The sequence below is a fragment of the Macaca fascicularis genome, chromosome 18 (genome assembly GCF_037993035.2).
Source record: "Macaca fascicularis isolate 582-1 chromosome 18, T2T-MFA8v1.1".
NCBI lineage: Eukaryota > Metazoa > Chordata > Mammalia > Primates > Cercopithecidae > Macaca > Macaca fascicularis.
Window position 1 is genome coordinate 24,774,520 of NC_088392.1, and position 288,358 is coordinate 25,062,877.

Here is a 288,358-nt window from a genome sequence, read left to right on the forward strand (position 1 = left end):
GAAGTATCCATGGTCCCTTTGAACTGACATTTTTGTGAATTTATAACTACAAGGGAAATTGAGAACAGCATACCACCTTTACCTGGGGAGGGAGTGTTTGCATTGCTTTTCTAAAGCACAGTCTATGACTTTGGTGGCTCTGGAGAGCTCTAGATATTTTTTTCCAGTTTGAAAAAGCTGAAAGAGTTACCTCTTCAGCTTTTCGGCAACACCTGTTTATATGGGACACCTACCAATGCTATTTGTATATGGAGACACGTTTTTTCATGTCTGTACTGTGTGTGCTCCAACCAGCATCCTTTGCCTATGGCTGCTACTTGTATATTGCAGCCACCCTCTCTTCAGCTTTAGTTAGTCCTATATTCCATCATTGTCTGCACAGTGGCCTTGTCACAGCCCACCAAGCACTGAGGATCCCCTTCTGATGTCACACGTGACTGGATTATTTTGCCTTAAATATTATTCATGTAGCTGCCTCCATGGTAGGGGAGAGGGGGCACCTACTGAGAGTCAACTGTATCTTCTAAATTTCTCTGTCCAAGATTCTTGGTAGAAATTGACTTGACTCAATTGTCTCTGAAAAGAAGGAACAGAACGCGCATATATCTATGCTATTTGCTTTGGCAGTATTAGGTATCAGTACTGTTACCTAGTTTAAAAGTCCCCAAAAACATTAATGCCAAATTGTTAGGTCATAAAAGCCAGAGAGAATGAATATGTTCAACCGCCGGCCCTCATAAATGCTCAAAATAATAACATTGTGCTCTAATCTCTAATTTTTGCATGAGCTTCCATAGCAAAACTTCTTCAAGTTCTTTTCAAACTCTGCTTTCAACTCTTTGACCAACCCTCTGGGGTCCCTTGGATTAAATGAAAAATAAACAGCACAGAGTAAAATCATACACACTGGAATCCAAGTGCTTCCTGTGAACAAGGATTGATTCTATTGGATTGCTCACAGGACTACTACAGTTCTATTGCTGTTTGAAAACAAACAAACTGCAGTGAGCTATGATGGCACCACTACATTCCAGCCTGGACAACAGAGCAAGATCCTGCCTCAAAAAAAAATAAAAATAAATAAACAAACAAGTATGTTATGTGGAAGCAAGAGATCTGGAAGCATTGTTGGAACTATTAAAGTGTGGCCTAGGAAGCAGTGAGAGGTCAGCTCAAGTTTGGCTCATCTTTCTCAGGCCACATTCCTCTAGGCTGAGAGCAGACCTAAGAGGAAAACACAATTGCATGTTTGCTTTTGGAACACAGATGGACAACATAAAGCCATATGTCTTTATTAGCAGCCATTGTGAAGCAGCTGGAAGTGGAATGGGGAAAGACTGTCATTACATTTCATTACCTGTCCTAGGACAGGGTATATGATTCTGACACAAGTGCATGGCTTGGAAGGAGATGTCAGAGATAGATGGAAATCATTACATGAGATGTGGTCAGCCCTCCTGACATGGAAACTTTATCCCTTTCTCTAGATTTGGGAAGGGCATTAATCAAGATCTTGGTGGGGGAAATCGCTGCTGTTTACCAAGGCACCCTCTGCGCTGGACCTGTTTCCTGTTATTGGGTCATGTTCGGCGATTCATATTTTATTGTTTAAGCTGAGGCAGGGCCAGGGCAGTCACAGTGTGACTTTTTCACTAGGCATCTCATGGTGATTATTTTCCTGTTGTGATAAGGGAGTTGAACCGGAGGCAAATGTCTGGCTGCTCTATGGATTCCCAGCTTCCATGTGATATCCCTGGAATTAATGGTAAAGAAGCAGTGGGCATTGAGAGTTACCACTGACTCCCTTGCAGCTGTCATCATGAATTGGCTCTTCTCTTTTCACCCTGATGGTGGGACACAGGTGGGCGTGAGTTCACTGGGCACATGGTCAGAATGAGCATGGGGCTCTCCCAGTACAATATTATAAAGTTTCTCCTTTGTTTCCTCATCCTCCAATTTTAGAACTCCCAGCTTCCAGGCCCACACAGTTTTGCTGATCACGAATGAAACCTTGAAGAACATCCATCTCTTGTGTGAGTAGGAAGAGAATTTATTAAAAGTTATTCATGTCAAAGTGCTAGTAATTTTAGTCCTTTTCAGGAGCATTTAAATTTTCGAGGAGGCTATCAGGAAAGGGCAATGATGATTGCAAAGGATCATTCAGTAGTGATCAAATTTTAGGCACTGGAAAGAGAGAATTTATTCAGAAAAATCCCACCCTGATTATATGGCTAACTGCTTTGCTTGCAAAACCAACTATAAAGTGTAGGACTGAGAAGTGTTTTTTCTTAATTTTGTGCTTTTCATCTCCCTTTTCATTTACACTTCACAGCCACATTTCTGCTCTACTTAAAAAAACAAAAAACAAAAACAAAAACAAATTGGAAGCCAACAATGGAAAAGAGGGACCAGGAAGACAAGAAGTGAACATCTTAAAGAAAGATATTAAGTGTCTAAAGGCATGAAGATGACTTGTGTTTATTTGGGAATAATCTAGATGCTTTGCACCTGGAGCAGAAAGAACGCAATTAACGGTGAAGGACTTCTCCAAATGATGAGAAAAAATTCACAGTGTGGGTCTACTCTACATCTCTGAAAGGAATAAGTCAGCAAACATCCCTAAGGGCCTACCTTTCAGCTATTTGTTTCGCTTACTCCACTTAAAAATTTCCAAGGGACTTGAGAGACAAGATCTATTTTGAAAGTGCAATTTACACTCTCAAGGTGTCCTATATTAGCTAGCATGTTAGTGAAAAATAAGCCAACCAGTAGGAAAGAAGATGACAATGAAATGAGAGAGAGTGTGGGCATAGATATTAATATTAAATGGGTCAAGTTAAAGTTAAATTAATTCGCTGTCTTTTATGCTGTATGTTAAACTGGCAATCCGTGAAAGTTAGATGCACAGAAATAATGTTCAGTCTTTCGTTCAAAGTTTCCACAGCATTTCATCTGGGTAAAGACATTACACTCAAGATGTGAACATTTTTAATAAAGGAAAGAAGACCTGTGCTTAAAATAAATTTTTTTCTCATTATAAAATAATACCACACACTCCTTTTAGAAAAACAATAAGGACAGTATAAGAAAACAATTAAAATAATAATAATCTTACTATCAAGTGATAAGCACTACTAATATTTTTTATTCATTTTCTACAATATCCCTTTTGATACATTTTCTGTACTATCCCTACATTATTATAGTATTCAAACAATAGCCCACTTAGTATTCTTTTTATTACATGTTAAGACTGGTCCTCATTTTAAAAATATTACAAATAAAACTCTGATTTTTTTTACAATTGTCACATGCTTACATTACTTTATCAGGTTTAAAAAATTATTTTCCACACAACATCTATTTTATCCTTTTTCCAATTCATGGTGCATGTTTTTCTTATTAAGCTGGAATTGTTCTTCATGTGTTAAAGATATTAACATTTGTAATATGTGTCTCAAATGTACCCCCAATTTTTCATCCATTGCTTAAATTATGATGTCTTTATTGATTTGCAAAAGTTGTCCAAATGTATTTATTTTGATGTTTCTTCCATTGCTTTTGAAAGTCATTCATCACCCTGAGATCAATAAAATATTGGTCAATAAAATATTATATTTTATCCTCATTTTGAAAAGTATGCATGACATTGTTGCTTGTTGTTTCTAAAAGACAACAGAGCATAAAGTAAAAGAAGAGATTGCTTTGTGTCCCTCCTGCCACCTTCCACCAATTCCTGTCCACATACGCTCTTTCAAGATTTTATAATTCTACTGTTTACATTTCACTTTTTAATTTCAGACAAAAGTTATTTTGTTATATGGTCTGAGGTGACAATCTAACTTGAGGATTTTATTTTTTTCAAATAGCCAATTTTTCCAACACCAGTGTTGAATAATTCATTTCTTCTTTCTTGGTTTGTAACAGGCCCATATTTTTTGAGTTACAAAGACAGGAAATTCACGATGACATTATGCAACAAAAATAACCTGCTTTCAGTGCTTGAATACACGACTGGCTAAGCACGTGGTTATTCATACACCTATACTCTATGTGGAGGCAGAGCATGTCACTGTAGGGCAAGAGATTGGATTGTCCATTTTTAACAGAATGTTCTAATTTGCTGAACCACACAAGTCTTTAATTTTTCAGTTCAGTTCAGTTCAATTCAACTGACTTAATTTCAACCACTGTTTAGTAATGCGTATTATGTGCATTCACTGTAGTATGTGAATTTGGGTTGATCCAGTTTTGGATTTCAATCCAACCTATGAATAAGTAAGAAGTTGAACAACTTGTCTAATAACTCAGAAAAAAAACAAAATAAAATCGTCCAAACAATTCTGGAGAAAATGGAGGAGGCTTTGCTGAAATAATTTTACATGGTTAACTTTTGAGTTTGAATTGGTATGTTTTTAGGGCCACAGGGTGTCTTCATCTTCTCATCTCCAAAGCTGACAATAACAAATTGTCCAAGTCATTTGGATTATGCCATGAGAGCAGACTGAAAGCTCAAAAGCGCATGACAGAACAAAATAAATAAATAAATAAACATACGTAAGTCAAAGAGACACATTCCTTTCCCACTATAAAAACATAGGAAGACAAAGATGCCTGCCATTCTCGGATAACTACTCATAGTTTATCAAGGACAGAGGAGTGAGCAGCAACAACATTCTTATCACAGATGCCATATGAATATCTAAAATAATCATGCCCACAAATATTCCATTTTACTTGTATTTCTATTGCTTATCTCTTCTTTTCATCATGTTAGTATTCATTTTTTCATAGTATGATATAAAAACAACCTGATGAGATTTTATATATATATATAGAGAGAGAGCGATATATTTTTGGTTCCTATTAGAGAAAACAAAATTATTCATATGATCCCATTAGGTTATGACAGAAAATTGCTGACAGGATGGAAATGTACCAAAGATGTGTTTCTTCTGTTTGTAGTTACACTGTCATTTTTCTTTATTACTTCTGACATGTTGCCTATCACACCAGGCACAGTATAGGAGACTGGGGAATGCTATTTGAACTCCAGGGAGTTCAGAAGTACCTGCTAATTGCCTGACACCATTGTATTTGCCTTCTCCCCATTCTATTGCTCTCTCTGATTGGAATCTCCATAGGGCAAGATTTTCCACAATCCATATAAGAGTTTGAGTTTCTCCTTTTTAGCTTATTCCACAGCCTCATTGTTTTCAAATTTAGTTATGAAAGCATTTTTTAAAACATGATGTGCTTTTAATTTCAAACATTCAGCATAGTTATAATTTTACATTCATTTGTGTGAATATTTGATTGATTCTGTAAATTAGGTATGGAGAATTCAGTGTATTTTCACACCAAGGTACTCCCAGTTCCTAAAACAGTGTGCAATATGGGAACTCAATAAGTATTTATTGACTGAATGTTGAATGAACCAATTATACAAGAGCCATTTTGCTGCATAAGAAGGGAGACACAAAGATGCATGACATATTGTTTCTATTCTCAAAGTACTTACAGTAGAACTGGGAGCCATGACAGACACAAGATTAAATAGGAAGACAAGCCAATAATACAAGAGATGTCTTTCAAAAGTATAGAAAGTATCCAATTAAAGGTACCACAGTCTGTGCTTGTGTCAGCAACAGTATTCACCAAATGAAACACTCCTACACATTCCTCAGCTTCCCTTGCAGTTAAGGGGCCAAGTGACTAGTGTTAGTCAATAAAATGTGAGTAGAGTTTTGTGTGTATCATCCAGGTGGAGGCTTTAATAACCAGTGCGTCTCTATCTTGCTCTTCCTCTGCTAAGGCAAACTTGGAGATCATGTGTTCTTAACTGCATACCTAATGAGATAGAAGTATCTTGAATGTCTGAGTCAACACTTGGAGGAGTGGTGCCCTGTAAAGGCCCTCAACTTACCTGCTATGGTTTGAATATTTGTCTCCTCTGAAATGTGTGTTGAAACTGAATTCCCCATGTAACACTGTTAAGAGGTGGGGCATCTAAGAGATGGTTGGGCAGAGCCCTTATTAATGAATTAACCCATTCCTGAATTAACTGATTAATGAGTTATCATGGGAGTGGGTTAGTTATCACTAGAGTGGGTCTGTTATAAAATCCAGCTTGGCTCTCAAACACCTTTCATGTCCTGTGATGCTTTCTGCCATGTTATGATGCAGCAGAAGGCCCTCACCAGAAGCTGAACAGATGCAACCCCCAGTCTTGTACTTCCCAGCCTCCAAAGCCGTGAAAATTATTCAGTGTCAGCTATTCTGCTATAGCAATAGAAAATGGACTAAGACACTGCCTTAGACTGTGATGTGAGCCAGAGATAAACTTTTGTGTTAAATCACTGATTTGCCTATGCAACAGCTAAGGCAAAATATATTAATACAATATTGTCACAGTTTCAGAAGGTTGGAAGGTCATGAAAAGCTTCTGAAGGTGGTGAATTAAAGCTGGATTTTGAACAGTGTTTAATAATTTTAATAGTAAGTGATAAATTAAGGCAAAGCCCAATGGTATTTTTGCAGACATAGAAAAATAATTCTAAAATTCATATGGAATCTCAAGGGACACTGCATAGCCAAAACAATTTTAACAAATAAAAACAAAGTTTCATGTCTCACATTTCCTGATTTCAAAACTTATTACAAAGATGCAGTGATCGAAACAGTGTGGTACTGGCATAAAGACAGATATATAGATAAATGGAATAAAATATAAAATACAGAGCCCAGAAGTAAATGCTAACTTTTATGTCCAATAGATATTTGACCAGATGTCAAGGCCATTTATTCGGGAAGGACTGTCTTTTCAACAAATGGGGCTGTGAACACTAGCTATCTACATGTAAAATATTAAAATTAGACCCATGCCTTACATCGTATACAAAATAAATGCCAAACAGGCTGGGCACAGTGGTTCACACCTGTAATCTCAGCTACTCAGGAGGCTGAGGCAAAAGAATCACTTGAGCTCAGGAGTTTGAGGCTAGGGTGAACTATGGTCATACCACTGCATTCCAGCCTGGGTGACAGAGCAAGACCCTGTCACCAAAAAAATAAATAAATAAGGAAGGAAGGGAAGGGAAGGGAAGGAGGGAAGGAAGTGGGGAGGGAGGGAGTAAGGTAGGAAGGAAGGAAAGAAAGGAAAATGGATCAAAGACCTAAATATGAAAGCTAAAACTACAAAATTCAGAACAAAAATGTAGGAAACAGCTTCATAACATTGAATTTGATGATGATTTCTAAGAGACGGCACCAAAATCACAGGCCTCAAAGAAAAAACAGATAATAAGATCACATAAAAACATAAAAACTGCATCACTGGCTGGGCATGGTGGCTCGTGCCTGTAATCCCAGCACTTTGGGATGCTAAGGCAGGAGGATCACTTGAGCTCAGGAGTCTGAGACCAGCCTGGGCAACATGGTGAAACACCATCTTTACTAAACATACAAAAATTAGCTGGGCATGTTGGCACACACTTGTAATCCCAGCTACTTGGGTCAAAAAAAAAAAAAAAAATCCACAAAAACAACAGCAACAACAACAACAAAAACAGCTCACGTAAAAACTGCTCCACTATCAACAGAGGCAACTCATGGAATGGGAGAAAATATTTACAAACCATATATCTGATAAGGGGTTAATATCCATAATATATAAAGTACTCCTACAACTGAGCAACAACAAAAAAACAAACAAGAAAATTAAACCATAGGTGAAGGACTTGAACAGACATATTTCTCCAAAGAAAATATACAAATGGCCAAGAACCATACCAGAAGATGTTCACCATCACTACTTATTAGAGAAACAAAAATTTAAAACTGTAATGAGATAACACCTCATACCCTTTAGGATGGATACCATCAGAAAGCAAAAACAAAACAGAGAAAACAGTGTTGGTGAGGATATGAAGAAACTGGATCCCTTGTGCTCTATTGGTGGGAATGTAAAATGGTGCAGCCACTATGGAAAACAGCATGGAAATTCCTCGAAAAATCAAAAATAGAATTACCATATGTTCTAAAAACTCAACTTCTGGATACATACCTAAAGAATTAAAATCAGGGTTTCAAAGAGATATTTGAATGCCTGTGTTTGTTGCAACACTATTAATAATAGCCAAGAGGCATAAGGAACCCATTTATATCCATTGATGCATAGAGGATGTGTTAACCTGTTCCTGTGTTGCTGTGAAGAAATACCTGAGACTGGGTACTCTATAAAGAAAAGAGGTTTATGGCTAACACGGTGAAACCCCGTCTCTACTAAAAAATACAAAAAACTAGCCAGGCGAGGTGGCGGGCACCTGGAGTCCCAGCTACTTGGGAGGCTGAGGCAGGAGAATGGCGTAAACCCGGGAGGCGGAGCTTGCAGTGAGCTGAGATCCGGCCACTGCACTCCAGCCCGGGCGACAGAGCGAGACTCCGTCTCAAAAAGAAAAAAAAAAAAAAAAGAAAAGAGGTTTAATTGACTCATGGTTCTGCAGGCTGTACGAGTATGGCACCAACATCTGCTTGGCTTCTGTTGAGGGCCTCAGGAAGCTTACAATCATGGCAGGCCAGTTGGGGAGTAGTCATGTCACATGGCAAGAGCAGGAGCAATAAAGGGAGGTGCCACACTCTATTAAACAATCAGATTTCATGTGAACTAAGAGCGAGAACTCATTCATTATCACGAGAACAGCACCAAGCCATTCATGAGGGATTTGCCCTCATGACCCAAACAGCTTACGCCGGGCCCCACCTTCAACACTGGCAATTACATTTTACCATGAGATTTGAAAGGGACACACATCTAAACATTATCAATGGATAATCAAAATGTTGTGTATACATACAATGGAATACTATTTCGCTTTGAGAAAGGAAGGAAATTCTGACAAATGTTACAACATAGATGAACCTTGAGGACATTATGCTAAGTGAAATAAACCAGTCACACACACACAAAAAATATGGTATGACTCTACTTACATGAAGTACCTAAAATAGACAAATTCATAAAGAGAAATTAGAATGGTGGTTACCAGAGGCTAGCAGGAGGCAGGGAATGGTGAATTGTTTCATAGGTACAGAGTTTCAGCTTTTCAGGATAAAGAGTTCTGGAACTTGCTTGCACAAAAATGTGAACATACTTAACATTACTGAACTGTACACTTAAAATGGTTAAGATAATAAATTTTATGTGTTTTTAAAGTCATAATTAAAAATTTAAAAATTAAGGCAAGTGGTTTTTAATTCCCTCCTCGTGTTTCAGATATGGTATTAATTTTAGCAGAGAGGAAGAATGAAATATCCCTACTCCCAGGAAAATAAGCTCCCCGGATGCATAATCCAGAGATTATATATCATTGTAGTTGCACTTTGTGGCTGAATTTAGAAAACTCTAGCCTATAAAATTATAGTGTGTTACTAACCTTTGGCCATCAATGAAATGACCAGAACAAAGGCTCTAATGACTATGTTATCAGGAAACTTATCTGAATTCTCCATTGTGCTCTCCATGTGGACATATTTTTTATAATCAAAGTACCCATTGGCCAGAGCTGGAGAAGATCTGGGCTCTCCCACTGGTGCCACTGCTGATGGCATGTGTAGCTGGGCATTCCCAGCCAGTGTTCCTCGTTTATAAACAAAGATGGCCAGCTTATCCACATTGCTTGTGTTTCCTCACGGCATAATTTACTGCTACCTGCTGCACAGGGAAATGTTTCTCTGTATGTGTTTATGTGGTATTGACTTCTAATTTTTACTCTATACCTGTTTTGTAAATTGTAACTATTAAAACATGTTTAAATTGTGGAATTAATAAAACTCTATTACTAACATTCCAAAGACAGCACAAGCCAGATATTTCAACTGAAGGAATTTAATAAAGGGAATTCACTATAGAGTTGCTGGAGGGGCTGAATATAGGTGAGGTGCTGCTACTCATAGGGTCATAAAGGGAAAAGATTGGAGTCCAGACTGACTAACAGGTGGGAGCTAGAACTATGAAGAAAGTCTGGTGGGAGCTGGGACCATGACATGGGCTAGAACTACAATGGAGCTGTTGGAGGTACTACCTGAGGGATGAGGAGGTGGGCATCTCTCCCCTCCCAACCTCCAGTTTCCACCAGTGCTGCCCATTGATTTAACCTTAATGGAAGCCAGTGAGCAAGAGCATCTGGGAATTTAACTTGTAGAGATAAGTTCTCCACAGAGCAGAATGAGGGAAGAAAGTGTGAATGGATCTGACAACCAACAGGCAAATGACGAGTACAAACAGCAAATTTCAAAGCCATGTATTTATTTATTAGGATTACAATTAGGTATGCCGCCTCCCCTGTAGATAAGTAACTACTTGGGACCAGGGACAGAGATCATTTGAAAGACTCTTTGGCAAATAGTTAATCTGACTATACTTAGACCCGAACTTCTTCACACAAGCAGATCAATTGTTTTTTAGTGAAGTATTCAAATGCAGAAACACTAAGGACTTAAAAACCAAAAATTAATTAGGGTGGGAGGAAGAGACAGTGAAGCAGCCCCTTAAAAATGGTCTTTAGGGTAGAAACACTTTATTTGGGAAGCAAAGTGCTAGATTCAGTAATAGAAACCACTCAGTGTCCCTGGTGAACGACTTGATCCTGGCGATCAGAACCTTTACTTCAGCCAGCAATAAACTCTTAGAAAACAGAAGCTTCGAGGTGTGCCCTCCTGTTCTGCATGAACAAGTTTTCTGGTTGAACATGCTGAACCTCTTAAAAAATTCAGAACAACTTTTCTCAGCTTTTACAAAGGGATTTCAATCATATGAAGAGAGGAAAACACACTGAGTCATAACAGTGACATCAAAATGCTTTTAAAATTGACTGAAAATGTGGTTGCTTTTGTTTGAGAATGGCAAATCAAAGAATGGGACGTTGGGTTCTTATCTCAGAAGAAACAAAGGAGGAGACCCTGAAAAACTGAACTTGAAGAGGAAGAAGTGGAATTATGCAACTCTTCATAATGTTGGTGAAAACTGTTACATCTTTGTGAATGGTTCTACAGAAACTGCCTGATAGGAATGGTGTGCGCAACTTCTAGTCTAATGGATCTCCTATCTTGATGTCCTTGACTCCCAGCTCATCAGAGTCTTTAGTTTTCCTCTTTTTAATTTGCCTCTTAATGTCAGAGTTTAGCTGTAAAGATAAAATGTCTAAGTTCCTTGTTGTAAGGTTTCTAAGGAATAATATCAGTACTACAAGTAATGCCTCCCTTTTGGGGGTGGTGGGGGAGGGGGGCGGGTGTGCGTGTGCCTGTGTATTGGTGATAGCTATAAAATAGAAATGGAACTTAGGAATATTTTTCCAGCAGTGCCCCACTATCACTGTTCAGCCCCATACAGGCTGCTCCTGGAATACCAAGTGATGTCTTATTGAGTCTTAGATAAACAGCAACTGGCAAGATACCTGGAAAAGTATTTCAGCATGAAAACAGTTTTAGGTCAAATGAGGCCTGGAGAACTGCAGCTTAATTTGATCCATTGCAGAAAGGAAACAACAAAAGGCTTTTAGGTATTTGGTGGCACAGGTCCCACCAGAAAGTAATATCCAGCACTCTGGGTCAATTCAATATTTAATTATATCAGTTAAGAAGGGAACTAATCAAATACAGGCTTTGTGCAAACGCTCTTTCTATATTTAACTCTGCATGCCATGAATCTACTAGATAGGAAAATTTGAGTTTAATAATATTTAAAAGCTCTTTAAAAGAAGCACCATCTATCCCTTTATAGGGACTTGCATTTTAAAAAACAGAAAAGCTATCTCTTGGGGGCTTAGTGGGAGTTGAGCCGCCTGAGATCTGGACAGTTACTCAGGAGATACTATGTGGAGATGAGAATGATAGCTCTGTCATTAAAGTAGAAGGAGCTGAGCCTCACAGGTACACACGCAGTGCGCCTTGTACCCATGCACGCCATTAGCAAGGCAGCGTGGGAGCAACGCATCTATTGTAAATCATTCTGAGCATGCGCACGGTGTGAGCATGCGCAGCACTGTCAGAACGCAGGGCCTTTCTCGCTTATTTTGCACCTTTGAGACTGCGCCTCTGGGTGCTCGTTGTACCCTGACTTTCTTTGCAGGAGGAGAGGAATGCATTTCCCTAGGGACGCCCCCCGTTTCTTGATTCCCTTTAGGTATATTTATTCCTGCTTAATCCTCACGTCAAATCTGCAAAATACTTGATGGGGACTTGAACTTTTTTTTTTTTAATTCCCAGAGAGGCAAAACCTTATCAGTCTGTTGGAATATTGCTGCAAAACCATGTTTTGAACGGGTGGGTTCTGTCAGATTGATTGGAGGTTTCTGGCTGGAATGTTTAATTATCACCTAATTAAGACAGGCTTTCGTTAGTCTCTTTTTTGTATGCCTTGAGATTGCCAGCGGCAGGGTAAGCTTTGCTTGACTGACAGCTGTCAGTGGCCCATATGGAAATGACAAATAATGTGACAGGATGAAGATAAAAGGTTTCACCTCGACACTGTCCTGTGCCAGGACTCCTTTTCTCCACTCCAGGCTTTTAAGGTAGATGCCATGGTTATGTGCTGCGTTGACTTGACTGTTAGAAGGTTGCGTGCTGGACAATGATTGCAGTGACCCATCAGGCCATGCATGATAATTAAGATGTTAAGCTGTCTGGGTTGACGGATCACTTCACTGGATGATCCACTGCTCTGCCGTCAGCCACTCAGATGATCAGAAACAATTGATTCCGCTCAGAGGAGCCGAACCTGCCTTCTCAAGCCACACCTAGTGAATGGAAGATGTTAAAGATAACAACTCCATAGGCTCTTCTTTTGTAAATCTGGTGTACGAGGTCAAATGGGGTTTTCACAGGCCCCAGGAGGGACAAATCATCGATTCAAATTTTTTTCTTGTTTCATTCATCCTGCCCAGCACTCCATTGTTTTGTTTTGTTTTGTTTTGTTTTTTTAAAAAACATTAGCTTTTGCCACATTAATCACCTACTTGGAGGGTGCTGGAAGAGTGCTCATTGCGGGCTACAGAATTCAACCCAGAGTTCCAGGCTGCCCAGGCACTGTCGTCAGACTATCTGTCCAGATGCATTTCCTCCTGCTCCATGAGAGGAGCTCCACTTTACAAAACTCTTTGCCCTTTGTTGCTTGAATCCATCTTCACCATTCTTATTTCCAACCTCGACTGGGCTTTCTTCCATTTCCTTCTCTTCTACCTGGGTGTCTTCCAAGAATACTCACTACAGTCCTTGCATTAACTGAAGTTTGGCTTTCTCTGGGGCCACAGATTCTCCTGGTGCTCAAAAGAGCAGAGGTTGTTCACTCCCTGGAGTCCAAGTGACTTAGGAAAGAAAAAGAGAGGACTGCCACATGTTCTTTGACCTTCATTGCCACTCTCATTATTATTCTACCCTTGCAGAAAATCTCCATCTGTTTGGAGAAGTACTGCATCCTTCCAGATTATCTTCTACACTATGCCTTATTGTTATCTGGTGAGTCATCATCACTCTATCCCCCACACCACAGAATTTGCTTTCCGACTTGTGCTTTTAATTTCTACTAACCATCATAATAGGCATCTTTGGTGTATTTCAGATAATTCCTCTAATCACGTTCTGTACTCATTTTTCCTCTGACAACTCCAAAAGATGTTTGCCCTATTTTTGTTTCAGTAGCACACTTTTTCTGGCCACACTCAGCCCTGTTCAATCTCTGAAACCTCTGTATGTCTCTTTGTCTTCTCATCTCAGTCTTTTACCACCATTAGACGTGTTCATCAGCTTCACGGAGTCCTCCAGACTTTAGACCCTTTAATTTTCACTTGAGTATCCAGCTTTCTTATCTCAATGATGGGTCAGTTGTTCGCTGGCTGATCACTTCAGAGAGATCTCCTTTATTTCTTTGTTCTTTAGCTACACTAATGTTTTAAGACACAACTTCCTGATATTCCAGCTATGTGTGCTGTTAGAGATAAATTTCTGAGCTTGAAAAAAAGGAAAATCTTGTGGTCAAATGATGTTCCATAACTCGAAACAGTGACATTGCGGTCATGTCCTAAGAGTCCTTTTAGAATTTTTAATAGAAGATTCTAATGTGGCATAGAGGAATGAACACAGCTAAGAACCTGGAGGTTCTGTCTTTAATACCAGAGTATTTTTATGCAGTCCTACCGAGATATCTATCCCTCTCTTCCTTTCATCCTACCTTCCTCTTTTCATCTATATCTCCTTCTTTACATTTTCATCTGCTTTTTCTGTCATATACAGTGATAAATCACTATATTGTTTACATCTCTGGGGATACAAAAACAGACGTTGCCCTCAAGGAACTTAAAGGAAGGCAGCCAAAGAAATTGTTTACTTTGGTGCTATGCAATAAGTGTAGCTGTAGAGGTCTGCACCGCTACACAGAGAAGAGAGAAACCAGCTCTACCTGGGAGAGTTATACAGGCTCCAGAAAGAAGGTGGTTTTGATCTAAGTGCAGTTCATCTCCTATTACTTAGGGGGTTGATCTATACAGGTAGACAAATCAGGCCTTTTATTCCAGCCCCCAAATAAATTTTGCTATGCTGGGTTGTTTCCTCTAGAATCAACTAAGTGTAAACTCACACCTTTTCTTTGGACTGTGGCAGCCTCACTGGGGGATCCCTGCAGTGATCCTGTGTTTAGCCACCTTTCCAGAGACAGGCCCTCACAGAAGCTCATCAGTATACAGAGCTTCTTCTTGAAGAGCGCTGTCCAATATGCTAGTCACCAGACATGGGTGGCTATTTAATTTTAAATACAAATTAATAAAACTTAACTGATATTAAGAATCAGTTTCACAGTTGCACCAACCACGTGCTAAGTGATTGATAGTCACTGGTGGCTAGTGGCTACCATATTGGACAGTACCTACTACAGATCATTTTCATCACTGCAGAAAGTTCCGTTAGACTGCTTTGCTTTAGAAGATGCTTCTTCCATTTTTCTAGTCATCTTCAGTTCCATCAGATATAACTTAGTGTGCTGTCCAGGTGTCGTTAGACCCAGTCAATGGGTCAGGTTTCTTTCATGCCTTATCCTTAACATGACACAGTACGGATGAACTTGCTGGACATTAGTATTCATATCTTTGAGGACATTATGCTATGTGAAATAAGTCAGCCACAAAGAGACAAATACTACATGATTTTACTTATATAAGGTATCTAAAGTAGTCAACAGGTAGAAACAGAAAGGGGAATTGTAGCTAGGTGAGGGGAAAATGGGGAGTTGTTCAGTGGATATATAGTTTCAGTATTGCAAGATGAAAAAGTTCTAGAGATGTGGTGCACAACAATTTGAATATAGTAATACTATTAAATTGGATACTTAAAAATAGTTGAGATAGTAAATGCTATATTATGTGTTTTTTACCACAATTTTAAAAAAGAGCAGTGTTGCCCTGTACAAGGTCAACTTACATATTCAAGCAAAAAAAGTAATAAAAAGTAAAATATAATTTGCAATAGAAAAAATGGATAAGATATGCAAGAATTAATAAAAAATTATTTGTATACCAAAACTTAAGACTAATGAAATACATAGACCATAATCCTATGAAATATAACAGTATTCCATGCTCTTGGTTGAAACAAAAATGTAAAAAGATGTCAATTCTTTTCAAACTGAATTTTTGCGGAGTATTTAATAAACTTCCTCATAAACCTTTGGAAGAATAAAGATCCAGAAATACCTAAATCAACTTTGAAAAAGAACAAAGAGGGGAAACTTTCTCTACCTGATGTTAAGATAAACTACAAAGCCATGTTTATCAAAACAGCATTGCACTGTCACAAGAACAGACAAATATACCAATGGCATAGACTGGAGAGCTCAAAAACATGTTCATGAATATACAGGAAATGATTGTATAGTATGATTAGTGCTGTAAATCACTGGGGCAAAGAAGAGATTATCTAGTAGTGTTGGCAACACTGGCTTGCCATATGCAGAAGAAAAAAATATAAGCCAGAATCCCTACCTAAGACTATTTATAAAGATGAGTGCATGATAGGTTAAAAATCTAAATGTGCAAGGAGAAGCTATAAAGTATATGTGAGATAGTGTAGGAGTATGTCTTTGAGACACAGATGAGGACACACTTTCTTATTTGTTCTACCTTCTATTGGTTCTCTCCCTACCCCACAAGCGCATAATCTTCTTTGATGCCACCTCCACTTCTCCCTGGCCTCTTACTGTGGGAAGGCCCTGGAGCTCAGTACTTGGACCCTTTCTCTTTTTTATTCTACCTCACTTAGTGGGTTATTTTAGCCAGTCTCAAGATTTTAAATACCATCTCTGTGTTGAGAAATTTTCCAAATTTTAATCTCCAGCTGAACCTACTTGACACCCCCACATGGAGGTCTGATGAATATGTCAAACTTTGCAGGCCTAAGATTAAACTTGTAATCTTCCCTGTAAAATCTGCTGCGCCCACAGCGTTTGTCATTTCATCTCTAGGCTTCCCGATGCTTAAATCAAAACGTTTAAGTCTTTTTTGACTCTTCTGTCTGTCACACACAGCCCACCTTTAACCTGTCAGGGCATTGTCTTGGCTCTGTTTTCAAAGGTTTTCCAGAATTTCACCCCTGCTCCCACCTCCATTGCTTGGATCCTGGTCAAAGCCACCATCAGCCTCTTTGTGGGCTTGGGGAAAACTTATGTCTATTGACAACCGACATTGCAAATGGTATTGTCTCCAATATATGAATAGTTTCTCAAACTAGAGAACAAAAGAACCAATAACCCTAGAAAGATGAGCTAAAGAAATGAAGAAACAATTCATGGAAAAAAAGATGTAAATGGCTCTTGAACTTATGAAAAAGTTCTTGACCCTCCTCTTCATAAGAGAAATGCAAAATAAAATTACACTAGGTGATTATTACTAAAAAGTAAAAAAACTCAAAAAACAAAAAAAAAAAACCGATGTTGCCAAGGTTGGGGAAAAAAGAGAATGCTTATATACTGCTAGCGGGCATGGAAATTAGTTCTGTCACTGTAGAAAGCAATTTGGAGATTTCCTAAGGAACTTAATACAGAACTACCATTCAACCCAGCAATCCTATTACTGGATATATACCCAAAGGAATATAAGTCATTCTGCCATAAATTATCTAAAAAGTGAAAGAGGGATAGAAGTTTGACTTATCTGAATATACCTTTGTGTGTGTGTGTGGTTTTGACTTTCCAAGTCAAAATACTTTGTAAGTATTTTACATAAGCATGAAACCAAATTTAAATTTAAAAAGCCATCATTACAACATTGGAAGGAAACAGAAACAAATAAATCCAAATTTTTGTTCTAGATTGAGGCTTTTTCCTGAATATTACCCGATAATTTCTTTCTTCTGGTTTATCTTTCTGTTCTCCTTTTTTTCTTTTCCATGTTTTTTTGTTTGTTTGTTTGTTTGTTTTTGTTCTTGTTTGGCTATGGTATTTTTACCTAGTTTCAGAAATTGTATTGAGTCTGATGTACTGTTTGGAGAATTTGGATTTTATTTCCACTGAATCTGAGACCAGTTTGTTTTTCCCTCACAGATACAGTTTGATTGCTGGCTACTTACAATTTGTAGTAAACATTACTAGTTGTCTACTTCTATCTATCCTCCTTTTCCTTAATAAAGGGCCATTGATTTTTTTTTTTTTTCCCATGGAACAATGTGCTCTGATAGATACAATTATATTTCCCAGCTTGATTTTTAGCTACTAGTCGTCACTGAGATACATTTGCAAGTAATTAAATAAGGCTTCTGGAAAATTTTATTAAAAGATACAACTTAGATATGAGAAATTTTTTTTTCTTGCCCTTTATCTTCTTCCTTCCTGGAGTGTACATGTGATGGCTGGATCTTCAGCAACCATACTGCAACTTTGAAAATGAATGTCACATGCTACTGATGACAGAAAAGAAAGAAGAAACTTGAGTGCATTATAAATTTATGGTTTTACTATCCTAACTCTGGATTACCTGCCTTTGGAATTCTTCCATGTAAAATATAAAGCTTTTGATTTTTAAGCCACTGTAATCAGGCCTCTGTTGCCTATAGTTGAAGGCAATTCCTAATCAATACTCTGTTCTATTGACTTCTTAGCAGTCTGAGGGATAGTGATATGGTTTGGTGGTGTCCCCACCCAAATCTCATCTTGAATTGTAGCTTCCATAATTCCCACATGCTGTGGGATGGACCCGGCAGGAGGTAATTGAATCATGGGGGTGGGTTTTTCCCATGCTGTTCTCATGATAGTGAATAAGTGTCATAAGATCTGATGGTTTTATAAAGGGCAGTTCCCCTGCACATGTCCTCTTGCCTGCAGCCATGTAAAATGTGCCTTTGCTCTTCCTTCACCTTCCACCATGATTGTGAGGCCTCCCAAGCCATGTGGAACTGTGAGACCATTCAGCCTCTTTTTCTTTATAAATTGCCTGGTCTCAGATATTTTTTCACAGAAGTATGAAAATGGACGAATACAGATAGCAAAGTTAGAGTCTTTAGCTGATGCAAAAGATGTCCTTGTTAGAATAACTGAACTGTGCTCTGTCAGAGATATTATTCATTTTCTTAACTTGTCTATTGACAACCGACATTGCAAATGGTATTGTCTCCAATATATGAATAGTTTCTCAAACTAGAGAACAAAAGAACCAATAACCCTAGAAAGATGAGCTAAAGAAATGAAGAAACAATTCATGGAAAAAAAGATGTAAATGGCTCTTGAACTTAACTTAAAAATATTATTTTTTTAAATTGACATGTAAAAATTGTATATATTTATGATGTACAATGCAATGCTTTGAAATATATACACATATGCTGTTGAATGACTAAATCAAGTTAATTAACATATGCATTACCTCACATATTTATTTGTGGTGAGAACATTTAAAGTCTATTCTCAGCAATTTTCAAGTACTTAGTACATTGTTTTTAACTATAATCACCATGTTGTACAATAGTGCTCTTGAAATTATTCCTCCTAACTGAAATTTTGTATTCTTCAACCAAGTGGAGATATTATTCTTTATCAGGATTTTATCTACATATCTAGGGGGCATGCACCATTACTGTTAGGGGGCAGCTTGCTCTTGCAATTCCTTATGTAACCCTGAAGCCTTCACTTCATCTGAGAATCAGACCTATGACACTTTTTTCCATTTCCTCCTACAGGCTTGTTCCACAACCAGGTCAGAAGAATGAAAATTGCAGGTAACTATTCTGTGTGTTTCTCTCCAGAATGGTGGATGTTAGAGACCCTACTAAGGATCTGTGGACTCACTAACGTAGTCTCTAAAAGGTGAGGACAGAGTTTGGAGCTGAACTATGCCCAGCCTCTGTTTCACTCTCCAGAATCTCCTGCTTTCTTCCATGGTAACTAGTCATTGAAGCTTATTTTATTATGTCTCTTTACTTGTATGAATAATCATATCCTTGCATATCGAAGGTGAGAGATTATCTAATAGAGTTTTAACCTACCATTTTAAACCAGGATCCATCTATATAGCCTTTGAAGTTCCATAAGTACTATAAATATATAAAAAAAATTAAATCAATATTGCCATTGTTTTTATTTAGTGTAGAGGCAAAATTTAACATGTAATATTGGAAAAATCTAATTTTAGAGTCTTTTTGGCTAGTGTATCCCCTAATGAATTAAATTAACAGTTTCACGGCATTCTTAATGGGAATGATCAGCTCTAATATGCAGCCAGGATGCAGTCATATGGTGATGCAGGTTGCTTACAGCCAGTGTCCCTTCTAAGTGATCAATTCCCTGCTATATTTGTTGTTACATATTTAGGATATCATCTCTGATGTTTCCTAAAAAGAACACCCAGAGTGATAGTCAAAATATGTATCCAAAAGGATAATTCTTTGAGGGAATCAAGGAATAAGACGAAGCAAGCACATGTCTTTGTTATAGGACTTAACAGAGACTTTAATGTACTAATGTGATTTGGAAAGTTCCAAGTGAATAACTCAGTGACTGATAGGAGGGAGAGCTTCCTTAGTTTTATTTGAACTCAGAGTCCTTTTTACTGAAGAATCTTTTGTGACTAGTAACCTAAAATAATCTGAGAAACACTGCCTTAAACTTTTAAAAATTTCAGTGAACTCTGAAATGTTTAAGAATGAAAAAAACAATGACCACAATGTTTTAGCACTACAAATACTAGACAAAATATTTAGCTATGTTTTTCTTTTTTTGTATACCTTCAGCTTTTTCTCACAGTTAAAACCTTTATTCATGTGCAGATTTAGATTTCAAAATATTCTCTGATATTCAGGGAGACACACTGATTAGTAGATGAATCCATGATTTTCCCCTCTGACCCACAAGTTCAAAGAGAACTTCAAAAAGAACTAATATTTGAACTATGACTAAATGTATTTTTAAAATAAACACACATACATACACATACTAATCAGAGACTTTGGCAACTTCTCAGCATATTTTAATTATAAAGACATTATAAGCTTCATATTAAAAGCAAGCATATTATTGATGAAATAATGTTCCTCTAGGGGAATCTGTGAAGCTGTAATATTAAGAATGAAGGAGGAAGGATGGGTACTGTCTTTAAAATGTAGTTGAGTGTGTCCAATATCAAATATATGTAAGTGCTGAGCAGTTCAATTTGTCATCAACATCTCTATGATTAAAAATTTCCCTTCCATCTCTTTATATAAAAAAATATTTTATGACCATGGACACTTTTTCAGCTTTCTCATAGTGGGTACTTTTGAAATTTGAATTCTGATGTTATTTTCCCCTTAAGTTTTAAATCCTCTTCAATCCATCCTCAAGTTAATGTATGAACTAATCCTGTTTCCAATGTGCCTGCCTTTCATACCACCCTTCACCCCTGTTACCTCATTCTGAGCAGTTTTTCAAACTATTCCTACATGCTGGCTATTTAATTGGTTGCCCATTGTTGTCTTCTCAAGTGGCAGGACTCAATAACTGCTTTGGCTTTGAATATTCTCTTAATCCTTTTGGTTTTAGCAACAATTTATTTATTGTTTGTCTGAGTCTTTTTAGGATGCTATAACAAAATACCATAAACTGGGTGATTTATAAACAGAAACCAACAGAAATCGATTTCTCACAGTTCTGGAGACTGCGAAGTCCAAGTTGAAGATGCCAGCAGACTCAGTGTCTGTTGAGGGCTGTCTTTCTGGTTCACAGATGGCACCTTCTAGCTGTGTCCTCTTGTGGTAGAAGAGATAAGGAATCTGTCTGAACCTCTTTTATAAGGGCCCTCATCCCATTCACGGGTGCTCTGCCACTATGACCTAATCACCTCCAAAAAGCTCCATCCTAATACCGTCACATTGGTGATTGGGTTTCATCATCTAAATTTTGGGGGGACAGAAACATTCAGACAATAACACTGCTCTTGTTTGTTTTCCAGGGCTTGATTTTAGAACCAGACTTGTGGGTCCCAACACTGTAAGCTCTAAATGCACAAATGAGATAACGTTCTCTGACTGCCCCCATCATGGGCAAAGGTCAAATTCACTAACTCTGCATGGGACTTTTCCCACGAAGCAAATTGCAATTTGCAAGTTGGAGAACTAGATTTATTAGAGGGACATCAAAATATGAACAACGGTTATTTCTTGGTGGTTATACTGGTAACTCTTTTTTTAAAAAGTTGTGCTTTTCCATGTTTTCTGAAATTTCTGCAAATTGTAATCTCTGATGTGGTCATCAGAAAAAAAATCAATAAATGTCTTTAGTCTTATGAGAACCATGTGATAAATATCTTACCTTCAAAAGGCAGAAAATGCTTCCTTTTCTTCTTTCTCCTTCTGCTTCCCTCATGTCCCCTGTTGACTCCCTGCAGCCGTTCTCAAAATTAAATTTAATGATTTCTTATCAATAATTTACAAGGTATTCTTGTTTTCCTAGGAGGATAAGGTGGAGTAGAAATGTTTGAAATAAAGTGTTCTCCACATTCAAGCTATTTGTAATTCCCCAGGGGAGATATAAATAAAATAATTATATAATAATACATAGCAATAAAAATCGTGGACAGAAATGCATGGTGTATGTTACAATTGCTTAAGTATTCAGAGGAGGTGACCCATCCCTCCCTCAGTGTGTTTCTAGAACTTTCCTTCAGATTTCTGGGGGACCCCAACCCCAAATTTATTAATTCAGAATCGCAAGAGAAGGGGCCTGGGAGTCTGCATTTCCCAGGTGATTTCTGTCATCACTGGTGTTTCGGAAACCACAAGCTTGAGTAATAAGGAAAGATTTCAGGAGCTGCTGGAACATGAGAAAAACATTAAAAGACAGGCAGAAATTAGGCAGAAAGGTCAGAGGGCAAGTGCTTTGGGGAAGTCTTTTTGGAAGAAATAGGACCTAAGCTTAGATCCACATCAGCTGGAAAAGTGAGTGAATGAGTTTCTGGGATAGTTGCAAAAGGGGTGTTCCATAGAGGTATTTGACCCTGTAAATCACAGATTTTTCTGGATAGTGAAATTAAAATGACCTTATGTAAAATGTCCACTTCTCTATCTTTTCTTAGAATAGAGCGTGCCGTGGTCTAACCTCTAAGGCTTTTGAAGATTTACATTTGGACTTGTCACTCAGATTTTTAAATGAATGCCAGAGCCGAAAAGGTATCTGTTAAATTCATTGGCAGAACCAGAAGAAGCTATCACGCAATTTTATTCATTTACATTAAATTCAAACCATCCATCTCCATACAATTTTTTTCTGCCTTCCCTATAGGATTAATATAAATCATGGGAGATAATTTGCAAAAAAGACTATTTCAATTTGCAGCAGAGCAGTTCATTTGGTAATAATTGGTGTAAAATTCAATTATTACTGATGAATAAAGGTTAGTAACTTAATCATTGTAAAGAACAGACATCTGGGTAAAGAACAAGTAAATTAGGGGATTCCCAAGTCTTTTAATCTCTACCCCCAAGTGATTCTAGAGGATTTTCAAACCTTGGAAGAGCCTTAAAAAAAAAATCTCATCTTTCCTGTTCTTGGATGGAATTCTTCTCATCAGTTTATTTTTAAAGTAATAAATGTGTAAATACATGCCATAAGTTTATAAGTTAGTACAACTCTGTAGTAATTTTTAATCCAGCCTAACTATTCAGAAAATTTGGTCCTGATTTTTCCCCTTCTGGCACAAACCAGAGAGAGAACCACAGCCCATTTGCTGGAAGCCCCGACATCTGCTGATGTGTCAGTTTTGTTTAGTTAAAATGTATTCATGTTTGTGAGGAAGGGGGCCACCGAGAGGCAACAGTGCTGGAGAAGATAAGTTCTACTTTTACCGACATTAACTCCCTTGATTTTGCATTCATTGTGATATGCTTTGTGGCTGGGGAAACTACCTCTGCACAAAGATTTGGGGCACTGGAAGATTTCATAAATCCAAATAAATACCGAAAGGAAGGCAGGATGTGACAGAGGTCACAGGCTGGGATGCTGTACACCTGGGGAAGTGAGGCTCCTCTCCTGCCCCTGTCATACTCCTCAGCCGGAGCGGAGGCCTGGTTCTGATGAGCAGGCAGAAATTCTAAAGAGCTAGAATTTGCCCTTCCCCTCATTATAGTTTCCCACTTTGGGTAGTTAGTATGCATTTAATCCATTCATATTTGTATTGGAATCCACAGCTCTATCCAGACCCAAAGGAGTGCTACTAAACAGTTTTCACAGTTCAGCATTTTTTTGCACTAAGGAGGAAAGCTGGACAACAAGTTTATAAAATGTTGACAGAAATACACAATAATTTAGCGAGCTTCCATTCGCGGTCTTCGAGATTAACTGCCCTACATCTCCCATTATTGTTTCAACTCATCCTTCTGAAATGGCTCACCAGGTAGAGAGACACCGTGAAGGTGTGGTCAGCAATGAATTATTAGTAAGCAGCATAAGCATGGTGATAAACCTTTTAAAACTTGCATCCAGACGGCAGGCACTTCAGAAGGTAAATAGGTATAATAACACATCTATGGGGTTCCCCCTCTCTCCCCACCATCACATGCATTTCTTTTCAAAGAGAAGAAAGGCTGACTAGGTAGCTGGCCTTTAAGCCTTCAATTAATTGAACAAAGATTTTTAAATTGTTCAATTGGTTTCATTAGGAAGTGTACAATGAAATAATAAAGTAAAACAAATGATATAAAGCAGAGCCACTAATTAGCTCTACATGATTGATATAGCTTTGGACCAGGCATTTGATCTCAAACAAAATGCAGTTCCTTGTTAAGAGGATTTTTAATTGATGTGCAGAGAGGTATTAGTTGATGTTAGAAAATAATTACTCCAAAGCTATTCATGCATTTGGCTGAACATAACAAATGAAGTTTGGGCACTGGATCTGGCGAAGTGGACACGTGCTAATTAATAACGAGAAGAACAAGCATCTTACAGGCGTTTTTAACCCAGTATTTGCTAGAAGATTGCTGAGCAATTATGCACCATAATGAGGTTGTCATATAAACAAGATCAACGTTACTCAGATGTCAGATGAGATTTCAAATTCATACAACCCATATGTATTTTCTGGTTGTGATAGATTGCAATGGAGAGCTAACCAATCAAGGCCGCTGCTCCAAGTTCAGGTATGATTAAGGAGACATCATAATGAGATAGCAAATCTTTGCTGTTTTCTGATGGTCAAATTAAGGTTGTCCCCTTAGAATAAATAAGCAGAGATATTGAGCTCACATCAAAGCACAATACATAAAAAAAAGAACTTCTCTCAAAGATATGAATATTGACTAGGGTAAATATGCTCTTCATCTCTAAAAACTTGATGAGCATATGCGCCAAGTTACACATAATTTGTTAAATCTGACAAGAACGTTAAATTAGCATTTGGTTGGTCTCGGCCAAATTCCTTGCTCAGAAAAATGTGTGCATGTTGACATGAAATTAGAGGGACTTATGGGTGAATATCTGAAGGCGGAATTTGTCTTTCTTTGTTTTATATAAGGCTGTTCCCCCTCCCCCACAAATGGTAGAAAATAAAGCTAATTTGGAATATGTCTTCATAGTTAAAAATGCAGCAGATTCAAGTATGTAGATGACAGACAAACAGCTTAAACTGCAGTTAGGAAAACTTGAGTTTGCTATGAGTTAAAAGCATTGAAATATTGCTTACTAGCTCAACTTAACTTTTACAGCATATAAACTCAGTCTGAGTGACTAATTTAATATCTGCCTTTTAGAAAGTTCATTTTACTCAATTATTCTCCACAGATTCTTATGTTCCCAGCTATTGTACTGAAAACCTGATGTTTCCCATGAAACAGTGGGATGTGTGAATTTTAAAGACTTTCTAAGTTCTTGCCAGATCAAAAAATGTGTGTGTGTGTTTGTGTGCGTGGCGAAAACACATAGAAGTGAAAGAAAGGTCGGAGTCAGAGAAAGAGGAATTCCAGACTGCTAATGAGTTTCTCAGCTTCTTCATGAAGCTTTACTACTCATCTTAGTTGGTGCACAATTCTCTTTACCCGGACTGCTACCACTTTCACCTACACGGAGCAATTAACTGCCAAAGCAAAGAGGAGTTTATTCACAAAGCCTCTTTTCTGAAAAGTCAGGAGTGAGGGTGCTGTCCTCTGTTATTCTGTGATTATTCTTTGCTAATGTTAATCTTTATTATCTTTATTATTTGAACTAATTCCTTTGCTACTCAGTATTTCATTTTTTAAAACATAATAAATTATTTAATTTTTTAACAGAAAACCTCCTAAAATTGAGCGGTGATTGGTCGGGCTCACGCCTGTAATCCCAGCAGTTTGCGAGGCCAAGGTGGGCAGATCACTTGAGGTCAGGAGTTCAAGACCAGCCTGGCCAACATGGTGAAACCCCTTCTCTACTAAAAATACAAAAATTAGCTGGGCCTGGTGGCAGGTGCCTGTCATTCCAGCTACTTGGGAGGCTGAGGCAGGAGAATCGTTTGAACCCAGGAGACGGAGGTTGCAGTGAGCCAAGACTGTGCCACTGCACTCCAGCCTGGGTGACAAGAGCAAGACTTCGTCTCAAAAAAAAATGGAGTGGTGATTATTAAAGGACACTCAATGCCCTGGTCAGTCCCAAGCCCTGTTTTTGTATTAACTGCATAGTCTGCAAGACAATGCAGAGACTAGAAGACAAAGATCGTTGAGAGAAGTTCTCCAGATTCAATGGGGGCAACAGAACCTACAGCAAGAACAAACGGATGGGGTACAGCAAGGAGAGTAGGATTTGTGCCCTGTGAGAGACTTCAACCTTGTCTGAATGGGGTCACATGCAGACCATATCACTGTGGCTTGGAGGATGGATAGGGCTTATATGGATGAATAGGAATGTGAAGGGATTCTAGTAGGAAAAGTACATTTCCTCCCTGAAATAAATGAAGGAAACTGCATTGCTGCCCAGTTCTATGAAGACAGAAACCAAAGTGAAGGAGTGGAATGTGAAACTCAAGGAGTGAGCTGGACTCTTATCAAAGTGAGAGACAGGACTATCTGGATTTCCTAGGCCGACTAAGAATCCCTCAGCCTAGCTGGGAAGGTGACCACATCCACCTTTAAACACAGGGCTTGCAACTTAGCTCGCACCCAACCAATCAGAGGCTCACTAAAATGCTAATTAGGCAGAAACAGGAGGTAAAGACATAGCCAAACATCTATCGCCTGAGAGCACAGCAGGAAGGACAATGATCGGGATATAAACCCAGGCATTCAAGCCGGCAACGGCTACCCTCTTTGGGTCCCCTCCCTTTGTAGGGGAGCTCTGTCTTCACTCTATTAAATCTTGCAACTGCACTCTCTTCTGGTGCCTGTTTGTTAGGGCTCAAGCTGAGCTTTCACTCGCTGTCCACCACTGCTGTTTGCCGTGGTGGAAGACCTGCAGCTGACTTCCATCCCTCTGGTTCCGGCAGGGTGTCCGCTGTGTTCCTGATCCAGTGAGGTGCCCATTGCCACTCCCAATCAGGCTAAAGGCTTGCCATTGTTCCTGCACAGCTAAGTGCCCAGGTTTGTCCTAATTGAGCTGAACACTAGTCACTGGGTTCCACGGTTCTCTTCCATGACCCAATGCTTCTAATGGAGCTATAACACTCACCGCATGGCCCAAGATTCCATTCCTTGGAATCCATGAGGCCAAGAACCCCAGGTCAGAGAACACGATGGTTGCCACCATCTTGGAAGTGGCCTGCCACCATCTTGGGATCTTTGTGAGCAAGGACCCCCCCTAACAAAAGGACAGGACACTAGTTCCCATCTGTGAACTTGGAAATATCTAATTGTTGCTTAAGAAGGCCGCCTCCTCTTGGGTTAAGCACTGAACCATCTGAATAAACACTGCAAAGCAAAAAAGAACAAACAGAAAAATCCCTGGAATCTATATGAAAGTTTGAGTTCTCTCTTAAACATGGCTGTTGAGTATGTCCTGATGCTGCCTGGAGGAAATGCTGTGGATGTTTAGAGACTAAGTAATTACATAGGTTATTATGCTCTATAATCATAAGTGAAAAGAGAGTTATTGAAAATGTAATTACAAATTATGACTATGTTAAATAGATGAATAGGAATAAGACTGGAAGGAAATAAACCAGAATGCCAATGTTGGTTTTGTTAGAGTGGTGAGACTGTGAGTCATTTACCTCTTCTTTTCCAAATTGCCTGTAAAACTTTTAAAATTATTTTTTAACGAGCATTCTTTAAAGTAAGAATTTACTACACTAACTTCTCTCAGAGCAAAAAGGCAGGAAAGTTTCTGGAAGTGCAATTGGTAACTCTGATTGTTCTGTATAACTGGAGATTCCAAGTAGACTGATATTACTCAATAACTTCTATGACATCAAAGGATTTCAAAGTAAATTGTCATCCCCAATGACATGGGTCATCTTTTGACTGGATTTATTTGATTATAAGAGTGGGTCATCTTTTGATTGGATTAAGGGTAAAGAATGGGTAGGTAAATGGGTAAAGAATGCATAGGCTGCTTTCTACACCTTCACATATAGCACTTCAGCTTGACAGGTAACTGATATATTTAGGAAGCCTGGTCTTGGCAGCACTGGGCAAATTTAGCCACTCATGAAAGGAGCAATGGTCCAAAGTCACTCCCTATGGCGGAGTTGACAGCTTTTGCTCCTCATGATCTGTGAAATGCAGCCTCAGATGAGATTTTAAATCAGCTCTGAAATATGCTTGAAGATTTACAGAAAATTCCTTGCAGGTAGGTATCTTTCTTTTGTGCAAGTAAGATCACAAGGATAAGTACCCTTTGTGCAAGACAGGCCACCCAGGAGAGGAAGTTTCTTCCTGCAATTCACCTAATATCAGCATTTAAACTACTGCATAGTCACTGGTTCTCAAAGTGTGGTCTCAGCCTGGCAGCATCAGCATTACCTGGGAACTTGTTAGAAATGCAAAAATCTCACACCTAATGCATCTGACACTGAGAGCGGGGCCTACTAATCTGTCTTTATGAGACATCCAAGTGATTCTGGATTCTGGATGCTACACACTAAAATTTGAGAAACATTGACGTAAGTACAGTGGCAAAGAGCATGACTTTTGAATTAACTACTTGGGTTCAGATCTCTATCACTTACTAGCAGATGAATTTGGTGCAAGAGAGAAGTAGATGGAAGGAAGATATGAAATTTCAAGAATTTCTGAGAGCCTCTTCATTGAATAGGAAAAGCCCAAGTAAAAAATTTAAGATATTTTGAATTTTATTTCTTCTTAAGTAACTCTGTTTCTTTGATCATTGTTAGACTAAACTATTTGGTTGATAATTTTGAAAGTGTTAACATTTATAAGTTTTTTTAAGTTGCAGAGTACATATTTTATTAAGGAAAAGTATGTCATCATTTTCTATGAGTAATTATGTTGCAACTACATAGAAACATTGGAAAGAGGAAAAGTTCACATATAAAATTGTTCATATGAGATAGAAAAATGGAAGGGAAAAAGACCTGGCCCTGGGCTCTATAAGTAATGTAAGTAATTGTCTGGAAATGGAAGGAAACAGGAATCTTCATGAGAAGAGATGTGAGTCCTCACAAAAATTTAGCAAATAACTGAGAAGTGATTGTTTTAGGCAATGTCTGTTATCTAACTCTTCATCCACAGATTTCACTGGGGCGGGGCAGTGGTAGCAGCACCAGCTATACAATTTGCAGGATCTAGTGATAGATGAAAACATGAGGAACTTTGTTTAAAAAGTAAGAAAAAAGTGCCATTAAAGGTAATAAGATATAAAGCTTTTTCCTTTCTTTTTCCTTCTGTCTCTCAGCTTGTCATATAGATTTTATTGATTGTCCTTATATTGTGCAATCCCAGTTGTAAATGCAAATGTCAGAGCATTTAACTCCTATGTGAGATCACTGAACTTTTTCAATTTTTTTTTTTTCCGTGGCTTGTCTCTGAAGGGTGCCTAAAGCTGGCCAGAAAAGGCAAAAACAGGCTGGGCATGGTGGCTCACACCTGTGATTCCAGCACTTTGTGGGGCCAAGGTGGGAGGATCGCTTGAGGTCAGGAGTTTGAGACCAGCCTGGGCAATGTAGGGAGACCCTGTCTCTACAAATAATTTAAAAATTAGCTGGGCATGGTGGCGTGTGCCTGTGATCCCACCTACTCAGGAGGCTGAAGCAGGAGGATCACCTGAGCCTAACAGGTCAAGGCTGAGAGGTCAAGTCTGCACTAAGCCATGATCATGCCACTGTACTCCAGTCTGAGTGACAAAGCAAGACCCAGTCCCCCCAAAAAAGTGGGCAGAAACAAGCCAGATTTAGAAATGTTGGAAGAAGGAAGAGAAGCACCCAAAGTACCAAGTGGCCTGAGGGAGCACCCCCTCCTGCTGGGATACTCTTAAGGTGAGTATGGTTCCCAGAGGTACCTGGGAGCTCCTGCCTTGCAAGTGAGGGAAACTGAGGGCACTCAGGCTTGAGAAATGTTGGATTCCATCTCCTGCCAGTGGCTAGATTTACATGCTGGGCCCCAGCAGGGATGGAAAGTGAAACCAGGAATCTGCCTTTCCCATAGACTTGCTTCCCCAACCTATGGCAAATGGCAACCTCCAAGCCCAGGGATGCACCAGGTCCCCTGATTGGGGGTGAGCAAAATGCTCATCCCTGCTCAGTTGCCCAGAGAATATGCTGTGGCCCTGTCATGCCCCACCCTCACCCTCCTAGGCCTCCCGAGAGTGGCAGAAGTGGTTGGAAGGGAGCCACAATCTCACATGCAGGGATTGGGGAGAGTGAGGCCAAGTAGGGCTGGGTGCACCAGGAGTGGGGGGCACCTGGCAGGTGAGGGCCTGTCCTGGCCAATGCAGGGAGACTGTAGGAGGTGGGCCTTGAATGAGCCAAGGCTCCAAGTTCCCCATTTCTTTCCCCCCTCCCCAACCCCAGGCACCACCATCTTATTTTGTAGCAGGACAAGCCACAGGCGAAACCTGTCAGGCCCTGAGTTAAAGAAGGAAGGGCTTTATTTGGCCGGGAGCTTCGGCAAGACTCATGTCTCCAACAACCGAACTCCCTGAGTGAGCAATTCATGTCACTTTTAAGGGCTCACAACTCTAAGGGGGTGCGTGTGAGAGGCTCGTGATTGATTGAGCAAGCAGGGGGTATGTGACTGGGGGCTGCATGCACTGATAATTAGAATGGAACAGAACAGGACAGGGATGTTCACAGTGCTTTTCTATGCAATGTTTTGTAATCTATAGATAACATAACCGATTAGGCCAGGGGTCGATCTTTAACTACCAGGCCCAAGGTGTGGCACCAGGCTGTCTGCTTGCGGATTTCATTTCTGCCTTTTAGTTTTTACTTCTTTCTTTGAAGGCAGAAATTGGACATAAGACAATATGAGGAGTGGTCTCCTCCCTTAATTTTACTCCACTTACAAAACATGTATTCAGAGACAAAGTTATTAAAAATCTCAGGGCAGCAACTGGAGAGTAGTAAATCACAAGCATGGGGACTTCTGTGCACACGGCCCTGGGGGCTGCACTGGTGCCAGCCCATGAGGCCGGTGGCCATGTGATGAATGGGGTGCACCAGGTAACAATGTGCTGTGTGAAGGTAACCAACCCGTGTCATTTGTATTTGGGATCCCTTGTCTATTTGGGAAGAATTGAGACTTAGGAATTTTATTTAATAAAATGTGGCCACAGAGTTTGGTCAAACATCTTATTGAAGCAATTTGCTGAGCTGCTTTATCAGAATCAAGGGCTCTAAAACATAGAACTTTTCACACTCTCCATATTATATGGTTTGGCTGTGTCCCCACTCAAATCTCATCTTGAATCGTAGCCCCCATAATTCCCACATGTTGTGGAAGCGACCTGGTGGGAGATAATTGAATCACGGGGGCAGTTTCCCCCACACTGTTCTCGTGGTAGTGAATAAGTCTCAAGAAACCTAATGGGTTTTTTCATAAGGGGTTTCCCCTTTCACTTGGGTTTCATTCTCTCTTGCCTGCCACCATGCAAGACATGACTTTCACCTTCTGCCACGATTGTGAGGCCTCCCCAGTCATGTGGAATAGTGAGTCCATTAAACCTCTTTTTCTTTATAAATTTCCCAGTCTTGGGTATGTCTTTATTAGCAGCATGAAACACAGAATAATACACTGAAGCACATAAGAATGCAGTTTCTTACAGATATGGAAAAACATCTGAATATTCTGAAATTGAAACTATAGGAAAAAAGTATAAGCCTTAGTGATTTGTTTAAGAGCGTGTAGGTACTGAGAATTCCATTGAATAGCGTGGCAACTGAATTTCACATTTTACCTTCATTTCTCATTGTTGTCTTCCTTAGAATCAATGAAATTGCCAATTATGTTTGTGTGTGTAGTCACTTAAAGTAGGTGTATTTGAAAGAGATTCGCAGTCATATATATGAATCATGTACTAAGTTTTTATTGCTGCCTTTGGAGAACCAGTTGGAGGGGAAGCAGAGTTTCAGTACTTAGAGCCGTCCATGGCATACAGTAATTGCCAAACTAATATTGATGAATGAAATTTCGTGAAGCTGCTTTTCCATGCAGTTCAGTCGGATTGGCCTATCAAGGCTCACCAAGGAGACACTCTATGGACCCCAGAGCCATCTTGACATTTCTGGCCTTGTGGACAAATTCAGGCCAACATGTGGATCATCGTCTTTTAAATGAAGCCACTAAAATAAAAGCCAGGTGCTTCCTTTGGTGGTTCAAACCCAGAGTCAGAAACAAGACATAAAAAGATCAAAGCACAAACTGTCACAGTGGATGATGAGTTGGGAGTAGGACCCAGGAGCTTTCTCTTTTGATTTAAATTGTTGTAACATTCCCTCCAATCTCCCACCCTTATTTTTCTTTTTTGCAGGTGTTTCATCTGTACAAATGAATCCAATATTTCCATGTGAGTCCAAAGTTCTCAAATTCTTCACTGGCAGCATTATATGTTTTGGTGTAAAGTCTATTTTCATGGTTTAAAAAGTCAGACTATTTTCCTGGGACGTTTGATGATAGAGAATAACTCAATTTGCCAAATAGTACTGTTTTAATTGACTTGCTCCCCAAACTGACTCCTGTCTAGCAATTATACTTATAGGTATAATTATATTTTTGTATAAGTCTGACTGAACAACCTTTGAAATATTTATGTGCACTTAAAATAAGAAGCTATGCTTCACCAATGGTTATCAATGAAAAATTCATGCATACACAAAAATTCCTGATCCTGCAGTCCTCTTCTGAAAAAAAAAAAAAAAAAAAAAAAAGCCATTTGAGTATCTACTATGTGTGATAAACATTACAGATGATGTCTCATTTACCCTTCACTGAAGCCCTGTGAGAGACATTATGTTACTTCCCCCAAGTTCCCAGAGGCTCCGAGAAGTTGAACTAGTTACCCAGAGTCACACAGCTAATGTGTAACAGGGAAGATATAAATAGTAGTCACTGGACCCCAAAACTCCTGCCATTGTGGCTGTGATCTCTCCCCTCGACTTCTAACTTTTTCCAAAGGAACATAGCATTCTGTTTCCCTTTTTCCCCAAGAAAAGAGATGCCTGTCTTCGATGCACCAGGCAATATTCTCTCTTTAGGGGATTTCTGAAGCTTTTCCAGTCCCCTGGATCACCACCCCCTACCCCTTTCACATTCTTAGTGACTCCACCTTCCTGCTAGAATATCTTTTAGGGGAAAAGGTGGGGAGAGAGCCTGGGAGGGTTATATTCATGGCTAGCTAATCTTCTCCGAAGCTCCTTCCTCCTTTCTCGTCAGTGAGTCATTTACTTTGAATAAATAGCTTCTTTGCTGAGCAAGGTTTCAGCAATTTTTACAGCCTTATGCTTTTTAATTTTTTTTAAATACGACTGGGCTCTTTCCCTTCTGGATGTGTTTGGGCTTATTGTGAACATAACATAAAACAATGTTAAAACCCTGCAGCTTTGTGTAGATAGAATAGCTAGTGCTTAAAGAACAGGCCTTCCTTCCAGCTCCAAAGGTAAACCTCCCACACATGTCTTTACATGGTTGCTTAAAGCATGTTCTCACCTATTGCCTCCTTTTATCATCTAACATCTTGTGAAATAACCAGAGTGGCCTGTTAGTACTCCCATTACACAGATTAAAGGCACTGAAACTCAAGTTTTAGAAATTAGTGGCAGAGCCAGGATTCCTACTCAATTCTTCTCTGGCAGTGGGGCTGTGTGCATTTCTGCAGCGTCCCTCCACGAGGGGCCTGCATCCACCCTTTCCTTGACCTGGGGTCGCTGCTACCTCCAGCCATTCTTTGTTCTGCCATTCTCTGCACTTTCTCAGCCACACATCTCTTTGGCCTAAAAGCAAGGTGAGAAAAATAAATTTGAAGTAGAAACAAATTGTACAAGTCTGAGGGACCATTTCTGTCAATATTTTGGTCTCTTGTTTAATTATTTTTTGAATGTTTGTGCAGTTGTCTGTGTGTCTTTTTGTTGTGAGTCTGTATCAATATTTTTCTTGTTTGTTTTAGAGGGCAAGTTCCGGAGAGAGAGAATTGTCTATTTTTCTTTTCCTGCCCTCCACAAAACACCCAAACTATGTGGTTACTTTGCAGAATTTTTTTGATGTGAAATTTTCTCTGCCTGGCCATACCCCTCCCAATTTTGTTCTAGTTCTTTTAGGGAAAAAGAAAATGAATTTATTTCTTGGTTCTCAGAAATATTTGTTAAAGTAATTTTTCTCTGAAAACTCTCAGCTGTAGGGTCTAGTTGTAAACTTGTGCAACAGCGTGGCTTGTAATCCTTTGGTTCTCCTCTCATGCTAGGAGAAATGGGGAATTGTAGCCTTCAAGCTGGACCTTAAGAGTCAGCATTAGCTTGAAAACACAAGTTTATGTCTTAGTGTGGGCCTCTGTTCACTGGATATATGTGGCCTTTTAATTACGAAGGATGACAGAGCAGAAAGAATATACCCCATGGGGAGCTCCTTAAAAGAACAAATAAATTCTATGTTTATAATATAAAATTCATTATATTAAGTTTGACACTTTGACCAAGTGGCACAGAGAGATTCCCTTTACTGCAGATTTCTGCAGGGGCAGTTAATCTTCTCTTGTTTCTCCTGACTTTTGGAAGAGAAAATAGGCAATGACCTTGACTATAGAACATCAATCAAAAGGAGAAAAATCCAGTTGGTGTCCAAATATTTGAGCTCCTATGATGCCAAGTAGCTGGATGCTTGTGGTCTAACCCTGATGGAAAGAGCCTGGCTTGTTTATGCCAATAGTCTGACCCTAGTTATGGTTGCATTTGGAAGGTTTTTTTGTGTTTATGCCACTCTGTGAGTGAGACTGCAGATTTCAACTTACCTTTCTCCTAATCTCACTTGAGTGGCCCTTGGAGGCATGTGCACTCCCTACCTGCTGCTGCTGAGGCTCCACGCTCATTCAGGGCGGGTCTTGCGTGGTAAATGACACTCATCACTGAGAACCCCTCGCCCACCTAGTGCCTCTCATGAATAGCCTTGGGTACAAATAGGGTGCCCTGCAAGGCCTTTCAAGCTGGGGGCAGACACAGACTGTACTTGGAAAGGAATAAGGACTCCAGGCTAGTCTGAGGATTCAGTTGGAGCCCGTAACTTCTCAGTAAGGAATAACGATCCATGGAGGAGGTGACAGGGACTTGTCATTCCGTGAAGACATACCTGCATCATGTCCATGTCTGAGAAGCAGCCGAGTCCCCAGGAATGGAGAGGATCCTCAAGAGGAGTGAGTCCCTGATATGCCCTATCTTCTTGATTAAACAATGACATCTGCAGATGAAACCAGTCAGGTAAAGAGGGATCTCCAATTTCTTCCCACTAACATTTTTGGTGCCCACCAAAGCTGGAGTGACCAGGAAAAGCCAATTTTCTTCTACCTTCCTGCCTTCTTTCCCCCTTCCCTCTCTTCCTATAGCTTTGCATCCTTATTTCATTCAAACATGTATTGAGTAAACATCTGTACCAGGCATTGCAAGGGGCTAAGCAGACCGACTTAGGAATATAATGCAATAAACAGAGGTGCATGTAGAGTGTGATGGTGAATTAACAGAGGCAGTGATCAATTCTGGGAAAGGTAAATGGGACTTATTGGGAAAATTTCCACCTCAAAAGGGACATTAGTATTCCAAGCAGTGGGAGCAACACAGTCCAAGGCTTGGATGACTGAAAAAGCATAGACTGATCATTAGTTAAGAATCTTTTTGTGGTAAATAACAGAATAAACATCTTGATTTAAAAAAAAGCAGAGATTTATTATAAGGACATGAGGGGAAGGACATGAGTATTTATCACCTCAAAAATGTCTCTCAGATGTTCCTTAACCTTCACTGTTACCCCCTAAATTCACAGTCCTGTCTCTCACAGGACCCCTGAGAGACCTCTTCCTTCTTTTATTGTGGTCCTATTGAATCCCTGCTCCATACAGCAGCCACAGTCATTCTTTTTGGCTTGCAAGTTGGATCACATCAGTTCACTCAAATCATGGCCCTGACATCCCCTTGCCCGGAGAATTCAACCTGATTACTCGCATGGCTTACAAACCCACACTTCGTGTGGTCCCTTACTAGTTTGTTCCACTCTCGTGTTTGCTCAGCTGGACAAAGCCTTTCCAAAATTCTCTAATCTATATCCTCTTTCTGACCTCAGGACATTTGCCTAAACTCTTCCCTTGGCCAGAGATGCTCTCCTTTTCTCCTCACTCTTCACCTAGCTATGCCTATCATCCTTCAAGGCTGGGGGTCAATGTTACCTTTTTGAGGGGTCTTCCTGACACCTCCTCCTCTCTTTCTCTCTCCTCCCTCCCTTAATTCTTAATCCACACCAAATAGTATAGTTCAGTCCAAACTCAGGTAAGTGAAAACAAGGAAGTAAATTTTTTCCGATGGGAGAAATATATCTCCAATCAAAACTTAATTTCCTTGGAATTTATTTTTGTTGTTGCCAAAAAATATTTTGATGCAAGCATTTGCACAAGTATACCTTTGTAGGCACAGTTTTAAGTTTTTTATTTTTACTTTTATTTGTGGGCATTATAGAAGCAGTTTCTATTTATTGCTAAAAATTGATTGTAGAATGCATAGAGTGAAGTATTATTCAGTCTTAAAAAGTGTATTAGTCTGTTTTCACGTTGCTAATAAAGACATACCTGAGATTAGGTAATTTATAAAGGAAAGAGGTTTAATGGACTCACAGTTCCACATGGCTTGGGAGGCCTCACAATCACAGTGGAAGGTGAAGGAGGAGCAAAGGCACGTCTTACATAGCTGCAGGAAAGAGAGCAAGTGCAGGGGAACTGCCCTTTATAAAAACATCAGATCTCATGAGACTTAGTCACTGTCATGAGAACAGCATGGGAAAGACCCACCCCCATGATTCAATTACCTCCCACTGGGTCCCTCCCATGACACATGGGAATTATGGGAGCTACAATTCAGGATGAGATTTGGGTGGGGACACTGCCAAACCATCTCAAAAAGAAGGGAAATTCTGACACATACCACAATATGGATGAACTTTGAAGATAGTATGCTAAATGAAAAAGCCTGGAACGAAAGAAAATATTGTATGATTCCAGTTCTGTGAAGTACCTAGGGAAATCAAATTTGTAGAGACAAAGAATAGAATGGTGGTAGCCAGGGGCTAGAGGAGGGGAAATGGGGAGTTAGTGTTTAATGGGTATGGAGTTTCAGTTTGGGAAGATGAAACAAATTCTGGAGATAGATGATGATGATGGTTGCACAATAATGAGAATAAAGTATACCTAGTGCCACAGAACTGCATGCTTTAAAATGGTTACAGTGGAGAATTTCATGCTATGTATATTTTATCACGGTTTACAATTTTTTTTAAAAAAATTGCAAAGTAAACACACTAAAAATCAGAAGTTTCCTTAACTTCTTCCCTCCATTCCTTAAACACATTCTCTTCTTAAGAAGTAATTTCTACAATAGTTTGCTGTGCTTTGTTAGTTAATAATATATCTCAGAGTTTTAAAAATGATTTAGTATTCTGATTCTTGATAACTCTGAATTAAGACTTACTTTGCATAAATAAACCATAAACTCTAGACATTCCTTTTTTAATCAGTGTTTGTTTCCTGTTTCCAATTACTACCAAATACAGTGTACATTTTAAATTGTGAAAGATGGTACAAAAGTGTTCTTTAAAAATGCTTCTCATTGGTATCAACAATCTACAAATGAACCCATGTCTTCACATCCTAGCCAATACTGGATATTCTTAATCTTTAAGAAGATTAAACTGTTTTTCCTTTCCTGATTTGCATTTTCCATATTTATTTACAAGAGTTCTTTATATATTAAGGATAGAAAACCTTTGTCTGTTATAAAATTTGCACATATTTTGTTCCAGTCTTCTGCTTGTCTTTACTTTGCTTCTCAAGTTTTCTGTACAAAGATTTATATGGATTTACAGGGTCAAATCTGCTCGTAACTTCCTTTAAGGCTCCTTGGTATTGGAATTTTCTTAGGAATTCTTCACTACCTTGAATAGGAACTTTTTTTTATGTGTTATATAGTTTGTTTTTATGACATTTAAATATTTTGTCAATTTGTATATTTGCATATATATAGCATAAGATAGTATCTAATAACTGTGTGATTGTTTCAACTTCTCTTACTATCATCTTTCAATGGCAAACTCCGCAATTACTTTTGCACCAACCTAATACAATACTTTAGGTTTGGTCTTGCCAAGTGCTCAGAAAAGAATCTTTCAGAATAGTTCTCCTTGTGGACTTTTCTCCATTTATGAACTTATGTCAGCATTTTCCCCTTGAGCGTCTGTTTAAGCACCTATTGAAATAACTGTATGTGGCATGTTCATTTCTTCCCTTCCTACTTGATGGTGTGTTTGTGCTTTTTGTGTTTGTTTTTATTTTTAGAAATCATTCCAGGGGAAAATAAGGTGCTGCTTTATCCCAGCAGATATCAGAAGAACAAAGTGTTTCTAAAAACAACCTTTGCGCTGGTGACTGCTTTGTGAAGAAATTTCATAACCAAAGGCCTGTTAACAGGACTGATTATTTAAGACAACTGTGGTTCCTGTGTAGATTTCTTGTGCAATGTGTGAACCACACTACTAATTTACTCTTTGACCAAATGCTCCTGCTTCATAATATGCCGTACTCCCCTAAAGCTTTGGAAAACAGCTTTGAGCTTCTCACTTCTTTAGTAAAGAACTTCTCAGTTGATTTCAAGTGAAATGCCAACAGTCTCACTTTTTTTCAAACACGCTTCACAGCCATGGCTGTATATCCACTTTAAAAGTGTATGTTTTGTGGGTGGGGGTGCGGTGTGCTTTGAGCAGTTGTCAGATGTTTTATTTTTGGAAAATTCTAAATAGCATTTTGAAAGATAATTAAGGGTTGCTCAAGTTTCTTTCAGAACTGAGAAAGATATATTTTACCTCCTTTGTGAATTTTTGCGCTCAGTACTTCACTTGTCACCTCCTCCTCTATTTTATAAATCTTTTAATTAATACTGTTTATTCTCCTCTCAGTCTGGCCTGAGTCGTGTTTTTATGATCATATTATTAGGAAGCGATAACATGTGTGGGTTTTTTTTTTTTTTTTTTCTGTATCTGGGCTTGCCAATCACTATGGAAACAAGCAAATATTTACATAGTCCAGATACTGATTAATACCTACTGGTTATTTTGACATTATAAAGTTACTGTTTGAATGTAAAGAATTTCTCCTGAATAGTAAAGTGGTCTATTCTAATTTATTTACATTTGTAATTTTCCCATCAGAAATTAATACAGTTACTAAAGCTCTATCAAATTATAGCCATTTCTGAAAGATCCATTTTTGCCACCATATGACTCAAAATGTTAAAACGTGCTAGATGTGTAAATACGGTTGTTTTAAATTTTAACAGGGACAACTTTTGGAAAAGAAAAAATTTCACCTGACATTAGTGATACAGATACATCACTTAAGATAGTATTAGCACAACACTACGTACTAAATGTTGAATCTCGAAAGGACTCATTCAAGAGATATTTTATTAGGCCCTCAAAGAAATATTTAGCGAGAAATGTAAGCCCTGGAATTTAACCTCTGGGGGCACTTAGTAATTCCCTCTGAGAACAATATTACCCCACTTCTTCTTTCACCCTCCATTTGGATTTTTTTTTTTCCTAGGAAGGTTTTTTTTTTTTTAACCTTTTTTTTTTTTTTCAGCCTTGGATCCAAAAAGTTGTAGTTTGTATTGGAGAACAGTGGTTCTTAAACTTGAAAGTACATCAGTATTACCCAGGGGCTTGGGCTCCGCATCCCAGAGTCTGTGATTCAGTAGGTTTGATTGTGGCCACAAACAGAATCTGTATTTGTAACAAATTCCAAGGTGACACTACTGGCCCAGGCACTCATCTTTAAGAAACCCTGTCTGAGAGTCTTTTTCTTATTGTTACCTAAGTTGGGAAGTTTTTATAGACATTGCAGAATGTTTTAAAACAAACCTTAAAAATATGATGCAGCATATTTTATAGCAGAGATAGAGCTTCCTGAAACCAAACAATATGGATTTATTACTCCTGCAAAGCTGGAAAGTGGTACTCTATGGGTCAGGACCCCAATAACAGCCATCATCTCTTCAAGAAAAGTGCTTCTCAAACACCCTGTAAGCATCTCATCTTATTAATCAACTCTTAACATCAATTGTACTCTTATCAGATAAGTCTAAAATTAAATGGTATGTGGTTTGGTCAAATGTAGGTGAATCTATGGCAATTGACTATTTTACATTTTTCATTAATACAACCTCACAGTCTTCAAAAAGACTGGTTAGTTTACCATATTACCCATTTCTATAGAAATGAATATGAATCTTTGCATCTTGTCTTAGCCAGCAAAATCAATGGAGTAGGAAATCTTGGAGCAGCATATTCTACTAAGAAAAGACTAAAATTTGAAGTCAGAAGAGCTGGATGATTCTTGGTTCTGCCTTTCACTTGTTATAAGATCTTGGACACGCTCCTTATTTTCTCTAGATCTTAATATCCTCACCTCTAAAATGGGGCTAGTAATATTTGCTTGATTGAGTCAGCAAATATTTTTTGAATGTCATCCATGCGCTGGGCTCTGCTGTGGTTCTGTTCAAAAGATTATGCCATGTTTTCCTCTTTCAAGGCATTTATAGCATTATTTTACTGAATAAATGAGAGCAAGAGTGTGAAGAACTTAGTAAACTATAAAGGCCTAATGTAAAATCTTGTTGTTCCTTGCATAGTAGCTGGCCTTGAACATGGATTAAACGAGCCTCATCTACTCTTGGAAAGTAGACAGGGTAACTCCATGCTAAATGGAATCCTGCCCTGAGAAAAGTTACTACCATTGATTTTGGCATCAGACTAGTGGGTTGCAATTACAACAGGTATTTTTCCTCAAAATACTTTTGATCTCTGGAGAATTCAAGTTATATTTTCATTTCAAGAAAATATTGATTTAGCTGCAAACCAGGGAATCTAAAAGGGATGATCAGAATGCTTGCTCAATGAACAGCATTCAGGTTTGTGATGTAAAAAATAATTTAATGAAGTTTAAGACAGAAAAAAAACACTCCTTTTAAAGTTTGTTGACATCAAATGATTTGTTGCCTTATGACGAGTAGTTGAGTAGTTGTTTTGGTTGGTTTTGCTTTGTTTTTCAATGAATGGAACTCTTTTAACACTCCAGCTCAGAATAGATAGCAGATTTCCTCCTATCTAAGAAATTTGGGCATTGTTAGCATTGAAGGCTGTGGGCTTCAAATATTATCGAATTTTGTTCTGATAAAGCAATTTCAGTCTCAAATGGAACGTGTCATTTCTTTTTTATTAAATTTCCCAGTTATTCTTTCACCTCAGGTTTTTACATTGCCTCCTATTTATTTCTGTACTTATTCACTCAAAATATGAGAAGGCACAAGGGTTTATATCAAGTCCCATACACCCTACAGCTGTCAGAAACCAAGAGGAAAGGACAGAACTCACAATCAAAATGGCTCCTATTGGCAAACTAGGGTAAAGCTCCGAGGGAGAATTTACATCATCAGGAGGCAAATGGCACTAACGTGTCACCACGTCTTTAAGTCAGTCTTCATTTCAGTGTATGTTCAGAAGGGAATGATGCAAACATGGTGTTGCCTCTTCAACATTTCCTGCCAGGTGCCCATTGTCTTCCTGTGAAACACCAAGCAACTTACAATCAGAAAGAGAAAACTGGTTGAACTACTGGTTCATTGTGCTCCAGGTTTTGAAACAGTCCAGTTATGTTTCTGTATTACTTTGCAATATGTATTTTCCTTAAGATTCAGTTTACAAAGTTAAATATCTGTCCTATTTTAAACTATCTGGTCCTTTCACCTTTGCCCATACTACTTACTACATGTCCCCACCCCTGCCATCATAGTCAACTTTTAAAAATATTTTTTTTCCCGTAGGTTATTGGGGAGCAGGTAGTGTTTGGTTTGGTTACATACGTTGTTTTTTTTTTTTTTTTTCTTTTCTTTTGATTTTTTTTGAGATGGAGTCTCGCTCTTATCACCCAGGCTGGAGTGCAATGCTATGATCTCGGCTCACTGCAGTCTCTGCCTCCCAGGTTCAAGCAATTCTCCTGTCTCAGCCTCCTGAGTAGCTGGGATTACAGGCACCTGCTATCGCTCCTGGCTAATTTTTATATTTTTAGAAGAGACGGTGCTTCACCATGTTGGCCAGGCTGGTCTCGAACTCCTGACCTCAGGTGACCCTCCCTCCTTGGCCTCCCAAAGTGCTGGGATTACAGGCGTGAGCCACCGCGCCCGGCCATGAGTAAATTCTTTAGTGGTTTGTGAGATTTTGGTGCACCCATCACCCAAGCAGTATACACTGCACCCAATTTGTAGTCTTTTATCCCTCACCTCTTTCCCACCCTTTCCCCTGAGGCCCCAAAGTGCATTGTGTCATTCTTATGAATTTGCATCATAGTAGCTTAGCTCCCACTTATGAGTGAGAACATACAACGATCGAGTTTTTACTCAATTTTTTGATGATTTCCCTATGTACAGTTAATTCTGACTGCCTCTAAAGAAGTAATCTATGATGCCATTACTTTATTCCTTAAAAGACTTCTTGAGCTCACAATTCCCACTTATGGTCTTCAAGACAGGCTGTTTATCCTCCCACACTTTTGCCTCATTTTCCCATTGGTCCCTGCTCAGTACCTCTCATTTGGTTTAACTAGTTTACTTCCTGGATAGTTCCAGCCTTAGTCATGCTATTCATTCCAACACGTTAGATTCCTTTCAGTCTTCTAAATCTAGTATATCAACTGCTTTTTCTAGAAAAACTTCTGAAGGTATGTAGATATTTAGACAGCCTCTGTAAACAATGTGCAATGTATCAATCCAGGGAAATCTTGATGAGTGAGGTTTAATTATTTAATTACATAGAATCATCTTGTTCTCTTATTGTAGTTTCATTTTGCTTCTCTTCATCTCTCCCTCCCTCCACCCCTTGTTCCTTTTCTCTCTCCTTTCCTTCATTCCTTCTTTTTTTCCTTTCTCCCTCTGTTTTTCTCTCTCTTTTTCTCTGATACCTACCTACCTTTCACCTAGACCTCTCAAAATATGGATGGGGAAATAAAAGAAAAAGCACAATTCGAATCTGTTGTTTTGGTAACTTTATTATCATTCTGGCCTAAACAGTGTTATAATTTTTTTTTAATGACTAAAATAAGCTGCATTATTCAGAATATGTAGATTTGTTATAGACTGTGGGGATTTGATTATCTATTTTGGTGCCTCCCTGTGTAAAGATTATTATTGAGTAGTATTGCATAATTATTAAATTGCTAGCTAGATCACATCTTTAAATGCAAAAAGTATACACTAAAACATTAACAATAACAAAATATAATTTCTAGTATTGGTGGTACCACTTTCCTCAAGAGAAGATAGGTAGTGGACAAAACTAGTCAGATAAATATTGTAAGTTTACAGATCAACAGTTTCAGGTCAATTCCTGCTAAACAGCATCATCTTGCACAGGCATGTTAAGCCCTGACAATCTCCAGCGGACTCAGGACATCTTCTTCTTAGTTTTTCAATTATTAGGCATTTTTATTCATTAAACAAAATTTTATTGATGTCTGCTATTGACAACTCCCACAGAAGCGAGCACATGACTCAAAGAGGTCAGGTCAGAATATTTTGGATTGATCAATACGGATAGAAATGAGAGAGCCCTGCTCCTTCTGAGTTCTTACACCCTAAAGCACTTAGAAGGCTAGAACTGCAGGGGGGACATCTTCGCAGCCATATGGAGAGAGGCTTTTGGGGGAATGAAGCCAACATAGAGAAAGTGGAGCCAAAAGAAGGGACAGAAAAAGTTTCCAGAAATAAGTTACTGATGACATTAATCAGTCCTTAATCACTGGTAACATTAATAAGTCCCTAGATCCAGCTGTACCTGAAGGTCTATCCTTCAGATTTCTCATTATGACAGCCCATACATTCTTTTCTCATTTAAATAAGTTTGAGTTGGATTTCTGCCATTTTAAACCAGAGTCCTGATATCCTGAAACTTTCCTTATTATAAGAGTAAAAACTGATGTAAAAAAATAAAATGCGAAGGAGTACAATGAAACAAATTACATTTAACTATGTGACAATGATATTTTTGAGGGCAAAGTGGTAGAGTTTTAGCAATTTTATACAGTTCAAGCTACTAAAAGTAATATTAATAGTTTCTTCACTCAGAGATAACATCTGGCAACATTTTGGAATACAGTTTCCTAAAACTATTATGATACATATTTCTGGAAGACATGCATGTTTAGAGTTCTTATTTTATTTTACTTTATTTTATTTGTTTTTATTTTTATTTTTTACAGATAGGGTCCTGCTATGTTGCTCAGGCTGGACTTGAACTCCTGGCTGATGTAACCCTTCTGCCTCAGCCTTCTGAATAGCTGGGACTACAGCTGTGTACCACCACATTTGGCTTTAGAGTATTTTTTTTTTTTTTCAGTGAAAGGATGGCATTATAATATAAACTTGTTTTGCAACTTTTCTTACTAAATAATATATCTAATAAAATATAATTTTAAATCATTTTAATGACTGAATATTGTTTCAGAGTATGAATGAGCCATAATTTATTTATTACATCTTCATTGTTGGATTTCTACAGTGGATATTCCCATATGTTATTTTTCAATTTTTCATTATATGCACTAGTAATCACTATGTACATAACACTGAAATGACTCTGACTCATTCTTCCTTAATCATATAAGAAAGGTGCCTTAAGTTAAAATCATAATGGAATCAAGGTAAGAGTTGGCTACCAAAATGCCATCTTTTGTCCCCTTGATTTGCATATTATGTGAAATATCTTGGCATGTTTAATAGAACTTCTGTACCTTGCTGAACTAAGTTTCAAGCTTTATGGGTTTTTCTCTAACAAGGAAATAGGCATAGAAATGAAAGGTAAGGCTACTGAAGACAACTGGTCCAGGGTGAATAACAACTCTAAGAAAAGGAGCTAAACACCCCTTCCCAGTAAACAAATAGCATCATGTTACTGTAACAACTGCCCTGGTCCTTCCCATGAGAAGAACAAGACATTCACAGTTGTTTCCCTCTCTTTCTCCTCCCACGTTATTGACTTAGAGCATGACATGTTTGTACAATTGTAACTAAGTCACCAAATGGGAAATGTCTAAATCAAACCGCAATTAATGCGTTGTAAAGTGCTGGGTAATAAGCCACACATTACCTCCAGGGGTGACAAATTTTTAGAACTAAACCCCAGTGTAAGTCTGAAACAGCAGAAGATTGGAAAGAAAAAACAATCCTTGCCCGGTTATTGTGGGGTGTGAAAGCCACGCTGTTGTGGAAAGGCAGTGTGAATCCATATTATGCAGAAATCAATGGCAGCCCAATCTTTGCAGACTGCACGAGGCGCCGTGTGACAAGGGCACAGCGATTCTCCTAATCAAGCAGGTTGTGTGAAAGCAAAGAGTCCAGCTGAGCTTGATATATCCAGCTGGACTTTGTTTGCTACTTAATGGAGCAGGTCATAGTTATAACACCCCAAAGAAATCAACCAGCCTCGGCCGGAGGAGCACGCGGAAGTGTGGGAACTCCAACAGTTCTATGTTAAATCACTTCTATAGGTCATCTGCAGAGAAAGAGCTCAGAGGAATAATAAAGGGGCGTCATTCTGCTGTCTGTGTTTATGATTCTTCCCCCAGGGAAGGGAATCAGGGTGGGGAGGGAAAGCAATGTAGCTGGAGAAATGTTTCATCTTTTTTTATTCTATGCATTATAAAGCTCTTGGCAGGGCATCAGCCACTAAACTTAGCTCCCCCTTTTTGAAAGCTACACATTACAGGGGTTTTAAAGCCAGAGTTATGGTGATAAAAGGCCAATTCAGGGCTTGGGGACAATTTTTCCTAACAACATGCTTTGCCTCTTTGCTTCTTTAAACACCTGCCGCTTTGTGCAGCCTTCTGAGATACAGCCTTCAGGGTAGCCCTGGCTCTGAGCTGGGAGGGTGAGGTTCAAAGTTAATGCCACTCTCTACTGCCATGGCCGGGGGTGTGTGGCCACTGCCCTCACCTTGGCATGAATAATGTCACTGTCAGAATGTATATGGAAGTCAGGAGGGTGGGACGGGACTCTTCAACCTTCTCCAACAACGGGCTGCTAACTTTGGAAGCATTAAGACCCCTCTCCAATTCTTGACAGAGTCCTTAAAAAGTGTCCCCATCACAAAAACTCTTGGGATTTAAGCGTGCTGTACAAAAGGTGCCTGGCAAATAGATATATAGATTAGTTAGGGGAGTGATGAGTTTTCTGACTACAAGTATGTTTAGGTGAACCAGGCCAGACGAAGTAAATGCTCTATCTATTAGAATACTAACTACATTTTTCCTTCTTTCTCCACCAGATAATCTTTACTCACTGCTGAAGAGCTGGACATTGCAACCTGCAGGGATTGAGCCACTAAGGTTTGGTGAAGATTCAACAGGAAAAGCTGGAAGCCCTGATAATTAATTTGATGATTGTGTGAAACTGCATGTCTGGAGATAATCTATCACACTGATCAAAGCAGGTTTGACTGCTGAATCCTCCAAGTCAAATGGCCAGCATTTCCTTGTTCCCTTGAGCTGCAATAACTACAAGAGAAAACAAAAATGGGACAGTGAAGGTGTCCATCTTCCCACCCTCATAAGTCTGAAGTGAAGAGATACTGCCCATACCACCGACCCTTGCTTTCAGGCTGTGAACAGAACAGTTTTAGGTAAACTGCAGCATGTACTTAAAGGAAATGGCATAGGAAATTTGAATCTTTACCCTTTCATAATCAAAGATCAAAATATAAGAACCTTGATTCCCTGGGTCTTGGCTGAATGAAATGTTCATCTTTTATGTAGATGGTAACACTGTGGAATGCAAAGAACATGGTGTGGCAAGTTGGGAGAGCTGGGTTCCAGTCCTGGTTCTGCCAGTCCTGCTTAGAAACTCTGAGAAAGTCTCCTCACTTCTCCAGATCTGAGTTTCCTCATCAGCAAAGTGAGAGGCCTAGACATGACAATCTTTAAAGCCTCACCTAACATCTTGTGATTACTCTGGATGCAGTCTGTCTTAGAAAGTGCTTTGGTGGAATTGAGAGGAAATTTTACAAGAGTGAATCTCCCCATGATGACACCCCTCCCAGACAAGCCCAGCCCTGCTTTCTGGGCCCCAAGTCTTCCTTCCCACTGGAAGATAGCACTAGGCAGCTCTCTGCTGTGGGCCACTCTCTTCTGAGGTTGTCCCTGCCATTGCAGGCTTTTCCTTCCTGGTTAAGGCACAGCTTTGTACCATTTGCATCTTTAATACTCCACAGTGAAAACTCACTGTTCAAATTAATCACTCTGGGCAATGGAAATCCTTGGATGACACAAAAGACTCCGTATTTTTCAGCATAGTACTTAATTCATGAGTCGGAAAGTTGAATTATTTAATCAGAAAGCTTTAGAAACACATGGCTAAAAAAGGAAGCATTGACTTGTTTCATAGGCTGAATAAGGGCTCCCTAAAGATGTCCCACATCCTAAACCCTAGAATCATGAGTGCTATTTTACATGACAAATGGAACTTTGCAAATATGTTAAGGATTTTGAGTGGGGAGATTATTCTGGATTAGTCAGTTGGGCCTGATGTAATCACGAGAGTCCTTATAAAAGGGATAAAGGAGGTGTCAGAGTCAGAAGACAAGGTAATATAATGACAGGAAGCAGAGATAGGAGTGATGGGGCCACAAACCAAGGAATGCCAGTGGCCTTTGGAAACTGGACAAAGCAAGAAACAGATTATCTTCTAGAGTTTCTTGAAGAAACCAGTCCTGCTAGCACCTTGATTTTAGCCCTGTAAGATCCATTCTGGACTTTGATCTTCAGACTTTAAGATATTAAGTTCGTGTTCTTTTAAGGCATTCACTTTGTGGTGATTTGTTACAGCAGAATAGGAAGCTAATACAACTCATAAAGATACAGTTAACCAAAAAGCTAAATTTTCAAAATGGACATTTGCTAAAGAGTTTGGTTCATTTAGATTTTATTCAAAAGCAGGTTGTCTAATGATTTGATGTTTTTTTAAATATGTCTTTGCGCAAGTAGACCTAAAAATTCACAATTCGCAATTATTTTTTCATATTCTTGCCAATCACAGGAGGTTTATTTACCATTATTTCCCACCGTGTTATGGCTGACAGCTGCCATTGCAAAACAAGATCACCCCAAACTGAATGTGTTTTTCCCCATTCAGAGCAGTCAGTAGTTCCTGTCCTCAGTGTATCAGTAACCTCTTGGAAGCAGCCTCTCAACAAATCTCTAAGTCCTTAATCTTCAAACTGCAGGTAGGAAAAGTTGGCCTCTTCCAACTCCCAGAATCCCCCGAGAAATACAGGCATGAGGCATTGTTAGTTCTCTATTAAGAAGAGAAACTGTGGAGGATTTGCAACCAAGCCAAGGGGAGCACAACTTTCAGATAGCTTCTTAGTTCGCCTACACTTCATTACCCCAGGCCTTTCTTTGTAAGCTATTTCTGACAACGCTTCCTTGACTACTTGACTCATCTCAATGTGATTAAATTGAGAGAGTGTACTATGTGATTTAGGGTTGGATGTCCAAGGACGATATAAAGATCAATTTTAAAATAACCAAAGAGAAACAAATTTAAAAATCACCCTTCCTTAAAACTTCAAAAAGGTCAGTATCCTTAATTGGAGAGGCAGGTGTTAGATAACAGTCGTTGCTGAAAAATCTTTGCAGATGTCAGCTTATAACTCCACCAGAGCAATTTTCAGTTAATATGGGCCTTGAGATGGAATAGTTACGTCCAAAAGCCCTGCCGTTGATTCTAAATTTGATGTTCTTTCACAAAGTTGCACACAGATTTCACAGTTGATCATCTGCATGGGTGAATTTTCCACTGGGAGGCTGATTCTGGAATCTGCTATCTGTAAAGACATACTGGACAGTGATAATATAATTAATTTTAAAAGTTAAATATAAACCAAGGAAATTGTTAAGATCTGAAAATCTCTCAGCAAGCCATGTTTACTTGTTTGTTTGGTGTAATCCTTTAGATGTATGGAACTAAATTTTGTTTGTTCCTTCTCCTATTTCCATTTCCTCCCCCTTCTCTTCCTCTTTTTTCTTCTCCTCTTCCTTCTTCTTCCTCTTCATCTTCACATTTATTCGAGGTCCCTTGATGTTTCAGGTATTTGTTACTATGTGACAACTACCCCAAATCTTGGTGATTAAAAAAAAAAATTTTGATGACTCAAAATAATAGCCTTTTCTCATGACCCTGTGAGCTGGCTAAAGCTCAGCAAGGTGATTCTTCTGCTGGTCTTAAGGCAGTGTCCCTTATATGGTTGTAGTCAGAAGGTTTCTGGAGTTGGAATATCCCAGATAACTCTGCTCATACATCCGGCCTTGGAGAAGATGACTAGAATGTTGGAACCTCTCTCTCATACTCATTCTCTTTTCTCTCTCTCTCTCTCCCCCCCTCCCTCTGTCCACAGGAGCATGACTAGCTTGGGCCTCCTTATTTGGCAGCTGGATTCCAAAAATCAGCATTCCAAGAGGGCAAGTGGTGATGAGCAAACACTTACCCATTTTCTGTAGACATGGTATTTACTAATACCCTATTGGCCAAACTCAGAGTCCATGTGGGAGGGGACCACACAGGGCTTGACTACTGGGAGGTGTGAGTCATTGGGAGCCACAGCCTAATACACTTTGGATTCATGGTGCCTTTTCAAAAACAAAACCTTCTTTGAGCTTCATTTCAAGGACATATTCATAGTGTCTTCTTGAAGTGTGGACAGATCTAAGGTTTAGTCATTGTTTAGCCATGAAAACAGGTAAGTTGAGGTAAGGAATTCATGATTTATTGGTACTATCTCATATTTGGTTGTGACAGTTCATAGACTGTGTTTTTTTGATGCTAGAGAAAGCACAAGACAGGAGTTAGGCATCCTAGGTTCATCCCTAAGGACCACATGATTCTCACTCAGTTTACACAGTTAACTTTAAGATCCAACTGTGTTCTGATAATTAGAAGTTGTTAAAACGGGAGCTCTGGTCAAGTGCATCAGAGTTCCATTGCCTTTACCCACTTCTCATCAGAAAGAGTTTGCTTTCTGGTGTCCTAATTATTCCTACCCATTCTTTATGTCTACAGATATAAATATTCTTTTGCATTGTCTATTAAGCACTTCAGTAAATACTTTCTGACTTGGCTTTGCCCTCCGCTATTTCCTAGGGACAGGCCACCTTCCTGACAACTTCTCCTAACTGTAGAAACTAGGGCAGAGCTATGTCGTTGTATAGTTATACTGGTGCATAATGAGTGCTCAATAAATAATTCTTGACTGAATACATGAAACACTAGGCATAATATCTCAGGGTATATTGACTTTTTCATTGGTTCAAACTAGTGAGTTTTTTTAAAAAACTCTTAAAACCTATGATGACAAGATTGTCTCTGGGATTAAAATTAGGATAGGCCTTATTTTAAGAAAGAATGGGACAGAACTTTGGAACATTTCCAACCACACAACAATTTTTCCTAAAGGAAAACTTTCCCTTTGTCATCAGTTAAGGTTATTAAAAATAATCTAGTAAAAAACTTGCTAAATTATAAAAGAAGTCACCCAAAGTCAGAACTTGAAGAAAATGTGGTGACTTATATTCTCCTATTAACACCCGCCTATTCAAGGTCTTTTTAAGTAGTCACAGGACAAAGAAATTGCTAACCACCATGGTTTTTACCTGTGATTCTGAAACATGCTGATAAAATACTCTCTCATTTTCCTCTCTGTCTTGGACTATTAGCATTATTCTGCTCTATTTGGAGCTGAGTGCTAGCCAAATCAATAAAGTCATTTATTATAAAGAAAACAGATTTAAGAAACAACAGACTTGACTACTCTGATAAAACATAGCAAGCTCGAAGTATGAATGCAGTGTTGAATGAAGGATTTGATTTACATGCTGTACGGAAAAATCCAGTAAGCAGGAATGAAAGTTTTTATTGTCTTGTCTATGAATGACTGTTCATAAATATAAAATTAGTATTTATTAAAATAAATTTAGCATTTTATTGTAAATATGGTCATTGTAAATAACAACCCTTTATTATCTTCCTCTTGCAATGCTGCCTTCTAAATTTTAATCACCTCTATAAAGTAGCTGCCTCAGTTTGCCAAGATTTATGTAAAAATAAATATCCATTTATGATCCAATTTATGTTTTACAAATTACTCACCATTTAAAAAGCTTTCTGTTTGTAAGAGAGAATAGTACTAAAGGAGCAAGGTGGGGGAATCCCATGTCTCAAATACCATCTGGTGTCAGGAATGATGAATCCTTAGCTGGTGTGAGATATCAGTGTCTATACCACACTGTGTTTTCTAAATGCTGAAGTTATTAACATTTCAGTTTGGGAAGGGTTAGGTTCTTTTACCGAAGGGGCTGAGCTCTTTCCTGTGAATGGTGACTCAGGAATGATAGAGACTTCTTGCTGCAAAATGTCTCCCTACCCAGATGCCAAGGCATTTGGGATTTTCCTTTCAGATCTCCTTTCCTTTGGAGTTCTTTTGCTTGCTTGTTTGCTTTGTTGTTGTTTGTCTGGAAACAGAAAAAGCATGTCAATAGTTCTGGGAAAGGAGGCATTAAGTCATGTTAACAATATGGACGAGATCTTTCCCTATAGGTGGAAGATCAAGGCCAAGGCAGCAGACAGAAGCCTAGAAAAGGAGGAAAGAAAGGAAGGCTCTGGAAAAACCCCAGGGAGATAGCAGGAGACAGGCCAGGACACTGATGAGGAGCTGGACCTTCCACATGGTTTTGTCAGGGTAAATGCTGCAAACCATAAGTATGCGGAATAGCAGTTTACTGAGGAGTGACAACTAGACCAAGATGTGACACACAAGAGTCAATGAGAGGAAATTTTTTCAACTGCAGTATATTTTGATGATACATGAAAAGAAGAATTTGGTACTTAAAAGCCCTGAGTTTTTACCTCGGAGTAACTCTGACTAACTCCACCTTTAGCACCCAGCCCCATGGTCACTTGTCACAAAAAGGATGCTCTTGGTGCTACATTGACCTGCACAGTCCCAATCAGCTACCATCCTTTATGGTGGATGATTGATTAGCAATCAAGTGTTTTCTTCATAAATCATAATTGTTAACCTTTATGAAATCAATATGACAAGTTACTGAGTTCTCAAAAGTGAAATCAGCACTTATTTCTCATTGGTAGTTAGCCTGCTTCCTCCTTTTTTTCTTCAAAGGCATACATACATGCATGTATACATAGATACATGGAGGCATGCATGCATCTATGCATACATATATACATACATGTATGTATATATTTGTTAGTATATATCTGTCAACATAAACTAATACACTGACTTAAACTGTTTATTAATGTAACCCATAAAATGATTTATATTGATTAAAATTTCATTCTCTCTTTTAACATTTGTAGTTCTATTAGTTACGCTTCAGCCAGGGAAACAGGATCCAATGTCAGTGCAACTGAGGGATTTTACCCAGCACTTTGGGATGCCAAAGCAGGCGGATCACAAGGTCAGGAGATTGAGACCATCCTGGCTAACACGGTGAAACCTTGTCTGTACTAAAAATACAAAAAAATTAGCTGGGCGTGGTGGTGGGCACCTGTAGTCCCAGCTAATCGGGAGGCTGAGGCAGGAGAATGGCAAGAACATGGGAGGCGGAGCTTGCAGTGAGCAGAGATCACGCCACTGCCCTCCAGCCTGGGTTACAGAGTGAGACTCCATCTCAAAAATAAATAAATAAATAAATAAATAAATAAATAAATAAATAAATAAATAAAATTTGAGGGATTTTAATGCTGAGAATTGGTTACTGGAGTGACAGAAGAGCCCAGGAGTGCTGGTGGGGAATGAGTGATTAACAACAGCAGGAAACCCCTACCACCCCATGGCTAGAGGAGAAAAGAACCCAGGGGCTGGACCTATCAGTGGAGCTTGGCCAGATAGGCCTGTCTGTGGACCTGGGGTCAAGAAGGAGATCCATCTGTGATCAGAGTCACTACAGGAAGTTGGGGAGTGGTAGGGACATACTCTGACTTCTGACTTCTCCCTTTCTCCCTCCCACCTTATAATTCCCCACCAGCGCTTCCCACTGGAAGCTGGGAGCTCTCTGACATGGAGCCTGGATATAGAGTCCGTTTTCATACTGCTATAAAGAACTGCTCAAGACTGAGTAAAGAGGTTTAATTGACTACAGTTCAGCATGGCTGGAGAGGCCTCAGGAAACTTACAATCATGGAAGAAGGTGAGGGGGAAGCAAGACACCTTCTTCCCAAGGTGGCAGGAAGGAGAAGTGCTGGGCAAAGGGAGAAGAACCCCTTATGAAACCATCAGATCTTGGGAGAACTCACTCACTATCACAAGTACAGCATGGGAGAAACCGTCCCTATTGTTCAGTTACCTCCCTTGTCACGTGGGGATTATGGGGATTACAATTCAAGATGAGATTTGGGTGGGAACACAAAGCCTAAACACATCACCAAGTCTTTAAAGATCAGCCTTCCCACCCCTCCCTAGAAGACAGGAGAAGAATGGACCCAAGACCAGACAGGCCTAAGCAAAGACGATGGTCTTTTGTGCAGCTTGTTCAGATGTACAAAAGGTCTTGTTAATCATGTCTGTAAATTCTGGAGGTGGCAAGTTGATCTGGTTCAACAGAAAAGATGTGATAAGTGTGGACAGATCCAGATTTCAGATAGGACTTGTAACATACACACCCATGCAACTGAATGGTAGCCCAGGGTGCCAGTCACCCATAGGCTATCAAGTCCTCCAGGCTTCAATGTCAATACCCCTGCCAGTGACTGGGAAGTTCAGCACCATGCCCAAGACTTGTAAGGTGTGCTTAATGCTCTAGGGTCGCTTCTGGGCCTCAATCCTCAGTTTTGATCTCTGGGAGTGTTCCCTTCTGTGTGTGCAGCTTTGACTTTCCCTAGCCTGCCACCGAGGTCACTTCTCCCATCTCACTTCCCAGCTAGAATAGATTGAATAATGCACCCCCCCCCCCCCCGCAAAAAAAATTGTATACACCCCAAACCTCAGAATTTGACACTATTTGGAAATAGCATCTCTACAGGTGTAATTAAGGTAAGGATTGAGATGAGATCATACTGGATTAGGGTGAGCCTAAATTCACTCTGGGTTTCCTTAAATAAGACAGCAAAGGACACACGGAAACACAGAGAAGGAGGCCATATGAAGGCAAAGGCAGAGATTGCAGTGAGGCAGCTACAAACCCAGGAATGCCAGTGATTGCCAGGACCCACCAGAAGCTGGAAGAGTCAAGCCAGGATTCTTCCCTAGAGTCATCAAAAGGAGCAGTACCCTGAGGATATCTTGGTTTTGGACTTCTAGCTTGCAAAACAATAAGAACTGATTTCTGTCATTTTAAGCCCCCCAGTTTATGGTAACTTATTACAGCAGCCCTGGGGAACTAACACAACGAGAAAGTGCTAACTAAAGCTGTGTGTTGAATGCCCCTTCGTTTGAGAGTGTGGAGTTAACCAGAAGTGATTTACCAGGAAGCCAATGACGCTTGTGCTCTGGGGACCCCTCACCTGCTTAGCTCTGTCAAGGCAAGATACACCCATAGTCATATTTTTGTTGTTGTTGTTAGAGATGGAGTCTTGCTCTGTCACCCAGGCTGGAGTGCAGTGGCGCGATCTCAGCTCACTGCAAGCTCTGCCTCCCAGGTTCATGCCATTCTCCTGCCTCAGCCTCCCAAGTAACTGGGACTACAGGCGCCCGCCACCGCGCCTGGCTAATTTTTTGTATTTTCAGTAGAGACAGGGTTTCACCTGTGTTAGCCAGGATGGTCTCGATCTCCTGACCTCGTGATCCGCCTGCCTCGGCCTCCCGAAGTGTTGGGATTACAGGTATGAGCCACTGTGCCCCACCCATAGTCATATTTTAAATGAAATAACACTAATACATTTTAATAATTGAATTATTAATAACATTACAACATGATATCTTCTTAGCAATTGATGAAGTTTATTGACCCTTTCCACTTGGCCCACTTCCAACACACTTGAGGAGGTGTTGGAGTACCTGTGAGCACCCTTTCAGCTAAAGGGAGTTGGGGTGGGAAGCTTGGTTTGTATTTGGAGGAATTTAGTGTATGTAGTTCACAGGGACCTCTGGATTTAGTTTCAAGATTGCTGGAAGTCCTAGTGTTAGACTGGCTCCCAGGAGTTCTCCTATTGCTCATGGAGGGAGGGAGAGTTCGAGGTTGTACTGTGAAATGCAGGTATCCCATAGCACCCGATGCTGCAAGGATATGGTCAACAAAAGAAAAACAATAAAGAGTACGAAGCCAGAAGCTAGTTTGTGTGATATCTTCGAATGACCAGATGTGTGTAATTGGAAGTGGAGGATTCAGTTCTCACTGATGACTGATTAAAACAGAAGTGATCTGTCAGAACTGTACTCAATTTTTCAGCACCTACAATTATAAATGCACTGTAATTTTTTTTTCTTTTCTCAATGGGTTTTGTGCAGAATAGACGATAATACAATCCTTGTGCTTGTAGGGAATAAGCATGTAGTAGTTCTACAGACAGGAATTATGTCGAAAACAGCTCATACAAGAAACTTGGTGAAAATTTTTCTAAATTTGAAAATGATCCTAAAACTATACATGATGTTTTCAATAACTAGTTGTGAATCTGACAAAAACGTTTTAAAATTACCAACAATAAAAATGCATTTTAATCAATTATCCTAGAGGAATGATTAAATTATCCTTTAATTCTCTCTATAAAAATTGTATTATAAAACCCTAGAAATGGAAATTGAAGTGGATGAGCCAAATGATGTAGAAAAAAACGTAATATAGAAGTGATTCAGTCCATTACTTAATACAAATATTGTGTCATTTGTCTGGATTCCATGATGTGGAATTTGTCTGTGGAATCTGTCACTTTTAAAATGTGTAATTTGTTGTGATTCTTTTTCTCATTCTAAATAAATATTCACTTTTGTGACTAAATTTAATATTTGCAATTTTGTACTCTTTTCTTACAGAGGGCCTCCCAAATTGTACAAAGGCCAGGTCACCCAGGGCCCAGATTTACCCTTGGGGAGGAGAGAGAAAGACTACTGTGTGAGAAGAGCACAGCCACTACAAGTCAGCAGCGTGAAGTCCCTAGACTGTCCCTTCCATTCACAAGCTCCGAAGGCCATTATTTTCAGTAGGCCACCAGAGCTGCCCTGCTTCAGTCTCACCAGCTCTCTCTCCATCTCTCCCCACTCCCAGGCCCCCAACTCCCTTTTGCCTCAGTTGGCCAGTGCAAGAAGCTAGTTCCTTATTACTTTGTTTTGCAAATTAACTTTGATTTAAGTCCCAATCCATATCAGGTTGAAGCCCTAATTTTCATATCCAAGAACCCCAAAAAGGAATTTTCTCTACTTGATCTTAGCCAAAAGACCGAGAAGGGGTGCCAATAAAGAATTTTCTTACCAAAAAACCTACCTTCCTCTGATCTACATGATTAGGTACACCCAGAATATGTGGGATCTTAACACTTGCACTTCTGTTTCCACGGCATAGACATGTGGCTGGGAAGTGGCTGCTGACTCAGGGTTTATATTTTCTAGCATCCCACCTCCTGTTGGCAGGGTTTTGCTCTCTCATTTGCAGCTCTAGTCTGTACCTATTCTCTGGATCCTAGACTCTTATATTCAACAGCTTATTTGATATCTATCCCCCTTGGTTGAGATACGCATTCCAAGAGAATTCTACTCAATGGAACGAAAGAGGAAATAATGTTTCATTTCTATGCTTGATGTATATTAGCTTTCTCCCTCACATATGCCTACTCTACTCATGCTCCTCCATGAATTTCTCCCTTCTGCAATAGAAATGACATCCAGAGTTGCCTTGAAAGCTTCACACTGAAAATGGCACCAGGCTGGGTCCCTGAACCACTATGTGGAAGAGGGCTGTCAATCTGGTCACCTGCCCAGTGCTACTACGTGATCAAGAAATCATCTTCTAGTGTGTTAAGCCACTGAAATTTTGGGCTTTACTTCTTAAAGTAGCTAGAGTTACCATAACTAAAGCAACAGTTTTCTATTTGGTGTTACCAAATTTCTAGATAAAATTCTTTTCTTCCCTAGCTTGAATAAGCCAGGAACGTTTTCATTCTTTTACTGATATTCTCTTATCCTCTTTAAATAATAATAACAATATTTATAAAGAATAATAAAAGTATTTTAACAAATATCTTTAACGAGGATCTCACTCTGTCACCCAGGCTGGAGTGTGGTGGCGTGATCTCTGCTCACTGCAACCTCCACCTCCCGGGTTCAAGCGATTCTCCTGCCTCAGCCTCCCAAGTAGCCGGGACTACAGGCATGCACCACCACACCTGGCAAATTTTTGTATTTTCAGTAGATACAGGATTTCACCATGTTGGCTAGGCTGGTCTCAAGCAATCCACCCACCTCAGCCTCCCAAAGTGCTGGGACTATACGCGTAAGCCACCATGCCCATCCCTGCACCAAGCTCTACTCTGAGTCTCCTATGTGTACTATGTCACCGTATCCTCAGGTGGTTCTTTCTATTTTGATCTCCGTTGTCCAGTGAAAGAAGCTGAAGCAGAGAGAAATTAAATTGCCCCAGGTGGAGTCAGAATGGGAGGCCAAGGGGCTAAGTCCTCACAAAACCCAGTACTGACCCATTATGAAAAGCTCAATCCGGTCTCCCATTTCCATATTTGGACTTAGATTGCTTGGTTAAACATTCTTATCTTGTCTCCCCCATTCAAACATACACTAATGGGATTCCTATGCCCTCGTGAGCTTCTCAGCCACAGAGAGTGCTCTGAAAATGCTGAAAAATCCATGGTCCTGAGGTTGCCAGGATTCTTGGTTCATCACATTATTTTATTCATACGTAAAATAGAACTCAAGGAACCTGACTCACTACCTTGGAGTGAGACGAAGGAATGAGCTCATGTCTCTAAGATCTTTGAAGCTCTGTGGAATGTGGGTTTAGATAAATAGGAACTTTATTAGTTATGCTACTTACTAGCCCCTTCAGTCTTCACTTTCCACCAAACTGTGTGAACAGGACACAGTCTCCCCTCTGTCCCATCTCTTCCATGGACAGGCTGCCCATTTTAGCTTGGGCTGTGTTTCTGAAATGTCAGTCGACGGGTTGCGGGTGCTGGAGAAGGAGCTGGGAACAGGACGTACCCAAGGCATTGATTTCAAAAAGATGAGTTCCACTTGTTCAGCACGTCAGCGGAGTCCAGTGGCTCGGACAGAGCCCATTTCCTGTTGCTGCAGAAGCTGAGGGACTTGTACTCTCTGAACACAATTGTTCAGAGCAGGCCCTTTTCAGGGAGGAAGAGAAGATGGTTTCTTCATGTTGTTCTGTCCTCCCAAGGAACCCATCTTACTGAACTAAAGAGTAAAGCTCAAAGTTATCTCTATCAAAATTCACTTACTCTCAAAACTTTTTCCCCCTCTTCTTTCTCCTGTGAGCCACCATGGTAAGGCCCAGGGGACTCTGACCTCTCCAGGCACCAGTGGCTCCCACATTCCAGGGCCAACAGCCAGTTCTTTTTCCTCCTCCCACTCCACTGACAGGCTGTACTCAACAGTCTCTCCTCCTTGGACACTTCTTTATTTCAACATTCTTCTCTTTTCCTTCTGCCACAGTAACCGCTCTGTCTCCTTTGCTAGCTTCTTCTCAGACTCATGACCTCCAAACATCAGAGTACTCCAGAGATCAAGGTCCACCCTCTTTTCTCTTCTGTCTAAAATCCCACCCTGGGAGATCCCACCTAGTACACGGCCTTAAATGTCATCTGTATGCTAGTGACTGTCATAGTTGCTGATCTGGTCTGGACCTACTCCTTGAACTCTAGAATGCAGCTGCCTGTTTGACCTCCCCTCAGTTGAGATCTGCATCCTGAACCTGCCCAAAACTGAGCTCTGATCTCCACCCCCAAATTGCTCCTCCCAGTGTTGACTTCATATCAATATAATTCTGGATGCTCAGGTCCCAGACTATCAAGTAACTGTAACTCTTTTTCTTACACTCCATATATAAATCTCACATTCCCACTGGAATGTGACTATTTTTCTCTCCTTCCCAGCTAATTCCTCAGTCTGAGCCTGTCCCATCTGGAATATTGTAGTCACCTCCTAGCTGGTCTCTCAGTTTCCACACTTGTGCCACCTAAATTTGTTCCCAACATAGTAGCCAGATGGCTTCCTTGAAAATCTAAATGAAATCCTATAATCTTTCTGCTAGAAATTCTTCAGCGGCTTCCCAAATCATGCAGATCCAAATTTGTGATCTAAGCTTATGATCTGACCTATCACCATTCCTCTGATCTTACCTCCCACTCCCTTCCCTCTCATCCCCTGCACTCCCACTGTAGTGGCTTTCATGACCAACCTTGAACATGCCCAGTATGCTCTTGCCTCAGGACCTTTAACTTGCTCTTCCCCTCCTTCAAACGATCTTCCACCACATGTCCATGTGGCTGTTTCCTTAACTTTGTTCAGTTCCCTGCTTAAATGTTATCTTATGATAAAGGCCTTCCCTGGTTACCACATCCAATAAAGCATTTTTCCATTAATCTATCATTCTCTATGGCCTTACCTGGCCTTATTTCTTTTTAGCATTTTATAATAACTTGATATATTAAGTATTATTTATTTTGTTTATTACTTATTTCTTTCCTTGAAGTGTAGAATATAGCTTTATTTTTTAAAATAGCTTCCTGTTTGTGCACCACTGTGTTTGCATGTGAGTCACTGTGCTTACAGGGGAGTCACAACAAATGTATGCTGAGTTAATAAATAAATTTCTTCCCATTAGTAGAAGTTAGCATGTATGTGTGTATCTTTCTCTGTGTATCTGTGTGTGTGTGTATGTCTGTGTGTAATGTGTGTTGTTTCTGACTCATCAAAGGCTGTGTGCATAGGAGGTTAGATTTTATTCTTTTCTCAGAAAGTCAGTGTGTTTTTTCCCTGTATCCTTTCTGCCACCATAGCCCTAGTGAAAGAAGCAGAGTCAATGTATTTCTGGAAAGAGAATATGATGTAAGAGAGGATATTGCTGCACAGAAAAGAGGAAGGAAAAGCCCATCCCTCTTAGCACAAGATGATTGTATGGAAGGGAAGGGAGTCAGAGAGAGATGAGACAAGATACAAACATGTTGGACTCACCTTCTGCACCTGCCCTTCTACCCCAAGGGAAATTATGAAAATTCTGAGAGTACAGAAAGTTTTTCCGTTTCTTACTTAACATTCTGAGAAGGGATCGCTTCATGGAATAATCTCTTACCCTCTCTATGCAAATCTGTGCATCAGAATAAAATTGCTGCTATGGTGCCATGGTTAGGAGAAGGACAGCTTGAAATTAGTGCCCTAGAACACCATCTAGTTCAATATGCCTTCAAAAATATCTAGAAGTCCTAACTTGTTTTGTGGAGGGACACAGAAGGAAGGTGATGGTGCTTCTGGTGGTGAATTACTGAGGAATCACTCCAGGGATGGTGAAGTGGCCTTGTTGCCATGGCCTGTTGAGGAGGTTGCCTGGGCTAAAAAATAAATGAAAACAATTTTCAGACCTCATAGATGAACAGAATGAGCAAAAGTTGAAGCACAGTGTGTCACCAGACAAGAACAGAAAATCCTTGCTGTGCCAAGAAGGAAAAGACCATAGATCTACCAGCTGCAGATTTCAGCAGTGATGCCTAGGGGGCAAGAAGTGACCAGCAGAACAATTAGGCCATGCCAACAGAAGCCAACTACAACCCATGTTCCAATCCATGACCTCCCTCTCCTGCTGGTACAAGGATATGGTGAGCTATCTCAAACATTCATTCACCCAGAGATGATATTTGAGAGATCTAACAATGGCATGGTACAGGTAGTGATACTGCCCATATGATGGTTTAATTCTTTCTTTCCCACTGCCCTGAGGTCAGGAAGATTATTTTCCTGTATTTGTTTTACATAATAAGCTATAACGCTTTTCCTTCCATCATCAGTTATCTTAATATATTTGGAATTTATTTTTGTATATAGTGTGAGGTAGGGATTTAATGTAATACTTTATCCATTATTTGCCCATGAAACTTCCAAAAGGGTCTAGATTTTTCACCATGACTCTTAGGAATGTGGCAAGGGGTGAGATTTCTTATAGTGGAATGGGTTTGGTGGGATGTTGGCAGACATTTGTATACATGGATTATTGGTAAATCAAAGGTTTATTAGTTGGATGGTTTATGCCTCTCCCTCATATTGCCCATTAGTGCTCCATGCTTTAACCTTTTCATTTCCAGGCCTTAGTTTGTATAAATTGACAGACTGAGTCAAGTACATTGGCTGGTGTTGTCACACCAGACATATCATTTGTCCAAGTTCCTCTGTGGAATCAAAACAGAAAATAATTCTGTTTAAGTATATGACACATTTGCCTTCCCACATTACTTTGATAGAAGGGAGCCCCAAGGCAGAAAGGGTTGTACCTTTCTATACAGAAAGGGTTGTACAACAAGAGGTTGGTACCTCTTGTACCAAGAGGGATGGGCTTTTCCCCAAGGCAGAAAACTGCATATCAGAGAGAGTGAAATGAAATCTCCAAGAGCCTGATACTCTTAGGAAGTTCTTTGCACAGACTCCATACATTTTGTGACTAAACAATAAGCATTTATTCAGCATCTATGAAATGAATTTCAAGTTTACAAAGCTTTAAAAAACAGCAAAATCCCTAGGTCTCTGCAATAGGCAAACCAGAATTTCACTTAATTTGTTGCTCATCATTTTGGCCTATAAACTCAAATACTTATTAACGCTGTAAATATGCCTTTTTACTGTCTGTCTGACAGTGCCCATGCTTCCTGTGCTGTCTCCTTAAACATTTATGAGTGTTCATGAATATGCAAATACACAATCTAATGTCTGCAAATGGTTGCAAGTACAAATGCTATGTTAATATTTCATACAGTGATGGGAGCAAATCAACAACCATAAATTTTGAACAAATATGTTGCCTCATTAATAACTAATGAGGCAGTGCATAGAGCTGAGGATTTGGCATTTAATGCTAAAAGTGGTGTTTAAACAGAGTCTATCAGACAAGGCCACTGCTTCCAAAAATTCACTAAGATCTGCTCCTTCCAGAGTGGTTTCTGTTTGGAGGTGAGGGAAGGTTTTTGAGAAGAGAGTGATTCATAATAGTTGTTTTAAAAGATGAAACTCCATTACATGGGTAGAAACCAAAATGATTCTATGACCAGTGAATTTCCTAAAAGTAGACCTTTATGAACAAGAAGTGTATTTGATTCAGTGTTCCACTTTCCTGGGAGTTGATGATGTGTAAGATCAACTAAGGAGAGTTTAAATACTTAGTATCAGGTTGGTACAAAAGTAATTGTGGTTTTACCATTAAAAGTAGTAGCAACATAGAAATGTATACAGCCAAGGAATTGCAAGGGCTAATCCTATTTGCCCCTCATGAGACTAGTGCTAAGTGAGTTGGCTTTATAAAAGAGCTAGGCCAGTTCTGAGACTCATAATTTTGGTTCATGATTCCAGTACTTCCACACTTTACCATGTTCTTAATTTTGTGGGGCACCAATTTTTTTGTATCTTGGTCAATTAAATATTAAAGCTAAAACTCACAATTACCATATATTTGGGACATTATGTCAGAGATTTTAAATAAAGAAAAATACCAATACTAGGCTCAAAAGTCACTTTATAGCTCTGGGTGTCAGCACATTCATTCATAAATTGGACCAATCTCCAAGTTTTAAAAACTTTCAGGGGACTCTTCCTTGGATGAGATACAAGATGTTTAGGAATTTTGCAGCTTTGCTGAATTATCATGAACAGCATCCATGGCCATTTTGTAGGCCTGAGGAGTAGAACGTATAGTAGATGGGATAAACTAATATTGACCATACAGTATATCCTGGAAGGTTTTCTTCAAAAATCATTCTTGATGTCGGCTTAATTTTTTATCCCTTGCTTTCCTCTTCATGGAAATCATTATAACCCTTTTAGTAGTAGTAGTATTTTACCATTTTTAAAGTGCCTTTTAAACATATTACTTTATTTCATCTTCAAAAGTTGCCCCATAAGTAGGTATGATTATCCACATTTTACAGATGAAAAACCCCATCTCAGAGAAGTTAAATTACCTGCTCAAGGAAAAAGTAAAATAAAATCTGATTATTTGAAGGTGTGAAAGTTGGAGTTTATTATTAAATGCATCTTTATAAAATACCATCCTAAAAATATTCTTGACTTTTTAAAATAGGTTCCTTTGCCATTCATACACCTAGACCAATTTACTTTCATCTTCTTTTATTCAGATTCTGGTTTTGGTTAGCCTGATTCTCTTCATTACTCAAATCCATATCCAGGTAGGAAATAAAGTATTTGGAGGTCAGCAATAATTTCTCTGATGATGTAGTTCATGTTCAATGAAATAATGTGTTAAGGCACCACTTAGTGAGGACTCTTGTGGTGAACTATTCTGTATCTTGACTATGGAGGTAATTGTAGGAATATACATGCATGATAAAATGGCATAGAACTAAAGACATACACACAATCATACATATTAGTACATGTAAAACTAGTGAAATCCATATAAGATCAGTGGACTATATCAAAGCTAATTTCCTGGTTGTGATATTCTACTATAGTTATGCAAGGTGTTACCATTATGGGAAATGGAGTAAAAGGTACACAGGTTCTCTCTGCAATGTTTCTTAGAACCATATGTGCATCTATGGTTATCTCAAAATTAAACTACAATTCACAAAACTGTAGTTAAAATACAATTAAACTGTTCTTTAAAAGACCCTTGTGATTAGTTAATATTAAATTGTTTACATAATTCTTGAGGACACCTTGGACCCAGAGAAGCATAAGTGTTTCAATATGCTTTATGCTCTCACTGTAAGCCATTACAACTGTGAGTGTGTCAGTGGGTGTTGTGGAAGATCTGTTAGGCTTAAAGGCCCAGACACTAACTAAACACTTCTATTTTCTAGCCATGTGATTTTGAGCAAGCCGCTTTCTACTTTGAGTCTTGACTTGACTTGTAAGCTCTATGATTAGGTTAAAATAGAGGTAGCTCTTAGCAAGCAGTAAGACACCACCTCTCCATCTTCACTGCCCTTCCAAATTTACCTCTTTGCCCAAAACCATAGTAGATATATATAGTTTTTAATTTTCCTTTAAACGTATTTTTGATTTCCCCCTTTTTTATTATACTTTAAGTTCTGGGATACATGTGCAGAATATGCAGGTTTGTTACATAGGTACACATGTACCGTGGCGGTTTGCTGCACCCATCAACCTGTCATCCACATTAGGTATTTCTCCTAATGCTATCCCACCCCTTGCCCCCCACCCCCTGACAGTTCCTGGTGTGTGGGTGAGTGATGTTGCCATCCCTGTGCCCATACGTTCTCATTGTTCAACTCCCACTTATGAGTGAGAACACGCAGTGTTTGGTTTTCTGTTCCTGTGTTAGTTTTCTGAGAATGATGGTTTCCAGCTTTGTCCATGTCCCCACAAAGAACATGAGCTCATTCTTTTTATGGCTGCATAGTATTCCATGGTGTATATATGCCATATTTTCTTTATCCAGTCTATCATTGATGGGCATTTGGGTTGATTCCAAGTCTTTGCTGTTGTGAATAGTGCTGCAATAAATATTTGTGTGTATGTGTCTTTATAGTAGAATGATTTATAATCTTTTGGGTATATACCCAATAATGGGATTGCTGTGTCAAATGGTATTTCTGGTTCTATATCCTTGAGGAGTCACCACACTGTCTTCCACAATGGTTGAAGTAATTTACACTTCCACCAACAGTGTAAAAGTGTTCCTATTTCTCCACATCGTCTCCAGCATCTGTTGTTTCTTGACTTTTTAATAATCACCATTCCAACTGGCATGAGATAGTATCTCATTGTGGTTTTGATTTGCATTTCTCTAATGATCAGTGATGATGAGCTTTTTTTCATATGTTTGTTGGCCACATACATGTCTTCTTTTGAAAAATGTCTGTTCACATCCTTTGCCCACTTTTTGATGGGGCTGTTTGTTTTTTTCTTGTAAATTTGTGGAAGTTCTTTGTAGATTCTGGGTATTAGCCCTTGGTCAGATGGATAGATTGCAAAAATTTTCTCCCATTCTGTAGGTTGGCTGTTCACTCTGATGATAGTTTCTTTTGCTGTGCAGAAGCTCTTTAGTTTGTTTAGATTCCATTTGTCAAGTTTGGCTTTTGTTGCAATTGCTTTTGGTGTTTTAGTCGTGAAGTCTTTGCCCTTGCCTGTGTCCTGAATGGTATTGCCTACGTTTTCTTCTAGGGTTTTTGTGGTTTTAGATCTTACATTTAAGTCTTTAATCCATCTTGTGTTAATTTTTGTGTAAGGTGTAAGGAAGGAGTCCAGTTTCAGTTTTCTGCATATGGCTAGCTAATTTTCCCAACACCATTTATTAAATAGGGAATCCTTTCCCCATTTCTTGTTTTTGTTAGGTTTGTCAAAGATCAGATGGTGGCGAATGTGTGGTGTTATTTCTGAGGCCTCTGTTCTGTTCCATTGGTCTATATATCTGTTTTGGCACCAGTACCATGCTATTTACTGTAGCCTTGTAGTATAGTGTGAAGTCCGGTAGCACAATGCCTCCAGCTTTGTTCTTTTTGCTTAGGATTGTCTTGACTATACAAGCTCTTTTTTGATTCCATAAGAAATTTAAAGTAGTTTTTTTCTAATTCTGTGAAGAAAGTCAATGGTAGCTTGATGGGAATAGCATTGAATCTGTACATTACTTTGGGCAATATGGCCATTTTCATGATATTGATTCTTCCTATCCATGAGCATGGAATGTTTTTTTATTTGTTTGTGTCCTCTCTTATTTCCTTAAGCAGTGGTTTGTAGCTCTCCTTGAAGGGGTCCTTCACATCCCTTGTAAGTTGTATTGCTAGGTATTTTATTCTCTTTGTAGCAATTGCGAGTGGGAGTTCACTCATGATTTGGCTTTGTGTTTGTCTATTATTGGTCTATTATTGGTGTATAGGAATCCTTGTGATTTTTGCACATTGATTTTATATCCTGAGACTTTGCTGAAGTTACTTATCAGCTGAAGGAATTTTTGGGCTGAGACGATGGGGTTTTCTAAATATACAATCATATAATATGCAAACAGAGACAACTTGACTTTCTCTCTTCCTATTTGAATACCTTTTTTTTTTCTTTCTCTTGCCTGATTGCCCTGGCCAGAACTTCCAATACTATGCTGAATAGGAGTGGTGAGAGAGGGCATTCTTGCCTTGTGCCAGTTCTCAAAGGGAATACTTCCAGATTTTGCCGATTCAGTATGATATTGTCTGTGTGCCTGTCATAAATAGCTCTTATTATTTTGAGATACATTCCATAAATACCTAGTTTATTGAGTGTTTTTAGCATGAATGGGTGTTGAATTTTATTGAAGGTTTTTTTCCGCATCTATTGAGATAATCATGTGGTTTTTGTCGTTGGTTTTGTTTATGTGATGGATTACATTTGTGGATTTGTGTATGTTGAACCAGACTTGCATCCCAGAGATGAAGCAGACTTTATCATGGTGGATAAGCTTTTTAATGAGCTGCTGGATTCAGTTTGCCAGTATTTTATTGAGGATTTTCGCATTGATGTTCATCAGGGATATTGGCCTGAAATTTTCTCTTTTTTGTTGTGTCTCTGCCCAGGTTTTGGTATCAGGATAATGGTGGCCTCATAAAATGAGTTAGGGAGTAGTCCCTCTTTTTCTATTGTTTGGAACAGTTTCAGAAGGAATGGTACCAGCTCCTCTTCGGACCTCTGGTACAATTCGGGTGTGAATCCATCTGGTCTTGGGCTTTTTTTGGTTGGTAGGCTATTGATTACTGCCTCAATTTCAGAACTTGGTATTGGTCTATTTAGGGATTCGACCTCTTCTTGGTTTAGTCTTGGGAGGGTGTATGTGTCCAGGAATTTATCCATTTCTTCTAGATTTTCTAGTTTATTTGAGTACAGATGTTTATAGTATTCTCTGATGATAGTTTGCATTTCTGTGGGATCAGTGGTGATCTCCCCTTTATCATATTTTATTGTATCTATGTGATTCTTCTCTGTTTTCTTCTTTATTAGTCTGGCTAGTGGTCTATTTTGTTAATCTTTTCAGAACACCAACTCCTGGATTCATTGATTTTTTGAAGGGTTTTTCGTGTCTCTTTCTCCTTCAGTTTTGCTCTGATCTTAGTTATTTCTTGTATTCTGCTGGCTTTTGAATTTGTTTGCTCTTGCTTCTCTAGTTCTTTTAGTTGTGATGTTAGGGTGCTGATTTTTGATCTTTCACAAAATGTAATTACAATATCACAATCACATTTAAAAATTAACAATTCTTTAATATCATCTAATATTCAGTGTTCAAATCACTGATGTCTCATGATTTTATAAAATCGATTGTTCAAACCATCACCCAAATAAGGTCATAGCAGATATTTCTAATGCATGCTTTTTTTCCTATTGATCTAGCAATTACTTCAGAATCTTTCTCATCACAGCACTCCAGATGACCCCTACCCTATGGTCAGGATTGCCCCATAGGGGAATTGAAACCAATTTGCTTTTCCTGGACTAGAGTTCTTGATAAATCCATTTAGGTCAATTGTTCCTAATGGATTTTTAAGTCATTACTGAGTATCTGATAAAAAGTTGATGATTCTTTCTCTGATAATTAATCTTTAGCTGGTTTTTTTCTTTTTTCTTTTTTCTTTTTTTTTTAAACTAACCATGGTTTTGATCCAGCCATCTATTCTATGCAAGTAGTTAGGACCACAGCCACTGAGGTCCAGCTGACCTGAATTTGAGTGAAATCTCCGTCACTTACCAACTGCATTACTTAATGATCTCGACCCTTGTAAGCTCTAGCTACCTCATCTGTTAAAAGGAGATGAAAGGATGCGTATCTCAAAGGACTGTGGTGAAGACCAAATGAACTAATTTAAGTATTGGATAATCATTAGAAGCAATTAATCAAATGAAAAATAACTGGCACAATAACGAACAAGCAGCTAATATTCACAAATTATATTTATATTTTGTTATAGCTCTATTACTTTAGAAAGTGGCTGTAGCATCATTTTTGGAAGCCAGAATGATAATAATGAAAATCACTGCTTGTCTCAAGATCCAACTTCTGGAAATCTCAACCATTCTGAATACAGCCATCATTCTTAAAATTGAAGAGAACTGTTTTACAAGATCTTGACTTGTAAAGAAAGCAAGTTTATTAAGGTTAAAAAAAAATGGTGCTACCCTTACCTTGAGAACTGTGTTTAAGAAGCAGAATAATGTATTAAAGGAATCTGGCAATGAGAGAAGCCACAAGAGCATTGAAAAAGACCAGCATCCTTGGATAATTTAGGGTGGGGGCCAAAGGGTCTGTTTTATCCTCTCAGGGCATCCCTCTATTACAGAAGAACTCAGAAAATGATGTTTCTAGGGCTGCCCAATGAGATATTAGAAACATATTCAAAAACACTGATCTAAAAAAGAGGTATAGGCTGGGTGTAGTGGCTCACATCTGTAATCCCAGCACTTTGGGAGGTTGAGGCAGGCAGATCATGAGGTCAGGAGTTCGAGACAAGACTGGCCAGCATGGTGAAACCCCATTTCTACTAAAAATATAAAAATTAGCCGGGTATGGTGGTGCACACCTGTAGTCCCAACTACTTGGGAGGCTGAGGCAGAAGAATTGCTTGAACCTGGGAGGCGGAGGTTGAAGTGAGCCGAGACTGTGCCACTGCACTCCAGCCTGAGCAACTGAGCGAGACTGTCAAAACAAAAAGGTATACACAGTAATCATTCCTTCTCTGTGGGGCATACATCTTCAGTGGATGCCTGAAACTGTGAATAGTACTGAACTCTAAATATACTATGTTTTTCCTATATATACATTCCTATTGTAAAGTCTAATTTATGAATTAGGCACAATAAGATATTGAAAACAACTACTACTAATAAAATAGCATTACACTGCAATATAAAGTTATATGAATGTGGTCTCTCACAAATATCTTATTGATTTACTTACTTATACTGATAATATTCTTGGACTACAGTTGACTATGGGTAATGGAAACCACAGAACAAGAAACTTTTTTTATTTTTATTTTTTTGAGACAGAGTTTCACTCTTGTTGCTGAGGCTGGAGTGCAATGGCATGATCTTGGCTAACTGCAACCTCCCCATCTCGGGTCCAAGAGATTCTCCTGCCTCAGAGGAAACTAATGTATTACTTTTAAACACGATTTCTACCCAACTAGACAGAAAGCTGTAAGGTTCTTCTTCATATAGGATGGTGCCACACAATAAAAAGGGAGCGATGCTTCTCATTTAGGTAAATACTTTTCAGAGTGCTTCAAAAACTATATTGCATCTACGTTTTTTTAAAGCACTTTCTGGCACTTTGCCAATTGCAGGATCCACACTAGAAAGAACTTAGTGTTATCGTGTGGCCTAAAAAGGAATAGTTTCTGCCTGCATTCTGGAACTTCTGACTCTATATCCTATTAAGAGTGGCTGTCTTCTTTAAATGTGGCCTCTCAGCATCTTTTGCATTTTTCCATTTCCAAAAGCCTCCGGGGGTAGATCAGAATGGAGCCATGCTTGACCCATTGGTGGAGCAAAGTTATGAAAGAAAGGAAACAACACAGAGCCTGGAGAGGACAGAAGCTTCTAGAGCCAAGAACACAGCTTAGTCCTACAAGCCGAAAACTGAGTCTGGGCAAGTGGGTCTCCCCTATGCCTTAGTGAAGTGGAAAGAGAGGAAGGAGACTGAGTTTGGGGAACTTAACACCAAACCTTCTCTTGGACCTGAAATTCCCCAGGAATCTTGAAAAACAGATTGTGTTTGGAAGGCAGGGTGTCTAAGCCAAGAGCTGCCTAAACCAGCCCAGGCCAGGGAGCCAGCCAATCTGTACTGGATTTTTTTTTCCCTCCCCTTTAATGATGCTGTTTGTGCCTCTGGACTGACATAAGGGCTGGTGGGTGGCAACAAGAGACGGAGGATGGTAGGGCGTCAGGGGTTTTCACATCTGAGTGAGAAAGAGAACAAACTGTGGCCACCAGAGGCAGTGAATGATAACATTTTCATAAGGCCATAGACTGACCTTTTACCTGGGTGCTGGGGTAGGGAAAGTATGTTCAGAATTACCAGAGACCCTTATGAAACCACAGGATTGAATAACACTGGTGAGTATCTTTGTCATTTCAACTCTTCAATCTGGAGTCTTATAGAGTTCATAACCCACCATTCCTACCCTTCCCTGATGCTTTCTCAGCTTTAACGTTATGCCTACAGATTACAGCCTGCTCATCACTTCTTTTAGGAGAGGCGAGAATTAAAAACAAGCATAGGTAACAAAAGCATCTATTTTCTCTTTGATTCTTCCTTCTGTTTCAAACCTCTTTGCTTCCAATATGAGTCTCCCATTAATCAGCTTTCAATTGTAATCTGAGTTGCTCAATTCTTCCCTTAGCTGTAAAATACTCACTTTCTCTTGCCCTCAGAATGTTTTTCTGTTGCCAGACTAAACCTGTGTATATTTGACAAGACGTTATTTTCCCTTTCTTAATATAAACAAAATAAACTGGAAACCCACAGCACAAAATTATTAGAATAGAAAGTATGAAAATTATCCTTAAGTTAGCAGCCAGGAAGCAGATAAGGAGGAATTTCCTAAGGGAAAATGATCCAGAGGGCATACACTGTTGTTTCATAAACCAGATGGTGCCTATTGGGGCCAAGAAGCCCCAATTTATTCTGCTGTAGCTGAACTTACTATGAAGTATATTAGTGACCTAAAAAAAGTGGATGCAACTTCCTGAATTCTTATTTATGATAGACTAAGGGCAACTGAAAAAGGAAGAACTCAGAAACACATGTTAAGAGAGCGTAAGCCAGATTCAACTACCTACTTAACATGCCTTAGGTCCTCTGTCCTTCTAGTCACAATGCTGAGCCAAACCCTTGAAGCCATCTCCTCCCTCTTTTCCATGCTGCTTCTCTGCTGTCCCAGGCAGGATAACAAAGCCATCTCCCAAACATGGAGTCTGTCCTACTGAGCAGAGTTGGGAACTTGGATTCTCTGCTTACTAGGTGCCCTCTCTGGATGGAGTGATTTCTACTCCATGAGCTTGTTGCTTCAGTTGTAAAATGAGATTAGTAAAGATTATCGTAATGGCTAATTATAAATGTTAAATTGGAACACAGTAAGTGATTAGCTAATAGTAGCCCTTATTATTTATTGCAATGGCAACAAGAAGACAGATCACTTAGCACCTAACATTTACTCAAGAGTGATGTTCAAAATGTTTAATAAAAGTCTGGGCATAGTAGACATCATCTCATCAGAGCAAATGGTGGTCCTGGTCCTGGGAGCAGAGGTTCCTGCTGTGCCCTGCATTAACCCCTCAGTTGCTGGATTGTAGGGAATGGAGATGGGTGTTTCAGGGAGAGCTTGAAGGGATCTGAGTGGCAAGCCGGGTACTCAGCCAGCTTCAGGCACAGGTTATATACCACCCAAAGGAAACGAACTAAAATATTTTAATTACAAGTAAACTTGTGGCAGTAGAAATAAATTAAATATTAACCCTGCATATAATGCCTTGTACTACTACTTATCACGTTATCTGCACATGGCGTATTCTCAGGTAGGTTACAAGCTGGTAATTGAATGTTGAAACTAAATCTTGTGCTTCTGACTTCAAGTAATAGAGTCAGTTATCAGAGGTGTTCAAGAACCATTTGCTGTTTGGTTGTCAACTAGAAGATATTATTATGTATTATTTCTATGTATCACTCATATTTTGACAACTTTTTAAAAGGGATTTGTGGTGATTTAACACACAGGAAAATGGATGCCTTGGAATCACATTAGGTCAAGGGCAATAATACAAGATCCATTGAAAGTAATGGCAAAAACCGCAATGACTTTTGCACCAACCTAATGATAATGAAACATGGCAAGTCACGTTGTGGTCTGTCTACCAGAGAGCCCAGAGCATTATAACAACCAAAGCAAAAAGGGAAACTGGTTTGTTGCACATATTCAATTATTTAGTAAAAGGAAGGACATAGGAAACAAATATCTCACTCTAAGAGAAAATAATAATCCTGATAATCATTTGAGAGATTTGAACACCATGATGGGCATTGTCTTGAGGAGCTGACATTCTCTCCCTCTTCATCTTCACTCCCGAGCTCCTGACCCACCCAACCATGTGCCCTGTGTCCCAGCTTGTGGACTCATCAAGCCATAGCCTTCCATCCCATGGAGTTTTTGCAGAGCTGAACCCTCTGCCTGAAATTCTCTCTCCTCATTTTCTTCCTCCATTGCACAGTCCAATTTAGCCCTCTTTGACACCTGACCCCACTGAGCTGGCTGTCTGATACCTCCCGTCCCACCCACAGACTAGGGCACCTACACCCCTTATAGTCATCATAGCTCAGCAATCAGTTCGGAGAATTTACCCCTTCTGCCTTCTATCCTCAGTTTTAAATCTGTATGGTCCTATCTGGCTTCAGTTTCAGGGCCTGGTATCTGGATTCTTTCTCTGGAACTTCTAGATGGAAAATTCATGTGAGCAGTCTGTTGGCTTTCGATTTGGCTTCTCCCAAAAGCAAGAGTAGGCTTTCAGATCATCCCTCTTTGTAACAGATACTACAACTCCAGGAGGGCATCGGTGTACCTTTGTGTGAATTAGAAAAAGTTGCCCAGCTTCGTCCATGTCCCTACAAAGGACATGATCTCATTACTTTTTATGACTGCATAGTATCCCATGGTATATATGTACATTTTCTTTAACTAGAAGCCATTATCCTCAGCAAACTAATGCAGGAACAGAAAACTAAACACCACATGTTCTCACTTACAAGTGAGAGCCGAATAATGAGAACGCATGGACGCAAGGAAGGGAACAACACTTACTGGGGCCTATTGGGGGAGAGCAGGGGTGGGAGAGCATTAGGGAAAAGAGCTGATGCATGTTGGGCTTAATACCTAAGTGACAGGTTGATAGGTGCAGCAGAACACCATGGCACACGTTTACTTATGTAAAAAGCCTGCACATGTTCCCCAAAACTTAATTTTTAAAAAGTTGCCCAGAAGGGAGAGCCAACTTAGAAACCCTAGGGCTGCATGGTTCCACGGCCTTTTCCTCAGGTGGACAGCCCTTCCTGCCAGGCACATGGTTAAGGGTGTGGAGCATGGAATGAGCCTCAGAAAACTCCCATGTTCCCCTCTTCTGCTCTACCAGTCCCAGGTACCTGTGTGTACCATGCAGACTTCACATCCCTAGGTAAGGGCTCAAAGTCCCAGGTTCGTGGGGCAACTCCTAGGCTCACAATGAAAAACAGCAAATAAAAAGTCTTCCCTCATTCTTCCAAGTGAAATCGGAGTCTTTCCTTTGAACTTAACTAATGAATGTTGTTCCGTTAGACATGCTATTTCACATTATGAATTTGTGCATGCATGTCTGACTCCCAGGGTTGTGAGACCTGAGTCATCTGCATATTTCTAGAGCCTTTCATCTACCTATTACTGCTCCAAAAAATTCTCTTAAATGAATCAGCCTATGAATATACAGCAGAAAGTTTTAATGAGTCTCCTGATTTTCTTGATTAGCTCCTTTACCGACAATGGTCAACAGAACTGCAATTGTGCTAAAGTCTTTCTGTTCCTCAGGCACATGTTAGGTCAGGAGGATCTGGACAGACCTTTTTTGAGGGTATAAGCTGGAGTCAAGTCTAGACAGGATATCCAGCTGATCGTTTGGTCAATGTTTTGCCAAAAAGAGAGAATGTCTCTTAACTGGCAAGTTAATTAGAAGTAAATCTTTATGCAAGATTAGGGTATAGTTCTTAGAGGAGGACTTAGAGAACACTGGATTAAATTTTCTTCCTCTTCCTGTGACTCATTATTCTAATTTTCTTTAAAACCATGGGCCTATAACATCAGAGAAGTTGCTCACTCAGAGCCAAGCATTGAACAAGAGAGGTGTCCAAATCTGCAGTTGTTGTGTGCCTCAGTAGCAAGGTTCAGGATTTGCTGCGAGGTATGTCTATTTAAAAGTATTACTTCCTTTGAGAGGAAGTTCTATCAATAACTTCTCTAGGCCTTACCAATCAAGAAAAAAGGGAAAATCAGTCTTACCATTTGTCTACATAAGGTACATTCCAGGCACATTTCAATCTAATCTGTCTAAACATTTCTCTTGGGAGACAGATAGACTTGTGTGTTTGAATCATGGAGGTCATTATGTGTTCAGAGAGCTCTTGCCTCTGGTTGAATCCTCCTGAACTCTTTCCATCACAGTTTTTAAAACAGTTAAACTTGAAGAAAATGCAAATTTCATGAAAAATTGTTACTTGTTACCCTCACATCTTTATTCCTGAAAATGGTAAATAAAGAAGGGATAATAACCAAAAAAGAATAAACAGTAACTTCTATAGAAAAGTGTTCATTTAACATGAAAGTATACTGCTTCTTAATGTTTCTCAATGGCTAAAACAGTGTCTGGCACATAGTAAGAAATACAACATATGTATATGAAAGAATGACTCTGATAGGTAGCAACTGAACAGTATTGAACTATGATTATCTAATAATGCGAGCCAATAGCTACCCCTAGAAAAATAGCCTATGAAAATTAAACTATCCCTTTCAGGTCTTATGATGATTATGAATCAGCAAACCCCTACATCACCTTGACAGTGTGAGTCTTTTGGATCCTGGGTTCAAGAGATTTCAAGTACACATTAGTCTGCTGATGAAGTCCTAGGCTTCTTATTGGTGGAACTATACAGAAGGAGAAATCACAATGATGATAATGAAAGTTATCCTTGATCTCCTATCATGCACCTGTGATGTTTAACTCTGAGACACAGGTGTGAATATTCACTTTTATAGGTGAAACTATTTCAGGGAGTTAGGGGCACAATCTTGATTTGAATCTACATATATCACAGACACAAAACCTGTGTTCTTTGCTTTATTTTATTTTATTTTTTGAGATGGAGTCTCGTTCTGTCGCCCAGGCTGGAGTGCAGTGGTTCATGCCATTCTCCTGGCTCAACTTCCCAAGCAACTGGAACTACAGGCGCCTGCCACCAGGCTCTGCTAATTTTTTGTATTTTTAGTAGAGACGGGGTTTCACTGTGTTGGCCAGGATGGTCTCGATCTCATGACCTTGTGATCCACCCGCCGAGGCCTCCCAAAGTGCTGGGATTACAGGTGTGAGCCACCACGCCCGGCCCTCTTTCCTCTGTATTTGTACCAACAATCCAAGTGTCTCCTTTAAAGGAGTCAGGTTAGGATTAAGAGTAATAAACCCTTAATTTATAATGCCCTACTGACATTAACTAAAATCACTTTCACCAGCCTGCTCTTACACTTACCAAGGGTAAATTGTCCAGTTGCTGAATAATACCACCACCATCACAAAAAATGAGAAAATTAGTCTCTTAAAACAAATCTTTTGTGACTAAATATTGTTAAAGGCCATAAGGATGATTATCAAATTAGAATATTTGCCTTTAGTTCTTCATCCTGTCTAAAAGATAGCTTTTGATTGCTATGGTGTCTATTATGTTCCAGTGAATCCTCAGAATGAAAGCAAAATGCAGTTATCTATTTTTGAAATTTAGAATTGAATGATTCTATGGTCGCCAATTATCCAACACCACTTGAATAGGACTGGTCTAGATGATCATGGCTCGCCAATTTCCTTGCAAGGGCAAGAGCAGATAATCAACTGACTAATGAGGATTGACTTCTACAGTTAATGAGCATGGAACTGGATGTGCCTAAATCAACAGAAGAGGGATTTTGATGGCATCACCCTGTAGCCCCAGAAGACAGAACTCTCAAATCATGAAGGTGTCAGTGGGCAGAATTTGTAGATGACACACAGCATCCAATGGATTAGTCCTATTCAGATATTGCTTAATGAAGAATAAACAAGAAGTTTAACTGGTGGGAGAAAAAGGTTATAAGATTTAATGAATTAATTTTAAGCAAGAATGAGTCCAGGATTCCTATCTTAGACAATTAAATAGTGTCATTAATCCAGATGATAGAGTATTCATTAATGTTGAAATGACTAAAACAAAAGAAACTGAAGGTTTAGTCTTTAGAACAAAGGAAAACGAAATTAAGAACATACCAGTAAAAACATGGAAATATATCATTAAGGTCTTTATCTAAATCAGAAATAACTAAAAAAAATTGTACCATGAGTAAATGACTAGTCTGAATTTTAATGCCAGAGGTTACTCTTGAGGATAATGGAAGAAAAAGGTTCTTACCCTTCAGCGGATAGCATGCTGAGCCCTGAACAAATTTTATGACTTCTGGTGCAAATCTGACCCAGTCAGCTTGCCTCTAGCAACTGGTTAATATTACTCCAAGGAAACCACCCTTAAAATTCTTGGAAGTTCCTTTACCATCACATCAAGTTGCATTTTGAAGCTAAAGCCCTTTGAATCCATTCGTACCTTGTGATATTCCCTTACTAGATTGTTTTTTTGTTGTGGTTTGTTTGATAGACATGATTTTAGGATTTTGTCAAGGAAGCCATCTATAACCCCAATCAATCGAAACTATAAGGATCAACGAAACTATAAGGATCAGGGTTGAAAGAACCATAAATTTTCTTTGACAGTTTGTGTATCTAGTATTGAAAGACATTAATGTTCCTAACCCTCAAAATATTTATTTTCAGTGCTATATATTTTAACAGATCACACGCTCTTTCTAAAATGTTCTTCGTTTTTCTCCCCAGTGGAACCCTAAGCTCTATCACCATTCTGTCTCTAGTATTCCTTAAAGCAAGGAATGGGATGACAAGCAAGTTGTGAAACCTCAACTATCTACAGTTTAACACCAAGGAAACAACACTGTTTAAAGAGATGGGAAAGATTATCATCGATGTCTTTCAGAAGTCATCAGAGGAAGTAAAGGAGAAAAAAGAGGAGAAAGCAGAAAGGTACAGGAAATTACCAATTGAAGTATGAAAATTGAAGAGCAAGGAAAAAAAGTATTCAAATGTTCATATTGAGGTTCATATACTATTAAGAAGGAGAAGTGTAACTTAGAAATTTTGTAAAAAGGAACTTTTAAAAAGGATTATAAAGTGCTTATGCAAAATTATTTGGAAGAAAGTCTTAGGCACCAGTCATTTATTCTAAAGCAGGAGAAGGAAACTTGTGTATCTTTATTGCAAAAATCTTTATGGTAAAAAGCGCCTCCAGGCACTTCATAAATCGAAAATGGGTAAAATATGACTCGTATGCTTTTATGCTTTATAAAATATGTAGATTTGAAGCAATGTTGGTTTTAAGCAAGACAGTTCCTCAAAGCAATTCTTGAGACCATGGCTCTATGGCAAATATCAAGTTGTGGATAAAAGCAATTATCTGAGAAATCATGCAACTTACATTAATAGAGCATCAACCCGTAGGGCAAGACTTTGTAGATTCAGAGTATGTAATCACTGACTTGTCCCACTGTAGTTGAGGAGGCACTGAAAGACTTCATCTACCCCCAAATATCTCCCTTTCTGAATTAGAATTAACACCTTTGAGGACCACTGTTTTTAATTAAAATATAGTTAGAAAGCTCCTGCTAGAATGCATATCAGCTACCCATGCGGGCAACACAGCAATACAAAAATGATCTATTATTGCCTTAAGTTGATCTAGTAAAAATCTTAGGTAAACCTGGAAATTTTAGTGCCGAATCCAGAGGGTATAGAAAAGGATGGAGCCATTTTGCAGAGGAAGAATATTTTAAGAGTTACAGACTTGAGTGAATTCCTCAGAGAGGAAAAGCCAGAATCCTGGACCTCAGATCCGGCTTCCTTAGGGCACAGAGCATTTGAAGGGGAGGGCCCAGTAGAAGAGTATGGAGTGATAAATACAATTTGCCTTTTTAATAATATTCTCCAGGGATATCCCTGCTAGACTTTCTGGAATCTTATTCTAATTTTAGTCACTATAAAACAAGGATAATTTGGTCTGTCTTGGTCCTCATGCAAACATACCCTACTACTGAAGTATCATAAAGGACTTGAAGTAGACTGAATACTTGGACATTGCCTTGTAGCTAGGAAATTTGAACCATCATTGGAGTCTGACATTCAGATGGACCTAGGAGGTCAAGACTTGAGTTATTCACTCCACCATCACCTTCCTCTCCCACACACATATTTGTATAAGAAGTAATAGTAAAGGACTAATAGCTAAAAAGAGATGTGCATCCAGTGACCAATGAGCTAAATGGCTCCACTGGATCCGTAGGAGAAGAGCTTTATAATGTAATGCCTAGATGTGCTCTCAGCGGGAGCCAACATTCTAAAATAGAAATAACGATAGGAAGTAAAGCAGGGGCTTTCCCCCTTTTTGGTGACTTCAGTGAATGTTGCCTGGACGTGGACACACTTCCTCAACAAGTCATGGCATTGTTTTTTCTCCTTTTTTTTTTTTTCTTGAATAACCTTTCCACTTTCCTCCAATCACTGAAAAAGAACCAATATCTTCTCAGTATGTGTCCCTGAACATTGTATTTGTGAAAGGGTGGTGTCACCTCCCAAAGACAGATTTGGCAGGTAGCAAGCTTGGGGAAAAGGGAAAGTGTATTCACTGTTGGTAACACAGAATGGAAGATCTCAGCATAAAAATAATCTGGTTAGGAATTTTATGTATTCTTCAGTGTTCTCCAATTCTGACTTTCAGCAATGGTGGATGAGAAAGACTAGAGCAATTCAATGCTTGTGACAAACTATTAATTTCAACAATTAAGCAAGAATGCTGTTGATGTAGCTTGAACTTTGATTAATATTTGTTATTTTAGGGGGATTTAGTAGAGAACTTTTCTAGTACAATAACTACAATGCAGATATCCTTGGTTTGATTTAACACTTTGCCTTTGGGGACTGTTAACTCTGATATTGTTCCTTAGTAACCAGCATAGGTCACCAGTAGAATAGTTACCTGGACTAGAATTCCTAGAGGAAGAGGACAAGATAATCAAGGATGTGTCTGAGTCTTTGACTGTGTCTTCATTGGGAAGCAATTTACTTTATATTCTCTTATCAATATTGAAGTATCCATAAGTGTAAATCTATCCCCAGCTCCCTACAAACGTGGAATGCTTTTTATTCTTCCCAGTGGATTATTTAGAAAAATACAGCCAGAGTTTCATTTCAGATAACTTCCCCAAAATAATAATTTAAAAAATGTGTGTCTTTTGAGGGTCTGCCATGGAATGAAACTTGTTAGAACTGAATCTATTTATTTTATTTAATTTTGTTGGAAGCTCCGTAATCCCATTGTGAAAACCTCTACGTCTTAGGAGGGCTGCTAAAAAAGAAGGAAGACTGTGGGTTTTTAATCTTATTTTTTTCCCCTCCCTTCCCTTCTGTTGGTGAATTCTATTTGTATTGCAGAGATTGAATTCTCAGTTCAAGTACGTTCTTGTTAATAAAATAGATGTGGGTGAGTCCTCTAAATCCCTGCACATATTCTTCTCAGATAAAAAAAAAAAAAAAAAAAAAAAGCAGCCTGCTTACTAAATATCCATTTTTCTTTCTTGTTGGCACTCGTTCAGGAAGAACCAGCTCAGGGCAGGGTGAGCTGGGGCAGCAAATGTCACAGGATGCAGAAAGAGGTCAAGTGTATCACTCCTTCGAACCTATTGGTTAGTTTTAAGTTGACCAAAGCTACAGCAAATAATTTCATCATTAATCCTAAAAGGAAAAGGGATGGTGACAAACAATAAGAGTTGGTTAAAAAAAAAATACCAACACCTGTAAAATGTCTTCCTTTTTATGGTTGAAAGTGATGGTTTGGAGAGAGCGTATGAAACTCCTTCACTTAGCAGAGCTATTCCATTTTTATTCATATTTTCTAAAAAAGAAATTTTCATTCTTAGACAATCCTAATCCTGTTATGAGGCTGGTAATGTGTATCATTTTTAGCCCTTGACATCATTTTTCATTTGGCAAACTGGGCCTTCCTTATCAGTTGTTTTAAAATTTCTTCCTCTGTGCTGCTACTGATTTTTGGCATTTTCATTTAAGCATAGTTTTAAAAAAAGTCAAAGAAAAGATCATTCTTTTCCCTACCTTGATATAAAGATGAACCAGTCAATCATTCATGGAGTACCCTGCTCACATCTGATAGTACAATTCCAAATGTTGATAATTTACTTTTGATGCTAATTAATTACAAGTAATCATAAAAACAAATTAAAAGCACTATACTTATTGCAGGTTTTCTTATGCTCCTGAAATAATGCATTTTTATGCATCTGTTTACTTGATTTGCAAAAAAATGTAATAATCTATATTCATAGAAAAACAACTTTAGTGCTCTGCATCAAAGCTGTAAACTGTTATTGGTTATTTGGGTTTCTCTTCCCCCAAGATATTAAAATGGAAGAATGAAAGTGAGCTACATCAAGTGAAAGAGATTAATGCATTTCAGGGCTAACCTAAAAGCAGGAATTTAGGATTTCTTTTTCATTCCTGTTTGCTTGTTTTTTGTCTTTTTAAGAGTCAAATAAACAAACAAGCAAACAGGAAAGAAATATTTTGCTCTTGAAAATTGGTTGGAGGGTAGAGGACCAGCTGTGGCTTGCAGGCCTAGAAGAGGTATAAACCCCAAGAGACACTTCTACGTTTTCTCTGCCAGGGGAAGTGGGGGGGGATTGCTTTTGGGGTTCTGTTCTCTCCAACAAAGAGGTCTTTTCACCACATTTTAGAAATGTGGTGAATGGAACCACAGCGTTATCTTCCCGCAGAATCACTATTCATACTCTAATTTGTCATCGACTCCTCCTCCCACCTCCTTAAAAGCTCAGCTGGGAGGCAGCAGAGAGTAGTGGGGAAAATGATGGGCAGGAGTCAGGACACCTGTGATTCTGGGGTGGGCTCCTGACTATACCACGTTCTACCCAAGGAGAATCACTGACCTCCATGGATCTCAGTTTCCTCATCTGCAATGTGCAATCTATGTCTTCAGTCTTTCCTGTATCAAAGGAGCTGCTCCACCTGAAGATGGGATGATGCAACTGTGGAAGTGGCAACAAAAAGAGAAAAGCAACAGAAAGAGAAAAGCAGCAAAGGCTCTTTATTGAGAGCGTGCTACAGCAAGGGGGTCAGCCACAAGCACCTGAATTTTGGCAGAGATTTAAAGGCAGGCAGGAATGGGAAAGCTTTAGAGTGGAAAACAGGGAAAGCGTCAGGTATTCCCTGATTAGAGCCTGTTGAAATGGAAAAGTTGGAAGCAGGCTAACTAGAAGTGGGGTGTGCTATGTGATTAATTAGAGATGCATATTTGGCTTCCTCCTATTGGTCCTAAGTTGGAAACAGGGACAAAAATTAGGAAAGCTGCCAGTTATTAAACAAATTCTGGCCACTTGGAGCTGACTGCTACAGAGGTTATTGTATAGCTTCCTAGATTGTCACTGGAGACAGCCATCTGGCTTCCTGCAAGTCTGACTTCTAGCAGGCTGGCTTTCTAGGTTGTTTACAGTAGATAGAAAGTTGGTTTCCTGGAGAGCTTGCTCCGGGTTGTGGATAACAGTTCTAATTTTATATATGGTCTAGCCATTGGCAGCTTGTATATTTAGTTTCCCTCAACTGAGGGCATGTTAAGAAATTGCAAACTTCTCAGTGGTCATAAGGTATTGTGAGTTGTTTCTGTTGTCACTGATGTGTGAGTAATGTATGTGTGGGTTTGTGGTGTGTGTAATGTGTGTATGTAGTGTGTGTGTTTGTGTGTCATGGTGGTAGTGGTGGTGAGACACTGGGAAAGACCAGACTAAGAATTTGAAGACAATAATGCAACTTTAGCCTCTGATTAGTTGTATGGCCTTGGACAAAAGAATCATTTTCTATTTTAGTTCTTATCCGTCTAAAGAGAACTCCTGCAATAAACCCTTATCACCTATCATCTACCTCACAGGGAGCAACCCAAAACAATGAAATCACATACTTGGGAGTGCTTTGCAAAATGCCATACTCCTATTATCACCATCATCATCACCATCATCACTCTGATGGCTCGTGTGTGTTGAATGTTAAAGACAAATACCTGCACCTATAACATCTCACTTAATCACTCCTATACCTCCGTGAAGGCAGATTATATTTTCTGCAGCTTTGGAAAAGTCTGTCCTATCTAGCAAGGATGAAAAACCTCAAGGAAGAGACTGCTGGGCCTGGTTTATAGGTTTCAGGCCCTATCGCTTTCTAGGGATACCTGTACACAGCACGCTCATAGTTTACAAGGCATTGCACATCTACCAGGGAGGAACGGGTGGGAAGTGTTCCCATCTCCAGAGCATGTGGAGTAAAAAGATTTTCATTTTTCTCAATTTAGTAGCCATTCCCTCATTCATTTCCCAAACATCCTTTGAGTGCCATCTTCTTATCTGGGTATCTGCCACCTTTGGGCTAGGTTACACTTGAAGACGGTATTAGGCAAAGCTGGGACTTGTGCAGGAGTAGAGTTAAATTTCTTCCAACTATATTAAGGTAGTCTAACTCCAAAAATTGCCTCTAGGGTAAACCCAGAATGAAATATAATTTTTGTGAACACACATTTCCCATCTCCCACCCCAAATGAGATTCTATCTCCAGGCATAAGTTATATGTTAACTCTGAGTGTAAGTCTTGTTTGAACCTGAAGAGGTCTCTGAAATCTGGTCACTCGATTTGTAAATTCTGGGGCCACCTTGAAGCTGTTAGAAGTCAGCTAAATTTGAGGGCTAGGCTTTAATTTATATGATCAGTTTTTTTAGGTAACTGAAGCTGCAGTTGTTAGTTACACATTACTGTTCAGAAAATTATTGCCTTGTAGAATTTTAATTGATTTTCACAAAAATGCATTTGGTTTATCTACATAAATAATTTGCATTTATGAATGTTTGGTTTGCCCTTTTTTAGTCCCTGAAAATCCTAAGGAACAACATGTCAAAGCATATGTTGCTAGACCTATTTCTAGACCTTTGGAAATACCAGGGAAGTCATAGGCACGGAGGGGCAATGTGGTAGAGTGCCTTGCAGGCAGGCACATCTGGTAGGACCTGGCTGCAGCACATGTGACTTTAGGTAACTGAAACTCCACGGACTTTGGTTTCTTCATTTGGAAACAGGGGGATTAAAAAACCTACTACGATTCCTAGGAAGTTTAAGTGAGGTAAAGTTAAAAGTGCAAGCAGAATGTCTGGCACCGAGTTGGCACATAATAAATGTTCCTTCCCTTTTCTTCCGCCCCCTGACTTTTAGAACATGTAGCTAAAAGAAGGAAGTAATCTCTGTTCCTAAGATCATCTTTGACTCACTTCCTAATATTTTTAAAAAATCCATCCACAAATGGATTTTCTGATATATATATATATATATTTTATATATATAAATATATATATATTTAACCTTTCTCTTCCCTGTTCCTCTTTGTTGTACTTTCCAAAGGGAAGAAGCAAGTCAGGCTCATCAGGCCCCCCCAAGTCATAGGGTCTCCTCTAGTGCTTATCCGGGAGCACCTACCAGACGCTACTCTCTTTTCCTTGTGCCATCTTTATCCTCTCATACTCACCCTATTCGGCTGTGCACTGATCCCATGGGAGGAGCAGAAGTTGGGAGGATGGGGTTTCACCTCTGCTTAAGATCTGTGTTGCTGGCCTGGAGGCACTCTCGTGAGCAAGAAAGCATCACTTTGATAACAGAATGGCTTCAAGCTGGATTTGGTTTCCTGGTTTGACATTCTGGGGGTTCCTGCTGCCTCCATCTTCAGGGTAGAAGATGTGCTGAAAGACAACGTGCAGCCACCATGACAATCAAGCCATGTCTCATTTCAAGTCAGGGCTGGAGGAGCACAGAGCAGGGAGAATACACTGGGTTCTCTTTCAGACAACGGTTCACACGTTTTAGATTTAACAATACCCTAAAGGCAATCTACCCAGTGCCTTACTCTCATAACCATCAAACATGTTTGTAAGGGAGGTTTAATCAACATAGCTCTCCTTCATTGGCTGTTAACCCATTAAAGTGTTATTTTAAGAATTAGCTGCCATCAATTTTGAAAAATCACAGAGTGACTAAATATCCCAGTGTCTAGAAAATAGATCTATGCCTAATGACTGGCAAGGAAACCCCTTAGCCCCAGAGTAGAGAAAATACTAGACTACCTCATTTAATACCACTGTCCGTAACCCCCAAGCCCCCACCTCTGATAACCCCACCAGCCTACACATTAAACCACATTTAGCTATGCAGAATAATTTCCTGGCTTGGAATCATCCTCACATAGGCCTGACCAGTGAAAGGAAAATTCTCAGTAATTTTTCATGTTACTGTAAGCAGCCAGCAAGAGGCAGGATAATCACAATTAATATTTGAAGATATATGCAATGTTTTTCCATTTATTGGCCTTTTTTAAAATAACACCTCAACTGACACTTAAAAACAGGTTTGTGGTGACTTGTAAATTATTATTCTAATTTTACTGATGAGAAAGTTGGGGCTTAGAGAGGACGCTCAATCTTTTCAGGAAGGAGTTGTCAGAACTTGAATACGATCCCCTCTGACTCTCAATCTTGCACTTGATTATGACACTGTGTGTCTTCAGTCCTCACAGGCTGCCCTAGCTCAGGTGTGTGGGACCAATATTGAGGGTGTTGCTTAAATGGAGTGGAGGGAACAACCCCAATATGCTCTCTGGCTAACCAGACTCTGGAATGAGCACCACACAAAATTGTGGCATTTATATTTGGAGTATATCTTCCTTCTCTTTTATGTGCTAATTTACCTCCTACTTGCTTTTTTATCTCCTTCTTTATCCCCATTGTAGATGCCCAGATAAGTCATTAAAGAGTATAAATGGAAAAAGAAAAGCAGAGAGGTTTATCCTCAGTCCTCAAATCCCATCACTTCTCTGACCCTCCAGGGCATTGATGATTTCTGCATTTGACTGCCTGGTATTTCTGCCCAGAGCACAAAGAGCACAAACCTTGTAAAGTGCTGAATATATATACAACCCAAGCAACTTCTTGAAGACTATCAGAGCAGAACAAAAGCACAGTGTTTTAGGAGGCATGGCCTTGGAGAATCACCATATTTGGAAGCATTTACTAGACAGGTGAATGCTAGTACTTGTTGATGGCTGTTTATTTGCTCCAAAACAGCAACAGAGCCTTCATACCAGACCCTCAAAAGAAACATACTCTAGAGAATTTTCACTCCAAGTGAAGAGCAAGTTGTAGAGATGACGATAGCAAACAAGTCAACTGAGCAGGCTTGAGCCGAGAAGATAAAATGCACAGTCCAACTATTCTATTACTAGAGCACCACCTAACCCAAGTATTCTCCTGGAATTGGGCAGGCTCATTTGGAGTGCTTTTGACATAATCTGCAACTCACAGAATAAAACGGAGAAAAGGAAAAGAAAGAATGTACCCAGGACAAGCTCCTTTCTTCACAGTTATGTTAAAGGCCAGTCTCGACATAAGGAAAACCATAAACCTAAGAAGCAAACAAAAAGCAGAGCAGAAATTGGAAAACTTCAACAGGAGAGGCTATCATTCAAAATTGGGATAATGGTGACATTTGCTCTTTCTAAACTTGGAACTCAGATAAATAAAAAAGGCTGATGAAAGAGACTAATAAAAATGAAGCTGGAGTGCTGGATGCAGGAGTCTGGTTTCTCTATGTTTTGGGCAGGGTGTGAACAAACTTTCCACTACAAAGAAATTTAGGAGAGCATTGGACAGAGGGCTGGGAGCTAAGCAGGAATAAATACAGAAAAGATTAGAGTTGAGGGCTCCTCTTTGGCAGAAGCGGGGAAGCCATGTAATAGAAAGGTCTAGAAATGAGGCAATCAGATCCCAACAGTGGAAATGGTCTCTTCAGAATTTATATTTCTGGATTGGTGGTGTGATGATGGTGGCTTAACTATAGCAGGCTTTGAAAGGCAATGACCCAGGACTTCTGGAAAGCTCCATCTGATGTATGATTTCCTGATCTTACAGTACATCCTAATACAACCCATATCCTAGGTCTGAGTTATAAAACAACAAAATGAAAAGTCATTTGGCCCATCCATTCATTCATTTTTTCACTTCTCGAGAAGTATTTATTAAGTATTTCATGCCGGGTACTATGCTAGATGCTGGGAATGCAGACACAAGGAACAAGTGCTCTCTGCCCATTGAGAAACAGACAGCCATGTATTCAGACAATTATAAAATACTGTGATTAATGATAGAAGAAATAGCTAGGCACAATGAGAATAGATAGTAGAGGCATGAGAAAGCCTAGGGAATCAAGAATAGGGTATGATTCTTTTTCCCAAAATAAAAGAAATAAGGGGACACTTTTCAGGGACATTTAGTACATATCTGATGCAATAAGCTCTTCTTAAAATTAATTTTTTATTGATGTATGATACAGTTACAGCAAATTTTACAAATCTTGTGTTCTGCTAAGCTTTTACATGCATACATGTGAGTCATCACCAGTCATATCAATACACAGAGTATTCCCACACCCCAGAAGGCACCCTCATGCTCTTAGTCAATACCCTCTCCCCAGAGGTAACCACTGTTCTGACTTCTGACACCTTGGGTTAGTTTTGACTGACATCAACTTCCCAGAAATGAAACTGTACCGTATGTATTCTTCGTCGCTGTCTTTCTCCACTCATCATTAACTCGATGAGATCCATCCAGATTACGTAAATGTCTTTATACTAAAACGAGGTGGCAGTGGAAGTCGTTCCTGGATTTTAGGATTTTTCTTGAGGGGAGTTAATTGGCTGGGAAAGGGGAAACAGATGGTAGAGTGGAACAACATAAAAGTTTAGATTCAATGAGGGAGGGTTTCAGTTTTGCAGAGGCCACTTGCTAAGTGTGTATCTTGAGAATATCAGTCTCTGAACTTCAGTTTTCTTCTCTGCAAAATGAAGATAACACCACCACCTACCTCACAGAGCTGTTAATATAATGTATGTAAAAAAGATCAGTTCTAAACTGTAAAGTGCGATGCAAATAGATTTTTAACTGTTTCATTAGTTTATTGTTTCTGCACAAATAGATATATGTGTGTATTTATGAATGGCTAAAGATATGTAAAAGGCAATTTTTCTATCATGCCTTAGCATACTCTTAGCAATCAATTGGATTTTATTACTCAAATGCAATTTAATTAACATTCAACAACTGCCTTGTTAAATTTAAAAATTTATTCTAGTTGCATGTAATCTGAAGCTAAAACATGAGTTAGTATTCCAAGTCTTGGGATCTGGTTGCCAAATCAAACAATACTTTGAATTTACCAGACATGCTAACACCTGTAATAATGCACATTAAAAAGTGCCCTACCTTGAGCCTCCATTTCCTTCTGTTACAAGTCGTGCATTGTAAAACAGCAAAGGCAAACATTCCACAGAAGGAAGGAAAGGTTTTAGATTTCTTCTTAGTTTTTTTCCTTTTGATTTGCAGTTTGTGACCACAAAGGAAAAATGCAGAGATGAATGTCTCTTGAAATAAGAAGTGATAGGAGATGGCTAGGGCTGAAAAGCTTCCATTTAAGTTAGAGGAAAGTGAAACTTTGAAAGTGACTTTTTAATTTCTTGAATTAATTGGTAAATATCTTGCTCTTCCACAAGATTATACATTCAAAATTAGAACATAGATTCATTCAAATTCTCTACCAACTGCTGTACATTCTCTTGCTGATGGGAAAGGGAGAATTCATTTTCTCAATGGCTACATTGCCAGCCATCATCTGGAGGGCTCTGTCTATAAACATGAAACCAGAAACGTTGGCGGGAGGAGACATTAGCCAATCCCCTACCAGGCTGTAAGTAATACTACATCCTCCACCTGGCACCATTAATAATCCTATTCAATGAACCCTTTATTATTAATATTACTGGCATAAAAAATGACCCCGCACTTACAGGTGTAACTTAATGAGGCACATGTTGTAGCCAGATGTCTTACAAGGCCAACTCCGCCACCACAGTACACATCTTTGTGCACGTTTCATAAAAGGAAACCATCTGAAAGCATTCATTTCAAGAGCATATTCATCACGTAGCATGGTCAGTTGAGGAGTGACGCTCTTTTACTTAAGTTTAAACAGATGGATCAAACCTGGGAATTATATTCAGCATACCTTTAAAAAATAATTATCTGATTTAAACTGCCAAATGCATTTTCTTCTTTTCACCCTCTTCATGATAATATTGAGGAGTTGGCAGCATGGGCACAGCCCAGAGTTAGGGGGTGTCTACCATTCAACCGGCTCCCACCTGCTGCCTTTAGAGACTGGGCTCTGTGACAGAATTTCTTTTCATTCTCTGCATTTGCTAAAATCTAGAACAGATTTTTGTCAAAACTCAAGTGGCCATTTCGAAGTTGATTTAAATAATAGGAATAGTACCTAATTGTGACAATGTAGATGTCTTGTGCGAACTTTCTGGTCTGGGTCTTCCAGAGGAAGTAAAGTGTCCTGTGGCCATAGATGTTGTCTGTGCATATGACACCTTACTCCACAGAAGATATACCTGCTTTCCATGGCCAGCTAATAGCATGGATGCCCTTGTGTCAACTAGCATTTGCAGGAATCACATCTAGAGTACCAATTTGTTGCCTCTCTAGTTCTCATTAGCTCTTCTGCAGAGGGTTCAAGGTTGGTGTCGCTGGTGGCTTAGATGGAACCACTGGGTTAAAATATAGAAAATGTAAACTAGTCCTTGAAAAAAGTATCATGTGGAGATAAGAGAAGAGCCTAAGAAGAAATACAGAAGAAGGAACAATCACTCAAGGCCAGACATGTGGGTGCCCTCCAGACGATAAAAGAGGGGGGCTCTAGACAAGCTTTTAATTCTGCACTCCTTCAAACTGATGGTCTCTAGATCTGCTCAGAGAAGAACAAGAGTAGGACATTACATGAAGGCAAGGGCAGAGAATAAGGCAGTGGCTGGCAGCAATCAAAGATCTTCCTTCCCAAATAAATTCAGCTTTGGCCCCAAGCTCCATGAGAACCCTGATTTTAAAATGACCCAGTCTCGTTTGAAGGTTATTTAAAGACCGTCTGTTGACCTCAAGCATGTCTCATAGGGGAACGCATCTGCTTTCCAAGCAGCTCGCCAAAGAATCCCTTCCCTCGGCATGTCGGAGTCTCCCTGAGAAGAGTATTAGAAATGCAATTTGCTCCATCTTGCGACATTTCTGGTGTCATTGGATTCCCTGTGGATGTTCCAGTGTCAGTAAAATGTTCCTAGGAGCACTTGAATGCATTTATGCATTAGTGTACTATGTAGCTATTTAAGTGGTCCACTCCTCAGTCCAACTCTGATCTTGGTGTGCAGGGCAGCAGTAAAGAGGTGAGGAGATCTAATTTTCTCATTCAACTACTTCCCAGGACTTGAATTTCCCCTCCCATATCCCTGCTGCTGCTCTCTCCTAGTATTCATTCAGGGAAGGGCCACTTCGATTCCTTTTTCTTTCTTTTCATCTTTGTTAGAATGTTTATCAGAATGTCTCTGTCTCTGTATTTCCCCCTACACACACACACTCTTCTCTACCTTTGCTCACTCTTCTCCCTCTGCAGGCAAACTTTCTCCTCTTCCAGTGTTCACCTGGCAGAAAACATGGCTGCTTAAGTTGCCAAGGTTTACATATGACCGCCTCACTGTTCCCTCTCTTGAGAGAGAACAATTTTTCTTCCACGGTCTTCTCTTCCAAAACTCTCCTGGAAGGACTCTTGTGGACTCCCTTCTCCCAACCAATCCCTCTCCCTCTGAGAAAAAGTGGTTTAGATTCTAGTGTAAAAATCAGCTGGTAGTTGTAGCCAAACTTAAGTAGCAGAACCTTGGGAAATCACCAGGTGATCATGAAGAAACAGGAGGTTAAAACTATATTGTGGAGGCTCTGGGCACAGCCAGAATATCTGACCATCCTGTTTTCAATAAAATGTTGTTTCCACAAGAATTATCTTCATAATTAATAAGTCAGGGGCATGGAATAGAATGACTGGAGCTGAGAGGGAGTGGAGCCAGAGGCACAAGTTTAAAGGACATTACTTATCTACAAGGATGTCCACTACAGAATTATTTACAATAAGGGAAAGATTAGCAAATATAAAAGTGTCTAACAATCAGGGACGAGCCAAATAAATAATAATAATAAGACAGAAAACCATATGATGAAACACTGTGTACTCAACAAAAATTCTGTTATGGAATATTATTTAGGAAACATACTTCAAAGCTCATGATTTTATAATATCTAGTCTCTTGGGAGACATAGATATCACATAGCACAAGTTGAAATCATTGAGTCTAGAAACAGTTGAATTTCAAACCTGACTTTGCCAAACCCAAACCAACTTTTCTCATAAATACTATCTAAGCCTGATTAGATAAGACTGTTAAACCTCTTACTTGTTCTTTTTCTGGTAGAAATGTATGCAATCACTACATGATTTTCCAAGAATTTGGTCAAAATAATTGTTATTAACCTCTTGCACAAAATGCATTTTTAATCATCCCAGCTGATCCCTCAAATCATTTGGCACTGACTACTTTCAATTTAAAACACAACCTTTGCTTCCTTTGGAACAAAGTTTGGGAAAACATACTGTTGATGAGATAGATAAAAATCACACTATCTCTGGCTAGGTTGTACCTTATCAGTGGAAAAATATAGCACTTCAGATTCCACCGCTATCAATTTGAGCACTCTTTTGTAAGTACTAAGCTGTTTCATGGACTATTAGCTGTTTGAAGGAAGTCATGCTTTAAATCATTTTTTAAAGCCAGTCTTAAGAAAAGTGGGGAAGCACATTAAATGAGTAAATAAAGTTCAAAGAAGTTTGCGGTGGTCAATGAAACAGTGAGCTCTTTGCTGATAGAGCCTTCAGAATTCCCTAGCCTGGAACCTCTGCACATCCTTATATCCTTGGTGCAATTATGCACTTAGCAAAAGCAGTGTCTTTTGTGAAATATCTTCCATCAGGGTTCATGGAACTGGCTTACAAAGAGCCATCGCTTTAATTGTGCTACAGGAAAGAATAGAGCTATGATCTCGAAAGGACAGAATACTTGTAAAATTTATGTAGCTCTTTAATACAAGGCGCTTTGATTTAAAGAGTGGGGGATTTACATGTGTTAAGTGCTCCTACAAATCTAGTTTACCCTTTCTTGGAAAAGGGCAACACAATAATAATAGTTAAATTTATGTGTAAGATGTCTATATGGTAGAGCTGCCCAAATCAGTAAATATTACACAGTTGACTAACTGCCTCTGCTTTTAATCTTTAAATATCTACAACTAGATGCTGTCTGCTGAGTGAGGGGCACTTAGCCCACGCTCTTTAAACCTTTGTGGTCTGGTTCTATATTATGAAGAGAAGATTATAAAATTCAAACTCCAAATGGGCTGCCTGCCCACTGTTGTTTCCAGAGCCTGCCTACCCTGCATGTAGATGTCAGAATATTCTTTCTTAAATAACATTTTCAGAAAAGTGCTTTTCTATTGAATTTTATATCCTATTTTCATCTCTCTGTCCTTACAAGCCTCCAACAACGTAATTTCACTTTTATTTTTCCATTAGAAAAAAAACCTCATTTCTCATTTTTCTTTAGCATAAAACTTACAAGCAAAATTTTCAAGTATTAACTAGCTCACTTGTTCATTTTACACACACACACACACACACACTCTCTCTCTCTCTCTCTCTCTCTCTGTATATGATCAATACTGTTTTTAAGAGATTTTAAAAGATATATTCCTGTCTTCACAACTGCACCCCTACCAACTCCTTGCCACTGCTGAAGGTCTGGGCCTCTCCTGCCTTGTCTTGTCATGAGATTTTACTCCTCTTTGGCTACAGTTGATGGGGGACCAGGGCTGCACACCTGACCCATGACCTGGGCCATTCAGATTCTTTCTCTTAAGAATAGGAACTATGAGACAAGAGATTAGAGGTCATGGTTCTCCCTGGCCCATGAAAACATGGTGACATGGTGCAGAGAGAGACCGTCTGCTGAGAAAAGCAAGAGAATGGAGCAGATGGTAGATCATGTGGCCCCAGAGAGAAAAAAGAGACTGAGAAAGTAGTTGCTTAGCTCCTGATGATTTTCCCGGTCCCAGTTCAGTCTTCAGAGGACTGGCTGTACTTCCTGCACTGAGGTTCTATGTGATATCCCTGTATCATTATAACAAATCCCTCTGGTCTTAAATTAAGTACAGTAGATTTCTGTTTCTTGAACCCAAACAAATGCTAAGAAAATGTACACATATTTATGTGGAGCATGCAACTGTATTTTTCCTATATTTATGCACATGTAGATATCACTCCTATTCATAGATGATTGATGCTATATGCAAGAAAGTAAGTTTAAAACAGTGGCAAATACAAAGAGTTGATTTCTTCATTCATATGACTCTCAATTAACAAAACAGGCAGTAAAGGACGAGTGTTCAGTGAAAGGAAACCGCTACATAGACTCCAAGGACTTTGGAAGAGGAAGCTTACATATCCCATAGACTAGGTTGGTCAACTGAGGGCGAGACTTGTGAGAAGGAGAGGATTCAGATTGCAAGCTGCTAAGTACATGTTTTTAACATTCTTTCTTTGCAGGGAGGCCCAATATCCCTGAGTTGGAAGCTCTTTGTGGACTAACATCTTAATTTTCTAATGTAGAATTTCAAACTGATTGGATTGGTAAGGGTTATTTACTAAGCTGACTGACTTTTTAAATAGATACTAATATTTTGATAATTTGTAGAAATAATAAAATCTGCACAATAACAGCTTTTATTTTTTAATTTTGATAACCATGTTTATGTATAAATGATCAGCCATTATCTCCAAGTATGGTAGAATATTATCTTTGTTTCTTTTCCCTAGAGGCAGATGCAAATTCCTTATTATCTTCACTGGAACTTAAATTTCGCACACACTCACAGGCACACACACACAAGCATATTATAGAATGTTAACGTAATAGTGGCCTCATTTGAGATAGGAGAAAACAGAAGACCAGTGACCAATGAGACTGGAGGCCAAAGTGGTTGAAATTTCCAAAGGAGTTTGCAGTTAAAGGACCTGGGCTCTGCAGTCAGAGGACCTCTCCTTCTTCTAACCACTTGGCTATGGGCAGGTGACTTCAATGGCTTCAGCTATAAATGGAGTTACTAAGAGAATCTACCTCATGGTGCTCTTGTAAGGATTAAGTGAGAGCATGCATATGAGGCATCTGGCATGGTGCCTGATTCACGGCATGCATTCAGAGCAGATTGTCATTCGTCTTAGTCTACTTTGTGCATCTGTAGCAGAATACCATGGCCTGGGTAATTTACAATTAATGGATGTTTATTTGGCTCACAGCTCTAGAGGCTGGGAAGTTCAAGAGCACGGCACCAGCATCTGGCAAGGGCTTTCATGCCACATCATTCCATGGAGGAAAATAAAAGGGCAAGAGAGTGTGAAAGAGCAAGAGAGCAAGAAAAGGAAAGGTAGTCAAACTCACCCTTTTATCAGGAACACACTCTATTGATAACAGCATTAATCCATTCATGAGCGAAGACCCGTCATGACCTAGTCACCTCTTAAAGGTCCCACCTCTCAACACTGGTTGCACTGAGGATTAAGTTTTCAACACATGCTTTTTGGGTGACATAATTAAACCATAACATACTTGTTATTAGGTCAGGAGATTTCCCAAGGTCAGAACAGTGACAGAGCTAAGCCCTGAACTTTTGTGACCTTCAAACCAGGATGGTTTCCACAATTTGTAATATAAGGATATTTAGAACCTACTTTAAAAGTGGAGGAAAGAATAAAATTATTTGATGATGGAGTGCCCAAAAGCTGTACCAGACAAGTCCTTTGAAACTGTCCTTCACCTAAATTTGAATTAAAAAAATTGTTTTTGCATTGTGTGATTTGGTAACACGGGGAGTATAGGTGTGTTTTTAATTGTTTTTCCTTTGTCAATTCTTATATAGTCTCAGTTGAAATTAAAGACATGAGACTTTAATCATAAAGAGAAGGCTTGAATCCACATATCTCCAAAGTCCAGGTCTGGTGGAAAAACAAACAAACGAACGACACCAAAGCTCAAGCACAGGGAGTGGAGAAGAGAAAAGGCTGTATCAAAGCTGACAAAGTGGAAATCCTGAAGGGCAGAAGCCAGTTCATCTACAGATACCATCACTTACTATTGAATCATTTTCTTATACCATGGTCAAACTTGCAGAATAAACCCTGATGCTTCATTCTGGTTCATTCTAGAGTTGAGAGAGAGGCATCTAGGACATGTCATCTATGTGCATTTGAATCTGATGATTTGTCTTTATCATTTACACAAGAGAATTCACAGCCATTAATTCTTCAAATATTGCTATTCCTCCAATAACCCTATTATCCCTTTCTAGAACCCATCATAGATGTATGCTTTCCTCTAAGTCTCATAACCTCTCTATCATATTTTCCACTTCTTTATCTCTCTGTTATGGTAGTCCAGAAAATAGATTCTGTTCTATCTTCTAGTTCACTAATTTTCTCTTTAGCAGCATCTAATCCTATTGTTTAATTTATTTGGTTTTTAATGTCAAGGATTAACATTTTTAGTTCTGAAACTTCCATTTGGTTCTTTATCAACATTTACTTTTTTATTCCATAGCATCTTTTTTGTATATTTTCTTTTCCTTTCTTTTTTGGTCTTTAATCATTTAAATGTACTTATTTTATACTGTCTATCAAATATTTTTTATCTGCTGTTCTTGGGGTTCTAATCCTACAGTTTCCTGTGTCTTTTTACTCACCCTCACCTAGGATTGTTTGCTCATTTTTACAGTTTTGAGTTGTAAGCTCTTTGTCAGCAGGGATTTGTCTGTACCTGGTTAGATGGTGTGTCCTTTTGGAGAGTTTTTGAATTTACTTTTGCTTGGTGCCCCGGAAGTATTACCAGGCTGTGTCAGAATTTTACGTTAATTTATTGAGGGTGTCAAACTTTAAGTTTACTAAATTCAATACCTCCACCAGTTACTTCCCTCAAATACTCTAGTTTTTAATTCCTTCTTCATTTTCAGTATCTACAATTTCCATTTCTTCTTTTCTCTCCCCCTCCCCTCCTTCCCTCCTCCTTCCTTCTTGGCTTCCTTCTTCATATTTTTCCTTCCTTCCTTCCTTCCCTCCTATCAGTTAGTTATGGCTTAAAATAAATATCTGTTATAGAGGGATGCTATTCAGGCAATATATCCTCCTCTGTTGCTTGAAGCAAATGTTATATATGGGTACTCAGTTTTAGGTAGGCATTTCTCTGACACCCCGGTAAATAACCATGCTACAGACCCTTCTCAAACTAGTCTCCTAGTCTTCTTGTACAATACCATGTGCCACAGCCATCTTGCTCCCTGGGTTTTATCTAGAATATGCCCCATGCTATCCTGCTTCAGAGGCTTCCTGCTTGCTGCCACTGTTGGCCTTACCAGCTAGTCCCCACATGTTAAAATTCTACCCTCCATCAAAGTCCACCTCCAATGCCTCTTTCGTCATGAAGCCAACATTGACTCTCTGAAGCAGGTATAAACCCTCCTTCCTCTGACATCTCTTCTTCTCCTCCCCTTGACTATAGCACCTAGAGTAGCTTATTTACGCATTTGCTCTATTCACCAACTAACTTTTAAAAACTGCTTAATGAGGCCAGGCACAGAGGCTCACGCCTGTAATCCCAGCACTTTGGGAGGCCAAGGCAGGCAGATCACCTGAGGTCAGGAGTTCGAGACCAACCTGGCCAACATGGTGAAACCCCATCTCTACTAAAAATATAAAAATTAGCAGGGTGTTGTGGCACGTGCATGTAATCCCAGCTATTTGGGAGTCTGAGGCAGGAGATTCACTGGAATCTGGGAGGCAGAGGTTGCAGTGAGCTGAGATTGCACCACTGCATTCCAGCCTGGGTGACAGAGTGAGACTCCATCTCAAAAACAAACAAACAAACAAACAAACAAACAAAAAACTGCTTAATGGCAGAACCTAGAATATCATATCTCTATATTCCCTTTGGTAACCTGAATACTGTTTGGTGTTAGGTATATAAAGAAAATAAATGTGTGTGTTTTTAACTGAATCTACCTGAATAAAAAGGGTAATATAGGAACAACATTACCTATAGGAGGTTGGATGTTCCTGTGAAGTACATTTTTTATCTACTTGCTATCTTTGTAATTCCTTCATGCTACAATGAGAGGTAGAGTTTAAACCTGAAAACATTCTTGGAAGAGGAAACTTCATTAATTCAAATATACCACAAGGTAAAAAAGAATGATACTAGTTTCTTTGAGACAGATGTAAGAGGGGATGGAATTGCTATACCCTCTTTCTTATTGCTGCAATGTGATGGGAAGGGTTTGGTGCTGGGTGGAGGAAGTATTGTCAGTAGCAAAACAGGCAGTGTGAAAACTGAGCTCCATGGAGACACATTTTTCTGCACTCCCCAGTTCTACCCTGGACTGACTTTGAGCATGGTCTCAAGGAAATGATCTCTACCCTTAGATTATGGGATCTCAGTCAACTTTCCTCTGGGACTCAGGAAAGAAGTTTCTTACTTTTTATGTTCTTTACTTTCTTTTAATTCACCTCCTAAAGTTGCAATTCTACCATTGCTGTTGACAGATTGGCATGGATTCTTTTTGACTTATTTTTATACATATAATAGCATAATTTTACTCTAATAAAAATAAGATTATATTATACGCACTGGTGTACAATGGTTTTGGTTTTTAATGAACAATGTGATGTGGACACATTCCACATATAACTGCTTAAAAATAACTCCACTATAGAGTAGTATGTTATTTATTTTAACAATCTGAAATTTGCTCTATCAACTATATATTTCAAGCTCTATGATTTCGAATATAATAGTTCCGTTCTTCCTATCAAGAATTCAGCTCAGGTATAAAGAAAGAAGAGCCTTCCCTCCAGTCGACAATTTCCCTTGAGATGACAAGGGGGATTCCTGGAGCCAGAAGACAGGAGGGTGTACACATCTACTCTCAGGATTTTCCGGGTGCATGTGATGCTCATCTGCGTACTTCTGAGTATGAGTTTCTGTGGGTGCACACTTTATTATGAAAGGAATCTGAAAGAAATTGGATCACTGCTGCTAGTCAAGGTAAAAAGTCATCTGACAGAGAAGTGGTATAGCATAGTTGTTGAGGTTAAACTACCCGCATTTAAACAACTCTGCATCTACCAGTTGTGTGACACAAGAAAAAGCTGCTTAGTCTCCTGGGCCACAGTTGTCTCATCTTTAAAATGGGGATAACAATAGAATCTGCTTTAAAAACTGTTAGAAGTACTAAATGATTTAAAACCTGTAAAGTGGTTATACAGGCCTGGCGCATAATAAATGCTTAATTAAATATTAATCAAGCCTTGATATGTACCTGGCAGTACACAACAGGAAGAGGAGGCTCAGTCGAAGGCTGAGTGCTGTCAGTCAGGCAGCAACTGGGATTTCTGGTGGTCAAACAAGGGGGCTTTCTGGCCCCACAAGCATGGACAGTTTTGGTCTTCTCAGCTTCAAGCCCCAACTCTTTGGGGACTTTACCAACCCACTACAGCCCACACATGTTTTGAGCTGAGTTTCTCTGGTACAAACAAATGCTGGAGTAGTGTAGGGTACGTGCATGCGGCCCCAACCCAACTGCCATTTGATGCCAGTTAAGTGGATGTGGATAATTCTGTCGTGTGCATTGTAGGATGTTTAGCAGCAAGCCTGGTCTCTACCCACTAGATGCCGGCAGCATACCCTCAGCTGAAACACCAGAAAATGTCTCCAGATTTTGCCAAATGTCCCCTGGAAGTCTTGATGGCCCCTAACTGAGAATCACTAATGTAACCTGATACTGGATAAAAAAAGTTGCTTATTCCAGCTCTTTCTTGTTGGTAAACCTTATCTATTTTACTAGACTAAGAATTTGCAGGCAGGGACCAGCCTTATACACCACCCACTCAGCCACCAGCACAGTGCTCGATCTTCAGACTTCACTTAAATACTTACTGCTTAACTCAAAACAGACAATCAAACTAGTTGGTTAACATTTTAATTTCTGATTTGTACTAAAATTGATTTAAATAAAGGTGACATCAAGACTAATTATTCCTGCTAAGCTTTGAAATGTCAATTACTTCAAAACACATCCTTTTCTTAAAATACATAACATAATTCAAGCTGGGGTTATTTTTGTCTTTTCTCTGGTCACAATTCAGTACATACTTCACACAATAGCTGGGATATATAAAGTTTGGTTTTAATTGCCATCTATTCATTTTCTTCTTTACAATGAATTGGAAATATCTCAAATGCACTGAGGACTTCTTTCTAGCGATCCCTTTGTCACTGGTGTCACGATGTCTGAATTTTAAATCACTAGAGATGCTCAGCCTAAGAAGAGGCAGGGGGATTTTGCTTTGTGCTTCACACACAGCCTGGCAGTGTCTGTTCATAATAGCCCTCGCAGCAATGCTCAAGGAAACTGTTTGTTCCCTTGTGAGGCTTATTAGCCTGACATTTATCACATTCTGATAAATACAAATTCCACACTCTGAATTTTGCTGCAATTTCATATTTTATACTTCTTTTTGTCTTTCAAATAGGGGCACACATGAATCTAAACACCAAGACGCACCCATGGGAATAAATGTGCATGACTATGCTCATCCCTACTGAAAACTGCAGCTCATTGTACTGAAGGTGTAAAGCTGTGACTGAGAAACACACTTGTGGTAACTTTCTACTGGAGTCCTAGAAAACTTCATAACATTGATGAGGGGGTTTGAAGGCATATGTGTGAATTTCCAGCAGACAGAGGTGTAGCATCAAGAGAAACCAAAGAAACTTTTGAGAGGGGGCATTTGCATAATGAACCTACTATGGGGTCAGATGTGGCCCTCAGTGTTGGGGCTCAGGATTTGAGCTTTGCAATCACACTGATGGGGAGTGGTGTGAGAGACAGACTCACATGTCTGTAGCTCCCGAGGCTATGCCAATAACTTGTTTGCAAGAAGCAGTGCAGTCAGCAGGGCAGCATCTTATCCCCCATCGGCATTGCTATGACAGGCTAGGTAGTCATCAGAAGGGAATTTAATAGGCTTGAAGAAACTATGGAGGGAAATAGATATATGGTCTAAAGATAGACTGCTCTCTAGCCAAAAAGCCGAAGACACCCATTCCCTTGACAGGGATACACATGCCACCCATAACAACCAAGTGGAATTCTGCCCCTTAGGATCCTCCCCTTTGGCTTGGATGCTGGTGACATTTGACTCAAGGACACACCTTCACTGTTTCTGAAAGCCAACAAAACCTCTTCTGACTAATGCATTTTTTTTTTCTTAAGGTAAGTTAGCCTTCAGATAGTTAATTCTCTCCTGGCATTCCACCCAGGAAGCAGAGAGAATGTGGGTGAACCCTAAGGCAAAGGACACTCAAGTCTTGACCAATGTCCTGCTGAAAAGTAGGAGAGTGATTAAAAATATCAGGTCCATGCTGGACTGAAAAGAGCAAATTTGGACATCTCCTATTTTTTTTTTTTTCAAATTACTCTGAATATCTTTGCTTTGTTTCTTGAAATGTAGAGTTGGAATTTAACTTTCAGAAGACATTTTATTTTTCTCTCTTTTAAATCTTTGTTTGAGGATGAAGGTGGGAAGGAACCACATTTTTTACTTCTGTGACAATGAATGAATGTGTGAAGGGAGATGAAATTTATAAAGTGCCTGTCCCCAACAGAGGCAGTGCTGCAGAACCGTGAAGAGTGCGGACTCTTGAATTGGACTGCTGGATTGTGAATCCTGGCTCTCTCACTTCTTATATTGGGTTAGTCACCATTTTTATGTCTCTGTTCCTTCATCTTTATGTGAGACTAATGAGAATACAAACAAGGGTTATAGAGAGGATAAGATGTGTTCACAGAAATAAAAGGCCCAGATCCATGTCTGGTATATAGCACAAGCCTTTCAAAACATTATTACTGTTTTCTAATCCGATCAACTAAAAAATCTGACAATTTTTGATAATTTTTTTAGCAAAAAAAAAAAGAAAGCCCATCATTAAACTTTGTTTTGAATGTTTTATGTGCAAGCCCGTATTGTCTCTCTCTCAAACACGGGTGAAGGTATATAAAATTACAGGTTCCAAGAGTCTTAGAGATCCTCTTTACTCTCCTCACTGTGTTTCTCAGGAAGGTAGGAGCTCATGTTGAAGGTTACATAGCTGAAGTCAAGGTGGGTGGGAGGACAGAAATAAAATTCATGCCTCTAGATTTCTGACTTTCCACCAAAGAACTCTATCTTGCACTATTGATGGCCACATCTGATGAAATTCACAGAGGAATTTGATCAGAAAATATCATGATATTAACAATTTTTCTTCTTCCTCTTTATTAGACTTCCAGCACCAGAGAGAGAGAGAGAGAGAGAGAGAGAGAGGCGCTCACTTAAGACTTTCTCATTGCAACTATGCCACAGAATGTGTGAGTTGTCCATGAAAGCCACCAGTAATAGGAGCAACAGGAGAATGTGTAATCAGTAAGAAGAGGAGAAGTGAATGCTAAGGGGCACTGCTGTGACCTGTCTATAAGTAGGACATTATCACCTCAGGTTTAAGCATGTCTGCTCATGTCAGTACTTGATGAGAGAAAATAACAATATAAATAGATTCTTACCTGCACACATTGCATTTAGAATGTATTTGGTGCCAGGATCTTAGGAACATTTAGAAGAATTATTTTATTTAAAGTCTCAAAAACTTTCTTTGAGGAAAAAAACAAATCTGAAAAGCCTCTTCTACCAGCAAGAACTGCAGCATCTGCTTAAGAACACATAGCAACCCTACATTCAGATTAGGACAGGAAATAAAAAAAAATAACATATCCAATTGAAACTGCGGGAGGACACAGTAGACAGAATGTAATTAGTTGGGTTGACTGTCAGCCAAAACCTCAGGCAACCACCCCCTTGCTCTTATGAAAACTGCCTGGAGATTTTTAATGATGATGAGCAGTTAGGATCTCGGTTTTAAATCTTCTCTGAAATGCAGGGCGCCATCATTCCCTCCAGCGATGCTGGGATATTGGTTCTGGGTTGGCACTGAAGAGCTCTGGAAAAGGTGAACCCTAACTCCTTAAGCAGCAGTGACTTCTGTTGCAAAATGTTTGGTGTTGTCAATTCTTTAACTCTAACGAATCCAGTTGAATTTATGATGAGTTGGGTGATTTAAAAATGAAGACACTTTGGTCTATGGAATTTAAATTTGGGATTTTGGAACAAATATCTCCATTTTAGTGCTTTTCTCAGCAGCGAGTGATGGGAGGAATTCTGGATTAGGAATTACGGGGTCCATGGCCAGACTTGAAGATGCTCAGTGCGTGATGTGCATGGGCAGGTGCCACCCAATTCTGCTGCTGTTCTTCCCTCAGGTTCCCAAAAGAGCCACTGGAGGGGACACAGAAGCCAGAACTGGCTTTGAATCCTTGCTCTGTCTCTTACAAATATGTGATCGTGGGCAACCCCCTTCAGCAATCTAAGCCTCAAAACAAAGAAGGCAGAAAAAGAGTTGGGCCTCTTAGATTTCTCAAATCCCTTTAAATGATAAAATATGTTACCTTTATATATATATATACAAAGGGTGCTGTTGATGGTGCTTTCCTGTGCCTGAGATTAGAGATCTGAAAGACCAAGCTGATCCAGGCCTCCTTCCATGAAGATTGTGTGTTTAGTCTGTCCTATGGCTAATGACTGCAGCTGCTTCCTGCAGAGACTGTTATAAGATCTATAAAAGGCCGAGATATTATGGTTTCAGAAGCAGGTAATGAGCATACACAGAAATCACGTGGTTTTTTCTTTCCATTTGGATTTTTAGTTTGTAGGCTTTCTACACAGGAGTTCATGGGTACGATGCCAACTCTCACAGACAACAAGGATTTATTGTATTAATAATCTGCAAATTATGGATTGCAAAACCAAAGACATTTGGGGATTTCATTGAATTTCTACCCAAAAAGATGCCTCCATGCTGAGGTTTTCAAGTTTTTCACTGTGCCCAGTTGAAATTAATTATAAACTATACATCTATTTGCATATTAATTATGAAAACACACCATGGAATATATTTAGGATAAAGTACAGCAGGAAAAGATGGCAATTTATGAATACTGTGTACCAAATCAAATGAAACACCCAACTAAGAGTATTTTCCAAAAATAGACTTTAAAATGTATCTTTCTTCAATGCTATAGGAATTCAGTCCTTTGAAATCCGCAAACAAAAAGTCCATTTGCTAATTTCTTGATTTCAGATTGTTTGGGACAGTATCTACTTGAACTATGATGGTAAACCAATTCCAAAATTAACCTGAATTTTTAAAAATTTTTTACTGATAACCATAACCATGGTCAAATCTGTTCTATGGATGTGGCTCCACAAATGTGGGTCAAAAATATGAATCTAAAAATTGAATGCATAGTCAAATAAGTTGTGAATATGCTTGGTTTTTAAAAATGAATTCTCTTATTGCATATTACCTTTGATGTGCCATACATTATTTTAAGTATTATGTAAAGTGTTTCACAAATTTCTCTGACCAGGGAACACTTTTTCACAGAGCATCTTCCTGGACCAGTGTTCTTTGGGAAATCCTGGGTCTGATGACTTGCCATTGTTGTCATGTGTCTCCATTCTCTGGTTTCTTCTTGGCTTCCTAGGTTCTGCCACTGTGTCCGTCACCTGGGATTGGAGAAAGGCAAATGGAACGGACCCACTCAGAATTACAGTCCTTGTTTATTTCATCAGAGGCTGGCCTAATACTTACATTAGCATTAGCTCTTTCTGGCTCTTCTTCATGTTTCACTCATTGTCTGTTCACTTCTGACCTGAAACGATGGGACTGCAGAAGACAGAAGGAAAATATCTGGTGGTCAGGCCAACTCTGTATACCCCATGATGAAGATGTTTTCCATAGGAGTTCATTGTCACAGGTGAAATTTAGTAGCCATAGCCAAAGATTTCTTAAGCCTTTCTTCTAATCAGTGTGCCACAGCTATTTGATATGTCAGTCTCAGCAGATGAGTTCTGGGAAGATTCATCCCTTTCATGAGCAAAGGGAGAATGGAAAGGGAAATGGTCCAACTCAAAGAGGGGAAAATAAAGGACGGAGGGATATAACATTTTTTAAGCTTCTAGTATGTAACCAGCACAGTGCCACGTGATGTGTATGCCAATTTCAGTTCCAATCCCCATATTAGGACTGAATTTTAAAAAGCTACAGAAGTTAAGAAAAATAAGAAGAAAGAATGATGCGGAAGCTAAATGAATATTTCTGTCTCAAGGAAAGAGCTGCGACACTTCTTCCAGAATTCCACCTGGGCCTTTTTCTGTCCCTTCCCACTGGGACAGCAACTTCTCCCTTCATTCATATTCCAACCTCTTTTCTCCACTTCTTTCCCTCTTGCGCACTAAAAATCCAACTCCTCGTCATCAACCCACCACCACCTATGTCTCTTTATTCACATTAAAACACCCTCATGCCCCTAGTTTTCCACTGCCTTTTATGCTCAGCTCTCTGCAATCTGACTTTGGCTCCACCATGCCATACCCAGTTTAACCAGTGGGATCCTCAATAACCTTTCAATAGCCAAATCCTAAGGGAAATATTAAGTTCTCCTCTTACTTGAAGGCTGTGTCACAACTTGCATTCTTGACACTTTCTTCTCTCCTGATTTATTACAACTGCTCCTTTGTATTTCTCTTAACACTTTGATTCTTTCTGAATCTTCTTGCCTGGTTTATCTTCCTTCTCCTCCTCCCTTTAGGTGTTGATGCCTCCAGAGTTCCTGTTCTTATCCCTCTTCTTATTTTACATACTGTCTTTGGCTTATCTCATCCACTATTCTCTCTCTAATCTTCTAATCATTACAAGTTCCTAGTCTACAAATGTTGATGCCTTTTGGGTTCTGTCTTAATTTTTCACATGTTTGCTGGATATTGCCATGAGGAAGTTCCCAAAGCAAACCCATTTTATTTCCCCTCAATTTTTTTTTCCTCCTTCAAGAATCCTGTCCTGAATTCAATGGAACTTTATTTGCCCAGTTACCTAAATCAGAAACCCACAAGTCCTCTCCAACTCCAATTCAGCTTTCAACTGCCTCTCCTCTCCCAAGCAAATCTGATCTTGTCTTTAACACACAATCTTTAAACACATCCAGGGCTTCTCCATTGCTTGCAGTTTAAAAAGCAGATGTCTTGTATGGCACTCAAAACTCCTTAAAAACTGGCTCTGACCTATGTTTTCAGTCTTGTCTCACATCATTTTCATTCCCAAATTCTCATCATGATTTGCATAACTTAAATCATCCTTCCCTGCTGGTAGCTCCCTAAATATTCTAGATTTTCATTCATCTTGATGCATTTCCTGAAGATTGCTTTCTTGAACATGACCTTTTATGTGTATTCTTCAAGATCTACCTCCTCTCAGAGAAACTCTTCCAGTTTTCTCCTTCCTCTTGTCCCGCAAGTCATGGGTCGCTCTGAGTTCTTTCTGAACCATTTTAGGGAGCTCTAGTGTAGGGCTTCTTACATTGCATTGGAATTATTTGTCTGAGTGTCAGCCTTCTCAACCGGACAGTAGACATTCTTTCCTCTGCTCCTTTCTGGCCTCCAGCACAAGCTGACACAGTGCCTAGTTGCATGCGTCATCAATTGAAACCTCTCCCTTAACCCTGGTTGCCTCAAGTGTCACTGATGTCCAAATAATATAGGTGTATCTCTCCCCTTGTACCTCTTCTGCCTCACCTCATGACTCCTTCTCCTTTGCAGTTAGTAGACACAAAATGTGGGTAACTTGCATAATTTCTCTACGCTTCACTTCCTTTATCGTTAAATGAGAAGAATAACAGAACAGAACTCAACGCAAGGACTTGTTACAACAAGGATTCAATGAGAAAAAGCAGGCACCATTTTAGCACAGTGCCTGAGTTATAATATACGCTCCATAAATAATAGCTGTTGGTGTTGCTATGACAAAAGGAAGACTTTTTTTATGATTCAATGTTTTATTGTAGCCTATAGCAAATTAAAAGTTATCCTTACTCATGTTTTGCTTTACCCTTTTTTCTGTTGCCTTTATTGGATTTGTATTGACAATACCATTTAGCATAGAAATTTCATTTTAGATTTCATTCATGTGCATTGGTCATTTTGTCTACCCAGTATTTCTACATCTTTTCTTTGGTATGAGCGTTCTAGCTGTCTTTTGAGAAATTACTATCCCTACGTTTTATGTGATCCTCCTAATGGACTTGTCAATCACAGTGTCCTCCTAGCTACATCTTCCATTCACAAAGTAGGGACATGACATGGCCTAAGCCAGGATAATCTCTATTCTAGAATTTTGTCACAGGACCAAATATACTGATACTAACTCACTCATAGTCAATATTATATGCATCTCAGAAGCTCTCTATGTTCTGTTGCTTGACTGTTACTTTAATTGTGGGAGTTTTAAGTTCACTATCTTTCTAACAAATTAATTCTTTCCCTTAAATTGGGCCAGACTGTTATTCCGTGGCTTTCAACAAAGTAACCATAGCAGGTAAAACATTGCTCAGCTATGTCAACACTGAATGAACTATCTTTTGAGCAAGTGAGAATTGGAAAGTAGAAGGTAATTCAAAAAAGCATGAGACATAGTTCTGGTTTAAAAGGGATTGCAATTCAAATAGGAAGAAAAAACAAACATGGATAGAAATTAACTCAGGAACAACTAAATGATAAATAGGGGACAATTAAGTATTAGGTTAAATCATATGCAATTTCTCTTTTTGTAAGTAAAAAAACTATTGCAATTTCCTGTGGGTTAATGTAATGGAATTCTAATGGAACATAAGAAAAGAAGGGAAAAACAGAAACAAAAACAAGATGAGCACTCTGCAGTGGGAAAAGCTCCATGTAGGAGGTGAAACTTAAGCTGGACCTAAACATGTGGACAGGCTTTGAAGAAAAGGAAGAGGACTTAGTTGGAAGGAAGAAGTGAATTAGGAAAGGCATAGAGATAGAAAAAAGCATTCACCTTGAAGATCAAAAAGGAGCTCAGCTTGATGTCAGAAAAGGACATGTTCGAGAGATCGGTAGAAAGCATGCAGGGAGAATTGCATGAATAGCTGTAGTAGACAGAATAATGGCACATAAAGGAGTCTGTGTCCTAATCTCCAGGATCTATGAATATGTTAGGACACAGGACAAAGAGGAATTAAGGTTGCAGATGGAATTAAGATTGCTAACCAGATGACCTTAAAATAGAGGGATTATCCTCGTTTATGCTGTTGAGCCCAATGTGTCACAAGGGTTCTATAAGTAGAAGAGGAGGCAAAAGAGAAGTTTGCAGTGACATGCTGTGAGAAGGACTCCATCCACTGTCGCTGGCTTTGAGGATGGAGGAATGCCACCACAAAATGAGAAATGTGAGCAGCGTCTAGAATAGGAACAGGGCAGGAAATGGATTCTTCCTTCCCTACAGCCTCTGTAGGGAACACCTCTCTGCCCAAAACACGATTTTAGCCCAGGGAGATCTGTGTTCGACTTCATAACTATAGAACTGCAAGATACTTACGGTATGTTGTTTGGAGCCACTAAGCTTTCGACAACGTCTTACTGCAGCAACAGAAAACAAATATAATGATATTTAAAACAATTAATTTTAAAAAAATAAGATAAGGCTACTGACCAGTCAGAATGAATGCCCAACCAATCAAAAGTACCTGCTGAACATCAGCTCAGAGTAGATGGGCTATAGCCACTTTACAGAGGGCTTTGAACTCGATTCCATGGGGAACATGTAGTCTATTGAGGTGTTAGGTATGAATGTATTCTGGCAAAAGCAATAAGATCAATGGATGTTATCAGTGGCCTCTCTAACACATCTCTGTCCACACTGGAGTAAATTTTCATTTAAAAGTTGCCTGGTTTAAACATACCAGCATTTTTTAAACTCTGTATGATTCACCTGTGGGACCTGCCAGATTATTTTGTTTGATTATTTTTGCTTAAATTATTAATGCAGCAGATAGTGTTGATGTTTATTGCTCGTACTAGGCACAGTTCTTTGGCAGTCACTTTTCTCAGCAAGAGAATCAACTAAATGAAAAAAAATTAAAAATTCATAACACTTAAAGCCTTCTTTTTTGTATAAGTCATAAATTAGATGGAAGAATGGAGCTTTTTCCTCTTTCACCAAAACATGAGATGAAATGGCAGAGATTAGAACATCAACAAGGGACCACTTCTGAGTCTAAAAGTAAAAAAGGATGAGATTACTTCCAGGAAATTCTGTGGCTTACTTTGGAGGGTCATCCTAGAAGAAAGGCCGAGTTTGTTACTTTTCTTCTTCTTTTCTTATACACAGTCAATAACTCAATCTTTTTTTGTCCCAAACTATTTAATCCTATTTACACCATTAGTGATTAGAAAAATGCCTTCCAAATTAAAAAAAAAAAAAAAGAAAAAGCTACTTATGTGAATGAAACTCTCATACATTGGAAGTTATTTAGTCTGTGGCTTCTATGATGCGGTGCATGCATTTCTGTATGTTTGACTATTAAAAAGAAAGCCACGTGGTGTAAGGGATAGGGCATGGGCTTTAGAATCCAATGGAGGGGTTTCAAATTTTAGCTCTTTCATTTACCAGCCATGCTGTTGGAGCATGTTAGTTGATACCTTTAGGTGTCCTGTATATAAAATCAGGATTAAAAAAGGACTCAGCCGGCTATTAAGAATAAAGTTCACATGTATATAGCTTACTATGTGCCAAGTACTATTCTACTTTTTACACTGATTACCTCATTTAATTCTCGCAACAAAACCATGTGCTTGATACTATTTTACAAATGAAGAAACCCAGCCTTAGAGAGGTTTCTTATAATTTGCTTAAAGTCTCACAGCTAGTAAGTGGCAGAGCTGGGATCTGAACCCAGGCAGTCTGACCCCAAAGTCTATGATCTTAACTATTTAGTCTAATTACTGGTTTCCTTCCTTGTTTCTTATCTGAAGGATTATACAGGCAATATTCAGCTTAAAAATAGGTTCTATTTTAAAATTGCCTTTGAAATTGGTGATTTGCCACTTTGAATTTATTTTATCCCAAAATTGTGCTACCAAAATCTTAAATCTATTCCAGGTTATTAATAAAAAACAAACATAAATAAAAATCTAACCCTTAATGGAAATAAAATATTATATATTTGTAATGCTAAAGAAGAAAAGTACCATAGAACATAGTATAAATGACACATGAAGATAGTATAAATCACGAAGATGATTGAACATTTCTAGCCCTCAATTATCTTATTTGTGAAAGATCCTAGCTGTCCCTAAGATCTAAATTAGATGAGAATAAGGAAGTAAATGGAACTTGTGGTGGGAAATCCGAAGGGGGAGTTTAGGGAGCATTAATACACTCGGAATTTGATGATGTGGGCTTTTATTGTTTAATTTCCCTTTAAAATGTATAAATTTCTTTTCCCTTCTTATAGATTCACCACCAGCACTACTCTAACTATTTTTCTTCTTGAGAAAGAGGAGAGGGAAAGCAAGGAAGAGGAAGAGAAAGAGAAATAGATAAAAACACGGTCAAGTAGAAGAGTCTGTGGTGAGTTGAGGAACAAGACAAGATGGAGGTGATAGTTGGAGAAATTGAGGATGTGCGTGGAGTAAGAGGGAAGTGGGAGTAAGAGGGAAGTGAAGTAAGACAACACAAAAGGCACCAGAAAGACGATTGAACATTTGCAAATCCAGACTCTCTGTTAAGTGCATCCATATCAATAAATTCAATTCAATCCAATGTTACATTCCATCATCTAACACCCTTAGAAGTCATTCCCACACATATGCTAGGTTTCTATCCTTATAAATTAACAAAATTTTATTTGTTTTTGTGTAGTAGAAGCTAGCTCTTTCCAGATCAGACTTTGTCCCCCTGGCACTTGCTGAGAAACGATCTTGGTTCTAGGTCTAGAGATAGTAAGTGGTAGTTGGGGTAAGTTTTAAGGAGAACAGATATTCTCTTGCAAGGCAGCTGCCCCAGTGAGGTTATTACAGTGTCTTCAAGCAAAGGGAAACTAGTCTTCTCAAACTGAGGGGAATAAGCTGCTTCCACTGGGAAGGGAGGCTCATAGCCATTTGGTGATTCAAGATTCTCAGCTTTGATTCAATTGATCCAGATGCCACATCCAAAGAGTCAGGGTCCCACCTCTCCCCAGTCAATACCCTAAATTTCACATAAGAAGGCTGGTGAGTCTGTGTAATTTTGCAATCCACATAATAAGAATCTGAGTTTGATTTTCAATTAGGTCAGCTCTGTGGTTATAGGAAGAGAGTCTTTAGGAGCAGCCATAGCAAAAGTTTTCTAGTTCTCTTACTATAATTTGAGCGTTTAAAGCCCTGAACTTGTCATTGTCCTCCTATAAGTCCCCCAGTTCATTTGAAGCAGCCCTCATACCTCATAGTTCTTGAAATCATCATCACTGCCATCACTGCTACCATGAAGGCCAAGTTCAGCAGCTATTTGTTCCCCTAAGACGCCGGTTCAATTGGCACTTTTATCACAACTAGTCACAATTAGTCGAGATAGCACTGCATGCCATAAAATACTGATATTTCATTTCCACGAGCAGGGTGCAGCATTGCACTCAAGCCCAGGGATTTAAACCAATCCCATAACTCCATTTGGAGGACCTCTCTTCTGGGACTACTCCTAATATCAGTACTGTACATTCAGGGTCCATGAGAGAAATAAAAACCACATTGGGAATTTCAACTGAGAAATTTAGTAAAGGAATTTAGAAAATTCAAGAACAAAAAGGCAATCCAGCCAGAGATCTGGCAGTTCAAGGGAGGGGCCAAATGGAGAATGTGATGCAGACCCAGCAGAGGAAGTACCTGGATACTGCACTTCCTTAATGGGGTATGAGGAAGCTGGTTCTTTGTGCTAGAAGGAGTGGGACATGCCGTTCCCAGAATAATGCTATTGGAACAGCTTAGACCCTGAAGGAAGAAGACTCTTTTCTTCTCCTGGCTTGCTTTCTCTAGTATCATCTATCGGAAGAACCTAACTGGAAATAAAGGAAAAATAGTTGTCAGAGTCCTGGTTGCAGTATCATAGGACAGATCACAGAAGGCCAGGTTTGGAATGAAAGACAGTAACTAAATCACTGCACCATGAGTGCAGGGTGAAGGAGTTAGCAGTTACATGTAAGGAGCGTCTGTGGCCAAATCATTCACATAGTGTCTGTATTTACATAACTATAGCCATGGACTAAGATAATCAAACCGTTAATCAAACCAATGTAGCCAAATTGATTTAAAAGTTTATTTGTACTAAACTGATAAACTTTTTTTCTTCATTTGAAATTGTTTTGGAGATGTTGCACATCAAGCTTGTAGCTAGCCATGCGTACAAAATCTTCCAGCCTAGTCTAAGATGAAAAAATATCTGCTGCCATGATTCCCCATGGGCAACTGATAGACACCGTGAGTAACAGGACTTGGATTTCTGAACATTTGCTCTGTGGCAAAGCCATACAGCTATCCCCACGTGATCTGGATATATCTTAGGCTAATCCACTTTATCAGTGTAAACCTGAGCCTGAGTCTAGTGTGAAGTACAGTGACAACTTAAACTGTGTTGTTAGATAAAATATCTGACATAAATGTATAGATGAATGAATAATTTAGAAAGTGAATATCTGATCCACTTTTGTTACAGATTTCACGTGAATCGAAATTTGGAGCTTGAATGACCCAAATGCTTTGCCTACGTTGATCCTACATTCAGGCTGCTTACATCTCTCTTGACTTCTCTAAGAACCAGATGGTCACCACTTAAAGGTCTGCTGGAATTTTAACAACACCTTCTCAACCAATTTCTTCTTCACGGGAAAGTAAAAGCAATAAAAATGCCTTCAAGTTAACCAGGTCTTATTAGGAACAAATTGTTGCAAAGAAAGTGAGGTGGGATGGAAGTAGAAGGTTGTTTTGAAATCATCTCACAAATGTCAGCATTCAAGACCTGAATGATCCAAGATAGCAAGAGCAGATCAATGATCTCTATAGAGAACACTCTACAAAGGATTTGGAAGGAAAAGTAAACCCACAGGGCTTTCAACCCTCTTCCTTTGAACAATGGGGCTCATAGAGTTCTCAAGACAGAGGAAGAAGTTCCTGGAGATGCCAGACAAAGAAGGAAAGGTGATCCATCAACCTCCACCTGCTTTGCAAACTGGCCAAAGAAAAGCCCTGCTTAGCAGCCCCTTGTAGATGGGGCTAAGCTGAGTGAATGGAGTTGAGTGGAGATGTTCCCGCCTCATGGGGCTTCCTACAGCGGCTGCTGCTTCCTTCGACGTCACAAATTGGGCAAATCCTCCAACGCTAAGGGACCCCAGACTGTGCTCCAGCTTTCAGACGGAGCCTTTCATAGCAGCTTCCAGCTGTGGGCCGTAATGGTGCCACATGCGTCACTGGGGCTAGGATCTGTCCCCTGAGCACTGCTGTCAGAGGTCTAGTGAGTGATGTGGTCTAGGGCCGTGGGTGCTCACTCAGATTCTGCCTTGGTCTTGACCACAGCATCAGAGATGATTTGACGCATTGGGTTTGAACATGTTTTGAGTTACTCTGTATTGCATACACATGTTAAACAAATCTGGGAACCCACAAGTGTGTGACCCATTATTTTGCTCCTCTGCAAAGTGTTTATTAAATTTTCAAAAACGAGATGATACAAAGAGGCAAACAACAGAAGCAATCACAAACCCGAAACAGTTTTCAGATCTATAAACAAGTTTTGAAAGAGATTCAAGTAACTTTCCAACTGTGTTGCCAATGCAGTGAGGAAAACAGATCTTTCTTAAGGTTCGGGAAATTTTCAAGTGTGTCAGAGTGACCCGCACACGTCTGTTGGGATGTTCTGAGTGGCAATGAATTCACAGAGAAGCCCTTGCTCCAGACTTTCAGGATACAAAAGCAGCAAAAGCAAGGCCTTGCATCTTGGTGCCCTTTAGTGACTCTAGGTCTCTCAAGATTGGAAGCCCAGAGACCTAGGTCCAAAACCAACTTCTGCCCCTAGTCATATAAGGGATATTGGACAAACCACATTGAGCCCTACTTCTTTATCTATAAAAAGAAATGCTTTGTCAAACCATTAGCAGTGACTCATTAAGAGGTTTTAAAGACGATTTGGTGGGTCTCACCAATATTTTAGAAGAAAACAAAACAGAATCAAACCAAAGAGAAAATATCAGAGTGTATTACAGGTAGTGAAAGTAGGCTTTGTTGTAGGAAATTTCTGTTTTAATATGTGTGTGTATTGAAATTGTTTTGTTCTTCTATAACATGCTTATTAACTTTTAAAAATGAAAAAATATAAAGAGGTAAATGTCAGAAGCAATCACAAACAAGCCCCAGTTTTTAACAATTTCTGAAAAACGTTAACTTTCCATATTACTGGCAAGTATATTTTTCTGTACTAGGTTATACAATAAGATGTTTTTCTTAATAAACATTTGGGTCAAGAGTTTTGTAAAACACCCCTCTAAGTTTCTGTCCAGCTCTAATCTTCTATGATTCCCAGAAATAGAAGGGACCTGCTCACTGAGCCGTAAAGATAATACTCTCATGTAACATTTTTTAGCACTTACTACGTTTCCAGGCACCGTGTCAATTGCTTTCCATGCATCATCTCATTGAACACTCCCAACAACCCTATGTGTTAGGTAATCATGATGCTGTTTTACAAGGACTGAGGAAATTAAGCAATCTTGGAGAGGTTCAGAACATATAGTTAGCAAGAGAGCCAAGATTTGAAACTTACAGGCTGACTCCCAAGTCTTTAATTTTTCTTATGATTTGCTGCCAAACATGTGAGATTCTGAGCATCAGTTAGTAACTGGGCCCCTGGTACAGATGGGCACAGGTCTTTTGCCTGAATTTCCATGTGAAGGAGGATGACCAATCGTTTCCCTTCCTCTTGACTAGGAGAAGGTGCATTGTGCATTTCAAAAATCTGCCTAGCCCTGGGAGATAAGGGGGTCACTTTACCTGTTTGCATTTCATTAAATTTCACTCAGTGTCTTCCAGAGTCCTCATGAGTATCAGAGAAGGCATAATCTGTACACGTGGTTTCATTTAAAATGAAAATATCAAGCAGTGTCATTTTCTTTTTTTTTTTTGAGACGGAGTCTCGCTCTGTCACCCAGGCTGGAGTGCAGTGGCCGGATCTCAGCTCACTGCAAGCTCCGCCTCCCGGGTTCACGCCATTCTCCTGCCTCAGCCTCCCGAGTAGCTGGGACTACAGGTGCCTGCCACCTCGCCCGGCTAAGTTTTTGTATTTTTAGTAGAGACGGGGTTTCACTGTGTTACCCAGGATGGTCTCGATCTCCTGACCTCGTGATCCGCCCGTCTCGGCCTCCCAAAGTGCTGGGATTACAGGCTTGAGCCACCGCGCCCGGCCGTGTCATTTTCACAAGTATCCCCACCCTGTCTGAGGCTGAGAAGAGTGTAGCTACGCATACTGCAGTGAGAAGAAAACTTCAGCTCAACTGGAGGATGTAAAGGTACAAGTAAGGTTTCAGCAGAAGCACTCATAAACCTCACATGAAGTCTTTCTTCTTTCCTAGCTCATACCCCCATTAATGCATGGACTCTGGCTTGACTTTATCAGGTGTCAGAATAGGCTTCTGTGTGTATTCTTGACTAGAAGTAAAACAAATATTTTCTTTCTAAAGTTATTGAGTCCCATTGATCTGTATGAAATTTCACCATTAGATAGTCATTCCTTTTGCTTGAAGGCTCTGGGTCTGCTTAAAAATCAAACCTTTGTATGGTTCACAAGCAAAGTAATTAATTGCCTAAATGACCATTAGGTCATTCTATAATCGAATAAAATTCCAATGGTACACAAACAGTAAATTCAACTGGGAGCCATGGGTAAGATTCACAGTGTACAGCATGATCTGGAGAGGCAGGCTTAGCTGGGGATCTAAGTGAAGCATGAAACTCAGTGGGGAGGGTCATAGCAAAGCATCAAAGACAACTCTTGGCCACTTGTAAAATGTTGCAAGAGGTTGCAATACTCCAAAATAATCACAATTTTTTCATACAGTGCTTCCCAGTTTATAACATGTTACTCTATTTAACACTCCTAGCATCCCTTGGGGTAGATATTTCTGGAGGAGGAAACTAAGGAGAAAAGGGATGTTACGTGCCCGAGGTCACCCACTGTGAAATGGCAGGTCATATAACTCCTGAGCCCTTCTGAATCAACCACACTTTCTTCCCAAGCAGAGGGGCTCATTCTCAGTGCCCAGATCTGAGCTCAACCATTCTCTTTCTGGAAAAAGACATCTCATGCCACTTTCGACACATGTCAGGGAACACAGAGATACATCAAAGAATACAGGATTCTGGCTTTAATGCCTACCTAAATAAAAGACTGGAGATGTGGATGTGTGTGGTACAGACACACACAACACAACACACATACAGCACACATACAGGATCACTGGGAAGAGTGTCTGTTCTAGGTTCATAATTCAACCAAAATTTATCGGTGATTAAAGCAATTGAGCTTTGCTCCCATCTCTGATTTCGCCTTGACTTTCAGTCCTCAGCTTCTTTCTCCTTTTCTCCCCGCCCACTTTTTAGTGGCCTTTGTTCTTCGTTCCTGAGCCATCTGGTTGCAAAGTATGGTAGGAGCACAGTGCAGCAGACACATGAAAAAGCAGTACAAAAAAAAAAAAAAAATTAGTAGGAGTGAAAACAAAAGACATGAAGATCCTGAATTTTTAATTTCTCTTTTCAGATTGAAATATCACTGCTCCTAGTTCTGATGCAAAATTGAAAAGAGTGCACTGGGTCTTCGAATGGCAGATTGACATGGAGAAAGAGGGAAGCATGCCCAAGACAGCCTGGGGGTCAAGGCTGGGCTCAGTCATGCCTGGACAAGCCATGTGAGTTGTCTCTGGACTTGGACGACATATCAGAGGAGCTATTTGAGGAGCCATATCAGCACCCCTGCTTCTATGGGCCACCAGGCTGTGGTGTTCAGTCCTTGCACCATGAAACTTTTTTTTTCCAGAAGCCAAAGCTTTGAGCATCTCCTCCCGTATACAGAGTGTATATGTTTATGTCCATGTCTTCCACCATGTGAACGCATGAAACCACCACCTCAAATATCATAAATCCTCTCTCTCCCCCTTTCTGTCTGCCTGTTTATCTACAATCTGTCTATTTAAATTCTTTTTAAACAAGAAGGGAATATCTTTATGCCTGTTTGTAGGGATATTCTACATCCATCTGTTATTTACATCATTCGTTTTCCTGAGGTGTCTCCAACAAATCCTGGCTGGATGCACTGTATGTGTTATTAATAAAACAGCTGTAAAAATATTAACTGTACGGCCTAATTGTCAGCCCTGATTGGGAGCCAAGTTTATCCCCGGACGGATGCGGAGACTCAGAATTTGGGCTTCCATCCAGATCTGACCCTTGCAGCTCACTTTACATTTGATTCTTTGACCATTTAAGCTGTTCTGGCTTCTTTTTCCTCCCAGGGATCTGTGCACATCCGGCCTCCTGGCCTCCTGGCTCCTTCAGGTGGCGCTGGTCCAGCTTCCTGAATGTTCATGGCCAGGCCCTCTCTCCTCCTCTCCCCACTTTTGTTAAACTTAACAGCCATATGCTAGAGAATCACCTTCCAGTAACTTAAAAGATGAGTAGAAATATTGTCAGCATTGCCTCTCCCTGCACACTAGTAGGAAATAGCATTTGGAGAGTCTGCATTGGAAAACACATCTCTATTAAAAGCATTGGGTTAGGATACCAGAAAACCCAGAGTGATTGGCTGCAAAGTGATACTTCCTTAGTATCTGGAATCAGATCAATCTCTCAGCCAAACCTTCTGGATAGGGAAGATAAATGAAGAGGTGATAATACATTTTATTTTTAATGAAGTGCTCAAAATAAACCAAATGAGGGCAGAAGTTGGCAAGTGAGGCATTTTTTTTACTGTGCCCTCCTTGGGATAGTTGGATTAACCCTGATTGGCTTATACCTAAGTGAAGCTAAAGTGTTTACTGTGGGGCAAGACTGGGAGGACAGACACTGCATAGAAAACAACTTGGATTCTGCCAGTATCCAGAAAGCCTTGGCGTCGTCTGCATCTAATTCTTAGGTGATGGCACAGAAGAACATTCTTAGGTAGGGTGGTATGGTGGTTTGCTTCATTAAATGTGAAATACATAAATTATCTGCCAACATTTCACAGGTGAAAGGATGAATGGCACCATTCAAGCTCACAGTCCCAGTAACATTTAACATGGCTGTGATTAGCTGTCAAAAAGTTGGATAAGATTTGATGCTTTATGTTTTGTTTTGTTTTTTTTTCTCTATTGGGACTTTTTTTTATGATTGCAATACTCCACTCAGTGAAGGGTTTTGGAAATTTTATAGGACTGGCCTTTGATTTTGCTTATTTTTCTAGAAAGATTTCAAGCAGGCTCTCCTGCCATATAAGATTACCTCTCATATTCTCTTAACCTCACATTTTCCAGGGCATCCCTGCCAATGTTTCCAAAAAGACTGCTTGTGCTGGGGTCATCATCCCAATTCTCATAACTATTAGTATTGACAATCTGGTCGGACACTAATTGTTTGTTTGACTTACACATTTTTAAATAATCACTTGTAAGGGGAACCCATATTTTGGTCTCTAACAGAGGTAATGAAAATTTAAAAAAAGAAAACAAAAATTCGAATTACCATTCCTTAAAAGAAAGTGCAGCAGGATGTCAATGAAGTCATCAAATGCACTGCTGGAGAGCTGACCTCAACAGAAAATTTAACACTCCGCTATCTTGCTTGAAAAATACAGATCTTTTTTTATACATGGTCAATTGTCTTCCAAAAATGTCTGCATTGTAAAATGTTTTTGTCTAACAATTGGACTAGATTAAAATGACTTCATAGAGACAAACTGTTTTTAGCCCTGAAATAACTCGAAATTGTTAGATATTTCAACAGCAGCTATCCTTCTTTTTCTGCCTTTGCTTACCATATAGTTACCTGAGTTTAAATGTGTTGATGTTTCCTGACCCATATCTTATAAATGTATGACAAATTAAATGTCTTTTCAGTGAAGCAAAATGAAAATATTTAATAGAAATCTTAACTTTCATGAGAGCAAGAACTTGCTTTATCTACTATATGTGTCTCCCATAGTGCTTAACAGACAGCAGTTTGCCCATAGAGCTCAATATTCGTTGACTAATGACCAAGTTAATAAAATTCTCTACTTGGCATAAGAGGGAGGTCTAAGTTTCTTCCTGCTTTAAGCTTCTATATTACACTGTTAAATGGTAAAAAGACTTTTAGCAATTCTTTATTTTATTTAGATGTTAAACAGTGTTTGCTGAGTATTTTCTATGGCACTTAGCACAGTGGTAGGCACTGGGATGGATTCATAAATAAACATGAGACCTGCCTCCCACCAATAAAAATTATATAATTTGTTTGTGGAGCCAGGATATCACATAGCAGAAGCATTGTAAAATCTGGAGTAGAATGGTAGTAACTGCATATAGGCAGATAGGGCATTCAATTTCAGAGAAAAGGGCTGTGGGATTAGTTACAAGACAAAATTTCATATGAAAGACAATGGAAGAGCTGGACCATATAGAAAGCAGAAAATGAGGAAGAAATAAGCAGTTTAAGATTGAAGACTTGGTAGACCCAATATATTCATTGCTGAACTTTTTGTCCTAAAGCCTAAATAACAATAACAGATGGAGACTAACTGGTGAGCTCAAAGTTTGGTGATAATTCAAGCTTTTCTTATAATCAATGTTTATAATGTGAAAAAAAGTCTGCACTCAAGTGTGTGGTATGCATTAATAAGTTACTGAATATGTTTAAGACGGAACAAACTTTATGTCATTGTTAATGTCTATTAAAATGTGGCATTCTGAGAAGGTGAGAAGTTAATTTTTGGTGATGGCTTCCGGAGGTAGATGGAATGAATAGTCCTAAAGGTATTCAATTACCAGAGAGAAGGCTACTGAGGAGATAAGTTTAACTCCCATGATTCTGGAAATCTCAAGTGAAAACAACTTTAAAAATAACAAATTCAGCAAATATTTATTATTTCAAACAAAACACCGAGTTTCCATTACTTTTGCATGGCAAAGAAGTGGAATTATTAATCTCAGAGGAGATAGCTTTTTGTTCAGGAAAATATTCTAATGCACTTTTTTTTTTTTTTTTTTGTAAATGATGCCCCTCTTGTCTTAAAAGATAGGATTAAAAAAAGAGAGAGAGCTAAACTGCACTACATAAAAAATTAACTGGAATTTGGGAACTGGTCACTGATGCCTCATTGGTGGTTGGAGAGGGCTGAGCAACTTGGCAAGAGGCTGGCAAGAAGCCTAGAAAGAAAAGACAGCCATGCAGATGTCCAGGCCGAGTGGATAGCTGAGGGGCTTTTAAGAGTAGTGGTGATTAATATTCAGTTGTCAATGTTTCCTATTCTGAGTTGTGCTGAAACCATTCATTTCTATCTTTAAAGCTTTAGTTAAGATCTGCCTAGAGATGTGTTGGGTGTTGGCAGAGAGTGGAGCAGTACTGAGCCTGGGTCAAAGCGGCGTAGAAAGAGGATGTTGGTTATGGGAGCTGAGACAGCTAATTTAGGGCAGGCTGCCCAATGACCAACCCTGGAGAACATCAGCCTTCCCTTGGGAATCCTCAAAGGTTTCAGGAAGAGTGTGGAGGACATGGATAGAGGCTTGAGCCATTTCCTTTGGGTAGTAAAGAAAAGGGAAATATCAGGCTCCTGACGTGTAGGTAACTTTTAGCCATGCTGAGACAGCTGGATGAACAGAACAAGGACAACATATCTATCCATCCGTCAATTGATCCAATTATTCGTCATTCAGTAAGTACCAAGAACCTATTATACGTGAATCACTACATTACAAGAGACATAGTTTCTTTTTTTGTGTGCAGATTTTGATTTTAATAATTAACGTATACACAAAGCACATTAAAGAAATAAAACCCAAAGCTTACAGGATGAGCTTGACTTTCTATGGGCCTCGGAGAATGACTTGCATTTGAATATGAATCAAAGGAGACATTCCAACGTGGATACCCTGGGAAGTCACTCTCCCTAGGCTCTGTCTAAATGGCATAGGGGAGCATATGGTCTCATCCCAGGATGTACAGTCCTTTGCCACAAGTTAGAGATGAAGCTGGGCCTAGTATATGCACCTGAATATTCCTACAGCTTCTGAGTCCTGTGGACAATGACAGAGGAGACAAACCACGCAAGAAATGTGTCTAGTATAAAACAAAACTTTAAAAGAAAGAATTAAAGGAGGGAAGAATAACATTCATAGCAACTCTTGATATTTAGATACTAATTTGTAATTTATCATGAAATTGCATGTATAATATCTGATCTGTCATCACAACTGCTCTTTGAAGCAGGTATTATTATTCCCATCTCTCAGAAGACAAAACTGAAGATTATAGTTTGAGTAATATGTTCCAAAAACATAAAATTAGACCATGTGAGCGACTCAATTGTCAGAGTAATTGTTATTAGTTTTCTCTCAGATCCAAAAATATTCCCTGACTTGTTCATCATTTTAATAGTTTCTATTAAAAGTGCAGGACATATAATGAAATTTAAACTAATGAAAGGTAGAAATAAGGAAAGATTACTGATTAAATCATTCATTCTTCATCTAAATAGCCAATTCCCCATTTTATATGATGCAATTCTCAAAAATGTTACTGTCATGTCATTTTTCTGGGATGCATCACATAAGTGAGAAGGTACTTAACAGAGTATTTGGGTGTTGCTAAATGCATCTATTGCATACCACCTCTGCTTATTCCTATCCTAACATTATGAACAGTACTAAAGAAATACAAACTACAGTCTCTGCCCCAAAGAAACTTCTCATCCTCTACATAGACGTTTTCCCCTTTCATGAAAGAACTATGGTGACTTTAACTTCCACCTAAGAGCTCAAACATGGAAACATTTTACCAAGTTAAAAATAAGCAATTTCTAACATTGTGTTAATTACACCAGGATAAGTTATCAAGAAAAAAAAGCAGTTGGTGTAAGCATTTTCTTTCCTTACTCCCATTTTGAGCAGAAGTTAGCATTGTATCTCCAAATGTCCAAGTTATCCTTATTCCCATGTCTGTAGGGGAAATGGAAATTTCCTTTCATGACTTTATCCTCCTCATCCCACTCTCCTTTGGACCTTGAGTGTCATTAAGTTGGGTAAGGAGAGGCAGAACGTTGGCGACTTGGGGATGAAACTGGATAGGAACAACTGGATCCACCAGAAAGACAGAGATTCCTTAGAATTCCTCCAGCACAGAGAAGCCATAGACTTTCCAGCAATGGGCCACATTGTGGGCCACTCGCCAGTGAGGAACTGCTATGGGGTGCTGAGAGGTAGACACTGGACACATGCACAGCACTGACCTTGAAGGCAGCAATGAGCTTCCCAATGAGCATGACCATAGCCAGTTTTGTTGGCTGCTGAGAAGGACCCCTCTGCAGCCTCCTGGAGCAGCTGCCTGAGTGTTGCTAGAATACCAGCACTTGACTAAAGGGACAACAGAAATAATGGTGACTCTAAGGAAGGAAATGTCCCTCAATTTTTCTCCCAGCACACACACAAAATCAATATCTTTTTAAAGGTTTGTGAAACTAGTTTCACTAGTCAGATATGTGGTTGCTCAGGGCAAATTTAATTTCATAAGGACTAGAAACTCCACGTGTGCCATTCCTTGCCCTCAAGTGTTGTGTGGTAGAGTCACCTACATTTACAGGCAGTTGATCCTCACAAATCACGGATTTCCTATTTGGGGATCTGCCTACTTGCTAAAATTTATTTCTAATCCCAAAATCAATATGGGGGATACTTTCGCAACTACTCATGAACATGGCCAGAGCAGTGAAAAATTTGAGTTCTCACACTCACGTTTCTAGCTGGATCCAATAAGATGATACTCCCCCTTCTTGTTTCAGCTTTCTCACTGTAAACATGTGTCCTTTACATGGTCTATTTAGTGACACATTTTTTACAGTTTTCTGCTTCCTGTTGATGATTTTGCTGTTTAAAATGGTCCCTAAACATACTGAAGTGCTATGTAGTGTTCCCATGTGAAGGAAGGCTGGGATGTATCTAATGGAGAAAATATGTGTTAGATAAGCATCCTTTAGGAATGAGTTATAATGCTATAATGCTATTGAGTTATGAGTTCAATATTAACGAGTCAACAATATATATTAAATATGGTGTCTTTAAACAGAAACACACATGAAGCGAGGTTACGTATTGACTGGTGGACAAAAATGTTGTAAACAGAAGCTTTCAGGAATTTAACCTGTATTTCTCCTAAGAGCAATGACTTGGCATTTGCTGATTCAGTGTTTGTGGACTTTGTAACTATCATGAATAATAAGAATCTACTATATTTACATATTCATTGATTCAACCTATTATGTGCAAAACATTCCATTAAGCAGCAAAACAAAAATAGGCAATAAATTCTGCAATTTCCACCAGATCCTAATATACTGTAACCATACCATGCACCACAGAACAGAATTCAGTGAAGGTTTTCTCACTCAGGAAGTGTTTTGGGCCTCATGATTATTTCTGGAAGTAAAGGAGATAGTTATAAGGCAATCTCATTTATACAAAAGCTCTGACAAGAACCCTGAGGACAGCTCCGAGGATGTTTGTAGTGTGGCTTCAGTGTGTTTGCGGTCAATGCTTCCTGTTATAAACACAGGACTCAGGCTTTCCAGGGGGCTCTGTGAGCATCTGATCCTGGATGAGACTTGGCATGTTGCATTCCAGCAAAGGAGTGTATGTAAACAGGTTGTAAAATAATCATCTTGAACCCTTCCAAATGTAGGCAAGGTTAACAAACAAAGAAAATGAATACACCTATGCCTATGAGAATGTTGCTTTTGCACCTGTCTAAATTGAAAACTGATGAGTTTACAAAGTGAATGTGGCTAATGATGACTGATACTTGACTTACAAGGGTGGAGCCAAAAATGTCAGCCATTTGCTGTGGGGTCAACTTTAAGTTCTGGAGAACTTAAAAAAGCAATTGTGGAAAGAAGCAATCGCAGTCTTCAGGTGAGCCTCATGGGTAATTGGGTTGAGTTCTAGCATATTTCCAAGACTTGGTAGCAAAATTATAACTGAACAGTAAAGAAGTAGTCTAGAAGGTAAGCACCAGAAGGATGAGAATTTTTGGCTGTATTGCTCATCACTACATCCCTGGAGCCTAGAACGGAGCTTGGCATAAGGGAAGCACTCCATAAATACTTGTTAAACTAGGTCCATTTAACACTTGAATATGTTGTGATACAAGTGCTAGTGTTTCTGGATATAGAGCATCATGTATCCCTGTCCTGCTTCTCATACCTATGTTATTTCTCTCCCCAGACCAATCTGTCCCAGTCTCCACTTTGCCCTCTAAGCAGCCAGTGATTTAACCCCAGAAGAAACCAAGAGAAGAAGCAGAACCTCCATTGCTGGGCAGAAAGTCACCAAGTACCCATCTAGTCCCATGACCTGGGCCTCTATTCCCAGTGGTCCTGCTCCTGACCACTTCCAGAGGAGAGTCTATTATTTCAGAGCAATCACACCTCTGCCATGTAGAGGACTATTTACTTACAGGTAATTGGTGGTATTTTGCATAACGATCTTAGCTTGTTTTAGCAAGGATGTCTTTGAGGTGATGGAGTTGTTGATTTTGTGGCTGCTAATGATATTTTTAAATTTAGAAAATTTTCCCTTTTATGTTTCATTACCAACTCAGAACCCAAATTTCTCTCCAGAAGTTTCAGGAGGCAGTAGGCAGGCTATTTGGGATAAGAACGCATGTTGTTCTATGCAGTTTTTCTCCATCCCCTATTTCAAGGATTCCTCCTTATAACTGAGTTTCTCTAAGCCTCTGTTTCTTGTCATACTTTTTTTTTTTTGGAGACACAGTCTTGCTCTGTCACCCAGTCACCTAGGCTTGTGTACGGCAGCACAAGAGTGGCTCACTGCAGCCTTGACCTCTTGGGCTCAAGTGGTCCTCACACCTCAGCTTCCCAAGTAACTGGGACCACAGGCATGTGCCATCATACCCACCCATTTTTTTTTTTAGAGATAGGGTCTCACTATACTGTCCAGGCTGGTCTTGAACTCCTGGGTTCAAACAATCCTCCTACTTTGGCCTCCCAAAGTGATGGGATGATAGGCATGAGCCACTGCACTGCACCCTTGTCATATTTCTCTGGGGCAAACCCCCTTGTCATGCAGGTGATATGACTTTGCTATGAATAAGTAAAAATTTACCATTTGCACTTATTATTCACTTGCTGTATGCTGAGCTCTTGAAGAGTACTTGGACTGAATTGTGTCTCTCCCAAATTCCCATGTTAAAGCCCTAACCCCTAATGTGACTGTGTTTGGAGATAATCTTTTAGGAGGTAATTGAAGTTAAATGAGGTCATAATGGTAGAACCCCAATCTCACAGGGCTGGTTCCTTGTAAGAAGAAGAATGAACATCAGAGCTCTCTCTGTCTGCAACGTGAAGACACAGCAAGAACGCAGCTGTCTACAAGCTAGGAAGACAGCCCACACCAGAAACTAAGTTGGCTGACACTTGGACTTCTCCACCTCCAGAGCTGTGAGAAATAAATTTCTGTTAAGTTACTCAGTCTGTGGAATTTTGTTATGGCAGACCTAGCTGATTTAAAACGAAGGGATTTTCTACTTTCTATGTAATTCAATAAGTTTACAGATTAATTACAGCATTAAGAGTTACAACCTATATGTCGTAAGAGCATTAAAGCACACACAAGTCCTCTCATCTGCCATGAGATCTTATCTGTAGACCTCTCATCACACTCATCTTCAATTACAAAACCTCTAATTGTTGCAAAGTTCTCACCCAGACAAGATTTTGCATACGCTCATAGACAAGTTTTCTTGGCTACTACGTGGAGCCTTCCTCTTGATTTCTTCTTGCACCTCTCTGGCAATTTTCACAGTGCATCCTCCAGAGTTCACAGCCTGCAGCTGTCTCCCTCAAGTTTCCTTACAGATTCCAAAGCTGTAGAAGCACTGGAGTCTTTGAGGGTCCAAAATGGTAGGTGCCATGTTCTCTGGAATTCTCAGGCCACCTACCTACACCTCATCTTACTTCCACTCTCCTTAATCACCTTCCATCCTACAGGACTCAGACATGGATCCATACTGAGTTGGGTCAGAGACAAATACAAATCTGAGTCACAACATTCATGCTGTCTCCACATGGAAACCTTCTCTCTCCAAGAGCCAGGCTTTTTTTCTGATTCTATCTTCCACTAGGTTAAGTTCTCTCTCAAGAGTTCCCTCACTTCTCCCTGCTACATTTAGTTGCATGTCTGGAGGTTACCAAAAGTTCAAATTATATACTGTTATGACCTTAGTTCATGCCTTTGAGATATATATGTGTGTGTGTGTATATATATACACACATATATATATACACACACATATACACATATATATACACACACACATATGTTTTAATATGTATAACCATTTTGATGATTTTAAAAGACTACTCAATCAGTGTGGGAAATTTGTAAAACACAAAAAATGTAAAGAACAACATAAAAAAATTAGAACCCTATCCCTGTTCTCCAGCATTATATAATTTCATCATTACATATTTCAGTGAGTGTCTCTAAAATGTAATAACACTTTTAAAATACCACCATCACAATTTTTAAAAACTAACAAAATTAAGGCTGGGCATGGTGGCTCACAACTGTAATTCCAGCACTTTGGAAGGCCAAGGCGGGCAGATCACCTGAGGTCAGGAGTTCCAGACCAGCCTGGTCAACATAGTGAAACTCCGTCTCTACTGAAAATACAAACATTAGCCAGATGTGGTGGTACACCTGTAGTCCCAGCTATTCAGGAGGCTGAGGCAGGAGGATTACTTGAACCCAGGAGGCAGAAGTTGCAGTGAGCCACTGCACTCCAGCCTGGGCAAGAGAGCAGGACTCTGTCTCAAAATAATAATAATAATAATAATAATAATAATAATAATAACAATAATAACAAAATTGTAGTTGTATTATTCATATCTAGTTAGTGTTTAAATATTATCAATTGTTTTGTAATCTTTTACAGTGTGTTTGCTTGTATCAAGATCCTGTTCTTAGATTACAATTGATTGTATTTCCCTAAGTCTGTTTAAATCTCTAAGATTTTGTATCCATTAGTTTTCCCTTACAATGTATTTGTTGAAGAAGCCAGATTATTTGTCTGTCACAGTTTCCCACAGCTTGGATTTTGATAAATTAAATCATCAGGGTATCATTTAACATGTTCTGCTGTCCCCTGTGTTTCCTGTAAGTTTGCTGTTAGAACTAATAATCTGTGGTCTGCAGCCCGCAAACAATTAGTGAATATAATTCAGGGACACACTTGGGGAAAAAATGACATATGTATTTTTACTAACTTGCAACTAAAATTTAGTATGCTCTTCAATTAAAATATTAGACAACAAACAACAGTAATTTTAATAGCATATGTGACTTTGCCATCAATAGAAATCCTATTTTCCTATCATATTCCAGCTGTTTCATGATATACCTAAATATTGTTTCATCTTACCATGACTTCAAAATTATTACAGCTATTGGACCTGCCTGTAGATCTTATTATTGAATATGTTGATGAAGAAGCCCCAACATATTGTGTGTGTTTGTCTGAATGTGTGTATCATATATATGGGTGCATACACATGCACACACATTTTTTTTTCTATTATTTAAGTAACTGTATTTAACATAATCGAGTTTAGTTACTGACAGGGTTTGGCTCTGTGTTCTCACCCAAATCTCATCTCGAATTTTAATCCCCATAATCCCCAGGTGTTGAGGGAGTGACCTGGTGGGAGGCAATTGGATCATGGGGGCAGTTTCCCCCATCCTGTTTTCATGATACTGAGTGAGTTCTCACGAGATCTGATGGTTTTATAGTGTATGGTAGTCCCTCCTTCTCTCTGTCTCTCTCTTTCCTGCTACCTTGTGAAGAAGGTACTTGCTTCTTCCTCACCTTCTGTCATGATCGTAAGTTTCCTGAGACCTCCCCAGTCAGACGGAACTGTGAGTCAATTAAACCTCTTCCTTTTACAAATTACTCAGTTTTGAGTATTACTTTTAGCAGTGTGAAATGGACTAATACCCTTAACAACTTTTGTGTTTTATTTTATGTCTTTGAAATATTATTATCAAAAGGGGTTTAACTGAACTCACTAGCCTGCCCAAGCCATTTGGAGCACAAACGAGTGAAGAATCCCTGAGTCTTGATCCTATGTGAGTTCTGATTTTTGTCCGGAACACTTTATAGGAAGTATTGTGTAGCATTCTTATAGACAGGCATATAATGTCTTGTTTCTCTTTTTTTGTAATATTAATAACCATTGATGATCATTGCCCAATCCATTAATGGTTACCAAATGGTGATATTCTAATTTTATAATTTCTTTTTTATATATAGTTTAAATGCTTCTTTAAAAGAAAACATTGTAATCAACTATCTAATGACTTTGAGATGAATTTCATATGGGAAAGCAAGATAAATGCTGATTCTCTCCTTTTATTTTTCAGTTTTCAAAATATTGGACTGACTCCATAGAATCCTCCAAAGGGGGATTCCAATGAATTTTCGTTTTCTTCTCTTTTGTTTTCAATATCGTTGTGAACTTATAGATGTAAATATGTTTTTGTGTGTTTTCAATGGTTGCACCTATTATTCTTAGTGATACTCAACTGCCCCGTGTTTGGCCAGAGGAATCTCTCAAAGTTGTCTCCTGAGTCCTTTTAACATGACCATTATCCTTGATAGCATCATTGCTCTCCAGAATGGCAAAATGTTCCAGATTCATATTGTTTATTTTCTACCCTAGACATGAAATCGTGTTCTGTTTATTTCAGTATGATATTTAGAAACCACAATCTGTGTGTTAAGAGTACCAATTGCTATTGTGTTGACATTCTCCCACTTCTAGTACTTTTTATCATACAGACCTGGAAAATATTTTTAAGATAAAATACAGCAACAATAATTTGGTCAATAGGATACTTTATCCTGTAAGCACACAAAATACAATCACAGAAAAACAGTATCAATATTATCATCACTAACGTAATTACATAAAACAGTTTGGCATTCTTTTGCTGTTCTTTTTGTTCTTGAACAGTATCACCCTAGGGATGAACAAATACATTCTCGAGTTTTAACATCATTTGAAATAATTCGTTTTTGTATATTTAGGCTATCAACTCAAAAACTAGTTTTTTTTTTTTTTTTGCTTTAGATTTTTAATGATCACTTTTTAAAAACACTTTTCTATAATTGTGTAAACATATTTTAAGTTTCCAAAAGTCCCTTTAACAAAACAAGATATAATCAGATAAGCCAAGCTCATACCCAGCCACCTCTACCTTGTTTGCTTACCATCCTTATAGATAAATACCTTTTAAAGTTTATTCTCTCATTAATTTTCTTAAATACAATTATTCAAATATGTGTATATATTAGCATTTCCCCTTTCTTTGATAAATGGTTTTATAACATAAACACTTTCTCCTCCTTGCTTTTTTCCTTGGGATTATTCCAATGCAGTTTTGTAGAGATTTTTAAATCCTCTTTACAGCTGCATAGTATTTTGTCATGTGGATTTAGCAATTGTTTATTTAAACAGGTCCCTCTGGGTGAATATTTGGTTTATTTCTGATCTTTTACTATTACAATTGGGCTGCAGTGAATATAGAATGTATTTGGGCGGCATTTCTCTTTTCACGTCTGCCAGTGTGTCCTTACGATAGAGTCTTAGAAAGTGAGTAAATGTAAGTTGGCTAGATGTTGCCAAATTCCCTTCCACAGATGTGGTATCATTTTGCTTCCCACTAGCAGTGTAAGAGAGTGCCTGCTCTCCCACAACTTTGCCAACTGAGTATATTTTCCAAACTTCTGGATTTTTGCCAATCTGGTATGTGAGAAATGGTCAGGATATTATATTTTGCTTTTCTCTTATTAGGAACAAGGCTGCGCATATTATAATTAGGAACCATTTGCTTTTCTTTTTTAAGAAACAGTCTGTTCATTTCCCTAGCCCATTTATCTACCAAGTTGCAGTCTTTTTCTTTCTCTATTTTTAGAAGCTCTTTATATATTAGGCATGTTCAACCTTTGTGATAAAAGTTGCAATTTTTCCCATTCGTCATTTTTTTACATTGCTTAGAGTATTTTCTCCTTGCAAACGTATTTTTTTAATGCCATCAAGTTTAACTTTTTCCTTAATGCTTCTGGATTTTGATAAGTAGGATGAGGTTTTCCTCATCCTAGCTACTGGAGGAAAATATCCATGTCTTCTCTTCAAACATGTATAGTTTCATTTATTTCACATTTAGATCTCCGAGTCTTTTGGAATTTATCCTGGCTTACAATGTGAGAAATGGATCCAATTTTATCTTTTTCCATATGGCTATTCACTTATCCCAACACCACTTATTTAAAAGTCCATCTTTTCACCACCAATTTGAAATGTCACCTTTATTGTGTATTAAATTTCCGTAGGCAATTGGGTTTATTTCTGGAGTTTCTATTCATTGATCTATCTATTGGTGTGTGTATATCCTTCTGTATTAATTATAAAGGTTTTATAATGTATTTAATATCTGATATAGCCAACCCCTCCCAAACTCATTGCTCCTCTTTTACAAGAATTCCTGACTACTGTAGCTTATTTTTTCTTCTAAATGGTATTTTTGAATGACATTACATTTATAAATTAACTAAAGGAGAACTGACTGTTGTCTATCCACAAAAGTGGCATGACTTTCCATTTCTTCAAGTCAACATTTACATTCTTCAAGAGTGTTTTTAGCTTTCTTCACATAGATTTTGTACAATTTTTGTTTCTTTTTATGTTTAGGTTTATCATTACTACTATCTTAAATAAATCTTCCATATATTCTCTAACTACTTTTAGTTTGTATCTGAAGGTTGTTTATGATGATTTTTTTTCTATCTACTACTTTACTAAATTCTTCTACCACTTGTGGTACTTTTTCCATGAGTTTTTTGGGATTTCCAGATATATACACGTTTTCTGCCACTAGATATGTTTTCACTTTTCCTTTCTATTTTTTATGTATGACAGATTTTGTTCTATTTGATTTTTACTAAACACTCTATGAGCATTGCACAAAAATATTAAATGGTCTTTGAAGCACAATTTTAATGGTTGTATGTATTTTACTATTTCGATACACCACAACTTATGTAGTCATTTCCAACTTGAAATTCAGGTTTCCTCTTTTTACTCTTATAAATAAGGATGCAATGAATGCCTTTTGTTTAAATATATTTGTGCTTCTTTCTGATTAGATCTTTAGCGAATATTCATATAAGAGGAGTCACTACATCAAATAGCATGCCAACTTTTAAGAGGTTTTAAACACATAATTGACAAAATTCCCTCCAGAACAGATGAACCAAGGTACACTTGAACCAGCAGGTGTGTCTTCCTTCACTATATCCTCACAAATCTAGGTATTTAAAGAGTTAATGACCGCTCAGTAGGCAAACAATACCTCATCATTATATGACGGGTTAGTTGAGCAGTCTCAACTCAATGTGGCTATATCCATGAAGCAATCGTATCGGAGAAAGGGAGTGTGAGGGAATATGGCCAGTACATTCTACTTATAGGGACACAATAGCAATATTTTTCCTGTGGGGTGTTAGTACTTTTCTCATTTTGACTAACCAGACATTGATATCTCTGCATGGCAGGCATTCAGGTTCTAGTTCTTCAAAGGAGTGATGTAGTCTTTTTGGCCTTTTAGAGCTCCCATTGACACACTTCCTTGCTCCGGGAAATCAGGCTTAATCTCAATCTCTATATCTCCTCTCAGTCTCCATCACTGGAATCATCTCACCCATTGGGCAGGCTTTTTGAGCATGTGAATACTAGCTACAGTTTCTGGTGTCCTCTTGACTCACCAGAAATGTGTGCAACCTTGGGGATACCCATTGGTGGAAGTGCAGGCTGCTCCTTGGCCACCCCATCTTGTAACTTTCTTGCATTTCTCATCCTTAATTGGATAGGCACAGCAGCAGATCAGAAAGCCTGTTCCTCCAGAAGCGGAGTTCTAGCCAGGAAAGTGAATACCAGTCTGCAACTTCAACCTCAATGGGTGACTATCTGTGAAGCTCCTCTGCTGGGGGACAGTAGGCAGCCACTCCCTTGCCCATTGGGAGAAAAGGGAACGACCTTGGGTGAGTAACAGTTCCACACTGCCTGACCACTCCCAGGGTTGATCGTGTCCCTCATGCCTCCTTCCCAGTCCTCTGCTTATATAATGATGATGTGGGGTTGGGGTCTGGCTGTTCTTTTACATGTCGAGCACTTAGCACCTGTTGTTTTTGGCTGTGGGCCTAGTGCTGACTCCAGAGCAGCCATAGAAGCTCCCTCCACATCCTACTACGCTTGTTTTTATTTCTATTTCTTTGCTTAGTAGTAACATTAGATGTTTTTCACATGTTTACTAATGATCATATTTCTTCTTTTATGAATTGCCTGTTGTTTATGGCTGGTGATTTGTTTTTTTATTTTCTTTCTCTCTATCTAGCAAAGTTTTCTTCTTGGGAAATAAACTCACTCAGTTTTCCAGGCTGCATAACTTTATAGCCCCACTGGTTCTGAATTTAACACAGTTGCTTTCCAATTGTAGTTTCTGCCTTTAGGGTGAGAGTATTAATATTCAAGATACAATGAGCTAAGAAACAGGATACACAGATCTACTATTTGATATTCAGCATCTGGTTTATAAATTTGTGCTAAATAGGCACAAACAGTGATATACATATTAACATGTATGCATGACCACCTATTATATAAAGATACGACATGATGTTCAATATCAGCTTTTGCCTCCCATTAAATTTTTCCGTAGCCTCTCATTCATTCTACCTAATAACAGCAATCTTAATCAGAGTATTGATTTATAACTCTACCAGGTGGCAAAAGGCTTTTCCAAGTGACCTCTTGGGGATCCCTTCTGGCTATCTTCTGGAAAATAGGAGATTAAAAACATGTGTGTTCCCACAGTGCTGCATTCTGAAGATGATTCCTCTCCTAGTCCTGCTCCATGTAAGTTATGTAAGACTATGGAAATCAACAAAGAGCAATTCATGCCTTGACTGGGATTATTGTTGTTATTGTTTTTAAGGACAGACCTAAAATTGGAAGAGCAACTCAAATGCAAGCAGTTTGTACATACTGCCAAGCTCATAGAAAATTCACTTCTGACTTTTCTGCAAAGGATAGAAGTGGATAAAAATTCTTGGTATTTTGTGAGTCTATTAACTCTTGGAGATGGAAATAAAATGGATTTAATATAATATCCTTACATCTTAAGCCATCAGAGCTTAACCTAGGAAGCTGAACTTGAAATGTGGGAGGACTAGGAGAAAGCCCAGGGCTTGCAGCACGAGTGTGTGTGGCATTTTGATGTTACTATGGGGATTGCTATAGTAACAATTCCACTCACCCTTAATTTATTAAGTTATTTTATTGTGGAACCAAAAGGTAAACCAAACATTCAATGAAACAATAGCTTTTAAAGAGATTTTGCTGTTTCTGCAGCCCATGCCAAATGTTTCAATGAAAGTACTTTGAGTGGAAAAGACAATATTGGCAGATAATTTAATACAATTGCAGGAATGAGATTCCTCAAGGTTTCCTCTGAGACTGAAAAAATAACAGCAGATCTATGTCATAATGCAGTGTCGAATCTGAGAATTTACCAGCCCTGAGACTCAACCCTCTGAGACAACAGTGAAATTATCCTTACTCTCCCATACCCACCCTTGTTCTTTTATTCCTTCACTCCTTTAGAAAACAGCCTCTTTCCCCCACCTCCACCCCATAGACAGAATGAGAAAAATTCAGCTGACCAGCAAAAAAAAAAAAAAAAAAAAAAAAAAAGACCTTAATCTTGATGGGTTTAAAGGCTTTAAGTGCAGTATCCCACCCCTGGAGCCTCAGCAGGCCTACAGTTAGAATAGAGGGCAAGAGAAATAGGGAACTTTGGGAGAGGGATTGAGGTGAAATTTTCCTGCCCTATCCTTGGATCCTGTGTTCCTGGTCCCTTGAGGGTCTCTACCAGGGTGGGTGGATTCTCCTGGAAAATGTTCATAGACTTTATGAAAGCAAAAATAAAAGTGGGGGGGGGGGTTGTTGAACAAAAGCATGTGTTTTGAGGTCTGCCCTACTGTCATGGAGCTTCATGGTAAGAAGCTCCTTGGGGGGTGGGGTTGCATAAAGGGAAAAAAAAAAGGAAACCAAGTAGTATCTAGGAAAGGCAACTCTGAAAAACCAACCCACATCCACGTAAGATCACAATAATATGAAAAATGCAAGCAAGTGACCACTTCGCTTGGCCCCTGCACCTCCCCAATTCTAAGGGAGAAGGCTTCACTGCTTTTTTGCTTGTCATTGTTATGATTCAATCAATCGTTTTAGCACATAGAAGACAAGGCTTACGAAGAGAGGCTGTCACCAAGATCAAAAACATGGATAAGTGGAGATAGAATCCATCTAGACATGGTGAGCAAAGGACAGTCTAAAAAAGACTTCCGGGAATCAGAGCAAGTGGTGTTCTGAGCCTTTCCCATGCTGATTCAATCAACTCACACAAGTAATGGCCCTTAGAAGTCACTGCTTTCAGGACCGTCAACATTCAAATGGGAAAGCTAAGACACAGAGAGGATAAGGGGCTTTTCTACAATAGAGGATAAGGGGCTTTTTCTACAATAATAAGACACAGAGAGGATAAGGGGCTTTTCTGAAACCAGCCTGGCCAACATGGCAAAACCCTGTCTCTACTGAAAATACAAAAATTAGCCAGGCATGGTGGTGCGCACCTGTAATCCCAGCTGCTTGGGAGACTGAGGCAAGTGAATTGCTTGAACCCGGGAGGCAGAGGTTGCGTGAGCCAAGATCACACCACTGCACTCCAGACTGGCAGACAGAGTGAAGTTAGACTCCGTCTCAAAAAAAAAAAAAAAAAAAAAAAAAAAAAAAAAGGAGCAGGATCGGGAACCCCAGCAGCTGACTCCAGAGTCCATATGCTTACCCAAGACCCTGTCCTGCTCCTCTAAGTCAGCACATGAAAAACAGAAGCAAATTGCAAAGCTGCTTTCTACTAAGTTGGAGGAAGAGAAGCACAAAGGGGAACAAAGATTTGGCTAATGAAGGTACGTGTGCTCTAACTGTGGGCCAACAGCAGCACATGGCCTCCCAGGGGCTGGAAAGCCAGCCAGGCAGAACACCCTGAATCTCAAATGAGGAAAAGCAGGCACAAGACTGCACCCTTAGGATGCTCTAAAATGCACTGAAGCCTAAGCTGACTTTCTCCTAAGCCAAACCAAATCTTTTGGGCTCCCCTTGCATATCTTGTTTATGGGAATAGAATAAGATATTATTTCCGTTTTTTCCTCCTTCACAGGTTGGAAAAGTCAAGTCCTATAGAAAGAAAGAATCAAACATTTGGATTCTATATTGCAATCATCAGAGGTAGCATGGGAAGCCTAGAAATCTCTTCCTGCAAGTCGGTAGTAGAAGCACATTTAAAACCTCACATGCAAATTCTTGGCACCTTCGAAGAGAAACAGAAAACGTCTAAAAATCCCAGGCTCTATTCTACTTTAGTAAAAAGTTTAAAAGGCTCCTGGCCTCATTTTAGCAAGCTCCCAGTTATTTTATTTGGATCATTTGGTTATATTTGGTCTTGAAAAGTTTCAAGGTTTTCTCCACCAGTGGCTTAAAAAATTAAAGCAAGGTCAGATTAGGCTTGTCTGGGGAGCTGAAGATAGAAAGGATAGGGTTTAAATGTGCCAGTGTTAGGACCCAATAAGGGGAGGAAGTGAGAGGAAGCAAATGAGCTTCCAAAAAGAATTCACATATGGACGATGCATGAGAGTTTGCTCGTGCTTGCGTGTGCACACGCATGTGCAAGCACGTGGGCAGAGGCGACTGCCACTAAGGAAGGACTGGTTTCCCTCAACTATAATTAAGCTTCCTCTGGGCTGGGGTGTTTGCTCGTCAGGCATATTTCCTTGATTCTCAGAGCTCTACTAATCATGCAAAGTCTTTTGTGCCTCAGAGACCCCAGCTCTCCTTTCCCCATGGCCAGAGTCTGGGAAGCCCCACATCATACTAAGTAGGAAATTACTGATCTCCAAGGATGAGTTAGTATGGGAAAAAAATTACAGTACTTGGGAAGTATCTAGAAGTCTCATAGTCCCATGCCTGGGGATATAGCATTGGGGAAAGAGAAAGGCCAGGAGAAGGAAGACAACAGAGAATTAGGCACGCTAAATGTCCTTACGTTTTATAAGGTGCAAACATGAAGCTAGCTGTACTTTGCCACCACACAGTAAATATAAGATTACTAGGCAGTTATATTTAAACATTACAGAACCTCCGAAAATAATTGCCATGTTCAGGGCAGTTTCTCAATCCCTTGATAACAGTATAGTTTAATGGATAGAAACAACTATATCATTTATTCCTCTTACATAAAACGCCACCAACCATGTAAGTACATGATCAATAATAGAGGTTTACAGTGGGTGTGCAGTCGTCCTGAGAGCTGCAGCTTCGTGTAAAGTAATCAGAGGTAAAATGAGAAGCAAAAAATATGGAAAGGAAGTGCTTCAGCAGAGCAAGGACCCAAAAGCTTCTCAGTGCCTTTATTTTTGTGGTGTACAAGGAACAATGTGAAAGCTAAACTTGGAACTTTTAAGAGATTTGTAAATTAGCTGTAAAATGTGACTGCTAATTGGATTCTTCCATTTAAGGTTTTGGATATAATCGAAATGAGGATTGGGGCTATAGGAGGGATTTGGGGGTGGGTGGAAAGAGGGGACACTTTGGAGATGAGATTTCTCTTTTGACTTCTGACCATTTTCCTTTCTCACAGACCTGGGTGTTAGGAAGAAAATTAAAGTGGTTTGGTGGCAAGCCTGGAGCCTTTTGTAGGTGTTAATTTAACTGAAAGAGATATTCCCAGGTCAGCCATTATGTAGTCTGAGCAGCATTTCTAATATTGAGTCAATAATTGACCGCTCTTCTGAAAAACAGATTGCAGAGTTTCTAACGGGAAGAATGCGGGAGGGGTGCTTTGAAAGAGGTGAAGGAAGCAGAGTTGAAGAACTTAACCTGCTCCCAGATGTCCACAATGAGACTTCCTTCATAGAGAGGCACAAACCCCCTTCTGAGATCACCTGATTGCACTGTATCTTGTAAGCAGACAGCCTTTCCTTTTTAAATAATTGCTAGAACCTATTGAGGGCTTACTATGTTCCAGACCCTGTGGTAGCCGCTTCACTTGATTGATATCATTATTCCAGATTATGACAGAGGGAATTGGAGTTCTGGGAGGTCACGTTGTGTGGCCAAGGTTACCCAATGTGTTAGAGGTAGGGCTGAGGTCCAGCACACGTCCTCCAAATTCACAATGTTCACTCTTAACCAGAACTGCTTCCCTTCTTATCCAATGCAATAATTGATTCCATTTAGTCAAAGGAGGGCAAGAGGGACCATAACATACATTGATTTGCCTAGAGATATCCTACCATATAGTTTTTTCTTTTACATTTGTGAGTTTATATAAAAGTTAGAAATGACCTAGGGAAAAATGTATTAACCCTACTGTACAGAAGAGGAAACTGAAACTCAGAGAGGTTAAGCCTCACGTCCAGTAGGTAGTGAAGCCAAAGTTATACACCTGACTCCCAAACGTCTACTGCCATTGTAGTACACTGCCTCCTACAAGGCTAAAGTAGCCAGCCCAGCTAACCATCAGGAGCCTATTTGCTCTAACTCACACTTACAGTAAGTGAAATAAAAATCTACCTTTTTGACCTGTATTCGGAGATGTCAATGAGCTATGAGATATCTCAGAGTTCTCCATGGGGGAGGCTGATCCATCTCTCAGCTCTGTCTCCTCCTCTGTGGTCAGGCTAATGTCTTCACTGGTAGTCATAAAGAGCTTCTTTGCTTTTAATATTCCCTCTCTCCTTCCTTAAGTCCAAACTCTACCCATGCTTGAAGGCTCAGCTCAAGTTTGCCTTGCTCCTTGAAGCTGTCCAGGATTGCTTTTCCCATATTTCCCATATAGTTTCCATTCTTCCCTGGAGCTCCTGCAGTGCCTACCAGCACATTGCCTGTGACGGTGCCCTGGTTTCCATTTCCTAACTCCTCAAGGGCTCCAGGAACTCTGTCTTGTACTTTCACTTTTTTGAGCTTTCTTTTAAACATATTTTTAATTGACATATAATAATTGTACATATTTATGGGCTACAGAGTAGTATTTTGATACACACCATGTGTAACAATCAAATCAGGATAATTAGCCTTTCTATCACCTGAAATATTTATCATTGTTTTGCACTGGGAACATTTAAAATCCTCTCTTCTAGCTCTCTGAAAATATACAATAAATTATTGTTAACCATAGTCACCCTATAGTGCTATAGAACACTAAAGCTTTTTCGCCGTATCTAGCTGTAATTGTGTGTCTTTTAACCAGCCTCATTCTATCTTTTCCTCTCCCCTACCCTTCTCAGCCTTCAGTAATCACAATCCCATAACATGCCTATGACAAGATTGGGTGAGTTGGGATTGAATTGAGCTGGCATCCTGCAAGCCCTTAATATATATATGGTATGGAAATAAACAGGAGGGAGAAAAATAGGAAATAAATTATGTTCTAAAGAGATCATTAAAATAGTAAGGAATAAGATTAGGATTATGATGGAGAAAATGGTATCAGAGAGGGTACTTGGGAGTTTTCTTCAGTATCTCAATACAGAACCAATTTCCCTAGCTCAATAATCCTCAAACTTGAGTGTTCATCAGAATCACCTGCAAGGTCTCTGACAACATATAGCACTGTTTTTTATTTCCCCCTGCTGCACAGAGCTTCTGATTCAGTAGGTCTCGGGTGGGGCCTGAGAATCTCCATTTCTAACAAGTTATCAGGAGACGCTGTTGCTGCTGGTCTGAAGACCACTCTTGAGAACCACAATGATTCTCTACCGTGGCTGCAGATTATAATTACCTGCGATGGGGAACAAGTGTAAGCAGCCTACTCCACATCAGGCCAATTAAATCAGAATCTCTGGGGAGAGATCAGTACAAGGAAGCTCTTCACAGACATGATCCCTCCACTGGCTCACCTCTTAAAACTCTGAAACCCCTGAAGTTTCCATTGTGTTGTTTATTTTCTAGGAATGAACTTGGTAAATATTCGTTCAATAACTGTTTGTTGAAGAAAGAGAAGAACTATGGTGGGTCAGATGAGAGGAAAAAATCACTCTGCAGAGATATGGCACGCAGGGGACCACCTCTGGGACTGAGGCAAGAGTGTACCTGAAATGCCAGGGATTCGATCTAGGTCCTGCTGTTCCCTGGTGCAGAAAGCCAATGACTGACGCAATGAGTATTGCCAAAGAAGGCTTTCATGGAGTGCTGCAGCCAAGGAAATGGGAGATCAGTTTCAAACCCATCTCTCTGAACAACTGAAAGTAAAGGTTTCTACAGCAGGGAAGAAATGTAACTATGCATGGGAAAACAGGAACTAGGGAGGGGTCTCGAGGCAATCTTGATGAATGAGGGGTCTGGCATCCCATTGGCTGGATACGGTTATATGATGAGTTTCTGTTCTTTGACACTTTTTGAAAGGCCTGAGGGGCCTTTCCTTATGAAGAAACTCAGATAAAACAAATGTAAGTTTCAAGCTTTAAGACCAGAAGGGTCCATTTCTATGTTACTATAGGAAAAGAAAAAAGCTGCCTATGGGACTATTGGGTTGGTTTCAAGAGGTTATCTGAAAGGCAAGGCAGCCTCCATAAGTGCTTATTTTATTTTCTTTTGAAAATGTCATTGTGTTCCCAAGATCTAGGCTTATGATCATATGGGTAAGCTTAGATCATACAGTCTGTCCACTCTACCCAGACCTAGAATCATACAATCAAAGATATACAGAGTCAATGGGGTAATATAAGTGAGTGGAGTTGGACTGGAGTAAGGTCCATGGAGGACTGCAACTAAATGGGTACATCTTGTCTGGAGCTGGACTAAATCATTGTGAAGCATTAAGTCAGATTTTCTTAGTGTGTTATTTATACACCCTCCTGGCATATGAGTGACAGGAAAGTCAAAGTCATTGACTCTCTAATATTTATTGAGCACCTTCAAATACGTTTTGAGTGTCTACTATTATTGGGCACCTACAAACACTTATTGACCATTTGCCAAGCACAGTGCCTAGCAAGTTCTTTTTTTCTAATCAAATCAACAGGTTCGACATCCCAAGGATCAAATGATAACAAGTCCATGCCTTACTTGTGTCAGTTCTCTTATTGAAAGAGCATCTCCTAACCATCCTACCAATAAGGTAAAGGTGTTATTTTGAATCTGAATGAAAAAGAACCTTCTCCATAAATCTCTTCCTCACTAACTGGCCCATACCTTATTACCTTTTCTCGGTCCTTCCCTTAATAATTAGCACTGAACTCACAATTATTGCTTTTTCTCTTAACACGTTGCTTTGTAATTGTCCCCAAGATCCCCTACTATTTTTATATATCCAGTTTACTAAATCATTCCTATTTCTTCAGCAGCCCTGAATGCAGTGCACTGTGATTCAATAAATATTTGTTAATGAAGGGAACTACAAGCTGGTTGGGAATCCAATCTTTTCCCATAGGAGTTACCAGGGATAAAGTCAGTCAGACCCTTCTAGGGCCTGGGAAGTGCTGAGAGTAGCTTCCTTTAGAAGCTCAATAAAAACAAGTCTCTGAATTCTAAAATTGTCTCCACTCCATTGTGAGATGTCTCTTCAACCATGACTATTCCTTTTTTCCGGGATTACTTCCCAAATAGATTCCACGCGTGGGTGTATTAACTTTTCTCAAATCATTAGGTTATGTCTCATAAAAATCTGCATCTCCAAAAGTGAAAATTTTCTTTGACACAGTAAATAATTTACATCTAATTGATAGCCCCCATTGGATATTTAACATGAAAAGACTTCTATAAAATCTGCAACGTAGTTCTTTTATTGAGTTCTATACTGACTGCTTTTGGCTAGAATCACACCCTAAAATTCCAATGGGTGTGAGCCAAAGCTGCATCGTTTTGTAGCTAATAATAACAATATTAATGAGCACATTTCAAAAGTGCTAATTACAAATTCAATTGGATTATGTTCTCGTTATAAATGCTACAGGTTTTCTGCCAGGTTGGTACTTCACAACAGTATGTTTTCAAACACCTGTTTACCTTTATCATCACTAGATATATTCAAAAAGAGAAACTTTTAAAAGTTGAGATGCATATTAAATCTTATATGTCTTTATACAATTTGGAATTCTTTACCCAGAGGCCTTTACTGAACAAACTGAAGCAAAATGAATATTTATATAAATCATATGCAGATAAAAAGCACAGAAATGTATAAATTATTTACTTATCCAGTAGGCTTCAACAGGCTGAAGGGATGAGGGGGAAGGGTAGAAAATAAAACAGAATTATCCCGGTAATTTCTTACATCAAAGAAAACTTTACTAAATGTTAACTGTATTTAAATCTCTATTCCATTTTATTATGAGAATGTAAGACTACAGGGGTCTTACCTCCCATACCATCTATTGAGGGAGATTTTCCTGTAGACAAATGTTTTAAAGTAGTAAACAAAGTCTGGAGACGGAAGCAAGACCAGGAATGAAAGGCTGGATGTGGACTACAGATAGCAAACAAAGGCATTAGGGTTAAGGCAGGATGGTAGCTTTGCTTTTTTGTTGTTGTTGAGACAGTGTCTCTAGTGATCTTGGCTCACTGCAACCTCTGCCTCCCGGGTTCAAGTGATTCTCCTGTTCTCCTGCCACAGCTTCCCAAGTAGCTGGGATTACAGACTTGCACTACCATGCCCCCATGCCTGGCTAATTTTTGTACTTTTAGTATAGATAGGGTTTCATCACATTGGCCAGGCTGCTCTCAGACTTCTGACCTCAAGTGATCCACCCACCTTAGCCTCCCAAAGTGCTGGGGTTACAGGCGTGAGCCACCACACTTGGCCAGTTTTGCTTTTTAATTCAGTTCTGGGAATGTGGTTAATGGCAGAATCCTTGTTGAATCTGGAGGCAAGAAAATATATGATGAGGCACCCTTTTAATCTTGCTCCATGTGCAATCAATGTTAGGCTTCTACCTGCAGATGGCAAAAGACCAGGGCTTGTTTTTTTAAAAAAGTAAACATCTCAGAGGTATAATAGATGCATTAGGCAGTGGTTCTCAGTCCTGGCTACACACTAGAAGCACCTGGGCAGTTTTTGAAGCATCTCAATGCCCTAACCTAAAGGAGTGAATCTCAACCTCACGGGGTGGGGTCCCAACGGAAGTATTTTTTAGAAGTTCCCCAGAGGATTCTATTGTGAAGTTACAGTTGAGTTACTGTATTAAAAAATGGGAAGATGTTAGGCTAAGTATCTTCATAGTTCATTTTTTTTAGAGTGTGTATGAGACGCACACAAAGGAGACCAGGAAGGAGATCAGCATTCCATCATTGATTGTTACCCTTCAAATCCACAGTGCCCCATCTTTACTCAGTTGCCAGGGTTATTCGACTTTTCTAAAGCAGATCAAGCCTAGAAGGTCTCCCCTGAGATTACAGATGGGACAGTTTAAGCATCAAAAATGATGATGACGATAATGAATTGAAACTTATCAAATATATGAAAACTGATGAGTTCATAATGATACTTCAAAAATAAACAAACAAAAAAATCTCATTGATCACCTCGGAGGTTGCTAGGGAACCAACTCATTATTCTGAAAGTGTAACAATTAAGGGAAAAATCTCAAGCATTCCTCTTGTCTTTCCCTACTTGGAGTAGAACTCAGGCTAATCAGCTAGTTGATGAGGAATACAGTTGTTCTTTATATAGAAGAATCATGCGTAATACATGCAGAAAAAAATTATAGAATTAGAAAATCACTATTTTCCACTCACTAATGAAATAATGAACCTAGACAACAGTAATCAATGGCAGCTAAAATTATTACAGTAGTCCCCGCTTACCTGCAGTTTTGCTTTCTGAATTTCAGTTACTCATACACACAGTACAATAAGATATTTTGAGAGACAGACCACATTCACATAACCTTTTTTTTTTTTTTTTTTGAAACAGGGTCTTACTCTGTTGCCCTGGCTGGAGTGCAGTGGCCCAATCATAGTTCACTGCAGCTTTGACTTCCCAGCCTCAGTTGATCCTCCTACCTTAATCTCCCAAGTAGCTGGGACTGCAGGTGCATGCCACCACACCCGGCTAATTTTTGTATTTTTTTGTAGAGACAGGATTTCGCCATGTTGCCCAGGCTGGTCTCAAACTCCTGGGCTCAAGCAATCTGACAGTCTTGGCATCCCAAAGTGCTGAGATTACAGGCGTGAGCCACCTTTCCCCACTCACATTCACATAACTTTAATTACAAGTGTATTATTATAATTGTCCTATTGTTGCTAATCTCTTACTATATCTAATTTATTAATTAAACTTTATCAAAGGTATGTATTCACAGGAAAAGACATAGTATATATAGGGTTTGGTACTATCCATGGCTTCAGGCACCCACTGTGGGTCTTGGAACATATCCCCAGAGAATAAGTTGCAGAGCAGGGTTGGGGAGTATTATTGTATTGAAAAACTTGATGGGGACATTTTAATGGATGAATCAGGCAGTTAGCTCATACTTGTATTAAGGTGACTCTTGAATATCACAGATGTGAACTGTGCAGGTTGACTTATACTAGGATTTGCTTCTGCCTCTGCAGACTGCAAGACCAATCCCTCCTCTTCCGTCTGCTCCTCCTCACCTACTCCACATGAAGACTGCGAGCATGAAGACCTTCATGATGATCCACTTCCACTTAATGAACAGTAAATACATTTTTGCTTTCTTATCATTTCTGTAATAATGTTTTCTTTACTGTAAGAAAGACTATATAATACATATAACATACAAAATGTGTGTTAATGAGCTGTTTACATATTTGGGTTCTTAATATGGGTTCTTAATAATTTCAACAGTGGGTTCTTAGTAATTAATATTTAGAGAGTTAAAAGTTATAGACTGGGATTTTCAAGTGAGGGGGTGTTAGCGCCCCTAATTCCTGCATTGTTCAAGGGTCAACTGTAGTTTCCTACAGCGTCTATAACAAATTACCACAGACATGGTGGCTTTGAACAACAGGCGTTTATTTTCTCACAGTTCTGGAGGCCAGACATCCAGGACCAGTTTCACTCAGCTTCATCAAGGTGCTGACGGGGCTGCACTCCCTCTGGGGGTTCCCTCCACTCTTTCATTTGCCGCTGGCTCCGTTTGTGGCTGCATTACTGTAATCTCTGCCTCAATGGTCACACTCTCTTCTTTTCTGTATGCGTCTTTGTAATCTTCCTCTGCCTCCCACTTATGAGTTGTGAAACCAGAAAATCTGAGACAGGTCTCAGTTAATTTAGAAAGTTTATTTTGCCGAGGTTGAGGACACGCCCATGACGCAGCCTCAGGAAGTCCTGACGACATGAGCCCAAGGTGGTCGGGGCACAGCTTGCTTTTATAGCTTTTAGGGAGACATGAGATATCAATCAATATATGTAAGAAGTACAGTAGTTCCGTCCAGACAGGCGGAGACAACTCAAAGCAAGCCCCACCCCCACTGGGGACTTTCAGGTCACAGGTAGCTGAGAGACAGACGGTTGCATTCTTTTAAGTTTCTTATAAGTCTTTCCAAAAGAGGGAATCAGAATATGCATCTATCTCTGGGAGCAGAGGGATGACTTTGAGTAGAATGGGAGGTAGATTTGCCCTGAGCAGTTCCCAGTTTGAAGGGGCCCAAGATATTTTCCTTTCACAAAGGACACAGGTGATGGTGTCTGAGTCCCAGATCTGGTATCCAGATAATGCGGGATAATCTCTGCATCTCAAAACCCTTAATTTAGTCACAACTACAAAGATTCAGCCTCCTTTTCTCCCTATAAGTTAATATTTATAGGTTTTAGGGATTAGGATGTGGATATCTTTTGGTTCGGGGACCATTTTTCAACCTACCACAGCACTAAATCACGGAGCAATCTTACTATTAAGGAAAATGGGGTAAATGCGTGATCCCTGATATGGCTTTATAGGAGACTACTAGAATAAGAGGCAATACCACCTACGAAATCCCTCTACCCCACACCCCCAAGTCAACTTTAATCAGGCCTCTAGTTCTAACTACTGATTTTTGTAGAGATAGAGAAACATATTAAATGACACTGAAAAGATATAATTAGGCAAATCCAATCATTCTACAAGACAATAGGCCCATTTCTCAATTTCTTTAATAAATGCACCAAAGAGAGCAAACAGTTGCACATTAAAAGAAATATAAGAGCATGTTAACCACAGGCAATATTCCTAGAATCTTGTTTGGATTCTGAACCGCACAAACCAACAATTAAAAAAGGATATGTTTGGGACAATCATGAAAAATTGAACACAAATTGATGATATTGGGGAATTGTTGAGGTTTGAGGGCTTTGATAATGATTTTGTGATTATGTTCAAAAAATAAAACTAGATATTTAGACTGAAATACGTACGATATTTAGACTGAAATACATATGAAGGAAATGATATTATGTCTAGAATTAGCTTTAAAATACCCCAGCAACAACTAAATAAATACATAAGCACAGGTAAACAACAAATAAAAATTTTTAACATGTGATGGTAGGGCATCGATAAAATAAGAACAGCAGATGTGGATTATTGAAACGAGGTGACAGATGTGTGAGAGTCTATTGAATTAGCCTTTCTATTTTTATGCATGTTTGAACATTTCCAGAATATAAGTGTGTATATATATATGTATATATGTGACAGTGCAGCCTGTCCCCGTGAGGCCACTTTTAACTAACTGTCCTTAGGCCTGACCTCACTCTAGGGAGTTGTTACCTATGCAATAGTAACACCCACTTCATCTTTTAGGACTATTTTAGGGGTACCATACAAACAGATGAAAGTGAAGTATACGTGGAAGTCATTAATGAACTCGTTTCTTAGGTTGGCTTTTCCAGAAAGGTATCAGCGTGAATAAGCACTAAAATTGGTAAGCACTACATTTTTGATAATTAAAAAGCACTAAACTTTCAGGAAGCATTTGAAGTCTGTTCGCAGACAGCATTCATAGCTCCCAGACTTCTGCAGTGTTTGCCCCTTGAGGTGACTCCAGTACAAATGGAAAAGAGTAGAGTGGATGAAGACAGAAAGTGCAAAATAAACAAAAGGTGGATGCAACTCCAATGTTCATCAAGATGAGTGGATAAACAATATGCGGTATATTCATACAATGAAATATCATTCAGCCATAGCAATGAATGAAGTATTGGCACCTGCTACGATGTGGGCAAACCTTGAAGACATTATGCTAAGTAAAGGAAGTCAGACCCAAAAGGTCACATACTATGTGACTCCGTTTACCTGAAATGTCCAGAATAGGGAAATCCATAGAGACAGAAGGCAGACTAGTGGTTGACAAGAACTGAGAGGATTGACTGTGTAATTGGTAAGGCATTTCCTTTTGGGATAATGGAAATGTTTTGGAAGAGAAAGGAGGTGATGATCACACAACATGGTGAATGTGCTGAAAGTCACTGCATTGCTCTCTTTAAAATTGTTAATTTTATGTCATGTAAATTTTGCCTCAAAAAAAAAAAAAAAAAAAAAAACACAGAGGGCGGTGTTCCACTGTGCTTCCCAGCCAAACCACAATGTTCTGGTTGTGAAAAGGAGAAGTAATCAACCAATGCCCATTCATGAAGCATCTTCTATGACAAGATACTGGGATGGTACTGTAGGGGATTCAGAGGACAGAAGAAAAGCTAGCTGTGACTTTTCACTTCAAGATGCTCATAATCAAGTTGTGTTCAAGGAGGCCATTAGACAAAATTTAAACAAAATAAGACTAAACACATAAGCTGTGGTAAAGTGTGAAGTGATGGAGTAATAGATGAGTGACACAGGCCAGCAGTTCTGAAAATTCTTCAAGTGGAGGGACAGAAAGAAGTCACCATGTCTTCATGGAACACTATGAGATATTGTGTTTAATACTGATTCATTTATTATACCTAGGATAAACAAATATCAACTTCATATTAAATAACATATCATCTGGCAATAAATTCCAGAATAGATAGGTATTAACAGGGAGCAGTGGTTGATGAAAAAGTAGATAAAATTCAGAATGGAAATCAGTTTACTTATTAATATTGGCATGTTTGTGAAAACTTGGAAAGCTCGATTCTATCTGCCCCTTGCACCTTGGTCCAGCTGTGGACACCAGTGTTCTTAAGCATAGCTCATTAACTTACACAATCAACACGTTTTGATTGAGTGCTCACAATGTGCTGAGCACAGTGCAGCCTCTGGGTAAGTATAACAACTAAGGAGTAATGGTCTCTGTCCTATGTAGCCTGCAGTTGATGGAGGAAATGGAAAATAAATAAGCAAGCAATTATACATTGTAGAAACATGGTGTAAAAAATGTCCAGGATAATATGGTGAGACAGAATAGTGGGGGAAAATGGTGTGCAGAAGACATGTCACGTGCAGTGACCCCGAGGAATGGAAGTTCTAGATATGTTCAGAGTTCTGAAGGCATGTTGGAGGTTGGAGGGGAAGAAGAATGTCTGGGCTAAAGCTAAAGGAGCCAGTTCAGCTGAACATTGAAGATCAGAGTAAGGAGTTCAAAAATAAGTCATTAAGTGTGAAAATGGCATGATTATGTTTGTTTCTAAAAAGGATAACTCTAGTCACTATATAAATAAAGATGGACAAGATGAAAGCTCATAGAATATAGAAGAAACCAGGTCTTGGCAAGCTTAGATTCAACCCCTTCTTTCCCTTAAAATCAAGCCCAGAGCAGCCAGCTCTCAATGGCTCAACCCTGAACCTCATCCTGGCCCTTCTGAGTGTCCCAAGTCGCTCAAGAATCTCACAGGTTCTCAAGCTTCTGGAAGAGTTCCACGGCTAGAAGTGATGCTATCCAACTTAACATTCCAAAACGTGAAGATATTCCAGTGAACATGAAAGATGTGGTCTGACTCCCGAGTCCTTTGACAGCCTCATCCAAGAAGGAGAGAATCTGTCTACAAAGTCTGAAGACAGTGTTGGGGCTTTTGGATGCCTTCGGCTTGTGTTTGAATCTGAGCACTGCGTGATATTCTCCTGTAAAAGATGTCATGTAAGAATTACATGAAATAGCAGGTGCTCAGCATACAATAGGCACTTATTAATATTTTTCATTGGTGTTTCAAAGTCTTTGCTTGAGCCAAAGCTGAGATACAGATATGACTATGTATATGTGGCAAAATGTTGAGTAAAGTCACCCTTATGGGAAATATAAAGGATCCAGGGAAATTGTTCATTCTAGGGTAAGAATGAGATCAGAAAAATGCATTGAACACCATTAAAAGAAAGTAGAAGGTTTCATGACTTCAGGAGGAAATGATTTTAAATCCCTCAAATCTACTTTATAATCAATCCCATGGACTGAGTCCTTAGTCTTGGGGTGAGGGGAAGCTATAAATAAATAAAGCTGTAAATAAAACTGGAATAACTCCTTTGATAAAAGTCAAAAACAAACAAAACAATAGTATTGCATCAATATTTCTCAGACTAGGATGATTTTCAAAACTTTTATAAACCGAGACAAGGGTATCGTCCAATCAGAACAGAACAACAAATGTCAGCCATAAACAGACATGACCTGTGAGGAGCTCAATGTCATTATTACTGAAAGATACCATAAAAGGTAGAGAAAAACTGCCCCACTCCTACCACTTACTTTATTAACAGTCACAGGTATCCTCAGCAAAGCAGATGCACGCTTCAGTGTGATACCATTTATAGCCACAGTGGAGACAGCTTTGCGTTTCTGTTGGTTGGCTCTATAGCATACCCTAATTGCCTGCTGGAGGCCCTCTTTAAGCAGGTTGGAAGAGGCTAGACTGAGAGACCTACCCTGCAAAGTAGTTTGTATACGTTACTCCAATTGAAGACCAAGATTTGGGGTTTAGGATTAAGGATTTTAAAATTTTCATGTTTTGAAACCAAGGAAGAATTTTTGGCTTTTAATGAAAAACAAAAAGATTAAATTGATGCATGAAATAGCTGCATTCTCAGATGATGTAATTAATTAGGATGTTTAACTCTTCAATGGTTGAGCTGTATTTAAAGGTAAATCCAAAGTGAATACTGAATGAAAGATTCAACTGGTTTTTTTGTTTTTATTATTCTTTTTTTTTACTTACAGTTTTGAATCACGATGTTGGACAGGGTCACTCATCTATCAATCAAAGACAATTCTGAGGGAAGACAGGCAAAGACCTCATAATCCTGATATAATCTCTTTTCTAACCCAGCATCTTGAGACACTCATATGGGCTGGCACTGAATTTAAGCTCCAATTCACTTAAATCAAAAAGAGCCACTCTCAGTCTGTCATCGGGAAGCTAGCTCTCCAAGGTGTATTTTTATCCCAGCTTCATCTAAGTTATGACAACTCACCTGGTTGGTTTCTGCCATTTGAGTAGAGAGAGGCATCAGAGTGACAGGCCATCACTCGTTGTGTTCCTCTTGAGGTATGACAGAGAGGAAAAACAAACCTGGGGAAACAGATTTCAAAGTGTTTCCAAAATGTCTCCGGATTGGAAAAAGAGATATAGGGCACTGTTGATGCTTTTTTCTACCCAGAGCTCTTCTGAAGGTGAAACTCCTCTCTCTTCTATAGGCACTTCAAAATTTATTTGTCTGTTTATTTGTTTTACTGCTTTGACCTCGACTCATCTCCCTATGCTTCTGGTTCTTCAAATGTGCAGTTCTAGTAAGTTGTACTCCTAGTCAACATCTCAAACTCTTTTTACATTGATTTCTACATTGAAGCACCCTCTTCCGGTGGCTGACTCAACTTACGGCTTGGCTAATCTTTCTGCAGACAGATCCATATCCTTAGGACACATTGATTTCCCACACTGAGAAATGCCTGCTTAATTTGCATAAAATATATAAACAAATATTAGATATTAATATAAATAATATAGACACATAAAATATATAATTATAAATTTTACACTTGTCAGGGACCTTCCAATCTATAGCGTTAGTTGACTATCTAATCTAGCTATCCCCTAATTTTCCAGATGAAGTATATTTTTGCTGCCACTGCTCAGTTTAGGTTTACTATAACTGCACATGTATTTCATCTTTTTCGACTTTAGTTTTTGCTTTCTTATCATATTATACTATTCCTTTTTACTTTTCTAACTTATTTTGAATCAACTGAGTTTTCTTTATTACCACGTTTCCCTCTATTGGTTTTGAAGAGATACATTCTATTTCTATTATTTTAGTTTTTATTTCTACATTTTTAACATGTCTCCTGACCTAACAAGGTCTAAGTTTAACTGATCTTTTTATTCTGCTGTAATATGGCAAGTACCTTACAGCACTTTAACTCTGACCACCCCCTCCCACTTACATGCTATTTGGTCCAACATTTTAGTGTCATCTTAGTTTTATATCTTACCAAATTATTCATTTGAATTATTATTATTGTTGCTTTATATAATTATTGATTTTTATATAAACCCACATATTTACTGGTTTCTTTGCTCATGAGCTTGCATCCCATTCTTTCCTTTGAAGTTTAAATTCCTAAGTCTTGCTTCCCGTTCTTTCATTTGGAGTTTAAATTCCTGCTTCTTGACATTGCTGTTATCCTGGAGTGGGGATAAGCTTAAAATGAGTGCTCAACCCAGGATTATAAAACACAGGACGACATCATCCATGAGTGACAGGTATCAGATGCAAAAAATAAACAAAAGGATTAGAACCCAAAGAGCTTCAAATTATTGATTATTAGAGGGATACTATAAAATAATATGTTAAAAATGACTAAAGAAAAAAATTAACATGTCAGAAAAGCATAAGACCTACTATAATTGCACATGGATATACCTTATTTTGTGCTCCCAACATGGCTCTGATAGTGGTAAGCACTCAGCCTTTATCTGCTATATCTCTTTATTTCACTCTTATTTATAAACCATCATGTGGTTGGGTATAAAAATATGGATTGACAGTTATTTCTCCTACCCCTTTGAAGATATTATTCTGTTGTCTTCTGATTTTTCCTCTCATTACTGAGAAGGTTACAGTTAGTGTGGTTGTTCTGTTATAGGTGTCTTTTCCTTCTCTCTTGTTACTCTTAAGATTTTGTGTTGGTCTCTGGTATTTCCATAAGATGTATCTATGTGTTGCCTTATCTCACTTGGAACTCCAAAACCCGAGGTTTCATGTCTTTCATCAAATCTCGAGGATTTGGCCAGGCACAGTGGCTCACACCTATAATCCCAGCACTTCAGGAGGCTAAGGTGGGTGGATCTCTTGAGGTCAGGAATTTGAGACCAGCTTGACCAACATGGTGAAACCCTGTTTCTACTAAAAATACAAAAATTAGCCAGGCATGATGGTGGGTGCTGGTAATCTCAGCTACTCCAGAGACTGAGGCAGGAGAATCGCTTGAGCCTGAGAGGCAGAGGTTACAGCGAGCCAAGATTGCACCGCTGCCCTCCAGCCTGAGCAACAGAGTGAGGCAGTGTCCACCCCAATCCCCTCACCCCCACCCCACCAAACAAAAAAATCTGGAGAATTCTAGGTCTTATCTCTTCACATATTTCCTCCCAGTCTATTCTTTCCTTCAGGCACTCTCATTAAAACACTCTTTCTCCCCTCAATGTGTATTAACCATTTTTAAATATTTAATTGCTCTCTGCTATCCTTTAGGAAAACCTTTATTCAACTGTTTGAATGTTGAATATCTGGCTAAACTATCCATTGTGCTTTTCCCTTCCAAGTTGATATATTTTTTAATTTTAGAAATTTAATTGTTATTTTGAAAGCTTCCTATTTCTTACTCGTATTTCTTATGCTTTTCCGATTTGTTGATTTTTTTCTTTAATCATTTTTAACAAATTATTTATAATATCCCTATAATAATCTATTACTTGAAGCTCTTCGGTTTCTAATCCTTTTGTTTATTTTTTGTATCTGATAACTGTCACTCATCATGGATTACGTCTTCCTGTGTTGCATAATCCTGGGTTGGGCACTCATTTTCAGCTCCTCCCCACTCCAGGATAACAGCAATGTCAAGTTCACTTGGTTAGTACTTTTAATTTGGGTTGAGAATTCTCTTACTCTCCTTATTTCCTTAAGGACACAGCTGTGTATTTAACGTGTTTATAAATACTTTTCCTACCTTGCCTAGGTGAACTTGTTCAAATTATCCAATCCAAATTATTCCCAGAAGCACACATCACATCCTCAAGAATTAAAATGACAAGAATAAGAAGATATGACTACAACTAAATAAAATAAATACAGAGAAAGAAAGAGGAAAAAGAAAAAGGAACGAAGGGAGAAAAAGAAGAATGGAGGAGGAATGGAGGGAGGAAGGGAGGGAAGGAGGTGGGAAAGGGAGGGAGATGAAGGTGGTGTTGCTCCTTCCTGGAATTCTTTTCCCAGGCTTACTTCACCCTTCAGGCCTCAACTGAAGCAGTACCTCCTCCAAAAAACCAATTAGTTCTTCTTACTATTCCCATGACTCTTTGCTTCTCCTATGATAACTCTTACCATGCTTCATCGGAATTATTTGTTGCCTATCTTTCTTTCCAGGTAAAATTAAAAGGATGAGAGCAGCATGATTCCTTCATTTATTAACAAATATTTATTGAGCCCAATGGATACAGCAATACATAAAATAGACAAAGTCACTGCTCTTCCAAAGCTTACATTCTAGGCAGGGAAGACAGAAAACGAAAAAATACACAGTGTGAATAATACACATAAGTGATGATAAATGCTATGGAAAAAAATAAAGTGGTGAGAGGATGGAGAACTATGTAAGGGAGAGGGCCTAAATGAGATAAGGCAGGCCAGGAAGGCCTCTCAGTTTTGATGACTTGATTGGAAACCTGAATGGGATAAGTGAGCAAGCCTTGGTTGTATCTTAGGAGAAGGACACAGACACCTTCAGTGAAGCATGCACTGGGTTTGGGAAGGAGGGAATGAGATCAGAGTGGGCAGTGGGCTCAGAGATGGGGCCAGGCAACATAACACAAGGACTTTCCAGCCTCTGGAAAGACTCTGGGATATTATCATGAGTGAGATTTGATGCCACTGAAAGGTTTTGAAGGATCTTGCTTACATTTCAAAAGACTACCTCTGCGACCGCACTCCAGCCTGGATGACAGAGCAAGACACTGTCTCAAAAGAAAAGGAAAAAAAGTCTATCTCTGGTTGCTCTGTTGTAACAAGAGTGGAAGCAGAGTGGCAAACTAACAAGCTAATGCAATTGTTAGGCAGATAAAAGATTGTAGACTGGAATAGCAAGTGCAGAGGTGGTGAGAAGAAGGGGGTTGGATCCCGGATTTACTTTGAAGATAGAGCTGAATGGATCTGCTGATGGTATCACCCTATTTCATGACTTTTATAACCAAATCCTGCATAGAGGGTCTCGCTTTCTATTTGTGGAATATATGAATGAGTAAATGAATGAATGCATTATTTACAGACCCTCCTTCTTGATGATGTCATCTCCATTTGTGAAACGAAAATTATCAAACACTATGAAAACTATGTAGGTTTTGCTGCTACTGCTAAAGTGGGTCTAATGTAAATAATATTAACCACATTTTGTAAGCAACAGATCCAGCATGTGTACTACTTCTTCCTACCCCAAAGCTTTTGTTTTAGACACAAATGTTGCACATATTTTTCAGCTTCTGCTAGGATTTAGAACTGCTCTATATCAGTTTTGTGACTGACCCTCAAACAGGCCATCAGTAAATTTACCTCACCCATACATTTGATCTGAAATCCAAATCTATTTTCAAGAAAAATATAATTGACCAAATAGACAAGACTTTGATTTCAAAATGAACACTGGACAGGTCATATTTTTCTGTCAATTTATTTCAAGACAATGTTCAAAGGAGTTGACTGATAAAATCCACTACTCAGTGAAAGACACCAAGACACATCTTAGGTATTGTTTACCTCTTGAAACAATATGGTGACTATTGAAATGTTACTGTGGGCGTACCTACCACCACTTTTAACAGATTTCAATGAAATTTAAAAGTGACAGAGATAAATGTCTTAAATGAATCTGTAAATTCATTGATAATTTTCTAATCAATCCTACTTTTATTAGATTGTCTTTTGAAAATTTAATTAAAATTATAATTAATTCCATTTATGAACTGCAATAATGTCTGCTAATTATGTGATTATACCAAGTGAAGTCTGCTGTTCATGGAAGTCATGGTTAAAATGTCTAAAATTACAAAGTATATATTTTCCAGGTTATATGTGCTATGGAGAAAAGATAATTACCAAGTATATATGATCTTTTCTCTATAGTACATACAACCTGGAAAATTGCCCTTGTGATTAGTACTCTTTATGCTTCCTATCATGCATTAACAGAATCTAGAGCACTGATACTATAACAAGTGTACAAGTATATAAATTGTGCCAAGGGAAATGGGTGCCAAACAGGTCCAGCTTTCATGGTGGCAACTTCACAGGAGACACAAGGTGGTTAAACAACATCTATTGCAAGGAAAGCTTCAAAAATCACAACATCTTGGGTTGGAAAGAACTTGAAAGATGGTCTCTTTCCAGCCCTACATCCCTCTTAGACTTAATTTGATTTGGAATTGCAGTCCCTTTGCAGCACTACTCTTGATAACACATTTCAATTCCAGCAGTCTGGCAGGCTCTGCATTGGGGTGATTCTAGAGAAGGATGGGCAGGCAGCCTGCCCTTGAGGATCCCAGAATCTACCAGAGCCTCTGCAAGTTTCCCACAGGTTGCCTGAATTTGGCAGTTTGCTTCCCCACAGAAATCAAACAGGAGCTATGAAACATTCTCACTTAAACGCACGCGCGCACACACACACACACGCACGCACGCACACACACATTAAGGATAGGGTCCAGGTTTTCTGCTGCACTCACTCTAGGTTGGAGAGATAGAGAAGAGGCTGATGAGACCATCTCCAGCATACATTTAAGGAACTGTCCTTCTGTAATAAGCCACATGAAAGCAAATTAGTCTTCTGTTCAGTCCTTGAGACAAATGGAGTGGCCTCTGCCAGTGTACACTTTCTTCCCTGTGTAAAACATTTTACTTTGGCACTACAATCACAGCCTGGTTCTGAAGCTTGTATTCTTTTTTCCCTCCCTCCATTCACTCATCACTTCAGTGATGTTGCCCATGATTTCACAGTGGTTAATTTTCTACCAAGAGAGAGGATGCCCTAAACCAATCTTTCATTAGTGACAGTAATCACTACATCAGTCTCTTATTAATGACAATAATAGCTAACATTTATTCCCTGTTAATCATAGCATAATACTATGTCATTGAATTTCACGGTACCCCATGAGGTAGGTGGCATTGATATGCCCTCTCTATAAATGACGGAATAGAGATTCAGAGAAGTTAAGAGACTTGGTTATGGTCCTATTGCCAGTCAGCCCTGAGCCAGAATTCAAGTCAGGTGTCTGATTCCTAAACCAGGCATTTGACCCCTAACGACATTGCTTTGGTTGTAGCAGGAGGATGGGAATGGCTGGAATGGGACCACAACCACCTGGCCTCACACCTGGCCCAAGTTCTTGGAATTCCAAGACACCCCTCAAAGCACAGGCTTATGTCAACAAGAGTTTTCTAGAGGAGCTGAGGTTATCTGGGAATCTGGCTGCCAGTGTTCGTTCTCTGATCTGCTGCGCCATCCAACAACATAGACCCGACTTTCTTGCCAGCAGCCAGCCGCACAGGGCAGCCAAGACTAACAAGTGTAGGCACTGTGCAGGGTACAGGGCGCATGAATAGCACTATTCTTTTCTGGCCAACACTGGCCCCATTGTTTTAGGCAATGAATAGAGCTGTGTGGAAAAAAAAATTCACACACGAAGCAAAAGCAGCAAAATTTGTCTCTTTGTGATGGTTTCAAGACTGGGTGAAAAAGTCGTTCTTCACCTGGTGCTATTTTACATACTCTTTCACAAACAGAAAGCACTTTCTGGCAAGGGAAGAGCCTTTCTCTCAAAATTAAAAAGTTATAGGTCACAGTGCAGGTGGGAGAATTGGGAGTAGACCTCAAAGTTTTAATGGCATTCATTCATTACAACATTGGGGAGATGGAAATGATGAGGCATCATTTTGATTTAGTGGAATTAAGCTCTGTTCCCAACAATCATCTTGATCTATTTGGGACACACAGTTTTTGCCTGCATTTTTCCCAGATAACAGAGGGAAAGTTAAGAGCACAGTATTAACTACAGTATATATTAGGACTCCTATTCAAGGCAAATAATTGCCAAACTTTATATTTCTTTTTGATAGGGCTAGACTCGTTTAGTCCCAGACCCATTTCTGGGGTTGCGTTGCTGGCTGCTGTAACTCACCACCAGGGAATCTATCCCTATCTTTGTCCTGGCTGCACCATTAGATGAAGTCAGAATCTCACAAAACCATTACATTCATTTAACTTCTGCATATGGAAAATGAATTCCTCTCTTAAGAGCAGACATTAACACATAGTTCTGATACAAGTCCATGTCCCATATACATTATCTCCTTTTCATTCTTACACCACCCATAATGGTGGTAGATGTTCTGTGGTACAAATCATCTTGGATGTTGACTGAATTATTATTTTGTGTATCTTGGTATCATAAAGTTCTAGGAATTCAGTTTCTTCAAAATAGGTCTCTATTTTTGTATTTAAATACAGAAACTTCCAGAGACAGATTAATACAGTGGGAAGAGCATCATGGGCTTTAGATGCAATCTGATTTAAATTCTGGTCTATACGGTAGCTCTGTAGGGTGACTCTATGTGCTATGTTGTCCTGGAAAGACCTTGCTATATCTGTTATCCTGCTGTAACTGTTAATATTGCCCTCTTTCACTTTAAAAGGTGTACGGTTTAAATGGTAGATAATAAGGTCATCCTATGATTAAGTCACCTTGGGCAAGCAACTTAACTTCTGTCAGCCTTGCTTTCTTCATTTATTAAATCAGGACAACACTGTCTGTCTGTTAGGATTAGTATTAATTAGTATTAATGTTAAAGAGAATATGTAGAACTTTCTGCATATTGTCTGAAGCATAGCAGGGACTCAATAAAGATGGCTATTACTAATATTTCCTCCGGAGACACTGCCTTAGAACACTGTTTCCAAGTGTCTTCATCCATTTTGTGCTGTTATAACAGAATACCACAGACTGAGTAATTCATAATGAACAGGAATTTATTGGCTCACCATTCTGGAGGATGAGAAGTTCAATATCAAGGTGCTGGCATCTGGCAAGGGCCTTCTTGCTGCATCATCCCATAAAAGAAGGGCAAAGAGAGAATGACAGAGAGAAAGAGGCAAAAGGGGGCTGAACTCATCCTTTTGTAAGGAACTTACTCCTGCAATAACAAACCCACTTCCACAATAATAGCATTGGTCTATTCATGAAGGAAGAACCCCCATGGCCTAATCACTTCTTAAAGGTCCCTCCTCTTAATACTGTGACAATGGCAATTAAATTTTAACATGTGTTAGGGAGAGAACAAACATTTAAACCATTGCACCAACTGTTTGAGAAATTATAGACTATTGAAATAAAAAATAAAATAATATAATATAAATCAAAGGAAGATATTAAAGTCACCAGGGTTTTACCTTGCCTAGTAAAGACATTAGAGAAAAAGAATAACAATGATTACAAACATGTTTCCATGAAAGAAAGGGGTTTTAAAAGCTGAAAATGTAGAAAACAAACTTGAGACTAAAAGACAGTTCACTTAACTGAAAGTATTTATCATCATTTTTTAAAACAAAGTATTACCTTTTGAAGGAAATCAGAATATCTCACCCTCAAATATGCCACTTTGGCATAAGGATTATTGTGAGTTGAAGCCAATTAAGAATCAAGAAATGCAGGAAGAGTTTACTGTCCTCTCCTTTTCTGCCTAAAAACCTATACATAAATTTCCCTTTGAAGAAGGTTCTCTCTTGCCCAGCAGAGAGAATAGCAGCTCTTAACATCAAAGACCAGAGTCAACATTAAGGTGAGTTCACATAAACAGATCTTACTAAAGTCTTATTTTCCATTAGTTCCTCCCCATGTTTCCTAGTCACTTCTCCACAACTTAATGTCACTTGAGGCTCACACTCCTTTCCTTTGTTAAAATGGTATATAAGTCCCCGAGTCGAATCACTTCTTTGCATTTTTTTTTTGTATGTGAACTCTCATGCATGTAAATATTAATACAAATTGTGTTCTTCTTCTCCTATTAATTTGTCTTTTGTAAGTTTAATTCATAGGCCTCCAGGTACTGAACTTAAGAAAGTAGAGAAAAAGTTTTTCCTTCTCTAAACTTTTATTTCTTTTAGCAGCAGACCAGTGAATGCTCATAGACTAGTAGTGGTCCACACTCAGACAGCTGGGGAATTGCTGCTCTAGAGGCTTATAATCCAATCTGTTTTTTTCTGTCTGCTTCCTTCCTGACCCTGTCCTCCCCTTCTTCCTGCCATTTTATTCCCATCCTTCTCAAACATTTTTTTTATTTGTATCATTTGGCAACTTCGTGATATTAAGCATTCTTCAAGTGCAGTGCTCAGTAGGCTATGGGTACTTTAAAAATACGCAGTGGATTTTTAACTTCATATCTTCGCAGAAAAACATTTTAGTTAAACCTGATGGTTACTCTAATTCACCTGTGTATTTTTCTGTAGGTTTTACACACTATTGGAGATCCAGTCAATATAGAAAAAAAGTAGATGATTCAACAAAAGAATAGAAAGAAGTTTTGCATTATACCTGTTAAGAGAGTAGCCATATACTTCATGTATTCATTTGCAGCAGTTTTGGTAAAGAATGGGTTTAATTTGACTCCTGAGCTGCACGTAAGTCACAGGCAAAAGCTCTCCTTTAACTCTTTTTTTTCCTCCAGGTTTGGAAAATACTCATCTTTGATTGAAAAGTTGGGAAGAACTGATCCACACAGGTGATTTTATGGAAGGACGAGGAAGCTCTCCGGAAGCCCCCCTCACCTCCATTCAATTTTTCCTCTGAATACCATTGAATAGCTACAACGAATTTCCTAGCATTTAGCCTAACAATGCTTTTAAAGATTTAATATTACCCTCTTTTCCCTCAAATGATATTTGCATAAGCCATAATTAAGTTTTTGGAGTCTCATTAAAAAAAAAAAGCTATTGAAAGAAATAAAGCAGCGAAGCAAACATTATAAGTTGCAGTAGCTAATCACACAAAAATGATAATAGCTTCCAAACTATAAAGTCAAAATTTACTTATATTTCCTGAATATTATGACTATTAATATTTTAAGATCTATTTATACCAAGATATAGCATTGCTTTCTAATTTGCTCTTTTATTCAAGATGATCTTTAACAATGAAAATCTTGTAACCCAATATCATAATCAAGCCATTGAACTTTTAAATTGAAGCCAGGTTCCTTCTAAGCACCTCATTTTTAAACATCAGGAGATGAAAAAGCATTTATTCTAAGATGCAAATTTTTAATTATTTAAGAAAGCAGAAGCTTCTTTGGACCTAAAATACCAAAATGAAATGTCCCTTAACAAATATGAATTTTTTTAAAAGATGCAAATTCATCATTCTTCATTTAACTCCGCCATGAATTTTCTCTTTCATGCAAAATAGTACATTGCATTGTGTTACCATTTTGTATTTTGCTCTATTAAAGTCCTCAGCAACTTTATAAATTCTTTAAGGAGTGAAAGTGTGTAATTTGTGCTGTGCCAGAAACAGAACTCACAGTTTGTGATCACATAATTAATATACATGAGGTTAATAAGCAAATGGCAAGGAACACTGTATGTTTCGGCAACATTTACCTCAATCAATCCTCTGTGATGGGAATGTTTTTTGCAGGGCTTACTAAAGTTCACTGGATGATTGAAATAATAAGGAGTTGGGGGAATAACTAGGATATATGCAAAATATGTAAAACACAAAGGAAAACCAGGGAGGTTGAGACAGGATTGTTGTCCTTCCTTGGACCTGGTCTCATTAAAGTCCTCCTCAGACAATATTTTCTCAGAACTTTGGGTAAGAATTGCATTACTGGCTTCTTTTTGAAGGTAATGGTTATTTTCAACATTTTATGCAACTGAATGATAAAATGACAAGAACTTTAAATGAAATCTTCGCATGCTACAAAACTGAGCGCTGTGTGAGGGGCTAGGTTGGGAACAGCCCGGCAGACGCTTCTTTTCTTGCTTCCCTTTTTTTCCTTTTTTCTTTTTATCAATTTAACAAATGTTTGTTTTCAATTTGTTTTTGACAATGGACTTATTAAACTCTTTTACCTAGTTAAGATTTATGAAAAGTGTTTCTCTCCCCACTTATCTCATTTGTAGAATTTGTAATTTGCATAATGGTAAGACGGGCATTTTCATTCCTGCCTTTCAAGCACCTCCATTCTAATTTTCATGGTAATAGTAAGTGCACTTAACAACAATGGTTCATTGATCCAGCATGTCTCCTACCTGCCCTGGAGCAACTGGGCAATTGTTAACTATAGAAGCCACAAAACAGATAACCCAATCGACCATTTGTGCAAAAGCGCTGCCTATAATGGTTTCAATAATAATTAATATGCAGGATAGCTAGTCCTGTCACACACCATTTCAGACTAGAATTGCATCTGTCAGTCCAAATCCTGACTCCATTCGAGGCATCCAGCACCGAATCTAGTTAGACAGCTAACTGAATTAAAACAAAAATCTACAGATGCATGATAAATGCACAGGATGCTATGTCACACATGAATGACTCCTGCGCAGGCCAAATGACAGATGTATTTCCGCGACTCCAGGCCAGGCTCCAGCACAAACCACTCTTCATTTATCAATAATTGGGCCTTAATTTCATTTGGCAGTGGTGGAGCAGCATGCTCAGCTTCCTCTCCAATAGACGAACACTAATTAGACTTTTTTGGGGGGATGGGCACCAATCTTTTGGTTTTATTTCAAATACTCAACCATCAGCAAAGTTAGAACTGTCCTTTGGAAGCAAGGGGTCTGTTTCAACCACAGCTCATTATGAGTCATAATATCTTGCAATGGGAACTCTTCAAGTATTAATGTTCCATTTCAATAAAGATGAGAAACATAGGAGATGCCATGTGGAAAAAGAAACATGGGGAAGGATTGTGGTTACACACTAAGTCTCTTAAAGTACTTGCTAACTCTTCTTACTTATTGAAGAGTTTTGCTTTGCCTTTTATGTTAATGTGTATGTTTGAGGGAGAAAGAGAAAGAGAGAGCGAAAGACAGAGAGATTCAGACATAGACAGTTGGAGTGACGATGCAAACAGGAAAACTGCAGAACAATTTTTAAACTTTTAATTGTAAAAGGAGAAAACTATTAGGATTGTTTTCTCAGGTTATCATATTAATTTCCAGACCAGCTTTTTGTGGTTGCTTTAACATTAGATAAATCATTGTAATAATTAGTAAAATGTCTAATCAATTACTAAAACGAAAAGGCCTCCCAAAGGAATTCCAATCATGTGTACAATAAAACAAACAAAGTCTACCTTGAATCATATAAACCAGCCCCAGATTTACCAAAAATACATGAAAATATCCACATATTGCCCACTTTCCTCCTTAAATCTACATTATGGGGATTCATGTTCCCTCCCTCAGTGCCTACAGAGACCAAGTGTTCATTTGTTCCTTTATTTAAGCAGGAGGAAAATTGGCATGGCAGATTGTGTACTGCGGTTTTGCCCATGGGTGGATCTTTCTCCATTTAAGGAGCTGTGGCTAGTTGCTCATTTGGGCTTAGAACTAGCTATGCTTTTCAGGTTCTCTTGAGCTTCTTGCCTCTCCTTCCAAATCCTGTCCCAGAATGAGTGACAAAGGGGTGCTCTGCTTGTCCTTCAACTCCCACACACAAACTTACTTTCAGCAGGGCACCCTATTGATCCACTCTTGGGATCTTGCTGTTCTCTGCCACTCAGACACTCTTCAGTGTCACATTTTTTATTCTTTATTGGCGTAGGTGAAGGCAGTGATGTTGTCCTGAGGACTGATTGCTATGCCCAGATGATCTGTTGAAGTTGGCTGCCTGATCCAACATACAGCATAATTGAAGAGGACTAGGAACAGAATCCGTTCCCGTTTCACCCCAGTAACTATGCCAAATTCAACAGAGAGCTCTCCATATGGTCTAACACAAGTGAGGTAATGTGTATATTATGCCATAATAAATGAAGTCTCATAGGTTTCAATGGCTCATAGTAGCTATCAGGAATTTTTCCTAGCAACTCATGGGAAACTGAGCAGCATGCCATAAATGGGAAAGCCATAAATAATTTTGCAACTCAGCCACCAGGGCTGTGGTGAAATGCTGTGCTTGCATTATCAACTCTAAACACTGACAGACATGTGAGCATGTCTGCCATTTTGTAAGCAGGCTCCCCTGACGAACAGAGGAGTACTGAACGATTGGCAGTATACTTGGAAGAGATCCGGAGACTTAAGGAGTTATAAAGACTGTGGTCTGGATATCGTGCTACTTATAATTTCAGAGTAAAAAGATTTGTACAGACTGTTGGCACTTGTACTTCTTAGGAGATATTTAATGAGAAAGATAAAACAGAGTACTCATGGGGTCTATTGTATTATTCAAAACATGCTTTGACCCTACCTCATTGACATTAGGCTTGGCCATGTGATGTGGCTGGTCAATGAAATGTGAGTGGAAGTGTCACATGCCAATTCCCAGCATGAGCTTTAAAATCCACTGTGTGATTCTGCCATGTTCTTTCTGCCATGAGACCAATAATATACCAGATAGGGGCTGCTGTATCAATCTGGGTCCTGGAATGAAGACATGTAAAGCAGAGCTGTAGCCAACCTGTAATGATGATGTAACAAGAGAAGAATTAAACTGTTATTGCTGTTAGCCACAAAGATTAGGGGATAATTTATTACTGCAGAATAATTTAAGATGGCTAATATAAATCATAGCTCATGTTTAAGATAATATGGATTCTGACTACTTTAACATAGGCACTGGCAATCCAGTATTCTGAACAAGTAATGATAAGAGGGTTGGTCTTTAGCTTCTGCTAGTTTCTGCTACTCTTGACTCTTCCACTTGCACATGCTTCCTTGAACTGACCTACAGAAGTTTGCAACAAGCGTTCATCTGCCATTACTCTTGCATTTAAAGCTACTGGTATATAGCTTTTCTCCTACCTGTTTGACCACCTATGCATGCTTCCAGTACTTGCTTAGCAGTCTTTTTCCCTCCTGACTCCCATAAGGAAAGGATGCAGAGACCTAATATGAAGGATTTGCTGACTTACACAATAATACATGAATAGAGCATGGTGATAGTATGGTCGTTGCTATGTCTGAATGTGTGTGTTCCCCTAAATTCATATGTTGAAATCTTAATCGCCAAGGTGAAGTTATCAAGAGGTAAGGCTTTGGGAAGTGACTAGGTTATGAGGGGAAAGTACTAATCCCTTGTAAAAGAGATTCCAGAAGCTGCCTTGCCCTTCCCCCATGTGAGGCAACAGCAAGCCACCATCTACAAAGTTCTTACCAGATACTGAATCTGCCAGTGCTTTGGACTTCCCTGGCTCCAGAACTGTTAGCAATAAATTTTTGTTGCTTATAAATTACTTGGTCTATGGTATTTTGTTACAGCAACCAAATGGACTAAGACAATCAAATTGAGCTCACAATCTGTCATGGCCAGAAGGGATCAAGTTGATTGTCCAAAATCCCTTCTGAAAATGTAGGCCTGGGTATAACAGAAATGGGCAGAGGTTCCTGGAACTTAGGATAGGGTTAAGGGTATTGCTGAGTTGGCTAAAGATCTACAGCAGATAGAACCATGGCTTGGGACTCTATCTAGGGATTAAACTAAGCACCTATTTAAACACACTGAGCAGAGGGGTGAAGTTCAGGTATGAAACAGTAACTAGAGACCAGAGGCCAGAAGGAGCTGGAAAAGGGTTCCAAGAGAGTTTCCCAGGGACTCTCCAGTCTTGACCCCAGGGCATTGTGTAATCATGGCTTTGCCCTTGGGTGCGGAAGTTTCTGTTAAGAACACGGAGCCAGTTCAGGCCCTAATCAGTCCAGCATGTTTACATGTTTACATAAACAAATCTTTCTCAGCCCTTGGATCAGTGATGGTAGTTGTGGTCAGTCTCCAGAAAAGGTGAGTCCAAAAAGAAGAAAGCTAAACCTTTGTGTGTCATCTGATTAATCTCAAGGTGAGGGACCTCTGCCTCCAGGGTGCTGCTTAGAGGCATGCAACTATTGGCTATTTCTTGAGCCAGGGCTTGTTTTTATACAGTGGACTTAGAGAAGTAAGGACAATATAACTTCGGATTTTCCTAGAGCTCATTGAATTGGTTTTGTGTGGTGTATGTGTGCATGTGTGTGTATGTGTGTGTGTGTGTATGTGTGTGTAAATGTAAGTTCTGCTTGCTTTTTATTTTTAAATTTATCTTTAAGTATCAGTGGTGATGGTATTTGGTGATTTCTTCAAGTTTAATATTCTTAAATGGTATAACAAAAAAAAATAGCAATTACAAATGAGTCTGATTTTTTTAAGCTTTACTGGCATGTGAAGTCTAATGTCTGGGAAACACTGAGCCACACTGATATGGTTTGGTTGTAACCCCACCCAAATCTCATCTTGAATTGTAGTTCCCATAATCCTTATGTGTCATGGGAGGAACCTGGAGGGAGGTAATTGAAGCATGGGGGCAGCCCATGCTGCTTTTCTCCTGATAGTGAATTCATTCTCAAAAGATCTGATGGTTTTATAAGGGGCCTTCCCCACTTTTGCTCAGCACTCTTCTCTCCTACCACCATGTGAAAAAGGACATGTTTCCTTCCCCTTCTGCCATGATTGTAAGTTTCCTGATGCCTTCCCAGCCCTGTGGAACTGTGAGTCTATTAAAATAATCTCTTTCATTTGTAAATTGCCCAGTCTCAGATATGTCTTTATTAGCAGTGTGAGAACAGGTTAATACAGTAAATTGGTGCCACAGAGAATGGGGCCCTGCTGTTAAGATATATAAGATATATTCTACAAAAATGTGGAAGAGACTTTGGAACTGGGTAACAGGCAGAGGTTGGAACAGTTTAGAGGGCTCAAAAGAAGACAGAAAAATGTGGGAAAGTTTGGAATTCCTAGAGATTTGGAGGGCTCAGAAGACAGGAAGATGCAGGAAAGTTTAGAACTTCCTAGAGACTTGTTGAATGGCTTGGACCAAAATGCTGATGATAATATGGACAACAAAATCAAGGCTGAGGTGGTCTCAAATAAAGATGAGAAACTTGTTGGGAACTGGAGTAAAGGTCACTCTTGCTGTGCAAAGGGACTGGCAGCATTTTGCCCCTGCCCTAGAGATCTGTGGAACTTTGAACTTGAGGGAGATGATTTAGGGCATCTGGCAGAAGAAATTTCTAAGTGGCAAAGTGTTAAGGAGGAAGCAGAGAATAAAAGTTCAGAAAATTTGCAGCTTGACATGTGATAGAAAAGAAAAGCCCATTTTCTTGAGAGAAATTCAAGCCAGCTGCAGAAGTTTGTGTCAGTAATGAGGAGCTAAATGTTAATCACCAAGATAATGGGGAAAATGTCTCCAGGGCATGTCAGACACCTTCATAGCAGCCCCTTCCATCACAGGCCTGGAGACCTAGGAGGAAAAAATGCTTTTGTGTACTGGACCTAGGGCCTCTCTGCTCTGTGCAGCCTCAGGACATGGAGACCCGTGTCCCTGCTGCTTCAGATTCAGCTATGGCTAAAAGGGGCCAACATAGAGCTGAGGCCATTGCTTCAGAGAGTGCAAGCCCCAAGTCTTGGCAACTTCCATGTGGTGTTGGTCCTGCAGGAATTGAGGTTTGCGAACTTCTGCCTAGATTTCAGAGGATGTATGGAAATGCCTGGATGTCCAGGCAGAAGTTTGCCACAGGGACAGAGCCCTGGTGAAGAACCTCTGCAAGGGCAGTGCAGAAGAGAAATGTGGGGTTGGAGGCCCTACAGAGAGTTCCCACTGGGGTACTGCTGAGTGGAGCTGTGAGAATAGAGCCAACATCCTCCAGGCTCCAGAATGGTAGATCCACTGACAGCTTGTACCATAAGCCTAGAAAAGTTGCAGGCACTCAACACCAGCCCATGAAAGAAGCTGGGAGAGGGGCTGTAATCTGCAAAGGCAAAGGGCCAGAGCTTCCCAAGGCCATGGGAGCCCACCTCTTGCATCAGGGTGCCCTGGATGTGAGACGTGGAGTCAAAGTTACATTCTGTAACTTTAAGGTTTAATGACTGCTCCACTGGATTTTAGACTTGGATAGGTCCTGTGGCCCCTTTGTTTTGGCCAATGTCTCCCATTTGGAATGGGTGTATTTACCTAATGCCTGTATCTCCATTGTATCTAGGAAGTAACTAACTTGCTTTCAATTTTACAGGCTTAGAGGCAGAAGGAATTTGCCTTGTCTCAGATGAGACTTTGGACTTGGACTTTTGGGTTAATGCTGGAATGAGTTAAGACTTTGAGGACTGTTAGGAAGGTATGACTGTGTCTTCAAATATGAGGACAGGAGATTTGGGAGGGGCCAGGGTGGAATATTATTGGGCTGTGTCCCCAACCAAATCTCACTTTGAATTTTAGTTCCCATAATCCCCATGTGTCATGGGAGGGACCTGGTGGGAGGTAATTGAATCATGGGGACAGTTGCCTCATGCGACTGTTCTCATGATAGTGAGTTCTGATGAGATCAGATGGTTTTATGAGGAACTTTTCCTCCTTTTGCTCAGCACTTTTCTCTCCTCCTGCCCCATGAGGAAGGATGTGTTTGTTTCCCCTTCTGCCATGATTGTAAGTTTCCTGAGGCCTGCCCAGCCCTGTGGAACTGTGAATCTATTAAACGTCTTTCCTTTATAAATTACTCAGTCTTGGGTATTTTTTCATAGCAGTGTGAAAAGGACTAATACACACACTATCCCAAGGTTTTAGCTGGATGACTTTCCTGGTGACAGGACATCTAAGAGAGCTCCTGAGATTTACTGTAGATACAAGTTCACCTAGGAATTGGGAAGATGAAGGTTATGGGGAAGATGAAGTCTTTTCCCTTTTTCCTGCCTCAAGACCCTCATAGTTGGGAAGATTCAGAACACTCAAACTCATTTTATTTGGGCTTTCAAGGTCTCCGAGAAATGAAAGATTTCCACCGAAGACTTTGAAAATGGTCTATGGCTTTTCTAAAAAAAAATGAGAAAAAATAAGTTTATAGAAGTCACTGAACATTGTGAAAGCAGAAGTCTATGTTATTGGAGTGGCTTTACCTTCATCAAAGGTAGACCAGCCTGTGCAAGGCTGAAGGATGTATATTGCTGTCTTCAGCCACCTTACTGTGCACCTCTTGCCATTGTCTGGGTAGAGCTTCTTCCCAGGCTCTCAATGACCCATATTGTGTACATCTTCTTAGGAATATCTTTTAGGTTACAATTCTTTGTTGTTAGCAACAGAAAATATCTGTGACTACTTCTAAATGAAAGAAATTTAATTGATGGATAAGGTATGGGGTAGTTCCTAAGATAAAAAAAAAATATGGGGAAAATAGACCTTGGAATGAGGCGTAGCTCTAGAGATCTAAGTGGCAGGAACTAAGGGACAGTCTTTTCAATATGCCACCTCTGGGATGAATCAATAGCAATAATTTTTAAAAAGTATTGTCACGCGGCTTAATGTTCAAATTCCAGAAAGAGGTTTATATGCTGGCTAATGTTATTTGCCCATTCCTGACCTGATGAGGGCAGAACATCTCAGTTTACAGTTTCACTAGGAGTATTTGCAATGGGGGAGGGGAAGTCCCCAAAAGGGGGACAGTGGGGTTGTTACCAGAGGGCCAAGGATTGATTCTGGATGAGCAGAACAGATCTCTACTTTAGTCTCCAAAGAAACCTTTCTTCTCTGCATTCCAAACTTAAGCCTCAATGTGCCCCCAAAACAACTGATGCTCATCAAGATGATATCTTAGCTATAAACCCATAAGCTCACAGGCCTGAGGAGCACTTGCCGTGATAGCAAAATTAACATCTTAACTTAAAAATTATTTCATAGCAAAAATTGATTCTGCCTAAGGGTAAGGCCAATTCTGCATGGCAGGTGGAATTGCCTTGGGTTTTCTCACGAAGAAATTTAATAAATCAGATTGATGACCTTAAAGGCAAACCTTTGAATGTTAATGTGAAACAAAATTCTGGTTTCTTATCTTGTTACCACTCCCAAATCATTCACCAAGCTGAATAATTTAACTAGCCAAATAAATGTTGCTAAGGCTCATTAGGGCTCTTAACATTTGGGTCAGATAAATCAAGGGAAAAAAAGTCCTTTTGGAAGACTCTGTAGTGATATTTAACTGTTTAAGACAATATTCTGAATGTTACTAGTGTTATCTGAAAGCTAACATAGCTTTGTATTTCGTATGACTGAATAAACGCTCCACAAATTATACTATATAACCCAGATCAACATATGTAGCAAACCTGGTCCTAAATTTAACCATAACAGAGGATTTCTGAAGGAAATACAATTCTGGTACTGAAAGAGTCTATTCCATCTCATTCAGTTTTAGATTATTTAAGAATACTTGGATTTCACATTATTTTATAATATTTTGTGCACTGTCACCAAAAAAATCTTAATGAGATTTTAGTGCCATAGGCCTTTATTGTCTGTTTTTTTGTACACATGGCCAATTTAATTTTCAGCGTAGTAGAAAGAAAATTTTTTCACATTGCAAAGGGGAAAACAGCTTGTTAGAATTGGATGCATGACTTTTACAAACGGAAGTAGGTGCCTTGTTTAAATGTATTATAATGGAATATGGTAATAGATTAATTAGTTCTGGATTTTCCAGCAAATTATTTTGTACTCACCATTCCTCCTACAGGTCCCATAAGATTTTAACAGAAGTTAAAACATGTAGTGATAACCTTTGCCTTCTGTGCCCGTGATACTCATCTGCTCTCTCTCCTATTGATTACCTCACCAACCTGTCAACTTGGATGACTTGTGCAAAAGACAAACATGCTAACAGCCAGCAAGCAGGCAGGAAGGTAGGGGAGAGGGGCTGTTAGCAGGAAGACTACCCTTGTCCCCAACAATCAATTGAATTCTTCTTAGTTCTGTTCTCAGGGTGTGTGGTTTGAGCTTGGAATGAGTTGCTTACAGTCTGCTCAGAAATACAGAGTCATATGGAAAAGCGGATGCACATTGGATGAACAAAGATTTCCAAAGTATTCTATCTTGGAATTACAAAAGAATGGGGGAGGAAGGGGATTGTGTCTTTGCAAAGCTAAAGGCCTACAGACATTCACTACCATCCTTCCTCTTCCCATCGTCTTAGCCATTTCAGTGTTTCCAAAAGTAGTACAAATACCCAAGATTTGAGAGTCAGACCCATCTTAGTTTAGTCCCTGCCATTTTATGACCTGGCCTCGTGGGATGCTCTGGGCCAATGGCCCAAATTCTCTCAGTCTGAGTTTCCTTGCAGTGGAACTGTGAGGTGAAGTGAGACAATATATCAGAAGCATTTGGTCTACATAAAGTGTTCCTTTAGCAGCTTTAAAATTAGCTACCGTTTAATGACAGCCCATGTGTCCCAGACACTTTACATGCACTAATTCCAGATAGTATCCACAGAAAGAATTCTCATCACCATTTATCGTACAGCACACTAAAGTTTAGAGAGGCTGAATAATTTGGAATTTGAACTCAAATCTTTGGACTCCAAAGCCTATGCTCTCTACTAGGTTATACATTACTTTTTCTTATAAAGAATTAGAGCCAGTCTGTTCAAGTCCTATGCCCCCACACCAAAATTGGGAGTGTCTAAAAACATTCAAATTCAACATTCTCTAATGGGAAAAAAAATCAAGAAAAGGCACACATAATACCATAGTATATTCTGGCTGAATTACATTTGAAGACTTTGGCTTCAAAGGGGCCCTTCCATGACACTATTAGAAAGATCATGCTGTCTTTTTATACCTAGCACTTTTACTGTCTTCAATCATGAAATTAGATATTATTTAATAGTTAAAGATATGATAATTTAATAATAAAATTTGAGACTCCAAAATTTAACCATGAAAGCAAATTGGAATTCCAGAAAACTATACCAATTATCAACATTTCAGAAATATTCTCTTTGTCATCTTAGTAATAATAACCTTTATAAAATCATTGTTCTAATGTAGAAACAGGCAATTCACGACTTCTACCAGAAATACTCATATTGTTTTAGTACCAGGTATATTCTACTCCTGTTTCTTAGAACTTTGGGAAATTATTCAAGAAGAGAGGCATGGTGGTATGCTGGAAAGTCTGCTGGGCTTAAAAGTAGGCAACCCAGGCTCTAGTTCCTGTTCTCATTGATGAGTTCCCTGACTTCAGGTGAGTCACAGCTTCTCTGGACTTTCATGGCCTTTTGCAAAGTGAGTCTGATCATTTCTAGGATCTTTTCCAGCCCTGAGATTGTACGACCTGCAATAGCTAATAGATATGGGAAAGTGGCTCATGCAGTTGTTTTATTAACTCCACAGGCAACAACGTGCCTCATATTTAGCCATCAAGGGCAAATATGAAGGGATGGGAAGCACTCTCTTCACTGCCCATTTGCAAGCAGAATGACTCCTCCCTTGATTGTCTGGTGTTTGTATAGTCTCTCACAGAGCCCAGCACATGTGGGCACTCTGTAAATGGCCATTGAGAACTGCCAGGTCTGTGGCTGCTACAGACTACAATGATATGATAATGGTGTTGATGATCATGATGATGATGGGCTGGTGTATTGAGGCACAGACCCAAGGAAGGCTAATGAGAATGTTTCTAGGGAAGCTTCCTGCATGTCACTCTTCTTCCCTCTACTTCCTCTAGGTTCATCTTCCTTGACAAATAGGGAGCCAGGGCTATAATAACGGGAAGGAAGTCATCATGTGATTCTACCTAGAAATGCAGGCATCAATTTGAAATGTTTTTCTCTTGTAGCTCTGGAATTTGGCTCCTTGGATTAGAGGTGGCAAATACCATGGGTTAAACAATGCCATTTTGAGCTCTTTTAGTACTGAATGATGCAACATATACCATATTCTACCCTCTTAAAGAAGGAGTATATCAGCTATGTGCCTGATATAGTTTGGCTCTGTGTCCCCACCCAAATCTCATCTTGTTCCTCCCATAATTCCCAGGTGTTGTGGGAGGGACCTGGTGGGAGATGATTGAATCACAGGGGCTGGTCTTTCCCGTGCTGTTCTTCTGATAGTAAATGGGTCTCACAAGATCTGATGGTTTTTGAAAACAGGAGTTTCTCTGCATGAGCTCTCTCTTTGCCTGCTGCCATCCACTTAAGATGTGACTTGCTCCTCCATCGCCTTCTGCCATGATTGTGAGGCCTCCCCAGCCATGTGGAATTGTGAGTCCCGTTAAACTTCTTTCTTTTGTAAATTGCTCAGTCTTGGGTATGTCTTTATAAGCAGCGTGAAAATGGACTGATACAGCGCCAAACACCATGTTAGGCATTTTCACATGTATTCTTCTCATTTAATTTTTATAAAACCCTGTAAAATAAGATTTATTATTATTAAAGTACAGTTGGGGAAATTGGGGGTCAGTGGAGTGATATTCACAGACCCATCAAGATTGTTAATGGCTTGGGAAGGGATTAACCCTGCTCGTCTGATACAGTCCTTTCCATCTTCCTCTAGAGCGTCTATCCCTTTGTTTTCTTGGGGAATGGCATATTCTGGATGAGTCTGAACCTAATATTTTTTAAACCTTGATTACTGCAAGATCAAAAAGGAAGATTCACAGTTTAAGGCTCGTTTCAGTTTCTCCAGAGGGAGAGATCTGAATTAACCTTTAGGGTAACTGCTCTTTGGTTTGCGGAGAAATCATTTGATAGGCATTTTTGTCCATCAAAAGTAAAATTGAAAGGTCTTACTCTTCACACATATTGTGTAAAAGATAGGTTTTATGTTTTTGTTTTGTTTTGTTTGGTGGGTAGAATTGCATCTCTATGGATCATAATTCTTTCTGGAAAGGTGTTTTCTAAATATTAGTTTTTTCTTGGGAGATGTATATTCTTTTCTAAACACTCCCCATCTGATAGTTACTAGAAGGCTGTAGTTGTGAGATGGAAGCATATATTTACCAATTTATATTACAGTGGAGGCACTGTCCTTGCTGAGATGCCTGGAAGCAACCCTTGCTGTTCTGCTAAAGTCCTTCTGCGGTGTTTTGGAATCCAAAATAACCTAGATTTAGGGTTATGTATTGATGTCATATATTATTCTGTTCCAGTGGATTGTGCTAAAGGGAAATGCACCCGACCAAAATAAACAAATGAATTAATTTAAAAACAGCAAAATTCAGCAAAAAACAGAATCCCAAAAACACTCCCTGGGGATCCTTAGAAACATGTGGAGGAGGGGTCCTGTGCATCCTTTGGTGAGGTATAGTGGAAGTTCAGTCTAGTATGACTTGGGCATCAAAGGAAGTGTGACCTCACATGACACCTGGGACGGGTAGGTAATACTTGGAATCAGTTGTTTCCTGACAACTTCATGTTAGGAAATAATGTATTCATTTTTATCCTTAGGAGACTTGCACTTAAACTGTTTCTGCATATTTTTGCCTCCAAAGTAAAATGGAGGCTTATTCCCATTAAAGATTGTGTAGTCTTTTTCCTGTGTCCCTCACACAATGAGTGTTAATAACTGCCTTTGAACTGTAATTGAAAGAAGAAATTTCAGCAGATTAAGATTTAGATGCAAAGGTTTTGAATGTTTTTTCACTTTCACATCCCGAATAAATTAATGGTAGGACCAGAAAACCATTTCTTAACTCACTTAGATCCCTCCGTTTGTTTTTTGCTCTCACTTAACAAGTCCAAAAAATATTTTTCATGACTCTTGTCATCTATTTGCTGCTAAATTGCTTTGCCTAGTTACATAGAGCAATGATTGTGAGCAATCTCTGTGGTTTTGAAGTAAACTATATTTATAGTAAAACCACTATGCATTTTTATAAGTTATTCTATAACTCATTATCAGGCCAATTTTCAATGTTCTCATAGATACTAAGACAAAAGACATGGTATAATTTTCATTACTGCAGCGTATTTTATTAGAAAGTCTCTACTCTCTCAAGCCTTTTAAAAATAATAATAATAATAAAGAAAACCTATCAACCAAATAATAGTGAATAGGCTGAGTCCAAAAACCAAGTCTCCCAAATTTCCAGTTCTGGAGCAGACTACCACTTGTGCAATACACTTAGAAGCTTTTTCATAATAAATACATTAAAGGCATAAATTATAAAAATGCTTATTACAATTGGTGGTGACAACAATATTGCTTTGGATACAAATAGTCTAATTTATTGCCCTATAAACCTTAGCCATCGATTCTGGTTAGGAAAAGAGTCCTCACCTGTGTTCTTATTGGTTCATATTTGCTTATTGATGCTGAGAGAATATTTACTCCTTATATAACCATTCAGTAACATGCTCAGTAAAATGGCATTTGCAAGTTCTCCTTTGTTCACAAATTTCCATCTTCATAGCTAATTTTCTAAAATGATTACAGATAAAAACCATTTTAAGAACTTCTTTCAGTACCTCAGAAATATGTAAAGAAAAGAAGAATCAACATATATTGAGGACCTACAATGCACTAGGCACTGAGATCTACAATATCATCTCAACTGATTGTCCTCCATTAATTTAATAGAAAAATAATGGCAGCAAATAGCAAATGTGATGTACAATAATTTAAATGCTCTTACTCTCAGTGGTTTCTCCTTTGCAGTAGCTCAGGATAGCAACCAGACCTGAGATTCTTTTCAACTTATACGCTATTGATGGTGAGTGCAAATGAAAATCTCAGCTTACAAACCAAAGGTTTTAGCCCTAAGCCCAAATATGTTATAACAAATATACCGTCAAGAAAGAGTCTCTGAAAAGGGATTTTCTCCTCAAAATGGGAAAATAGGTTTTCGTACCCAGACTCCAGACTCATTCAAAACTGATGGTACTTATACTAAAGTGGGAGGATTTCAACTTGGAATCTGGAGTTGCTAACATGATTTTGTTGTACTTTTAAGAGGGCTTTTGGAGAAGCTCATAGAGTTTCTTAGATATCAACAATGTGGTTTAGATACAGTTTTGGAAGAAGTCCGTGTAAATTAATCAAACCCATGTGGAATAAATCTTTAAAAAATACATATATAAGATTTAATAACTGATTTGAAGCAACTTAAAATATTAGGGAAAAGGTCTGTGACCATTCTTTCCAGGCTATCTGTCCAATTTTGAGAATTTAAAATCAGATTTGAAATTTAATAAAAACTCTTAAAATTGGCTCACAATCTTGCCAAAAATTTTTTCTTTCTTTCTCTTTCTTTCCCTTTCTCTCTCTTTCCTTCTTTCTTTCTTTCTTTCTTTCTTTCTTTCTTTCTTTCTTTCTTTCTTTCTTTCTTTCTTTCTTTCTTTCTTTCTTTCTTTCTTTCTTTCTCTCTCTCTCTCTCTTTCTTTCCTTCTTTCTCTCTTTCTCTCTTTTTTTCTTTCTTTTGATGGAATTTCGCTCTGTCACCCAAGCTGGCGAGAAGTGGCACAATCTCAGCTCACTGCAACATCTGCCCCCAAGGTTCAAGCAATTCTCCTGCCTCAGTCTCCTGAGTAGCTGGGATTACAGGTGCACGCCACCACACCTGGCTAATTTTTGTATTTTTAGTAGAGACAGGGTTTTGCCATGTTGGCCAGGCTGGTCTCTAACTCCTGACCTCAGGTGATCCACCCATCTAGGCCTCCCAAAGTGCTAGGATTACTGGCGTGAGCCACTGAGCTAGACTTTGCTGCTCTTAGGACAATTTTAGCCCTCCATCATCTTGAACAGAACTCCACTCAATAAATCATCATGACTAGGCATGGTCATTCCTCTAATCCCAACCTCTAATCCCAGCACTTTGGTTGGCCAAGGCAGGCAGATGACTTGAGGCCAGGAGTTAGAGACCAGTCTGGTTAACATGGCAAAAACGTGCCTCTACTAAAAGTACAAAAATTAGCCAGGCATGCTGGCGCACACCTGTAATCCCAGCTACTTGGGAAGCTGAGGCACTAGAATTGCTTGAACTCAAAAGTCGAAGGTTGCAGTGATCCAAGATGGCACCACTGCACTCCAGTCGGGGGACAGAGCAAGACTGTGTCTCTAATTAGTTAATTAATCAAGTCAAATTTGTCACAGAAGTTGCTTTATATAATGCATGCTTTCAGGAAACCTACAGAATAATAGCTTCACATTTGAAGCTGAAGTATATCAGGAAAAAGTGATTAACAAGATCCTCTCCATCCTATGCCATACTATATACAAAAATTAACTCAAAATGGATATTCAACTTAAATATAAGTGTAAAAACTACAAAACTTTTAAAAGGGAACATAGGAGTAATCCTTCCTGACCTTGGATTAAGTAATGGTTTCTCAGATATGATACAAATAAGTGGCAAAAGAAAAAAGTAGATAAAGTGAACTTTGTGAAAACTAAAAACTTTTGTGTTTCAATGGATACATTAAAAAGGTTAAAAGACAACCCACAGAATGGGAGAAAATGTTTGCAATTTGTATAACTAATAAGACTTGTGTCCAGCATACATAGAGAACTTATACCATGCAACAATAAAAAGACAATCCAATTTAAAAAAATGGGCAAAGGATTTGAATAAACATTTCTCCAAAGAAGATATACAAATGGCCAATAAACACATGAAAAAATGTTCAAAATCATTAGTCATTAAGGAAATGCAAATCAATACCACAATGAGATACCACTCCACACCTTCTAGAATGCCTAAAATCAAAAAGACAGATAATAACAAGTAATGATGAGGATGTAGAGAAATTGGAAACCTCATACTCCTGGTGGGAATGTGAAACGATGCAGCCATGTTGGAAAGTGAGCTTGCAGTACCTGGAAATATTAAAACACAGAGTTATGTGGCCTAGCAATTCCAGTTCTAGGTATATAAACAATAGAACCGATGACACATGTTCACACAAAAACCTGCACATGAATGTTCACAGCAGCATTATTCATAATAGTCCCAGAGTGAAAACCCAAATGTTCATGAATTGATGAATGTACAGACAAAATATATTGTATCCTTACAATATAATATTATTTAGCAATAAAATGTAGTGAAGTACCAATAAATGCTACATCATGAATGGAACTTGGAAATATACTAAGTGAAAGAAGCCTGTCACAAATTCCACATGTTAGATGATTCCATTTATATGAAGTGCCCAGATGGGCAACTCCATAGAAAGTACAGTGGTGGCTTTTATGAAATAAGGATGGGGAGAATTGGGAGTGGTTGCTTATGGGTATGGGTTTATATTGGTAATTCAAGCTGCTGTAACAAAATACCAAAAACTGAGTGACTTAACAAACAAAAATTTTTTTCTTACAGTGCTGAAGGCTAGGAAGTCCAAAATCAAGGGGCCAACTGATTTGATTACTGGTGAGGGCTCTCTTCCTAGCTTGCAGATGGATGCCTTCTCACTGCATGCTCACATAGCCTTTCCTCAGTGGTGCCTGTGCATGGAAAGAGAGAGAAAGATCTCACTCTCTTCCTCTTTTTATAAGGCTTCCAGTCCTATGGGATTAGGACTCCACTCTTATGATCTCATTTAATCTTATTACCTCTTAAAAATGCTAGCTTCAAATAATATCACACTGTGGATTAGGGCTTCAAAATGTGAAATTTGGGGAGATGTAAGTATTCAGCATTTTCATATTTGCAAATAACTCTATTATTTGTATTATTATTTGCATAACAGGATTTGTTTTGGGTGCTGCTAAAGATTTTTAAAAATTAGATAGTGGTAATACTTGCACAACATAGTAAATATCTAAAAATCACTTAATTATATACTTTGAATGGCAAATTTTAGGGTATAGGAATTTTACCCCAATAAAGCTATTATTAAACAAATAAAAAACAAACAAGACCATCTTGAAACAAATAGTTCTTTCTATATTGTATATTATTGAGGGTGGTGGGTCCACAGGTTTATACAAATAGCAGCTTTTTGCAAAACTGTCCCTCCCTTCCAATAGTAAAAGGCAATCATTCTGGACTTTTTTGTTGTTTCTTTTTATGATGGGGGAGTTATCCATAAAGCTTAAGATGCTTTATGAGTAGACTTGTTGTTTGTTCATTTTATTATAATCCCTTTGACATTTCTGCTAAAGAATACTTGCTCCAGGGCAAGTGTGTAGGTTCAGTATTTTTAGCTTCTAATGACCTCAGAGTTGTTCCTTATGCTTCTAGGTTCCACGCTTGTGTATGTGTTAGCCATGGAGACTGGCCATGTATACACACTTTCAAGGAATTACCTCAGAAGGAAACACTTGAGCAGCAATCGTCAGATGGGAGTGGGAGCATTTAACATGTTGCTATTGGGATAAATGTTGGATTCCTCATTACTGGACATCCTCTTTGAACATTTGCATGCTTCCCATATGCCTGATATACTTGAGCCTTGAAAATATCTTTGGTTTGTTTTGGGCTTGTTCTATAGGTCATCGTTAGATCAGCAGGTGCATGTATTAATAAATCCCAACCAATTTATTATGCATCTGCATTTCTGACTCATATAGATGACCTAAGTATGCACAGGCTTTCCTGAACACTCATACCCTTGCTCTGATGAGTCTTCTAACTCCATGCTTGGGGACTTATTCAAAAAAGATATCTTCATAGATAAAGAATAACTTGATTTATTTCATTACCTACTAGTAGCTAATGTCTGTAAATAAATTTAGACTAAACTGATCATTTCAGCATCTAGTTAGGGTTTCCTAAGATTTCACATACTGTGGTTTTATCTCATATTACACTGGATTTGGGAGGTCTTCCTAGAAGGAATAATGCTTAAATGCAGTTTTGAGGGAGAATATGCCTGGAGATTTCCAGGCCGAACAGTAAGTGGAGGCCACTCTAGGAAGAGGAAATTGCATGTGCATGTAAAGTTTGGAGACAGTAAAGGGCATAAATGGAAATCAAAGAAGGCATTAGAGGAATCATGCAGATTCCATTGGAAGGGCCAACAAGAGTCATGGCAAAAAAGTACTTGACTTTGCCCAAATAATAGACACTCTGCTTTGAAATCAATGGAGTACCATTTGAGGATTTTTAACTGGAAAATGACATAATTAAGGGATTTTTCCCTCTGTTAAGTGTCATTTTGCTTTCAGAGTCCACCTTAATGACATATGGACTGGGTGAGGATTACACTGAAGGTGGACGAATACGAAGGCTACAGACATTATGAGGAGAGTTCTCTTAATTCAAGTGAAAGGCAATGAGAACAATAGTGAGGACATGGGAAGTGGAATGGAAATTATTCAGTGTGTTCAAGAAATAGGAGTAGAATCAACTGGGCCACAGAAGCAAATGAAAGAGAAGAAAGAATTAAGTGTAATTTCCAGAGGTCTCCCAATCAGGAAGCTGAATAAAAAAAGAGTGTTTGGGGAGAAAGTAAGTTCAGTTGTTGATATGTTGTATCCAAAGTGTTCAGTAGGCAGCTGGAGACATAATTCTGAGCTTTAGTAACATGTCTCATTAGAAATATGTATTTGACTTGGGTGCGGTTGCTCTCAGCACTTTAGGAGGCTGAGGTGGGAGGACTGCTTGAGCTTAGGAGTTCGAGATCAGCCTGGGAAATACAGTGAGACCTTGTCTCTGCCAAAAATTCAAAAACATCAGCCAGGTATGGTGGTGCCTACCTGTAGTCCCAGCTACTTGGGAGCCTGAGGCAGGAAGATGGCTTGAGCCTGGAAGACCAAGGCTGCAGTGAGCCATGATCATGCCACAGCATTTCAGCCTGGGCGACAGAGCAAGACTCTGTCTCAAAAAATAAAATATAAATATATATTCAAGACCTGTTCACATATTTAAGATATTGGAGTAAATGAAGAATCCCAGGGAATGTTAATAGGTGAGACCTAGGAAAGGGGAAGAGAGATGAGAGAAAAGCCAAAGGAGGCTGAAAAAGTATTGTCAGAAATGTCGAAAACAAAAGGAGACAGCATAGAATAGAAGCAAGAGAGAGTGGTGCCCTCAAAGCCAAGAGAACAGAGAGTGCCAAGCGGAGACAATGAGTGTAACCTGCTCTATCAGGAAATGGAGGGCTCAGTCAGATAAGGAAGTAAATACAGTAGACAGGAAGTGAAGGGAATGGTTTTGCTTGGTTGGTCAGTTTGTTCTTTGAAGAGACTTTTGTATATGCATAGGCTGAAAGGAAGAGATAAGAGAGGTTAAAGACAGAATCTAGTTGAGAAGAAAAGATGAAAAAATAGCATATCCTTAAAGAGCAATACAAAATAAGTCAATATATAACAAATGCTTTATGGACTGTGTTGATGTGGAAGATTATGATGGCCTCCAATGATTAAAAGTTTCAGGAAGGCACAAAGCATAGGCAACCCTACTGAGGATGGACTGTACACCTCTTCATTTCTATCTCCAAATGAAGTGGCTTTGGAGGTAGTCATGCTGTGTCTTTCTTGGGTTGATTCTCCATTCTTATTTACAGTCATGTTGATGTGATAATAGTATCACCTAAGAGGAAGGCTTACTGTAAGGAAAAAATAGTTTAGAGCAACTAGAAGAGTGCCAGTTAGCACTTGAAGTACATTGGGCTGCTTTTTTTATTGCCAGGTTTCCAACCAATAAGACATTGGTTGTAAGCCAGTCAAGTTCACAGCATGACCACCATCTCCCCTCCATTTTCCACCAGTATTTCTATGATGAATTGTATGTCTGGGCAATGTGGAGGTGCTCTCCTCAAGGCTATTTTAAGAATTGTTCTTATAACATGGTTCATCAGGTATTAAACTACGTAGAATAAATATAAGGAATTTTTCTTGCATGAAGTTTTTTCTCTAGCGGCTGTCAGCTTGGTGAAGAACATCATAAATCACCCTGACAGCTGTAGTGGCTGGTCCAGAGTAGTTCTGCCAAAATGGAGAGTTAGAAATTCACAGAATATTGTCTCATTTCTACTCCTTGCACTAATTGTACCCAGACTGGTTAATGACATATATCCAAGGAATAGCAAAGTAAGGAAATCGAGGTTATGCTGACAAAGATATAGAATCCATTTCTGAATGCTGATGGGGCTAGGAAAGCTAATGTAATGGGAGGTGCTAATATGATAAAAACAGTCAAATGATCAAAAATAGTTCCTACTAAATAGCATTGATATAACACATTATAGAACATGTTCATACACCATAATTCTTATGTTTTGCGTATCAAATCTGCATCAGGTATTTTTCCCTGTGATACAAAATGAGAAACTGAAGACTACTCAGGTTTCCTCAGGCAAGGAGTGGGCCCAGACTAGACACCAGTCTTCTGCCCCAATCCCATCTCCCTGCTTTGGACCACATTATAACTATTGCTTTCTTGATTTGTCTCCAAAAAGAACACTCTTTTCTGATGGTTTCTGCCAGAGTATAAATGTGGTCCTTCCTTCATTGAAATACTAATAATAGCTCACATTTACTTGGAACTTAAATTATACCATGCTTTGCTCTAAGGTCTTTATATTAAATCTCTGAGGTAAGTACTATGATAATTCCTATACTAGGAATGATAAATCTGAGGCATTGAAAGGTTAAGAAACTGTCTTGAGGTCACATACCTAGTAAGTGGTGGAGGTGATGAATGCCAAGTCCTGTGCCAAATGCTTTTACGTGGATTATTTCATTTAATTTTGACCAAAATCCACATTACTACGCTGCTAGGTATTCACATTCTCCCTGTTTTTCGTAGGTGCAAAAGATGTAGTTTAGAGATATGTATTATAATAAAACCTGAATCAGGTCACTTATGTGTTAGTATAAAACAAGTTTCTGTCCACCTGGAGCTAATAATGAAACCTAAACAGGCAACTTAAATAGTATAATAAAGACATTAGGGACTCTACATAATGAATGACTGAGATCATTGTATCTGACACATTTAACTTCTGAAATATTTCATTCAGATTTTATTTTGGAAGCAATTTCTCAATGAAACAATTCCTTCATTGCTAACATACTATATGGATTATTCTTTGTGTTTTTGTTTTGTTTTTTTTGAGGCAGGGTCTGGCTCTGTTGCCCAGGTTGGAGTGCAGTGGCACAATCTCAGCTCGATGCAGCCTCCACCTCCCAGGCTTAGGTCATCCTCTACCCCTAGCCTCCCAAGTAACTGGTACTACAGGCATGCACCACCACACTGGCTAATTTTTGTATTTTTAGTGGAGATGGGGTTTTGCCATGTTGACTGGGCTGGTCTTAAACTCCTGGGCTCAAATGATTCACCTGCTTCAGCCTCCCAAAGTACTGGGATTACAGGTGTGAGCCACTGTGGCCGATGTGCATGGCTTATTCTTGATAAGCTAGTTTTATAAACTCCAGTTGTATTGCTAAAAGATAAGACCATATAGATGACCAATCCTGGCTTTTACTGCTATATTCAGCAGATTCTTACCTTCTGCCTCTGATATGAAGACTGCTAGTTATTCTTCATAGTCTGTTGTGGGCTTGAAAATCAGTCAAACATTTCAAAATTGTGGTTAAAGACAAAAGAGGCACTTATAAACCTCAGGAACATACACATAAATAGAATATATTTTTTAAACCTACAATTAACTACTAGTAAAATTATAAACAAGATGTCTCCAGAAGACAAGAGCAAATTTAAAATGTATTTATACTAATAGAAGAGAAAGAAAGTAGGGAAATCAAAATATCAGAAATTGTTCATTCATTTAATATTTATTTGTTGAGTATCTCCAATGAGACAATCACTCTTATGGTGGCAAACACACAAATAATTCAACACTTGAAAGTGGATTGAATTTCCTAATGAAAGGCATAATATTCATGTTGTAATAAAAATAAAATCCAATTATATTCTTTCCACCAAAGACACACACAAAGCAAAATAGCTTGGGTACATTGGAAATTAAAGGAAAGCTGAGAAATTCCCAAGCAAAGGCTAAGAAAAAGAGAGTCAGAGTGGAAATGTCAGACTTAAAGGAGAAAAGTCACAGAATAAGAATAATAGGGTAACTTTATACTGATAAAAATTATACTTTTTATATCAGGTATATGAGTCATAAACCATTATATATCAAATAATACTTTATCAAGAAGCATACATGAAACACAGTTGTATTCTTCCTCCTTACCCTTAGAGGTTTCCATCAAGAATTGACCGTATTACACATTCCCATAAGATTATAATAATAAAGCTGAAAAACATTGTAGTCATTATAGTGTCATGGTGCAACACCTTACCCACGTGACCATGGTGATGCTGGTAAAAATAAACCTACTGCACTGCCAGTTGTGTAAAAGCACAGCATATACAATTATATACAATACATAATACTTGATAATGATACTAATTACATCACTGGTTTACATATTTGCTATATTATATTTTAATCTTTATTTTAGAGATGGCAGCTCCATGCATGCTTTTGCTGCTGAAGACCCAGTAGGACAAGATGTGGAGGTGGAGGTAGAAAACAGTGATACTGGTGATCCTGGCTCTGAGTAGACTTTGGCTAATGTGTGTGTTTGTGTCCCAGTCTTTAACAAAAAAAAAAATTTTTAAGTAAATAAATTTTTAAATAGAAAAATATGTAGAACAAGGATAAAAAGAAGTATTTTGCACAACTATACCATGTGTTTTTGTTTTAAGCTAAGTGTTATTACAAAAGAGTCAAAAATTAAAAAAATAAATAAATAAGTAGCCCCAATGCCCATGAGTCAATGAGTGGATAAAGAAATTGTGGTTATATATATACACCATGGAATACTATTCAGTCATAAAAAGGAATGAAATAATGGCATTCACAGCAACCTAGATGGAATTGGAGACCATTATTCTAAGTGAAGTTAGCTCAGGAATGGAAAACCAAACATCATATGTTCTCACTCGTAAGTGGGAGCTAAGCTATGAGGATGCAAATGCATAAGAATGATATAATGGGCTTTACGGATTTGGGGGAAGGGTGGGGGAGGGTGATGGATAAAATACTATAAACTGAGTTTGGTGTATACTGCTCGTGTGATGGGTGTGCCAAAATCTCACAAATCACCAGTAAAGAACTTACTCATGCAACCAAACACCACCCATTCCCCCAAAACCAGCAGAAATTAGGAAGAGAGCAGCGGATCTCCCAGCACAGTGCTTGAGCTCTGCTAAGGGCATACTGACTCCTGTAGTGGGTCCCTGATCCCCATGCCTCCTGACAGGGAGACTCCTCCCAGCAGAAGTCAACAGCCACCTCATACAGGAGAGCTCTGGCTGGCATCTGATGGGTGCCTCTCTGGGACAAAGCTTCCAAAGGAAGGAGCAGGCAGCAATCTTTGCTGTTCTGCAGCCGCCACTGGTAACACCCAGGCAAACAGAGTCTGGAGTGGAGCCCCAGCAAACTCCAGCAGACCTGCAGAAGAGGGACCTGACTATTAGAAGGAAAACTAACAAACAGAAAGCAATAGCATCAACATCAACAAAAAGGATGACCACACAAAACTGCCATCCAAAGGTCACCAGCAGCAAAGACCAAAGGTAGATAAGTCCACAAAGATGAAAAACCAGTGCAAAAAGGCTGAAAATTCCAAAAACCAGAATGCCTCTTCTCCTCCAAAGAATCACAACTCCTCAACAGCAAGGGAACAAAATTGGATGGAAAAGGAGTTTGATGAATTGACAGAAGTAGGCTTCAGAAGGTGGATAATAATAAATCCCTCTGAGCTAAAAGAGCATGTTCTAACCCAATACGAGGAAGCTGAGAACCTTCATAAAAGGTTAGAGGAATTGCTAACTAGGATAGCTGGTTTAGAGAAGAACATAAATGACCTGATGGAGCTGAAAAACACAGCACAAGAGCTTCATGAAGCATACACAAGTATCAATAGCTGAATTGATCAAGTGGAAGAAAGGATATCAGAGATTGAAGATCAAATTAATGAATTAAAGTGTGAAGACAAGATTAGAGAGTAAACAATGAAAAGGAATGAGCAAAGACTCCAAGAAATATGGGACTATGTAAAAAGACCAAACCTACATTTGATTGATGTACCTGAAAGTGACAGAGAGAAGGGAACCCAGTTGGAAAATACTCTTCAGGGTATTATCAAGGAGAACTTTCCCAACATAGCAAGAGGCCAACATTCAAATTCAGGAAACACACAGAACACCACAAAGATACTCCTTGAGAAGAGCAACCCCAAGACACATAATCATCAGATTCATTAAGGTTGAAATGAAAGAAAAAATGTTAAGGTGAGCCAGAGAGAAAGGTCGGGTTACCCACAAAGGGAAGCCCATCAGACTAACAACGGATCTCTCCGAAGAAATCCTACAAGCCAGAAGAGAGTGAGAGCCAATATTCAACATTCTTAAAGAAAAGAATTTTCAACCCAGAATTTCATATCCAGCCAAACTAAGCTTCATAAATGAAGGAGAAATAAAATCTTTTCCACGCAAACAAATGCTGAGGATTTCGTCACCATCAGGCCTGCCTCACAAGAGCTCCTAAAGGAAGCACTAAATGTGGAAAAGCAAAACTGTTACCAGCCACTGCAAAAACAAACCAAAATGTAAAGACCATTGACACTATGAAGAAACTGCATTAACTAACGGGCAAAATAACCAGCTAGCATGATAATGACAGGATCAAATTCACACATAACAATATTAACCTTAAATGTAAATGGACTAAATGCCCCAATTAAAAGACACAGACTGGCATATTGGATAGAGTCAAGACCCACTGGCGTGCTGTATTCAGGAGACCCATCTCACATGCAAAGACACACATAGGCTCAAAATAAAGGGATGGAGGAAGATTTGCCAAGCAAACGGAAAGCAAAAAAAAAGCAGCGGTTGCAGTTCCAGTCTCTGATAAAACAGATTTTAAACCAACAAAGATCAAAAAAGACAAGGAAGGGCATTACATAATGGTAAAGGGATCAATACAACAAGAACAGCTAATTATGTTAAATACATATGCACCCAATACAGGAGCACGCAGATTCATAAAGCAAGTTCTTAGAGACCTACAAAGAGACTTAGACTCCCACACAATAATAGTGGGAGACTTTAACACCCCACTGTCAATATTAGACAGATCAATGAGACAGAAAATTAACATGGATATTCAGGATTTCAACTCAGCTCTGGACCAAGTGGACCTAATAGACATCACAGAACTCTCCACTCCAAATAAACAGAATACACATTCTTCTCGGCACCACATAGCACTCATTCTAAATCAACCACATAACTGGAAGTAAAACACTCCTTAGCCAATGAATAAGAACAAAAATAATAATAAACAGTCTCTCAAACCAGAGTGCCATCAAATTAGAACTCAGGATTAAGAAACTCACTCAAAACCATACAACTACATGGAAACCGAACAACCTGTTCCTAAATGACTACTGGGTAAATTATGAAAATAAGACAGAAATCAGTAAGTTCTTTGAAACCAATGAGAAGCAAGACACAATGTACCAGAATTTCTGGGACAGAGCTAAAGCAGTGTTTAGAGGGGAATTTATAGCACTAAATGCCCACAGAAGAAAGTGGGAAAGATCTAAAATCGACACCCTAACATCACAATTAAAAGAACTAGGCATGGTGTAGTGGCTCACGCCTGTAATCCCAGCACTTTGGGAGGCCAAGGCAGGTGGATCATGAGATCAAGAGATGAAGACCATCCTGGCTAACATGGTGAAACCCCGTCTCTACTAAAAATACAAAAAAATTAGCCAGGCAAGGTGGTGGGCACCTGTAGTCCCAGCTACTCGGGATGCTGAGGCAGGAGAATGGCATGAACCCACGAGGCAGAGCTTGTGGTGAGCCGAGATGGTGCCACTGCACTCCAGTCTGGGCAACAGAGCAAGACTACTTCTCAAAATAAATAAATAAATAAATAAATAAATAAATAAATAAATAAATAAATAAATAACTGGAGAAGCAAGAGAAAACAAATTCAAAATCTAGAAGAATACAAGAAATAACTAAAATTAGAGCAGAACTGAAGGAGACAGAGACACGAAAAATCCTTCAAAAAAATCGATGAATCCAGGAGCTGGTTTTTTGAAAAGATTAACAAAATAGATAACCACTAACCAGACTAATAAAGAAGAAAAGAGAGAAGAATCAAATAGACACAATAAAAAAATGATAAAGAGGAGATCACCACTGATCCCACAGAAATACAAACTACCGTCAGAGAATATTATAAACACCTATACGCAAATAAACTAGAAATTCTAGAAGCAGTGGGTAAATTCCTGGACACGTATGTCCTCTCAAGACTAAACCAGGAAGAAGTCAAATCCCTGAAGATACCAATAACAAGTTCTGAAATTGAGGCAGTAATTAATAGCTTCCAACCAAAAAAAGCCTAGGACCAGATGGATTCACAGCCGAATTCTACCAGAGGTACAAAGAGGAGCTGGTACCATTCCTTCTGAAACTATTACAAACAATTGAAAATGAGGGACTCCTCCCTAACTCATTTTATGAGGCCAGCATCATCCTGATACCAAAACCTGGCAGAGACACAACAAAACAAGAAAATTTCAGGCCAATATCCCTGATGAACATTGATGCGAAAATCCTCAATAAAATACTGGCAAACCAAATCCAGCAGCATATTAAAAAGCTTATCCACCACAATCAAGTAGGCTTCATTCCTGGGATGCAAGTCTGGTTCACTATACACAAATCAATAAAAGTAATCCATCACATTAACAGAACTAATGACAAAAACCACATGATTATCTCAATAGATGCAGAAAAAACCTCCAATAAAATTCAATATCCCTTCATGCTAAAAACACTCAATAAACTAGGTATTGATGGAACGTATCTCAAAGTAATAAGAGCTATTTGTGACAAACCCACAGCCAATATCATGCTGAATGGGCAAAACTGGAAGCATTCCCTTTGAAAACTGGCACAAAACAAGGATGCCCTCTCTCACCACTCCTATTCAACATAGTATTGGAAGTTCTGGCCAGGGCAATCCGGCAAGAGGGAGAAATAAAGGGTATTCAAATAGGGAGAGAGGAAGTCAAATTGTCTCTGTTTGCAGATGTCATGATTGTATATTTAGAAAACCCCATTGTCTCAGCCCAAAAACTCCTTAAGCTGATGAGCAACTTCAGCAAAGTCTCAGGATACAAAATCAATGTGCAAAAATCACAAGCATTCCTGTACACCAATAATAGGAAAACAGAGAGCCAAATCATGAGCAAACTCCCATTCACAAGTGTTACAAAGAGAATAAAACACTCAGGAATACAACTTACAAGGGATGTGAAGGACTTCTTCAAGGAGAACTACATACCACTGCTCAAGGAAATAAGAGAGGACACAAACAAATGGAAAAATACTACATGCTCATGGATAGGAAGAATCAGTATTGTGAAAATGACCATACTGCCCAAAGTAATTTATAGATTCAATGCCATATTTTTACTGTATCTTTTCTATATTTACTCAAATATGTGTTGAAATTGCCTACAGTATTTGATATGGTTTGGCTGTGTCCTCACCCAAATCTCGTTTTGAATTCCCACATGCTGTGGGAGGGATGGGGTGGGAGTTAATTCAATAATGGGGGCAGGTCTTTCCCATGCTGTTCTCAAGATAGTGAGTAAGTCTCAAGAGATCTGATGGTTTTATAAGGGAGAGTTTCCCTACACGAACTCTCCCTTTGCCTTCCACCATCCATGTAAGACATTACGTTGCTCCTCCTTGCCTCCTGCCATGATTGTGAGGCCTCCCCAACCACATGGAACTGTGAGTCAATTAAACCTGTTTCCTTTCTAAATTACCCAGTCTCAGGCATGTCTTTATCAGCAACATGAAAATGGACTAATACAGTATTCAATACAGTAACATGCTATATAGATTTCTAGCCTAGAAATAGTAGGCTATACCATACATCCCAAGTGTGTGGTAGGCTACACCATCTAGGTTTGGAATACAATCTATGATCACACAACAGTAAAACTGCTAAAGAATGCATTTCTCAGAAGCAAGGCATTACTAAAGTCGTAAGAGGGAAATCTGCCTCAAGGCAGTATTAGTGAGTGAGGGAGAGTCAGGGCAGGTTTCTATATGACAGACAACACCCAGGAAAAACTGAATGAACTTTAGGATACATCTAAAGAGATTTATATCTAGGCAACCAACCCACAGTCAGACTGTCCAAAGACAAAGAGAGTATCTTGAAAGAAGCAAGAGAAAAGCATCTCTTCAGGGACAAGGGATCCCTAATGAGATCCCCAGCTGAGTCCTGAGTCCTGAGCAAAGTTTTGTATACAATTGAAATTAAGTATTAATTCAAACTAATTGTCTTAAGTTAAAATGTTAACTGTAGTCCTCAGGACAACCACTAAGAAAGTAAATTTAAAATATAGAGCAAAAGAAATAAGATAATTAATAGGGTATATCAGAAAATACCTATTTAACACAAAAGAATGCAGTAATGAAAGAATAGATGAACAAAAAAGACATAGAAAATAAATTTTAAAGTAGTAGATGTAAAACCTATCTTATCAATAATTGTATCAAATATAATTCATTTAAATTTTCATTAAATGCCTGTGAAAATATATAAGTTAAGTTTGAGTAGTTAACTCTTTGGAGAAGCGCTCTCATCAGTCTAATACAGCCTATTAAATTTGCCTGAGAAACAAATCAGTGGCAAAAACATACTTGTCTTGAGGCAGAAGAATCTCTTCAGGAAGAGTTTCCAGCCTTTCCATGAGGTCCCCTCCCAAGTAGGGACACCCAGTGTTTGTTCAAAACAGGGCTTAGACTGCCATTTCCTTTCCAACAGAGTACTCTTTGAAGCCACCAGAGTTTCTTCATCAATATCTTTTATGCTGTCTCCATATGAAGGTTGCAGCTCTGAGTAAACTGTATAGCAGGAAGCAAAGGAGAGCTGGCACTTTGGTATGTGGCCTCTTGGGAAGTGTAGCCCTAACATGTGGAGGATGGCAGTTGTAGGTGGAGGTGGGGTCAGTGTAGAAAATGCATCATGGGACTGCAACATGGTAGACAATCATTGTTTTTGACAACTGTGCCCCTGTTTCCTTTTGGAAAATTACCTTCCCCCATCATGTGGAGTCTGGGACAGTCAATCAAAGAATCCTGCCCTCTCCTTAGCCAATGATGCCAATCACTCTCATTCTCAAAGCTGATTCATCCCATGGGCAGCAAGTATAAGTACACTCGTCACTGACAGCTGCTACTGACATCTCCACATCTGCTGGCTCCTGGCTTTTCTGAGCCCAGTTCTCCTTGCTAAACTTACCTATATTTAAATTTTTGGTATTTGCTTCATCATGGATTTTTTTCACATTCATTTAAAACACGAACTATTGCATTAAAACATTATTTATCTTGATTCGTGAGCTTTTTGATGTCACTTAAATTTGGCATCTGAGGAAACTGCTTCACTTGCCTCATCATGTTCCTGGCCTATCTCTAGCCTTTGATCCTGTAAATGAACTCTATTTTGCTTTAAATAATCAAAATTGTAACCTAAAGAACCTGGCTTATTCAAGGAAAAGAAGAATGAAAATCTAATATAATACATCAAAAGAAAAATGCTGCTGCTCACTTGGCAATCTCAAGAAGAAAACTAGAAAAACTAATAAGGTCTCTTAGTAAGGTGGCTGGTCCCAAAATATACAAATATTATGACTTTAATATAAGAAATATGAAATATCCCAATTAAATGCAATGAAAAAGTATACCATTTACTTTAGACATACATATATGTAACCTAGAAATTAAATTAACAAAAAATTGCAGGCCCTGTATGAGAAAAATTATAATACTTTATTGAGGTACGTAGCACAGGCCTAAATAGATGGTGAGATTCAATCCAGGAACCCATATTCCTGGGTTGGAGCATTCAATATTATAAAAATGTCTGTTTTTCTAAAGATTTAATGTTTGATTTTTATGCAGTTCTAATCAAAACCTCTTACAATATTTTAATTGGCCAACTTATCCTAAAGTTAATCTAGAAAAATAAACTTCTGAGAGCCAGGAAGCTTTAAAAGGATGATTCGCTCTGTCAGATTATAAAGTAAATTATAAAACTATAAGATTTTAGAGTATTTAACAGGTAACTTTCATCCTAGAACAGATCAATGAAACAGATCAAATAATCTTTTTGAAATAAACTACTGTAGAGATATGAGAAATTAGTATAAATTAAATTAGGAATTGCAATTCAGTTGCAAATGATGGATTAATTAATGTATGCTATTGTGACAGTTAGGTAGCCATTTAGAAGAAAATTAAAATTTCTAGGTTACTCATGCACCAAAATAAATCCCAGAAGAATTGAAGTGTTAAAAGTGAATGCTCATACACATATGCATTGTTGACTACTTAAACAAGGATTGCTCTTTCAAAATAAGATAATAAAGTCAGAAAATTGTGGAAAACATTGGCCTATTTAATTATAAGAAAATAGAAAATATCAATTATCTAATTAATTAAAATGATGTGAAAACACTAAATAATCCATTAAACAGAGAGGGGAAATAATGAAAGAATTTGACAAAGTTCTCTCCTTGAAAAGAATATCAGCCTAAGCAGTTTTAGGACTTTGTTCTATCAAACTTTAAATAACTGATAATAAATAGATAATAATTTACCTTTAAGTAGATGCCTGGATAGAAAAATAACTTGAATTTTAAAAAGAAAGAAAATAAAGAAAAGAATGAATGTCAAATTTGACATGTCTTTAAGATAATGATATATAAAAGTCATCTTTTAATAGTATTTCATCCCAAGCGAAATGTTTAAATTATGATGCTTCCACCTATAAGTCAATATTGACAGAGTTTGAGAGAGAAAATTATGATAATCTTAGTAAATACTAAAAAGTGTATTTGATAAATTTCCAGTAAAAGCTTTCATTGTGTGAGGAAGAAAGAAAGATTCCCTAAAATGAATAAATACAATGTGATAACAACTGTTAATTTCCCCAGTATCTATTCTCCCTCCCTTCCATGGTGGGAAGATTTTTAGCCAAACATAAGATTAAAAATCACATTTATTGCTCAACAGAAAACCACGTTTGTTAGCCTCCCTTGCACAGAAGTGTTCCCATGAAATTAGATTCTGTTCAATAGGACGTGAGTGTAAGTGATGATTGCAAATTCTGGGCTGTGCCCTTAAAAAGAAGGATTGTACCCTCCCTTTTGTATTTCTTTCTTCCTAATGACTGAAACACAGAAATGATGGTAGTAGCTGGAATGGCCCTATCAGGTCATGAAATAGAAGCTCTGTATTTTCTAAGACAGAGCAGCAAGACAGAAAGATACTGAGACCCTGATAATGGCATAGGTAAGCTACTAGACCACCCAGCACTGCTTACTCCCAGACTGTTCATGTGAAACACTATTATTTGGGATTTTTCTATTATAGCAATTACATCTATATCTTAATATATATAATTACCAGAAATCTAAAGCAAGCATTATCATAGTATTTGTTTATAATCTTCCTTGAAGCATCAATAAAAGCAAAGTTGCCTGCTATTGCTATTACAAATTGACATTATACTAGCAAACTAGCCAATGAAACAAGAAAATGAAAAGAATGAGAAGGCAAGTAAAGGAACTAATTTAACATTACATTCAAATATATGATGATCTATCAAAATTTTGAAAGAATCTACTGAAAAATTATTAGTTGTCTCTCTCCAAATCCAAAGCTAGGTCCGTGTCGAAGTGTCAATGCACAAAAAATATGCCAATTTTAAAAGACATGAAAAAATAAGACGTAATTCATTATCACTATAGAACTTTAAAATACCTAGAAATAAAACTAATGAGAAGTATGCAAGACCTATACGAAGAGAAATATGAAACTTTATTGTGGGAACTTGAAGATGACCCGACTAGTGCAAAGACATACTATGTGCCTTGATGGAAAGACAATATTATAAAGAGGTCAATTTCCCCCAAAATAACATAAAATACAGAACACTCCTAATCAAAATCCCAAAAGAAATATTTTTACAGGAGCTCTATGAGCCAATTATACAGTTCATTTGAAAGAGAAAAAACAAAAGGTTGGCTGTGAAATTTTTGAAAAATTATAGTTAAAATAGATTTTCCCTACCAGTTATCAGAGCCATATATAAACAGTAATAAATACAATGTTACATTAGATCTTGGACAAAATAAAGTTCAAGAATATGTACATACGTGCCCACATACACACACACATACACAGTTTTAGGATATGGCCATGAAGATATTTCTAGACAGTAATAGACCATTCATTTATTAGAACTGGGACAACAGTATACTCCATAGGAAAAAAAAAACAACTTAGATGGTTCCCTCCACCATACAGAAAGGTTACATTTTACATAGATTAAAAGTTTAAATGTTGTTAATCTATATTGTTACGGAATAGAAAATTAGAGGAAAATCAGAAGATTTTATCTTTTTAATCATTTTTAATGAAAACTATGCTAGTACCACATAAAAATGAATAACCTCCTAACAAGGAAAGATGGCAAAACATGTTAAAAGAGAAGGAAGAGCTTGAGAGAAAACATTTGCACAGCATATAGCAGACAAAGGCTGAATATATAAAGATATAAAGTAAAGTAGGCTCAACTTAAAATTAAGAAATGAATATGAAGAGGCAATTCAAAGAAGAAGTACACATGGTCACAAACGTTGGAAAATATGTTTCACTTCATTGTAATTAGGGAAATACAAATTAAAACAGCATTGAGATTGTATTTTTCACCAGATTGGCAAATATTTTTAATTTTCATAGCATCCAGTGTGAGAAAACAGAAACTTCTCATTCACTGTTAATAGAAGTGTAAATTAGTGCAGCCTTACTTACGGACAACTTGGCAGGAACTATCAAAATTGAAATTATGAATACCCTTTCATCCACATTCCAGGAGCTTATCTTAGAGAAATACTTGCAAATAAGTGTAAAGATATCTTCACAAATTTTTGATACCATTTTTTATCATAGTAAAAATTTTAAATTGACCTAAATGTCTGCCAGAGGGGAATTTACTGGCGTAGTTTTTTTTTTTTCTTTTTTAACCCATTTTTAAAAAATGAGAATACCTGTAATCCCAGCACTTTGGGAGGCCGAGGCGGGAGGATCACAAGGTCAGGAGATCGAGACCATCCTGGCTAACACGGTGAAACCCCGACTCTACTAAAAATACAAAAAATTAGCCGGGCGTGGTGGCGGGCGCCTGTAGTCCCAGCTACTCAGGAGACTGAGGCAGGAGAATGGCATGAACCTGAGGGCAGAGCTTGCAGTGAGCCGAGATCGTGCCACTGCACTCCAGCCTGGGTGAGAGTGTGAGAATCCCTCTCAAAGAAAAAAAAAAAAATGAGAATAAAGTCATGTATCTATGCACTTAAAAACAATAAGCAAGACAAGGTGATAATGTTAATAGAAAAAAAATGAATCTGTGATGTGACAGTCTGTGTGTTTTTTAATGGTGAAATTAACTAGTTCACGTTAAGTTCCTAAATTGAATGAAATCCCTAAATTAAAATGTTATAAGGAATTCTAGAAACTTAATTATAAAGTTCACTTTGAATGTAAGTAGCAACAATGGTTAAATAAGTTACAGTACTTCTACTAAGTACAATATGCTGATATATCAGTAATTGTTATTACTGGTAACAATTTTGTACTGAAATAAATGCCTGCACAAGATATTAAATGAAAAAATAGAGAAAGGCCCTTCTCTATATGATATAGTCTCGACTACGTTGCATTAAAATACACATAATGACTCTAAACAAATACACCAAAATCATTAAGTGATTTTATATGAATGAATTTTGGGTGGTCTACCCTGTTTTCAAACGTTTTCCTCCATTTTCCAAACTTTTTAAAAGAAAGGTTTGTGAAAACAAAACTTTATTTTATAAAGCTGTTTGGAAAAGCTTGATGGCACATTCTGCAACATAAGCTGCCCAGGCACAGGACTCTGGGGATGCTAATTAGAAAATGATGAGTTAATTAAAGTTGTGTGCTTAGTCTCTATGGCAAGGATTTCCTTTAATCCAACAGTGGTTTTCTCTCCATTTGCAGAATGTGGTTTCTGGATGAAAAACTGAGAACAGACTGACCCTCTGGCCACAGCTACTCACGTCAGGGACGCACAGTTGCAGGTGCATGCTGTTTGGTTTAGTTTGCCAAGTCAAAATAGTTGTGTTTCCTGCTGTGGTGAGAGTTTCCAACTTCAGACGGGGCAAGAGAAATTCTAAACAGTTTGCCCTTTGCAGATGTATTGAAATAGTACTGAAATTTACTGGTTTTCCCTCATGTTTTTTCCATGCTTTTATCACTACCCTGAAAATAAACAAGGAGAAAAGGCGAGCATACCAAATGTGTTCTCAGTTGTTGAGCAAAAGGAGGTTTTCCTGAGTAGTATGACTGCTCCAGTGCTCCTGGCTTGACATGAGAGCAAACAGAGAGAAATATAAAAGCCACGCTTTTCCCCTCCAGAACGCAACTTTATTACAGGGACTTGAATAAGACAGTAGGACTTGTACCAAAGCCACCATACAGGAATTAGGGACACTGTCTCACAGGGAGCCGCAGGAAGCCCGGAAACCTTGGGACATAATCCCCTCCCAACTCCTTAGGGGCTTTAGACAACCACTTTGTTCTCTGGTTCAGTTTCCTCTCTCCCAGTCCCCACCAAGGTGTTTGAGCATTAATTAGCTACTGCTAATTAGGGCCACACAGCTGAAAAGTACCATTGTATATGGCAGTAGAGAGAAGAATCCCTTCATTATCTCTTACTGAGGCTTCCATTCAGGATCACAAAACACACCCTGAGACTATCCCCTCATTGGCGTAGCATTCTCAAATCAGACTCCACAATCATGCACATCTCGGCCACACATCCTGCACTGTGGCTTTTGTCACCCACAGTCAGAAGAGTCTAGGACACAGAGGTAAGCAAGAGGATCTCCAAATCAGCCCAGAATAATTTGGGGGAGACAATTCTAAACAAGTGCATCTTTCAATGTTGGACTTTAGCTCTCAATAAAACTTTCTCAACAGCCTCCTGCTCTTGGAGTGGGACCGACGTAGGGCCATTTTTGGAGTAGAAAGGGTATCCATTTTGGGAATCGAAAGCAGGGCCGGCTGGTGCAGTGGTTCATGGTCATAATTCCAACTCTTTGGGAGGCCTAGGCAGGCAGATCACCTGAGGTCATGAGTTCGAGACCAGTCTGACCAACATGGTGAAACGCCGTCTCTACTAAAAATACAAAAAATTAGCTGGGCATGGTGGCAGGCGCCTGTAATTCCAGCTACTCTGGAGGGTGAGGCAGGAGAATCGCTTGAACCTGGGAGGCAGAGGTTGCAGTGAGCTGATAGCTCCAGCTTCGGTGACAAGAGTGAGACTCTGTTTAAAAAAAAAAAAAAAAGAAAAGAAAAGAAAAAGGAGGGCCATTTTTGAAAATAAAGCTTGGAAGACTACAGATTGTTTGGAAGACTCCACTAACAATCAGCCTTACAGTCTTCCCAAGGTGCTGGAGAGCTGTCGCTAGATTCCTGGTCATGTTATTTTCCAAGTGCCCAAACCTGATTTATTACAACAAACAGGAAACAGTGGCTGAAATGACTTCAATAATAGTGATAATAAAAGAACACAGTAAGGAAGAAAACAGAGATTCCCTCTCTTGGAATACGATCTAAACCCTTGGGTTTGTCATTTAGGAAACAATCACCATTCCAGACCCTCAGGTTTTAAAGCGTATGTTGACCAAGAGAGGGAGGTAGGGGCAGATTAAGTGCCACAGATCCGCCAATTAGGGAACGCCCTGCATGCGGACATGTGTGTTTCTTGTTCTTGCATCAGAGCTGCTCATAGAAAGACTTTTGCCTAATAGAGTGGCTGTGATTTTCCATGTCACATTGCTGTTTCCAGCCCTGGAATTTGGTGACAATGAAAGGCTCTCAAGATCAAAATAATAACTAATTTAGCCATCCTCACAAACCACAGTCCCTAGGCACCACCAGCAAACAGCTCTTTGGACCCAGAACAATATACAAACTCCAACTTTAGCACCATGTGGTCGGAACTTAAAGTGTACTCGCTAGCCATGGTTCTAAGAGCAGTATAAATTCCTGTAATCTGTTGCACAGTCAGATTGGCCGTCTTTTGGTGGTCAGTGGTGGGAGTACACATCATACCATAATAGTAGTCTTGGGATCAACTAACCAGTAACCCAGACCCTGGGGAAAAGTGAGCCAGTGCATCTGAGGAGCTGAGTATGGGCCACTGCAGGGCCCAATGCTGGGGAATGGAGAACAAGTGGAAAGAATGGATGTGGGCTCCTGCTTTCAAATAACTTACAGCCATGCTAGAAAGATGTGGTTCATACATAAAATTAAATATAAATCATAAAGTGATATGTGACTAAACATAAATGCTAATTGTATAATTTAGGTTGAATGCAATATAGAAAATAGGTCACCACATTGTTTCCACTGTGATGCTCAAGATGATAATATATGATGATGATGATGATGATGATGATGATAGAAAAAAACTGCACTATTCTACTGTTCACATATTAGCTCACTTAATCGTCAAAGGCACCTCTATGAGGCAGCTGTTAGAATCTCCATTTTGCAGATAAGGAAGCAGACCTCCAGAGAAGTTAAATAACTTGCTCACACAGCTAGCAGGTGTAAGTTCAGAATTTGAACCCAGGCAACCTGGCTTCAGGGATTATATTCTTAACCTCAACGTCTCAATGCTCTACTGTCTCATTGAACGATGAAGGTCAATTATACAAGACACTTGGTCGTGGGCTACACTTCACTGAGGCTCATAGATTGTAAGGTACATGGAAATTTCTATAATATTTTATTTAATATTTTATTATTAAGTACATTTTATTGTATTTTTATAATTCTAGAATATTTTTTCTTTCCCTTCCCCCTCACTTAAAAAAAAGTAAGATATTACTCACATACCATAAAATTTACCCTTTTAAAGTGTACAGTTCAGGCCAGGGGTGTTGGCTCATGCCTGTAATCTCAGCACTTTGGGAGGCTGAGGGAGGCAGATCACTTAAGGTCAGGAGTTCAAGATCAGTCTGGGTTACATGGCGAAACCTCATCTCTACTAAAAATACAAAAATTAGCCAGATGTAGTGGTGCACACCTGTAGTCCCAGCTACTCGGGAGGCTGAAGCACGAGGATTATTTGAACCCGGGAGGCGGATGTTGCAGTGAGCCGAGATTGCACCACTGCATCCCAGCCTGGGCGACAGAATGAGACTCTGTCTCAAAAAAAAGAAAATTAAATGAAGCATCCCGTTCAGCAGTTTTTAATATACTCACAAGCTTGTGCAACTATTATCACTATCAAATGTCAGGCTATTTGTATTACCCTAAAAAGAAGTCCTGTACCTATTAACAATCACTCCCCATAGCCCCATCCCATCCAGTCCTAGGCAACCAGTAATCTACTTTTTATCTGTATAGATTTATCTATTACGGATATTTTATATAAATGGAATCATACAAAATATCGTCTTTTGTGTCTCACTTCTTTCACTTGGCATAATGTTTTCAAGGTTCATCCATGTTGTAGCTTGAATCAGTGCTTCGTTTTTTAAATTACAGAATAATAGTCCATTGCCTGGTTATATTACAATTTGTTTATCCATTCACCCATTGTTGGACATTTGGTTTGTTTCTACTTTGAGGCTATTATGAATAATGCTATGAGTATTTGTATACAAGTTGTTAAGTGAACATATGTTTTCAATTCTCTCCGATATGTACCTACAAATAGAATTCTGGGTCATAGGATAACTCCGTTTAATTTTATGGGGGAGAGCAATTTTTTAAAAGGTAACTTTTGAGATGTTCAAATTCACTTTTTGCAAGTAAATGATGCACAAACTTTGATATTTCCGAATTATTTTAAATGACTTGCTAAACACTATGCAAGTGCTTGCAATGCACTGGTTCAAAGAAGAAAAGGCCCACAGGAGAGCAGAATAGGCAAGGAGAAGTGTTCCTATGAACGCTGTTCATTTCTCAGCAGAAGCGCTGGCATGCAGATCCCACAGAACTGAGCAAAAACAGCTGCTTGTGCTCTTTCTTTGGTAAGGAATACCAAGGAGGCTGGAATGTCTGAACTGACTTGTTGTTAGACAGCTTTGTTAAAAGCCTCTGTGGATTTCATACCACCCTAAGGAGTTGTGCTTTCCATCTTTTTATCTTGATTTAAACTGAACAAAACACAGAGGCAAAAGGAGTGTAGAGGCCTGGAGTTTTCTATTATCAGGAATAGTTTTGCCCATTGTTTGTGTTCAAAGATGAATTCCTTTCCATAGGCTAGCTTGAATATTTTCTTGTTGGAAGTTTTATAATAAAAACGTAACAGTGATCCCTCTATCCTTATATAAATGGCATGAATGATCATCTGCCTTTGTAAAACAATCTGAAATCATTTCATCAATGGAACAAGCTGAGCATGGTGGAAGGGAAGTGGCATCCCATGAACTCACAGTTGCTGAGGACAACAATCACTCTCTCCTTGCTGCCCTCCTCAATTCTTTCTTTAAATACGGTGCATCCTCAGAGGGATAAATTTGGGGATCCCTTGGCATATTTATTCCACTGGGATGAAGGGGGCTGAATTTACCCATTGTCAGATTATTATTTGTTTTCCGCAAACTCTGCTGCTACCAGAAATCTGCATCATGTGAGCGGAGAGAAGAGTAGATTCCTTCTGCAATATGTTTTCCTTATTAGCTGTCTGCCAGGGCTATTACAGAGAGAGAAGACGGAAAACCTCAATCTGCAACCATATGTCCAATGCGTGTCCTTCTCTTTGACTCCCAGGGAAGATTCTCTTTTTAATTTCCAAACTGGATGACTTTGATTCATCTTATTCTCTTGACCATCAGTACTATAGCTTATTAACTTCACAGAGTCTTATAAAGTACCTGCTTTGGAAATAAGAGGCTAATGGTAATAATGGGGGAGATTTTAGTTTTGGAGTCAGGGAGAACTAGATTTGGAACCTGACTAATTCAATAGCTATGCTCATGTGCACACACACACACACACACGCACACATATATATGTGTACACATCTTTGGGAAAGTTGGTTAACCTCTCTGAATTTGGATTAAATGAAACATTGTATGTTAAACTCCTTTAACAGTGCTTGGCATATAGTAAAAGCTCAATAAATGGGAGATCCTCCTTACCATCTTACAACCATGTGATAAGTGCAGTAACAATGATATGGACAAGTTGCTGAGGTGACACAGAGGAGGGGTCAATCAACCAGCTTCTTTCATTTTCTTACAGCCTTTTTGCCTTCCTTTCATTCCTTCTCCTGAGATAGGGCTTTTGTGCCTGTGCCACTGCAGATACTGGGCTTAAGTATCATCTTACCCCTCTCCTTTAACAAATCTGATCTGATGTTAACAGCTCTCCAGCTTCACAATTAGCACCCCCAACTCGCCCAGCGGTGATGAGAATGAAACCACAGCTGTCGAAGGCTGTATTCACTCTGGGGCTATTCTCGGTGTTAAAGAAGAGGTCCCTTAGTCTCTCCCTCCTGGCATTAGGCATTAGCTATGTCGGCTCACCCTCTCCCACTGCCGGCTCCGGTGCCCGTGGCACTGGCTCACTGGGTACAGCCTACATTAGCTCATGGTCTGTGGCAGAGCCGCAGTTGCAGCTCATCTGATTGATTTGCTTCTGAGCGCTAGAAAGCTCAACTAGCTCAGCAGCTCTTTATGACATCTGGCACATACAGCAAATTCCTTCCAGCTCAGCTCGTGGAGCTGGGCTCTGTCCTGCCTTAAAACCAGCCCCGGCTCCTCAATTACCTTCTGCCCTTATTCATGCCCTGCCAATTCCTCTTTGCTGGAATCTGAATGAAGCCACTGCATATGCCAAGGCTGAGAATCGCTTGAGAGGACTTATGGGCCTTTTCCTTGAAGGAAAAGATGGCACTTGGAACTTGGCCGGTGGAAGCATCATTCAGCTATGATTCATTACAGGTGAGAGAAAGAGGATAGGAATCTTCAGAAGAAATCTTCCCATAAGTCTGATATTTCTGGAAAAGGAGACAGAGCTGTCTGCTCTTTGTGACTTAGATTGGTCCAGTGCCGAAATCACGAGTCCACAGAGCATGTCTGAAGGGAGATGGTTCTCAATGCACCTGCTGGGAAAATGCACTCACCCTCAAATGACTGAGGCCATTGCTTCCTTGCCTTTTAAGATCTCATCCCAGAAGAGATTCTTCTCACTTTCTTTCTGTCCTGAACTCAGAGGATTGTGCTGCTTAGGGAAGCCACCTCATTGAGACAACTCATTTTCCCTTCTCTCTACTAGAGGTTACTGCCACAAGCTGAACACAGTGAAAAATAAACCGTGAACTTGAAGAGGGAGGAGGGAAGGTGGAGGTGTTTATCTCAAACTTAAGAGAAGTTCTGCAAAAGGTGTTTTTTAGTTTGCCCTGTTTCATTTCTTTAATCCCTGGTCTTTCTGTGGTTTTGCTGTATGCTTGCCTAGACACGTCACATCCACCAGCCTTATAAATAGAAAAGTCTCTGACCTCACAAGAAGAGGGAGATCTCCCTGAAAATAATCTCCAAAGGGTTGGTCTGGAGCAGGAAATGGGAGTGAAAGGCACATCTGTAGGAGGGGTTCCACTTACTCAACTCGGAATATGCTCGCCCTCTCCTCCTCTTTGATGATAGGAAGGGCACACACTCCAAGCTCCATTTCCTCACTGTCCCAGGTGAAATTATCCCTGGAGAGAGGGATAACCTTAACTATTAAAAAGACGTATGCTTGATTCAATGTTCCAAATAATATTCAGCACAAACGAATCTCTGGACACCTGAGCCATCATAGACCATGAGATCTGAAAGAGGATGAGGAAGAGTACCATCCAAGGAACCGGCTCTCATCACAAATTCTGCAGACTCAGACACCTCTCAATAGCATGTCTCTAACAACCCCGCCCCCCGCTTCAGAGCCACACTTCTGGAAATCAACTCATAGTTCACCCCCTGTTCAAGTTCTGGTCTAGAAATGGAAACCTCTTGTAAGATGTCATAGATCTTTTGGCTGAATCATAAGCAGAAGTTCTTGTCTATCCCTTAGACTTAGGATGACCTGGTTAGTATGGTTTGATGGGACAAAGCTTGAATACCATGACCAGAAGCATTTCTGTGTTCTCCTGTCTAAGGTGGGTAGGATCCCTAGTATGTTATCCCATCAGTTTTACTCAAGTGATTTGAAATCCAAATGGATGATGTGGGTGGCTCTGTGGATGAAAAGCAATGTCAAATGAGAGACTCTCGAGAAAGGTGGGTGGTAGTTGTGGAAATTCAGTCCAACAGGTGATCTAGGGATAAGGGACTCAAAACTATGACATTGTCCCTGTCCTTGAGATATTAACAATCCAGTAGGTGGGGCAGACAACAGACAAATAAACAATTACAGTAGAGTGTGACACACACATTGGTCCGAGCAAGGTGGATAAGCACTAAAATGAAGAGGAGGTTAATTCTTTCCTGAGATGACAGCGTCAGGGTCAGGGAAGATAGACCAGAGGAGGTGACTCTATGAGGCAGGAATAATTTTTATTCTCATTTGAAAGAAGTAAGGGCCAGAGGGGGTTGCTCACACCTGTAATCCCAGAAATTTGGGAGGCTGAGGCAGGAAGATCACTTGAGGTCAGGATTTCCAGACAAAACTGGGCAACGTAGTGAGACCATATCACTACAAAAAATTTTAAAAGTTCATCCAGGCATGGAAAAATGTACCTGTAGTCTTAGCTACTCAGGTGTTGAGGCAGGAAGATCTCTTGAGTCTGGGAAATCGAGCCTGCAGTGAGCTATAATGATGCAATTGCATTCCAGCCTAGGTGACAGAATGAGATCCTGTCTCAAACAAAACAAAACAAACAACAACAACAGAAAAAAAAAGAAAAAAAACTGAGGTAGAAACTGTGGCTCAGCAAGATTGAATAATTATCCTAGGGTAATGCAATTATTAATTGCATTGTAGCTTCCCCGGGTGTGGGACTGAGTGGTGGTAAGAGAGAAAGTTAAGTCAGGTTTCCGAGGGGTATAAGCTGGGGCTAGTCAAAGAAGGAGCAAGTCAGCCTTTACATCCCGATAACAGCAGGAAGAAGCTTAAAATCCCAAACAGGGCAGCTTGCATGCAAGCAGTGGGGATTCATGCCTGTATGGCATGAATACATACAACAAATTTTGTTTAAAATTTCCTTACTAAGGGCTATAGAGGTTTTATTCTACTGTCAGTGGTAAATTTTTTAAGTATGATACAGTCAACATCCTGGAAATGTTAACTCTCATTGTCAGCATTATCATGATTGTAAGGTTATTGGATTATGTTCTAAGAAAGAAAACATTGATCACGCGAAGGGTCAGAGAGTAAAGGAAGGTACACACTACACTACGGACCCATGGGGAGGGAGCCGTAAGTGGGAAGGGGCCCCAACACCAGTTTAAACATTTTCCCTCTTTTAAGAGGTACAAATGGGCTAGAAGGATAAGGAGTATCTTCCCAAACTTCTCACTCCCATCCTAATGTCCACAAACCAGATATGTATCAAGCACCCAGGGCAGCCCTCAAGCAGCATGAACAAGAAACTGACCTCTGGAGTCAGATGTTCAAATCCTGGCTCTCACTTAGCAACTGTGTAACTTGGGGAAACTTCCTAAGCAGTCTGCATCTTCATTTTACAAAATGAAAATAAAAATAACAGTACCTTACCTGATAAGGTAAGTATGAGAGTTAAAATGAATAACTTAATATGTTAAATTAAATATATGAGGCAACTATGCAGCCATTATTTTCATGGCTGAGTGAAAAAGCATGCAAGTGCTAAGAAATCATTATGATATGATTAGGGTTGTTCATATGTGTGAGACAACAAAACAAAACATAATCCCTACTCATAATCTAATAGGAGAAAAAGACAGTTATGGAGATAAGTGCAATGGAGGCATGGATGAAGGTGAGATGGGAAATGCATTTGGGAAGAACTAACAGTCAAAGCGTTTTTAAGAAACTAGAAAAACTAGTATGGGAGTGGGGCATCCTAGTAAAAGCAAACTGCTCAAAAGCAAGGAGGCATGATACCACCTGGTGCATTTGGTGGTTGTTAGTAATTTAAGATGGCAGGGGAACAGAACGGGAGGGAGGTGAACTGGAAACATAGATGGGAGCTAGATCACATGGTGCCTTAAATGCCAAGTCAGAGTCCAGATCACATGCCGAACACACGAAGGACTCAAAACTGGACTTCAGGAAGGAAGTGACGTGATAAAACCTATTTTCTTACAAGATTGCTGAAAGAATTGTGGAATATGAGTTGGAAGGGGCTGAGATTATCAAGCAGCGAGACCTGTTTAGGAGCCTGTATTAGGAATTCAGAGAAGAAAGAATGAGTGAATAAGATGAGGTGTTGAGGATGTAGCAAAAAAATATATATATATATATACATATGAAGTGAAATAGAAGGATGGGGATTGGTAAGTGATTAGATGGGAAGTATAAAGCGAAAGAAGTAGACAGGAAAGATGCCCAAGTTTCAGGTTTGGTCACATGTAGTGGTGTATTCCCAGAAACGAAATAAGAGGATCTGGAAAGGGGGCGGGGAGAGAACGGGTTCAAAACTGAAGTTCTGTTTTCAGCTCAATTTGCTTTGGGATAAGTGAATATGTGGGTTGACTGTATATAATGTATGTAATGATTATGCAAATCTTTGCAAATAGCTCAGATCATCCATTCATAACATAAGGCACATCAAAATCAATTCTACTCCCTACTACTCCCCAAAGGTAGTAAGAGCATTGCACTGGCAACTTGACCTAGTGAAGTTTGGAATGTCTAAAACAGTGGACTGACCCATTATATTTCTGGAATATAAAGGAAAGCAGCTGAAACTCTGGATGAAAGCTGTAATTGGACTCACAGGGCTTCACAGCAGAAAGTGCACCTAAACATCAAGTGCAGTGGTCTGGGAAACATGAGGCAGGGAGCAACTTGACTCAAAGGGGCAAGAAAGAAGCGGACATCCCAGCAGAATTGCCCTCCTTGGAGTACCAAGCCCACCTACCTATAAAAATGGGAAAAGTGGCATATTATCTCAGCCTAGACTAGCAATGCCAGGCCCACTCAGGAGAAGCAGGACTGGAGAACCACTCTATGTGGCAGCAAGGGAAGCCAATCATAATCCTGAAAGACACAATTCCAAATGCTATAATCACGAATGCTGAAACCCTAAAAGAACAAAATCTTGAAAATATATATTTCTGGAAAAAATCATGAAAAATTCTTTAAAACAGCCAGGCACGCCGGCTCATGCCTATAATCCCAGCACTTTGGGAAGCTGATGCAGGCAGATCGCCTCAAGTCAGGAGATTGAGACCAGACTGTTCAACATGGTGAAACCCCATCTCTACTCAAAATATAAATATTAGCCAGGCTTGGTGGTGGGCACCTGTAATCCCAGCTGCTCGGGAGGCTGAGGCATGAGAATCACTTGAACCAGGGAGGCAGAGGTTGCAGTGAACCAAGACCATGTCACTTCACTCCAGCCTGGGGGATAGAGCAAGATTCTGTTTCAAAAAAAAGTTTCTTTAAACGTATTTATTTACATTTTAAAGGAGGACTTATTTGAGAAACATATAAAAACAGGACAGAACACTTCATAGGCCACTTTACACAATAAAAGAGGCAATGGCAACATACATATTTTGCAAGCATGAGCAGTCAGGTACACTAAGGACAATCACATGGGTGTAACAGTTGTGAGCAGATGAACCATATTCATAAAGACATTGGTCAAAAAGGGAAATGTGTTATCACCTATCACTATACTTGGTAATTGTGTGCACCCAGCTTAATAACTGCCATCATCTGCAATATGGTGACAAACCACTTAAGTCTTTTAATGAAATTGATCAGAAACTGGATGGGTCACCACTACATATGCAGTCACCCAGAGAGTCCAGATCACGAGAAATTTTATCTTTCACAAATGCAGATGTACAAAAAGGACATCTCTTCATTTATTGAGGAAGTCTCAGTATTTTTGTATACATGCACAATACTTGAACACAAAGTCAACATGGTCATAAAGCACTTTGGTGGAGCCAAATTTGTTAAAAATGTATAAAATGAATCTGAACTCTCTAAAAATTCTTTGCACAATGTATACCTCCAGTATTGTAAGTAATATGAAGATGAAATACAAAGCATAGAATATTGTAGAAAAATAATGCTGACAATTTAAAGTAGTAAAAAAAAATCCTAAAAAGAAAAAAACTGAAAAGAAAATTCAACATATGAAGCAGTGGATTACAAGGTTAGATTATGGACAATGACCTGGAGATGGCCCATGAGAGTCGGTCTAATAAGATATAACTATTTTGTGATTGTGATTTTCCAGATTTTTGAAGTGAGTGATATTAGAGTTTATGGATTTTGATCTTTGGAGATTTCTTTTTTTTTTTTTAATACTTTAAGTTCTAGGGTACATGTGCATAATGTGCAGGTTTGTTACATATGTATACTTGTGCTATGTTGGTGTGCTGCACCCATCAACTCGTCAGCACCCATCAACTCGTCCTTTACATCAGGTATAACTCCCAGTGCAATCCCTCCCCCCCTCCCCCTCCCCATGATAGGCCCCGGTGTGTGATGTTCCCCTTCCCGAGTCCAAGTGATCTCATTGTTCAGTTCCCACCTATGAGTGAGAACATGCGGTGTTTGGTTTTCTGTTCTTGTGATAGTTTGCTGAGAATGATGGTTTCCAGCTACATCCATGTCCCTACAAAGGACACAAACTCATCCTTTTTTATGGCTGCATAGTATTCCATGGTGTATATGTGCCACATTTTCTTAATCCAGTCTGTCACTGATGGACATTTGGGTTGATTCCAAGTCTTTGCTATTGTGAATAGTGCCACAGTAAACATACGTGTGCATGTGTCTTTATAGCAGCATGATTTATAATCCTTTGGGTATATATCCAGTAATGGGATGGCTGGGTCATATGGTACATCTAGTTCTAGATCCTTGAGGAATCGCCATACTGTTTTCCATAATGGTTGAACTAGTTTACAATCCCACCAACAGTGTAAAAGTGTTCCTATTTCTCCACATCCTCTCCAGCACCTGTTGTTTCCTGACTTTTTAATGATTGCCATTCTAACTGGTGTGACATGGAATCTCATTGTGGTTTTGATTTGCATTTCTATGATGGCCAGTGATAATGAGCATTTTTTCATGTGTCTGTTGGCTGTATGAATGTCTTCTTTTGAGAAATGTCTGTTCATATCCCTTGCCCACTTTCTGATGGGGTTGTTTTTTTCTTGTAAATTTGTTTGAGTTCTTTGTAGGTTCTGGATATTAGCCCTTTGTCAGATGAATAGATTGCAAAAATTTTCTCCCATTCTGTAGGTTGCCTGTTCACTCTGATGGTAGTTTCTTTTGCTGTGCAGAAGCTCTTTAGTTTCATTAGATCCCATTTGTCAATTTTGGCTTTTGTTGCTGTTGCTTTTGGTGTTTTAGACATGAAGTCCTTGCCCATGCCTATGACCTGAATGGTATTGCCTAGGTTTTCTTCTAGGGTTTTTATGGTATTAGGTCTAACATTTAAGTCTCTAATCCATCTTGAATTAATTTTTGTATAAGGAGTAAGGAAAGGATCCAGTTTCAGCTTTCTACTTATGGCTAGCCAATTTTCCCAGCACCATTTATTAAATAGGGAATCCTTTCCCCATTTCTTGTTTTTCTCAGGTTTGTCAAAGATCAGATGGCTTTACATGTGTGGTATTATTTCTGAGGACTCTGTTCTGTTCCATTGGTCTATATCTCTGTTTTGGTACCAGTACCATGCTATTTTGGTTACTGTAGCCTTGTAGTATAGTTTGAAGTCAGGTAGCGTGATGCCTCCAGCTTTGTTCTTTTGACTTAGGATTGTCTTGGCAATGTGGGCTCTTTTTTAGTTCCATATGAACTTTAAAGCAGTTTTTTCCAATTCTGTGAAGAAACTCATTGGTAGCTTGATGGGGATGGCATTGAATCTATAAATTACCTTGGGCAGTATGGCCATTTTCACAATATTGATTCTTCCTATCCATGAGCATGGTATGTTCTTCCATTTGTTTGTGTCCTCTTTTATTTCACTGAGCAGTGGTTTATAGTTCTCCTTGAAGAGGTCCTTTACATCCCTTGTAAGTTGGATTCCTAGGTATTTTATTCTCTTTGAAGCAATTGTGAATGGAAGTTCATTCCTGATTTGGCTCTCTGTTTGTCTGTTACTGGTGTATAAGAATGCTTGTGATTTTTGCACATTAATTTTGTATCCTGAGACTTTGCTGAAGTTTCTTATCAGCTTAAGGAGATTTTGGGCGCGACAATGGGGTTTTCTAAATATACAATCATGTCATCTGCAAACAGGGACAATTTGACTTCTTCTTTTCCTAACTGAATACCCTTGATTTCTTTCTCTTGCCTGATTGCCCTAGCCAGAACTTCCAACACTATGTTGAATAGGAGTGGTGAGAGAGGGCATCCCTGTCTTGTGCCAGTTTTCAAAGGGAATTTTTCCAGTTTTTGCCCATTCAGTATGATATTGGCTGTGGGTTTTTCATAAATAGCTCTATTATTTTGAGATACGTTCCATCAATACCAAATTTATTGAGCGTTTTTAGCATGAAGGGCTGTTGAATTTTGTCAAAGGCCTTTTCTGCATCTATTGAGATAATCATGTGGTTTTTGTCTTTGGTTCTGTTTATATGCTGGATTACGTTTATTGATTTGCATATGTTGAACCACCCTTGCATCCCAGGGATGAAGCCCACTTGATCATGGTGGATAAGCTTTTTGATGTGCTGCTGGATCTGGTTTGCCAGTATTTTATTGAGGATTTTTGCATCGATGTTCATCAAGGATATTGGTCTAAAATTCTCTTTTTTTGTTGTGTCTCTGCCAGGCTTTGGTATCAGGATGATGTTGGCCTCGTAAAATGAGTTAGGGAGGATTCCTTCTTTTTCTATTGATTGGAATAGTTTCAGAAGGAATGATACCAGCTCCTTCTTGTACCTCTGGTAGAATTCAGCTGTGAATCCATCTGGTCCTGGACTTTTTTTGGTTGGTAGGCTATTAATTATTGCCTCAATTTCAGATCCTGCTATTGGTCTATTCAGGAATTCAGCTTCTTCCTGGTTTAGTCTTGGGAGAGTGTAAGTGTCCAGGAAATTATCCATTTCTTCTAGATTCTCTAGTTTATTTGCGTAGAGGTGTTTATAGTATTCTCTGATGGTAGTTTGTATTTCTGTGGGGTTGGTGGTGATATCCCCTTTATCATTTTTTATTGCGTCTATTTGCTTCTTCTCTCTTTTCTTCTTTATTAGTCTTGCTAGTGGTCTATCAATTTTGTTGATGTTTTCAAAAAACCAACTCCTGGATTCATTGATTTTTTGGAGGGTTTTTGTGTCCCTATCTCCTTCAGTTCTGCTCTGATCTTAGTTATTTCTTGTCTTCTGCGAGCTTTTGAATGTGTTTGCTCTTGCTTCTCTAGTTCTTTTAATTGTGATGTTAGAGTGTCAATTTTAGATCTTTCCTGCTTTCTCTTGTGGGCATTTAGTGCTATAAATTTCCCTCTACACACTGCTTTAAATGTGTCCCAGAGATTCTGTTATGTTGTATCTTTGTTCTCATTGGTTCAAAGAACATCTTTATTTATGCCTTCATTTCATTATGTACTCAGTAGTCATTCAGGAGCAGGTTGTTCAGTTTCCATGTAGTTGAGCAGTTTTGATTGAGTTTCTTAGTCCTGAGTTCTAGTTTGATTGCACTGTGGTCTGAGAGACAGTTTGTTATAATTTCTGTTCTTGTACATTTGCTGAGGAGTGCTTTACTTCCAATTATGTGGTCAATTTTGGAATAAGTGTGATGTGGTGCTGAGAAGAATGTATATTCTGTTGATTTGGGGTGGAGAGTTCTGTAGATGTCTATTAGGTCTGCTTGCTGCAGAGATGAGTTCAATTCCTGGATATCCTTGTTAACTTTCTGTCTCGTTGATCTGTCTAATGTTGACAGTGGGGTGTTGAAGTCTCCCATTATTATTGTATGGGAGTCTAAGTCTCTTTGTAAGTCTCTAAGGACTTGCTTTATGAATCTGGGTGCTCCTGTATTGGGTGCATATATATTTAGGATAGTTAGCTCTTCCTGTTGAATTGATCCCTTTCTCATTATGTAATGGCCTTCTTTATCTTTTGATCTTTGATGGTTTAAAGTCTGTTTTATCAGAGACTAGTATTGCAACCCCTGCTTTTTTTTTGTTCTCCATTTGCTTGGTAGATCTTCCTCCATCCCTTTATTTTGAGCCTATGTATGTCTCTGCATGTGAGATGGGTCTCCTGAATACAGCAAACTGATGGGTCTTTACTCTTTATCCAGTTTTCCAGTCCGTGTCTTTTAATTGGAGCATTTAGCCCATTTACATTTAAGGTTAATATTGTTATGTGTGAACTTGGTCCTGCCATTATGATATTAACTGGTTATTTTGCTCGTTAGTTGATGCAGTTTCTTCCTAGCCTTGATGGTCTCTACATTTTGGCATGTTTTTGCAATGGCTGGTACCAGTTGTTCCTTTCCATGTTTAGTGCTTCCTTCAGGGTCTCTTGTAAGGCAGGCCTGGTGGTGACAACATCTCTCAGCATTTGCTTATCTGTAAAGGATTTTATTTCTCCTTCACTTATGAAACCTAATTTGGCTAGATATGAAATTCTGGGTTTAGAATTCTTTTCTTTAAGAATGTTGAATATTGGCCCCGACTCTCTTCTGGCTTGTAGAGTTTCTGCCGAGAGATCTGCTGTTAGTCTGATGGGCTTCCCTTTGTGGGTAACCCGACCTTTCTCTCTGGCTGCCCTTAAGATTTTTTCCTTCATTTCAACTTTGGTGAATCTGGCAATTATGTGTCTTGGAGTTGCTCTTCTAGAGGAGTGTCTTTGTGGTGTTCTCTGTATTTCCTGAATTTGAATGTTGGCCTGCCCTACTAGGTTGGGGAAGTTCTCCTGGATGATATCCTCAAGAGTGTTTTCCAACTTGGTTCCGTTTTCCCCCTCACTTTCAGGCACCCCAATCAGATGTAGATTTGGTCTTTTTACATAATCCCATACTTCTTGCAGGCTTTGTTCATTTCTTTTTCTTTAGATTTCTCTTCTCACTTCATTTCATTCATCTGATCCTCAATCGCTGATACTCTTTCTTCCAGTTGATCGAGTTGGTTACTGAAGCTTGTGCATTTGTCACTTATTTCTCGTGTCATGGTTTTCATCTCTGTCAGTTCGTTTATGGCCTTCTCTGCATTAATTATTCTAGTTATCAATTCTTCCACTCTTTTTTCAAGATTTTTAGTTTCTTTGCTCTGGTTACATAATTCCTTCTTTAGTTATGAGAGGTTTGATGGACTGAAGCCTTCTTCTCTCATCTCGTCAGAGTCATTCTCCATCCAGCTTTGATCCGTTGCTGGCGATGAGCTGTGTTCCTTTGCAGGGGGAGATGTGCTCTTATTTTTTGAATTTCCAGCTTTTCTGCCCTGCTTTTTCCCCATCTTTGTGGTTTTATCTGCCTCTGGTCTTTGATGATGGTGACATACTGATGGGGTTTTGGTGTGGGTGTCCTTCCTGTTTGTTAGTTTTCCTTCTAACAGTCAGGACCCTCAGCTGTAGGTCTGTTGGAGATTGCTTGAGGTCCACTCCAGACCCTGTTTGCCTGGGTATCAGCAGCAGAGGCTGCAGAAGATAGAATACTGCTGAACAGCGAGTGTACCTGTCTGATTCTTGCTTTGCAAGCTTCCTCTCGGGGTGTACTCCACCATGTGAGGTGTGGGGTGTCGGTCTGCCCCTAATGGAGGATGTCTCCCAGTTAGGCTACTCAGGGGTCAGGGACCCACTTGAGCAGGCAGTCTGTCCGTTCTCAGATCTCAACCTCCGTGTTGGGAGATCCACTGCTCTCTTCAAAGCTGTCAGACAGAGTCGTTTGCGTCTGCAGAGGTGTCTGCTGCGTTTGTTTAGTTTACTGTGCCCTGTCCCCAGAGGTGGAGTCTACAGAGACAGGCAGGCCTTCTTGAGCTGCTGTGAGCTCCACCCAGTTTGAGCTTCCCAGGGGCTTTGTTTACCTACTTAAGCCTCAGCAATGGCGGGCACCCCTCCCCCAGCCTCGCTGCTGCCTTGCTATTAGATCGCAGACTGCTGTGCTAGCAATGAGGGAGGCTCTGTGGGCATGGGACCCTCCTGGCCAGGTGTGGGATATAATCTCCTGGTGTGCCCATTTGCTAAGACCCTTGGTAAAGCGCAGTATTGGGGTGGGAGTTACCCGATTTTCCAGGTGTTGTGTGTCTCAGTTCCCCTGGCTAGGAAAAGGGATTCCCTTCCCCCTTGCACTTCCCAGGTGAGGCGATACCTCGCCCTGCTTCAGCTCTCGCTGGTCAGGCTGCAGCAGCTGACCAGCACCGATTGTCTGGCACTCCCTAGTGAGATGAACCCAGTACTTCAGTTGAAAATGCAGAAATCACCTGTCTTCTGTGTCGCTCGCGCTCGGAGCTGGAGACTGGAGCTGTTCCTATTCAGCCATCTTGCTCCGCTGCCTTGTCTGGAGATTTCAAATTCAGGATTATGGTGTTTGGGATTGTGTTTTTCAGGATTATGATACAAGGCCAGCAGCAAGAAGGATGGCAGCCACTGCCTGGAACCAGGGATCTTTCCTGTTCAAAAGTGGAAGGCCAATGGGCTTCACTGAGTACCATTTAAGACCCCTGTGTTCTTGGCTGGTACATAATCCTGTCCATCTGGACTGCAGCCTCAAGCCAGGTTAAGTAGATTTGTGGAAAGATGAGAAGTATGAAATATTGTATCCTGAGTGTTGAAGAAAAGTTCACACCTGTTAGCATGATCACACAAAATCATTTTCTCTTCAATGGAGGGTGTCCCCAAAGGCCGGGAGTTGCTGTATCCTAGCATGATTGTGTCACATCCCATCCTACCTCTGTATTATTCTTTGTGGTTGGAACATATGGATTGTAATATTTATCTTTTACTCAAAATGATATAGGTATCCTTTAAGTAGTCATTAAAGTATTTAATGTATTTATAAGTATTTAATTATCCATTAAAATAACTAGTAAAGACTATAAAATAACAAAAAATATTTTATCCATTTTTTTAAAATTTTTTCCTAGAAGAATAGTAGTATTTTAAGATCTGTCACATTTATTAATCATGTTGAACAGTATTTATTTAATAGCTATCTCCAGTTATTAACATCTTAAATTCTATTCTTTATAGAATAGATGCAGTTGCAATACAAAACATTAGAAATGTTCTGTTTGGAAAATTCCTTGAATTATGATTCAAAATAATCTCAAAAATATAGTTACTACCAAACAAAAGAAATCTAATCTATATTCTTATACAATTGCTGCTCACCTAGAGATGAGAACTACCAGCTCCTCTTTTTAATGTGAATCTACAAACAGATATGGAAATTAGAGCTATTAGAAATAAAAAATAAAATGATTGAAGGCTGAACAGTGGTTATAGTACCAAGAATATTTTGATAAAATGGGATTTTAGGCCAGGAATGGTGGCTCACGCATGTAATCCCAGCACTTTGGGAGGCCGAGGCTGGTGGATCACAAGGCCTTGAGATCAAGACTATCCTGGCTAACACGGTGAAACCCTGTCTCTACTAATAATACAAAAAATTAGCCGGTGTGGTGGCATGTGCCTGTAATCCCAGCTACTCGGGAGGCTGAGGCAGTAGAATCACTTGAACGCAGGAGGCAGAGGTTACAGTAAGCCAATCTTGTGCCACTGCACTCCAGCCTGGGCGACAAAGTGAGACTCCATCTCAAAAAACAAAAAAAAAAAAGGATTTTATTTCAACTTTTTGCATACCTCTGATAAAATTATTCAAATTTTTGCAAATGGCTCTGGTCATCCATTCATAACATAAAGAAGCACAACAGGCTGGGCACGGTGGCTCAGGCCTGGAATTCCAGCACTTTGGGAGACTGAAATCAGTGGATCTAACCTTGTAATCTACTGCTTCATATGCTGAATTTTCTTTTCAGTTTTTTTCTTTTTAGGATTTTTTTTTTTTTTACTACTTTAAATTGTCAGCATTATTTTTCTACAATTTTCTATGCTTTGTATTTCATCTTCATATTACTTACAATACTGGAGGTATAAATTACGCAAAGAATTTTAGAGAGTTCAGATTCATTTTATGCATTTTTAACAAATTTGACTCCACCAAAATGCATTATGACCATGTTGACTTTGTGTTCAAGTATTGTGCATGTATATAAAAATACTGAGACTTCCTCATTAAATGAAGAGATGTCCTTTTTGTACATTTGCATTTGTGAAAGATAAAATTTCTCGTGATCTGGACTCTTTGGGTGACTACATATGTAGTGGTGACCCATCCAGTTTCTGATCGATTTCATTAAAAGACTTAAGTGATTTGTCACCATATTGCAGATGATGGCAGGCTAGGAGTTTAAGAGCAGCCTGGCCAACATGGCAAAAACTCATCTCTAGTAAAAATATAAAAATTAGCTGGACATGGTGGTGCACACCTGTAATCCCTGCTACTTGGGAGGCTGAGGCATGATAATCTTTTGAACCCAGGAGGCAGGGGTTGCCATGAGCTGATACTGCACCACTGCACTCCATACTGGGCAACAGAGCAAGACACTGTAGAAGAAGAAGAAGAAGAGGAAGAGGAAGAAGGAGGAGGAGGAGGAGGAGGAGGAGGAGGAGCAGCACATCACAAACAACTCTATTCCCTAGTAGTAGTAAAAAGCATTGCATCTGTAAACCTAACAGTTGGAATACAACTTTGTAATTGAACACAAAAATGCAGAAGAAATAATGAAGAGATAACATTTTAAATTTAACCAACTTAATTTAGCAAATCTTAAATATACATATCTCATCAGTTTATACATGTTTAGGTACATATGTGGATACTTATATATATATATGTGTGTGTGTGTGTGTGTGTATATTGCAATGAAACTAATATATCAACACATTGCTGATAGGAGAATTGCTGCTACCCTTTGGGAACTAATTGCACAATATGATTAATAATTTTGGAAGTTTTCATTACACATAGTAGAAAGTTCAATTCAATTCACTTCAACAACAACAACAACAACAAGCCTGTAATTTCACATGATAAGAATTTCAGAAGGAGAGAAATTTAAGGGCGTTAATTTAATGGTTCAACAGATTACAAGGACTGAGTTTCTTTCTGTCTTTCTTCTGTGTCATGTGCTTGTGAGCTAGTTCTCCTCAACATCACATGGTGATTGCTACAGTTCTAGGCATCACATCCTTATCCACCAATAACAGAAAGTTTAAAAAGAGTGATCTTATCCTTAAATCTGTTTTTAACATCTAAGAAACCATCACCTGAAATCTGAAATCATCTTGGCAAATTTTCATTCACCAATTATTAAATAAAATTAAATCATATTCTCTTTTCTAAGCCAATCACTGACAGAGGGAATATAATTACTATGGTGGGCTTTTTCTAACCATTGAGCTTGAACATGGGTCCACATTTCCTTGAAGAATGTGGCTGAATAGAAGATGATAGACACCTGGGATAGAAACAGGGTACTCTTAGTAAGAAGACGAAAATTGATGTTGGATATCTACCACCAAAATTGCTCGCCATGTGTATCAAGAGTTATATCCATGCCTTTTGACCCAACAACTCTACTTGTGGGAATTTCTTGTTAAAAAATAATTTAAAGGTATTTATTTAAAATACTCATTAGTGCACCATTTATTTTAAAACTATAACATAATGTCCAGTAATATAAAAAATATTCACTTAGATGATTTCTATTAAGTGAAATATTATAGAATTATTGGAATGATAATTATAAAACATTATGGCATTAAGGAAATGTTTAGTACATAATGCTAAGTTTAAAAAGACACAATTATAATTACAGTATGATGGCAACTATATAAAATACGGTTTTATTTTTAAACGGATATCGTGATTTTTTCTTTGCATTTTTAAACATTTTGCTAGCTTATTTTTAAACTAACAAAGAGCATAATGTATTATCTACAGATAACGCATTATCTGTAGAAATGATAGCATCATTACATAACAGTCTAACAGTAAGCAGTTGGTTAAGACATAATCAGATATCTCAAAATTGGGAATGTTTATGAGGTTATTACATAAAATTATGTAAAAGTTCCAAAATTATTTAAATGGAAGTAACTCAAAAACTGAGTTGAACTCAAGGCATTTAAAAATATATATTTCAAATTTATATGATATACAGTATCGAAAAAGCTATACAATTTTCCATATTAGTTGGGTTAAAAAGTGCCCTTATTCTAGTGATTCTTTTTTAGGTTGGTTTTCTACATGACCCTATCAGAGAAAGTTTGTCTTTTTTTCTGCTTCTAGTAAGCCTTGTAGATATCATTGGCACATTTATTTTTCTTTTATTTCTTTGGAAGAAGGAGGCAACTGGTCCAGCTTTTTATGCCTGAGGTCCAGAAAACATACACCTGGGAAAGGCTACTGAATGTTAATTAGTCTTTCCTGTTTCTGAGTCTCCTTGCATAACAGTCTTCCTCCTGCACATGACCCTGTCGTCAACTGTCTTCCTGAAATGTTTATAAATAAAACATGGAAAAAAGTACGCGATCACAGCCCAGGATTAGGCTTAAGCCATGTCTTTAGGGTTGTTGCCATAGCAGAAATGTATCCAGGATCAAAAAACACTCTTAGATCACAGGACTCTTTCACTTTTTATATGCTGTGTAGCACCTGGTCTATGGAATGCCTACATTTCAGCACAGGGTGGCTGTGCTCTGTCACAAGCTCCTTAAAAAGGAGAAGTTATCTTATGAGTGATGGCCCTATATACTATGTCATGTACTTTGTCCTTGTGGAAGAAACAGGGCCAGAGAGGGCAAATAGATTTGGTAAAGAGCGAATGAGACAGCAGAAATATAGAGATATATTGCTAATAATATTCATTTTTTGAAAGTAAGAAGTTAATGCCTCCATGTAGGACAGAATGGGGTTGTTGATATTTTTGTTCTTTTTATCCTTGCTCCCCAAGCACTTATCTAAGGATATCTAGAAGAGCAGGACTGGACTGAGTGGGGGTAGGGGTGCTGTCCCAGGGAATGGGGGAATAGCTCTTGGGATTTTGTGGCTTTTTATGTCCTCACTTGTCCTTTTTCATTTGGGTTTCAGTGTCCTGTCTGAGGAGTTTAATTGGCTCCAGAGCAGTGACCTCTATTCCCTTCACCAGACAGAGTGTCTTCTATGACCACAGTAGAATTCAGCTAGAAGGAAAAAGTAAGACAATAACTAGAAAATTTCCAAAATGTTTAGAAATTAAGCAATAATATTTTGAATAATGCGTGAGTCAAAGAAGAAATAATAAAAATTAAACTGAAATATCATTAATGTGGCACATCTCAAAAACTTGTGACATGCAGGTAATGCCATGTTTAGAGGGAAATTTATAGCCTTAAAATGTATGCATTAGAAAATGAGAAACTTGAAATCCAATGACATACTTCACACTCAATAATTTAGGAAAAGAATTTAAAATTAAATTCAAATAAAGTAAAATAAAGTAATAAAAATTTACTGAAAATTACAGCTCACCAAAATTGAAAATGAGGAAATAGAAAAGTCAAACAAAAAACAATTCTGTAATTTAAAATCTCCTTGAAAAGAAAATTTCAGGTCCGCATGGCTTCACTGGTCAACACCTCCAAGCATTCACAAAGATGTAATACCATAGTTCTAGAAACTCTTCTACAGTATAGAAAAACAAATAGCATTTTTTCAGCTCACTTTGAATATAATTTTGATACTAAAACCTGACAAGGATATTATAATACAGTAAAATTACAGACAAGTCTTTTTAATGCAAAGTATAAGATGAATAATGTATCATGACTATATTGAATGTATCCAAGAAATGTAAAGGGTTTTTTTAACATTCAAAAATCAATTAATATAATTCATGTCAACAACTGAATAAAAGAGAAAATTATATGGCCATCTCAACACATGCAGGAAAAATATTTGAGAAAATTCAATGTGATACATAATCTATGTTCTGAGTACTCACAAGTTTGACTTTTTACATGACAACATTTTTGAATCCAGGAAACCTTTTTTTCTCCTTAAATATCTGGCTCTTGAAATTAAAAAGCAGAATTTTATTGATCTTTGTGTCTACATACTGACTTTTTTAAGGTTTCTTTTGAAAGCAAAAGGTTGATTGTCTTCATGGTATTCAGCTGGCCAGGATACTTCCTCCCACCTAAGCGATGTGTGCCTCAGTCTCAAATGTAAAAGGCCATTGGGCAGTAGAAATTAACAGGGATGAAAATAAACTAGGTAATATTTTAAGATATTACCTGGTTGTTTTAATAATAGAGAATTCTATGATGAGAGTCCATTGTTCTTTCTTAGAATTGCCTATAGCTACCATTCCATGGAGATTTCATTTTCTCCTCACTGACCTCTGGAAGAGTCTATTTAATCCTTAGTCACGTGTTGTATTTGCGAATATAATTTGTTAGTAGTCTACAAACCATTTGTTATAGATACCCCAATGTGTACTGTCCTTTCTCCATTAATCATAAGTCCAACCATCAACTGGGCGACTCTCCACTCTCAGTGCTGGGGCCATTGTCAGGGTCCAGTATCCTTCAAGTCATCCAAGTCTTTTGACTCAGACATGCTGGGCATTACAGAAGAAGGTTTAGAATCTCTTTCTCATCTGGCTGCTTTCTGCTATGTTCACTTCACATCTCTACCTTCATATTAAACTGTCCCAAAAAGGCATTCTCAAAATCAGCCACAGATTGCAGGGTGCTCATTTCCATCACCAACATCCAGAAACTAGAGCCCTTTTTTAACTTTAGCCATCTCAGTGGGTGTGAGATGGGATCTCATTGTGGTTTTGATTTGCATTTCCCTAATGACTAATGATGTTGAGCACGTACTCTTATGCTTACAGATCATTTATGTGTCTTCTTTGGATACATTTTCATTCAAATCCTTTGCCTATTTTTAAATTGTATTTTGATCTTTTTATTAATAAGTGGTAAGAGTCCTTTATATATTCTGGATACAAGTACTTTATCACATGTGTTCTGTAAATATTTTCCCCCATTCTGTGCACCATTCTTTTACTTTCTTGATGATATCATTTGCAGCACAAATGTTTTTAACTTTTGTGATGTTCATGCTATTTCATCTTTTCTTCCTTGTATTTTTGAAGTTGTGTCTAAATTAAAATCACAGAGAATTATGCCTTATGTTTTCTTGTAAAATTTTTATAGTTTTAACTCTTACATTTAAGTTGATAATGCACTTTAAATGAATTTTTTTATATTGTGAGTCAGGGGCCAACTTCATTCCTTTGCTTGTGGCTATTCAGTACTTTCCGAATCATTTGATGAAAAACAAAAATGTTCTCTCCACACTGAATTTTCTTTACACTTTTGTCAAAAATCAATTCATCAGAAATATAAGGGCTTGTTTCTGAACTCACGATTCCTATTGCAATGATCTATATGTCTATTCCTATGCAATACCGTGCTGTCTTGATTACTACAGCATTGTAGTAAGTTTTGAAATCAGGAAAGCTAGTTCTCTTGGGTGCACCTACTTGGAATCAAGCCTCTACAAATGAGGCTGGAGGGAGAGAAATGCCAAAAGCCTGTCCTTTCCTGAATCAAACCATAGTCCAGACTTGGAGATGGAGGGAGAAGGAACCCCTATCTACTTGACTGTTTATGCCTAGGGCAAAGCTTCTGTAACATTGAGCTAGGGGTGGAGGTAATAGACTGGATCGTAGCTCAGATGCCATAGACTCTCACGGCTTTTATTGAGATTTAGTAGATTTTTTAAAATGAATCTTTCTGCCCTTAGGACAATTTTCAGACAGACATTTTAAATGATTGCTCTGTATTTTTTTACCAGTTAAATTGTTTTGTTTTTGTTTTTGTTTTAGGAAAAAGGTGCACTGAGCCTCATACTTTATTAAACAATTATTATTTAAGTAAATCTTGAAGGGATAATTGAAACAGCTCTTGGAAAGATTGTAGTGAGAACTCTGCCTCCAGATGCATCTGCAGAGGTGCTACAAAGCGGTATCATTTTAGTTTATATAACCTACTTAAGGATCATAACAGTCATGAATTTACTCACTCATTGATTCATTTAATAAACATTTTACCATCTTTCAGGTACTACACTGGATAGTAGGGATGGGAAGGCACAAAAAGAATACATCATTAAGATGTGATCTGTGTTCTAGAGGAACTCACAGTCTAGTACATAAACAATGTCTCAGCCCCCAAAATAAGTAGGTTGGTGTATTTTATCTAAGCAGAATAATACTGCTTGTTATGGTAAGAATCTTATGTCTAAAGCAATATCATCCTGATTCTTGATATTCAATTCTTAATAATCCTTTTTTAACTTTTATTTTAAGTTCAGGAGTACATGTGCAGAATTTTGGGTTTGTTACATAGGTAAATGTATGTCATGGGGGTTTGTTGTACAGATTATTTCATCACCCAGATATTAAGCCTAGTATTCATTAGTTATTTTTCCTTATCTTCTCCTTCTTCCCACCCTCCACCCTCTGGTAGGCCCCAGTGTGTGCTGTTCCCCACTTTATGGCCATGTGTTCTCATCATTTAGCTCTCACTTATAAGTGTGAACATATGGCATTTGGTTTTCTGGGTTTCCTGGGTTAGTTTGCTAAGGATAATGGCCTCCAGCTCCATCCATGTCCCTGTGAAGGACATAATCTCATTCTTTTTTATGGCTGCATGGTATTCCATGGTGTCTGTATACCACATTTTCTTTACCCAGTCTACAAGGAGAACGACAAACCACTGCTCAAAGAAATAGAGATGACACAAACAAATGGAAAAGCATTCCATGCTCATAGATAGGAAGAATCAATAATATGAAAATGGCCACACTGCCCAAAGCAATTTATAGATTCAATGCTATTCTCATTAAACTACCATTGGCATTCTTCACAGAACTAGAAAAAAACTATTTAAAAATTCATATGGAACCAAAAATGAACCCAAATAGCCAAGGCAATCTTAAGCAAAAAGAACACAGCTGGAGGTATCATGCTACCCAACTTCAAACTATACTACAGAACTACAGTAACCAAAGCAGCATGGTACTGGTACAACAACTTTCATGGTGTAAATACTCCCACCATGGTCAATTTCAAGTTACCAATCAAAGTCATTCAATGTGGAATTGAAGAGCCACGAACGCAACTGGCTCTTGCTAACTAGTGTATGCTATTTCCAGCACACCACAGAATAATCATGTTTTTAAGAACATTCATACAAGATATAGTGAAGTGCTTATAATACAATATTGAGTAGGAAAAAAGATACAAGACTATATACAGTAAGATTAAGTCTCAAATATATCTGCCTAATATTTTTCCCAGGAAAAGTTACTTCAAAATCTACCAGCACCTCCCAAAATTGCCGCTCCCAAATAAAACACTCTTGCCTGGCCTTCAAAGCTTCCTGCCATATGAATTCTCCCTACCCATTCAACTCATTTCCACCTTACTCCAATTCTATGTTCAGACAATTTTTTTCCCTAGCAACACAATATGCTAGTATTATTGTATTACTCCTATAGTCTATTACAATTGTTATTTATATAATACTAAGAAAAATGCTGTTTCTGTGCTCAAGGGAAGTAGCAAAATTCCCCTTAAGGGTGGATTCCACTGTTGGGAAAAATACTTCAATGGACTATTTTAATTAGACAAAGCTGGGACACAGGGACTTGTCTGGAATGGAAGCAGCTGAGACCGGTTTTACGATGCAGACAATTATTCTGCATAATGAAATAACGGGCTGTTCAGTCTCCCCAGATCACCACCTTATGTACTAGGAGACAGGACTTTAGAGAATACTGAAAAAAAGGATGAAAAAGAAGAGGTGGAGGAAAGAACTCCCATCAATAAAGAAGAAAAAACAAACTACAAAATAGTGGCAGCAGGTCAGGATCTGACTGGGGCCGAGTTTTTGGTGACCTTCCCTAGGATGAATACCCAGATAACAGTGGAATAAGCTCTTGCTTAGCTAGATAAGGGCATTAGCACAGGGAAAGGAAGGAAGAGGGGGAGAAGCAGAGAGTGAGAGAGACCTGCAGATAGCTATCATTTGATACCCTGGGAATGACTCCTGGGGTTAGGAGGGGCAGGGGCAGTTAGTGTAGAAAAGATAGCATCACAGGAAGGAATAAACACCAGGCACAGGGAATTCAGGAATGTGGAGTGCCTGAAAGACGTTTCTTTCCCTCCACCTCTTGGAGGAATTCTAAATGGTATTGAGATATAAAAGGGAAGTGTGACCCAGAATGCTGAGAGACACAGAGCTGCAATTTACAGTTATACCTTCTTTGGAATTCTTTACTTTTGCTCTATGCATTAATCTCATTTCCCCAATAGATTTTTCCAGCTCCTAAAAGAAGACCATACTTGCCATGTGTGTATATACACATATGTATATGTAGATATGTATATGTAGATATACATACATTTGTAAACACATATTTGTGCTATACATATATATATTTTAGAGTTCCTAGTCATAATTAATTCACCTTGCATATGAAAGGTCCTCTCAGATATCCTGCTGAACAGCTACGAAAGAAAAGATTAAGTAATCACTCCTTTTGTGCTTGTTTTGGGTGTTTGGTTTCTCATTACTTTGTAGTTGGAAGGCAAATCTTTCTAAGTTTTGTAGTCAATCTTTGCTATGTTATGTTTTTAAATGGAGAGCTACAACCACTATGATTGTACTCCACAGAATATATTTTATGTGTAATGTCTTTTCTAGCACATATATAGATCTCTTTTGAAATGTGGTATCTATATACCTTTTAAACACGTCTGATACACATTGATTTTTTTAATGCTTTTTTTTTTTTTTTGGCAAACAGATTGAGAGGCATTGTCAGCATTTCCACAGCAATGTAGTCCTCATGTTCACAACTGAGATAATGTGTATGTCAAAGAAGAGTTTTATGCTTCATCAAAACCAGCATTCATGTAAATATCTAGGTTACCCCGATAATTCACATCGCCTCTAACCTCTATTCAATGTCATCATAATTGTCAATTTCCAAAGCAGACTGAAAAAATGTTATTATATCAGAATATGGTAAGAATACTGCTTGCCAAATATAATCAACTGTTATTTACTTCCAAAAACATTATGTAAAGACAAAAGAATAAGTGCTACATATTCTTGGACTTCAGTAAGAAGGGAAAACGAAAGAACTCATAGTCTTAGCAACTGAGAACTAAAAGTGAAAGCGGTTCTTATGCTGCCCTGATGAAAGGGCTTGAAAAAGGTGCTTTATTTTTCTGTGCCTCAGTTTTAAGTTTTTGTCATAACAATGATACCACTTTTCTGGTGTTTCATTGAAGAGATAATACCTCTTTGAATGCCTCTTTTCCAGGAACCCACCCCCATCTCCCCCGTCACAGATGAATCTCCAGGCAGTTACTCCCCATCTTGTGTTTATTATACTTGAGTAATGTTTAGCGAACTATCAAAGAAAAGATTGAGAACCTCAGCGAACTAACAAAGAAAAGATTGAGAACCTCAGTCTCATCCTAAATGAGATGTACAAATATATATTTTCCACAAAATAGTTATAACTAATCCTTATTGAACACCCTTTTTGTGTCAGGGACTGTACCAAGTACTCTACAAGTATTAGCACATTTATCTTCGTGTGTTTAGTATTAATACAATTATATCACTGAAACCACAAAACCAATAAAATTCAATTTGACAGTATGAATTTTAAATGGGATAGACTACACTGTTTTGCAGAAACTAAACCTGGAATATGGGGCTTAATTATGGAAGAAATATAGCCTTACTTATAACTTAAATCTGCTTTTGTGGTATAACTTTAGTATTATTTGTACAGAGAATGCTTACTAACTACATGCAATGAAACTGGCATTGGTAACATCAAAGCTTTATTTGATAATTAAGATAATCAAGTCCATTACTTAACGACTCAACTTTAATGCAATGTCCCTTGATCTCTCTGGAATGCTGACTTGTTCACCTGGAAATAAGGATCACATGACAGTGTTATAGAAACCTGCATTAAATGGGTAACTAATCCAATGACACCTGGAGTCAGAATGGGACTTCCTTGAATGCTTGTGGTTGTGGTGAAGATATAATCCTGCCATGCAAAGCCTTTTGAGTCTCCATGACAATATTATCATGTATATTTTATGACTCAATTCTACTTTTAGGTTTCTCCATTTGGACTTCTGTGAAATCTGCATTTATACAGTAAGTTGTGCTGTCAGTTGACCTTCACTTGTAAGATGCATTTATAATCATACATGCATTTGTAAACTTAAATTAAAAGTCAGGTACTGAAATAGTTAAACAAAATTCTACATTTCTTAAAGAAGTTGTGGATGCTCAGGTTTTCTGTGCTCCCATTTGAGAGAAATGGTCTATATCAGTCACTTGGCATTTCATTATATACTTCCTGGTGCTGTTATTTAACCTTTTATGTATATTTCCACCTCCTATTTTATGTAGAATTAATTTACACATTTTTGAATAATGCAAAAAGGCATATGAAACCTTTTAAAAGTATATCTATATTTCTGAGTAACTTGCCTTACAATAGTCTGCCAACTTTTGAAGGCCTTGTGTTGACGTATATTTTAGAATGTTGTGGTTGGAGAAGGTGGCAGCAGTATGTGAGAGTTTCCAACACAGCATCCACCTGCCCAGTTACCTCTTGGTGCCATTTAGTCCTGATTTCCCATTAAGTCATATTTTTTATCTTGAGATGTATGTTTGCAATGGTTAGGATCTTTAGAATATATCTGATGAGACTGCAATTATAAAATATTCATTTTTATGATGGCCATCAAATGAAGAAATAGGAATAGTCTATGTATATGTATTTTTTTTTTACATTATTATGTCATTCTCATGGTCTTTCTAGTTTTCCTTTCTCATCTTCTCTCTATTCAGAACACTAGATATTTTCCCCCCATTATCTCAAGGTAGGATATGACAGAGTAAAAAGCAAAAAAAAAAAAAAAAAAAAAAAGCAAAAAAAAAAAGAAAGGATACACATTTTATCTTTGTGTTTCAAAAGTAGCAGGGAATGAAGAGGCATAGAGAAAACATTTGAGAATAGCTATGCCACCTCTCAACACATGGACACATACAATCTCTCTCTCTCTGTCTCTCTCTCTCTCTCTCTGTCTCTGCCTCTCTCTGTCTCTGTCTCTCTCTCTCTCTCTGTGTCTCTTTTTCTTTCTTTCTTAAAAAAATTCCCTAGGTAGGAAAATGTAGAAGATCAAAAGAAGAGAAAACAATGATGAGAGTAAAACTTGGGTGAGCACTGTTTAGGGTAGCTTTCCATGAAGGGCCCTGGAGAGGTGAAGACTAAAGTGTGTGATCTCTGAGAGTCTGGGAACCTGATCTCTGTGCCCATGGTAGACTTCTGAAGAGGGGACAAATCATAAAGAAGAAATGGTTAGTGTATTTTGGCTAACAGGCCTATAGACAACCACATTTTTTTGTCCTACTTTGTGCTTAAGAGTAGCATAATTTCCATGCCCCTGAGTATGGCACAAGAAGAGAGGGACTCTTTCTTCTTACAAGCAACCTACATAAACAGAGAAACAAGGACCATATAAAGTGATAAGTTCCTAGATGCACAGTCAACATTGAAGATCCAAGGACCTGACACAATATGCATTAGTACTGTATAAGCATCAACAGCTTAGATATGGCAGCAGGAAACAGAGGACCACAGACTGACAGAAATTATTCTATCACATAAGGCGTTAGGGTTTTCCAGAGAAATAGAGCCCATATCTGCTGTCTGCAAGCTGGAGGGTCAGGATAGGTGGTATAGTTTGAAAGTCTAAGAGCCACTGAGCATAGATCTGGTATAGATTCATGCCCTAGTCTGAAGGCCTGAAAACCAGAAGTACCAGCTCAAGCAGTCAGGCAGAGCATAAATTCATCTTTTCTCCATCTTTTTAGTCTACCCCGCCTCTAAACAGATTGAATGAGGCCCACGTCCACTGGAGAAGGCCATCTGCTTTACTAAGTTCACCAACACAAACACTAATCTATTCTAAAAACACTCTCACAGGTACACTCAGGAATAATGTTTAACCAGGTATCTAGGCATTCTATGACCCAGTCAAGTTGGCACATAAAATTAACCATCACACAGAAGATATGTGTTGCTATGCCTTCTTGAGGAATTGACCCTTCTATTACAATAAAATAATACCATTATCCCTAATAAAATCCTTTGCTCTGAAATCTATGTTGTCTTTTGGTAAGTAGATAAGTAGATTCCAGCTTTCTTTTGATAAGTCTTAGCATGGTATATCATTTTCCTCCCTTTTACTATTGTCTCATTTGTGTCTTTCTATTTAAAGTCCCTTTCTTATAGGCAGCATATAGTTGGGACATTTTTTTCAATCCAGTTTTACAACCTCTGCACTTTTTTTTTTTGAGATGGAGTCTCGCTCTGTTGCCCAGGTTAGAGCGCAGTGGCACGATCTCGGCTTACCGCAAGCTCCACCTTCCGGGTTCACGCCATTCTCCCACCTCAGCCTCCCGAGTAGCTGGCACTACAGGCACCCGCCACCACGCCCAGCTAATTTTGTTTTTGTATTTTTAGTAGAGACGGGGTTTTACCGTGTTAGCCAGGATGGTCTCAATCTCCTGATCCCATGATCCACCTGCCTGGCCTCCCAAAGTGCTGGGATTACAGGCGAGAGCCACTGCGCCCGGCCAACCTCTGCATTTTAACTGAGGTATTTAGACTAATTACATTTAACATGATTATTTATGTGATTGAGTTTAAATCTATCCCACTGTTTTTGGGGTTTTTTTTTTTTTTTTTTGGACTTCTTTCTTCATAAAAATTTTTTCAAAACAATTTGTTGTTCAAAAATAATTTATTGTTATAGTCTTTGTTGACCTATTATCTATAACTTTTTGTTATCTTAGTGGTTGCTTTAGGGTTTCAATATCTGCTATATATCTTTAACTTATCAAGTTATATTATACAAGTTCAAATATTCAAATTATACCACTTCACATATAATAATAGAATCTTATCAACATATTCTTTCCCTAACTTTATGCTTCTGCTGTTATACTTTCACTTTTAGATATGTTATAACTGCACACTAAATTATTTTTCTTTAATCATTTATTGTTTAACGTGATTTAAGTATTAACTAAAACATATATATTAATATAATTTTAATTTCAGTAGCTTTTGTGGTACAAATGGTTTTTGGTTACATGGATGAATTGTATAATAGTGAAGCCTGAAATTTTAGTGCAGCCATCACCCAAGTAGTGTAAATTGTACCCAATATATAGTTTTTTTATCCTTCTTCTCCCTCCCACCCTCCTCCCTTCTGAATCTCCAATGTCCATTATACCACTTTGAATGCCTTTGTGTACACATAGCTTAGTTCCTACTTATAAGTGAGAACATTAGGTATAAATACTTGGTTTTCCATTCCTGAGTTACTCCTCTTAGAATAATGGCCTCCAACTTCATACTCCATCCAAGTTGCTGCAAAAGACATTATTTCATTATTTTTAATGGCTGAGTAGTATTCCACGGTGTATATAGACTACATTTTTTAATGCACTCATCAGTTGGTGGGCACTTAAGTTGGTTCCATATCTTCGCAATTGTGAATTTTGTTGTGAAAAACATATGCATGCAGGTGTCTTTTTGAAATAATGACTTCTTTTCCTTGGAATAAAAACCCAGGAGTGGGATTGCTGGATTGAATGGTAGATCTACTTTTAGTCTTTAAGAAATATCCGGGCTGAGCACGGTGGCTCACGCCTGTAATTCCAGCACTTTGGAAGGCCAAGGTGGGCGGATCACGAGGTCAGGACCAGCCTGGCCAATATGGTGAAACCCCATGTCTACTAAAAATACAAAAATTAGACGGGCATGGTGGCATGTGCCTGTAGTCCCAGCTACTAGGGAGGCTGAGGCAGAAGAATTACTTGAACCCAGGAGGTGGAGTTTGCAGTGAGCCGAGATCACGCCACTGCACTCCAGCCTGGGTGACAGACTGAGATTCTGTCAAGAAAGAAAGAAAAGAAAGAAAAGAAAGAAAGAAAGAGAGAAAGAGAGAAAGAGGAAGGAAGGAAGGAAGGAAGGAAGGAAGGAAGGAAGGAAGGAAGGAAGGAAGGAAGGAAGGAAGGAAGGAAGGAAGGAAGGAAGGAAGATGTTGTACTAGTTTACATTCCCACCAGCAGTGTATAAGTGTTTCCTTTACACCACATCCACACCAACATCTGTTGTTTTTTGACTTTTTAATAATGACTATTCTGGCTGGGGTAAGGTAATATCTCACTGTGGTTTTAGTTTGCATTCTCTGATGATTAGTGATGTTGATATTTTATCATATATTTTCATATGTTTGGCCATTTGTGTTTCTTCTTTTGAAAAATGTTTATTTATGCCATTTGCCCACTTTGTGATGGGATTATTTGTGTTTTTTTTTTCTTTCTGATTTGAGTTCCTTGTAGACTCTAGATATTAGTCCTTTGTTAGATACACAGGTTGTAAATATTTTCTTCCATTCTACATTGTCTGTTTATTCTGCTGCTTATTTATTTTGCTATATAGAAGGTTTTTAGTTTAATTAGCTCCCATTTTATGAATTTTTGGTTTTGTTGCATTTGCTTTTATGGTCTTAGTCATAAATTCTTTATTTCAGTCAATGTCCAGAAGAGTTTTGCTAAGTTTTCTTCTACAACTTGTATGGTTTCAGATCTTAGATTTAAGTCTTTGATCCATGTTGAGTTGATTTTTGTACGTAGTGAAAGATAGGGATCCAGTTTCATTCTTCTACATGTGGTTATGCAGTTTTCCCAACACCATTTATTGAATAGGATGTCCTTTCCCCCATTTATGTGTTAGTATGCTTTGTCAAAGTTCAGCTGGTTTTAAGTATTTGGTTTTGTTTCTCGGTTCTCTATTCTGTTCTATTAGTCTGTGTATCTACTTTCATAGCAGTTCCATGCTGTTTTGGTAACTATAGGCTTGTAGTATAATTTGAAGTCAGATAATGTGATGCCTCCAGATTTATTGTTTTTGCTTCGAGTTGCTTTGGCTATTCAGGTTCTTTTTTGTTTTATATAAATCTAAGGATTCTTTTCTTACTCTGTGAAAAATGATACTGGTATTTTGATAACTGCATCTAATGTTTAGATTGCTTTGGGGAGTATGGTCATTTTCATACTGATTCCTCTAATCCATGAGCATGGGATGTATTTCCATTTATATAACATTTATATATTTACCAATGTAGATGCCATTTCCAGTGCTCCTCATTCCTTTGTTTAGATCCATATTTCCATCTGGTATCATTTTCTTTCTGTTTGAAGGACTTTCTTTTAGCAGAGGTCTGATGTGGATGAATTCTTTCAGCTTTTGTATGTTTAAAATGTATTTAGTTTGCCTCCTATTCACAATAGCAAAGACTTTGAACCAACCCAAGTGTCCATCAATGATAGACTGCATTAAGAAAATGTGGCACATATACACCATGGAATACTATGCAGCCATAAAAAAGGATGAGTTCATGTCCTTTGTAGGGACATGGATGAAGCTGGAAACCATCATTCTGAGCAAACTATCACAAGGACAGAAAACCAAACACCACATGTTCTCACTCATAGGTGGGAAGTGAACAATGAGAACATTTGGGCACAGGGTGGGGAACATCACACACTGGGGCCTGTCATAGGGTGGGGGGAGTGGGGAGGGATAGCATTAGGAGATATACCTAATGTAAGTGATGAGTTAACAGGTGCAGCACACCAACATGGCACATGTATACATATGTAACAAACATGCATGTTGTGCACATGTACCCTAGAACTTAAAATATAATAATAAAAATAAAATAAAATAAAATGTATTTAGTGTGCCTTTAAATTTGAAAAATATTTTTACTGGATATTGAAGTCAAGGTTGACAATTTGTTTTCTTTTAATACTTGAGATAATTTTTCCCCATTATCTTTTCCCTTGTATTGTTTTAGATGAGAAGTCTACTGTCATTCTTATCTTTGTTCTTCAGCATGTGATGTGTTTTCCTCCCCTTCTGCCTGCCTTTTAGATTTTTCTCATTATCACTGTTTTTGAGCAATCTGATTATGATATGCTTGGTATTTTTTTTCTATATTTCTTATACTTGAAGTTCTTTGAGCTTTTGGATCTTTAGGATAATAGTTTTTACCAAATTTGGAAAAATTTCAGCCATTATTTTTTCTAATAATTTTGTCCTATCCCTTTGGGACCTCCACTTATATCTATATTAGGCCACTTAAAATTTTCCCACAGTTCACTGATGCTCTGTTCATTTTTAAACATTCTATCTTCTCTCTGTTTTTCATTTTGATAGTTTATATCACTATGTCTTCAAGTTCACTAATCTTTTTTTTCTGCAAGGTCTGATTCAGTGTATTTTTCATCTCAGACATTGTTAAATAGTGACACAGACACAGAACATGAACAAGTTCAAATACCTATGTTGCTAATTAACTTTTTATCTACTTAGTAAACATATGGAATGTAGTTATAATAACTTTTACTGTCCTTGTTAGCTAATTTTAATGTTTGCATCAGTTTTGGTTCTGTTTCAATTAATTTATTTTTTTCTCCTCATCAGTGGTTACATTTATGTGTGTGTGTGTGTTTGTGTGTGTGTGTGTGTGTGTGTAGTGATTTTTGATTGAATGCCATATTAAATTTACTTCTTAGGCACTGAATTTATTTTATTTCTGTAAATATTTGTGAGTTTTGTTCTGCAACATCGTTATTTGGAAACAACTTCATCTTTTCCGGTCTTCTAATATTTGTTGGGCAGGACTTTAGCAGTATTAATTCTGAGGTTAATTATTCTCAACTACTGAGGCAAGATCCCTTTGTTTATTCCCCCAGCACCATGTGAATCATGAGACTCTCTAGTCTGGTTGGTGAGAACAAGTAGTACTGTCAACTCTCTGTGAGTGTGGGGCATCATTATCACTATCATTTCAGGAGAAATTTTTCACAGCCTTGAGTAGCCTCCTCACACATATGGTCTGATCAGTAATTACCTGACTATTTAAGGAGGGGAGCCCTCCGCAGACCTCTGGAGTTACTTCTCTGTGCAGCTATCTCCTTTCCCATACTCTACTCTATGTAATCTAAACCTCTTGCTCTCCTTGGTTGCTCAACTCTGCCTCCTTCACCTTAGGGATACTGCTAGGCTGTGTTTGGGTTCTCTTCCTGCACTGAAACCTAGAAACTCTCTCAGGGAGGTATTCTGAAGCAATTGTAAAGCAGACATATTTAATTCATTTTAAACTGTCTTTAATTGTCTGTTATCCAGTGTTTTGAAAACCATTGTTTTATCTATTTTTGTCAAGGTTTTCATTTTGCTTTGCTTTCTTTTTTACTGTTTGAGGCAGTAGAGTAAACCTGATCCCTGCTATTCCTTTTTAGGCAGAAAAAGAAATTCTCTTATTATTTTTTAATTTGCCTCTTCACCAAGCAGCACCTATAGTCAATTTCCTGTGAGGTAATGGAGCATGCCAGCCTCAGACCATCTCCACAATGACGCCTTGGATATTCTACTTCACCACTGGGTCTCCAAGGTTACCTGAGTGAATGACTGTGCTGTAAAAATTTTTCTCTATCTAAGTGACAGAGGAAAACATAAAGTTTCAGATGAGTTTCCATGTAATATCATGTTTCCAGGTGTACTTTCATAAAACATTATTGATTCAAAACTCTTTAATTGGTAAGAGAAATCATTCAAATGATACTAGACTAAATTTATCCTTACAGTTGATTCTTTCTTCGTAAAAAAGACAAGCATACAGTGTACAAAGGATGTCAACAAGAAAGGATATAAGCTAATTTTTTAAAAGCTACTTTTAACATAAGTAGATAATTATGAAAAAAAGCTTTGATCGTTTAAAACCATCATTGCCTATTTATTTAAACATGTTACTTAAGGTCTCTATGACATAGTTGAATAAATGAGATCTTTAAATGCCTAGTTGAGTTATTCTGTCTCATTATGAATTTTCTACAGATTTTTTAGTCACCACATTAAACACTGATAAGCACGTCTACGTGGCAGATGGTCTCTTTTTCTTTTATACCTGAAAGTAACATTTTTTTTTCTGTTAAATGTATTCTTCAATTCAGCCTGCATTTCTCTCTTTGAAATATGAATTATATATTGATAATTGTGCAGGTTTTTAAATAAGCAAAGTCTTTTTGTGTACAGAAACCCATACTTCTCAGTTTAAGAAATAAAAGCTTTCAGAAATCAGGATCTTCCTGGCCCCAGTGTGGCAGGCCTCATCTGCCAAGCCAGAATCCTCTTGCATTTCAATTTTTCTGCAGAAAGAAGGAAAAGATCATAAACTGAGAAAGTATACCTTCAAATAGAGGTCTACCTATATTTAAAAAAAGAGAGAGTGAGAAAGGTGGTTTTCCCAAACATATTTTACTTTAACAAGAAAGTATTAAGAATTGATTAAGCTCTTACAAGCAAATTTTATACATTCTTATTCCTGATCTACACTGACCTACACGCTGCACTTCAGGAATCCATGAGAATTTACCCTGTTTTCTGTTGGGAATCTGGAGGATAGACAAGTACAGGGTGGAATAGGAAGGGCTTCATTGGGCATAAAGTATTGAAGATGAACCTTGAATCATAAATTGCATTTCAGGAGTGATGCCAAATGGGACAGCCAGAACAGAAGTTGAGGGATGGCACAGAAGGTGATGCATGAAGGAGCGAGGAAGTAATTTTTCTAGAGCATTGGGTTTATGTGGAAGGATGAAGGCAGCTAATACTGGAAGCAGAAGTCTGATCTCACTGTGAAAGGGCTTACATATTAAGCGAAGACACTTTTTCTCTAATTTGGTAGCCACTGGTGATCCCTGGACATTTCTGAGCCAAGGAATGAAACAAAAAGAGATGTGCTTTATGAAGATCAATATGGAAACAATGGTCAGATTAGATAGTGGGCAAGATGAAAAGGAGAATGGAGCCCAGGAGATGAGAAGAAGAGGTGACAGCTCCCTAAATCTGCATGACCTTAGACAGTTCACAATGTGCTTTCACACACAGAACCTTACTTGATCCTTATAACAACCCCAGGATATAAGTAGGAAAGATATCTTATTCTACAGAAAGAAAAAATCAAGGCTCAATTCAGGTACTCTGATTTGCACCGTGTTCTTTTCACCATCCTGTGCTGTTTTCTGAAAATGTAGAAGTCAACCCTACGAGAGAGGCCCTACTCTATTGGGCCCCCCAGTCGTGCTCAGCCTCAGGGATTCTGAGGGCTCTTTCAAGGGCTGCAGTTGTGGGTTCAAGGATCTCAATTCAGTTGCTTATTTTCAGAATGACTTTTCTTATCTATTAAGTTTCCATATAAGATTTCCTTTGACAAAGTCTTTTCAAATACAAATAAATAAATCAAACAAAAATTATTAAAAATTGCCAATCCATAGAACTTGCTAATTAATCAGGTATGGTGATTGACAGAGAAAGAGGGAATCAAACCTTAGAATTTTGACCCTGGTATCCAGAACAATAGTAGCAGCAGCAACAAAGGAAGGAAGGCAGGCTGGGTGCGGTGGCTCATGTCTATAATCCCAGCACTTTGGGAGGCCGAGGCAGGTGGATCGCCTGAGGTCAGGAATTCAAGACCAGTCTGGCCAACATGGTGAAACCCTGTCTCTACTAAAAATACAAAAAATTAGCCAGGCATGGTGGTAGGTGCCTATAATCCCAGCTACTCGGGAGTTTGAGGCAGGAGAATCACTTGAACCTGGGAGGCAGAGGTTGCAGTGAGCCGAGATCACACCATTGCACTCCAGCCTAGGCAACAAGAGTGAACCTCCATCTCAAAAAAAAAAAATAATAATAACAAATAAGGGAGGCAGTGGAACTGGTTTGGGAAGGTGAATACGGGTTGGTTTGGAATGAGGATAAAGAATATTTAAGCATCCTTAGGATTTCAGGGATGATAAAGACCTAAAATTTTCACAAAGACTTGAAAATTTTACAAAAGATCCTAGCAATTAGTGTTAAACAGTAAGCCTGAAATGAATAACTCAATCATCAAGTACTTCAAAGGGAGCTATTGTGAACTCAGGTGGTCAGAGAACCCTTCATAGAAAGCTTGAGATTGAACTGGGCCATAAATACCATCTGGATGGTTGGAATGTGAAGGATTTGGACCAGTTGGTAGAAAGACTTGGGTGCTTAACAAAACTTGTCAATTCTGGGTAGCATCCATTTGATAAAAGATAGTGGTTTTAGTTTTGCAACTGTGTTAGCATGGATTCATTTTCTGCCAGAGCATAGAAAAATGTAGAAGGAAATTGCTTGAAACTCCCAAGAACCATCACAGACCCAGAGAAATCTGATGTCAAAGTTGGATTTGAGATGAAAGTCATGACAGCAATGAAACCAAAGTCCAGGAGCCAATCATTTATTTTTCCACCATGTCAAGGGATGAGGCCAACTCTATGCCAAACCAGACAGTGGGATGTGAAATTTTAAAATTTTAGCTTCACGAATGTTTTTACAGTGTCACTAAAAGGATCGGATAGGAAGTAACCTCATCTACAAAGAGGCAGCAAGGACAGCGGCAGCAGGTGCCACAAAGGAGTCATAGCCAAGCAAAAGCCAAAGCACATGCAAAGATTTTCTGTCTGTTCTCACCCCCATGTAGTAAATGAAAAATGGCTTCATGTACAGACTCTGCAGTTACTGGACATGGGTGGGAATTTTGCCGAAGCCACTTCTTTGTATGGGATTTCAGTTGTCCTCTTGCTCATAGAGTACCATTAAAAAGGTCTCAGGGGGCCGGGCGCGGTGGCTCAAGCCTGTAATCCCAGCACTTTGGGAGGCCGAGACGGGTGGATCACAAGGTCAGGAGATCGAGACCATCCTGGCTAACACGGTGAAACCCCGTCTCTACTAAAAAATACAAAAAAAAATCTAGCTGGGCGAGGTGGCCGGCGCCAGTAGTGCCAGCTACTCCGGAGGCTGAGGCAGGAGAAAGGCGTAAACCCGGGAGGCGGAGCTTGCAGTGAGCTGACATCCGGCCATTGCACTCCAGCCCGGGCGACAGAGCGAGACTCTGTCTCAAAAAAAAAAAAAAAAAAAAAAAAAAAAAAAAAAAAAAAAGTCTCAGTGAAAACAGCAAAAATACGAATATGCCCACCAAACACAAAACTTTGCCTTCTAAAAGTGTGTCAGCTAGGAATTCAGCCTAAACAAAGGAACCCTAAAACATGTTCTTTTCCATTGTTCAGAAAGATTGTAAAAGTTTCCTAAATGTAATTTTTATCACCTTTCTTTTTCTTACCATTTATGAACATATGTGTTTTTTATGATATTCACAACATGCTTGTGTCACAAGATTCAAATTTAATTTCCTGCAATTACTGCACAATATGCATGGCAAAAAAAATGATATAAAAATGACAGAAAATAATGAACAGTTACTCCATTTCTGCTAAGTTACCTTTTGGAAATAAAAGTCAAGCATAACCCAGCTGAGCCTTTTGATTGGCTGCCACGGTCCATGTTGTTTGGAGGCATTGGTAATAATCGTTAGAAATGTTCAAATCATCCGATAGTAGCAGGATTTAGTTTATTGGAAAATTATCATCCTGCACATCAGAGATTTAAGATAGGTTGTAACTTCCTTTGTACTCCTCAGGAAATGTAGAGTGACGGTGGTTAGCTGGTGGTTTATCAACAATGGTTTGCACCTCCAATTTGGAGTCACATGTACTTGAACTAATTTATTCATGTTATTATGTACCTCATTTCGTACAGGTAGAATAATGAACTTGTAGATAAAGGCTTATTTAACACGGAGGTGGAGGAGAAATTATTTCTACTACTGTTTCTGCAGAGGCCCTAAAACAGGGAGCTGAGGCCAGAAGACCTGGGTTTAAAATTCCTCTTCACCACTTCACCACTGTGACATTTAAATGAGATTCTTAACTATACTAACCCTTAGTGTCCCCATCACCTAAGTGGACATTAGAAAAGTTTCTGCTTTTAGGGTTGTTGGAGATTAAGTAACGTAATGCATATAATATGCCTGGTATCATGTCAGCCCTCAGCACCTTAGCTACCATTACAATTATGATCATGGTGACAGGAAGATAAATGCCTGGAGCCCTTTCCATTCTTGAAAATAATAGCTATGGTATATTGAGGTACATGTTGGAGTATAGTTGGTTCTGTTGCATGAGTGACACCTCCCACCTGTGTTTATTTGCTTAGTTTCAATTCAGGCATCCAAAAAAGAGATGGAACATGTTTTGTCTTACTAGGTGTAATTTTCATGAAATGTCATCCCTGAATTGGCTTAACTTCTCCCAAATGTTCATGAGTGGGAGAAAATTCTCAAGTAAATAGGAAAAGGAAGGAAAGGAGGGAGGGAGGGAGGGATGGAGGGACGGCAGGAAGGTGTGAAGGAAAGAAAAAAGAAGAAAGAAGGAATTGCATAGGGTGACTGAACTTTAAAGATAATGTTCTTCATCAAAATTAAAAAGAAAAACAAAAAAGATTAACTTTTTAAACTAAGACATTGTCTTCTGAGTAAGGTTCGCTGTTATTGATCATGTCGTTGTTATTGATCATGTCGTCGTTATTGATCATGTCGGCACCTGATGGGCTACAGCTCTGCACAGATGACCCATGCTTTAGTGGTTTTCACTCTATCAAATTGCAAAAAAGTCATATCCTGAATGGGAATAGGGCTTCCTATTCCAGCTATTTGTTTTCTTGAACAAACTCACTGACAAAAACCCATGCTATTGAGATATGAAATTATACAACAGAAGATATTGAGGATTGTTTAAGACTCCTTCGTGTTGTCTTTATTCTCTGGTGGCCCATTATTTCTTTATATTTCATCTATTACCCTAGTTTTACCAAGTCTTCAGGCCCTTGGATAGAAGTTCACCAGAATGCACTGGTCTAGAATAAATGAAGACATCTTGAAGTGTCTGCGTGAAAGAAAGTAAAGGTGGGGAAGGGAGAGCACTAAAATGAGATGGGTTCTCTGAATGGGACTGAATGAGAATGGCAAATTCTTAGTTTTATTCCATATGTTGGCTGCCTAGCACCCCGTGTTAAGAGTGGGCATGATCTTGTATCCAGGCTCAATGGAAACAAGTACCAGTCAAGACTGACTCCCAAGGTCTGCCATGGGCCCATGTAAGAGCCATGTTTATGTTATCTTTGGCCCGAAACTTAGGAGCCCACCTTGAATAGTAAAGGCAGGCGAGGGTACAGGGGCAGTGGCAATAAAGGAAACAAGGAAAACGAGCCATGGAATCCCATTTTTCACAGGGAGCTCACTCCTGCAGGTGACTCATGGGGCTCGGTTAGTGTTATGTCTCTGCTTTGCAGTAGATACAGTTCTACAACTGACCGTAACTATTGACTCCCTACGATTTAAACGAATGACGATAGACCAACTGAATGATTCACACGACCCCCACCAATCCCATACATACACTGTCTCTTTTTATTGAATGGAACTAAAAATGTCTGATGAGAATTTTGTTTTAAAGTCATTTGCCAAGGAATCCCAGGTCACCCTGCTTGCTAATAATTTTGGATACAGCTTTAGCACCTGGATATGTTTCATGTTTTTAATTTCCTGTACTTCACATTGATTATTGAGACACTGTAATTTTTAAAAAGCCATAATTTTCAAGTTCTTGTTTATGATTGAATATACCTATGTCTTGCCTAGCACAGGGTACATTTTAAAGTGTGAGTAGCCGGTGCTTGAAACAGCAAGTTTTCACCAAAAAGCCATCTTGAAATAAAATTTTACACAGACCAACTTCACCATAAACAGAAGCCTCTCCTCACCATAATTTCCACGTCAGTTAACAACATGGAAACAATCCAGTGGTGTCTGCTTTAGCCCAAGGTCTTTCCCTCGGCAAATGCCCCCAAGCTTATTCCCCTCAATGAATTAAGGACTCATATATGGGAAACACGTATGTCTCTTTTGCAACATACACGTAAACATTCACAGAGCTGATTTGTGACCTCTGTTTTCTTTTGAATTAAGACCAAATGTAAAAGAAAATTCCTTAAAATGAAATGTTTTATAACAGCCACTCATTGAAAACGGTACTGGTAGACGTGGACTGAGTATCAAGATGCTGCTTCGCCACTATCAAAAGTCAAAGTCAGCCGGGCACGGTGGCTCACGCCTGTAGTACCAGCACTTTGGGAGGCCAAGGCAGGTGGATCACCTGAGGTCAGGAGTTGGAGACTAGCCTGGCCAACATGGCGAAATCCCGTCTCTACTAGAAATACAAAAAAAATTAGCAGAGCGTGGTGATCTGCACCTGTAGTCCCAGCTACTCAGGAAATTGAGGCACAATAATCATTTGAACCTGGGCAGTGGAAGTTGCAGTGAGCTGAGATCATACCATGGCACTCCAGCTTGGGTGACAGAGTGAGACTCTGTCTCAACAAGAAAGAAGAAAAAAAAAGAAGTCAAGGTCAGTGACTTCTTTGCAGGAGTGCAGGCTTACAGCTGAAAGAACCCTTTCCTTGGGCTGCATTATTAATCCAACTGTAGTGTCTACTTCGTGCTCTGCGCTCTTCGGAACACACTTATTATATTTGTTTTCAGTTCTGGTTCCCTAGATGTAAGAGGATACAGTCATCAATTAGAATAGAACTGCCCAGAAAAGGACAAACGTAACAGAGAGGGGAGTTTGGAAACCACATTCTATGAGAAACAGTCAAAATGGATATGATTTTTTAAAAGTCTAAGTTGTCTTCATGTGCGTATTTGAATAATTTGGGGAAGAGGGCCACATGGTCTTTTTTGCTCCCTAGTGCAGAACAAGAGATAGGGTGGAGATAGCAGAGAGGAAAATTTTGCCGATACATAAAGTAGATCTTTTAAAGATGAGAAATTTGGGTATTTCATTATGAGACTTGTTCCAGCAAAGGTTGGTCTCTGTGCTTTGGCTGCTGTAAAGGGACTTCCCTGCCCTGAGAAGAGAGAGAAACTACCTTCAAAAGAGTAGTTTCAAATTCTCTAATTTCTTCCTATCATTCTTTAGTCAGTTTGTTTGGTCTTCAGAAATATATAGATTCTGAAAGCAATCAATAAATGGATCCATTTGAAAATTATGTCAATCAGATCCTTTTGTAGATTAATCATATTATAAATGCATTTAAGTAACTCGCTGTTTAAAGGAAGTAAAATGTAAATCCTTTAAGAATCCTTCTGCAATGCAAATAATTACTTCCAAAATGAAATATTTTTATTTCCTCAAATTGGTTTTTTCTTACATAGGTAACATCTGTGTTCCCAACAGTGCAGGATGCCCCCCAAGTAATTAAGTAGAAGAAATTCTGACTCTTTTGTTGTTAGGGATGCAACACTGAGGCTCCATCCTACTCCTCCTCTCCTTGAGTAAACACTTCATTAGAATGTTTCACACTGGAAATATTAACACCAAATTAATGAAATTCAGTGCCATCAGGGAGCTACAACATTAACTTCTTGTGCCCTGTGTGGAGTTAAAGTCCTCTTTACTAGAGTTCCTTCCCAAGCTTAGCATTAACCAGCTAAGGGATCTGCTCCACCTGCTCGAACTTGTATGTTCTTATCTTTGAAATGGTGGTGATAACACTATATGCCCTTGCCTGTGAGAATTACATCCAAATGTACTGCCAGATGTAAAATGTGTAATTCAAGGTGCCTTGGAGGAGCAGCTTCTCCTCTGCCTGGGCTGACCAACACAGAAATATTTGCAGACAGAACGAATCTTTACAGGACTCTTTAATCCAGTGTCAGGCAACAACATAGTTGCCTAAGTAGTAACTAGCCATGCACTTTGGTGCAGTTTTTTGCCCCTAGTTTCTCTAAAAGGATTGGGAATTAAAGAACTATCCCATCTAAAGCAAAGAATGACAATGACACTCTCTAAAGCTGTGATCAAGAATAAAGGTTTAACAATACACACTTAGGTAGGAGTAATATTTAGAAGACTTAACATAAAAATAGAGAAAATTACATAAAACTTCATTTCATAATTTATGAAACCTTATTTTTAGTCTATGCAAAGTCTATGGTTTGCTTAGGAGTAAAATCACATTTTGTATGTTCTTGGCACCATTTTAAAAAAGTTTTCTCTTTCTGCTAAAGATTTGCAAGGTCTTAAATGAAGTGATATAAACTCTGTGATATGGGAAAGGCAGGGATGGAATGCAGACCTCCAGCCCCCACAGAATTCTATTTTTCCTATCTCTTTTGGAACATCTTTCTCTCTGAACCTCTGCCCCTTCCTTGGACCTTCCTTGTGTGAGCTTACCAAGGACACCTCTTGTATGCCTCCTGTTGTGTGCTGATGATAACTGACCCTTAGATTTATGTAAACATGTCAAAAAAAATGAAATATTACTTTTTTGCAAATATTACAAACAAAAATTGCAACAGGATGATGTTAGAGTGAAAACCCTAATCTCAGGGATCCTGTTCTGAAGCTGTTATTCACATCTGTCTTGTCAGTGGCCCCTTCCCTCATTTCAGATTATCATTGTTAACATCTATTGACCATTCACTATTAAATGGGGATATAATCTTAAACCTGGAGAGAAGGAATTTTGGATGTTATCACAGCCACAGCCAGACAACCTCTTCCATCACCTTCAATCTCATTGCTGTTAGGTTTGCAAATGCACTCATTTATGTGCATTTTCTTTTAACAAAATAACAGTTGTTCAGTTGTAGGACATAGATTCAAATATAAACTCTTACCTGGAATCTTTTCTTTTCTGTTATACATAAAATATACTTAAAGTGTTAGCATTCATAGGCTTTGCTCTCTGAAAATAAGATTTCAAAAATTCTCAAAAGGTTTTAGGTTAATTCTCCTAAATATCAACTCCTACCAAGGGTGTGTTAAACGTCTATTCTTGACTAAAGCTTTAAAGAGCATCGTTTTAAGTATGGGGTATAAAATCTTTCCTACAGTAACTTTCTTAAGTGAGCAACCACATTTCTTTGCTGATGTATCAGTGGTCACAAGTTTAAGTCTTACTAAAACTCCAATTTAGATCTTAGTTAATGAAAATAATGTGATCTCCTAAAGGTCGTAAAAATAAACTTCTAAAAATAATTTTGTAAGTCATTGATTAATTTGGCAAATGTTTATTTGTGCCTTCTGGGCTCAGTGTACTATGCCAGATACTGCAGAATGTAGAAAATAGTATACAATGTGTTTCCTACCCTCTAGAAGAGAAGGGGAACTAAGACAAAGAAAAATATCACAACATGAACTGTAAGAGGCTCAGTGAATGAATGCCTGTGGAGTTGAGACATCCATTTTCCAGGTTGATCATGGAAAACTTCTTGGAGAAAGTAGCATGTGACCTGAGTCTGGAGGGTTGGGAGAATTTCGCTGGAAAATATAAGAGGGACATTTTTGCCCTGGATAAAGACGAAAGACATAAACAGAGGCTCACTAAAATCTGTTCCTGAAAATTCCTCTAACAGAAAACTCTTCTGAGTTTATTACCAAAAAAGAAAAAAAGAGAAAGGACCAAAGTCTGGTTTTGAAGTCAGGATTTTTCTACATTGCTCTTTCTCACTTCGTATCTTTAAAGTTCAAGCACCCTTTGAAGACAGTGCTCTGAAGCTTTTACAAACTAATCTGAGGCTATTTGTACCTAATTTATCCAGAGACAATCGGTCACTGTACGCACACATGGTCTGCATATTCTGGATTGCTAAAGCCATTCTGATGGTTATTTTTATTGATTTTATGATGGTGATAAAAAGAAAGTGTGTGGTATTTGCGAAGATTTTTTCAACATGATTTGGACCTGGGATATCTGGTTGCGTGCTCCTAAATAACAAAAACAAATGGATTTGTCTAAATTTGTGGCATAATATGGGAGTAACAGAAGAGCTTTTATCTGTCATTATAAGGAGTGCTAGGGCAAGAGGATTAGGGGAAAAGTCTTTGAAAATCAGAGTTCTTGTTAGTTCCTCTTAATGGACTAACAATTTAGATCTAATTGATCACGGCATTAATTGTCCATAATCTCTGTATGCTAGAGTAGCCTTCTGGGATATTACTAATCAAATTAAAACGAATTCAAAGCAATCTCCAATTACAGAATGTTTTGTCTCTCAGGCTTGGGGAGTCAGGGGCAATGTTGTGTTGATGACAGGCTGATTTGTGTGCCTGCAGAGCATAAATGGCCTTTTCTCAGACTCGTTTTCATGGAGTCGTGCTGCCTAGTGGCCTTATGCAATGCATCTAACAACAACAACAACAAAAACGTGCTTTGAACATTTTCAAAGAAAGAAAAAATGCTGCCACAATTATGCTTTTAGCTCAAAAGTATGAATCTGCCTAACCCTTCATGCCAGGTATCTGTGGCGGCCTCATTCATTAACAACACACAAGGAGTGATGAAAGTCTTCACTAACCCTAAGAGAGTAGGTATTTTTCTTCCTGGTCAGTGTTGAATTATGCGACTTTATTGTTTTGGGTTCTAGGCCAAGGAGGAGACAAGCAGGCTTTCAGGTCTCTTCTTTAATGGGGCCAATTTTAGTTCTGTCACCACTGTGAGAAAATACAAGGAAAACAAACCAGTCCTTCCAAACCTTATCCCATGGCCTAATCTAGCCACATACCCTCTTGGGACAGGGAAAATTCCTCTCTAGTAAATGCAGTCTTTAACCAACAGTGGTGGGGAGGGGGGCATCATTGTACAAACCCACTCTGTGCTTGCTAAGAGCTGCTAAAAAATGTTAGAAAAAAGTGCAATTTTGTTCACATGTCAGCTATATCCTGTTCTTGGGCTGGTGGCAACTCTCCTATATATTCCTGGCTGTTTTTCTAATTCTTCAATTTTAAAACTTCAGTCACTCCAGGCCTCCAAACCCATCACGAATCTCTTAGTCTCTAGAGAGCTTTCCCATGTAGGGATGCGAAATCTCTCTCACCTTTCTGCCACTGAAGGTCACATTTCTTCCATCTACACATGTTCTTATGGGAAGAGCATTTTCTTCTCCTTTTCTCAAGCACCGTATGTTTACTTACCTCTTAACCCTTCTCATGCTGTATCAGATTTGCCTATTTATGTGCCCATGTCCCTCACAAGACTGTGAATTCTTGGGGACAGGAGAATGTTTTTATTCACATAGTATCCCTAGTATCTAGCACAGACCATGGTACAGAAAGGTACTTGATAAATGTGTTGAATGAATTAATAATTTCTATATATATGGCACAATTTGACCAACCTCTGTTCTTATCCTACACCTGGCTTAAAGCAGAATTTAAGGCATGAAGGCACTCTAAAGCTCCAACTCCATAAGACACTGGACAATGTTTTATTTAACATCTTATGGTATCGTGGGAAGCAGATTCACATCAAACATTCCCCAGGAAATAAAATTCTTGTTCCTGATTAGATGTTTCTGTCCATCCCACCGAAGTTGGTGTTCTTGCCCTATTTCTCATCTTTTACCACCTTACTTTCCCGATACTATCTAAAATTTTGTATTCTATTATCCCTGCAATTCTGCTCCTCCCCTTGGCTGGCATAGTCCATTCAAAACAAGTTAGCACATTGGCTGAGCAAGGAGGATCTCTTTTCCTCAGCAACTACAAGGTAGGGTTTGGGGGAAAGCAGAGAGAATTGGAAGGCGTCTGAGTTCACCACAGAAAATGGATTGATTAATTAATGATCAAGGTGTGCTTAAAGCTAATTTGAGAACCACCATTTATTGAAGCTATTTCACCATTTTTTCTCAGAAGAAAAGTTCTATTTCTAGTCTGTTTCCCTGCTGCAGATTTTTCTAATCTTCAGCAAATACCTTGAGAAATCCATCAATAATTCCTCTAGTTGAAACATTCTAACAATTTTAATGCCTTGGATGAATAACTTCTAAGCTTGAAGCTTATTCTTTTACCAAAAGCCTTTTGTTCTTCATGAAGATAGTAAGCTATCTGTCTGCAGAAGATCCACACCAGGCATTCCCAGTGGAATTTCTGGCCACAGAAGTGCATGGTCATGGTAATACCATCTATCTCATAGAGTAATTGTGAGACCATAATAAGATACTAGTTTCTGGAACATTGGCAAATAGCTAATAAATATTAGTTTTTATTAATGATAATATTAATTAATGCTAACATTGATCAATTAATGCTAATTATTATAATCCTAAGGAATTGTCTAAATAATTTTGGCAAAGGACCTTACAAAAATGCTATAGCAAGACTCTTAATTATTAGCATATTACACCAGCAATTTAACTTAAATTTATAAATTTGCACATATTATTAATACTGCTACATCCTGAGGCATCTTGCCCTAGACCTTTTGAACATGCTTAATCATGGAAGGCATTAAACTCTCAATTTTCTAACAAGAAATTCTGTTGTCATTTTTCTCTTGAGCAGCAAAACCACTGGTTTTCTTTTTCTTTCTTCCTTTTATGCTATTTTGTTCTAGGGTCAAAAGCAAGAATGAGAATTTTAGAAGCAAGTGATACATCAATAGCCAGTCATGTTGGCTGCTGGCATGACTAGCTTTCTTCAGAAAACTTTGGAAAGAAAATTAGGAAGAATGTTGAAGAAATTGAGAGTTGATTTCAAGGATAAGATGCTTTTCAGTTAATCCTACAAAGGCGAGGAAGCCTAGCTTTACCTGTGATTGTCTGCATCCACAGCAAAAATGACTAATCTAAGTGGAAGGATAGAGTTCCACCTCCATGACATTGCATTAGTATGGAAGCCAAGTAAAGAGTGACTTTAAAGAATCATCGAAAGATGTTTCCTAGGAAATCCAGGATTAAGAATCCTGAGTTTGGGTAATCTGCGGCTTACGTACAGTGGAGAACCTTACATAATGAGACTCCTAAGGAAAGAAGGGCTTTTAAATCCTATAAACAAAAGTGTCCTAAGGCTTCTGGGAAACCAAATAGCTTTTACCAAACAACATTTGATAAATCAAGTGCAAATGACTTAGAAACATGTGGAATAAATTTCCTTTAAAGTGCACATGGTTTTAAAAGTTAAAAGGGAAAAATTTGCTTTGTGAAAGTCATTTCTGAATTTTGGTAAGCCCAATAAAAAGAGGCAGAGTTGTGTTTCCTCCCATGAATGTATCAATGTACTAAGCACTTCAATAATCATAATTTATTGTTCAGATTCTACAATACTCTTTGAGGTATAGCTGAGAATGAAAATCTGTATTATGTGATTCCTAAGACCAGATCTAAAGGAGTATCTACACTGACCACAGGATAATTTGGGTCTCTCTTAGACATGTATTAAGGGATTGCAATAAAGAGCAGCAATGGAAATTTTCAAGGCAGGTTCTGAATCAGCCTAAGGGCTCTGAGTTCTCTTGTTTAACCTTACAAAGAGTGATTGGAATGAAAAGAATACAAAATACGCAGTCAAAAATCCTAGGATTAGGTTCTGGCCTCTCCACTTATAAACTATGCAACCTTGAGAAAAGAACTAGCTATTTCTGGACCATGGTTTAATAACATCTACCTGATAACACTTGTTGTCAGGATACTAAATGGGAGAGCGTGTGGAAAGGCACTCAACAAGCTGTTAAACATTTCAAAAATGTATTTTTTATCTTAGATTTCAGTGATATATAACAGAATCTAAGTAGATAGCTAAAATTTATAATTCATTGGGGACATTTAGAATCATCCTCTTGTAGAGAGTCATAAAGCTCTGTATAGCATATCAAAGTCACTGAAAAAGAATCCCAAATGAGTGAATCATGGAATCCTTTTTTTATTCGAGAACTATTAATACTATAAAACACACTTTGACAAATCCTTAAGAAAGATGAGTTTTTTACACATGATTTATATAAATAAGAGTTTCTTTTCATTTTCCCTAAAACAGTGTTTTGAAGTTTCAAGAAAAAAACACAATAGGAAAAAATTAGTTTCCTATTCCAAGATTCAATGTGAAAACTGATACTCTACTCTCTATATTTTTAGGATTTTATTTTAACACAGGTCCTTGAATAGAGTGTTGGGGTTCAGGGAATGATACCCCAAAGTATAGTTATTTGGAATGCTTTTGAATTAAAGGAAATTGGAAGGCCTTAGAAGTGGCCTCAAAAACTAGAGACTTTCTAACCTTCCCCTTTCTCTTCCAATACCCCCAACCCCTGCACCCCAACAAGCACAGGAACGGCTCTCTCTGGAATTTCTCGTATCTAGCTGAGGAAAACTTCTTCCAAAAGAAATGCGATTGTCTTAAAATCCCCTCTCTAGAAATTTCGTTCAACAACCAGAAAGGTTAACCACTGGAGAAGAAAAGATACCATATGTTGTCATCACACCCAGACACCTATTCTTTTCACCTATTCTTCTGAGGATAACTTCAAGAGGTTGCCTGGGAGACTTACCTGTATAAGACAATCTTCCTTCACAGTGAAGTTTCATTCCTCACCTTCCCACTATCTCTTGACATCTCCCCAGAATTCAGAGGAACTTCGTTCCAGCTCATTGACTGTCCTCTGTGCTCATTCAATTCCCCTGAAAATCATGTGCTCCTCCTCAAAATCGCCTATATTCCCCTATTTCCCTCTTGCCTCTGAAGAGGGTGCTATCTAAGCATCAACCATCTGGCCCTTCTTTGAGGGCCATATTTTGCATGGCTCATATACAAGTTATGTTAATAAATTCGTATGCCTTTTCTCCTGTTAAATCTGCCTCTTGTGAGTTCATTTCCGCAGAGTTGAACCTTTAAAGGGGAAGGGAAAATTCTTGTCACCCTTACAATAGCAAGTGTTTTATAAACATGAATATGTAAACTTTCTTTCTCCTCTAAATATTTTTTATTTATGTCTCATATAAAGTTGCTATATGCTCTTGACAATTCTAGTTACCTTCTCTCAATCTCTCTAGCTTCTTATTGCTTCCTTGAGGGAGACAGATTGGAATAGCCTGTGATATCGCAATTATAGATGCACTATGTGATAGATAAGATTTGTAAATTTGTTTCTGATGATGACCAGCACTTTGTAAACTTTCTTGGTTGTAAACTCCAGAGGTAAGTGGATTTGCATATGAGACTCTGTTCTGTGACTTTAAGCTACTTTCTATTTTATAAAATATTTTATTGAAAATGAGTCATATTGAGATTTCGATATGCTACGATCCAAGAATACTTTGTAAGATTTCATTTGGGGAATTTTTATTGCCTATTGCATGTGACAATGATTTGAAACAATTTTTTTTTTAACTTTTGACTTTACTAATCTGCCTTCTCAGAGTTCAGCTCATTTCCCCACTTCTGTTTAAACTCCCACTGCCTCTATCACACTTTCTCAAATTATTTCTTTCTTCTTTTTCATTTATAGTTTTTATTTTTATTCCAGAATTTCCTAATATGTTTAATTAGATAGTATTCACACAAAGATTCTCACAAAAGAAGTTCCACGTCACATACATTTTGAAATCCCTACATATTATCTTTCTTTTTAAGATTCCTAGTGCACATTAACATATAAAGACTCCGTAAAGTCTTGAAATAAAAGAATGCTGGTGAGCAAGGATCAGTCAGGGTTTTCAAAAGACATGATCACTGTATACTTGCTTCTCCATTAATATCCAGTTCAGGAGAAGAACAGTTGGAAAGACTCTTGTTACTGAGTTGATGATCCTTATAGTGCATAGCACAATGCCTGGAACTCAATGGGCGTATGTGGAATTGTTGTAAGCACTTGTGGAATTCAGTGAAGTCAGGGAACAATTTAAGCTGGAAGTGGAGAACCAGATCCATGCTTTCAGGGTGCTCAGCAGTAAAAAACAGAAGCCAACCTTGTCAAATTTAAGTAGAAAAGAAATTTTTTATGGATAGTGCTATGAAGTGAATATTTCTGTCCCCCAAAATTCGTATGTGGAAATCCTAGCCCCTCATGTGATGGTATTAGAAACTGGGGCCTTTGGGAGGTAATTAGGTCAAGAATGTACAGCCCTCATGAATGGGACTTGTGCCCTTGTAATAGGGACCCCAGAGAGTTCTGTAGCTTTTGCACTGTGAGGGAACAGCAATAAGTGAGCCATCTGCGACCCAAAAGAGGATCCTCCAAGGAAGCCAACCATGTTGACACCCTGGTATCTGACTTCCAGCCTCCAAAACTGTGAGAAATACATTTCTATCGCTGATAAGTCACTTTGTTTATGGTACTTGCGTAGCAGGACGAGCCTCAGGCAAGAACCCCTCAGACACTGAGTTGTAGAAGGAAAGGGCTTTATTCAGCTATGAGAATCAGCGGACTCACGTCTCCAAAAACAGAGCTTCCCAAGTGAGCAATTCCTGTCCATTTTAAGGGCTTACAACTCTAAGGAGGTCCACGTGAGAGGGTTGTGATCGATTGAGCAAGCAGGGGGTATGTGACTAGGGGCTGCACGCACCGGTAATCAGAAAGGAACAGAACGGGACAGGGATTTTCACAATGCTTTTCCATACAATGTCTGAAATCTGTAGATAACACAAGCAGTTAGGTCAGGGGTTGATTTTTAACTACTAGGCTTGGGGAGCGGTGCTGGGTTATCTGCCTGTGGATTCCATTTCTGCCTTTTAGTTTTCACTTCTTTCTTTGGAAACAGAAATTGGGCATAAGACAATATGAAGGGTGGTCTCCTCCCTTATTCCCCACCTTTGAGAACCTCACTCATTAGTGGGAGTTCTCACTTTCATCCTCATTTCACCCATGTCTTCTTGCCAGACAGATCGATAGTGATTCTTATAGAACACTTGTGCCAAAGCATTTTGGTGAACTAAGGTAGCGATGAAGCTTTTTATCATTTGAAGAAGTACAGGTAGCAAACAAGGAAGCATTAAGCAGGTTTCTATTACTATTATAACTCCTATTATAAGAGTTTTAAATCCTCCTAGTGCTGGTAACCATTTTCTAAACATGGCCCCGGGATCAAATCCATGCCACACTTGCATGGGCACATGTGCCAGTTTTGTCACATCTCTGTCTTCAAGTACTTGCCCTGATCATCTATGTGTAGAGAGCAATTAGTAAGGTTAAATTTCCCACAGACCCCTCCTTCAGCTGCTAGCAAGTGGTCAAGAGCCAATCTATTTTCATAGCATTTCTCATCCGAGTTTCTTGCTGGGCCAGAATAGTTAAGGCTCTGCCAGTTTTATTAGTGATTATTTCTAAGACAGCTTGTAACCGTATGATTCGGTTGAGCATGTAAATGGGGGCCTGGTATCCCCACAAGCCATCTTGTGCCCAAGTAGCAGGCCCATAGTATTGTATGATTATCTCAGGGGGCCATTCGTCATCTTTCCAATTTCCTATAGCTATGCTTCTCTTTCCACAGGAAGCATAGACAGGGAAGCCCAGGAGTTCGCCTGTTTTTATGGGAAGTAGGAAGAAAGATGGTTTATTAGTGCCAATAATACAACTACCTGTCCACTGGTAGGGTAATTTGGTGTAAGCTCTATGCCCACATATCCAGTATAATTCCCCCACTGGACAGTGTAATCCCCCCACTGGACAGTCCCCACTGGACAGCCCACAGTGGGATTCTGGGTGGGTCCACACGGTTTGCAACCTTGGGAATGTACTAAATGTATCCCTTTCTGTGTGATTTGAACTCCAACAAGTGCCTATTTTTTTGGTACCATTATACAGTTTCTGTCCCAGACAACTAAGTCGTTCTACAGGGTGAGCGAATTTTTTTCCTTCTCTAGCTATGCAATATTGTCAAATAATTGAGACTTTTAGGACCCAGAAATTGCCAGGATGATTCTTTTGAGCTGGGAATTCACCAGGAAATGAGTCTGTAGGTACTAATCCTCGGGCTTCCCATGGCCGTTGATCTCCCATTTCAGTTCCTCCACATACATAACATGAAGTGACATTGAGAGACTGGGTTACATGCTCGGCTAATTGCAAAAACAAATTTCTTGTTTTTCCTAGAATTTCTGGTACTGGCACATTTAGTTCCTCATAGAAAGTTTGAAACACTGGCTCAGGAGAGCGTTTGTAAGCTTCTTCTCAAACTAAGATAGTTACTCGAGGATCCAGTCTGGCCCCATCAATTCCTAAGGTCACACGCTCCCCTTTTTTCCAGCGAGGATCAAAGGGATTGGCTGTTACTAGCTCTAAGGTGTTACATTGTCCCTTAGTAAAGGAAGGGCCATTTTTTCCTTTCTGAAGGTGGACTGGATCCTTTTCATGTTTTATCTAAGTGGCCCAAATGACACTAGACCAGTATCCACATTTATTTCCACACAGTCCTAATTCATGAAAATTTACCTATTTTCAGTCATACAGTCTTTTTTCCAATCAAAAGAGCCACATCCCCTTCCTAACTTATTGCTGTTAATGATAGCACAGGCATCAAATTTCAAGATTATGCGTTTGGGCACCCGTTTTTTTTTTTTTCTGTTCTGGCTAATACTTTACTTGTATCATTTACGAGTCCCTACCAGTCTCCAGTCCTTAATTTTATTTTAAAAACTGTGGACAAGGGAGGCTCAGAGGGGTCATAACACACATCTGGCCAGTCATTTCCTGGGCTACATACCTTGTGGTGAGTGTCATTATATAAACATGTTCCTTTTAAAGTTCCTAGGCATTCATAGTAACTACAGAAGAGAAAGATTGTTTTCACTTGTTGCCCTACCTCAGTAACCTGATGTATACACTGAGAGCAGTCCTCCATGCAGGGAAAATCAGTGGAAGTTTTTACTATACAAGTCCAAATTATAAGGAAAATGAGTTCCACAAGGATTCTCCTCATGATTCGGCTGTGCGTAGACCAGTCAGCTTCCGGGTGTGACTGGTGCAGGGCTTGTCGTCCTCCTCAGAGTCACTTTGCAGGGATTGTCCAGGCTCTGTTTTGCCTCCCAGGTTTCAGCAGTTGCAGGTTTCACACGGCTATTGTGGATCCAGGCTGGGATTCCTTCTACCTTTACAGCCATGGGGGTGGTCAGGATGGCGGTCTGAGTTCCTTTCCACCGTGGCCACAAAGGGGCTACGTTCCAGTACTTGATCCACACGTGATCACCTCCACATTTTGGCGTTTCTGTGAAATCCACCCAAAGATCCTCAAAAGGAGCCTCTCCATAAGCTCGAATGCCCAGCGAAACAGTGGGGCCTTGCCTTGCATTGTGCTTCACTGAGTTCTAGAGCCCGAGTTAAAGCAATGAGCTCAGCCTTCTGGGCTGAAGTGCCCTGTGGCAATGGTTTGGCTTCAATGACAGCATCCAAAGTTACCACCACATATCCTGCACATCTTTCTCCTTGTGGGTTGATGAAACTGCTCCCATCCATGTATAACTCCCAGTCTACTGATGCCCATGGCTGGTCCCAAAGGTCAGGTCTGCTAGAATAAACTGAGTCCAACACTTCTACACAATTATGCTCGACCGGGCTCTCTGATACTGGGAGCAGGGTGGTGGAATTTAGGGTGTTACAGACTTCAGTGGTTATGCAGGGAGTTTCACATAGCAAGCTTTGGTACTTAGTTAATCTAGCATTTGTTAGCCAATGATGTCCTTTGGTATGCATCAAAGTTACCACAGCATGGAGGGCCTTTATATTCAGGTTTTGCCCAAGGGTTCATTTATCTGCTTCTTGTGCTAACAGGGCCGTTGCTGCCAGGACCCTTAGACATGGGGACCAGTCTTTCGAAACCCCATCTTAGTTGCTTTGAAGACAGGCCACTGGCCTTGGCCAGGGCCACACAATCTGGGTTAAAACTCCAACTGCCGGCTGTATGAATGTCTTCTTTTGAGAAATGTCTGTTCATATCCTTTGCCCACTTTTTGATGGGGTTGTTTGTTTTTTTCTTGTAAATTTGTCTGAGTTCTTTGTAGGTTCTGGATATTAGCCCTTTGTCAGATGAGTAGATTGCAAAAATTTTCTCCCATTCTGTAGGTTGCCTGTTCACTCTGATGGTAGTTTCTTTTGCTGTGCAGAAGCTCTTTAGTTTAATTAGATCCCATTTGTCAATTTTGGCTTTTGCTGCCGTTGCTTTTGGTGTTTTAGACATGATGTAAATGACGAGTTGATGGGTGCAGCACAGCAACATGGCACAAGTATACATATGTAACAAACCTGCACGTTATGCACATGTACCCTACAACTTAAAGTATAATAATAATAAATAAATTTTAAAAAAAAACTCCAACTGCCATTTTTTTCTCTTTATGACACATAAAGTGTAAAGGGCTTTGTCAAATCTGGTAGTCCTAGGACTGGGGCCAAATAAGTTTTCCCTTTAACTCACAAAAGGCTTGCTGTTGTAGAGGCCCCCATTCAAAAGGCTCCCAGTTGCCTCCCTTTGTAACCCTGTACAAAGGTTTGGCTAGTACTGCAAAGTTTGAACTCCATAATCTGCAAAACCCCACAGCTCCTAGGAATTCCCTTACTTGCTTTCTGGATTTAGGTTCCAGTAGGCTACAGATGACCTGCTTTCTTTCTGACCCCAGGCTGTGCTCCCCTTTCCGAACAGTGAATCCCAGGTAGCGTACCTGTTATCTGCAGATATGAGCTTTCTTCTTGGACACATTGTACTCACAGTCCTCCAGGTGCTGAAGCAGGGCATCCATCCCTTTTGTGCACCCAACTGCCATGGAGTGTCCCAGCAGAAGGTCGTCCACGTACAGGAGCAAGACACAGCCTAGCTCTTTAGCAGGAAACTTTTGCAGGTCTCAAGCCAGGGCCTCCCCAAAGATAAATAGGGGAGTTCTTGAACCCTTGGGGAAGCCAGGTCCAAGTGTACTGAGTAGTGACACCTGACTCTGGATCTTCGCACTGAAAGGCAAACAGCTTCTGGGTCTCAGAAGCTAGTCTGATGCTAAAGAAGGCATCTTTAAAGTCCAGGCAGGTAAACCAGCTGTCCTCAGCCAGCAGCAGCCCTAACAATATGTAAGGGTTAGGAACTCTTGGGTGCAGAATCACTGTAGCTTGGTCAACCAAGCTACAGTCCCTGGCTTAGGGACAGGTAGGAGGGGGGCATTCCATGGAGACTGGCAAGGAACTATAATTTCAAAGGTTTTCAAACACCTGAGATGAACCTGGATTCCTTCAGGAGCTTCTCTGGGAACCGGATGCTACTTTTGTTTAATTGGTTGGGCCCCAGGCTTAACTTCTATGAGTACAGGGGCTTGGTTCTCCCTGAGGATTGTCCTCTGCCCATACTCGGGGCCATTGCTTAGCTAGAGCTGGTTTTATCTCTTGGCCTGGCTCAGTTAGAAAAAGTCTCCATTCTTCTTCTGGGGGACCGTAAGGGCCATGATAACTCCTGTTCCCGGTAACATTAGCTGTAAAGAGCCCTATTTTGTAAAGGAGATGGTGGTTCTCAGCTTGCTAAGCAAGTCTCTTCCCAGCAAGGGCAAGGGACAGTCAGGCATGTACAAGAACTGGTGAACTATTTCATGTCTCCCCACTGAGCAGGTCCACAGTAGACAGAAAGCCTGCTTTGTGGAAACTCCTGTTGCTCCAATTATATAAGGGGGCAACTGGGGTTGTCACTACTGAATGTTCAGCACCAGTATCGACCAAAAACTTGATGTCCTTGCCCCCAGTTGTAATCCTGATCATGGGTCTCCTTGGTGGCGCTTGAACCCTGTCCCCTTCAGTCTACTAACCCTTCAGCCAGATTGAACAAAGCTCCTCCCTCATCTTTATCTGAGGTCTTTTGTTCTGAATCACCTTGCTTGTCCTTCAGCTGGGGACACTTGTCTTTCCAATGTCCTATTTCCTTACAACAAGCACATTGGTTACGTTGCAAGCGTGGGTGATTACACTGGGTATTCTTCCCGGAACCCCCCTTTCCCCATCCTTTCAGGTGAATTCCCCTAATGGCCACGGCCACTAAGTCAGTGTTTCACCTGGCCTGGCCTTCGCCTTCCTTACAGTTTTCTCTGTGGCTTGTTGCATCTATCTTCACAAACACTTGATTGGCTATTTCCAGTAACTGCGAGGTATTCATACCCACAAACCCAGCCTGTTTCTGCAATTTTCTCCTGATATCTTCTGCACTTTGACTAACTAAGGCCATGTTAATCATGTGCTGATTTTCAGGGCTATCTGGATCAAAAGGAGTGTACATACGGTAAGCCTCACACAGTCTTCCGTAGAATTGCGCTGGACTCTCCTCTTTTCCTTGGATGACCTCAGAAACCTTATTTACATTTGTAGCCTTATGAGCCCCTTTCTTTAGACCTTCTATCAATGTCTCATGGTATCATCTTAGCCTCTCCACGTCTGGTCCCTCATTCGGGTCCCTTTGGGGATCTGTTCCTGGCAGCTGAATTCTTATATATTCTTGGGGGTTTTGGTAATCGGCTAGGACGTGCTCCTCTAGCCATTTAGTTGCACCTGGAGCATCCTTCACCTTTCATCTGTATTAAAGAGGTACATGAGCAGCTGGTGGCAATCAGCCGAAGAAGGATTATGAGTCTGTATAATAGTTTGGAGCAAGTCAATTAAAGCTTGAGGCTTTTCGATGTAAGATGGAGTATTATTTTTCCAATTGAGGAGGTCAGCAGAGATGAAAGGCTGATACACAAAGGCACACCTTTCCGCCATGTGTCCATCCTCATCTACCCCAGTATATCACTGTTCTCTCAGGGGCATTTGGATTCCACTCTTGGGCCATAAGCAAGCTGCCTAGGGAGAAGTTTCTGCCCTGGCTTCACTTCCTCTTTTGTCTACTCTGGGTGGTTTAGGAGTGTGGATATCTAGTGGAGATGGAGGTGCTGTGGGCTCAGGAGTAGGGAGCCCTTCCTCTCGATAAGGAGGGGGCACTACTGGTACCAGTTCCTGCCATGATTCTTCTGGTGTTGGGTTGGACAGGACTTTTGGCACCAACTTCCCTTGGCAGGTAGAACGAGAACCTTCCTTAACTAACTGTCCCTTTGCTACTACTAATGCTGCTGCCTGTCCTCTTAACCACTGTGGGGGATCTAAAGCTAGCTGTAACCAAGAATCTATATATGGGAACAGATCTGGGTGCCCTGGCTTACAGGTTACCCTATGCCATACCTTCGAGACAAGGGATCTGTCCAGGCTTCCTTCTGATGGCCAACCCACCTCTGATGCTGGCCAGTCTATCTCACACAAAGTTTCTAAGTTTTGCTGCTGTCATAGTAAACCCATAGTCTCCCTTAAGTCCCTTTTTGAAATTTCTCAACATAGTTCCTAGTGGGGTGGGCTTACTTTGCGCCTGACCAATGTTTCCTTGAGACAAAACACCATGCTCACACCACATGCACACCACAAAACAAAGAATGGGTAAAGAGAGCCCACACACACTTTTACAGTTTACACCAAACCAGAATCAAAACCAAAATCAGAGTATCAGGAAATCCAAGCCAGATCAAAACCAAAACCAAAGTGTCAAGCAATCCAAGTCAAGCCAAAACAAAAACCAAAGTGCCGGTACTGGCATGTTGTGGGTGATCAGGCCATGCTTCCACTCAAATAGAGTGGGCAAGTTCCAAAGACCAGTACCAAGTTTCAGATGTCTGGACTCCAAGTGCCAGTTCCTTCCCGGTGTTCAGCCATTGCATTGGTCCTCCATGGGGGCCTGCCATGCACTGCTCTGGAGAGGTGGTCCACCGGTGCAATTGCCTACCCGGGAGCACTCTTTGGATTCTTGTTGTTCAGGCTGGTTGGACCCCTCACCAGGGATGCTCCACAGGGCAGGCCTAAACTGCCTAAGGGGTTGCGCCCGGCTTCCGCTAATCACCTCGCTTCCCCCTCAGGGAACCAAGAAATGTAGGAGGACAAGCTGCAGACAAGAACCCCTCAGACACCGAGTTGTAGAAGGAAAGGGCTTTATTCAACTGGGAGAATTGGCGGACTCACATCTCCAAAAACCGAGCTCCCCGAGTGAGCAATTCTTGTCCCTTTTAAGGGCTTACAACTCTAAGGGGGGTTCCCATGAGAGGGTCGTGATCGATTGAGCAAGCAGGGGGTACATGACTGGGGGCTGCATGCACCGGTAATCAGAATGGAATAGAAGAGGACAGGGATTTTCACAATGCTTTTCCATACAATGTCTGAAATCTATAGATAACGCAAGCAGTTAGGTAAGGAGTTGATTTCTAACTACGAGGCCCAGGGTGCAGTGCTGGGCTATCTGCCTGTGGATTCCATTTCTGCCTTTTAGTTTCTACCTCTTCTTTCTTAGGAGGCAGACATTGGGCATAAGACAATATGAGGGGTGGTCTCCTCCCTTACTTGAGCCAGAACTAAGGCAGATAGTGACTACCTTCCAGCATCTCTGGGATAAGTTAGGAGACTATACAGCCAGAAACATTGTAACATGACTGTAGTGTTCTCTAAAGTTATGATTCAGAGCAGATTGTTAAAAATTGTTTAAGTTTGTAATTATTGTTCTCTTTTCATTGTATTGTAATGGTGGCAGTATGATGTTGTGGCAGAGAGTTCCAGGTTGGAATCCCAGCTCTCTCTAAGGCTCTTGACCTCTGAAACTCAGCCATCCTGTCTGGGTTGTATCAAATAATGATCATAAAACTTACTTCGGAGGGCTCTTATGAGGCTGAAATAGGACATATATATCAAGCTCTTAGCACACAGCAGTTCATTCATAAGAGGTAGCTCTATTATATCCTAAAAAGAAATGTGCTTCTAATACCAAAACAAATCTTCAATCATTTGGGGACATTGAAAAGCCAGGAAAGAGAGAGTAGGTTTAAAAGGCACCGGCCACGGCTGGGAGTCTGGAGTTCTCTTCCTAGTTTACCACCTGTTTGTTCTTGGCTTTACAGACGATGCCTTGGAGACAGAGGTCTCCCCTTACACTTAAACCTGAAGGAAACTTCGACAGTTCCTTCCTTTTAGGGAACTGGCTGAATGTTTGGACTAGAACATTTTAAAGACTTCAATTTTTTAAGAAAATGGTTTATTGATTCTAATTAATTTTTTTAATGTATAGCAGAAACTAGTTAACTTTAATTTAGGACTGACATTTACATGCTGCCTAAGAAGTAGGAATCCAAGGCGGACAATTCATTTTCGTTTTGGTGAAAAGCATCATTTAAATGTCAGAAAACTGCATATTTAACATTTGCAGTAATTAAGGGACTTTAATTTAATAATAAATCTCTCTGTCTTCATCTATTTACACTCTTTCCTCTGTCCTGGTCTGGCACTTTCCTTAGTGAATCAACTACCACTAATTGCTTCTTTTTGAAGTGTAAATAAATTTATTCTTCTTACAGGCCAAGTAGCACGTTTACTATTTAATTGGTAATTACCTTTTCATGAATTATTTCCTTTTGGGGGCTTCTCTCAGGAGAGCAAAAAAATTTTATTTACACTTTGCCACTGTGGAAATCAACCTCCCTCGAATTCTGCAGGAGGTGGTTCCCTGACATCCACTGAGAACTGGGCTCTTCTTGGTTTTGTGTTCCAGCTCAGGAGAGACCTTACTCTAAAAGCCGCACTGGTCTCAACTCCAGATGGGGACAGTCTAGTATCCCACAGGCACACACTGTAAATCAGTATGGAATGACTATAAAAATACTCTGAGATTTTAATTTGCCTTACATTACAATGTACAGGTTTAATATTTAAAAATCTTTTGTCAAATGATGGTTGATTTACATATAAGGATCCAGGTGAGATCTATCTGTCCTAAGGAAAACTAGGCAAAGTGCTGGTTTCCATAACTCACTGTTAAGCAGCTTCAGTAAGGTTGGTGGAGTCATGGGAAGGAACAAGAGCTCAAATTCTCCTTGGAGAACGAAGGTTAACTCACGTGTCCAGAATACAGCCTGATAAGGTCATTTATACTAAAAATAAATCGAGAAAATATCAAGGCAGTTTATACACATTGCTTTCTAATATTCTAGGATACACAATACATGAGGAACAATATAAATTAGCCTACTGTGTGCATTATTCTTTAGTCTGTTAATCAAATAATGATTTTTTTTTAACTTAGGTAATGCACATGTTACAGGAAAGAGGCCCCAATCTAGAACCCAAGAGAGGGCTCTTGGATGTCCCGCAACAAAGAATTCAGGGTGAGTCCATAGAGTAAAGTGAAAACAAGTTTATTAAGAAAGTAAAGGAATAAAGAATGGCTACTCCATAGACAAAGCAGTCCCAAGGGCTGCGGGTTGCCCATTGTTATGGTTATTTCTTGATAATATGCTAAACAAAGAGTTGATTATTCATGCCTCCCCTTTTCAGACAATATAGGGTAACTTCCTGACATTGTCATGGCATTTGTAAACTGTCATGGTGCTGGTGGGAGTGTAGCTGTGAGGACAAGAGAGGTCACTCTTGTCGCTCTCTTGGTTTTGGTGGGTTTTAGCTAGCTTCTTTACTGTAACCTGTTTTAGCAGCAAGGTCTTTATGGCCTGTATTTTGTGCTGACTTCCTATCTCATCCTGTTACTTAGAATGCCTTAACCATCTGGGAATACAGCCCAGTAGGTCTCGGTCTCATTTTACCTAGCTCCTATTCAAGATGGAGTTGCTCTGGTTCAAACACCTCTGGCACACGTATATGATACAAAATTCAAGAGAAGCAGACAATCTGTGATAAATTAATCTCCAGCTGAAGTCCTTGGAGCACCCAGTCCCTTGCACCAGAGGTAACAATTATTCCTTGTTTTCCTCTGTACTGGGGATAATCTTCACATATCAATATACAACAATGCAAATTACATTGTTTTTCACAAATGGTAGCATGCTATACATAATGTTTTATGTTTATTTTTTTTTCACTTAACAATGTGTATTAGCTATAGGATTACATATGAAATAGCATCATTGCTTTTAATGGGCACTTAGGATTCCATTGCATGAATTTACCATAAACTACTTAAACAGTCCACCATCACTGAAATTCTCATTACTTCTAGTCCATTGCTATTTTTAAAAATGCTATGAAATATAGTCTTGATTATCAATTATTTAAACCTGTGGAAATATATTTGTAGAATAAGTATCTAGTAGTAGATTTGCTGGGTCAAAAGCTATATGCTTTGACAATTTTGATTGATTTTGCTATATTTCCCCTCATGGAAGATACAGGCTTCTATACTCCCATTAGTAGTTTATATGGTTTTATTTTTCTCTACAAGGGAGGCTTACTGGTATCAAGTATCACTACTATTCTATTTTAATCACTTTAATTTTATAATATGATTTGATGATTGGTAAATGTAGTCTTCCTTAATTATTTTTTTCCCTCAAAATTTTGCTGATTATTCTTGCCAATGCATTTATCTTGTATAAACTTTAGTTTGTGATATTCAGTTCTCAAACTAAATACGCTTTCAAATTCTTGCTTATAAACTTATTAAGAATGAAGTAAATACACAGATTAATTTATGAAAATCGGCATATTTTAATACTATCTTCTTACAAGAAAACATGCTTTTCCTTTTGTCATTCTTTTGTTTCTTCATAGCTCTCTGAAGCTCTTTGTTATCTCTTGCTCATTTCTTTTTAAGTTGATTTTTAAAGATTTTTTTTATTTCTGTTGCTACTGGAAATGCAACTTACAATTCTTAACAATAAACTTATTTTATAATTAATTTTTATCAACCAACTTTTAGAAATCAACTCTTCTTTCATAATATTTCCTGTTCATTACTTATAGGTATACAAAGTCTATTGTTTTCTTATTTTATCAACTTACTGATTTCTTTTCCTTGTAATATTTTTCCATGTGATTGTTTTCCAGGGATGTAACAATATATCTTAAATATAATGACTTTATCTTCTTCTTTCCAATTATTATACTTCAAATTTATTGTTCTATAATTGATTATAGTGGGAATTTTTATCTTGTCCCTGACTTTCACTGCAATGATTTATCATTAAAAAATGATGTTGGTTTGGAGGTTAAGATATGTGAGGGTGTGATTATCATGTTACTGCAATATCTATTCTTACATTATTGAATTTGTTCATTTGTTTATTTTAGTCAGGAATAAATGTTGAATTTTATCAAATACATTTCAGCATCTTTTTGGAGGATCATAGAGTTCTTCTAATCTATTATAATCATATTAATAGATTTGGTAATATTGAACCAGCCTTGCCTGCTTGAGATAAGCCCCATTTGCCCAGAGCATATTATTCTTTTAGTATCCTGCTAGGTACTATTGCCGGTCTTTTGTTGTGGATTTTGCATTAATATTTGTTTGCGAGGTCATTGGTAGTTTCAGTGTATGTGCATATATGGGTTTATTTTGGGCCTTTGATATCAATATATGTGTATTTCATAACAGCAATTTGAAGTTTTCATTCATTTTATAGGCTCTGGAACAGTTTAATGCTTTAAAAACCAATGTCTTTTCCCTAAAAATTCTGTGACTTCTCCATACAACTGCTTAGGTTCAGTGTTTTATTCATGGACTATAGGATATACAGGGCCACAACATAAACTTGTGTGGTTTCTGTACTGCAAAATAGGGTCTGGCCTTATATAGATTTGTAGACGAAGGAGTGAGGGAGGATAAGATCCAACTTGTGCTGTGTTTTGCTTACATGCAACTCTCTGATGGAGATGTGCATCAGCTGCAGACAATATTTTCTTCTTCATACAAATAGATCAACTACCTTCCACACAGCAGAAGAAAAATGGAGTGACCTTGATGTGGAACTTAAAGACACAGCCATGGCAATTAAATAAAATAAAGAACAAAAGACTGAAACAAATGAACAGCATCAGAGACCTGTGTGACAAACTTAAGTATTAGATTACACATGTAGTTGGAGTCTCCAAAAGGGCAGTGAGTGAGAAGGGAACAGAAAAAATATTTTAACAAGTGTGGCTAATAGTTTCCCAAATTTGATGAAAACTATAGGCCCACTGATCCAAGAAATTCCCCTAACCCAAGTGCAAGAACCTGAAGAGAAGTTATACCTGAGTATCACATAATCTAATTGTTTAAAATCAGGGACTAAAATATCTTAAAAGCATCCAGAAAAAAGACACACATTATGTGTAGAAAAACAAAGATAAGAACAGCTTCAGGTTTCGTATTAGAAAATAATTGCAAAGCCAGAAGATAGTGGAGCAACATCTTTGAGGTACTGAGAGAAAAAAGCTCTCAATGTGGAATTTTATGCCCTGCAAAGAAACATTTAAAAATGTAGTTAAAAAATAATTTTAATGTGTGAAAGCTAAAATAATTAATCACTATAAGACCAGAACTGCAAAATAGTTAAAAGAATTACTTCAGGCAGAAGAATAATGATACTAGATCTATAGAAGACATAAGAGCCCTCGAAACTCTAACATAGTCACTAAATACACACATCCACACACATGCACACCCCTATCGAGTTATAGCTAATAAGCTAATAAAAGACACGAAATAATCACAAAATACTCAATTCACAAACAAGCAGAAAAATAGAGAAAAAGAGAACAAATATCTGTTGAAACAAATAGAAAACAAGTAGAAAGGTGATAATTTTAAACTCAACAATAGTAAAAATCCTTTATATGTAAATAGTAAAACCCCACCAACCAAAAAGCAGAGATTTTTCACATTGGATATAAAAAGCAAGACCCAACCATATGTTGCCTAAAGGAGATAAGCTTTAAATATAAAGACTTAACTAGGTTAAAAGTAGAAGGATTAAAATATATGCTAACACTAATCAAAAGTAAAGAAAGATGGAGTACCTATATTAATATCTGGCTAAATAGATTTTGGAGGAAATATTACTAACAGAGATAAAGCTGGTCATTTCATAATGAAATAGCAGTTAAGTCATCAAGAAGACATACAGTTCTAAATGTTTATGTCCTGCTAATAGAGATTCAAAATACATGAAGCAAAAACAGACAGAACTTCAGTGAGATTTTGAGAAATCCACAATTACATTTGGAGTTTCGAACATCCCTTTCCCAAGTAATTGAAAGAAAATGTAGACATAATATCACCAAGAATACAGGAGACTTGAACAACACTATTAACTAATTTGATTTAATAGGCATATATAGAATATACCATTCAACAACAGCAAAGACACTTTTCAAATGCAGATAGAACATTTACCAAAACACACACACACACACACACACACACACACACACACACACACACACTTGGAACCATTAATAAAGGATTAGTAAATTTTAAAACTGTAAGTAATACATTGTATGTTTTCTGACCAAAATGGACTTAATTCAGAAATTAACAACAGAAAGGTGTCTGTAAAATCCCCCAAAATATAAAAACTAAGTAAAACATTTTTAAAAACTCATCAAGGAAGAGAAAAACAAAAGAAAAATTTGAAAGTATTTTCAACTGAATAAAAATGGAAACAAAACATATCATTATTTGTAGGATGCCACTAAAGCAGTAATTAGAGGAAAATGTATAACAATATAACACCTATATTAAAGAAGAAGAAGCATGTCCAATCAAAGACCTTACTTTTGATTAAGACCGTTAATAGACTAGGGGGAAAAAGACCAAGTCAGACTCAAAACAAGACAAGAAAAAGAAGAGAAAACAATAAAGATTAGAACAGAAATCAGTGAAATAGGAAATAGAGAATATCAATAAAATCAGCATCTGTTCTTTGACGTCAATATAATTGATAAATCTGTACCCAGATTGATGATGAAAAAAGTGTAAGTGTAAAAGATACAAATTGCCAATATCTGGAATGAGGTGACACCACTACAGATTTGACAGACATTAAAAGAATAATAAAGGAATATTACGATTAAGTTTATGCTAAAAAATTCAACAATTTTAATGAAATAGATAAAATTCCTTTAAAGGCATTGTTATGGACTCACCAGAGACCAAGAAGATGCCAGCATCATGCTTCCTGTACAGCCTGCAGAACCATGAGCCAATTAAGCCTCCTTTGTTTATAAATTACCCATTCTCAGGTATGTTTTTATAGTGACACAAGAATGGCCTAATACAATAGTGAACCTTCTCAATCTAACAAAGAGTATCTCTGAAAAACCTATGGCTAACAACATGTTGAACAACTGAATACTTCCCCAAGGATCAGGAGCATGACAAAGACGTCCTCTCTCATCATTTCTATTTAATATTATACTAGAGGCCTACTCAGTGCATTGAGGCAATAAAAAGAAATAAAAGGAATCCAGATTGCCAGGAGACAACTGTCTTTATTCATAGATGATGTGATCATTTCTATGGAAAACACTGTAGATTCTATAAGAAAGCTACAAGAACTAATATATGAATTTAGAAAGGTTACAGACTACAAGACACATATGCAAAATTAAATTGGGTTTCTATATACTACAAATCAGAAAATAAAATTTTTAAAATAGCATTTATGATAGCATCAAAAACCTGAAATACTTAGTGGTAAATCTGATAAGTGATGTGTAAGAATTGTACACCAAAACTGCAAAAACATTTTGGGAGAAAAAAAAGATAACCTAAGTAAATAGAGTGATGTACCATTGTCCTGTAAATGCAGACTAAATATTAAGATTTCAATTCTCCCCAGTTTGATCAATAGATTCAATGTAATTCAAACCATAATTACAGCAGGCTTTTTACAGAAATTGAAAAGCTGATTCTATAATCCATATGGAAATGCAAAAGCCTTAGAATAGCCAAAACAACTTTTTAAAAAGAAGAATAAAGTTGGAGGACTTACACTACTTCATTTCAAGACTTATTATAAAGCTACTGTTCTCAAGACAGAGTGGAATTGCCATAAATATACATAAGTGGATCAATGGAACAGAACAGAGAGCACAGAAATAGATCCACAAATCTGCTGTCAATTAATTTTTCACAAAGGTGCAAAGACATTTCAGTGGAGAAAGAATGGTATTTCAACAAATGGTGCTGTAAAAATTGAATATGTATATGTATCATATGTAAAAATGAACTCTTAAATGGATCACAGAAATATAAAACTTAAAAATATAAAACTGCTAGAAGAAAATATAGATGAAATCTTTGCAACCTTAGGTTAAGCATAGATTACTTGGACACCCATTAAAAACACAATATGTAAAAGCAAAAGATAATCAATTGGACTTCATCAAAATTAAAAATGCCTACTCCTCAAATGATACTGTTAAGAGAATGAAAATATAAGACATGTACTAGGAGAAAATATTTGCAAATCTCACATCTGATAATGGACATTTATCCAGTCTATAAAGAGGTCCCAAAACATAATAATAATAAAACAAGCAAACCAATTTTTAAAAACTTAAAACCAGCATGTAGGAAGCTAAATCTAGAGGCTGGAGGAAGGTAAGACTGGATAAGATAGAGAATGGAGACTGAGAAACCAATTATGGTGAATCCATAGTTGTTTATTTTTAATTTCACCGGTAAATGTTCCAATGTATGTCTCTCAATGAAAAGACTCTTTTAATAAAATACAACCACTATACAATTGTCATGTTTTAGGGTCAATTCCAATAGATAGTACAAGCATAATAGTTGGAATACATTGTCTACCCACTATGTGGTAGAAATTGCTGAACTCACCAGAACCCTATGAAACAGGTATTAATATACTGTCTTCAAAGGTAAGGAAACTGAGGTTTAAGGACACTAAATAGTGTGTTCAAGATCATACAGCTCCAAAAGTTGCAAGACTTAGAGTCAAACCAGGTCTGTTTAACATTAATATGTCATGATCTTTCTATCCTAGTATCCAGTCTTCTAGTAATTTAAAAACTAGTGGAAAGTAAACAAAGAATTTTTTTTACATTCCATACTGTATTGATTAAGCTACAGACCAAGCTCCTTGGTAGAAAATGTTACAAGTGTAAATAACATAGACATTCATTTCTCTCCCTCAGGTCAGTGAAGAGACATGTGGTCTAGGACGTGTATGACAACTCTGCTCCATGAAGCCATCTAGGCACCTAGACTCCTTCTGTCTTGTCACTTTACCATCCAGATGATCTCCACATTCGATGATTAAAGCCAGCTCATTAGTACCGCTTCTAGCTCGTGGCAAGAGGAAGGAGAGAGTAAGCAGATTCCTTTTATGGATTTTGTCTAGAAGTTATACAAATCTCTTGCACTCACATCTAATTATTTTAGTCACATGAATACACCTAGCTGCAAGGAGGCTGAAAAATAACTCCTCCAGCTAGGCACTGAAGAAATTCTACTTCTAAAAGGAAGAAGAGATGGGTTTGGGGGAGCAGTTAATTATCTGTTGACGGTGCTTTTTCTAGTCAGGTATTCTTGACACAGTAGATCCGGCTTCTATTACGGCATGACATTGAGAGGCTTTGTAATGTTAGTTCTATGCACCTTGTGAAAATTGGCCAACCCAAGTGATAATTCCATAGTACACACACTCTTGGAAATCTTGAGTAGTAGTTATAATTATTTGCAGATAGCCTATGTTGCTCTCCTATTTGGAGAAGAGGATGGGTGTAGCCTGGTGGTCCTAGCCACTCATCAAGAGGAAGATACCCAGATTGTGGTTCAAACGTCAAAGCTTTTAACCAAGAATTTATTAATGAGTGAAAAAAAAAATCAGACCAAGAGGAGGTATGTCACAAAAACTGAAGAAATGTTTTACCCAAAGCTGATGCTAACTGCTACTGCTAAAATAATTCACAACAAATCATCTCTTTTCACTATTTGAATTTTGGATAGAATAAAAGACTGAGGGCTAGAGAAAAATCAAGATGTATTCAGACTTGCCCTCAAGAGCAATCCACCATTAGAACTATTCAGAGGTTGTAATCGCTTTCTTGTCTTGAGGCCAATAAATCTCATCATAATGATGACACGATGCTCTCTTTTCAAAACTCATTTACTCCCTAAGCATAAGGATAGTGTCTGAAACACAGAGCAAACCTTCCATTCTGAGAGATAGAAAACCCTAAATTTCCTCCAGGGTAGACATAGGAGTAGTTCAACTACAAGATGGGAAAGGCCGACGTACCATGCCATAATAATTTAATCATGGTCTCAGTGATGTTTTAGTAACATAATTTATAGCAAATAAGTAAAAGATAGCTACACATTACTTTCTGGATACTAATTTTATAATGTAGAAAATGACATATTTATTGGGCAATAGTTCAAAAGAGCTCTTAAAAAGGACTTTTTTCTAGACATGCATTCATAATTCCTATGAAGCAAGTGTGGGGCTCAAAACTCAACTGCTGAAAAGTCAAGGGGAGATGGAGGAAAAGAATAGGGTGTCACTGAATATATAAGGGATGTTTTGGATCTATTCTCCGAGTTTATTAATTCCATCTTTTCTTTCTGCTCAAGTAAAACTTTTCTAAGCTATAAGCACCACTTTTTTTTAGAAATTTTAGTTAGGCAGAAAGTTATTATTTCATTTATCTTTCAGTATAGTTTTGTTATAAGACTATATAAAGCACATATGAGACAAGCCATGATGTTATATATGATATTGCTGGCAGATCTGAGTGGATTAAAAATGACTCTAGCTACTGAGATAATGAGCTTAGAGCTGTGGAAGTCTACTCTCTGCCATTGTTCTGAAGGACATGCTAGCTGTCTCAATCAGTTTTTCAAGTATTAATAGTATTACATTACTTTTACATATAGAATGAAAAATCCTACACTAGACAAGAGACCACAAACAAATGATTGACAGGCAAATTCACACAAAGTTATGTCTTGATGGCAAGCGTGGTGTTTATCTTTTTCAATTTGAATTGGTGGTTTTCAAGGAAATGTGTCATACCTTTTAGCCACCCATTTCCTTTGAATATGCTTCTTGTTTGTTTGTTTTTCCTCCTTATAAGTATTTATCTCCCTGACATAGAAGTCAGATATGCTTCCTCCCAGGCTGCTGTGAAGCAAGAATATGGACTATTCCAATCAGATACACTAGCGTGAGGCTTCAGTTCAGAAATAGGCACTGCAGGGAAACTGGTCTGATTCAGGTAACAATGCCAGTGGCGGAGTTCCAGCATGGTAGTCAGCATCAATGGTGTTGAGACTCAGTGTCTATGCCCATAGGTAACAGTGGCAGCATCTTCGCTAGATTAGCCCTGCAGTATGTTGTGGGTGCAATTGTTGGCAGCATAATCCTAGGATGGATTCTGGTCTCCTGGAGCCTGTGTCCATCTATATTGTTTCATAAATTCCTTTGTTTCTTATACCTGCTGGAAAGGCTTCTGTTATTTGCAATTAACCAGTCCACCTGATATGTTTTTCAACCTTTAAAAACTGAGGAAATTTACCAAAATCCCTGAATTTCTAGTTTATTTTGGAATATCAGATCTGGCAACCCTGAACTTAACTATTCCTGTAGGGCAACATTGAGCAGGATCTCACATCCTAGGCACATGCCATGCACCTTATATATATTTACTCCCTGTAAGTATTTCATTGTTTAACCCCTGTCCATTTTTCATTCCTGCAGGACCCATAATTTTCTATAGTCATAACACTTCAGGTCATGTATTTATATACTTAATACTTTGACCAAGTCAAAATATAATATTTATATTGATTTGTTTCTAGTTAATGTATGTATTGAGAGTCTGAGTCAGAAAATAACCTTTAAGAATTGTAACTTTAAAAAAAAAAAATATGGGCAGGGATGAATAAACCACTATGTGGATTGTTCACATTTTCCCAGCAGCTAACAAACACATTGTATGTATCATGGCAGGCACCAATAAATATACAATGACCTATCCATTTATTTATTCACTCAGCAAACGTGTATTCACTATCTGGGTACAGTGCTTATGGTAAAGTTCTTATGATGACCCCAAAAACTTCTGAGTTATTTGACGCTACTGGCCTACCGTGAACACAATTTTTGAGGAATAGTTCCCAAGAAAGGGAAGAAATAAAGGAAAAAAGGAAAGAAGAAAGAAAAAAGAAAAAAAAAGTGGAAAAGACATAGAAGGGATCAATTAAGACTATATGCAAATTATGAGTACCTGAAAGCTGTTAGTTGTCTCCATGAGGCAGTATGGGCTGGAAGTGACTCCCTGAGTGAGTTTGACCTATGCTTCTCTATTACACTGCTACATTACTGCATCAGATGTACCTAATTGTTAATTATGTAGATTGATTATGGAACCATGCCACAGTAAACTAGTTAGATCATATTTAACTGTCTCTTCACCATAAATTACCCTCTGTAATGTATGGTTGTGTCTATAATCAAAAAGGCAAAACCTATTGTTATAAAAATCTTAGTGCAAAGAATGGGAATCCAAATAATAGACGGTGGAAAGTTGAGTGTAAGTAACTATAAACAATGACACTTCCACAAGTCAGACCTTTGGTGGGTGAAACTATTTGTTATTAATAGACACACTTGTTGTCATTTTAAGTAATTAATCATTACCCATAAATATAATTTGTATTGTGCATTTGATTTGGAGCCAGATATGGACTCTGCAACTTGATATGGTTTTGTTGTCTTCAGTTAGTGATTTATTATCCCTGAGTCTCAGTTTCTTCTTCTGTGAAGGATTTGATAAGAAATTAAAATAAAAGAATAAATATGCCAAACTGGATCAATATAGAAAAACACATTCCAACACCTCTGCTCCACACACATACACATGCAAACCAACCTCCCCAACTCACAGAAATTCTGGCCAAGATTTTAGCAGTAATAAAAGTAAATTCTTAGAACATATCCAATGGACTTCTGATTAAATATTTAAATATAGCATAATGAACATGTGGATTTAGCATCAATCTTTCCTAAGATTCCATCAAAATAAAGAAAGAAAATTATATAAACCATTAAAGACAAATTGAGTAGGAGAAGGCACAACAGGGAGCAAGAAGTTATCAATAAATATTAGAAGAGAGGTATGATAATAATAATTGACTCAATGTAGAGGAGAATATTACCACACAAATTTAGGATAATGATATAATGCAAAGCATGCTTATTGGTGAGGCAGAAACCTAAAAGGCATCAAGAAATAAAAATACATGATTTAGTGGAACACGGTAGAAGGAGAATAAAGCAAGGGCTAAAATTAGGGGAATTGGTTGAAGGGGAATTGGTTGAAAATGTGAATAGTCAACAAAACTCCTTCCCACCCTAGCCAGCCAATTATTCCATTTGCAAGTTTGCAGTACTAATAGCTTCTAAAAAGATAAAAAGATAGTTGACTACAAAGAAGTAGGAGTCAGATGGCATTAGATTTTCAGGAACAACACTGGGAACTAGAAGACAAGGCAGCAATTAAAAATTCAAAGCGAAAATAATTTCTATACCCAACCAAACTATCAATCAAACATGAATGAAGCCAAAAAAGAAAATTTCCAAATATATAAAATATCACGTACTTACTACCTACATGGTTTCTTTTAAGAAGCTACCGGAAGATGTAGATTTGCAAAATAAAACAATAAATTTAGGAGTAAATATGGCATCCAAAGAAAAATCCCAGGACAATATTTGTGCACCAGACCTAAGGAATCCTCAACACAGACTAGAAGGGGAAAATGGGTGCATAAAGTAGAAGATTACCAGAAACAAAAATGGAGCTGACAAAATGCTGTGCTTAGGAGCTTGAAATAAAATAGAAAAACAACCAAAAATGCCTGTGTTGTTTTAAAAGAAATACTTTTGAAAGAAAATAATACAAAATTTTACGATGAAGGATTATTAAAAGATATTTCACACAACTCAAAGGAAAGCTGCTCTCTACATGTTAATATCAGACAAAAAAAAAATGGCAAAAATCATCAAGACAGAGACATTCCTAAACGTAAAAGGTGCATTTCACTGATAAGCTATATCAATGTTTGTCTTCACTTAAAAACTTAGCTGAAGGAATTAAAGAAAAAACTGACAGAATTCTAAGCAATGATATATCCATAATCATAGGAGGATATTTTAACACATGTCTCTCAGAAAATCAGTTCTCAAAAAGAACACAAATTAGTAAGACCATAGATAATGTGATAATATTAACAAGCTGACAGAAGTCATGGATTTTGTTTTCGGGTTCGCTGTTATAGCCTCCACCCCACTGCCTAGTTGAGTGCTTGGAACATAGTAGATATTAAATATTTCCTGAATATATGAATGAATAAACAAGTAGAACCCAGGACGCAACAAATAGACAATATACATTCTTGTAAGTACATGCAGCACATTTACTTAAAAATTGACCTCGTGTCAGGCCACACAGGAAAATCTTGAAAAACATTTATAAATGACACAGTCTGCATCCTATGACAATGCCTTACTTATTGTTAGTTGGTGTTTACAGTCATCATTTCATTTCTTTACAGACAATTTAAGGAAACTTTTGAAATTTTTTAAAGAAGTCTGAGTTATTAGAGTGAAATATTGACATTATAGAGAAGAAATACAGTCAAGTTCCTAATTAATACTTCCTGCTCTGTTAGTAATTAGAATTGTTACTGAACCCGAAGGGTCATGTAACTAACTCTAAGTTTCAGCAACCTCTTCTAAAATTTGATGATTGGACTTTTGTATTTGCAGTCCCTTCCAATTCTAACACTTGTTTACTGCTTATCCATATAAAAGTCCTGTCTGTCTTTCCTTCTTTTCCTTTTTATATTTGTTAACTGAAGAATGTATTGTGGCATAGTTTTAAATAACAAAAAGCATCTTGACCCATCCCAAAGTAAGTTAAAAAGACATTGTGAGAAAGTTCTCATGTTAAGTGTATAGGAAAGTTGCCATGCAGAGGGTGAAGCCTAAATAATATGTACTACAGGAGCCGTCAATCAAAGGAGACTCAATAGCACATACATATATAAATGGAATACAGACTTAAAGAGGAAGGTAATTTCTGAAATGCCACTCTGTCTTAGAGATGGCCTCTCTGGGTGAGCAATTTGTCCAGAAAGAAAATAAGCATCCTGCCTTGATCTGGAATGATCTTGGTATTCTTCTATGCTTCCTGCCCAAGTTTAAAACCTTAATATCCATTCAAACTGTCAGACTACTCCAATTATCTCTGGTACAAAATATCTCACAGTTCAGTACTGTAAGACATTGTGTAGCTTATAAATGACTAAGTTTTGCCCTGACTGATAACATTTTCCCAAAGTCAAACAGATTCTGCTTTTGTCTCTCTGCTTGTCTCAATATAGCTGCACTTTATTTCAATACTTCTCTTGTAATTGAGCAATTCCATAAAATCAAATAAAATGATTTATAATGGAATGATTACTCCAGGGTAACATTTCAAGTGAAATTAAGATTGAAATCTAATTTAAAAGCTTTAATGTAAATGGGTCATTAGAGGAGGCTCTCCAGGGAATTTGCAATTAAACTAAAGTGACAAGGGTTTTGTAGGGGTGATAGACCTAAAGGTGTTACAATACTGATACATGCTCATTTCAGATGCAGCTGGCCTTATCACAACTGCTCAACAAGATCAGAGTTGCTGAGTGAAAGGAGCAATCAAGTCTAACAAAAACACTCCAACCCATTACAAGAATTTCTCATGAAAAAAAAAAAAAAGAGTTCTGATTTATGTAAAGGCTTCAGTATATTTAATTCAGTATATTTAATTGACATTAATTAATCTAGTTAACTGCTGTTAATCATCTCCATATTTATCTCTTATCAAAATCTTCCTTTTATCACTGTAACTATTCATTTAACAATAACTGTTTTCTATTAATACAATCTTTAATATGTAATTTGCAACTGTGTAGTCTTTAAGCACAATAATAGAATACCTCTCCTTTCCCCCCAGCCTTTTTGAATCCTGCGTATCTTTACTTTTAGAGGTTTCGTTTTTGACTCTATAGGTCCTTGACAATTAGTCATCCATTTCCTTTCTAAATCCCTTTTATTTTTCTTATTAGATCTTCTACTTACAGTAAACTTTGCTTGTGACTAGGTCCCAGTTCTCTAAAAGGAAACTATGCTGAATATTTTACAGTTCTTGCAGTATTGCATTTAACATAATAAGGGTCATAAATATTTGATTTTATTAATAATAATAATTATGTTAATAGTTAACTTTTATTGTCCATTTAAATGAGTTAAATCCATTTAAAATACGTTAAACCCTTGATGTAAATTATCTCATTTAATCTTCACAATCATTCTAGATGGTAGAAATATTATTATTTCCATATAAAAAAATCCATAAACTGAAGATTAGAAATGTTTCAGTAACTTATCCAAGGTCACAGAGCAAATAAGTGGCAGATCCAGGAGGTAAAACCAGGACTGTACATCTCTAAAGCCCATGGTAGTACCTCCTGTGCTATGCAGTGAAAAGTTGAGGTTGCCTAAGATCAACAAGAAAAGCACATTTGTGATGATCCCTTCCCATTTTGTATATCTGTATGTCTGACTGATTTTGTACATTGTCAGATTTAATTGGTCCCAGATCTTTAAAGGTGAACTCTTTCAAAAATAATAAAAATACAGTTCTTGAGCCATCCAACAGATGTTTCTAAATGTTTAGATTTATTTTTATGAAGGCTTTATAAAAAATCAATTCCAATTTATACACTTTATTTTTGTGGATGACAGAAGATTTGAAGAACTCTACTGAGAGAGATGGCTGAAATTTTACTTATTGCTTTTGAAATTTTCCAATTTTATTTATACAACAGCTTTTGCAGAAGCAACAACACCGATGGCTCACAAACCACTCTTTTTTGTTGGCTATCATATATAAGACAAAGGTCCAGTGATGGAGTGGTGTTCAGATCATGAACTATATAGCTCAATAGAAGAAAATCAAGAGATTGCACAAGCCACTTTAAGGAAGGAATTGGAGAGAAAATAATCATTCTGAGACTACATACTTTCTTACCCTTCTCTTACAAGGATATAATCTTTTCTTCAGATCATGAAAATAATCATATGATTCACTTTAATGTTATCATATTTGGTAACTTGCATAAATTTGATTGTCAGAGCAATGGAGGTGGAGGTAGATTAAGGTAGAGAAATAGTTTCTAGGGGGAAGGAAAGATGTAACAGCTAATAGATCGTCAAGCACCTAGAGAGCTATACAATATTGGCAACTCCTTTTAGGTTGTTCAGATTGGTCCTCACATGGAAAAGCAAGTATTGCTGGACAGTCTCAGAGGGCAGCCAGGTATCTGCCTAACTTCTCAAGAATGAGCATGGATTGGTACTGGTGGTCAGAGAAATGTCTAAATATGTGTAGTCACAGTTTAATTCCACCTATAGTTAATTTTTGGAGAATGATTTTTTCTGTTGTAAAAGGTACAAAGGGAATCTTCTGGAAAACATATTGATGCAGGATATTTTCTTGACCCCTTTGTGGGACTAGCAACAGGGGTGCCTCGTTTACTCAGCCTGCCTCTGTCTACCCCTCGTGGGAGGGAGCATGTGAGCAAATGAGTGCAGGAACTGGAGTGAGAGAGTGCAGGAACTTTGGCACCTGTAGGAGTAAACACTATGCAGGCCCCACAGCAGTGTTCAGGTGGGGAATACCACTGACCCCAAGGCCCAGAGGGCATGTTACAATGCTCTCTTATCTTGGCTGTTTGCAGAGAGCAGTGTGTTATCAACTCATTGGGCCCTCTGCCTTGTCACATGGGGTGGATGCCTTCTGCCAGCAAGGGCAAAGGCAGTGTGACAGACTTTTTGGTGACCCGCACCCAGTGTGTCCTGAATTCTTGTCCAGTGCCCAAGAGGAATGAGGTCATGTGGGCCAATGGAAGGATGGTGAATGTGGAGAATATTGTGGAGTGGTGAAAGTGGCTATCAGTGGTGAGGGGAGCTGGAAAGAGGATGGGAAGGGAAGGTTGCTCTCCCCTGAAGTCAAGTCACCTCTCTACCTTCTCTTCTGAAGTCAAGCTGCTTCTCTCTCTGATGTTCAACCACTTCTTCCTGATGTCTGGCTGCTTCTCCTCTCTGCCGGCTGAGTCTGGGGTCTTTATAGGGACAGGATGCGGGGAGGGAGGCCCTGGGAAGTTTCAGAAAAGGCAACATTTCAACGAGGAAACAGGGATAGAACTTCTCACTTTGAGCTGCAGGTTTCAGGGAAGGTGGAGTTTTGCCAGGGACGTGCCCCTGTCTACCTAGAATTTTTCTGCCTCCTGCCTCTATCATTTTATCAATATTACATTTGCAATGATGGTCTCCAAGCCGTGCAAGATCTGGCCCTAGCTACCTGTTGAATCTCTTCAATCTCTTCCCTATATTTACCCTCTTGTCACTCCACGCCAGCCATCCTGGATTTCCATGACTCTTGAACGTATCACATTTCTTCCTGCCTCCCTGCCTTAGGGCCTTTGTATTTGCTGCCCACTCCACCTGGAATTCTTTTCTAGATCTTTTCATCCTTTGGTTCTTCTCATTTAAATTTAGGTCTCTGCTTAAGTGTCACCTCCAGAGAACTATCCCTGACCATTCTTTGTATATGCACACACAAACACATGCACATAAAATAGTTTAATCTAAGAACTCCTGTTCTTAGATTAAAGTTGACACCAACTGATGAAAAAGAAAAGATGCGCAAAATGTCACGGGTTAGAGAAGACTAAAAGATGAGACAGCTAAGTGCTATGTGGTCTCCCGTATTAGACCAGGAAGCAGAAAAGGATATGAGTGGGAGAACGGGTGAAAACCAAATAAAGTCTGCAGTTGAGTACATAGTATTTGTCTTAATCCATTTGGTGTTGCTATAAAGGAATACCTGAGACTGAGTAATTTATAAAGAAAAGAAGATGTATTTGGGCTGTGATTTTGATGTCTAGAAATGTTCAAGATTGGTTATCTGGTAAAGGCCTCAGGCTACTTCCACTCCTGGCAGAAAGTGAAGGAGAGCCAGAGTGTGCAGAGATCACAGCATGAGAGGGAGGCAAGAATGAGGAGTGGAAGGTGCCAGTCTCTTTTTAACAATCAATTGCCTTGGAAACTAATAGAGTGAAAACTCACTCACCCCTACTTCCATCCAGATAGGGCATTAATCTATTCATGAAAGATTCATCTGCATAACCCAAACACTTCCCTTATAGGCTCCACCTCCAACATTGCAGATCAAATTTCAACATGAGGTTTGGAGGAGACAAAGATCCAAACCACAGAAGTATTGTACCAATGTTAATGTCTTAGCTTTTGACAAATTTACCAATCATGGTTACATAAGATTTTAGCATTAGGGAACACTAGGTGAAGTGTATACAGCAGCTGTCTATACTATCTTAGCAACTTTCCTATAAATCTAAAATTATTCAAAATAAAAAGTGTAGTGAAAGAAACTAATCACTAAATAAGTTCTAAGGCTTTCTGTATCATGAAGCATGACAATTACCTAGTCTTCCTGTTGCCTTAGTTTTTTTGTTTGTTTGTTTGTTTTTCTGTTGCCTTTTTTTTTTTTTTACTGAGTCTGGAGTTCAGTTTTCAATATTGTAATAACGCTTTCTGGAGAGGACTTGCATCCTTGGTTTGTTCAGTTAGAAGTATGATGGGAAGCATCATGAAAAGTTGCAGTACCAAGTAATTCAAGGCTCAGGGCTCAGTTTATTCGTTCATTTCCAAGGCATGCTGTCCAGGCTTTCCCTGTGCACAAACCTTCGAAGAATTATTTGCTCCCTCTCCCAGATGGCTGACATTGGCCTGGTCTTTTGACCCTCTCCGTGACTTATTAAAACCTGTGAACATCACATTTCTGCAAAACAATCTTTATGGTCAGATTTACTGAATGTAGAGACACATTTTCATTTGAAACAAAAGAAAGTGAGATTTGGTACTTACTAACTAACAACTGTGGACAAGGAACTTGCTTAGTCCTTTGGAGACACAAAGATTAAAAAAACACAGACACTACCCCAAGGAGTCTGTACCATATATCCATGGGGGGCCAATCAAAGCAAAGGAGAAAAGCTATGCTTATAACCCAAGAGTCATAGAAAGGGTGACCCTTTCAAATAATCCATATTTTAGGTAAAAGCTTTGTATTCCAGGCACTGCCACTTACCAGCTGAGTAATCTTGGCAAGTAATTTAACCTGCAACTCTAGTTTGTTAATGTTAATCTGTAAAATGAAAATAATAATATCCACATGTGCAGATTTAATGGACTAATTTCTGTAATATACCAAGAACAGTACCTAATAAATGTCAATTGTTCAATAAATGTTAGTTATTATTATTTAAATAAATATATAAATAGCAAATAATGCTAACAGTGTGAGAATTTGGTTGAAAATCTATCATCTATCATATTGTTTATCAATAATTTATGGTAAGTTATTCTTCCACGTTATCATTCATGGAACCTACAACGAAAACAAGACTATCGTTTTGTGTATGGACTTGTACAAAGTATAAGCAAAAAAGCAACATAAGCATAGATTTCTTCCCAATAAAACATAATACAGGCCACTCACTTTGCCCGAAAGATGTTTTTGAAAGTACAATACAATGTAATAATTTTGTAGTTTGAGAAAAGTTTATCTTCAATTTACATTATTAATTTCATATCTGGTTGATCTAAAATTGGCCATAGTTCTTGAGATGTGAAATGTCAGTATTTCCTGCTCTGTTTACTTAACAAATTGATTATAGCTAAACGAGTTGTGTATTTCATTAGTTACCTGATAGGCAGGTAATCTTAGCTAATTCTTACCTACCTCATACGCAAGTAACTAGTAAAATACACAAATTCTTTAGGTCTTTGTCAACCTCCACTGCTATTCCAGTCTCCCGGATCAGTGAACTGGAGGCACTGATGATTAGTGATAACCTCCAGGCATTGTAAGAGAAAATTTTTGTCATTTTCATTGGTAGACAAATTCTGATGATGTTAATAGAATGGGGTGAAGCTAATGATTTTGATGAGACATATTTCCTCAATTTCACAATATTATTGGAGCGATAACAAGATCTCTGTAATAATAGTTTCTATCTGTCCTCCTTGCCCCTAGCATTAAATTCTAACATTTCATCTCAAATTTGAGCTTTATAAAAGAGGGAGCTAACTAAGAGAGCACAGAAAAGAGCTCCATCGGCTTTCTCTTCTGGCATGTCTAGGCTCAGAACTGGCAAAATGGAGACCATATCACCAGAAAAATTCTTTCATAAACACAACTCTTTTCTTTGCTTCAGCATGGTCTAACTTCATGATTCTGGAAAGATTATCACATTTCAAATGGATGACCCTCAAAGAGAGAAGTAATGGTAGGTCTTATATTAAGGTATTGGCCCCTGACAGTTCTTACAAAACCATCAGCATTTCTATTTCTTGTTCTTTGTTTCTATTTTTACGATGTGTTGCCTGTTTTCTTAAAAAGCAATAGCATGAACAAGGACTATTTAACAGAAGAATTGAGTTCAAACCCTTGGTCAATTATTTACAGTTCTGAGACTTTGGGCTTGTACCTTCTTCATAGGAAAACAGATGATATTTCATGTATTAATGCATAAAAGACCCCTAGGTGCTATATCATGTTCACATAAACCTCACAGTAATTCTTAGAGGACTTCTGAAAGAGGAGGACACTGAGGTTGAGGGAAGAAGGGACTTGTTCAAGGTTACAATAACTCCTGGAACTAGAATCAAACCTAGATTTAGTCTGACTCTGAACAATAAAATTAGTCACACCTACTGAGCACCTACAATGTGCTAGGCACTGTCTTAAGTATGCTATATGCATTAACTAATTTAAACTTCATGGCCATTCTAGAAGGCAAGTACGATTATTATTATTTCACAGAAATCCACCATGATGCCTTCCTTTGTCCACACACTTCTCATTTTATAACCCCCCATTTATATGCACATATATGACATTTTTCTAATTTCTTTGTGACACTCTGAATTACAAATGCTATTAAAGCCTGTGGACTTGTTTCCCAACATTTGGGAAAACTAAGCTCAACCCTATTTTGACATTTTTAGTGAGTTTTCCTTTCACTGTAACCCTTTCTCCAGGCCCCCACGTGGCATATAGAGCAAGGCATACTTAATCCTCAATTTACAGAGCCTCTTCTTTTAGTAGACGTAGAGAGGTTGAAATGCTAACTTCATTTATAGTATGTCACCATTCATTTAAAAACCCTCTGTGATTTTTTACCACCTTTATCTTTTCTCCTGATGAAAAACATAACTTTTTATTGTTTCAAAAACCTCCAAGAAGCAACAAATTTAACAAGAAATTAATGACCAGGAGACTTATGTCAGTAAAATTCTGAACTAAATTGAACCCTAGGGTTTTAAAATGCTCAAACACCATCGTATTTTGTGGGCACTTATTTTTTTCTTGGCATCGTGCAACTTCCTGTTTCTAAGAAAAAAGGATTAAAGTGTCCCATTAAAAAAAAAAAAAAAAAAGCAAAAACTCCAAAAGCTTCTTGGACATCAAAGAGACCTTACACAACAACATTTTGATGAGTTAAGTGTAAAGGAATCAAAAACACATGGATTAAATTTCCCATAAAACCCACATGTGTTTAAAAATCAAGAGAAAATGTGCTTGGCCAAATGCATTTGGGGTTTTGTCAAACCCCAAACATTTGAGGAATAGTGTGAGATGTTTAAGGAACCCAAAACACAGCTGGATCGGCCTATATCATTCTCAAAGCATATGCCAGTGGGAGATGTTAAAGGAGATAAACCCCCAAAACAATCAAGTTCTGCTTAAAAATCACAACTTGATTATTGATCAGAAAGTTGCAGTTTTCGAATATATAGATTTTAATCACCTCTAAACTTAGAAAGTTATAGCTTATGTAACCTGTTAGAAGTCATTTACTAAAGAGCTCTTCTATTTTTAAAAAAGAAAAAGGGATCATCATTTCCAATCTTCAGATTTTCCAGCGTAAGCAGACGGGATCTTTCCTGCAGCTTTCAAATTTCTATCAAGTTATTCCATGTTTTGTATTATACTTGATTTAACTTTGCTAGACTAGGCACATTATTAATTGGCTCCCTTTTTATTTACAATACTATTGCTCGAAATATATACTAGAGTGTATAATTGAATTTTGGGTTTACTGTAATTTAAAAAAGTCAAAAGAGCAATAAACATAAGCGTTAGTCAACAATTGCCTCTGAGAACCAGCATAAATCATCAAGATTAAATAATTTTAAATCATATTTAAGCTCCTTAATTTTAATTTATGGTTGCCAATCTATTTTCAGTCATTGTCGACTGGAATTTCTTGTCAGTGCTTTATGTCTTTAGAGGTGATGGCAAGGGATGTCTAAACATTCCCTTTTTATGGGGGCCTACATTATCAGGCTGAAATCATTGATCCATGCTTTTTGTTTCTTATTACTTTCCTAGTGCATTCTATTTATTTTAAAAGTTAGGCAAGTAGTGAGGAGGGGAATTTGATCATGAATTTAAGTACTTTTTCAAGTCTGTTTTCTAATTTAATAAATAAGACTTTGATCCTTAGGGTAGATCTAGTTTAGAGATGTATAAGTAAATGAGTATTTCCTTTAGCTAAACGATACTGTGTATCACTTTTTGGATTACAGATAGCACTATCATGATTTCCAGGGAGTACAAAGGTTAATGAAACCGTCGCTGTGCCTTCTTGACTCCTGCAAATAGCTAAATAGCAATATTGCAAATTTCTCTTTCCCCTTTCTACTATAATCAACATTACATATCCTGCAAAAATATAATACAGTGAAAATACAAAAAAAAAAAAAACCAGAAAATATTTTCCCTGATGAAAGTAGCACCGATGTGGGAATGATTAATATTTTTTCCCACTCCCAGCCACAAGCACTGCAGTATGAATTAGTAGTTTCTACCCACTTGGATCTCAGCTCAGCTCTCCAAAGGGTAATTTCTGATGTATAACAAGGTCACAGCTCAAGAGTTAACCCTGTACACTAATAAAAACAGCAATAGCAGTCAGAATATCATTTATGGAAACCCACCATTTGCTAAGACCTGAACCAGACATTTTATACACTACTTTTAATGTTCACAATAACCTGGGCAAATAGATTTCTATTGTTTCCATTTTACAGTTGAAGATGTCGAGTCTTAAACACATTAAGTCATTTGCTCATGAATATACAGGTCTGTTTGGTCACAAAGCCCACACTCTCTCCTCAGCCCTGTTGCCTCTTACATGTTTAAGGTGGATGAATGAAAACAGTGACCATCTCTTAGGAGACTGACCAAAGGGTAGAGAATAATACAACCCTAGCTTAAGAAATTAGCAGGCTGTCATACCGATATGACCTGCAGGTCTTGAAATCACAGATCCCTGCTCTGTTGCTCACTCTAATGAATATCCTATGTCGCACTGTGATACATCTTTTGCCCCAGACATGACTTGACACATTTATACTCTTTTGAATTTCCCTTGAACATGCCCGGGCATCATTTTGGAGAGCAGTCAATTGCTCAGGAACTGATTCCATGATGCTTTCGAGGCCATCGCCTGTTTCTGATTATTTCTTTCCAGAGCTTAGCTAACGGACATGAGTGTTATACCTTGGGAATGAAAAGTCTGTAGCCAAGAGAACAAAATCACATCCACCAGCCTTGTACTCTTCCTATTATTTTATTGTCCCAACAGTCAGAACGATGTGTCATGGGATGAAGAGGAAATCTGTTACATGACAAGGTTTTTTTTATTTGATATAGCCTTAAAGGGCTTTCTATTAATGACTGGGGGCAGAAATTAGGCTGGCAGGCCACTCTAGATTGGCAGTCCGTGGTTAAACTAATTAGGAGGTGATCCTAGATTCAAGCAGGCACTATACTGTGGATGAGAACTACAGAAAGTGTACAACAGGCCAAGTTTCTGAAGGATAATGCCAAAACGGAAAATTACTACAGGAGACCAAATCAGCAAAGTGAAATCATGAAAGAAGTAAAGCTCCTTAAAAAAGAGAAAAACTGTGCTATCTTGCAAATCAGAATGAATATTTCGAATTACAGTAAACTAAAATTAGGGGATATGATGGAAGTTGAAAAATAGGGGGAAAAAAAACCAGATGCATTCAAGTTATAAGACCCGGTACCTACATTTCAGGTTTCTTAAAAAACTGAACGCAGATATTTTTAAATGCCTAAAATGACTAGTCAATAGATAGACAAATACAGAGAAAAGATAATTTACAAAGGAAAATAATTATAAGGAAAACATTTATTCTTACTATAAAGAAAAGAAATCTAAACTTTTAAAAATGATACATTGGTCTGTTAAATTTCAATTTTTAAAAGTGTATAACAGACTTTGATGGTGCGGGTCAGAAGAAATGAATAGTTCCAAATATTGTTATTTGTTTCACTCTGAATTGTATCTGAATGGATACAAATCTTTTACAAAGAAATTTGACAATGCATATTGAAATCCTCAAATATTTATGCATTTTAGTCTCCTGAGAAACTGATTCTAATGAAATAATCTTAAGTATACATACAGGGTTGTTCATTACAGCATTATGTAGAATCACAAAATGTAGAAACAGCCCTTAAATGTCATAAAATAGAAGAATGTTAAAGCCATTGAATGAGATGATTTAAAAATTGGTGATTATGAAGACTAACAAAAACTTGAAAATGCTTTTGCTATAATACAGACTGGTAAAGAGCAAGAAAAATTCTGACTATAAGCAATACAAAATTTTGTATTAGTAAAAAGACAGGAAAGAAGTATATCAGAACAATAGCAGGGATTATCCTACCATAGTGAGACCCTTACTAATTTTATTTTTCTTCTCCATTTTTTATGCCTTCCTAAATGTGATTGCATTACTTTTTTTTTAAGGAGTAGAAGTAATATTTCAAGATCAATATATTTTTAAATAACTCGTAGAAGGACCAGGCCAAGCAAACAAGCTATGAAGACAAATGCAAATAAACAAAGCATTTATATTTAAGAGAAGGGTAACAACAGAAAGGCAAGTAAAAAGGCCCTACAATTTAGGAATATGAATCTTTTTTTTTTAATCTGGAAGAAAACAATATGTTGAAACATCAAAGAAAAGCTTTGTAAAAAGAAATCCATTCCTTTAGAAGGAAATGAAATAAATTTCCTTCTAAAATAGGTTGAAATGTACATAGTGATGGGGAGGAAAGAACAGGTATCTATGAGGTTGACTGGGTTGGAGTGCCATGTGGTTGCCATTTTAGCCTATGCAGAGTCATATCAACAATTATTTGTCTTCCTATGTTTGAAATTACTTCTGAATGTCTTCCCTGAGGCCAGAAGGCTTCACTAGACTGCTCAAACTCTCTCCCAGCTCCAAAATTCCATGAGATGTATTAAATAATGAATAAACCATCAAGTATGCTAGCAAGTTGCCCTGATATTTAATTACAGTTTGTGAATTTACTGAGACCCAATTGCCTATTAAGGGAAAAAATTAATTCTTGATCTAGTAGAGTCACTTACTGGCATAATCTTTCCACAGGTTATTCACTGCCTGATTAACAAAGAAATGGGAAATGAGGATGATGCTTTTCTCTGGAAAATTAAAAAATAATCTTGTTACTATCTAAAATAATTTATCTCACATAGGAACATAGCATGGCTGAAATGGCTGGGGGGGAGGCAAGGAAATAGTCTATGTCAGGGGTCCCCAACCCCTGGACCATGGACCAGTGTTGTCTGTGACCTGTTAGGAACTGGGCTACACAGCAGGAGGTGAGTGGCAGGCAAGTGAGCAAAGCTTCATCTGTATTTACAGCCGCTCCCCATCACTGGCATTAGCGCCTGAGCTCCGCCTCTGTCAGGTCAGTGGCAGCATTAGATTCTCATAGGAGCACAAACCCTGTTTTGAACTGCACATGGGAAGGATCTAGGCTGCATGCTCCTTCTGAGAATCTAATGCCTGATGATCTGTCACTGTGTCCCATCATCCCCAGACGGGATAGGAAAACAAGCTCAGGGCTCCCACTGATTCTACATTATGATGAGTTGTGTAATTATTTCATTATATATTATAGTGTAATAATAATAGAAATAAAGTGCACAATACATGTAATGTGCTTGAATCATCTCAAAACCATCCTCCACCCTGGTCTGTGGAAAAACTGTCTTCCACAAAACCAGTCCCTGGTGCCAAAAAGGTCGGAGATTGCTGGTCTACGTACTATTGGTAGACTTACCACAAGATGCTATAAACCTTTATTTGTAATCCCTATCTTGAAGAAAAATTAGCGTTTTTTAATGGAACAAAAGACTGTGATGTTGAATTCACAGTTTGTATAGCTCATTTTGTACACCATTGTGTTTCATGTTCTATCACACATCTAGCCTTTATAGATTTTGATATTCCCTCAAGGACATTTGGATGTCACATTGTATCATATGGGGTAGGTGATGCTGGAGATTAATGGGAGGAACAGGCAGAGGCATCTCCCTCCACCATGTTCAGAAATATCTTCCTCCTATATCTGTAGAGATCCACAACAGGACCACAGTCAATCTGACTCCAGAAATAAGAAGTGAAACATAGGTGTTTCCAATATAGGTTGAGAAAACAAGAGACAGAATCAATGTGTTAGAGTCTTGCTCTTTGCAGAGTATGTCTTTGCTATTAATGAATGTCAATTAGAGGTAGATATTGGCTGCTGTCTTCTGAAGAGTTAATGATCTAGTTAAGAATCCGAACATGCAAGATAAAGGAAGAGAGGGTTAATTTATATTTAAAAATGAAAAGGAACAAATGAGAAGGAAAGAAACAATACAATAAAGGCCTTCATTGACATAAGATGTTTCCCTGAAGTCTATGATCTTTATTCTATAAGGAAAGCATTACAGACTTTACAGAGAACAGTGAGATCTGAGGACGAAGAGGTCATTTGCCTCTCTGGTGGTGGGTATTTGTTCATAAAATATATACCAAATAAGATACTTTTTTAAAAGTATATTTATGCAAACATAATGGCATGTTCCCTTTACATCGCTAGTGGTATTTTGTCAATTACATGGATAAGATTTCATATTTTTATAGAAACGACCTCAGTACTAGTGTCAATAATTTCTTTTTGGCCAATTATGGACCAGATCAGGGAATGACAGAAGCCCTGAGATTCAATACATTTAAGTGCTAGGCACTTTTCAATTCACAAGAGGACTCATTAAACTTTGTTGTCTAACCTTCACTGAATCCCAAATAATTTAGATGGTTGTATGGGAGAAATGATGTATAGAGATAGAAGAAGAAAGGTTGACTTATAGAGTTTCTTACTCGTTTTCCTTTCTTGTTCTTAAGTTTCAAAATCCTGTAGTAACCGGAATGTATTTAACTATGTGTTGCCCAGAGGGAATCAAGGCTATAAGAGAAGGAAATAGAGATTCAGCCTAAAGAATGCCTGCCTATGTTACCATTGCAAATATGTTGTTTTATGAAAATATATACAATGCCCCTTGCTTAAAAACCATGTACTTTGTTAAGATGTTAAATATGCCTCCTTTTCATGTGGGCCTGCTGTTTTTCGGTTAGCACCTTAACAGAAAGAACAAGAGTCTACTTTTATCCTAAGGACAAAGTCCCAAATTGATGAAATTTTGCAGATGAGAGCTTATGGCAGTCTTTTAGAAATGTTATTCTTCCTGGAAATAGGAGTAGACACCTCCTTTTTATCCAGACCTATAAAACATCAATTGTCGCCAAATGACTCTACTGACCTGGAATTTACATTTTTTGAAATCAGTGATTTAATATGCCTCTGTTTTGCATAAGGTGAAAGTAGTATTTTCAATTAAACAACAATGTGCTTCAATCATTCACTCTGCCTCCTTCTACAAAACAATCCCCAGACAAAATAATGTACTATAAAATATGTTACTTCATTGAGTATATACTAAAATGATATATCTGTGTGTAAATTGGTCACTTATGTGTTCACCAGTATTGCTCTAATACCTTAAACAAATATGATACTTTGGCCAGAGTAGTCTCTATAACTGCTTTATAACTACTGTAACTTTGGCCTTCATTTAGTCTATGTGGACTATTATTTCCTGAAATTCAAGTAGCAGGAACTAGCATTTATGGGAATTCACTCTGTGACAAAATGACTATGTCAAGTAATTTAGATCTGTCATCTCAGTTGATCTTCATGGACTTACCTGTGAGATAAATGTCATTATCCCTATTGCGCAGATGAGGAAATTGTGGCAGAGAAAATTCAAGTAACTTTCCTAAGGTCATTTAGATGATGTATAGAATACAATACTGAGTCCCAAATTTATACACTATTTACTATATCACCACTAGACCATTATTATGTAACTACAGGTATCATGGAATTCATTCATTCATCTTTCCTTTAAAAAATATGCATGTATGGGCACAACATTGGGAGCCTTTAAGAGGCATAATATGAACCTGCCATAGTAAGATGGGAAGAAAAAATCTAAACCATTGTTTTTTAAAAACCCTCAGCACATGAGAGGATATTTTAGATTAAGACATACATGTGTAAAAAAAAAGCAACAGAGAGAGACTAATTGACAACACTGGAGAGATGGGGGTTAGTTGAACAGTGAGCTCTTAGAGAAGGAGGCAGAACTCAATGAAATCAGGAGGAATTAGCCTTGGAAAGAGCAGATGTCCTACCGTGGAGGCATGAAGGATATGAAGATAGCTGAAGTCCAAGAGATTATTGGTTGTAGAGAGAAGGAAAGGGATGGGATCTTGGTAGGGAGTCTTGGAATTGTTTAGCAAAGTAGAAGATAAGTCAACTGTCCATAGCGATGGGTGGAATTTGGAGTTTAAAGACAGAAAACCATTTGGCTCAGTAAATTTTGGGACTGGGCTATACAAGGTGACAGAGAAGGATGAGGAAGAGCAAAAGGATCCAGGAACATTTCAATAGCCAGATCTGCAGAGTCCCATCAATCTCTACAGCGAAGCTTTTCAGCCAGGCATTACAGCATACACTGCATAACATTTGTGCATGTCACTACCATGACACTAGGATCAACTGTTTCTGTGCCTGTCTTTACCTAACGCTCTCTGATGGTGGGCACTAGATATTATTTGACTCCATGTTACCACGACCAGCATGCGGGTGAATATCATCTAGTGCCTGCCACTGAGTGTTTAACAGACACTCAGCTTACATTTGGCTAATGAATATTGACTGACATGCTGGAAGATCAGGCAGGGAAGAGTTCTCAATGACAATGCCAACACACAATGGTGTGTCATTATGAGACTAGGATTGACTTGCCTCTTAAAGTGTCACAGCCTATAAGTTGAGCACATCACAGGGAATTGCAGTGTACAGAACTGCTGTCTTCTGTGGATGGGAAAAAGGTGAGTATGTGCTGATGCAGGCGTTCTCCAGGGTCGGGTGAGGTAAGGCAGAACATATCATTAGTTATTAGCACATTAAAAAAAATGGGTAACAAATAAGAGAAGACAAAGCAGAGATCCCTAAAGAGGCCAAGGGCAGTTGGAGAGGGATTCAATGAAGACATATACCATGATAGGCACTACACATCACTCTTTATGAAGTATTTAAGGAAATGATTTATCTAGGTTAAGATCTTAAGACAAAAAGTATTCATATGAGAAAAGTTATGGCAGAATTTTATTTTGAAGTCTTTTTTTTTTTTTTTTTTTTTTAAAGAAAACTGCAGGGTGGGCGTGGTGGCTCACACCTGTAATCCCAGCACTTTGGGAGGTCAAGGCAGGCAGATCACAAGGTCAAGAGATTGAGACCATCCTGGCCAACAAGGTGAAACCCTGTCTCTATGAAAAATACAAAAATTAGCTGGGTATGGTGGCACGCACCTGTAGTTCCAGCTACTCAGGAGGCTAAGGCAGGAGAATCACTTGAACCCGAGAGGCAGAGGTTGCAGTGAGTCGAGATTGCACCATGACACTCCAGCCTGGCAACAGAGTGAGACTCCGTCTCAAAAAAAAAAAAAAATTCCATGATAGTTGTGTTGTAATAGGTTTTATCGGCACAGACTTTTACCATCACTGAGTGCATAATAAGAACATCCTGCTGTCTCACAATGGTCATGGCCAGAAGACAGAGAGCACGTTTCTTGTTGACTTTGATGCACCCTCAGACAGTATCTGTGAAGCATAGGGAGAAATTGCTTTGACTTTGGGATTTGGTGACAGGAAAGTAAGAACTTGAGAGACCTGAGGCTGGGTTCTTAATTATCTGCGTCCTAAAAGTAGGAGATGTTTCATGCCTGAAGAAGACCTTGTCCAGTGTCAAAGTTGGCTTCTCTCTGTTGGACTTTGTTGGTTTCTGCTGCCCTGAGTCCTGACCATGGTGGAAAGCAAGACTCTACCTACTGGGTGAGTCCTGAGTCCTACCTTACCCCCAGTTTAACCCTATCCCATTACTCCCCACCTTTCCCTGAGTCTTCCTGTTTGGCCTGTCGCCCAATCCTAACAAGATGGGCAACATATACCAAATAGCAGCACACAATCCCAAAATATTTTATGATGTGTCTCTGTCTACATTGATATCCAATTCATAGCCAGTTGGATTTGTGGGGGGTGGGTAGAAGTGGTGAAGTATCCCTTTCATTCTCTTTTTAAAACGCCTTCTAGAATTTTCGGTGTTTTTTATTTTTTGGTTTAATTTTACATTGTTATGATTGCTTATAAATAAGAAAGCATTCCAAGTGCTTTCAGTGACATTTTCTTATACAGAGGCTGCCATCAACACATTTGATGACAGACTTTTTTTTCAATGATAACTTTGCCCCTTTCTCTAAATCACAGATAATCACAAGCAGAGTTGGTGGTTTTTTCAAATGGTTGCAAATCTCCAACTCATGTGATAAAAGATGCTGACATTAATATTCTGGTGTGCAAGCTAATTCCTTCAGCCCAGCTGGGAGGCAGAGACTCTATGACCGAGGTGAGACCGCCGCAATGTGCAGCGTGTACCGGGTCCTCTGGAAGGCTGATCTGTTAGTTGCACCTTGTGCAAATTGTGGCAGCTTGACTGTTTCCATGGGTGAGCAGAAGTGGCTCTGTTTTCTCACTGCTGCTTTCAATTTACTGGCTGCCTTGAAAGGTTCAGAGAGGGCCCAAGGTTTTACTGTTAACTATTTAGGTCCTATCAGTTTCTAGACTTCATTCATCCTTGAACCCTCTGGCATCAGCACGTGATTACTTGTTAATATAGGAGGGACAAGTAAAACTAATAAATACCATTTAGCTCCTGTGTCTGCAGTATGTTCATTAAGCAAATCTCCATGTTGCTTCAGGCCCCGTAGAGCAGTCCAGTGTTTAGAGATGAAAACTATGTTAAGTTGCAAAGACGTCCTTTTGCAGAAGCAAAGTACCCCTACTTACCTTGCTACTTTCAGGATGCAGCAGCAGTTAACCCTACAGTTTCTTATAGCATTGTCTAGTTATTTCTTGCTTGTGCTCTTGTCTTTGCATACAGATTTTCAGGTCCTTCGGTTTACAAAGTAATGTCACCTTCCTTGAATCCTTCCCAGCTTCCTACCATAGAGTAGGTTGCAAAACAACCCTTACTACATGTGCAGAGCTAAGCACAGTGTGCAACATACAGGAAATGCCCCATAAATGTTTGTTGTTACTGAAATTAAGGAAAAAAAGAAACAACAAGTTTTGATGTAATGAAAGAGTATCTGTATAATTTTGCCAAATTCCTTCTTTTCTATCTGCTCTTCCTGACCTACGGACTGACATATGGAACCCAAAAATACCCCCATCCCAATCTTTGTGATCTCCACCAACAGCACCTGGTACTCTAGCTGAAACCAACTCTGCAAGTCCCTGCAGCCAAGTATCTGTGCCAGCCAGCTTCCTAGGTTCATGTGGTATCGGAATGACCTCCTGCTCTTATCCAGGTGAAAACCTCAGGACTCTCCTTGCATAAGGCTTCTCGGGCCTGACCTCTACCATGAAGCAGATCATTCATTTATGTCTCCAGGTTAATCTGTACCCTCTTTATTTTATTTTATTTATCTTACTGATTGATTGATTTTATTTATTTAGATCTCTCTCTTCCCTACCAGATGTAAGCCTTCAGAAAACCAGGCTGTGTCTTATTTATCCTTGTAGCTCAGTACATGACTGTATTAGTCCATTTTCATGCTGCTGATAAAGACTGGGTAATTTACAAAAGACTTACCATGAGACTGAGAAATTTACAAAAGAAAGAGGTTTAATGGACTTACAGTTCCACATGGCTGAGGAGGTCTCACAATCATGGTGGAAGGCAAGGAGGAGCAAGTCACATCTTACATGGACAGCAGCGGGCAGAGAGAGACAGCTTGTGCAGGGGAACTCCTGTTTTTAAAGCCATCAGATGTTGTGAGACTTATTCACTATCACGAGAACAGCACAGGAAAGACCTGCCCCCCTGATTCAACCACCTCCCACCGGGTCCCTCCCACAACACATGGGAATTCAAGATGAGATTTTGTTGGGGGTGGGGGGATACAGCCAATCCATATTAGTGACATGTAAGGTGTGATAAATAAATGTTTTCAAATGAAGTCATGAATGTCTGTCCTTATGTGTCCATTTCTAGGGTGACACTTCTCCTTCCCCACTCATACACTCCATCTCCCCAAGCTGTGGGCTCCTTCCAGCCTCTGACCAGCTGTGTCCATCCAGCTGGGGCTGCAACCTCTTCCTGATACTTGCCTGACAGCTCTTAATTACTTTTGCTGTTTTGTTTGTTTACTTTTTGGATTTCCTCTTCTAACTCTTGATGGGGATCTACTAATTATTGTTTATCACCAAAATTCTTTCTTCATCTGAGAGGGAGGTATGCTCATGACAGGTATTGATGGAGAAAATAAAAGACACTAACTATCTCGAAACAGTTAATTCACTCCAGTTCTCCAACACTAGGTGCTGGTGCAGATCTCACATGAGACAGTTCCTGCCTACAGGAGCTTAGTGTCTGGCTAGACAGAGAGAATCTATGAGAAAGAGGAGGCTGCATATATCAAGTCATAACTTTTCAAAACAGTGAGCTGAAAAATGTGAAGGAAAAAAGTCATATGAATAGATAAAGAGAGGAAACAAAAACAGTTGTTTGGCTCATTAGCTCACAGATGGTCACGAAGCTGGTCGGTGGTTCAGCTTACACCAGAATCAAGGTCTCATATGGCCCTCAAGGACTTGTTCGATGATCATCTAGTCAGAATGAAAGCATTCTGTGCTGACAATCATGATGGATTTTCTGAGCATAGGCATGGTTCTCAATAAACCTGAGTCTTAATGTTGCC

General features: G+C 38.7%; 1 protein-coding gene, 2 long non-coding RNA genes and 1 other non-coding gene across 4 annotated transcripts; 3 read left to right on the forward strand and 1 right to left on the reverse strand.

Annotated features, from left to right (window-relative positions):
- The first annotated feature begins 10,512 nt into the window (after positions 1-10,512).
- Positions 10,513-193,295, forward strand: LOC123569970 (uncharacterized). The gene is made up of 9 exons (XM_065533760.1): positions 10,513-11,012; positions 13,440-13,512; positions 19,210-19,336; positions 138,840-138,935; positions 141,729-141,846; positions 142,334-142,475; positions 169,070-170,206; positions 172,602-172,656; positions 193,006-193,295. Exons 1-4 carry the CDS (start codon positions 10,878-10,880, stop codon positions 138,862-138,864), a joined length of 360 nt encoding a protein of 119 aa, XP_065389832.1. The 5' UTR covers positions 10,513-10,877; the 3' UTR covers positions 138,865-138,935; positions 141,729-141,846; positions 142,334-142,475; positions 169,070-170,206; positions 172,602-172,656; positions 193,006-193,295.
- On the reverse strand, positions 102,233-106,479 carry LOC123569968 (uncharacterized). The gene is made up of 3 exons (XR_006693835.2): positions 106,391-106,479; positions 103,136-103,210; positions 102,233-103,050 (listed from the first exon to the last, which is right to left on the reverse strand). It is a non-coding gene; the product is annotated as an uncharacterized lncRNA (long non-coding RNA).
- On the forward strand, positions 106,702-111,441 carry LOC123569969 (uncharacterized). The gene is made up of 3 exons (XR_006693836.2): positions 106,702-106,931; positions 108,849-108,964; positions 111,080-111,441. It is a non-coding gene; the product is annotated as an uncharacterized lncRNA (long non-coding RNA).
- Positions 119,497-119,697, forward strand: LOC123570096 (small nucleolar RNA SNORA73 family). The gene has a single exon (XR_006694106.2). It is a non-coding gene; the product is annotated as a small nucleolar RNA SNORA73 family (small nucleolar RNA).
- Positions 193,296-288,358: the final 95,063 nt, after the last annotated feature.

Coding starts and splice junctions, on each gene's coding strand:
- LOC123569970 (XM_065533760.1), top strand. CDS start 10,878: ATGTGGTTGCTTTTGTTTGAGAATGGCAAATCAAAGAATGGGACGTTG. Junction 13,513..19,209: donor CTATGCCTTATTGTTATCTG/GTGAGTCATCAT, acceptor TTCCTCCTACAG/GCTTGTTCCACAACCAGGTC. Junction 19,337..138,839: donor ACTAACGTAGTCTCTAAAAG/GTGAGGACAGAG, acceptor TCAAATCAACAG/GTTCGACATCCCAAGGATCA.